At 42.4% G+C, this 256,826-nt stretch overlaps 3 protein-coding genes and 1 long non-coding RNA gene across 20 annotated transcripts in view; 2 read left to right on the top strand and 2 right to left on the bottom strand.

Annotated features, from left to right (window-relative positions):
* Positions 1 to 18,003: 18,003 nt before the first annotated feature.
* Positions 18,004 to 165,511, bottom strand: SYN2 (synapsin II). Its single transcript, XM_029243913.1, has 13 exons — positions 164,990 to 165,511; positions 63,523 to 63,580; positions 62,157 to 62,248; positions 59,787 to 59,943; positions 54,972 to 55,061; positions 45,058 to 45,120; positions 44,292 to 44,434; positions 40,026 to 40,100; positions 39,494 to 39,596; positions 38,175 to 38,324; positions 25,303 to 25,363; positions 21,450 to 21,681; positions 18,004 to 18,890 (listed from the first exon to the last, which is right to left on the bottom strand). The coding sequence occupies exons 1-13, from the start codon at positions 165,361 to 165,363 to the stop codon at positions 18,755 to 18,757; spliced, it is 1,734 nt and encodes a 577-aa protein (XP_029099746.1). The 5' UTR covers positions 165,364 to 165,511; the 3' UTR covers positions 18,004 to 18,754.
* On the top strand, positions 47,208 to 53,285 carry TIMP4 (TIMP metallopeptidase inhibitor 4). The gene is made up of 5 exons (XM_029243914.1): positions 47,208 to 47,405; positions 48,612 to 48,709; positions 49,122 to 49,236; positions 51,811 to 51,935; positions 52,593 to 53,285. The coding sequence occupies exons 1-5, from the start codon at positions 47,267 to 47,269 to the stop codon at positions 52,788 to 52,790; spliced, it is 675 nt and encodes a 224-aa protein (XP_029099747.1). The 5' UTR covers positions 47,208 to 47,266; the 3' UTR covers positions 52,791 to 53,285.
* Positions 165,512 to 174,550: 9,039 nt separating the features above from the next.
* Positions 174,551 to 206,682, bottom strand: LOC114907154. Its single transcript, XR_003796671.1, has 4 exons — positions 206,405 to 206,682; positions 179,265 to 179,382; positions 178,871 to 179,085; positions 174,551 to 174,949 (listed from the first exon to the last, which is right to left on the bottom strand). It is a non-coding gene; the product is annotated as an uncharacterized LOC114907154 (long non-coding RNA).
* Positions 206,683 to 215,251: 8,569 nt separating this feature from the next.
* VGLL4 (vestigial like family member 4) overlaps positions 215,252 to 256,826 on the top strand; it is a 277,108-nt gene continuing 235,533 nt past the window's right edge. For 12 of the 17 annotated variants that reach the window (XR_003796665.1, XR_003796669.1, XR_003796670.1 and 9 more), the window contains exons 1-5: positions 219,946 to 220,283; positions 222,765 to 222,947; positions 225,243 to 225,335; positions 232,278 to 232,428; positions 248,541 to 248,686. Coding sequence is in view for 11 of the 17 variants with exons in the window: in XM_029242472.1 (XP_029098305.1) it covers positions 220,149 to 220,283; positions 222,765 to 222,947; positions 225,243 to 225,335; positions 232,278 to 232,428; positions 248,541 to 248,686 (708 nt within the window). In the remaining 6 variants the exon portion in view is untranslated. Of the gene's footprint in view, positions 215,393 to 216,001; positions 216,096 to 219,918; positions 220,284 to 222,764; positions 222,948 to 225,242; positions 225,336 to 232,277; positions 232,429 to 242,351; positions 242,430 to 244,254; positions 244,337 to 248,295; positions 248,306 to 248,540; positions 248,687 to 256,826 lie in introns of those variants that run through there. The other 5 variants (XM_029242473.1, XM_029242480.1, XM_029242475.1 and 2 more) reach the window with 5 other exon arrangements.

Raw genomic sequence — 256,826 nt, 5'->3', positions numbered from 1 at the left:
AGAAAAGGAAAAAAGCCACAGAATAGAAGAAAATATTCATAATACGTATAACTGACAAGACTTGTATCCAGAAAATATAAAGAAGTTATACGTATTATGAAGACAAAGAAACTAATTATTTTTAAATGGATAAAAGATTTGAATAAAAACTTCACAAAAAAGGATATACAAATAACCAATCAGCACATGAAGAGATGCTTAATATCATGAGGCATTAGGGAAATGCAAGTTAAAACCACAATGAGATACCACTATACACTCTGGAACGGCTAAAATTAAAAAGACATACTATCAAGTTTTGGCAAGGATAGAACACCTTGGACTGCTATATATTACTGGCTGGAGTGTAATATAGTTCAACCACTTTGGAAAACTATTTGTCAGTCTTCTATAAAGTTAATGTATCCTTACCATCTGACCCAGAAATTTCATTCCTAGATACTCCTCAAGAAAAGTAAAAACAAACCACACAGACTTGCAAATGGATGCTTATGGCATTTTCATTTACAATACCCCCAAACTATAAACAGCTCAAATGTCCATCAACAGATAAATGGATAAACCAATTGTAGTATATAATGAACTACCACTCAGCAATACAAAGGAATGAACTACTGGTATATGCAACACAGATGATTTCAAAACCATTATGCTAAGCAAAGGAAGCCAGACACAAAAGAGTATCTGCTACGTGATTCCATTTAATGAAATTCTAGAACAGGTAAAACGAATCTTTAGTATTAGAAATCAGATCAGTGATTGCCTATAGCCCGGGGGTGGGCGGGTGTTGAAGTACCAGGAATTGACTGCAAAGGGCATGAGGGAGCTTTTGGGGTGACAGAAATGTTCTCTATCCTGACTGGGGGCAGGGTTACATGAGTGTATACATTTGCCAAACCTCATCAAACTGTATCTTTTTAAAATGAGTAGTTTTATACCTCAAGAAAGTTTATTTCTAAAAGTTTTTAAAAAGCCGATTATAATGCTAATATTCAGTTAACAGTCATAGTGACTTAAAGCAATACAACTATTTACGATATGCCGAGGAAACACAAAGTTCAATTAGATGTGGCCTTGCCCTCATATACCTTTAAGACAGATAGGTATATAGATAATTATCGGACAAAACAAACTGTGATCACTTCCTTTTATGATTTCAAAGTCCTATAAAGGGACAAAACTTAGTTCTAGCCTTCCAAAATCTTACAGAAATAATGTGGATTCAGCTGGTGGGATCATGGATCAGGGCAGGACACTCACCATGAAACCTACATACAACTGTGTACGACAAAGCATTAAACATGTTAGCTCAGATCCTATTAATTATAAATTTGTAACAATATGTGAAGTATATTTATGAAAGTCTGACTGGATATATAACTTAGGAAGTTATATAACTTAGGACATTAGAGGTATAATTAATAGATAATGAACCAATGGGTACTATATATTTTTTTCTTTATCACATTCTTTTATGCAGATATTGGCATGATGGAGCAAGTGTGGGCTCTGGAGTAAGATCTAATATTAATGACAGTAATAAAAAAGATAATAGCTAGCATTTATGAGGGTTTACCAGGTGCCTGGCAGTGTGCTAAGCTCTTTTCATGCTTTACTTTATTGAATCTTCATAATAAATTAATCTGTGAAGTCGGTATTGTTATTATTATTACCCATTTACAGATGAGGAAACTGAGGATTGTAAAGGTTAAGTAACTTTGCCCAAGTATGCACAGCTTATAACTGACAAAGCCAGGAATTGAACTCAAGTCTATTGATCCTGGAACCTAAACTCCCAACCACTTTACTGTCTTAAATTCCAATTTGGTACTTAATAGTTACATGTCCTTTGGCAAGTAACATAAGGTCTTTGAGCCTCAATTTCTTGTTTACAGGGCAAGAATAATTTATGAAGGGCTGTTGTAAAAAATTAAATGAGATTATTTAAGATAAATCACTTAGCACAGTATTTGGAAGGAATACAATAAATATTAGTTTTTCTTTCCTATTTACTTTACACTTAATTCATAGCATGTATAACATAGGACTTTATGAGGATCAAATGACAGAATTACATAAAAGTCCTTTGCAAAATACATACAGGACACTATATAAATTCTGATTATTACTATAAAGGAACTGGGACTTCCCTGGTGGCACAGTGGTTAAGAATCTGCCTGCCAGTGCTGGGACACAGGTTCAGTCCCTAGTCCGGGAAGATCCCACATGCCGTGGAGCAACTAAGCCCGTGTGCCACAACTACTGAGCCCGTGCTCTAGAGCCCGCGAGCCATAAGTACTGAGCCCACGTGCCACAACTGCTGAAGCCCACACACCTAGAGCCTGCGCTCTGCAACAAAAGAAGCCACAGCAATGAGAAGCATGTGCACTGCAATGAACAGTAGCCCCTGCTTGCCACAACTAGAGAGAGCCCACGTGCAAAAAACGAAGACCCAACATAGCCAAAAATAAATAAATTTAAAAATTAAAAAAATGAATAAAAAATTATTATAAAGGAACAGAGATATGAGTAGAAACTTAGTTGTGGGTTTTAAAAATTCAGTATGTAAAATTCAAACTCCTAAGACTTCCCTAACAGAGTAGTTTCCAAAGCTGGCTACCCGTAGAATCTTTAGAGGAGTGGTTGTGAAAACCAGATTCCTTGATCACATTCTATCTATACAGACCTACTGAATTTTAAATCTCTGTATCCCTGGAATCTAGATGATTCTAATGTACTATTAAGTTTCAGGATGACTGCCCTATTTTTATATGGTATGTTTATCATTCATTCAGCAAATACCTAATGTATTTCAATTATGTCAAAGCACTGTTTAGGCCCTATGCTAAATGATTTGCAGTTAGTAATGCCAATTATACATAATTGGATGCCCCTAAAGTGTATGATAGCGTTCGCTTTAGTGTCTTAAATGTTCTAAGATCTTCTTTATACTTTAAATTTATCTAGAAAAACCATTTCTTTTTTTACAAAATTTTATTGGAGTATAGTCGATTAACAATGTTGTATTAGCTTCAGGTGTACAGCAAAGTGAATCAGTTATACATATACATATATCCACTCTTTTTTAGATTCCTTTCCCATATAGGTCATTACAGAGTATTGAGTAGAGTTCCCTGTGCTCTACAGTAGGTAGGTCCTTATTAGTTACCTATTTTACATATAGTAGAAAACCATTTCTTGATAAAACCCACTTTATTATTGACCTATATAAAGATAGTGAAATAAATGTGAAACAAATCCATAAATTCCTCACATGCAAAATTTTATGTAATGACAGAAAGATATACATGTATAAAGAATAAATAGGAAGAAAAAAAAAACCCACTCACAGACCAGATTAGTGGCTTCCTAGGGCTGAGGAGATAGTGGGGAGTGACTGCTAATGATACAGGGTTTCTTCTGCGGATGACGAGAATGTTTCAAACTTAGACTGCAGTGATAGTTACACAAACCTGCGAATATACTAAATAATGTTTAGTTGGACATCTCAAGTAGGTGAATTGCATGGTATGGAATTACATCTCTTATAATAAAGCTGTTAACAAATGTGTATTATAATCTCTAAAGTAACAATGAAAAAAAAATTAAAAATTGAATAAATACAAACTAAGAGAAGGGATAAAATAAAATAATAAAAAATTTAATTAATCCAAAAGAAAACATGAAAGGAGGTTAAAAAACATGAAAGGAGGTTTTTTCCTATTCAACAAATAGGAAAAAAGAATTAGATGGTAGATTTGAACCCAAATATACTGCACTTACATGAACGTAAATAGACTAACAACTCCCTTTAAAAGAGAGACTGTCTAAGTAAATTAAAAATAATCTACTTATGTATTGCCTATACAATACCCACCTGCATTATAAGGACACAGAAAAGTTGCAAGTAAGCAGGAAAAGACAGGCTATGCTGTCACAGACTGAATTGTGTCCCCTCAAATTCGTACGGTAGAGTCCTACCCCCCACTACCTCAGAATGTGACTGTATTTGCAGACAGGGCTTTACAAGAGTTAAAATGAGGCCATAAGGGTTAGCCCTAATCCAATCTGCTGGTGTCCTTAAAACAGGGGTCCCCAACCCCTGGGGACTGATACTGGTCCAGGGGCTGTTAGGAACCGGACAGCACAGCAGAAGGTGAGCGGCTAGCGAGGTGAGCGAAGCTCCATCTGCCGCTCCCCATCGTTCCCCATTGCTTGCATTACCGCCTGAACCTTCTCCCCTCCCCCACCCCACCCGTGGAAAAACTGTCTTCCATGAAACTTGTCCCTGGTGCCAAAAAGGTTGGGGGCCACTGCCTTAAAAGAAGAGGAGACTGGGATTACAAGAGATACCAGGGATGCGCATTCACAGAGAAAAGGCCATGGGAGGGTACAGCAAGAAGGCAGTCATCTACAAGCCGAGGAGAGAGGCCTCAGGAGAAAACAAACCTGCCGACACCTTCATCTTGGACTTCCTGCCTCCAGAACTGTGAGAAAGTTAAGTTTCCGTTGTTTAAGCCACCCAGTCTGTGGTATTCTGTTATGGTAGCCTTATCAAACTAATATACTAATGATAACAAAAAACAGTTGTTGTAGCTCTAATAATATTAGACAAAGTAGAATTATCAATATTTGGAAAGAAAAAAGGTACATAAATACATGGTACTGCAGATAAAACAATCATGAAAAACTTTATGCCAATAAGTTTGAAATTTTAAGTAAAATGGACAAACTCCTAGAAAAACACATACTACCAGTACTGACACAAAAAGATATAGAAAATATGACTTGTCCTATATCTACTAAAGAAACTAAATTATAATTTGAAACTTTCTCATAAAGAAAATTTCAGGCTCAGATGACTTCATCAGTGAATTTTCAAGTATTTAAGGAAGAAATAATATTACTCCAATGAAAAGCTTTTACAGAGAAAATAAAGAGAGATCATTTTCCAACTCATTTTATGAGGTCAGTATAATTATGACAACAAAACTTGGCAAGGACATCATGAATAAAGAAAATTCCAGATCAATCTCTCTCATAAATACAGAAAAAAGATCTACGCAAAATATTAGCAAAGCAAATCCATTGATATATAGAAAGGATAATCAATCCATTTTGAGCAAGTCTGGTTTATTCCAGGAATACAAGGTTGATTTAAAATTTGACAGTCAAATGATGTAATTCACACATTAACAGAATAAAGAAGAAAACTCGTATGATCATCTTACTAGATGGAGAAAAAGCATTTGATAAAATTCAACATCCACTCTTCATTAAAAAAAGGGGGCTTCCCTGGTGGCGCAGTGGTTGAGAGTCTGCCTGCCGATGCGGGGGACATGGGCTCGTGCCCCGGTCCGGGAGGATCCCACGTGCCGCAGAGCGGCTGGGCCTGTGAGCCATGGCTGCTGAGCCTGCACGTCCAGAGCCTGTGCTCCGCAACGGGAGAGGTTGCAACAGTGAGAGGCCCACGTACCACAAAAGAAAAAAAAAAGAAAAAAAAAGAAACTCTTAATAAACTAGGAATATAAGGGAACCCTGATAATCTGATAAAGAGTAAAAATTAACCAACCAAACAAATAAGAAAAGACACAGCAAATATATTTAATATATAAATATAAAATATATTTACTGGAGAAATATTGAAAGCTTTCCTCTTTAAATCAGGAACAAGACAAAAATATCTGCTATCACATCAGCCAACATTATACTGGAAGCCCTATAGCTGCATAATAAGGCCAGAACGAAAACAAAGATGCAAGGATTGGAATAAAAGAAATAAAACTATCATCATCCACAGATGACATGATTGCACATGCAGAATCCAAAAGAATCTACAGACAAACCATTAAATTGCCAGATATCAGATCAACATACCATACAAAAATATCCATTGTATTTTCATACCCTAGAAGTAAAAAATTAGAGAACACAAAATTTTAAATGATTACTTTAATATATATTTATAAGTATAATATATATATATTTATTTATAATATGAAAAAAAATCAAATATCCAGGAAAAAAAAAGCTAGCAAAATATGTGGAAGACTACACAGAAAAATACAAAACATTATTTAGAGGAATTAGAGAAGACCTAAATAAATAGAGGGATACACCATATTCATGGATCAGTAGGTTCAATGTTGTAAACACACCAATTCTTCCACAATTGATACAACTCTAATTAAAAAGAAGGCTTTTTGTGGGAATTGACAAGGTGAAGGATAGGAGAGATAATTCTGAAGAAGAATGTTGGAGGGCAAAGCTACTTGATAACAAGGTTCACTATAAAGCTACAATAATTCACACAATGTGGTATTTACAAAAGGATATGCTGATAAAACATAATAGAGAGTTCAGAAACAGACCTCCAGAGATTTATGATAAAATACCTAGGAAAAAAACCTACGAATAAACCTAGCTAAGGAGGTAAAAGAGGGGATGCACCTACGTTCATAGCAGCACTACTTACAATAGCCAAGACATGGAAACAACCTAAATGTCCATCAACAGATGAATGGATAAAGAAGATGTGGTATATATGTTTGTGTGTATACATATATATGTAAATACACATGCACACACACACACACACACACACACACACACACACACACACACATTGGAATATTACTCAACCATCAAAAAGAATGAAATAACGCCTTTGGCAGCAACATGGATGGACCTAGAGATTATCATACTAAGTGAAGTAAGTCAGAAAGAGAAAGACAAATACCATATGATATCACTTATATGTGGAATCTAAAATACAATACAAATCAATGTAACTAGGAAAAAACAGACTCACAGATATAGAGAACAGACTTGTGGTTGCCATGGGGGAGGTGGTAGGGGAGGGATGGAATGGGAGTTTGGGATTAGCCAAGGCAAACTATTATAGGATGCATAAACAACAAGGTCCTACTGTATAGCACAGGGATCTACATTCAATATCCTGTGACAAACCATAATGGAAAAAAATATGAAAAAGTATATATATATATAACTGAGTCGCTTTGCTGTACAGAAGAAATTAACATGACATTGTAAAGCAACTATACTTTAATAAAATTAAAGAAAAAGAGGAGATGCAATTTAAAATAGGGTAGTCAGGGAAGGCCTTGCTCAGAGGGACAGTGTATGCTACATAGTGGGAAGTCTTATATCATAGAGATGTCAGTTCTCCCACAAATAAATATGCAAATTCAAGGCCTTCCCAACCACAACGTCAAAAGACATTTAATGGAACTTGACAATTTGGCCCTAAGTTTCATTCTGAACAGGAAAAAATGCAAGAGAAAATAATTGAGATGACTTTGAAAAGGAAGAAAATGTTGGGATTTTCCTAACACCATCAAAACATATTGTAAAGTTATAGTAATTAAAATGGTGTGACACTGGTCTACAAATTAAAAAATAGACTAATGGAATAAAACAAAGAGTAAACAGAAATGTGGCATGTTAAATAAGTGGGGGGGGAAAGACCTAATTTCCTGCTTCCTAACTAAATTCTCTAAATATTTGTAGCTTTCCATCAAGTCTCTTGGTTTCTCCCTAAAGAGATAATTTTATGCTTCTTTGCCAATTGTTATGCCTTTGGTTGGTTTCTCTTATCTAACAGCATTGACTAACACTTCCAATACCAGGTTAAATAATAATGGTGATTGTATTCACCCTGACTTTAGTGGGTGTGCCTTTGGTGTTTGCCATTAAATAAGATGGTAGCCTGGGGACTGGGATATCTCTAGTCTATATCTCTGTCTCTATCTTTATCTGTTCGTACTTTGCAAGCCTCATGCACTGCTCCATGCCAAGATTAGGTGCCCTCTGAAATTCCTTCCAATTTTAAGATTCAATTATTCTATATGTACATGTGAATTAGATTTAATTTTTTTTTTTTTTTTTTTTAGTGAATGTTTCTCTCTGAAAGATTTTACAGCTCTCAAACAGAAAGCAAATGTTCTCGTTCTGTGCCTCACATTCAGACTGACTGCCAGCAAGTAGAAAGCGTCTTGAATGAGGTGAGTTTAGAAAAAAGTGGAAGCAGCAGAAGTGCAGGAAACGGAACACAATTCTGACCGTTGCCAACCAGAGCCCCCCACTTTCAGGACCACCACCCAGTGTCACTTCATCCCACTCAAGACACTTCACGTTGTGTTCTGTTGGGGACAGAAATCGCACGTATGGTTTACCTCCAGCAAGTTCCTCCAGGAACTATGCAGCAAGGACCCAACTGACTCTTATTCATACAATGACAACCTGAAACCACCCATGCCAGCGCCTTGCTTCTACCATTCAATAACCAACCATCTGTATTTGGAAGAATGCCACCACTAACAGCACAATTCAGAAGAAGCAAAGAGATTTTTAAAAATTTTTTAATTTATTTATTTTCGGCTGCGTTGGGTTTTCGTTGCTGCACACAGGCTTTCTCTAGTTGTGGCGAGCAGGGGCTGCTCTTTGTTGTGGTGCGCAGTCTTCTCATTGTGGTCGCTTCTCTTGCTGCGGAGCACGGGCTCTAGGTGTGTGAGCTTCAGCAGTTGTGGCGCACTGGCTTAGTTGCTCTGCAGCATGTGGGATCCTCCCCGACCAGGGCTCGAACCCACGTCTGCTGCATTGGCAGGCGGATTCTTAACCAGGGAAACCCCGAAGCAAAGATATTGATGCTAGGTTTTGTGTTGTGTTTCAGGGTTCTGTTTGATCTCCTGAGTTCTATGCTCTGAGGGTTCACCAGGTGTTTTTCTCAGAAACACTGCTCTGTTTTGCACTCTTTGATAATTACGCCATCCAGCTGGCACCTTGCTAGCATTTTACTCTTGGGCTGGTATGTGTCTACCAAAATCCAACTTTGGTTGCTTTGTTTCTTCCCAGTTTGGTTTCTAGCAGCCACACCCTTCCTCACAGTAGAGTGTGGAATCCTATGCTAGATTTAATACCGTATTTAAATACGGTATATTTAAAATGAATCACTTCCTTTCATATAGAGTTATGCCTTTCTCTCCGCCCTTCTCTCTCACAAGCCTGGGCTTTGAAGGTTTGTCAGGTGTTTGCTAGACCATAACACCTAACTCAGGGGCAGAAGTGGGAACTCTGGCTTGGCCCTCCTGTGGGTACACCAAGAGGCTCTGAACAACCACCAGTAGGAAGTCAAGCTTCCCATTTGTGCTTATCCATGATTACTTGTCACACAGTACTTTTCCTCAGTTCATTTGGTTGTGGAACCTGGCATGAGGAATCCCTCTTGCCACACTGCCATCTCTAAATGCTTATTGGTTGTTAAGAAGCTCCCTTTTCCGGAAGGAAAAATACATGTACTTTGTGATCCTGGAAGGTCCCATCTATTGAAGCCTTGAACTTCGTAACAGAAGAGAGAGACCTGAGAGGGCGTTAGTGAAAAAACAATATGAAACACATTTTTAATCTTCTCTACGCTTAGTCTTTGCAACCTTTCATTAGATTGATCCTGTCACTTAGGGTGAATGTTTTAATTAAACTGATACTTCCAACAGCCAGTGGCCCCGAGGTTTAAAACAATTGTAAGGAATAAAATACTGCCAAAGAGCCCAACCCCATTTTCCAAGGTACCCTCTTGTGGGACTCCTCCTGCCTGCCTTCCCTGGGCTGGAGGCAGTTGGCTCTGACCCAGAGGTGGACATTGCAGCCACCCCTTGTCACTCTGAGTGCTTTGGCCCACATGCACCCTGACTGTTGGTTGACAGTTCCTGACCTGTGCATCCCAGGGGGATCTTGATTTAAGCAGCTTTTACTTCTTCTTCTTTTTTTTTGTGGTACGTGGGCCTCTCACTGTTGCAACCTCTCCCGTTATGGAGCACTGGCTCCGGACGCGCAGGCTCAGCGGCCATGGCTCATGGGCCCAGCCGCTCCGCGGCATGTGGGATCTTCCCGGATCGGGGCACGAACCCGTGTCCCCTGCATCGGCAGGCGGACTCTCAACCACTGCGCCACCAGGGAAGCCCTACTTCTTCATTTTGATGATGGTTATAATATGACCTGAGCTCAGATTCAGCTAAACAGGAAGTCTAAAATCTTATATTTGAAGACAGGCTGGGTGAACAATCATCAGAGATGTTGTAGACTAGAGAGCAGGGTTGGACTAGATCAGAGATAAACTGTTTTTTTTTAGACACTGGGCGTTCCATGCAAGGAATTCAGAGATGACCCTGGGGTAAAGGGACACTAATAAATAATAATGGGGAATGATAATACAAAGTACTCATGGTCCTCCCTGTTGACGACAACCATTCACTCAGCAAGTTTTTAGAGTTATCTACAAAAGCTCTACTTAAAAATATAAGATAAATTTCAAAAAAGAAACAAGAAAGCAAGTCCCTCCAGATATAATGATGTCCTTTGAAATGGCAGTTTTAGGGAAAAGGATCCTGTTGGGAATGTCCTCAGTTAATCTGTGAACTTAGCTTAGGGCCAAACTGGCTTCAGAAGTCTAAAGATGAGACACCAAGCCTTGATAAATCTCTGACCTACTCCCTTGTCTTGAGACCAATCATGGACCCATTTCTTTACCTTAGAACAGTAAAATAGATCCCAACAGAACAAACATGGAAGAGAAACTGAAATCCATAAACCATTCAATAGGAGAGGAACTTCTAGAAATTTCCTAAGGAAAAGTCATGTTTCACTCACACATAGTCTACTAGGAAGTTACAACTCTAGAAATAGGTACCAAGTCCAGCTCAGGAGGCCACTCTGAAATCCTTATATCTGTAATTCTTTGATCCCACCCTATATGGGCCTTCCTGAGGGTCTAAGATTCCTTTGCCTGGGTTCATATGCTTCCTGCAGTCTGACCTGAGCATCTCTGCTGTAGCTCCCGAGAGGCCAATGTTTCTACTTCGTAGCTTTACTGAGTGGGCTCAGGCTGACACCTCCATGGTCCTGAGAGTCTTTTCTTCCACGGAGGCTTCACTTTCAACTGCCTATAGCATCTGATCTCTTCTGGAGGAACTTGTGAGGTGTTTCTTATTTTTAGAATAATTTTACACTATAGTCACTTATTCATATAGGAAAAAAAAGAGTACAGCATTATTATACGTGAAAACCTTTGGAAATCAGTAACAGTGAGGGTCTGAAGATCAGAACAGTAAGTAATGACTCCTCTCGGAATCCTTTTTCTAACCCACCACCTAGTTGGATCCCCGTATACTTCATTAGCTAACCATTTGTAACAACCTGTTCAACACCTACCTTCCCCATGAAGCTGCAAGCTCCACGATGGCAAAGCCTTTATCTGTTTCTTTCATCACTATATTCCCTAGCACATTGTAGATGATCAGTATATGTCTGTTGATCAATTGACCAATGTTAGACTAATTGCTTAGTATCTTAGGGCTTTTAGTTTTTTCATCTATGAAATCAGTGGATAAATTAAATCATCCTCAAAGTCCTTACCAGATGGAACTAACTTGTATCATGATTTGTGAAGTGCACTGATGTCTGCTACTTACTGTGAAATGCACTAAAAACATAAGATTTTTTTGAATCTCATGCATTGTTGAATGCATAGAGGGATGGATAGATATGGGATAAAGCAAGCATAATACAATGTTAATTGTAGAATATAGGTAGTGAGTATATGGATGTTCACTGCCAGTTACTTCAACTTTCTGTGTAGTTATAAAGATTTTCATAATAAAATGTTGGGGGAAAAAAATGGGGGGCTCAGAATAGCCCAAAACATGGACTGCGGTAGGAAAAAAAGCTGAAGAAACTAATTCAATATAAAAGTCATCAACAAGAGTTCAGGATTAGAAAAAGAACAAAGACAAAATAGATGTACACATTTTAATAGAATTGTGTGAACTTGCAAAAAATTTATGTAAGAGTTTAGAGGAGAAAGAGAAATCATGGGGGACTACCAAGATGGGCAGAAAGTGCTTCAAGAACTAGGTGATATTTCAGCAGGGCCTTGAAGGTTATGCATAATTTGAATGGGTAATGAGTTTAAGGAGGAATTTTTAAGGGACTGAGGACAGCTGAAAATGATAAAGTGAGCATACGTGTGGAGCAAGAAAACAAGCAAAGACAGTGAATTTCACATTGGCTTACCTGCAACTAAATAGGGAAAGTTAAGGTTGGAAAGTAATGATGATAAACAAAATTTATTAGGATCTTCTGTATATATTTGAGGTACCTGCACACAGCACTTTCCATGCATTCTCTCATTTAATTCTCGCAACAAACATATGAAGTATTACAATTACAATAGTTGCTAGTAAGGAAACTAAGGTTTAGAGAAGTATATAGTCATTTGCACAAGGTCACAGCTAACAAGCAGTAGAACCAGGTTTGTCTGACCCCAAAGCCCAAATACCTAACCATTAGACATACTGCCTCCCTGGTAAAGTGAGGCTAGGCTCTAGGGGGCCTTAAATACCAAGGTAAAAAGTTTGGGCTCTACTCCCTAAGCCTGGAGATCCACTGAAAGATTTTTGATGATCAGAGATTTTTAAAAAGAAAATTGGCAGAAATGGGCAAGAGATTGAAGCTAGGAAGCCCAATTAGGGAGCTGTCACAATAAGGTGTGAATAAAAGCCCTAATCCGGAATAATTGCTGTGGGGGCAGAATAAAGGAATAAGAAGTCTTTAAGAAGAAATAATCTACTGACCTCTTCCTAGTAATATTATATCGAGACATTCACTGTTTTGGTATCAAATATTCAAATTAAAAGTATCTTTGGATCCCAAATGTTGTATTGTATTAGCCCGGTGAGACTCCAAAGACAAATAAGCAGCCCAAATGTCATTCCCGTCCACTTGCCAAGCCACTCAGGCCTCTGGGATGGTTTGAGGGTCTTCAGAGTGTTGACAGGTCTGGCTTGTCTGAGCTGCCCACAGGGATCCTTGGGGCCTACTCTTGCAATTCTCTATCACTACTGACGGGCTCCAGAATGGATCCAAGAGGTCCAAACCTGGTTGTCCCATCAGTAATCTGATAGGGCTAATCTCTCTTCCCCAAGAACTGGATCTAGAGCAACTAGGGTTGGTTAGGCTGCCACTTAACCTGATCCACTGGGATGGCTGTGGCTTTCTGCTGTGAGCTGCCTAGAAGGGTGGGAATTCTTATCAAAAGAGATGTGTGTGCATATAAAGGAGGATGAAAATGCCCAGGGAGTTGGTGTGCCCTGGGGAGCATTTGTTTACATGTGGGTTGGGGTCCCTGAAACAGCTCTCTGGTGTTCCCTCCTGCCCTGTCTCTCCAGTATTTCCCCGACAAAGTGACATGCTGGGGAGTACAGACCATGAAACAAGAGAAGAAAAGACTCCTGAAAATACAGACCAGTGGACAAGCACACATATGCGTGTGTGTGTGTGCGTGTTTGTGTGTGTGTGTGACTATATCAATAGCCAAGATGGAAAGCAAGTTCTCAGACAGTGAGAGGGTGTTGAATAAGAGGAGGGTCTACCAGAGGGAATGAAGAATTGCATTATTTTCCCACATGTTTACAACCAACAGTCTTTGAAGTCCAAGGAGATTTGTAGGAAGAAGAGTACTATTCAAGCATGAGCCCAAAGCTCAGACACTCAGAAGCCACTTATAATGAGGGTTAGTTAGGCTCAGGGGGCTATTGTCAGAGTCTGACTAATTGAGAGATGAATCAGTGCTTTATAAACTGTAAAGTGCCTTTAAATTTTGAGGTGCTATATAAACTGTAAAATACTACACAAATGTAAGGGAGAATGATGACAATTATTTGAAGAGGAGAACATTATTCTGAGTGCAGTCTGTGACTTGAGAATTAGACAGTAAGAAAATTATTTTAAACAAACAACAGAATTTGCCTGTTGAAATGTATCTTCTCTCTTTCAGAATCAATAATCTTGATGGGGCTTGACATTTATTTCAAAGAGAAACTACTCAAAACATATGAGACTCCTTTTCTGGGATTAATTTCCTTCAGAACCAGCTTACAAGCCACACAAAATTATCTCATTAATTTATAGTCACACTGTGTTTTGAACCTTACATATTATCTAGCTTAATCATTACAGCTGACTCCAAAAGAATTTTAAGTGTTTTTTAAAAATCAAAATTCACTCTCTAAAGCAATGATCCTTAATCTTTTGTGTGTGTGTGTGTTGAGGACCTGCCAAAATGCACAATGCACAGAACAGTTTGCATGGGAATTTCTAGATCCCAAGGTAAAGAACTCTTGATCTTCCAAGAGTTATAGAAATTCAAATTTGAGGGCTACAGGTCTGAGGGCAATTATTATCTGAACATAAGCAGCAGGTTTGTTGGAATAAATGTTTAGCCTCCCAAAGGAATTGGTTGAAGGAAACCACACCACTGTAGGAGTGATCATATGGTATGAGTGTTTAAAAATTAGTCCGTTAGAGTCATATGGGGTTTGTGTCGTCATTTCTGTAGCTGCAGTGGTTTTTGGCGTGTGTGTGCGTGTGCGTGCCTGTGTGTGTGTTTGTGTTCATTGCTAGTAGGATGTTTAGGCAGCAGCTATTGCCTCCCCAGGTGTCTACCCTCAACTCAATTTAACCAACTCAACCTGAAAGAGCCATAGCCCTAGGAAAAGGAATCAGATGGGCTGAAATTGCCCTTGAGGCCCACCTGGTTACAGGAGAGAAAGAAAGGCATGATTGGCATTTGTGTAGCCTCCCGGCCAAGGGGGTTTGGAGCTTACACTGCTGTTGTCTTTTTGAGACAGAGGGGATATCTTGTGATCCTCTTGCATGCCAACCACTGTTAGAAACAGACTTTAGGTGAATTAGTTAACTTAACTCTTAACCTCCTCAGAAAGATAGTATTGTTCTCATTCTGTGTCTCGAGACACAGAAAAGCTAAAGAACTTATAATCAAAGTCAATTAGCTAACAATTAGCAAAGCAGGCATTTAAACTCAGAACTCCTTCTGCTGCCCAACACTGACTCTCCCATTTCTTCCCAGCCTCTGGGAAATGTTCCCATGAGCTCCGCCCTCCCTGGGGGCCCCTGGAAATGAAAGCCATTCACTTATCTCACCAAGGACAGTGTCCCGAAAGGCCTGCCCATCAGACAACTGGGACTAAGCCTCATTTGCTTCTATTACTAACTTCCTTCCTGATCTTGGCAAGCTCCTTGAGTGATCTGGGTTTTCTCATCTGTAAAATGAAGAGGATAGAACTAGATGAAACTTCCAGCTGAAAAATTCAGTGACTGAATTCTGTGCACTCACCCCATTCCCTGAAGCTGGCAGGCCTCCCGATCCTGTGGGCTGCTCACCGCTCCCCACTGGATGCCACCTTCTCTGACCGTCCAGCTAGAAGGATGCTCCACTCCAACCACAGGTACGGCTGTTGTCCATTTTACACTTACTTGGTTTATCTTTTCCATTTTAACTTCCATATCTTATCTGAATTCCTCAAATGTTTTTGCTTATTTCTTTAACTCTTATGTAGTACTCCAATGTATGAATAAACCAATTTATGTTTTAATTCCTCCACGAGAGACAGTGGTTGTTTCCATGTTTCACTAACAATGCTGTGACTAACATTCTTTCAGTTGCCTCCTGGAGTGCTTGTACAAGAGATTCTCCAGAATGAACGTCTAGAAATGGAATTGCTGAGTCATAGGGTTTGTGTATTAGGTACTGCCAAATTGTCCACTGAAATGCCAGTACTGACAAACGTTCCCACTTGCAGTGTGTACGAGTTCTGTTTCTCACATCCTCACCAATCCTATCAAGCTTCACATCTTTCCAAACTAGCATTTTGACTGCATTTGCCTTATGACACTCAGCACTTTCTACTTTATATCTGTTTATATGCTACCTCCCCTACTGGCTGTGAACTTTGCGAGGTCAGAATCCTTGCTTAATTCATTTTTATATTCGTACCCAAGAATTTACTGAGCTTAGTAAGTATACAATAAAGAGTTATGAACAGATAAATGATAAGCAAACTGAATTCATTTTGACCCAAGGAGATGCGGATTCGATGATGGCAGGGACGAAGTGTCTCTCTCTATTCATCTGGGGTGAGGATGTGGGTGGGGAACCCCATCAGCTGCAGTGATGGTTGCACAGTGGTCAGAAGTGGCTGACAGACCAAAGGTTTCAAGATCTACAGAGGACTCTCTCCAACCTTTGGAGATCCCAGCTTTAGGGAATGTTTTATCGTGGTGTTCAGCAGCTATCTATTGACTGTTGGGAGCAGCAAATTTCCCAAGCTCTGGGGCCATCTTTTTATATACCAAGAGTGCTGTTTCTGAATGGAACTCCCCCACCTCTGGCTCCACCCCATTACCAAGGGTTGGATAGAATCCATGTGTCCTTTGGACTAGGAAGCTGCATGACCTATGGTAAATGCCTCCCCCTTTTGACACCCCAGCAGTTCCAGGCTGACTCATTTTCTAAATAAGCCACTTGTGGCTTTTGGTCTGACATCACATGTGGAAGAATGAGTAATTTTTCAAGAACCAGAGTTATATTGGATCAGAATAAGATACACTGTGTATGTTACTCATAGTTCTAGGACAAGGGGTCAACACTGGTAACAAGTACCCTAACGTTCTCCCACCCCTCATTTCCCTGGGGCCAAGGGATAGAGAAAAGGCGAAGGAAGGAGGTGAGTATGGATGTGAAGAATTTTTGTGTACATCTCTAATTTTGTTATCACATTATGTACAGTTTAATAAAATTGTCTTGTCGCCTCTGCTAGATTAAGTAAAAGTAATATAGCAAAGTAGGCAAGGCCATGGGGCTCCGCTGCTTGGGTTCAAATCCCAGCTCCACCACATACCAGCTGGGTGACCTTGGGCAAGTTATTGACTCTTGATTTGCTTCCATTTCCTAGTGCCTATAATGTAGGGCTGTTGCGAGGAATAAATGAACTCGTATATATGGATCACTTAGGATCGTGCCTGGAACTTAGTATGCGCTATGGAAATATTAGTAAATATTTCCTTGAATCCATCACAATGTTTATGCTCATGTTAAATGCTCAATAAATGCTTTTAGATGAAATGAATTCATCTTATTAAAACATACTTGGAACTGGGGGATAGAAGTGACTACAAGTGGTAGACTCTTGGTTGGAAATGGAAGGAACCATAAAGATCAATTCCCTTGAGCACAGGTATTACCTGCCTGCCCCACTTTTGTTTTGTTAGTTGTTTGTTCCCTAGTTATGTGCACTGTGGTGGGATAAGGGCTGCCCCCACCAGGTGTCACTCAATGGAGGTTCTACTTGCTGTTTTTTAAGCGTAGGAAGAAGGCACAAGTCTACATCCTCAAACCCTGGAAGCATGGGCTGAGTTAGAAAGGAGACCCTGGCACCAGAGAACTTCATTCTCTGACTTCTCAGCACCTACTACTTGTGAGGCGTTAGCAAGACAGCGGCATTAGGATGGGTGTTATTTTGTCGAGTTGTTAGTAGGATGGGAACACGTGTAGGAAATTATTTAGATAAGATGTTAATATCAATGCAGATGTGGTATGCATTCTCACAGCATTTGTGGCTTTTTGGGAACATACTCCTGAGTCCCAAGAGTCACAAAGAAGCCATAGTGAAATCCCTCGAAACCCGCCCTCTATCACGGACTTCTTCAGGATGCCGGGAGATTGGCGGACCCCACTCATGAGAGCAGGCCCATCCTGCCTCACTGGCACCTCCGTGCGGGTTTTAGCTGAGGAGACGGGCCAGACAAGTAGCTCCAACTGGGCCACTACGGAAGCCAAGATGCTATGCTTATTAGAAAGGCTCCACATTCAGTACAACTGGTAGAACTGCTGAGTTACTGGGGAGGTGTCAGGAAGCGCAGCCTGGGGGGCATCTAAAGGACAGCCGTATTCTCAGCCGTTGCAAAGACAGTCACACACACACCAACACAAACAGCTTCACCCTCCTGGGTTTTTCCCTTCCCTATACTCACGCGCACACACACGCGCGTGCCTCACGTACACTCTCTCAGTCAAAAGGAGGGCCTAGGGGAGACCTCATGGCTGAATCAAATGCTGGTTAATGCTGCTGCTTTTATTACACCAAAGGTCTTAACATTTATTTGGAGAGGAACACAAAACTTGGCATACTGGCATGCATTCTCTACAGCACAGTTTTGGAGGAGCTCAAGATCACTGCACCCCACACAGGAGAACAACGCCGGAGGTGGCAGGGGGACTGTAGGTTCTTGGTCTCTCTGGTCAGCAGACTACAGGTGCTTCACTACCATAGCAATCGAGGAATCTTGTGTGCTGGGCAGGTGTGTTTTCAACAGCTAAACAGGTGTGACAAGGGATCCAGGTGTGGGTGAGTCCCTAACACTTAGAACCGAGAGTTATTCTGGGGTAAGTATATTCTCCCCAAACAGGTAGCACTGACTACAGGGGGGCATGCTTAGTACTGCATCTGAGCTTGGTTAAGCAACCAGGTGTCCTCAGTGAAGGGAATCCTGGTTTCAAAGAAAGAATAAGACATGATGGTGCTATCACAATAAGGCCACTAAAGTCACAGCGAACGAGGATCTCAGAGGAAGCTCTCACGACTACAGGGAAGCAGCTCTATCCTCTCTGACGTCAGGTGCCCCTTGCTGGGTAGGCGCCTGCTCTGAGACCTTCACCTGGTCCTTTCTGAGCTGCAGCACATCACTGAGCGCAACAGAGCAGAGGAGGGGGCCACACACGTTAAGGTCATGGGACATCACCACCAAGTGTGGCTGACTGTTGTTGGCAAATGTCTTGGATTCCTTTCCCGGTTGGGCTGGGTGCCCCTGTGTGTCTGGAGAGCTAATCTGAAAAGAGGCTGGCAAAGGACTTCCTCAAGCTCCGGATGGTCTCTGCCTTGGCTTCATCCTCATTGGCTGAAGACCGGAAGAAGGAGGACTCAGAGAAGCTGAAGGCATTTGTCAGGGACTGCGACTTGCTTGAAGATAAAAACCAGAGAGAATGTGAGAGGGTGGTGTTCCCAGTGAGGCAGGGAAGGACGGTGACACGAGGATACACGACCGGAATGCCCACTCCCACCCCAGGGAGACTGGGTGGCAGAGGAGAAAGCCAGCATGGGGCATGCTAGCAGGCCCCTGGGAGGTCCCTGTGCTCTTTTCTTTACCTGCAGTGCTGCTCAAACAGGAAAGGATGGAGGCAGCGTGGGAGAGAGGGAGAAGGGGGAAAGAGAGAAGAGAAGGAAGGAGAAGGGAAAGAGGAAGAAGGGGTGGCTCAAGGTTCTTCCTTTCACTTAATGCTAAAGGGCCCACAGGCTAAACTTCAGGGCCCCAACTTGGCAAGAACTAATCCAGGAATCTCACACCCTTCCCCTTGGATGAGACGTAGCAACCAGGGGCCAGTGGACTCTTGGGCTCTCTTTCTCATCAACTGTCCAGTAGTGGAGCCAGCATCAGAAGACCTGGGTCAAAGTCTTGGTCCCGCCTCTCACTCACGCTTGACCTTAGGAAGCCACGTGCCTCTCTGAGACTCGGTTTCTTGTTTGGTTTCTTAATTGTGTTATGTAGATGTCTGGTAAAATGATCGCTAGGCCTTTTCAGCTCTTTCTTTCTTGCTTTTTTCTCTGATTCCAAAAGAACCTTTTGACTTGGCACGAACTCTAACAACTCCATTTACCGTCCTTACAATGGGCATAATCGCCCTTGCAGCCTTCCTCAGAGGAGCCTAATATGAGGTGTGTGAGTTTCAGGGTGTCCAGGGGCAACAGAGATACACATCAGGCCTACACAAGGTTACTGGGTAGTTTTCTAATGAAAAAACCCAAACTGCACACATTTTAGGGACCAGTTTTTCCCTTGAGACACTAGTGAGTCAGAGAGAAAAACTGTGAAGGCAAGAAGGTGGAGGGGAGGCCAGGCCCAACACTGCAGGAGAGGACACGTGGTCTGGCGTCTCCATTCCCGTCTTCTCTCCTTCTTGACTTCTGCTTGTCTCCTTCCTGCTGGTTCCTGGCTCCAGAACTCCTCTCCCAGTATCTCAGCGCTCCCAGCCCTCCCCTGAACTCGGACACAGCCCCAGAAACTCCCTTCTGCAGGGGCATGAGCCTGTCTCTTCTCCCGCAGTGGCTGAACAGGTGCCCTGCCTTTCACTGGGCCTGCCTGGGATGAGCCCCAACATGCTGGCCTCTGGGAGCGGCGACTCCTCGGCATGCACAGGCCGGGGGCACAGGTACAAGCCTCCCGCTTGTCATCAGAGGCTGGCTCGATTCAACAGCTTCAGCCCAAAGGCGGTGACAGCCCACAAATCTGCCCTCAGACTGGGGCCAGAGTTGGCTCAAGAGAAGGCAGGCGAGATTAAAAAGTCAGCTGCAGAAAACGACGGGGTTGAGGGGAAGGTGTGAGGCAGGCGAGACATGAAATGTACCCTCGGCCAGAGCTGCGGAGCAAGGCCGGGGGATGGCCCTCCCATCATACAGGACTGGAAGACCCAACGGAAGTGGTCATCCGGACCACCCGAGCCCTCATCCTGGCTCTGCCGCTAACTAGCAGAAGGGTTTTGACAACATCAGATCTCTCTCAGCAGTGTTTTCTCATCTGTGCAGACTAGAGATGATCTCTGAGTGGCTCATCTGAGCCCCAAACTCGACAGCTCCCTGTTCTCCGTCCCTGAGAGTTTCATCTCTTTACTGAGATGCACTCACCGAACGCTTCCGATCCCCCGGGCTGCGGCTGTCTGTGCTGACAGTCGTGACAGAGGTCTGTGGTTGGGGACCTTGAAGAGAGTCGTCTCTGGTTCTGGGGGAGGGTGGAGCTGAGCACCCAGGTGCTGTCCCTACCAAATGCAGCTATACTGTTTTCTAGGGGCCCTCAGTTCTGTCCTCTGAAGCAGGATAGTGTGACAGGGGTTTCTAGGGTTACTGTTGGGAATGAGCGAACCCAAGAGGATGGAGTTCCTCAGGGTCTCTATATGGGCCTCTCCTCTCCTCTGATGACCACGCCAGAAACCAACCTCCTTCTGACAAAGCTGAAGGTAAAAAGCTGAAATGGATTTAACTACTTCCCCCTTTTCCTTCTGGGCAGCCTTGCTGATTGGCACACCCTAAACTGTGAGTCAGAGGCAGAAAAGAGAATTAAATTTTTTTTTTTTAGAAAGAGAAAGACACATATACACACAGAGAAAAGGAATGGAAAAAAGAGTGGGAGGGAGGATTAAAAAAAAAAAAAAAACCCAAACCCAAAGCTCATATAAGAATGGGAGAGTGGGTAGTAACTGCTTTATTGCCACTCCCCAGGAAGAAAGGGGAGGGTTTGAGCTTCTAGCTAGACCTTAAGACTTTCACTTCCCTCTTTCTTGCCCTCCCCAATCAACCCAACCATGCCCCCCACAGAAAAACCCACCAAAACCCAAACCCCCGAAAAACCCCACAAAAATATCTTTAGGAGGAGGTCTGATTGAAGGTGCTTCCTAGCAGCTCTGGAGCCCAAGGCCTGAGAGGAGGGGCAGGAAGAGGGGAGGGAGGAGCTGCTGAGCCATCTCTTACTTGAGCTGTGGGTGAGGCTGGGGCTTCTGTGGTGGAGCAGCCGGGGGTGGCTGGACCTCTGCCAGGGAGCTGCCGCTGGAGGGTGCATCTCCGTGGGTGGTGGGGCCGCCCGAGGAGGAAGAAGAGGAGGAGGAGGAAGAAGAGGAAGGTGGCAGCGACGGTCCAGGGGGGAGCCGGCGTGGACGTAGCACCTTGCCTGGGGGTGGCATTCCTTGGGGTTGCCCAGGGCCCCCTAGGTTCAGTACAAGAAAAACTTCATAATTTACCCATATCAGAGGGTTTCCTTATTAGAATCTATGTCCCAAAGGGTGTGGCTATTTAATTACCAAAGGATAAGCTCTATGACAAGAAGCCATCCGAGGCTCTGAAGGGCTCCAGAGCAGGCCCCCGGTTACCCTCAGACGTCGCCGCTACACGCTCCTCCTCACACTCACAGCGGCTCAGTCACAACAGAAGTCGGAGCACAGGGAAGAAGCCACGGGATGAGCGGCCCCCATCAGAGGTGAGATCTCTTACGGAAGGCCCCCAGACCACAGGGACCACCCCTCTCCCCCAGAGCTTCCTCAGGTACAGGCCAACCTGGCCCACGGTGTACTAGGAGGTCTCAAGTTCCACATTGTTATTTTGGAGTCGGCCTTAGTCTGTCCTGCTCCATGCCTGCATGTCTGATTGCCATACCCCCAGCAGGGCTTCCTTTCAGCATTAAGTCATGCCCATGACTAGGACCTTTTGTGTCCAGTTGCCTCTTAGTACCATCCTCAGGGGCTCCAGTCCCTCCCAGGTGTATGTGGTGAAATTCTCCAGAAATCCAAGTCCCATTCTCTCCCTGGAGATGTTGTGAGCACCATTTGGCAAAGAAGAGCCCCCCCCCCCCCCAAAAGGACCAGGATCCCCTTCTCCCAACATGAGACAGAAAACCATGTGGTGACCTGGAGATCTCATTTCTCAGTCTCAATCCCAGAGTCCACGTTCACGTGCCCACTGGAAGGAGCTGGCTTACAGAAACTCAACGACAGCTAAGAGTTGTACTGTAACTTAGTTTTCTAGAAACACCAGGACACCTGTACCCTCTGGAGAGGCAGAACTGTATGTCTATACCATAGTACATCCATGATTGTAAGCCAGTTTCCCCTCTACACGGCATGGACTTCACTTTATCATCAATGACCAATTAATACCAGGGTGAGTTACACATAAATAAGTAAATAAGTAAATGAATGAAATTTTGCATGTTGAAGAAGTTCTAAGTTCAAATCAGAAAACTAGTGAAGATGGTAGATTAGCAGAGCATTTCATATTAACCAGTTTCTGCCTCTTCCAAAGTTTGACATCATTTGTATCAGCATTTTCTTGTAAAGTACTGCAGGTTGATAGCTCAGCCTCTTGTACCAGAAACCTGAGTGCTTTCCCAACTGCACAGAGATGCTTGAATAGCCAGAAACTTTACAACTTAACACTGAAGACAGATATAACTTTTCCTTTATTGCACATTAAGCTGTACAGGAGTCACAAAAGAGAGGTACTTCAATCACACTTCCAGCATTGGCTGAGGGTCTCCCCGCTGGATTGGTACAAAAAAAGGCGACAACATCAGAAAAGAAATGGGTACAAAACACCTGAACGGCAATCCTATACTGTGACACGGATGCCCCAGGCCACAGAGTTGTCCTCAGCATGCTGCCTGAGGGCACAGGACAGTCAGGGTGTGCTGTCTGCTTGTGTTCGGCCCTGGGAGGGAGCCCTGGTCCCTTTCTCCCTCACCTGATAGACCGTGGCTGACACCACCACCCTGGAGCCTGACTAAATTCAAACGGCAACTTCGTATTTGTGGCTCACAAATGTCACATGAAAAGCACCTGAATGTTCACACTGATCACATGCAAAGAAGCAACACCACTGTCAGCTCACCACTTGGACAAAAATAAATTAAAAAAATAAAATGTATTCCTCCATTCTGGGAAATGTTTCTTTATTCCTTTCTATCATTTCATCAGATTGGGAGGTATTTAAGGACCTGATTCTTATGCAACCCACCTGGAAGTGCTTAACTGCATATATATGTATATATTTACAACAGATCGACTACCATCGGCATCTACATCGTCTAAGGGAGGAATCGCGGACAAGAACATTCACACTCAGTGCATTTACCTGTAGCTCAGAATTTGCCAGCAATCAAGACAGAAACCAGGGCACGTGCCCCTTGACACAGAAATCATGTTACACACCACCACCACCAGTTATTCCTCAAACCTGGCAATCCAGAAAGGTGACATGTCAGTACAGAAGTGAGAGGGAATGCAAAAGTAGAGCTAGAAGCACTTCTTCTAAAAGGCAAACTGCTGGCGTGAACTCCCACAGCCCATGGTGCTAGAGGACGCCACTTGATGCCCGATCCTGGTCTGGCCAGGACATGGCAAGATGAGGCACTGACCCGAGGCCTGGTCTAGTAACTGCCTCATCCCTGCCCAGGAGCTGCATGTCGGAGGAAAGAGGACAAACGGGTGAGGGCTCTTTAAGAGCCACCGCTGTGGAACCACGGCCCCAAACACACAAGCTAAAACCTGAGACAGTCCCTCTCAGGAAAGATAAAGCTCTTCATTCTCTGGACTCTGGAGGGCTCTTGGAACAGCTGACAGCGAAAGCAGGTGCCCACCTCAGAGCTCTGGAGGCAGTGTACCCACTCGAGGGAAACGGGACAGTTTCGATTCGCTCCCATGTCGTGATGCCTCAGGAGAGGCCAAGAGAAGAATGGTTGAATCCTTCCCAGACTTCTCAGTAGCTCCCTGCCTTCTACGTCCCAAATTGCTAAAGAATTATCTCTGTACACAGTAAGCTTTGGGGAAAACGAAGCAGCCTCAGTTCCACAGAAGCGCACAGATGGCCAATTCAGAAATGGCAAAGTAGAAACAACTTACAGGGACTAAGATGAACACAGGGAAAATACTCACAAGTTCACTTTGATATTGCACATCAGCGGCCCCATTTTTTTTTTTTGTCTAATCTCATAGCTAATTAGTTAATAATAAAACGAAGGGTATACTGGGATGTCAAATACAGAACACGCTCCTGGAAATAGCTTATTCTTTATATTTCACGTCATCACTGAAAACACAAGAGCTCTACAGGCACGGCCAGCTTATTCACATAAACTCAAATGCACCAAACTTTAGCAAATGGAGAAAAAGATGGATGCCTTCAGATTCAACGGATGAAGCTATGGAAATAAGACCTCGAAAATCTCTTAAACTTCTATCTATTTACCCTAGTCATGCAGAAAGGAAGCAAAAAGCACAGTTCATTGAAGATCCCAAGCACACTCACGGAGGTAAGCAGGGGGTGGGGGGCAGTTTATCTGAGTCTGGGGGGAGAAGGAGGGGAGTTGGGTTTTATTTTTGTGGTCTTTGTTTCTCCCCTGTCCACCCCCCCACCCAGTCCTATTTCACCCCACATTATGTAATTAAAATATACTATCAAACCACCCAGAAGCTAGTCACACTGAACTTGGGAGAGGCACAATTCTTTCGTACACTGTTGACAAACAGCCCTGGAATCACAAGGTATACAGAGAAACATAAGTGAGCATTACAAGCACGAACAGGAACAGGTAAACAACCAGACAGAGGCACTGACACTGCATAGGAAAAACACAGTCCAGTCAGCCTTGAAAAAACGCAGAAATGGCACCAATGGGAGGGTCTGTTGCTCCCCTCCCCACTTTCCTTTCTTTCCTTGTTTGTTTTTGGCTTAAAATTTCTGCTTTGAAAACTTAACTACCAATCGCTTTAAGAAGCTTGGACTTGTTTTGGCCCTACTGCAATGCCATTACAGTCGAGAATATACTGTAAACAACCTTGGGGGGCTGGCCGCTGAGGTGGGGTCTTGCTCGAGTCCGGATCCTTAAGTGTTCCACTCTGGAAGACAAAAATGCAAAAGAGATACAAACAAAACTCCAAGCAGATTCCAAAGAGAAACCCTGTGGCTCTGTGGCAAGGCTGCAGAGGGATCCGGTGGGATCCAGCGGGATCTGGCCCAGGGGCTTCTGCTGTTCCGGAAACGCCTCAAAGGGACTCTCAGCCTCTGGGTTATTGCCGGGGCCCAAGTGTACGCAGCCTGGGGCTTAGAACCACTCTGACAGGAGTGTCTGACACCTCCTTACCCTCTTCTCATTTCACTCCCTTGTAGACACTCTTTCTAGAAGCTTTGAGACTTCCAACAGCATCTGGTTTCTTCTCTGGGGGCTGCCCAAGGCCCAGCTCCCCTGGCACTCACAGGCCCAGCTTCCTGAGGAAGGATCAACACCAAACTCCCGAGAGTGGCTGGAGTGCCAGCGGGGGCTGCACCAGGTGGCTAGCCTAGACTTGGCTCACTTCTCCTGTGGAGTTAACTCTGGGTGGGATCAGCTCTGGGGCTGACTCAGGGGTCAGAGCCACTCTTTGGGCTGGGCTGGAACTCCCACAGGGAGGGACTTGAAGGAGGGGGCAGTCTTTTGTGTCCCAGGACCCTCCTTAACCAGAGGGAAGGAGTAAGATGTTAATGTTTGTAAAAGTGCTCAAGGCCAAGCTGTTTTTCCCTCTCTAACAGCATAATTGCATTTTACCCAACAACATGGCTCTCCTCCCAGGCTTCCTCTCCTCCCAGCTGTGATTCTGATTATGCCCCAACGGGATCAAAGATGCATGTGACTTCAGTTTGTCTAACATTTGTACCAAAGGCAGTGAGCATTTGGAGCTTGAATTTGGCAAGGGGGAAACGCTCCATGAAGCCTGGGGGCTGCCGAGTATGCAGATGGTGATGTCAAAGAGGGAGATTCGGGGGCTCCCCTGGTGGCGCAGTGGTTGAGAGTCTGCCTGCCGATGCAGGGGACACGGGTTTGTGCCCCAGACCGGGAGGATCCCACATGCCATGGAGCGGCTGGGCCCGTGAGCCACGGCCGCTGAGCCTGCGCGTCCGGAGCCTGTGCTCCGCGACGGGAGAGGCCACAACACTGAGAGGCCTGCGTACCGCAAAAAAAAAGGAGGGAGATTCAGAGGCAAGGCTGTGAGAGGCTCAGCGTGTCTTCAGCACACCCCACTTCCTCTTTCACTGCTCCTCTCCCTTGTGACAGGCCCCCCAGCCCTACTCCCACATTAAAACTGTTCCCCATTCCCATGGGCCTCCGATCTGGCCTTCAGGCCCGTTTTCAGCTCCACTACTGGGAGAGCAGAAGCGCTACCCCTCCAGTATTATGGTCTGTTAATGACAGCACTGCTGTCACAGTTCTACCAACAGGATTTCAGATAGGAGGCAGGGGGCCTATGAAATGTCCTGGTGCCACTGCATCAGAGGGTGCCCATTCTATCTACAATCCCGACCTCTCACAGATCACAGCAAGAACACCCACACTTCCTTTCCTTTCTTCCAAGGACTTTCATGGGATCCACGAGGTGGGTCTGAACCCCGGCAATGAAACACCCACACCCAATAAGCCAGCTAGGGCCCACACCATCCAGTCAGCAATCAAAACCCATCAGTTTTTCCTTCTTGGCATCTAAGATTCACCATCTCCTCTTGACCAACTCTGGTCAGGCCTGTATCATTTCCTGTTTAGACTACTAGAATAGTCTCTCAAATCTTTAGTCTCTTCTCCAATCGATGTTCTGGATACCTATTATCCTCTTAAACCCCTTCTCTAATTGTATCAGTTTACTGCTCTAAATAATTTATAGCTGACACTACATAGTGCTGGGTAACATAATGGACAATTTTATGCAGTATTTCCCTTAAACCTCACAACAGCTCTATGAGGTATCAACATCCCTAATTTTTAGATAAGCAAACTGAGGGCCAAATAAGGCAGGTAATTTGCCCAGGGTCATACTGAGGCAACTGGCATGTGAGCCCAGGCAGTTTGACCTTCTCTTCCCATTGCCCACAGGATGACGACCACATTCTTTAGGCTGACACCAGAAACTTGCTTCAGCATGGCTGGACTGGCCCTTCTAACCTCTCTCCCTCATGTTCTAAACTTACCTCCCTCATGTTCTAAACTTAGGCCACTCCAATGTTTATGCTAAATACCCTCCAGAAATACCTTTTCTCCTTTTCTACCAATCCAACCCAACATATCCTGGAGGTCTAAGTCAAATTCTACCTCATCCATGAAATCTCTCCTCTGATTGCCCCTTTCAATTCTGATCTCCTCTCTGAAATCCTACAATAGCACTTAATAGACTGTCTTGTTATCCTGAAGACTGGGATGCTGCTGCTAGGGAGGCTGCCAGATCCTTGAGGGCATGGGCTATGAGTCTTCATCTTCTCATGAATTCCTAACAATTACAGTGCCCATTTTTTTCCAAAGAAAAATTGGGATATATGGTCTGATATGGTAACTATTTATTAAAAATACTTAAAATTGGGAGTATTTTGGAAAATTTAAGACTATCGCCATTTTACCAATGTCATCAAGCACAGGACTGAGCACATAAGAGGTCCTTAATAAATGCTTATTAGATAAATGACCATGCAACAACAGTGAAGTCCAAAACGGAGTAGAGTAGAAGTCTTTTATGAGAAAAACGTTGTTAAACCATAGATGTTAAACCACACTGTATTTGATATCAACTCTGATTAGCAGCTCTGAAAATGCTCAGGTTAGCGAATTAAACATGAGGCCTGCTCCATGTGCCTGCATATTAGGTGCAGAAGGGAAAGTCAAAACAAGTCTCGAAGAAGCAGAAATTGTTTCCTTTTCTTACATCAAGCCTGAGTAATCCAGTCATGGTAGGGATACTTCAGTCCCAAGAGTTCTTTCCCATTGTGAGCTCTACTTTCTCTTGGCCTGGCTGCCAACTAGAAGAGAAGTCTGCAGGATGGTGTTTGGTAATGGGCGTACAGGATACCAGGGCTGCCTTTTTACCCGAGCTGGGTGTCAACCCCACCCAACACACACACACACACACACTGCTGTTGGGTCTCCAATAGTAAGTCTTTAAGATTGGGCAGCAGAGTGACTGAGGAATTTGGGCTTTGGGGTTAGGAAGACGGTGGGTTAAATCTAAATCTCCCACTTACTAGCTTTGTGACATCGGGCAAGTCATTTTCCCTCCTGCACCTGCCTTTCTTCAAATGGTTTCTATGATATAAAGTGAGGTTACCTATTTATCTACCTACTTACCTACCTACCTATCTATCTATTGAGACATCTATCGAGAGATATCTATAAGTACCTGTTCCTGGCAGGTGCTACAAAAGATACGACAGATGATGGTAATGGTGATGCTGACGGGGCCTTTTCCTCTGAAGCTTTGTTGCTTCTTAGGTCTCACTCTCATAATGGAATACCCCCTCATACAGTTTGTGCAGCCACTAGGGGCACTTGCCAGTCCCCTCCCCCAGGGCCTCACTTTGTACCATTGACAGCTGCCAATGATTCACCTCAGACATTGATCAAGAGCAGCTTAAGATGCTCTCCTCCCAGAGAACTGTTATCTTCAGAGACGGTTATGGAAGACCATAGGGCACAAGGGCAGAAGAAGGGCCAGTGGGCAAAAGCTCCAACAGGTAGACTTTCACTTACAGGAAGAACTTCCCACAGTAAAAACAGTGGAAGAGGCTGTCTTGGGAGATGGGTATGTTCGTGCAGAGGCTAGATAATTACCTGACAAAGATACAGTAGGGAATATACCTTTATTGAATATGAAATAGATTAGATGAACACTACAGTTTATCTTCCAGCTCTGACAACCTATGAGTCCAGGAGAAAACTTTAAAAATCCCACAGATTAAGCTCTGATGGGGAAACTCACAGCATGAGCTGATAGGGGTAGTCATACCATGAAGCCTGGTCCTGGCTCTCCTCAGCCTCAGAAATATACAAACAAGACACCCAAGGATGAACTGAGCCCAAAAGTTCCCTTCCAAAAGCTTCAGCGCAAGAGCTCCCAGAAACCTCCTTTGCACTGGAGCCTGGGAATGTGCCTTGGCCACCCCTGTCTGGCGCCTAGGGAGCTTCTCCTGCCCCCGCCCCCTGGAGCCTGTGGACTGAAGACTTCCCAGGGGTTATGGGAGCCAGAAGAGTCCCCCAGGACTGTCCCTTGCCAGGCTGAGACTCTCTGGCCCTGCCTACAAGCCTTCTGTCTGCTGGGGCTGGGGGCCTATTCCCTATGGGGTTTGGCTACCATGGAATCTGTCTCCAGTCACCAAGAGCCGCCTGGGATGCCGCATTCCACAGAAGTCTGGCCACTCTGGCGTCACTGCCAAAGTCTGGCCTGTAGCCAGCCCACAGCAGGAACTCAGGGCCAGATTGAGCTGCAGCATTTCCCTCAGGAAGCTGAGTTGACTCAAACAGGTAAGAATGTGAGGTCCAATGCTTGTGCCCAGCTGCACACAAAAAAGGAGAATAAATGGCCTTAGAGCAGCATAAGGAAAACCCCCAAACAACCCTGGGCTTAGAGAAAGATGACAGGCTCAGAGGGTGTCAGCTTGTAATGCTGCTGCCAAAACTGTGATGCAGCTGGAGGCGCATCGGTGTCCCAGCGAGGGGAGGTCACAGGTGCACTGCTCTTTGGGCTGATAAGCCTCGCAGGGGAGCACTGTAACCATCCATTCTGGGCACCTTGTTTAAGGTGGACACCAGTGGAGTAAAACGGGTACATGCAGCAGACAGGATGGTGAGAAGTGTGAAGTGACATCTTTCCTCATGGGACTTTGGGCAAGTTACTTAATCTCTGAGTCTCAGTTTCCCAAATGAGCCAAGTCTAAGGATTAAATGTGGTAAATGGGGAAGCCTCCAGGACTGAACAGATCAAAGTTAGTCAAATGTAAATCTGATCAAGGTCAAGGGCTGGTGTGGGTAGTAGTGAGCCTCCTGGTATTAGTGTTTAAGCAGGGCCTGGACGAACTGTCAGAGATGCTGTGGATGGGCTCGTGCAGTCGCAGGCAGGCGACTTCTACAGGCTCTTCTGGCTCTGGGCTTCCATGAAGCCCTGCATACACTTTTCGGGTCTTTAGGTGTCTGCGGTAAGAGACGAGCCCTCCTTAGCTGTGGAGTCCTGAGCCCAGCAAGAACGCAGGGAGGTGTCCTGCAGGCACAGGCTTTGAGGGGAGGCTGCTGCTGCTCCCCACCCAAGCCGACTGGGCTCGGGTCCCGCTGTGCTGAGGCCACTGGCCTTAGTGACCAGGGAAGCCAGGGAGAGGGGAGTAGGAGAGAGCTGGTGAAGCACGGGTGCCTCCAGATTGGGAGGTTCAGCACGGGGCTGTACGAGGAGGAGGGCGAGGGTTCCCCCCACACAGCACAAGGGCCAGCTCTCTCCATTCTTACCATCTGTATGCTCTGGTGGTGCATCAAAAGGGCCCAGTGCAGGTTACTGCAGAGCATCCTTGGAACTGGGGACCAGAAGATCCAGCTCTCCTGCTTATAAGCTGTGTGACCTTGGACAAATCATTGGCATTCTCTTTGCTGATATGTAAAACAGAGTCAGAAATACTGGCTCAAGCCGTCTCACGTAAAGGTTGTGAGGCTTAAAATAATGGCTGTGCTTTGTAAGTCATAAAGTGCCAGGTAAAGTAATGATATGAGCATCATTACTATTATTTGAATAATAATAAATATCAATCCAAAGGCATGACGCTTTAATGGTAGGATTTCATGCATCAGTGGAGAAGATATTGTTGGGTGGGCGGGGTAGGGTGTGGACTCTGGGCTAAGCTATGCCATGCCCTCTGACTTGTATCACTGACTTGTCCCAGCGAGGTCCCTGAAGATGCAGAAAAGTCACTTCAAAAGCAGTAAATGTCAGCTCTTGAGCTGACGGGAAAGGAAATCACGGGTCTGGGCGAGAAACCAAGTCCACGGTTGAGGGTTTGTGGGTTTCTGCCAAAGGCACCTTTAATTTGCCATCCTGTGGCTTTCAGCAGACAAGCTGGGAGAGAGGAGCTCCTATCTGAGGTCCCAGCAGGCTGGAAAGCTGAGGAAGGAAAGACATTGACTCAACTCTTGAGAGCTGCTGGCCTGAGTCCAGCTGCCCCACCATGGAGGAAAGCCTGTGCTTGCTCAGCATATCTGAGACAGGAAATTGAGAAAGGGTCTCAGGGTCTGGCCCCAGGAAAGAGGCCAGGCCAAGCACCTCGCCGGACACGCCACAGAGCTATTCTGATCAGCTCCCCAGGCCCCACTCCCCCGGTCCAGGACCCCAGGGGGAATGAGGCAGCGGGAAGGAATGTGGTCGGGAGGCTGTAGGTTCAGCCAGAGCAAAGGGGACAGCGTGTTTTCAGGCACCTTGGGACCTTTCTGGGATCACTCCTGCAGTCCCCAGTGCCCAACTGCCTTCTTCTGAAAGGGTATAAAAGGCACCCAAGGATGAGCTCCTCCTCCTTTTGTGAGGGGAATTGCTGCTCCAAGGGCAGAGCTCATCAGATTGGAGCCCTCCCATAATCAGTGATTTCCTAACGACACAAGAAATGTCCTGTGGCGCGGTCCATGAGACCTATGGGGACCCAGAGGGCCAGGTCACCCGAGGTCAGAATGTCAGCTACAAGTGATTAAAGATGTCCCTTAAAAGTTAAGACAGCCCCAAAATAGTCAGTTTCCCTGAATAGTCTGTTAAGGGACCTGGTCACTAGTGACTTTATCTGAACCTGCCTCAAATCTCACATTTTCAGCTTATCCTCACAGGGGAACAAATTCCCTAAAGCAGTCCAGCTGTGGGAAGCAGGAAGGCCTTTCCTTGAAATTTACTTCTTCTAAACTGAATGAAGCCCTCTTAGTCCCGTGTTTGGGATATGAGTTCTGTTTCCTCCTTAACTGCATGGCCCTTTAGACTCCAATGAAACCCCTTCTCAATCTTGGTCTCCTTGTACTCAAGAGACTTCATCTTTATGAGCCCTTTGTAGCTTGAAAGACCTGGCTGGAAAGGTTTTTGAGTATCTCTTTAGACCAGAGAGCCAGTGAAAAAGGACTTGCATAATGCCCCGGCAGAGGCCAGAGGTTATCAGGCCTCAGTCCTTCAATTTGGAACACTCATCACTGCCTTTCCCAGGTCTGTGGCTAGCACACGGCCTGGATCACAGCATCTTAGATCTGGAAGGAGATTTTTAAAAGTTGCCTGTTCCAACAGCCCTAGCCCCCAGCCCAGCCTTTCACAATGTGCCTGACAAGTGGCTTGGACATCAGCAGTGACGTGGCAGCCACATACCGCTTTCCCGAGCAGCCATTTCCTCTCTTAGCATCAGAGACTTTACTCACGTCTTCCAGTAGGTTTGCCTTTGGCACCAGTTCTGACCCATGACAGCTGTTGGAGAGCTGAAGATACTAAGTCATGGGCTCCTTGAGACTACTGCTGCTTCACGACAGCCCCTTTAACTTTTACTCATAGAACAGATCTGCCAAATGCCCCAACCTCTAGGTCTCCCTCCTCTGAGCACCGTCCAGTTAGAGTTCGTCCTTGTTATACTGTGACCCTCAGACTGGAAGCAACATTGGAGGTGTGCTCTGATCAGCTCAAGATCGGGGAGGAGCCTCATCTTCCTCCTGGACACATTATGTGTATTAATGTTTCCAAAGGCTGAATCTTAGAATCACTCCTCATGGGTCTAACCCATAGCCAAATAGAAAGCCCATGGTGTCCGAAATCCCTTCATTAGCAATTCAGCCCTTTGGCTCTGGAAGATTTTACAGGAAAATAAAAAGGGAGCCATGTAATAGGAAATGAAAACAGACTAGCCGCATGAAGAAGAGCCCTAGGACACCACCTCTGCAGGCATGACCTGAAAGCTCTGTCCACCTGCAGTTCTCTCCCTGGTTCCCCCGAGTCTCAGGAGTAGCACCTCTCCAGAGCCCCAGGATGTAAGGTCCAGCTCAGATTCCAGACGACAGACCCCAGGATCGGTGAGTGTGACAGAGAGGGAAGAGCAGGCCTACAGGGAGGAGGTTCTGTAGGTAAATAGCCTAGAGGCTTTGGCCATCACTGGCCACCAGGTGTCACTGCCACCTTGAGAACAGTATCCCTAAGGCACTCCAGAGTAGAGGGTCCTTTGCCATGGCCAACTCTCAGGGCAGCCCTAAAGCCAGCAGGCCAGCCAGGCTGAGACCAAGCTGTCATCAGCCAGAGAAGGCTTTGCCACTCACCCACTCCCTGCTCTCAGAGACTTAGCGCCTTTTACACCCTCAGAACTGGGCACAGCAGGTGGCCTGGGCCCAGCCCCATAACTTTGCTCTCTGTTTCCTATAATTAACCCACTTTGGTCTAGGCAGTTGGCTGACAACAAGATAAGGGAGGCCCTCTGCTCACCTCCCCTGTCCCTAACCTCCTTTAGGCTCTCTTTTGAGTCAAAGAAATGAAAGCTTTAATAGGGGAGCGGTAGGCAAGGAGAGAGAAGGAGAAAGAGAGAAAGGTAGACAAATGGCTAGTCATAAGTCTGTCCTGGTCTTGACCTAGAATACTGGGCAAGAAGTAGCATCTAGGGCTTGTGACTCAGGCCAGAAGCTCTCGCAGCCTGAGCTACAGAAGGAAGAGGCCAGCAAGAAGGGCCTGACCATGAGGAGTGAAACGTGAGTTAGTGGCAGCACCTGAGGGTTCAGCTCGCCATTCAAAGTCCTGGCGGGGACCTAGGTAACAGGCTTTGGTTTACATCCCTTCCATTTGCACTCTACTAAAATTGTTCATAGAATCCCAACACCAACTCCAATATGCTGCTAGGGCTGTTAAAGATACTTATTCCAACCGGGAACTCATCCAACAAATATGTATTGCAATGGCAGATCAAGGAAGGGGTAGGTGGGAGTGGTTTATCACTGTTGTTTATATAGAATTGCTGTCATGTGGTGATAATAAAAAGGAGACAGATTGGTTTTGTTATTGTTGTTCAACTTTTCTACCCACGATAGACTGTACCTGGGCAGACCATGCCCCCACCCCTCCTTAGTGTACCCAGGGTACATCCAGTGGCTGCCAGGGGCTGGCTACTCTGCTAGACCTGAGGGACACAGCAGTGAACAAGCCCTACCCTTGAGGCGCCGACATTCTAGTGCAAGAGACAAAGAGACACAGATGAGAATGATCATAGCTGATAGCAAGTGATGTGCAGAAAATTTAAAAAGGGAGGGGTGGTAGCCAGTGACTAGGTGGCAACTTTGGATTGGAGCGTTTAGGAAATATGTTATACAATCATGAAAGAGCCAGCCATGCAAAAATACGGGAAGAGCACTTCAGAGAGAAGACACAGCTAATGCAAAGGCCCTTAGCAGCATGGCGAGGGCACAGCGAGCTAGGATGGTATGAGGGCACTGCATTTATCACTGTGGCCCTAAGTCTATTAACTAATTTTAAGCACATACTTTGGGGTAGGCCTGTGCTAGTCAGTGAAAACACAGACAAATAAGGCTCGAAAGTATTTGAGAGACATTTGCTAAATTAATTAAATTATGTATGTAGTAAAGAATTTGGCCTTGCCCAAAGACAGATCTGGCCTTTACTCACCCCCCTCCCCCCTTGGAAAGTAGCCTCTAAACTCTTGGAATTTCCTGAGTGACAGGAGTGTCTCTGTTATTCAAGGTGGGGGGCCCTCAGCCCACCTGATGGTGCATGATAATGAAGTGACTCATGGTGGGCCCCTCAGGCCCCTTGGTATTAGACTGACCTCCAGGGAGGGGAAAGTTGGAGACTGAGTTCAAGGAGGTGATCAATCAAGCAAGGAAGCCTACAAAATGAAACCCCAACAAAAACTCTGAACACTGAAATTCAGGTGAGCTTCCCTGGCTGGCAACACTCCACGTGCCTTATCACATACGGATGCCAAAGGATAATGCATCCTAAGGACAAAAGACTCTGCCTTATGCATCCTTCTTTCACTTATATTTGACCTGTATCCTTTCCAACAACACACCTGTGAGTATAACAGCTTTCAGGAAGTTCTGTGAGTCCTTCCAGAGAATTATTGAACCCGAGGGTGGTTTGGGGAAGTATCTGAACTTCCTGCTGCTGTCAGGAGTGAGGGTAGTCTTGTGGAGGACTTAAGGGCCTTTAGGCTTTGCAGCTGGGCTGACTCCAGGTTTCATGTGACCTTAGAATTGAAAGGGATCTAAAGATCATCTAATCCAATTCCATTTTATAGGTGAGGAAACAGGTCTAGAGATGGGAACTGACTTACCCACGGTCATGTAATGTCACAGCAGAGTGAGACTAGCTCCTGAGTGTCTTGACTCCCAGCGTGGTGTGCTTTCCACAGTTTTACAGTTTCTGTTGTAACTTCAAATGTAAGGCTCAGCAGAGAAAAACTTACCCTGAAGCCAGACTGGCTTCGTTACAAGGAAGTTTTGCAGGTGTGCCTATATTTAGGGAAGCTCATTCCCTACCAGGTTTCCTGCCTTGACTCTGACATATTTCTCTTTAAAATATTTAAGCTGAAATATGTAATGTTTACAAAGTAAGGGACTTATATGAATTAAGAATCAATGCTTTCATTGGGTGAAAACACTTTTTCGGGTAAATTCTTTCTTTGTTATTGAACTTCTATCATTTTCATATAATCTAAATTTTATTGTTAGAAGAGATCTTAGCGATTTTTTTTTTTGGTTCAACCCTTCATTATACATGCAAAGATGCTGGGGCAGAGAAATAGAAAGAAATCTACCAAGCTAACGTGGTGAGTCAGTGGCAAGGACAGGCTGAACTCAGGTCTCCTGACTCAGCGTAGCCTTCATTCAAGTCAGGATGATTTCCCTTTAGGAGGCCAAGACAGTGTTGCACACATTTATAAAAGTACTTATGCAACCTTCACAGAATCCCAGAGCAGCCCATTTTTGTTTATCTTGCCTGGGCAGCATCAGGCTCTCTTACTCTGTCATAAATTCTTTAAGCAGCTACCAGATATTCTCTGTATTTCTCAGTGGGTAAGGGGGGAAGGGGGCTCTTGTCACTCTTCCTCTGGAGCAGGAAAGAACATCAATCTGCCAATCCCATCACTGAGACAGTGTGGACTGAAAGGCAAGACTAGGACTCAAACACCTTGATTCCATCAGATTTACAAAATCATAAAAGCTACTGCAGGCCTCATATTATTTTAACCGGGAAAATCTTTTTATCACCTCTAGTTAAGTACAATATTCAAATAATGGGCTTGTATCTCTAACAAGCAACTAAAGTGTGTTCTCCTAATTACCCTACCTAATTATCTAGTGACTACATTCCTGAAGCACAGGAACAGATTCTTGCACTTGGTCAGAGGCCCCCAGAGCGTGAGCCACCTATAGAAGGTGTGAAACAAACACAAGAGCTAATCTATGGTAACATCCCGCCACATGTGGCCACTCTCAACTTGGATACCCAAAGACAGCACAGATGTTTCTGTGTTTCTATGCTATGATTCTGTGATGTTCAAATGATGAGACGATAAATGTGGGCTAATTTGCTTCTATACTAAATAATCCAGACTATTTTATCTTGGCCCTCTCCCCCTCCTTTTCTTCTTTCTTACTGAAAGATTTCAAGAATCCAATTACTTGGCTCCTGATTGCAGTATAATCCCAGCACTGATCTTTAGAAAAGGGAGTGATGATCTCAAAGCCTAAGGCTGTAGGGAACCCACACCCAGAGGCTGCTTACGTAACAACACAGGTAGCCTTTACTGAGCATTTACCATGTGCTGTGCCATGTGTTAGGTTCTTCACTTCATCTGATCCTTGTAACAGCCCTAGAAAATAAGGGTTGTTGTTTAGATCTCTCCTGAGCCACGGATACGGTCCTCGTGCAAGGTCACAAAGCCAGTAAATGGAGGGTCCAGGATTCAAATCTGGATAGTTCCTGCTTCAAAGCCCACATTCTGAATCACTATTCTATTCCACCCCCCTAACTGAAGTAGGATCTCGAAAGCAAGATTGCTGAGAGATTTTCATTATAAGGGATAAAACCTGAGCCCTGGAAAGGGTAGTAACTTCCCCCCAGACTCACAGAGCTGTTTAGGGGAAGAGCTAGTCTAGGACTCAGTTCTTGGATTCATTGTCCCAAGTTCTTACTACTCTATTATATGGTGGAGAGAAGAGTTTGGCGATACTTTTGAAAAATGAGCTACCTCCTAGATGACTGTCTTTAGCCCACTCTAGTGCCACGGGGCCTGAGGTTTCACAAAAACCTCAGTGTGGATTTCCCACTAGACCTGCAGCTGGAATACTGTCACTGTGAATGTGACTGCCCGGAGTCACACACCACAGTCAACTGGAGAAAGCTGCCTCGTCTCCCTCAGGAAGGAAAGCAGAACTCGAATATGAGTTTTACCTTGTCACTCTCGCTCAGAATGAGGGACCTGACTCTCCCCTCTCTCCAGACCAAGAGATTTCTCAGAATCACCCTTCTTTCTCTACAATTGCGGCAGACCTCTCAGGCAGTGAACAGCTAATGAGAGATCTGATTGAGCCCTTCCTCAGATACCTCCCAGTTTAAAAGTCCCAGGGGAAACAGGTTCTGGTTCCCTGGAGTCTTCAAGTTCAGAGGGAAGGGAGCCAGTACTCCATCTCTGGAAAGTTCTAAAGCTGATCCGGCAGCTTGCTAATGAGAAGGTTTCTATAAGGGGTGGTAGAAGATAATCAGGTGTCCAAAGGGGAGGGAAGGGAAAGAGAGGGAGAAGGAAAAGACTACACAGAGCCCATGCAGGCCTCTAGGTATCTGACCTCTGCTCCATCCTAGAGCCACCAGTCCAGAGCAGTGGGCTTGGCAATGGTTCTTGGCTCTCCTCTGTCTCTTCCCTGCTTACCTGTGGCTGCTGAGTGGTTAAGGGTCTCTGAGGAGACAGGATAGGGGTCCTGGACAGCAGCTGGTTCATCTTGCTGATGACCAGTTCGGTGATGAGCTGTCTGTCCTCCACTTGGTGTTCCCCAATCAGCGGCATACTACAGTCCATGACCTGGTGGAGGAAGTGGCCCAGATTAGGAAAGGGCCTGGAAACATCCAAGGCCTGGTACAGTCTTTCAGAATGAGCAGGACTTAAGCCAGCAGAGAGAGGTTGGGGTGAAGTTGGTGCTTTTGTCTTCGGCTAGAAGCATGTTCCTTTGCATATATTGGCCTTTATCCCCTTCTCCTGCAAGCCTTTGCCTTGGGCCTCCCCCAGACTTCACCCATGCCAGGGCTCAGTGAGACTTCAGTCCGGTGGCTGAAGGTGGTGGGGAGAAAGAGAGAGCAAGGAGAGAGGATGCCTTCTCTTCTCACCACCAATCCAATTTTTCCTGTACCTCAAGGTCCAGATCAATACTCTCCTCCTTGAGGGAGTGTCTGCTTGCCCAGGATCATAGACTCTGTAGTCCAACTCTCTCATTCATGGATAAGAAAACTGAGGCCCACCGAGAGGCGGAAGGTATGACCATCCATAAGTTACATGCCAAGCAGACCATGGAGTAGATGCCAAGCCCACTGTGGGCTCCTGACATGAATCCTCTGCAAATACCACCAATTCTTGGCAAGGAGCCTCTCCTGCTCCTGGGAAGACTGGATGGGAATGTGTGTGAAAGACCATATGGCCACTGACTCTCCCTTTAATACAGGAAAAGAGTCAGCAAAATTGTGCCGGAGGCTCAGGCTGAGTCAAGTGTCTCAAGGCTCAGAGAAGGGCTAAGAAGAATCTCCTGCACCCAGGAGACCTGAGTTCTAGTCCAGGCTGAGACACCGATTCACTATGTAGCCTTGGGCACATGTTCATGGCATTAGGCCTCAGTTGTCTCACTGGCAAAATGAGCAGACTGGACCAAATGATTCCCAAGACCAGCTTCCTGAGACCAAGAATGGCAAAACCACTAAAGTCTTCCCGGAGGAGTGGCAGGCTAGGACCCAGGAACCCAAGTCTGGCATCTCTTACCAATGGTGTGGGTCAGCCTAGCTGGTTAGGAATAACATCTCCCACTGGCAGGTGTGTTTTTGCTATGCATACCCCCTGGCTGTGTCATCTGGAAACCTTCCCAGGGCTCAGGAGACTCTAACATAAATGCAGTCCGTGCTGCCCATGTAGGTCTCAAGCCGAAAGCCTGGCCTCCAGCCTAGGGGGGGTGTCTCTTACTGAGATACTGTGTGGGCCAGACTCACCTCAAAAATGTAGTCTTTCCCATCTTTGCCATGCACAGCTTTGACAGCACAGATGTCCAGGCCACCAAACATCTCAGAGCAGGTGTCCACCCACAGCTTGTACCTGGAGGGGAGGGGAAGGTGTCCCGAGGCTGGGGCATTAGTCCCATGCTCTCCTTGCTGTCTCTACCTCTCCCAGCCCCCGCCCCATCCCTCCCGCCCTCCACGCCCATCAAATACACTGCCTTGTCTACAGGGCCCTCCTGCTTTGCTTTCCAGATCCTACCTGCCTTCCCAAGCTCAGGGCAGGTCTCACCTACTCCAGGTGGCCTTTCTTGGCCACGCCAGCCCACAGTAACTCCTCCTTTCCTGGACCTTCTATGGCATGTCCAGTCTTTATCTCCACAATTCAGCACATAACCCATTCCTGCCTGATCTTGTTAACTGGGTGCTTGGGCCTTTGTGTTCCATCTGTCTGGCCTGATCAGAGGCTCCCTTTGGGCAGGGCTCATTTCTTACACCTCCTCATCTACGGATGCCTCCCCTTACTTACCTGTCTGACATGGCGATCTGCTCCAGCATTGCAGAGCCAGTGTTTGTCTTCCAGTTCCCTGAGATCGACGTCCTCCTACAACAAGGTCCCGCCAGGACAGGACAGACAGTGAGCTGGGCCAGCAAGGGGAGGGTTCTCCGCCACTTTCCCCACCTGCTTCTCCCGCAAATAGCCGGGGGCCTGTCTGCTGAGCCTAGAGCCTGGCTGCCTCCGCCAACCCCAGCCTGCAATGCTCTCCTCCTTTCTACAAGAGTCCCACCCAGAATGCTCTGGCTCCATGGAGCCTTCCCTGATCCTTTCAACCAGATGAGCACTTGCTCTCTTTAGAACACCTAGAGGACTTTGCCTACACCTCACTTAAAATCCTGCGTCTACTTTTTACTTTAGTTATTTGAGTTAAGTATTCTGTCCACAAGTCTATTAATCACTTGAGGGTATATACTTTGTCTTGTATTCCCAGCAGCCTACCCACTTGGTACCTAGGCTGAGTTGGTATATACAAACTGAATTCTATTGATGCTGGAAATACCCTCAGGGTTCCCGTGAATATCTCCCCACGGCTTCCTTACTAGCTCACTTATTAATTCAGTAGTTAATTTTGAGGGCCTACAGTATCAGCAACATGACTCTGGACAAGTCAGTTAACCTCTTCAGGCTTAAGCTGCCTCATCCATCACATGCAGCTGATGGAGTCAGGTCCCCAACCCCTTCTCTTCCGTGCCCTCTGCACCCTCCCTCCAAGAGCATGTGTTAGAGTCAACTAGTCTTGGACTAAATAGGAGGCAGGTGACCTGGTTTCTGGTTCTGGATTTGCTCTTGACTGGCTCAATGACCTTGGGTGAATCACTTCACCTCTCTGTGCCTCCCTTATCCCTTTGTAAACACAGGGTTGTCATGAGGACCAACTGATACAGTTTTAAATAAACTGTAAAATACCAAAAATATGGCTTTTAAATTATTAGTCTTCATTCAGACACAGTCAAGAGGAAGGGGATGGCCTAGGGGACAGAAGAGCCCTGCTCAACTACTGACAGAGCCCTTCACCTGCGGTCCTTATCACTCACTATGACTGAAGACAGGATGATGTGCTTCTCTGCTCAGCAGTTCTCAGGAGTATTCTCGCAGAGATCTGATTTCAGACACTGAGAAACCGAGACACACGGCTGGTACTTCAGAGCCCTGAGCCAGCCCAATGAGCCGACCGATGTGGCAGTAACAGCTCCTCACATTTGGACAGTACTGACTACCTTCCAAGGTTCTTCCTTCCCAATCCCTCGCCAGAGCCTCACTGCAACCGCCCTGTTGTGAATAGGCTGCGATTCCTGCCCCCACTTTACAGACAAGGAGAGGAAGACGCAGAAAGGTTAGATGACTTGTCCAGCATTGTATATCTACTCAAAGTAGATACAAGATAAAAACTCAGGACTCTTCGTTCCTTCATTGTGCTGCGCTTTTCCCTACACCCCACTACCTAGTTCAGAAAAGGCAAACAACTGACAGCTGAGTGGCTTGCAAAATATGAATAGAAACACAAAGACAGATCATAGTAAAAATAATGCTGTCTTCCTAACACTGGTGGTTCACAGGTGTGTTCCTGTGGTGAGGCTGGACTCCTCAAGGACAGGGGCAGAGAGTCCCTCACTTCCATGCCCCCAGCACAAGGCCACGGTACACAATAGGGTCTCAGAAACTTTGAGTAATAATAATGTCCCTTATACTTTACACCTTTCTCTAACAACGGGATGCAGGGCACAGATCCATGCAGGCTACCTGGGGCACGTGGGAGCAGAAGGGAAACTGAGAAGCCATTTAGGGAGACTCACAGGTCATCCGACCTCCACAGAGGGACCCACATTACTGCCTACTGACAGTGGAGCAGGAGTTGCGCATTCTTTCCACCAACCGTGGCTGCCTCTAGGTCTCTAGGGTGAGGGCTGGGGGAGAAGGGAAGAATCTCAAACCTTATCCTGACTATTGCCAAGTCAGTTCCTTCTTCTGAGAGCAAGAGAATGGCCAAAAGTTTGGGGAAGAGGAACTGAGAGGGCCTAAACATTCCCCCAAATAACTGACAGTCCCTTGCAAATAAAAAAGTAAGTAAATGGTCATCATCAAAAAATCTACAAACAATAAATGCTGGAGAGGGTGTGGAGAAAAGGGAACCCTCTTGCACTGTTGGTGGGAATGTAAATTGATACAGCCACTATACAGAATAGTATGGAGGTTCTTTAAAAAACTAAAAACAGAGCTACCATATGACCCAGCAATCCCACTACTGGGCATATACCCTGAGAAAACCATAATTCAGAAAGAGTCATGTACCACAATGTTCATGGCAGCTCTATTTACAATAGCCAGGACATGGAAGCAACCTAAATGTCCATGGACAGATGAATGGATAAAGAAGATGTGGCACATATACATAATGGAATATTAGTCATAAAAAGAAACGAAACTGAGTTATTTGTAGTGAGGTGGATGGACCTACAGTCTGTCATACAGAGTGAAGTAAGTCAGAGAGAGAAAAGCAAATACTGTATGCTAACACATATATATGGAAACTAAAAAAAAAAAAAAAAGGTTCTGAAGAACCTAGGGGCAGGACAGGAATAAAGATGCAGACGTAGAGAATGGACTTGAGGATGTGGGGAGGGGGAAGGGTAAGCTGGGATGAAGTGAGAGAGTGGCGTGGACATATATACACTACCAAATGTAAAACAGATAGCTAGTGGGAAGCAACCGCATAGTACAGGGAGATCAGCTCGGTGCTCTGTGACCACCTAGACGGGTGGGATAGGGAGGGTGGGAGGGAGACGCAAGAAGAGGAGGATATGGGGAAGTGTACGCATATGACTGGTTTGCTTTGTTGTGCAACAGAAACTAACACAGTACTCTGAAGCAATTATACTCCAATAAAGATTTACTAAAAAAAAAAAATTATAAACTTAAATAAAGTAGGAATCGGGTGAATAAAGGTAAAAAAGATTCTGTGCTTCAGTTCTTCACAAGGGCTTTACCCTGCATACTTATTGGGGGCCTACTGCACGCCTGCTACTGTACAAGGAAGCAGGGCCACAGAGATGACTCTGGTTCCACCTAGAGAGCTCAGAGGAGCGTGGTACAAATACCCAACGTGTGAAAAGCGCTCAACTAGAGGTGTGCAAAGGGTTACAAGAAGGGAGTGCAGGGAAGGGACTCCTAACTAACTCCAGGGGTGGGGAGTGTACACACTAAAAGGAAAGATGAAGGAAGAAAAATGAAAATAGATGGTGAGAGAGGGAAGCTGCTCAACCCTGACATCTGCTCAAGTCCTGAGTGGCAAAGATCAAATTCATATATTGTAATGTTCTCTCTTTGTAAAGAAAAACACTACCTTAACATTTTTTACAGTGTGAAGTTAATATTTCCAAAACTGGACTCGTAAGCCATTTGCATTCTTATGTATTTTATGGAAGATCAGGTAGTCTTGAAATCTTTTCTTTTTCTAAATTGTACTGGAGGAAACGTTTACCTTTCCATTCTGGCAAATGGACACAGTTACATGGAGAAGTCATCTATTCTCATAACCACTAGGCTTTTAATGTTCTGTAGTGTTTGCAGGGCTATATCATTACGTCAGGAGTTTCTTAACTTTTTCTGTGCTCTGGCCGCCTAGTGAAGCCTATGGATTCCTTTCAATGTATAAAATATGTAAGACGTGTGAATGTAAAATAAACTACACAGGACAACAAAGGAACTCAATTATTTAAAAGAATTTACCAAAAGAGTTATCAAAAATAGTAAACAAATCTCAGATTAGTAAAAAATATGTCTCTTCGTAAATAACAAATGTATTTACAGTTGTGAATGCAGTGGCAAGTCTAACTATCATGATTCTTAAATAGTGATAAAAGTAACGGGTGTTCAGAGATATCTGTGACAAGTGTCTGTGTACAAAAACCTCTGTGCTGCCCATTTGGTGACAAACCACATGCGCTGCTGCTGATACTCCAGTCTTCTCATAACTGAGGAGAATGTCAGATTCCACTTAGAGGCTAAAATGAAAATAAATACTCACTTTATTTCTCATCTCAGTTCAGGAACCCCTCCTCTGCCTTGAAAGGAAGCCAGGCTAAGACTCCCTTGACTGGAATGGCGCCCGCTCTCTGTTCTCTGCCTTGTGGGCCAGAGGAGGCTAAACTGAGAGGTGGCTACCACCTGGAGGCCGAGAGTCTCCCCAAAGCTGAGGAGACAGTGAAGAGCATCTGTGGGGACCCCACCCCCACTCACATATAAGCCTTGTAGTTGTTGCCTATCTTCTGGACCCGGATGTCATACTTGGCGTCAATGAAAGGCTCTGCTGTGGCATAGGTCTGGGTGAGGGCCACCACGCTGGCAATGTCCTGGAAATCGTAGTGGTTTTCCACTCTGACCTAATGGAGAAAGGACACACACACACACACACACACACACACACACACACACACACGAGAGTCACAAGAGCCCTGAGCCCCCAAACCCATCAAGATGTTTCCATCCAGATGCAGACCTGAGAGCCACATCTCCCTAGGAAGTCCCTACTCTTTTTTTTTTTTTTTTTCCGGTACACGGGCCTCTCACTGTTGTGGCCTCTCCCGCTGTGGAGCCCAGGCTCCGGACACTCAGGCTCAGCGGCCATGGCTCATGGGCCCAGCCGCTCTGCGGCATGTGGGATCCTCCCGGACCGGGGCACGAACCCGTGTCCCCTGCATCGGCAGGCGGACTCTCAACCACTGCGCCACCAGGGAAGCCCCGGAAGTCCCTACTCTTGAGCTTCCCTTCCCAGGGCTCAGGAGCCACATTTGCTGCAAAGAACACAGGGACCAGTCAGGTGGCCTGCACTCTGCCTGCTGCAAGAGGACCGTTTGGGTAACACTCATGCCTTCAGAGGGGCCAAACGGTCTTCTCCTTGAAAAGAAGTCATCAGCAACAGAGGCAGAAGAACAGTCCACAACCAGGCTCTCTGAAAAGTGCCCTTCTTGGCTTCAACCCCAGAGCACAGCAGCCCCAGCCTTACCTTGCCCATGCCCGAGTGAGCATGGCCGATCTTCACCACCACAGGGAACGTGGGCAGAGTCAGCTGAAAGCAGAGGAGAAAGGAATGAATTGGTCAGAGTGTACGTGTGGAATCTTACAAATATTTTTCTTGGGAACACCCTTGGAAGGGCTCTTTAAAGAACTACTGCAACCTACTTGCCTCACAAATTAAAAAACTGAGGCCCATAGGGTGACAGTGACTTGCTTAAGGTCACAGCATATTAGTAGCAGAACCATAAGGACCCTGCTCTCCGACTTGGTACTCTCTACATCTTTAAAACTTATCGCTTCATCCTTCATGTGTCCTGCTTTCCTGCACTGAACCTGGCTTTTCTCCCCTCTTTCACACTCTCTTCCTTGCTCACCAACACCCCAAACTCAGCACCAAACACAGCTTACTTAGTATGCGAAGGCCCATTTCTGCCCAGCTTGGGGTTTGGAAGAGAGCTGACATAAGAATTCAACACGTTTATCACTCAAAAGAGATCCTTAAGAGAGTAAACATTACCTTGAGGTAGCCGTATTTTAACAGAGGAACTATGAAAACTTAAAAGAAGAAGAACTACCCTTCAAAGGCAGGATTTCAAGCTGTTACAAAATGGCGATGGAAGAAATAACATGGTGGAGGGGAAAGAGCGCTGGACTAGACGTCAGGAGACTTGCATCCCAGTCTCTCTGCAAGTCCCTTTACCTCCCTGGGGCTCAGCCTTCACATCTGCCAAGCGAAGAGACTGGACGGGATGCTTTCGAGATCCCGTGCAATAACACATCAGACTCTATCTTGGTCGGGTGTTGCGTGAAGAACCAACCTGGACACCAAATCTCATCCTTCTCAGTCAGGCCTCAGCTCTCTTTCAGTTTCCTTCTTTTCAAACATCACCACCACATCAAGATGAAAACATGTCTTTCAAAGGAAATAATGTTGACTCTGACGAAAAGTCAGATCCCCACGGGAATCCTGAGTGTGACCAGATACTGGGAGTACCTGACCTGAGGATTTCAGTATTCCTGGCTGAGGCCAGTTGAGACTGGGGCAAAATCACGTAGTTCAATCCTACTTTACGGAGAAGGAAGTGAGGCCCAGAGAGGCAAAGGTTGCCAAGCTACCTAGTGGCAGAATCAGTACCCAGCCTGCGACCTTCTGGTGGAACGCTGTGTGGAAACATCCTACGACAACAATCCCGTGGGTTTCTTTCTGTTTGGAGGGTCGGAGCACTATGCCCTCTGTCAAACAGTGGACAGGACTCCAGTCCGTAGCCTCAAGTGCCTTGCTTCTTTGTTTTCTAAGCTGCCCCACCCTCTATAACAAGATGTAGTCTCTCAGCTGAGTAGGGGCCTGAGATAGGAACCAGGGTGGCCTAGGGTCTGGAGAGAGCTTTGAGAACCCAGGTTTGCCCTAAGTGATGGGCTACCCCGTGCTTTGAGCCCCCAGTAAGAGCACTGTCCTCAGACATCTGCAGAGTCTGAGCTCTGGGCAACGGGAAAGGGTTTCTAAAGCACTGGCTGCTTTCTCGGACATCTCTCCCCACCCCCCAGCCGACAGAGCCAAGACACACACACACCCCAACTTTCTCTGTCCTATTCCATTACTGTTTGCTGTTGCTTTGGAGCCTCATAAATAGGGCATTGAAAACACTTCCTGCAGCTGAAAAAAGCCCTGAGTAGCTTGTCTCATTCCCAGCGTGCAGCTCAGCAAGAGATCCGTCCTTCTCTGTCACTGTCTCTTTTGCCTGTTGTAATTCCGTCTGCCTCTCTCTGACTCCGCCTGTCTCTTTCTGTTTGTGCCTCTCTACACTCTTGTCCTTTCTGCCTGAATTACAGTCGCTTGGTCTCTGTGTCCCGGTGCATTTGTCTTTGTTGCCCTGTCTTTCAGTCCTTACACCATCCCCTTTCCCACCCCTCCCTCTACTTCTAGAAGGCACAGGCAAGGAAATAGAGGCTAGGAGACTCTCCTGGCTTCCCTCTTCATCTTGCTGAGCCTGCCACTGAGCCCGCCGGCCAGGAGGGCCGCTGGTCCCGCAGCCGCGGGTGGCCTACAGCCAAAGGAGGGCGGAGCCCATCGGGGCGGGACTGGCCCTAGGTCCACCTCATAAAACCAGGGGCGAGGGGCGCGACGAGTTCTGGAGAAGCCCTGGAGGAGCTGCTTGGTCCGACAGTCCCCAGAGGCTGAGTCAGGGCGCTGCCGTGAGATGCCGCGGAGCCCCCGGACCGCGCCGAGCTGGGCACTGCTGCTGCGGTTGCTGGCGCTGCTTCGGCCGCCGGGGCTGGGCGAGGCGTGCAGCTGCGCCCCCGCGCACCCCCAGCAGCACGTCTGCCACTCGGCGCTAGGTGAGTCCGGGGGAGCCCTCGAGGTCCACGGCAGGGGGTGGCTGTGTGGGGTCGAGGCGGGGCCCAGCGGCAGACCTGGAGTCTGGAGGGAGGGGGAGGAGCTCCAATCCCGCACCAGTTGCCTCCTGCTGGGGCCCCGTGGGTCGGGCAGGGCCAGCGCCACAGCCACCTTGCAAGCGCCGCGACCCGGAGACTTGCGAGGGAACAGACTGCATAAAGGGCCTCCGCAGCGACCCCGTCTCCCCTGCCTACTGCAGTTACGGGGGTGGGGGGGGGGGGGGGGGGGGGGGGGTGTTGTCACCGAACAACAAGTCTCCGGAACTCTCCGGTGATTATTCTGATCTACTGGATGGGGGAAGGGAAGGCCAGGGGCCAGGGGTTGCGCTTTCATTATAAACATCCTTGGGTGTCCAAGCCTATAACTGAGGTTGTCACCACGTCCTCACTTCAACACACAGCTTTTGCCCTTTCTGTCCCTCTGCCTGGAATGCCCTTCCTTGAAACCCTTAAATTCCTGGCAAACTCCTATTCATCCTTCAAGATCTTACTCAGGTGTCTCCTCCTCTCTGAAGGCTTCCTGACTCCTTGGTGCTACCATAGCACCTCTGTGCTCCTACCATGCTGTGCTGTTGGTCTTTCTAAGGGTGTTCTCCACCACACCAAGAGTTCTGCAGGGTGCGGACCCTGTCTTAATCATGTTTGTGGGTCTAGTATCTAGCGTTAGGCCAGGCACAGAGGAGGAACTCATAAACAGGTTTTGATTAATACCCAAGTGGCAAGAGATGAACTACCTCTGTGCAGGGTCAGGACATTTATTAATTCATAAACATTTACCAACATCAACTCGGTCAGTCTCTCTCTGAGGCCTTGGACTACAGCAGTGGATGACCGCACACCAACTGCCCTCAGGTGGCTCCTGCTTTCTCCTCTACCTGCCGCACCTCCACCCCACTGCACCCTGGCTGTGGAGAACCAGACTCCCCAAACCAGCTGCTAAAGTGCAGGACCCAACAGGCCCGAGGGTTTTGGAACTTCCAGCAAGTGCAGAGGAGTTTCCCTCACATGCAGCATTCTCCCCATAACCCACCAAGACCTAAACCCAGAATTCCCCTGCACAATTCTCCAGGGTGATGCCACGTCATCTAGATCCCAGATGGACCACTCCCACGTGTTGCTGAAAGTTCCCTCTTTCCTCTTCCTATGCAGCGATCCGGGCCAAAATCTCCAGTGAGAAGGTAGTTCCTGCCAGTGCAGACCCTGCTGACACTCAAAAAATGATCCGGTATGAAATCAAACAGATAAAGGTACATGGGGACAGGCCAGGGCGATCACCCCCTTGGGCTGTTAGGAGGAGTGGAGTCTGTGATCTGGGAGTGGTGGGGCCGATAGGTGAGGCGGCCTGGCTCAGTGGTGTTGGGGTACAGATGCTCAAGTGCAGGGGATGACATGTAGGCAACAGGCCCACCGGAGCCAAGGCACAGTGCGGGACAGGCCCTCAGCGCTTGTGCATAGGGCTGCTAGAGGCACCTCCCTTCTCACTGGAATCAACCAAGGTTTAGATTGTTTTAGAGAGGAAAGACCCAGTTGGGCCATCTGTGTGCAACAAATCCTGAACTAGACTTTCGCTTAATTTTTTTAGATTAAGAAAAAGTTTTTCCTGTGAAGATATAAAGTACACTCACTGACCCAGTACTGCTCTTTTGTAAATGCTTTCAGATGTTCAAAGGGTTTGAGAAAGTCAACAATATTCAGTATATCTATACACCTTTTGATTCTTCCCTCTGTGGGGTGAAACTAGAAGCTAACAGCCAGAAGCAGTATCTCCTGACTGGTAAGTGAAAGACCAGCAAGCGGCCCTGAGAGTCTCTGCCCTAAGGAAGGCAGTCAAGGAGGAGCCCGGGCTGACCCTGGGTAGTGAGCTGAGCCAGGTGGCATTTTCTTGGGCATAAAACAGAGCTGTGTTACGAAGAGGCAGCCTAGGTTGGGAGGAGCCTTGGTAACATCCGTTTCAGTGCAAAAGTCCTCACTGCCACTGGCTTGCTAGTTCACAGGTTGCTCTCCCAGCCTAGGATAACTGGTTCCATTTCCAAACAGCTTTAATTGGTATAAGATTTTTGGTATCTTGAGCCAAATTCTGCCATTCTGAAACTCTCCCTTATGGGTTCAGCTCTGCCCTCTATTCTACGATGACCCTTCAGAGGGCTGAGGACAACAGTACATGCACTCTAGCTCCAGGTCTACTGGCTGTGGTTCCCAGACCCCTTCCTGCCCTGGCCACCTTCAAAGGGATATAGCCTGTCCCTGTCCCTCCCCAGCACAGGACCCCGAACTGGACACCACACTGCAGGGGAGGTCTTAGTGACACAGAGCAAAGGAGGATTGTGCATTTTGCCAACTCCCCCTGCAATACACACATAATTGTCACTGTAGCCTACAAATGTATTAGCTTTAGACAGCCAGGACAGGTCACACTCTTGGCTCGTGGCTGACTCACATCCGAGGCCCTATTCTGGGGGTGCAGTAAAGCACAGGCCCTAACAGGAGCCTTGACTCTAACATGATTCTGTCTCCATGACCTTGGGCCCAGGCAGATCCCTCATACTGAACTGGTTGGGATAGAACAGTTAAAGAACCTCACAAGAATATAACCCATAAGTGAATGAATGCAGTACTGAATTATTTTGCAGTTCAGGGAAAGGTATTTGTGTGGTTGTAAACAGTTATGGAAGCTTCACTGTCTAAGAGAGATCTGAATCGGCCCTAAAGGATGAAAAATATTTAGAGAGAAGGCCAGGAAAAGAAAAACATAGCAGGTGGGGAGGACAGGAGGAGGAATTCCACTATCTGTCCATCCCCTTAGCAGTGAATGACCACCTACTCACTGCCTGGCCTGGGGCAGGAGAGTGGAGACTCAGTAACAAGTCACAGTCCTCAAAGAGCTCACAGTTCAAACTTCTGAGAAGTCATAGGCATTGGAGGCCACACTGGTAGGGGCCCCCAGCTCTGAGCATGTGCTGATCGGGGCGCCTCTGGAATGGGAAAGGCAGAGGCGGGGCATGCCCCTGAGCCCTCCAGGTCCCAGGACTAGCCAACGAGGCCACCTCCTTCCTGAGCACCTGCCCTCTGCCTGCCTAGCCCTCTCCTAGGTACGGTGGTGCATCAGGGGAAGCAGCAAACGTGCTGGCTGCCCTCACAGAGGTCAAGTCTAAACGAAGGTGGGGTTAGGTGACGAAGCACAAGCATACTGAAAAGTCATCAGTGGCACCTGCAGGAGAAGGCACAAGCTCTTCTGCCTAATACTGAATGCCCTCTGTGACCAGACCCTGCTGACCTCTCCAGCCTTGCCTCCTGCCACTTGTCAGTGACCGTTCCCAGCCCCTCGTTTCCCCTAGAGCTGAATGAAACTACTTGCGGTTGCAGTAGGTATACTGCTGGGCTGCGCCCCTCTGTCCCAACATCCAGAAGTTCTTCCCCACTTGTCTGGCAGGCGAACTCCTACCCATCCCTTCAAGGCCCAATGCAAGCACCATCTGCTCTTAGACCCCTTCTTGCCCCCAGCCCTTCCGCAGACAGAGACAATTGTTCTTTCCTTTGTTCTTATACTGCATGTTGTATATAATCACACAAAAGTGTCATTTTTGCCTACTTATCTGTCTTCCTTACTAGTGTTTAAGCTCCTTGGGGGCAGAGATCCTGTCATATTTATTTCTGGATTCCTGGTACCAGGGCATAGTAGTTGCTCAGTCAGTAAATGACTGAGCGACTGAAGTTCTGAGAGAGGTGTGTGCTAGCACGGTCAGGGATGGCTTTGCGGACGAGATAGTATGGAGACAGGAAAGAGTTTGATAAGTAAAGAAAGGGAAGGGGAAAGACTCACCAAGATAGGTATCACTGGGGCAGGAGACTGGCCTGTGTAGATATTGGGAAGGGTTGGAAGGGGTTGAAAAGGAAGAAAAACCTACTATCTATTGAACATCTTCTGTGGGCCCACAGCTGTGCTGGGAACTTCACAGACATTCTCTCATTTAATCCTGCCAATAACCTCATTATTCTCATCTTTCAGCTGAGAAGTTATGTGACTTTCTTAAGGTCACACACTAGTAAATGATAGAAAAGAAGGGGGTTCCACCAAGATTCTGACTTAAAGGCCACATCCCTCTGTCTACACCATGCTAACGTAAAGGCCTTCACCCCACAATTCTCCCTCATACAAACATCATCTGGTAACAGCTTCGATCTAAAGACAATAGAGGTATTTCTGGTTCCTTCACTGAGTCCCATGTCACACCACTGCCACCAAAAGATATTGAAGAGGCTGTGATTTGGGGCTCCTTCAAGAATCCGGACTCCTGGAGCTCCATGAGCAGATTCCTCATGCTAGGCTCTCCTCCATCTCCCCTTGAAGGTCAGATTCTCAATGACGGGAAAGTTTTCATCCATCTGTGCAACTACATCGAGCCCTGGGAGAACCTGTCCTTTTTGCAGAGAGAAAGTCTAAATCACCACTACCATCTGAACTGTGGCTGCCAAGTAAGCAATGTCCATTTCCAAGGCCTTTTGGGGGTGGGGGAAGGGTCTTGAGCCGTGCAGCCTCACCTTTCATGTATTCCTTCCTTCATGCATGCGTGATCTATTCACCTGCTATACTATACTTGAGATCTGCGATGGACCAGGCATCGTATGAAGCTGGGGATGGGAAAGCGAGATGGCCCATAGTCCCTGATCTCAGAGTACTTACATTTTAGCTGGGAAGGCAGCCATCATATTAGGCAGACTGGGATAACACACTACCGTTTAAAGAGAGTCTACTTTTTTTGCCAGGACCTGTAATGGTTAATTTATTTAAGATATTTAATTTAGTCTTTAAAACAAATTTTTGAAGACTTAAGATTTCCATCTTAAGGTGAAGAAATTAATGCTGTGGGAAGTGAAGTGACTTGCTTAAGGTCAGTGGTAGAGTAAGGACCTTCAGGTCTTTCTGACTCCAGAGATGCCATTAGGGAGGCAATACTATATATGCAGAGCACAGGGGGAAGGAGAACTAAGGGAGAAATTTGGAGACTAGGAAAGGCTTCATAAGGGAGGGGGCGTTTGAGTTAGGCTGTAGGAGAACATGTAGGAGTCTGAAAGGCAATAATGGAAAAAGGACACCCTACTCACTTTGATGTTGTGTGGCTATGGCTCTAGATCACCACCTGCTATACGGTGCCCTGTACCATCTCGGCTCCCAACGAGTGCCTCTGGACAGACTGGCTATTGGAACGGAAGCTCTACGGGTACCAGGCCCGGCACTATGTCTGCATGAAGCATGTTGATGGCACCTGCAGCTGGTACCAGGGACGCCTGCCCCTCAGGAAGGAGTTTGTTGATATCATCCAGCCCTAGGAGGGACCACCACATATCTTCAAGAATCTCGAAAACCAAGTCATTTTCCTTCCCTCAGAGCTCTGGCTGTCACCACCTGCCTCATCGCTGCCAGACAATGGGAAGTAACAAGTGGATGGTCTGGCCAGCATTAGGGCAGGGATGGGGCATATTACAGCTTGTGTCCAAGACCCCAGTCCAGAACCTGTCAAGGGCTAGGGAAAGTAGCATGACTTTTCTCTCCTGTCCTCAGCCCTTCATCCCTGCCTCCCAAACCCTTTTAGCTGAGCTGGTATTTGTTATTGATTCTGGCTTAGTTTCTTTTCCAAAGCTAGGACTATTCCTTTTTCTCCCCAGATAAATGTGCTTTCCTTTTGTCTTAACTGATCTGACAGGGGAGAGATGGTGACTATTATACATATGAGATGGTGTGGCGGCCTTGTGATGTACAAGACCAGAAGGTGGGTTGACAGTATCATAAACAGGCTGATTTGGAGAAATGAAAAGAACAACATCCTTTGGCTGTGTATCCTCTACTCCTCCTGTCTCAACTCATTCTGATCCTTCAATCCCAGCTTTGGGGGAGTGACCTGGGGGACACGGAATCATCCAATGTGAAGCCTACAATGGCCTAACCTCCCTCCATGTGCTGTAATCCCCTCTATACCATTCCTGGCAGAGGGCCTGGCCCAATTAGCAAGATAAGAACAGACTTGGGTTGTCTCTCTAGGTTAACTATACTTAATGCCCTGAACTGATGTCCAAAAGGCTTCTCCTCTGTCTCTTTCAGAAAGTCCTTCTCTACTAGATTACTAATGTTTTCATTCCTACTTCAAAACTTTTTTTAAGCTAAAAAAAGCCTTTCTCTTATAGAGTTGAAATTCCCACTTAGCTTTTGACACCTCAGAGAGATCTTAGGGGTCCTCTCTTGAAGGCAAATATCAGGATAGAGGACGGGAGAAAAGTAACACAAGGGCCCTTGGGGCAAAAGGATGGTAGATGAGGAATACACTTTGCACGTGTTGTGGTTCTTTTCAGTGGTCAGCCTGCTAGACGCTACAGCAGGAAAAAGCCAGCTTTGAGAGCCCCTTCAGTCTTCAGCTCAGTCCCCTCTTGGACTCCCTGAAATCGCCAAGCACAGATCCCTAGGGTTCCTCAGCCTCTACAGGGCTTCCTGACTTGTCCTAAAAGGGAAAGCCCTGATGACAGTCTCAAGAATTTATTAAACACAAGGGCTTAAGGTTCCAGGGCCTCTCCTGGGGATGCTCTGACAAAAATGAAGGAGGCAGTTCTTTTCGAGGCCCAGGGTTGTTATTCATCTTCCGTGCGTGGCTCACTGATGAGCTGGGCCACGCACAAAATGCCAGGAGCAGGCTCCTTATTCACAGAAATGGTGCAAATGGAGATTCCTTCTGGAGGTCTCTGTCCCCGAGTACCAGACTTGGAAAGCTATGGCAGAGAGAGTCTCCGCTGGTGGGTTAAGGAGGACCACCAACTGACCGTGCAGGCCTGAGGCAGAGTACGTGGGGCCAGAGAAGAAGAAGGGGGTTAAGCCCCAGGTCACCATGAGAGAAAAACATTAGTAATAGCCTCTGTACCAACCATCCATCCCATTTTTCTGCTCCTTCTGCCATCCTAGGATGGCCTCAGAGAAGGCACAGTGCAACCCTAGTCTTATCAAAATTTTGAGGAAGCCAAGGGAATGGCAGGGCCTGATGAATAACAACAGGAACAACACCTTACATCTGAAAAGCACTTCACACTCTTCACAGACTGTTACTTAAAGAATCTCACTTAAATTATGCAAGTACCATATTAAATGTCCTGGCCAGGAATAATTATGCCCACTTGCCTTTCGCACTGGGAAACTGACATGCAGTGAGGAAATGCAACCGTCCCTGACTTGTGGGGCTGGGCTTGGACCCGAAGCAGCTGGATCTTCTGATTGTTGATTCATGGATTTGTTGCTCGATAAAATGCCCTTGTTTCTGCTCTTTCCTATGCTGTCTCCAGGTTTTGGAGACAAGGGGCTGTCAGCTAAAACCCAGCCACCCTGGCTTCACAAAGCAGGTCTGCAGTTCAACCTCAACAGAGTCTCTGGGGTTGGGAGGCTGAGGCCCTCTTCAGAGCCCCATAGTCACTGCGTGGCTAAGGTCAGAGTGCGAACAGCAGAGAGGCTGAAGCCCGCACTCAGTCACCTACCATTTCTTTGTGGTTGGGGTAGTATGTCTGCTCAATGAGTGGGAACTTTTCTCCTCCCAGTGTCTTGTAGACGGCCGCCAGCTGGGCAAACTGCAAAAGAGAAGCAAAGGTTTCGGTTTACCTAAACAGCTCTGGAACAGACAGACCAAGTGTCAATCCAACAAATATTTGTCAGTCAAACAATTATTTATTGGGTATTTGCTCACTGAGGGCTTTGTGCAAAGCGCTCTGAGGATATAAAAGAGGTGTCCCATTCCTATTCTCCAGGAACGTATGCTTTAGTTGGGGAAGGGAGAGAGTGAGCTAACATTCATTCAGTGCCTACTCAATTTTAATGATATTTCATTTAATCCTCATATCAAATTGATGAACTAGGTTCTTTATCATCTTCATTTTACATATGAAGCTCAGGGAGGGTAGGAAGCTCGCCTAAAGTCACGGAGCTGCAAAGAGCTTGTAAAGCTGGGATTGAAATTTGGGTCTCTAACTCTAAACACCTTCGTCTCTAGAGATGGCAAGTGATGAAGCTGGATAGGTAACATGGGGCCCAGTCATGGAAGTTCAAATGCCAAGCAAAGGAATGGTAGCTTTTTCCTGTAGGGAGAATGGAGTCATGGAATGCAGGAAAGACAGACCCAGTCTTCTAGGACTTACTACTCATCTACGAACTGAACTCACTGGACCTTCACCTATGAGAAGCCAGAACAGCTCCATGGAGAAGAGATGAAGTACACAGACTTAAGTGTCAGAGTTTGCCTTTGGCAAACTTGTAGCACCCCTTGGTGCCCCCTGCCCCCCACACTTTATAAGTGAAGAAACTGAGGCCCAGAGAGGTCACTTGCCCAAGGTCACACAGTAGTTGAGCCAGATTCATAGCCAGGATCCTTTATTCCTAACCCGTAACTCTCCCTACTCATAGCAGCCTTTCAGGCTGTAAAGAGATCACGCTCTTCCCACAGGAAGCTTTCCAGTTCCGCCCACTCACACACAAGCTCCCCACATCCACCCCAGTGTGCTGGCAGCAGGGGTAATCCAGCTTCTTCTCTCTAGTGCTACTGGGTTCACGCTCTAAGCCACTGATATCTGGAACTGCTAGTAGGAAAAGTTGCCAGATCAAATCTACCTTCTATTTATTAGAGAAAGGAAAGCTAGAACATTTTTCAAAAGCTCGGGTTCTGTTTTTTTTTTTTTTTTTTTTTTTCGGGTTCTGTTTTTGATCAGGGATGTTAGCGCATGAGTCAGTTTGGGGAGACGATAAAAGCCAGAACTGGGTTGTTAGAAAACTGCAGTCTTCTGATTCTTCTTGTTCTGCTCGAACTTGCTAGGTGTCCTTAGGCAAATGATATCTCCTCTCCGGGCCTCCTTTTCTTCATATATAAAAAGCGAGAACTGAATTTGATCAGTGCCTCAAACTTTTTACCACAAAAGAACATCTTTTTATTACATTTCCTCCCAAACTCCATGAGCACACTGTTGTTTAAGTGATCATCTGCTGTGGTCCTTTCGTGAGCAGACATAGAATCTGTTATTCTTGAAATGCTGAAAAACAGTGGAATTTCCGGGTCACTTCCCTTAGTGACACGCAGTTGGTGACTCTAGATCTCTACGGCCTCCTCCGGGGCTGCAAGTATGATTGATGGACTCTCAAGGCCCAAAGATTTTATTATTGGAAGAGACTTGAGAGAGTCTCTAGGCCAGACATCTCATTTTACAAATGAGGAGACTGGGGCTATAGAAGCCAAGGAAAGTGCAGGCTCCCACATCATGCCTGGACTTGGGGCTGCACTGGGACAGCGCCCAGGTCTCCTCCTGCCCAGTGCATTCTCCACTGTACCCTGCTGTCCTCGCCATTCTCTGGTTCTTCAACCTTCTCTGACTGTCAAGACCACCCCTCAGACCTTTCCTGCCTTCTCTGATTCTCTCCACCACCTCATCTGACCTTTAAGTCCTGCCTGCCCACCTCGGCCTGGCTGGACTCCTGCTCTGTGTCTGGACACCTGCCTGAGCTCCCAAGGCTCTCCAGCCTCCCCGGAGAGCTGATACCAGCCCTGCCTCACAACCTCTGTCCTGCTGCAGCCCACGCCCTGGCATGGCACCAAGGCATGTGGGGCCCTATCTTCCCAGCATGTGGGATTGTTAAACAGACACCACACCGATGCCAAGAAGGCCCACGGCAGGTTCTCAGAGTCCCGGCACAGCCAAGACTAAAATGGCAGCCAGTTCCCAGGCACTAGCTGGGCCTCTGGGAGCTCATACTACCCTCCTCCACCCCCTGCAGTCCCTTCTGCTCAAAGTACTGGGCTTGGCATCTAACCCCTGCCTCCTTGGAAACTTAGATTCAGTCACAAGCACACAGTCACCAATTAAACAAAAGGAATATCTGATAAGGGTTATTTCCACCATGCCTAGACAAAAGAATGGATTTGGGAGCTGGGGGTGGTATTGGCAGTGAATAGGAAGATAACATTCAATATAACCACTTATCCAGTGTATCAGGAAAGACTTCTTGGATGAAATGGGATTTCAAGACCAGTCTGAATTTAATATGTTATCCTTATCCCTCCTGGAAATAAAATGCTTTAATTCAACTCATGTGCATCTGTCTCTAAAAAACACCCAGAGTGACAGGGTTTTCAGGTAAATCTGCAGCAGTATGTGATGGTGGCACCCTTGCACTCTCTGGGATGCTACTTTCATTGGTAGGTCTACTTCTGCTTTAAAAATCCCAGTGTGCCTGCCCTGACCAATTTATGAGATAGTGGATATGCTCAGAGACACTGTGATAGAGACAACGTAGAGCCTTTCCCAATCCAGCTGAGGCCTCTCCTCACACCAAGAGCAGCCACAATAAAGAAATTTAGAAAATACGCACCAAAGTCATCATCTCAGAGGGACCCTCCCCTCACAGTCACCAGATTTGTTCAGACAGAGAACGATATATAAAATGCCATCAGTGTGGCAGCTCCTTAGTGAAAACGAAGGGAGAACTTGGTGTTTTGCCAGGGAGCCCCGCTGTTCTCACGCGATGCCAACGGCAATGTGCTGGATTGTGAACGGGTGAGAATGTGAACCCTCACCAGATCCCAGATCCCAGGAGGGGCAAAGCCCCAGGCACAGGCTTTCTGATCTGCCCCTCCCTGGCCTCCAGCACAGTTTTGGAACATAAAGCAGGGAATTAGTTTCTTTCAGACCCCCAATACTAGGGGACCGTAACACCAGGCTGGCAAGCTGGTGGAAGGTACTATGATTATTCCTAGTTTACAGACAAACCAGAGCACAGAGAGGTTTAGTCAGAAGGCTGATTAGTGAGGGTGCCCAGAAAAAAGCTGATAATAGCAGAATCGCCCTGTGTGGCTATGAGGGAGCCAAATTCTAACAGGTATTGAAGGGGTGAGGGTGGAAAGGGCTAGGACATGAGTGCAGTAGGAAAGGTCATGTGACTAAGGGGAAACCTGGTGAAGGCCTCATATGTGCTCTCTGTGATTAGCAACTCATTCAAATCACACAATTCCTGTAGCCTGTTTCTGCACAACTTTAGGACTCCAGAACCTCAGGCCAGACAGAGGGAAAGGCTGAACAAGTGGCAACTACAGCAGCTCCCAGATCTTTCTACTCCTTGCTCATTGGTCTTTTCTCTCACACTGTCAGGTCTCCCTGGCTTCCAGTGGAACAGGAAAACTGATTTCAGGTGTAAAAGTAGAGGTAATGGATCCATTTAGTTAAAAAACACCCCCTTCAGCTCCCTGAGTCTGGGAGCTTGGGGTCTGGGAACTTCACAATCAGCCACCAGTGCCATGACCCTTGGCAAGCCAGTATGTGAGGCCTGAAATGATTTTTGAAAAACAAGAAGAGGAGGATGTGATTACGGGCAGCTGTTTCCTTCCAAGACGACCAGCCTGGAGCAGCAAAGTTATAGGAACTGGATCCCCCAGCTGTCAGAGGGGAGGCCAGAGAAGCCCAGGACCATCACAGGCCACTTTCCCTCCTGGTGCCACTCTTCTCTCTGCTCAAACGTTTCTACTGCCTCCAAGACTTCCAGACTAGCCAAGGAGGAGAACACCAGACCAGCTTCTTCCTCAAGTGATAACCCAATTTATGCGAGAGAGACTGTCATCTAGAGAAATCCTTGCCCTGAAACTTTGGTAAGTTACTTAATCCTTTCTGGGTCTCATTTCTCTGTAATAAGTGACAATAACTTCCTTGTAAGGTTATTGTGAGGATGAAATGAAGTTAATGTAGGAAAATCTCAGATCATGGCATCACATAGTAAGTGGTTTTATACTCTTTACCTTCCTTCTTTAATTTTCACATCTCTACGTGAAGGGGTGAGAGCTGATGATCTCTAAGGGCACTTTCAGCACACATAAGTGTCTGATTGATATATGTGTGGATGAATCTCATTTTAAGGTTGTTGAAACTCTTGGTAGGACTCTGACACGGACATCCCTCTGAGATGGACCATCCCCTTGGTCCCCACTGGCCTCAGGCCTTTCCAATGGTTAGACCTTTCACAGACAAGAAACTGGCACTTTTACTGTTGTATCCTATGGCTAAGGGCAGAGCCTACAGACCTGTAAGGGCGTCTTCACAGAATCTTTGGTGTGACTTTGCTGTGAGGCCAAAGGTCCACTCTGCAGCAAAGGCGGCCCAGCCCGTGATGACACAGTCCTACTGTGAGAGCCTGCCCTACCCTGTGTCCCAGCTGAAGCTCCTCCCACATCTTCTCAGCTGGCACCTACTGCACCTGGATCACCAGTGGTCCTCCTAGGGACCAGGGTACTACCCTTTTACCTGGCGGAAGGGTAACTCACTCACCACCCACGGCTTGTCACAGAAGTTGTAAATGGATTCCAGGGAGTTGATGCTGGGGAGGCCTGCATACTGCATGCCAATGATCAGGTGGCGGAAGTCCTCATTCTCTGCCATGCCAAACGCATGCTGCCGGATGAGCACAAAGTCTGGTCGGAAGGACCTGGGAAGAACGTAGAAGTCTGCCATCAACCAGAACCTCAGGTCATACATCCTCTTGTCTCCCATCTCCAAAGACCAAGACAGGGAAGGAGTCTTAGGGGTTACCCGAGCCAAGCCCTTCATTTTATCATTACTATTCTTTTATGGACTAGGAAATGAGGTATTATGTTTGGCACTTCTCAAAGGAGATTTGTACAGATTTCTGAAATTCTCTTATTCCTCTGGGTTAAGCACTGTCTTTTTCTAAGGTGCAAAAGCCCTCAGGAGGGAAGAAACACTTTAGACCCTCACACCTTAGGTCAACAAGAATTTTCCCTGTCCCTATGGGGCACGACAAGAGCTGAAGCTCCTGTGGCTCCAGAGTTGGTACCCCAAGGGGGTCCCAGCAGACTCTGAAGACAACACACTTGGCTGGCTTCACTGCCCTGCCGTGTAGATCCCTGATCTCAGCGTCCTGGTCTGACTCTTTAAAGCTGCTCCTTAAAATAGGCAGTGCCCTCATCAGGTCCCCGGGTGAGCAAGGGTCCAGGCTGGCTGAGAACAGATACCAGACGTCCCCATGTTATTCTTCCAAAGCGGATGCTAGGGAGGGGTGCAAATATTTTTTGCAGAACTGAGGTTGAGCAACTGGCTACAGGAAGCACTGAGAGTACAGAGTGTTCCCATGCATGGAAAGGCTCCTTGCATTTCACCTCTAGCCAGCAGAGCTCCCAGCCCCAGCTGCTCCACAGGACCAGGGCCCCCATCTTCATGCCCTGATTCCAGAGGAACCCCACCTTCCTGGAGAGTCAGTTCTGTGGCAGCATCTGCCCTCAAGGCTCTAGGCCTTGGCCATTTCACACATGTGTAACGACCTACCCGGTTCTCTTCCCAGGCACCCAACCAATCCCCACCTACAGCTCCAGCCCCACCTGGGCTCAGAGCTCAGTCTTTTAAAGTGGGGGTGGAAGGACCCCTCCTCAGTCACTCAGGGGAGCTAGCATCAAGTCAGGTGGCATGTGCTCTGACCTCCTTGTGCCCTAGTTCTGGGAAACTGGCCCCGGCTGTATGCCTGAGACCAAACCTTATATCCCAGTCACACGCACTGAGCTCTAGGCTTGCGGTCAGCTCCTGAGTCCCCACACTGCAACTGGAAGGGCCTGCCTTATTTTTGCCAGATCCCTCCCAGCACCCTGATATGGGCCTTCCTGTCACCGCCCGCTTGTGTCATGCATCCCTGTGATTCATTCCATTTGCAGTTGGAGGAGCCCACCATTCTCTCTAGAAGGAGCTTCCTGAGCTCACCCCCATGTGGACAGACGTCTCTTTTTCTGTCCTCCTCAGTCTCCAGGATGGATGAGCTCACATTTCCTGACTTGAGGCTCCAGACACCTGAGTTCTGCCTTCCCTGTCACGGACCCAGGTCCTGTTGGACACTGGCAGCCTCAGTGTCAGGGTAGCATAGATTGAGGTAGGGAAAAGGGTGAAGTGAACACTCTTCCTGGAGCAATACCCTGATGTCTGAAAACCTGAAGCCACGCTGAGCCCCAGGGAAGAAGAACACTGTGGGAACCTTTCTCCCTCATCTGGAATCCCCATCACTTCCCGCACAGAACTGTTGTGTTACAATTGATGATGTCTGTAAGTCACCCAGCACCCCTCCTGGCACGTAAGTGCTTTGTAATTGCAAATTTTCTTCCACCCACAATGTCCCTTCCCACCCCAGGCTTTCCTATCAGACTTATGAGTTCCCAGGAATTTGGAACATAGAAAGAACACAGGGCTGGGAGTTAAGAGAATTCACATAGAACATAGGGCTCTGCTACCAACTTACTGAGGGAATCTAAGCAAATCAATGTAAAAAAGGAGGCTGAACCACAGCAGAGGTTTCCAAACTTTTTTTAAAAAGCAATGGAACCCTGTTTTCCAGGGGAAATATATTCAGAGATAAAAGCCCAGAGCTGCACTGGCTGAGGTAGGGCAGGAGTCTTGGCACACCTCGCACAGGAATCCAGTGACCGCTCAGAGAGCTCTGAGCCCATGGAGCGTTCTCTACCAGTGGACTATGGCCTCCCTAAAGGCGGGAGCTGGCTTCCTCTGCCTTCCTCTGCCACCGCTGCACAGCACACATCATCAACTTCTGTACGCTATACATAGCAATGCTGTCCCACTGCAAGCCAGAGACGGTGACTGTGGTGACAGTGACAGCGACCCAGAGGACAGAAAGGACCTTACCGGACAACCTTTGTGCCATTCCGGAGCACCTGCATATCCACAGCATAGGTCCCATCTGCATGGGCCACCAGGTTGAGCTCTGAAAATTCTGCCTGGAAAATAACAGGAGGAGATTAAGAGCGTAGATTTCACGGTATGTGTTTTTTACTATGATAAAAAATGAATAAATAAAAATAACAGTAGGGGAGTAAGCCCACAGTCCTGATTCTGCAGGGCCCTCCGCATAGCAGCAACAGCATCCCTTCCACCAAACATTTATTTACCGTTTGCAAAGCATTTTCCCAAACTGATCTCATCTAACTCTCACAGCTACTCTATGAGGCAGGAGGGGCAGAGATAATTATCCTTATTTACCAAAGGAGCAGCTAAGTGACTTTTCTGGACAAACAAAACTTATTGTTGGCAGAGACAGGAGCAAAACTCAGGCCTTCTGACTCCCCACCCAGCATCCTTTGTGCTGCCTCTCTACAGAGCGGGAATGCAAACTGGGGCAAACATGCCCTTTATCAATTTCAACATAAATACACTAAGTTTTAGTTTAGGCAATTGGGTTTTTAGTTCTGCTCCGGCCCAACTAGCTGCATAAGATGTTCAGGCGAGTTACTTGTTCTCTCCGGGTGGACAGTTTCTCCCATCTATAAAATGGGAATAATTTTTTTTATCAACCTTGCCTATCTAATAAGTTATTTTAAGAACTGAATGCAACAATGGATAGGAAAAGTACTCTGTATCAATCACAGCACACCATGTAAGGAATGATGAGTAACTTCTATCATTACATATAAAATACATGCATTGTTTAAACTGGACATCCCCCTATGCACTCGAATGGACCTAATCTCTATTTATCATGAAGCAAACAGTACAGGAAGATAAAAAATGACCTTTCAGGACTTCTCTGCATTAAGACCAGGAGGTGTGCTTTTCTAAGTTCTCTTTGAAGTGTAGCCTCAGGCGTGCAGAGGAGGCGCCACTGGAGGCCACACAACTGAAAGGCAGATGTGTGCCTACCCAGCAAGACCATGCCACCAGCAATATGTAGGTGTGGCCATGTCCTAGGTAGACATTCCTCTAAAGTGTTCCTCAGCCTGAGAACCCTGCACCCAGAGGGCCCCAAGAGCCACGCTGCTTGCCTCTCTATGGACACCAGAGCCATGAAGAGAAGTCAGCAAAGTTGAAAGATGCAGCCTTCAGAACCATGTCTCATAGAGAGAAAAGTCCTGGGAAGGGTTGGGGGAGGAGATGGAGAGTCTAGAAGCTAGTGACGGACACTGATCTCCACTTGGCAGAACTAAATGGTTCATTCTGGAATGTCAAGAGGGGCCAACAATGATGCAGATGCAACCCTGGGCTCCAGGCTGGTTACCTGTTCCACTTTGATATCATAATCTCCAAGGACTTTTTTGCCCCGAAAGCACTTGGCCCTGGAAAAAAGGGAAAAAAACCCACACAAATTAGTTCTGTACAGGTGTTTGTGGTCAGAAATTCACTCTCACAAAGACGAGGACCATGGCAGACAGAATCCCAGAATGAGAGTCAAGAGACCTGGGTCAGTCTGCTATTGGATCACCATGAGACAGCCTCAGTCAAACCACGGCCTCCCCTCTATAAAATAAACCAAGAGGCCTTTCACTCTCAGGCATTGTCATTTTATGATAACATCCTTGGTCTTTCCAAAAGGAGGCTAGAAGTAACAATTTCCCTAATGTTGCTCCTGGTAAAGACTAGGTCAATTTTATACATCCCTATAGTTTCCTTATATTCCCCCATCCTGCCTTTCACTCTGATTTTCTAGTTGGTTTCCACCCTTGGAATTTTAGTTTCTAAGGAAACTGTTATTATTTTACCTCTTCATACCCATACTTCCAAAAAGAATTTGAGACAATAATTTAAAAAGGAAATATATCCAACAAAACAAGGATTAAAGGACAATCAATGAATGAAGGAGAGTTAATTATACCAGAAAAAAAGCAGAGGGCAGGGGGAGAGGCTGAGGAAAGCTACTATAATTGAACACAAAACCTATCCTGTGTTTCTGGGCAGTCAAGAGAATGAGTCAAGCCTAGATACACTGTACTTATTATCTTCCCGTTTTGTCACGGAGCTGGAGGAACCTCACATTACAGCTGCTGGTAAGAGGACTGTTTATGCTTATATTTATAGCCATTGCTACTTTGCTCTTCACCTCCCCTTCCTCTCATAAGAGTTTCTTATCTGCCTTTATAGGCTGGTTCTCCACCTGTAAAAAGGGCCCTTCCACATGCTACCTAGGTTGGGCTTGCTTTCCCAGCGCTTCAAATTTCAAATTAGTATGTTTCACTGGAGGTTTTCTAAAAGTCCCTCTCCAAAACAAAGGGATAAACTAACATTTATTGGGCATCATGGTTCTAGGAATTATGTGCTAATTTCTTTCAAGAACATTTCATTTAGTCCTCATAACAACTTATGAGATAGGGAGAAAGGCATTCATTTTCGAGATGAGGAAACCAAGACTCAGGGGATAAAAATGGCACATTCAAGGTCATATGGCAAGTTAGTGACAGAACCAATATTCACACCCAAGTCTGAGTCCAGAGTCGTTGGTGCTGCACAGCACTGTCTCCCTCTGCTTATTCATTCTTGCCATCCTCATTCCCACCATTACAAAAACTGACTTGTCATGTATGCTGCATTGCATGTGTCTTTTCCCATTTTCTCTCTTCTGTGCAAAAGGGACTTGATGTTGTGAGCACTAGTTCCACTACAAATACTTCCTACACCGGTTCCTGTGAACTACCCAGGACGAGGCCAGGCTATTTCCTTTCCGATCTGGTTCTGGAACAGTCTGTTCTAGGAAGTTGTCATTTGTCCTATCCAAGTCCCTGGCTACCCTCAAATTGCTCCTCAGAGGCATTCAGCCATCCTGGAGCTGGATCACTGAAGTCCATCCCCCTACCTCTGCCCCAATTCCTTACTAAGCTTCATCAGCTTGCTTCCAGAACCCTGTTCAACGTTCACAGCTCAGCAAGCCCCTTGGGCAAGGGGCCTGTAGCACATCCCATTCCTTTTACGGTTCCATCTTATTTATGGGTTTAAATAACAGTCTATGCATGGCACTATCACTGCTCTGCAGATCCTGAGGACTCCGTAGGTCTTCGTCCACGACTATAAACAGAAGGAACTGGAGTAAATGATCTAAGAGGTTCCTTCCCTGTGTTGGTGAGGTGTGCCTACCCTGTTACCAGCAATGCTTTTCTGATGCTTCCTCCCATCTTCCTGTCTCAAAATAGCTCTCCTGTGAGGTAAGTCTCAGAGGCGTTAACAATAACCTCTCATTCTGTATGATGCCTTGCATTTTCAAAGCACATTCTTGCCTTATTTGTTCCTTACCACTCTGTGAAGCAGCCAGGACAGACAGTGCTGTCCATTTAACCAATGGGGAAAGAAACCCAGAGCAGCTAAATAATATGTTCAAATCACAGAGAAGTTCATAGGAGTTAAGCTTAGAACTAAGAGTTTATGTCTAGGTACTTAGGTGCTGCCAAGGTTTTTAATTCACTCATTTATTTTGTGGGTTGTGAACACTGATATTGAAGTATAAATATACATTCTGTCTGCATTTATCTGCCACTTTCTGCACCTGCCCATTGACCAAGTTGGCTAATGATACTGTTTTCAGGCCTTGTGCCCACCCCCAACTCTCCAATTATCTTAATGCCTTTTCCTTAAGGGAATCTGTCCTCTTGGAAATCTTAGTTTGTGTTATCTGGCTCTGGGTGATGGACCTCTCTTGGCTGAGCTACAGTCTTATAGAAAAGGAGCCAAGATGGCAGGCGATGGAGCACAGAGTCTTCTTCTGGAGAATGAGCACATTCTCCCAGGTATTTTCATGAAAAATTTTGTAACTTACAAGCAAGTGACAGAATGACTTCCTGATCCTAAGAGAGCACTGTTAGGAAGCAGTGTGCTAGAATTCAGAGGGGTTCTGGATCACAGGGCTCTGGAATCACAGTCTGCATGGGAATCCTAGCTGTACACTTTTTTGGTTGTGTGACCGCAAGCAAGTGGCTTAAAAAAAAAAGTATGTCACATGGTTAAACCAATAAATCTATCTATCTTCAAAAGAATAAGATGGATAAGATGAAAAATACATTTTTCCTTTCCCATTTCTCTTTCATCACACATACTTCCCATTATCAGTTGCAAGCATATCCTTCCAGTGTGTGAAATTGTGTGCATATATCTGCATACATATATGTTTCAAACATATGGCATCATGCTATATAAACTCTTCTTTTTTGAACCTTAATTTTTTATTGCACTTAAAAATATACCAGTCCTTTGGGTAGTGTAGACATTTTAAAATATTAATTCTTCCCAATCCATGAACACGGGATATCTTTCCATTTACTACTTTATAATAACTTTGTATAGAATATAACCTATGAAAATATTGAATTACTATGTTGTATGCATGAAACTAATATTGTAAGTCAGCTCTACTTCAATTAAAAAAATACATCTTAGTGATGTGCTTTCAACACATACTGATAGACCCCTTCCTTTTTTTTTTTTTGTGGTATGTGGGCCTCTCACTATTGTGGCCTCTCCCGTTGCGGAGCACAGGCTCCAGACGCGCAGGCCCAGTGGCCATGGCTCACGGGCCCAGCTGCTCCGCGGCACGTGGGATCTTCCGGGACCGGGGCACGAACCCGTGTACCCTGCATCGGCAGGCAGACTCTCAACCACTGCACCACCAGGGAAGCCCTAGACCTCTTTCTTTGTAATAGCTAGCTGCATGAAATTCCATTTGAAGGTCATACAGTAATTTAACCAATATTTACTGGTGATATGGAGGTTCCTTAAAAAACTAAAAATAGAACTACCATACGACCCAGCAATCCCACTACTGGGCATATACCCTGAGAAAACCATAATTCAAAAAAAGTCATGTATCACAATGTTCACGGCAGCTCTATTTACAATAGCCAGGACATGGAAGCAACCTAAGTGTCCATCAACAGATGAATGGATAAAGAAGATGTGGCACATATATACAATGGAATATTACTCAGCCATAAAAAGAAACGAAATTGAGTTATTTGTAGTGAGGTGGATGGACACAGAGTCTGTCATACAAAGTGAAGTAAGTCAGAAAGAGAAAAACAAATACCATATGCTAACACATATATATGGAATCTAAAAAACAAACAAAAAAAGGTCATGAAGAACCTAGGGGCAAGACAGGAATAAAGACACAGACCTACTAGAGAATGGACTTGAGGATACGGGGAGGGGGAAGGGTAAGATGGGACAAAGTGAGAGAGTGGCAATGGACATATATACACTACCAAACGTAAAATAGATAGCTCGTGGGAAGCAGCTGCATAGCACAGGGAGATCAGCTCGGTGCTTTGTGACCATCTAGAGGGGTGGGATAGGGAGGGTGAGAGGGAGGGAGACGCAAGAGGGAAGAGATATGGGGATATACGTATATGTGTAACTGATTCACTTTGTTATAAAACATAAACTAACACACCATTGTAAAGCAGTTATACTCCAATAAAGATGTTAAAAAAAAAACAAACAAAAAAACCTCCCAAGTATAGGGACTTCCCCTGTGGTCCAGTGGTAAAGAATCCACCTTCCAATGCAGGGGACACGGGTTCGACCTCTGGCTGGGGAACTAAGATTCCACATGCCATGGGGCAACCGAGCCTGGGCACCTCAACTAGAGAGCCTGCGTGCCGCAAACTACAGAGCCCATGCCCCCCTGGAGCCTGCACGCCATAACTAGAGAGAAGCCCGAGCACCACAATGAAGAGCCCGCAGGCTACAACAAAAGATCCTGCACGCCTCAACAAAGATTGCGCGTAGCGCAGCTAAGATCCAATGCAGCCGTAAATAAATAAATAATAAATAAATAAATCTTAAAAAAAAAAATTACTGGTGAGCGTTTAGATTTCCAGTGTTTGGATTGTTTTTGCTATTAGAAACAGAGCTACAATGGCTTACATTTAAGAATATATTCATAAGATAAATTATTTTTTCCAGCTTTATTATGTTATAATTGACAAACAAAATTATATTTTAAGTGTACACCATGATGATTTCATACATGTATACTTTGTGAAATGGGATAAGCACAGATTAATTACCACACCTATCACCTCACATTACTACCTTTTGTGTGTGTGTGTGTGTTGTGCGCGTGTGTGTGGCGAGAACACTTTAGATCTACTCTCTTATAAGCAAATTTCAAGTATACAAAACAGTATCATCAACTACAGTCACCACATTGTACATTAGAAGGATAATTTATTGCAGAATTGCTGGTGTAAGGAATAGACAGAGTTTTTACTGATATCGGCACACTGCCCCCTACCCAAGAAAAAGATTATATCACTCTCCCCAGTGTTTGAAAGTTTGGGAAAGTTACTTCACCTCCCTTAGTTACCCCCCCACAGTCCCTTGCTTAAGCTGGGCACAGAGAAGGTGCTCAGTAAGGACTTTCCAACAGCCAGTCTTGTCAAATCAATCCAAATTCACCCCCTGGTGCTCAGTCTAAACAGAAGCCAAGATGTACATCCTTGAAGCACGGACTAAAAATATCTATGGTGCGTGTGTTGTCAATTTCCCCCTATTGTAACATTTTCTTAACAAGCCTACCAGCTGAGGATCTTTGTGAGTTTAATGGCTTGCCCAGGCAATGAACCACCTCCCCTTACTGCTAAAATGAGTAGAGGCTTCTAGGTTTAACTCTTCTTACTCAAGGCACAGAATACCCGCAGGAATTCCCATCCTCTTGCAAACTAGGGCTCATGAGGCTGAGGAGACATCATCAGAGACTTCTCTGCTAAGGCTGCCTCAAAACTTGGCCCAATCTTGCTACGCCCAGCTTAAATACTCCCTCTTTATGCATGGGGAAATGGAGAAAGGTCTAGAATTAGGAGCCAGGGGAGCTGAGTTCAGGCCTAGTTCTACCACTTCTCAGCTGTGTGACTTTGGGCAAGTAACAGCCTCTCTGAGCCTCAGTTTCATCATGTATAAAATAGGGCTAATAATGATTTTAATAATAATAGTAAACATTCACTACGTACTAACCGCTATCTTAAGTATTCTATGTATCTTACCTCATTTAATAATACCTGACTCACAGGTTGCTGTGAAGACTTAAAGAAGCCAGGTAAGAATAAATGATATGAAAGTATTTTGGAAACTCTGAAATATTATGCAAATATAAAGTACTATTAGCAAAATGCAACAAACATTCATGTACCAGGTATTATTGCTGTTTTACTCTGACCAGAGCCAACATGCCTTCTTCCTCTTCTGAACTTGCATTGCATTTATTGTCTACTCCCCACATCTGGCTTATAGCATCATCATCTGATACCACCTTTCAAACTCAGTTGTCTAATAATCTGTGCTACTCCTCCCCCACACCAGCCTCAGATCACTGGATTATGCAACAATACTTCGGAGCAAAGACTACCCAAGTGAGCCCTGGACTCTCCATCATTTTGCATTTTAAATATTGATTATGTCCTGTTGTCATATTACATGCTCTGAGCTAAGGCTTGTACAAATATAATCAACATATCTATAAATTTCCAACGACTTCCCTAAACTGTGTACTTATTCACAATCAGGGCTTGCTTATTGACTGGAGATGTTAGGAGTGATGGTGCTGGCTGGACAGATGCAGAAAACCAGAAGAGGCCACCCTCAGGACTGAGTGGACTGTGTGTCTCTGCAGCCCCAGCCGTCTTCTCCTTTCTTCTTGCACGCGCACGTCCCAGGGTGTCATGTTCTTTCTTCTCTCTTCTTCCCCACGTGAAAATCTGTTCTCAATCTCCATCCACACCGGAACTAAAGGACCTAAAAACAGCCTAGAGTGTAAATCCTCCCTGGGTGCCTGAGGCTCGCACAGGGATCAAATCCTCAAGCTAGAAGATGAAAGCACTAACAATGCACCTAGTAAATGCCTAGCACTGGTTAGACATAAATGTCCAGGCAAGGTGCTTAGTTTCTGGGTCTTATTGTCTATAACTCAGGCCCTATTCTTTTGGTCAAGCATCTCAAGGCATCAAGAAATTAGAAAATAAACTAGAAATAGTAGAGGAATCTATTCCCCACCCTACACTCAAAGGGTAAATCAGGCCTGCCGGTCTTGGAGAGAGTTTGTGGGCGCCTGCCGCCACCCCCTGGCAGGATGTGTACTGCAGACACGCCGTAGTCCTAGCTCACTCACCCACTGAGCTGACTCCACTGGCTCAGTGATAGCCCTCCAGGTGCTTATTTGCTGCTCTGACAAACCATGCCTGAAAATTCACTATTTCTCCTAAAAAGTGTGTGTCCACATACTCCAAGCTAGATAGTTGGCTTTTTGCCATCTGTAGAAAGAAAGGATGTGATTTATCAATAAATTCAGCAACAATTTACTGAACACCCAGTGGTAGGTGCTGGAAATGTAAAAATGCATTAGTAGGTGCCAAGTAGAGAAAGCACAGTCTAGAAAGGGAGACCAATATGCATGTCGGTAATTGCTAAGGACCCTTTCAACTCTTAAGATTTATAGCTAATATTCACATCCCCACCTTTCAATCTTTTCCTTAAAAAAAAGAATTTAATGCACACGACTAAAACAACAGCAACAAAAGTTTCATCTAGCTCAGAAAGATGTACAGTGAAAAGTAAGTTTCCTCTACCTTCATGAAGCTCGCAGGTTAGTGGTGGGCAGAAGCATAAATAAAAGATCATAATACAGGGTATAGACTGTACCAGGGGTGTGGACAAGGCACTGTGGGGACCCAAAGGAGGGAGTTCTCTGCCTGGAGGAGCCTGGGAAGGCTCCAAGGACGCAGCTGAGTCTTAAAGAATGAGGAGGAATTTGCCACACAAGAAGCAGAGAGCAGAATTGAAAGGCACAGAGGCTGCCTGAGCACAGAGCCCTGCAGCGGCCCAGCTGACTGGGGGAAGGGCACGCAGGCTGAGGCTCCTGAGAAAGGGAAGGGATGGCCTGTCAAAGAACTTCAAATGTCAGGCTGAGTAGTTGGGATGTAATAGCCAGCTTCCAAAAGAATTTTTTTTAACTTTTTATTATGAAAAACTCCATCCTCAGTAATCAACATTTTGCCAGTCTTTTTCATTAATCACCCTCACTGTTGTTGTTAGGACTGTTGTTTGATTGCTTTAAAGCAAATCCCAGATATCATGTTATTTCTCGTGTAGAATTTTAAGTAATATCTCTAACTGGTAATGCCTTAAAATTTTTGTTTACTGTGGCAAAATATATATAACAAAAGTTGCCATTTTAACCATTTTCAAGTGTACAATTCAGTGGCATTTAGTGCATTCACAATGTTGTGCAACCAACATCGCTACTTCCAAAACTTTTTCATCATCCAGAACAGAAACTCTGTGGCCATTAGGCAGTAACTGCCCATCCCCCCCAAATTCACCCCCCAGTCCCTGATAACCTCTAACTTACTTTCTCTTTATCCCAGGGAAATGACTTTTTAATAACTATTATTATTTAATAATTAATAATAATTTAAAACATCTTTACTGAGTCTATATTCAAGTTTTCCCAACTGTCTCCCAAAACACTGTCAAAGATTTTAAGCAGAGAGGTGACATGATCAGATGTGCCTAAGCTCTGATAGGCCACACTGTCTGGGACACAGAAGAGATGGCAGGGAGCCAACCAGGGCTTGAGGTCATTTGGGAAGCTGGTGCAGTAATTAGACTTCAGGACTTGCTGTTTTCCTGATACATGGCAAACCAATAGCTACTGTACAACACTCATCAGGCAGCTTAATTGATCATTTGACTGATCAGGGCTAGGAATTTAGAAGCTAGCTGGGAAACGACAGTGATAGAAAGTGGTATAGGACAGACACCTCATATAGATGTTCTGGAACAAAGCCATAAATGAGACATAAAATAGGCGGGCCTTACATTGGTAAAGGGGTTCTTAACTCAAATTTGGATTTGCAATCTAATTCATAACCCATAAAACTTGCTTTCAGTACATGGAGAAATGCCTGTTATAGATAACTGGTTTAGGAATAAGATACAAAGAATAGGAAGAAGTGAACAGTTTTCTGGATAAAGGCAACGTTCTGTGGCTGGTCCTTGATATTATTAATTCAGTGATTAAGTAGTTAAATCAAATTCTCTGCTACTTCTTAGATAGAAAGCAAGCTGCATGGCGTCTTAGTTAACATTCATATAAATGATCTGGAAAAGAGTGCATGGGGAAATTGCCAAATTTGCAGATGGTATTCAGCACTTCCAGGGATTAAAATGCCAAGAAGATGTGGACGTGGGCAGAAAAGTGGCAGAGGAGTTTTAATGTGACTAAGTGTAAGAAAACATATTCTATTCAATGGAAAATGATTTTATCAGGGGATCATGAGTGTTCCACTACAATCCAAAAAAGAACCTGAAATAAAAGAAAATTATTTCCTTAAGACATTAGTCCTGTGAGATGTAACAGAAAAACACAAAAAGACTGAGAGTGAAAGGTGAAAAATAATATTGATTATCATCAGAAAGTTTATTGGAAACTCAACATAAAGGGTTTCTTACACTCTGAACTCATCTTGTACAAGTCATAGTACTTTCACATTTGTGATACAGCATATCACGTCCACTTGTCTAAACACAAATGACATGATGAAAGTAGAAATGGCCCAGAGAAAAACAGAACAAAATAAAAAGGCTCTGATTTTAGGAGAGGCTGATATAATGAGTCTTCTTCAGTCTGTAAAGGTAAAGATCCAAAGGGCACAGAAAGGTGTAAAGGAGGGAAAGAGAACTTGAGAGACTACATACTACACACATTATTCATCCCAGATATCCAAATTAATCTCACAATATTTCATGCCTTACAGGAACGTCATTTCAATGCTACTGGTTTTATAGGAAAAGGAAGCTCGGATAAAATAAGTGACTTGCTTAAAAGTAGCAGTGAGTAGGTGGCAGAGCTAGTAAAATTAAATTTCAGCACTTCTGATGATCAAGTTTAGAAATCGTATATTTTAGATGGGAACTGGGCTCTACTCATTTTTGTAGCCTCAATGCCTGTCTTACTCTTCAACACAGCAGATGCTCAGAAAATGTTTATGGAGTTATTAAAATGAATACAGCTAGACATTTGGAGGTTAATATCAGAGAGAGTAACCATGCTCAATCTGGTAGAGTCCTGGGCTTGTAGATCTCTGAGGACACCTACTTAGTCCTTCCCTGGAGTTCGTAAAATTCCCTCAAGTGACCTGCAGGAGGGCTTCAACAGACTTAGATGGCAGATGAGACCCCTTAAGAAAAACAGCAATCTCAAAGTTCTGAAAATGACTAATTTCTGAGTAAACACACCAGCTGTGACTTCAGTTGGTAACAGCAAATCACTTTTTCTGAGCAGATTTTCTGAAGATCTCTATTTTGGGGAATAATTAAATGAGGCAGTATCACAAGATAACAAGATTATCAAACACAGAAGAAATAAAAAAGAATCCTGTAACTCAGAAGAACACATGATGGGAAGATTAGCTGCATTTGTCTGTAATTACAGTGGAGCTACAGAACAGAATGCTTTGGAGTCATGGGACAGATTCACTTTCCATGACTGGCTTATAAAATTAAATCAGGCTGATTTGATATTCAAGTAGGTCAGTATTAAAGTTTGCTTTGGAGAAATATCAAGCAAGTATAATTTTTGAAAGATATGGATTTCTTTTATACCAGAAAAACAGGGATCCTAGCACTGACAAATGTCCAGGTTCAATTCCAGTGTAAGGTCACAAATCATACCCACAATCACCACTACCATCAAAGCCATCCATCTCTAGATACAGAGAAATGTCCTCTATGATCTGACCCCATCCTTCTATTCTAATCTCCCACTGTTTCCCTCCTGCAAGACTGCTGCAGAGTCTGTGTGAATTAGAAAAAGGCATTCTTTCCTGCAGGTGGACACTCCTACACCAGGGTTCTTGGCTTGGCAAGCAGAGTGTGGGTCTGCATTTCACCCCGACTTGTCTCCTCAGTCAAATGACCTTGTGTGGTGAACAACCTGAACAAGCATATGCAGGCGCCCTGTCCTGCTACCATTCAGACACTGAATGGTACTACTAGGTCAAACTGCCATTCAGACACTCTTTCCCAACTATCTCTTGTCAAACTACTGCTTCTGTGTATTGGCCCATTTAGAAATCACCCTTTTCTATGGAAACAACCTAAATGTCCATTGACAAACAAATGGATAAAGAAAATGTGATATATACATACGATGGAATATTGTTCAGCCATAAAAAAAAGGGAAATACTGCCATTTGTAGCAACACGGATCAACCTGGAGGACATTACGCTAAGTGAAATAAGTCAGACACAGAATGGTAAACGCTGCATGACCTCATATGTGGAATCTAAAATAGTCAAACTCAGAAGCAGAGAATAGAATGGTAGTTGTCAGGGGCTGGAGGAGGGGGAAATGAAGAGATGTTGATCAAAGAATCCAAAGTTTCAGTTATGCAAGATGAATGAGTTTTGGAGATCTGATGTATACGGCATGATAGCTAACAATACTGTATGGTAAACTTGAAATTTGCTGAGTTCTCACAGAAGGAGGAGAAGGAGAAGAAGAAGGAAAAGAAGAAGGAGGAGGAGAAAAAGGTAATCTCAAAGGCATTGTTTTTCTTACTAAATTTGCTTGTGTGGTAAATCACACTGATTGATATTCAAATGTTACATGAAACTTGAGTTCCTGGGATGAACTCCACTGGGCCATGATGCATGATCCTTTTTATATATCATGGGATCCAATTTGCTAAAATGCTGTTAAGAACTGTTGCAACTATGTTTATTGGGGATTTTGGTTTGTGGTTTTCTATTCTTATGGGGTCTCTGGTTTGGTGTCAAAAGTAATAATTTTGGCTTCACGGAAGGAGATGGGAAGTAAGAAATATTGTGGAACTTGTATTATCTCTACTATAAATGTTTGAGAGAGTTCATCTGTGAAGCGATCATAGATTTTCTACTTCGGGTCCAGGAATTAATCTTACTTTATCATATAATGTGCTTTTTAATACTTAATTGGATTCTATTAGTTAATATGTGACAAAGAATGAATGCATCTAGATTTTTAAGTGCACTGGGACAGATATTGTTTTCTTATTGCTCTTATCCAAATTATTGTCAAGGTTATTTTAGCCTCAAGAAAATTGGACGGAGAGTCTTCCATTTTCTTTTCTGGTACAAATTTTATGAATTATTTTAGCATGTATCCTCAAGCTTATTAAAGTAACATTTAAAAAAGAAATCACCTCTCTCCTCATTTTTAAAGGTCCCAAACAAGCTCTGCCTCCCTTTTGAAATCTTCCCTGTTCTCCCCTCTGTGGTGGTTTCTCCTTCCTCTGAAAGCTTAGTCTGAAACCTATTCACTTGTCATTTTAAATAGACTCAGCTTAGTATCGTCTGCTGATTTTCAAGCCTCTTCCTCCCTACCGTATCACCCTCTGAGGGTGCACACTGTCTTATACTTCCTTCCGAGTCCCCCACTACTCACCGTCACGCTCACCACTGCCTTATACAGAGCACACCTGGGTTAGTTCATTTTATGTGTCAACCTGAAAGGGCCACAGGTGTCCAGATATTTGCCTAAACATTATCCTGGGTGTGTCTGTGAAGGTGTTTCTGGATGAGATTAACATTTGAATCAAGACTGAGTAAAGCAGATTGCCCTCCCCAATGTGAGCGGGCCTCATCCAATCCACCGAAGGCCTGACTACAACAAAAAGGTGGAGTAAGGGAGAATTTACTCTGTCTGACTGTCTTTGAACTAAGACATCAGTCTTCTGCCTTTAGTCTCAGACTGAAAGATATAGCATTCCTGGTCCTCAGGCCTTCCGAATTGGCCTGGAACTCTACCTTCGGTTCTCTTGGGTCTCCAGTTTGCCAACCTTAGGACTTCTCAGCCTCTATAAATGCGTGAGCCAATTCCTCATGATAAATCTCTCTCTCTCTCTTTCTATATATAACTATAATCTTATCTCTCTCTCTTGCTCTCCCTCTATATATCTATATAAATAGATATATAAAAATATATATAATCTATTATCTATATGTTATCTATATTATCTATGTGTTATCTATATACAGATAATAGATGGATGGATATAGATATAGAGCTCCTCGACTGCTACAACAAAATACCACAGACTGGATGCTTAAACAGCAGCCATTTATTTCTCACAGTTCTAGAGGCTGACCAGTCCAGATCAAGGTGCTGGCCTGGTAAGACTCTTCCTGGCTTGCGGACTGCCACCTTCTTGCTGTGTTCTCACATGGTCGAGAGAGAGAAAGAGCTCTGGTCTCTCCTCCTCTTATAAGGACACTAATTCCATCACTGCGACACTACCCTCATGACCTCAGCTAAACCTGATTACCTCCCAAAGGCCCCACCTCCAAATACCATCACACTGGGAGTTAGAGTTTCAACATATGAATTGGTAGGGGAGGCGGGGGGTGGAGACACACAAAACATTCACCCCATAACAGCACCATTAATAAAGACCTATTGCTTGATTCCTGGCAGAGAACACCCACTCAACCTGGGACTTGAGGGAATGAGGAACCACAATACATAAAAGAGTATCACAAGAATACACAATAGTACATGTTCTTCAAATGCCAAAAACAAATAGCCATTTACCTCCTTTCAGGTGGGATATACTCTCCCTGAATCAAAAGGAAGAAAGAGAACCTTCCCCACCATGTCACATAGAAACGAGTCAGTTATTCAAGCCAACTCAGAAACTGCATTTTAATCAATTGCTGAGTGGCATGGCACAGTGGAAAGAGCATGGATTTTAGGGTCAGACTAACCTGGGTTTAAATCTCAGGTGACCAACTTACTACCTAAACTTGGGCTCTTTACCTCTCTGTATTTTCACCTGTAAGATAAGAATAATACCCATTTCTAAAGTTTGTTAGATTCAAATGACGCTGCCTTTACCATACTCCTCAAACATGCTAAACTCACCACCTCTGCTGGGCTTTTGCACTTGCTGCCAGATACTTCCTTCCCCGGGATCTTTGCATGTCCCGCTGCTTCTCACTAATTGAGTCTCAGCTCAAACATTACTTCCTCAGTGATGTTTTTTTCTGACTACCTGAGCTAGGTAGTCCCCACCCCTCCCAATCATTCTCTTTATATAATCTTCATAGATATCATCTTTATTTCAAAATTACCTTGACTATTTATTATTCATTTCCCCAACCAAAATGTAAGTTCTCTGAGAGGAGAGACCTTGCTGTTGTGATAACTGCTGTGTCAATCCCGTGTCCAGCTCTATTATAATGCCTGGTACATATTAGGTGCCCAATAATATTTGTTGAAAGAATTAATGAGTATATAAATGTGTATCTGGTATATAAATGTGTATCTAGCACAGCACCCATTCACACATTTAGATTCTTTTCTTCCCCCTTTTTATGTAAAAATCACTGGGTTAAACAATGTGCCTGTGTGAGTCCTTTGAAATGGAGAGCGCTTCAACAAAATGGATTCACTGAATGCTCATCAGGCATTTATAAATGTAGACAGAAGTATGGTCATTTACTTCCATGTGCAATGAGACTATACTCCGCCTTAATGTTCTATTTTAGGTACAAATTAACATACCAGTTATTGAAGTGTTTATAGATTTTACTCTCATATGAGACGTTAATAACATAATATTCTCTCAGCCTTCTGAGAGGGAAGATTTTGCTTAGAGGTCTTTTATTTATATGGAAACAGAGGCCCAGAGAGAGGAGACACTTGATAGTTCAAGGTCAAACACCTAGTCAGAGGCAGGTGCATTCTACCACGCTGCCTCCTTAGAGTAAGAACTGCAAGTCTTCCAAAAATCGAAGAACAGTGGAATTCAAAGACAGAGATCCCGAAATGATATTATAGGATGTGGAAATTGAGGATTTGATTTCCATTTGGAGTGCTTGTGAGATCAAGTATGATAAAGAAGATAAACAGCTAAGCATTACAGAAGCATAAGAAATTTTTTATTTTTATCACTTTGCTGATACATTGATTCTGTTTGTGATACTGCATCACCAGGGCACAGCTCATACAGCAAATTGCTGGAAGGAAATAAGAAAGGAGCTCTCCCCTCATTCTGCTCTCATTAGCAAAGGAGACTTGACCGTCTTTCCCCAGTCCAAGTGCAGACTGCCATGACTCGTATTGTCAGCCTACTCACCACCATGGCTGGGCAGAAACATCCTTGTACCTCAAGGCAACAACACTCTGGATTTCCAAATCCAAACCCAGGTGGCACATTCCATTCTACCATTTTCCAACTGGCACCAATTCAGGGGGAGATATTATTCACCAGAATAGGCACTAACAACTGAATTTTGGCAGGTTGGGAGACGAACACATGCCACAGGCTCCCAGATGCACCCAAGTTTAGCAACATGGTACCAAATGTGTTCTGAATGGAAAAATGGATCTTAGATGCTATACTCTCATTTTTATAGGTGAAAAAACGGAGGCTTAAGGGGAAAAATGGCCCAAGGTCATGAGGTGGTAACCCTCATTTCTTCTCAACAGTGCTCTTTTCGTTACACCAAGTTCAGCTCACAGTGGATCTGGATTGAAGCTCATGCCTTAGAATCGAAGCACAAAGATATATGGTACTGCTCTGGCTCTATTCTCCTCCGTGAATTTGTCTATCTTCTCGACCACCTCTAATGAGCCATTGAGGATACATGGTCCTCACATTCAACAAGCCCGAAGAATAATTTTGAAAACAACCCAAACTGATTTGCCTGAAAACCTGGTTAATTTTATCCTTAGTGTCTCCACACATTCCTTTGAAATAGAGTTTACTATCCAGTGTTTTTATAATGAAATATATTCTATCAACCTTTAAAAATATTCTCATCATTTATTCATTCAACAAAGATTCATTAGAGTAGGTACCTACTCTTTTTCCAGCAGTATGCAAAGCACTGGGTGGAGGGTAGGAGAAGGAAAGACTATAGACCTCAACCAGCTCTGCCACAAAGAATAAAAATAGTGTTAACAGAAGTACAGGAGATTATTTATCCCAGAGTTCAGGTATCAAAATTATATCAACTACAGTAAAATTGATAATAGCTAATATTTGTTAAGTACTTAGTAAGCACTAGTTACTGTGCTGACTTTAAACACCTTATTCAATTAATCCTCACATCAGTCATACAAGACAGCATTATCTCCTAATCTTACAGATAAGATAACTAAGGCACAGAGAGACTAATTAACTTGTTCAAGGCCATACAACTACCCAATGGTGGATTCAGGATTTGAGACCATGCAAACTGACTCCAGAGCAGATCTTATTCATCACTTCACACTACTTCTGAAATTATTCAAAAAATTTAAAAAGGGGATTCATATTTTAATACTCACACAGGACAGTAAAGACAACCAATACCTTTAGATACACTTTGGCGGCTTTCTCACTAATAATCAACCACTATAAATATTAATCCTCTTCTTTTTTCCCATAGTGGCTTTCAGAAGAAAAATCTTTTCTTCATCAGGCTCCTAAATAACTCTTCAACTTTTGAAATTAAAGTTTTCAGTTTCTTTTTAGTTAAGACATACAGACTTCTTAAATTTCTTTATTTCTTTTATCACACCTTACATGATAAAACATCTCTTTACAATTCAATGGGGATTTGTTGCTTGATGGACACAGAGATTCAGTTTTGCAAGATGAAAACAGTTCTGGAGATTGGCTGCACAACAGTGTGAACGTACTTAACACTACTGAACATTAAAAATGGTTAATATGGTAAATTTTACGGTATGTGTGTTTTACCACAATTAAAAATAAAAAATTTCTTGTGCTCTTTTAGAGTTAGAATATGTAAACTTCAAAGATATCGTTAACTTAGAACAGATAAGGTCCCAGACATTCTACATATATGATTTTCTGTTTGTGTTACAGTACAGAGAAAGGAGTGATAAATTTTGATTATAGGGTAAATAATAGAGAGAAATTTTATGTAGCTTAGGAATTCATCTGAATTGCATTTTCTTCATATGCAATTGATAAAATTTAACCACATGGTTTCTTTCTTTTTTAAATTGAAGTATAGTTGATTTACAATGTTATATTAGTTTCAGGTGTACAATATAGTGATTCAATATTTTTATAGGTTACACTCTATTTAAAGTTATAAGATATTGGTTATATTCCCTGTGCTGTACATTACACCTTTGTATCTTATTTATTTTACACATAGTAATTTGTACCTTTTAATCCCCTTCCCCTACCTTGCCCCTCCCTTAACCACATGGTTTCTAAAGGCATTTTTAGGTTCTGACAGTCTGGGAGATAAACAGTTAGTAGGATTTCAATATGTGATGTGGAAAGGACACTTCAAAAATAAAAGTGGCTTAAACAGAAGTATTGCAGCATGAAAGTATAATTCACAAAGCCCTGCTAAGTGGTGGTGCAGTTATGGTATAACATAGGATATGCATATGGCAGAGGGGGAGTGAGGATAAGGTTGAAAGGTAGGATGGAGCCAGTTCCTTGCTTCCTGGTTTGCCAATAACCAGGACAGGGTCCTCTGAAGACCTGTGAAGCTAATAATTTGGAATCTTGGGAATGATGAAACAGAAACCTTAACAAGTACTCTCTCGAAGACAGATTTCTACTTGAATGTTGTTTATTTCCCGGGTTCTTGATTTTGTACTTTGGGGATTATTTTCTAAGATAAAGCTGAACTCCTGAGGCCCAAAGTAGCTTCTCCCTTTGTGTCAACAATTCTGATATGTGGCCATCTTCATTTGAATGGCTTAGAGACTTTAATAGGCTGTCTCTCTAACATTCACGTGTAGGAAACTTCAAACTAGGTCATCAAATCCCAACTTCCATCCCAATGCAAGAATCTACACTGTAATGTTCATAACAAGGGGTCACTGGAAAAATTACTATTTTTCAGGTTTTTCTGTTTTTTGTTTTTTTCATTTTCAGACAGCTGATGGGACAAAATTTGTTTGAGGGCTTTATTACACATTTTATTTCTATCCTTGGTGTGGTTACCATTAACTTTTTTTTAAACATGCACACTTTACTTATCAAGTATAAATTTAATCAGTAGCTCTACTGTCCTCCCAAGTTTTAGTATGTTTTAAGAGTGATCACTCCTCTTTTCCTTTACTCCCTTGCCATGTCACATATTACAGCCCAGTGTCTTAATTTCACCTTGTTTTTATACTCCCTAAATTATCATTATTTTTGTTGTTATTCTGTACAGTCAAGTTTTTTCTGTTTTTGTTTGTTTTAGATTTACTCACATGTTTACCAATTTCTCTAGTCTCTATTGCTTTTTTCATGTCACTACTTCCTTTTGGATTCAATATCCTGCTTCTTGAAGAATATGTTTTTAGCAGTCCTTTCAGAAATGATCTCTGAGATGTAAATTTGACGCCTCTATCTGTCTAAAATTGTCTCTATTTGACCTTCACTTTTTTTTTTTTTTTTTTTTTGCGGTACGCAGGCCTCTCACTGTTGTGGCCTCTCCCGTGGCGGCTCACAGGCTCCAGACACGCAGGCTCACGGGTCCAGCCGCTCCGCGGCATGTGGGATCCTCCTGGACCGGGGCATGAACCCGTGTCCACTGCATCGGCAGGCGGACTCTCAACCACTGGGCCACCAGGGAAGCCCTGACCCTCACTCTTGAATAAAGGTTTACCTAGGTGGAAAATTCTAGATTGGGTGTGACTTCTTTTTTTCTCTCAGCTTTTGAGGGCATTATTCTTTTGTTTATTTTGCCACTGTTCTTGGTTTAATTGTGATTTCTTGTAGGGTATCTCTTTTATCTTTGGATGCTCTTAAGACCTACTTTTTTTTTAATTGTGTAATTTTAATTAATTAATTAATTAATTCATGTAATTTCTTTATTGGAGTATAACTGCTTTACAATGTTGTGTTAGTTTCTGCTGTATAACAAAGTGAATCAGCCATATGTATACATATACCCCCATATCCCCCTCTCTCTTTTTTTTTTTTTTTTTTGCAGTACGCGGGCCTCTCACTGTTGTAGCCTCTCCCGCTGTGGAGCACAGGCTCCGGAGGCGCAGGCTCAGCGGCCATGGCTCACGGGCCCAGCCGCTCCGCGGCATGTGGGATCTTCCCAGACCGGGGCACGAACCCATGTCTCCTGCATCGGCAGGCGGACTCTCAACCCTGTGCCACCAGGGAAGCCCTATCCCCCTCTCTTGAGCCTCCCTCCCACCCCTCTAGGTTGTCACAAAGTATCAAGCTGATCTCCCTGTGCTATGCAGCAGCTTCCCACTAGCCATCCATTTTACATTTGGTAGTGCATATATGTGAAGACCTACTTTGAATCTTTGCTGCTATGCAGTTTCACTACAGTATGTCTAGAAGTGGCCTTCTTTTAATTTATCCTTTGGAACTCAGTGTGCTTCCTAATTGAGGTCTTTCATCAATTTTGAAAAAATTTCAACCATTACCTCTGAGTATTGTCTTTTTTCCATTCTTTCTATTCTCCCCTTCTAGAACTATTATTAAACATGTATTGAGGATAGTATTCTCATTCTATCCTCCATGTCTCTTAATTTTGCTTTCATAGTTTTCTTTTCTTTGTCTCCTTGAGAGGCATCATGGATCATTTCTGCCTTATCTTCCAGTTTACCCGTTTTTCTCTTCAGCAGTGTCTGATCTCCTGTTTAAACAGCCCATTATGTTTTTTAATTTTGATTACTATGTTTTTTTATTTCTGAAAACTCTACTTGTCATATCTACCATAGATAAAACATATCTATGTTTTTATCTCTTTATTTGTTCTTAATCATTTAAATATATTAATTTTACAGATTTAAAAAATCACCTCATAGTTTTAGATCTTTTATCATCTTAAGAGGGTTTTGCGGTTTCTTCTGCGAGGCACCTCGGGTGGGTATCACTGGCTGGGTATACTTTTTATGTTAATTAATCAGCTTGCAGGACCTCAGACCACACAGGGAGTAGAAATCTAAACACCAGAACCCACCTGAAGATAGACCTATCATTCTGAATTCTGAGAGAGAGACTTTCTTCTTTCCAGAGACTAGGCTGAGAAAGACAACTTTCTTGTGTCCATGTATTAATGAAAAGATTTTTTTTTCTGACTACCATGTTACTGAAAGTCCCATCTCACTTGTGGGTTTCAGCTTTAATGCCTGTCTTGTGAAGACTCAAGTCTTCATTTTCTCTTCCTGTGTGGGTATTTAAATCCAAGTCCCAAGATTACCAAGACAGATATCTGAAGAGGCCTGATACAACATCATCTTACAGACTTACTACTCAAGTCTGTCTTTATTTTCAGCCTCTGGAGAGTCCCTTACTTTCTTGCAAGTTCAGTTATGCATTAGAATGTTGTTACTTTTTATTCAAAGCTGTTAGGAGTTTAGTGGTGGAAGATTTTTAGGTTATTGAGTCCAAATTACTGCTAGAAAAAGAAGTAAGATTGTTCTCTTTCTCTGAGCTTCAGATAAGAAGCTCAAAAGCATACTTCAATTCAGCAAACATTTACTGGTCACTTATTGTGATGATTAAATTTTTACGTGTCAACTTGGCTAGGCTATGGTGCCCTGCTGTTTGGTTAAACACTACTTTAGGAGTCAGGTACAAACAGATAAAATATAGCATGTAAGTACCCAGATACAGATAGGTGTATTCTATTATGTGACTAGCCTGACTTAGCTTGGAGGCGTCAGGGAAGTCATCTTGGAAGAAGTGATGCCTGAGCCCATCCTAAATTGAAATCGGACTTAGCTAGGCAAAGTGAAATAAAAATTAAAGCAGGGATTCTGGGCACCCGGACAGCATTAGCAAAGGTAAGGAAGTGAGAAATAACATGGTACAAAGTTGCGGTATATAAAATATGAGGCAGGGAATGATGGGAGATGGGGCTAGGAAGTTATAACACTACAACAGAGGGAGAGAGAATAAGCGTGAAAGTTTATGAAAAAGGCATTTTGAAGTGGTGTTTAAGCTTAATCTGGAGAAATGAGTAATATTTTAATAGGCGAAGATGATGAGGAAGGGTAGAAAACATAGTACTCTGGGAGAAAACATAGGATGCGTGAAGGGGACTCTGGGAAATAAGAATACAGAGGTAGATTATGGCCAGACTACAGAAAGCTCTGAATGACTGATGACTCCCAGAGAAGACGCTTAGATGTATTCCCTCAGGTAGTGGCTAGAAGCCTGTGAAAAACAGAAGCTAATCAGGAAATTGCGGTTATAAACACCCACCACCTCCAAGGGCTTGGAAGACCCTGAAAGACACACCTGGCCATGGCATTCAGCTGCCTCTGAAAGACACAGCCAGACTAGCCAAGGGACAGGAAACATCTGTGCCACCCTGACCTGTCTGAATCTGCTCTCTCCCCTAACTTTGGCACTATAAAAACTGGGAACAGAACAAAGGCTAAGGCAAGCCCCAGCCTCGGTTCTAGAGAAAAACAATAACAAGAGGAGGGCCAACCTCATTTACTAGCAGAGAAGAAGAGGTGGACCCTGTCAGGTCTCATCAAGGAGAATATAATAAAAGACTCATTGTTACTGTTTTCTCCCCTGGTGAAATGAGTCTCTAAACAGTAAACTGTGGCTGAACGAGCACTGACCTGGAGAGGAAACCTGGGTTCTAGTCCAGATCCTGTCACTAGCTTGCTGTATGGATTAGGCAAGTTGTTTTACTTCTCTGGGTCTCTGTTTCTCCATTTGTATTGTGAGGGAGTTGAACTAGACTAGTGGAGTTCTGTGGACCCCAGACTATCTCTGGGAACCCTAACCCCATTTCAACTAAAGCAGCTGCATTTTAACCAGTTTTATATATAATGAGTTCTGCCTAAAGCTTTGTTTGAAAAAGAAAATTCAACTACTTAAAAAAATATAAGACCCTTGGATTTGAATCTTTAAGACCCTTTCTAACTTCAGTGGTCTATGAATTTGTGGTTTCATGATAAGCTGTTGTTAGGGAGCTCCCACCTTAACATCAATTGGGGCTGAGGTTGCATAAGAAACTCATGGTGAAGGGAAGGTCCAGACAGAGGGCACAAAGGCAGGTAAGAAGGCGAGAAGGAGAGGAAATGAACTGGGGAGCAACATCAGGAATCAAGAAGTAGGCAGGGGCTTCCCTGGTGGCGCAGTGGTTGGGAATCCACCTGCCAATGCAGGGGACACAGGTTCGAGCCCGGGACCGGGAAGATCCCACGTGCCGCGGAGCAATTAAGCCCGTGTGCCACAACTACTGAGCCTGCGCCCTGGAGCTCGCGAGCCACGGCTGCTGGGCCCGCATGCCACAGCTGCTGAGGCCTGTGCGCCTGGAGCCCGTGCTCTGCAACAAAGAGAAGCCACCGCAGTGAGAACCCCGCGCACTGCAATGAAGAGTGGCACCTGCTCACCGCAACTACAGAAAGCCCGCACACAGCAGTGAAGACCCAACACAGCCATAAATAAATAAATTAATTAAAAAAAAAAAAAAAAGAAGTGGGCAATTAAAGGGCCAAGGCTAATAGATAGCAAAGGCTTTCCTGGCAGGTAAAATCAGGTAACCTGAAAAGTGAATAAAGATAGGGCTTCTGGAAAGAACTGGAATATGGTCTAAAATTTAAAATTTGTTTTCCTGCAAATAATAAAAACTACAAACAACAAGCGTTGCCTATAGGTGCCACAGCATACGGTTCTGTAACAAAAACTACTGTTAGAGACAAAACTCACTGTTGAGGGGGAAGAGAGAGCTGGTGAGGTATCCAGGAAAAGCTCATTTATTTGCCAAGTTATTTAAAATTTATCAAATTTCTGCTATGGGCCAGAACTGTGCTAGGTTACTGGGATTACAGAAATGAATAAAACACTATCTTTTTCCTCAAGGAGTACAAAATTTGAAAGAGACAGACAAACAAGTAAAGTGAGATGGGAAGCTTGGTTCAAAATAGCTGAAAGTTCACAGAATAAGAAAGGCACAGTTCAAGGAACACTAGCTGATTTCAAATAATAGCTAGAAGGGCACGTATTTTCTTACCTGAACAAAGAAGGATACCTGGCACTTAGAAAAGAAGCTTGTTTCTTGAGGGACCAAGGAAGGGAAGAATACACAGATCCATTAAAAGGAAATAATGAGGACAGGAATGAAGGTGAGGCAGCCAGAACTGAATGCTGGGAAGAATGGGGACTGTGGAAGGCTGCACTGTCCAATAGAGCAGTTATCAGCCACACGCGGCTGCTGAGCACCTGAAATGTGGCTGGCTAGGGCAAACCGACATGTGCTGTGAGGCAAAATACACCTCCAGCTTTAAAGATTTAATATGAAAAAGAATGTTAATATCTCTTTAGTGATTTGTTTTATATTGATCACATGTTGAAATGAGAATATTTTGGTCTTATTTTATTAAATAAAATACATTATTAATTTCAACTGTTTCCTTTTATTGATTTATTTTTACTGTGGTTGCTAGAAGATTTAAAATTTCACATAAGACTCACATTTGCCATTTGCATTGTATTTCTACCGGATAGTGCTGTGTTAAACCTCTGCCATGCCCAGCGAGTAAGGTGACAGCGTATCCCTTTGACCAATATCTTTAGGAGAAAATATGGACCCCTAAACTTCCTCACACTCTAACAAAACACACTTCATATGGTGCCAACAGCATACGGGCTACTTAAAAGTCTTGCAGTGGACAAGGTCTATGAAGGAGGGAGAAAAATGAAAAAAATTGTATTTTGTGCTTAAATAATGGAGGGCTGTTTCATAGCAAGCATGTGAGACTTTCAGCAAGGTTTTTCATGTCTACACCTGTCTCCTCTACTGTAAAATTAGATAAGATCACTTTCCACCTGTGTTTGTATTTTAATTTGTGTTTTCCAAAGTTTCTCATACAGTATCTCACTTGACCCTTACTACAACCTTGAGATTTAGACAGGGTAAAGATCATTCTCTCCACTTTATAGTTGAGTAAACTAAGGCACAAAGAGGTTCATTTGCTCATGCACATAAAACTGAGCCTTTGAACTTGGGTCTTCTAACTGTAAGGTCACGGCTCCCTCTACCACTTTATGCTACCTCTCACTGCACAAACTTCACTTGTCTGACACTTGCTGCTCTTGCTATCTACTTAGCTCTTCCTGTATATGTCCCATCTCCTTAACCAGATTAAGTTCTTTGAATGCAATATCCATGCCATATTCATCTCTGAAGCTACCACATCATCTAACATGCATCAGCAGTAGGAACTCAGAATTAAGACTAAGTAAAATGTGGCACAAAGGGCCAAGACAGGAAGATCTGGGAATCCCTATTTTCCAACTCACTCCAGGGAGGCTGACTCCTGCCTCTGGGAAAGATGCCACTGACTTCTGGACAGGAAGTTCTATCATTTTACAGAAGGGCAAAAGGCAGAAAACATAGATAAATAGGAGAGGACTTAAAGCTGGACAACTCTAACTACAACCTCAAGGCAGAATTTTTAGCAAGTTATATTACAGCTTCTGGCACTAGCCACTCAAACCATCCAGAGTGCTGTTGATTCCAGTTCCCAGTGTTATTTGGGAGGGTGGGCTGGGATACAGTCTCCGTCTTCCAGGGCCTTTATAAACAATGAATGATGAGATCTTATAGGAGCCAGCACTGAATAGTACAAAATCCAGAGCAGTGTATCTTTAGAAATTTTCAGCAATTCTTTGTAGATTTTGAGACCAGATTTAAACAAAATAGGATATTCCTTTTCCTAAAGCTTGTACCTTGGTAAGACATAATTTAGAGACTAAATCCATCTTTCTCAACACTGAATCCAAAGCACCTAGCAAAATTGTCACTCAAAAAACATATGCTGAATGACTCAGTAGTCATTACTGAAAGAATCTGCTTTGTAGTTTTCTCTACAAATAAAAACTGGGTCCAGTGACGCTGTATTTGGAAGTTTGTGAGCAAGGAGAAATCACGGTGATGGTACATTTTAAGTGAGTCCTTTTACACATCCATGAAGGTGGGGAAAGGGGCATGTGGTTGTAACTAACTGCACTGATTTCATGTAACTCCCATGTGATATATTTATTCTATAGAAAATTCTTGGGTGACATTGAAACTGCAACAACTTTTGCATCCCCTTGAGGTTAAACTCCAATCAAGAATGCCCTAGACTCTGGAGTTTACAGTAACATTTCTAATCAACAAGAGGGAGCCCTTTCTAAAATGTCAGGAACTCCTCTGAGAATCTTTACTGCGGAGGACAGCTGTTATTTAATGCCTCCTTCCCTCTTTCTCCACAAAAGCTGTAAAGCTCACTCTGGATCGTAAGGTCCCACAAGATCTAGAAAAGGGTTAGAAGGATGGTAAGTACTAAAGTCAAACCTAAGGTAGTGGATATCCTGGCCATGAAGAGAACATGGCTCTCTAGCAACAATTCCTTTGCCACCAGATCACCAAACCAATCACCAAACCAGGGTCAGGCCACAGCCACTATTCTTTCAAGTCATCTTTCTCTCCCTCTGCTTTCCCAGATACCGTTTCCCTTTTTCCTCTCCTAACTGTGTCCCCACTCTCTTCCCCTCTTCTCCTAACCTTTCTCTGACCACACTCCCCCTTTCCATGCTGGCAATCGGAAACACAACATCCTCACAAAAATCCCTAGTTTCAAGCCCAGAAATCTGATTAAGGAGGAGTTTTTCATTTACTTTTCCTAGTAGTTCAGGAAGATCCATAATATTTGCTGTCTGGGGGCTACGGGTTCATTATTGCTGGTCTTTGATTTACATAGGCCACCTCTCCAAAAACTGATGGCATCATTTCTATCATTAACCCTCTGATTCCAACTCAATAACTCATTTAGGGTCATTTAGACACTCCTGTCTCAGAAATTTGTAGCTAAAAGGACAGGCAGTCCTCTCAAAGTGAAGTAACAATCTCAATTCAATCAATTCTTTAAACATATCTATTTTATGCTAGTAGATATTGTACTAGGAGATGAGCATATACAGATGAGCAAGTCCAGACCCTCCTCTGATGAAGCCAACAATTACTCAATTCATCAAAAGCTCACAGAATGCTTAGTATGTACTATTTACTATATTATGTGCCAGGGAAAAAAGAGTGGTATCCTGGGGAGCAAAATAATATTCCCCAAACATAATCTCTCACCTTAATGTAAAATTAGGGAGGCAAACATCAAAGACTCTCAAGCCAGAAGCCCTCAGGATTAAAGCTCCCATGTAAACTGGAACTTCAGGTGCTTTTGCACATCTTTCCCCAGGAACTGGTTAAGAAGGATCATAGACCAGGTTATTTAAAATGCAGAATTAAAGAGGTCTTTAACACTGGGGATTCCTGAACCCTGGAAGGTTTCATCTGACATATGGCACAAAAATTCATATTTTTCATAGCTGATTTTCTTGGAGTGCTTTTTGTAGGTAAAGGAGAAAAAGTCTAAGGATATGAAGTTTGAGACTGTTCCTAGGCTGCCACTGAAAATTCACTATAGGCTTTCTTCCCTCACAAGTTGGTTTTACTTGGAGGGCTAGGTTCTAAAGGAGGTAGCTGTCCATACAGCAGGATTTAAAGGGTGAGATATGCCCTTGCTTTCTGAAACTTCACCACACATTCCTTCAGGTCCCAAAGAGCAGCGGTAAAATAAACTGTAATCAGGCACTCCTGGATGCAAATTCTGGCTCTGCCATGTATCAGTTGTTTGACCTTGTGCCAGTTATTTACCTGAGTCTAATCTAGAACACAAGTCTTCTGCCTACTAATCGACAGTTCTTTCTGCAAAAATGACTTTGCTCGGATAAAAATTAGAAATTTCCTTGGAATGGTAAAGTGAGATCTTTTCAGGGCAATTAGACTTTCCTCCAACAGAAATAAATTCAATAATTAGGGATAAAATTGGAGACTGAAGGGCAAGTTTCTTTTTGTTTGTTTGTTTGTTTCACAGCTTTATTGTGTAGCTTACATTTTTTTAATAACTATATATTTTTTTGAATTTTATTTATTTTTTATACAACAGGTTCTCATTAGTTATCCATTTTACACATATTAGTATATACATGTCAATCCCAATCTCCCAATTCATCCCACCCCTCCCCCGCCCCCTGCCACTTTCCCCCCTTGGTGCCCATACGTTTGTTCCCTACATCTGTGTCTCTGTTTCTGCCCTGCAAACCAGTTGCTCCGTATCATTTTTCTGGTTTCACATATATGCGTTAATATACAATATTTGTTTTTCTCTTTCTGACTTACTTCACCCTGTATGACAGTCTCTAGATCCATCCACATTTCTACAAATGACCCAATTTCATTCCTTTTTACGGCTGAGTAATATTCCATTGCATATATGTACACCTCTTCTTTGTCCATTTGTCTGTTGATGGGCATTTAGGTTGCTTCCATGACCTGGTTATTGTAAATAGTGCTGCAATGAACACTGGGGTGCATGTGTCTTTTTGAATTATGGTTTTCTCTGGGTATATGCCCAGTAGTGGGATTGCTGGATCATATGGTAATTCTACTTTTAGTTTTTTAAGGAACCTCCATACTGTTCTCCATAGTGGCTGTATCAATTTACATTCCCACCAACAGTGCAAAAGGGTTCCCTTATCTCCACACCCTCTCCAGCATTTGTTGTTTGTAGATTTTCTGATGATGCCCATTCTGACTGGTGTGAGGTGATACCTCATTGTAGTTTTGATTTGCATTTCTCTATTAGTGATGTTGAGCAGCCTTTCATGTGCTTCTTGGCCATCTGTATGTCTTCTTTGGAGAAATGTCTATTTAGGTCTTCTGCCCATTTTTTGATCGGTTTGTTTCTGTTTTTAATACTGCGCTACATGACCTGTTTATATATTTTGGAGATTAATCCTTTGTCCGTTGATTCATTTGCAAATATTTTCTCCCATTCTGAGGGTTGTCTTTCTGTTTTGTTTGTAGTTTCCTTTGCTTTGCAAAAGCTTTTAAGTTTCAATAGCTCCCATTTGTTTATTTTTGTTTTTATTTCCTTTACTCTAGGAGATGGATCAAAAAAGATCTTGCTGTTATTTATGTCAAAGAGTGTTCTTCTTATGCTTTCTTCTAAGAGTTTTATAGTGTCTGGTCTTATATTTAGTTCTCGAATCCATTTTGAGTTTATTTTTGTGTATGGTGTTAGGGAGTGTTCTAATTTCATTCTTTTACATGGAGCTGTCCAGTTTTCCAGCACCACTTACTGAAGAGGCTGTCTTTTCTCCATTGTATATCCCTGTCTCCTTTGTCATAGATTAGCTGACCATAGGTGCGTGGGTTTATCTCTGGGCTCTCTATCTTGTTCCATTGATCTATACTTCTATTTTTGTGCCAGTACCATATTGTCTTCATTACTGTAGCTTTGTAGTATAGTCTGAAGTCAGGGAGTCTGATTCCTCCAGCTCCGTTTTTTTTCCCTCAAGACTGCTTTGGCTATTCGGGGTCTTTTGTGTCTCCATACAAATTTTAAGATTTTTTGTTCTAGTTCTGTAAAAAATGCCATGGGTAATTTGACTGGGATTGCATTGAATCTGCAGATTGCTTTGGGTAGTATAGTCATTTTCACAATTTGATTCTGCCAATCCAAGAACGTGGTATATCTCTCCATCTTTTTATGTCGTCTTTGATTTCTTTCATCAATGTCTTATAGTTTTCTGAGTACAGGTCTTTTACCTCCTTAGGTAGGTTTATTTCTAGGTATTTTATTCTTTTTGTTGTAATGGTGAATGGGATTGTTTCCTTAGTTTCTCTTTCTGATCTTTTGTTGTTAGTGTATAGGAATGCAAGAGATTTCTGTGCATTAATTCTGTATTCTGCAACTTTACCAAATTCATTGATTAGCTCTAGTAGTTTTCTGGCGGCATCTTTAGGATTCTCTATGTATAGTATCATGTCATCTGCCAACAGTGACAGTTTTACTTCTTTTCCAATTTGTATTCCTTTTATTTCTTTTTCTTCTCTGATTGCCGTGGCTAGGACTTCCAAAACTATGTTGAATAATAGTGGCGAGAGTGGACATCCTTGTCTTATTCCTGACCTTGGAGGAAATATTTTCAGTTTTTCACCACAGAGAATGATGTTTGCTGTGGGTTTCTCATATATGGTCTTTATTATGTTGAGGCAGGTTCCTTCTATGCCCATCTTCTGGAGAGTTTTTATCATAAATGGGTGTTGCAGTATGTCAAAACCATATGATCATCTACTGAGATGATCATATGGTTTTTATTCTTCAATTTGTTAATATGGTGTATCACATTGATTGATTTGCATATATTGAAGAATCCTTGCATCCCTGGGATAAGTCCCACTTGAATATGGTGTATGATACTTTTAATGTGTTGTTGGATTTTGTTTGCTCGTATTTTGTTGAGGATTTTTGCATCTATATTCATCAGTGATACTGGTCAGTAATTTTCTTTTTTTGTAGTATCTTTGTCTGCTTTTGGTGTCAGGGTGATAGCAGCCTCGTATAATGAGTTTGGGAGTGTTCCTTCCTCTGCAATTTGTTGGAAGAGTTTGAGAAGGATGGCTGTTAGCTCGTCTCTAAATGTTTGATAGAATTCACCTGTGAAAACATCTGGTCCTGGACTTTTGTTTGTTGGAAGATTTTTTTTTTTTTTTTGTGGTACGCAGGCCTCTCACTGTTGTGGCCTCTCCCATTGCAGAGCACAGACTCCGGACGCGCAGGCTCAGCGGCCATGGCTCACGGGCCCAGCCGCTCCGTGGCATGTGGGATCTTCCTGGACCGGGGCACGAACCCGTGTTCCCTGCATTGGCGGGCGGACTGTCAACCACTGCACCACCAGGGAAGCCCTGTTGGTAGAATTTTAATCACAGTTTCAATTTCATTACTTGTGATTGGTCTGTTCATATTTTCTATTTCTTCCTGGTTCAGTCTTGGAAGGTTGTACTTTTCTAAGAATTTGCCCATTTCTTCCAGGTTGTCCATTTTTTTGGCATAGAGTTGCTTGTAGTAGTCTCTTATGATGCTTTGAATTTCTATGGCGTCCGTTGTAACTTCTCCTTTTTCAGTTCTAATTTTATTGCTATGAGTCCTCTCCCTCTTTTTCTTGATGAGTCTGGCTAAAGGTTTATCAATTTTGTTTATCTTCTCAAAGAACCAGCTTTTAGTTTTACTGATCTTTGCTATTGTTTTCTTTGTTTTTATTTCATTTATTTCTGCTCTGATCTTTATGATTTCTTTCCTTCTGCTAACTTTGGGTTTTGTTTATTCTTCTTTCTCTAGTTCCTTTAGGTGTAAGGTTAGATGGTTTATTTGAGATTTTTCTTGTTTCTTAAGGTAGGCTTGTATTGCTATAAACTTCCTGCTTAGAACCGCTTCTGCTGCATCCCACAGGTTTTGGATCGTCGTGTTTTTCTTGTCTCTAGGTATTTTTTGATTTCCTCTTTGATTTCTTCAGTGATCTCTTGGTTATTTAATAGCATATTGTTTAGCTTCCATATGTTTGCGTTTTTAACATTTTTTTCCCTGTAATTGATTTCTAATCTCATAGAGTTGTAGTCGGAAAAGATGCTTGATATGATTTCAATTTTCTTAAATTTACTGAGGCTTGATTTGTGACCCAAGTTGTGATCTATCCTGGAGAATGTTCTGTGTGCACTGGAGAAGAAAGTGTAATCTGCTGTTTTTGGATGGAATGTCCTACAAATATCAATTATAACTATCTGGTCTAGGGCTTCCCTGGTGGCACAGTGGTTGAGAGTCCACCTGCCGATGCAGGGGACACGGGTTTGTGCCCCGGTCCGGGAAGATCCGACATGCAACGGAGCAGCTAGGCCCGTGAGCCTTGGCCACTGAGCCTGCGCATCCAGAGCCTGTGCTCTGCAATGGGACAGGCCACAACAGTGAGAGGCCCGCGTACCTCAAAAAACAAAAAAACGATCTACTCTATTGTGTCATTTAAAGCTTGTGTTTCCTTATTAATTTTCTGTCTGGATGTTCTGTCCATTGGTGTAAGTGAGGTGTTAAAGTCCCCCAGAATTATTGTGTTACTGTCGATTTCCTCTTTTATAGCTGTTAGCAGCTGCCTTTGTATTGAGGTGCTCCTATGTTGGGTGCATATAATTTATAATTGTTATATCTTCTTCCTGGATTGATCCCTTGATCATTAGGTAGTGTCTTTCCTTGTCTCTTGCAACCTTCTTTATTTTCAAGTCTATTTTATCTGATATGAGTATTGCTACTCTGGCTTTCTTTTGTTTCCATTTGCATGGAATATCTTTTTCCATCCCCTCACTTTCAGTCTGTATGTGTCCCTAGGTCTGAAGCGGGTCACTTGTAAACAGCATATATATGGGTCTTGTTTTTGTGTCCATTCAGTGAGCCTGTATCTTTTGGTTGGAGCATTTAATCCATTCACATTGAAGGTAATTATCAATATGTATGTTCCTATTACCATTTTCTTAATTGTTATGGATTTGTTTTTGTAGGTTCTTTTCTTCTCTTGTGTTTCCCACTTAGAGAAGTTCCTTTAGCATTTGTTGTAGAGCTGGTTTGGTGGTGCTGAATTCTCTTAGCTTTTGCTTGTCTGTAAGGCTTTTGATTTCTCCGCCAAATCTGAATGAGATCCTTGCCAGGTAGAGTAATCTTGGTTGTAGGTTCTTCCCTTTCATCACTTTAAATATATCGTGCCACTGCCTTCTGGCTTGTACAGTTTCTGCTGAGAGATCAGCTGTTAACCTTATGGGAGTTCCCTTGTATGTTATTTGTTGTTTTTCCCTTGTTGCTTTCAATAATTTTTCTTTGTCTTTCAGTTTTGTCAATTTGATTGCTATGTGTTCGGCGTGTTTCTCCTTGGGTTTGTCCTGCCTGGGACTCTCTGTGCTTCCCGGACTTGGGTGGCTATTTCCTTTCCCATGTTAGGGAAGTTTTCAACTATAATCACTTCAAATATTTTCTCAGGTTCCTTTTCTCTCTCTTCTCCTTCTGGGACCCCTATAATGCGAATGTTGTTGTGTTTAATGTTGTCCCAGAGGGCTGTTAGGCTGTCTTCATTTCTTTTCATCTTTTTTTTTTATTCTGTTCCACGGCACTGAATTCCACCATTCTGTCTTCCAGGTCACTTATCCGTTCTTCTGCCTTAGTTATTCTGCTATTGATTCCTTCTACTGTATTTTTCATTTCAGTTATTGTATTGTTTATCTATGTTTGTTTGTTCTTTAATTGTTCTAGGTGCTTGTTATTTAATTCTTCTAGGTCTTTGTTAATCATTTCTTGCAACTTCTCGATCTTTGCCTCCATCTTTTTCTGAGGTCCTGGATCATCTCCACTATCACTATTCTGAATTCTTTTTCTGGAAGGTTGCCTATCTCCACTTCATTTAGTTGTTTTTCTGGGGTTTTATCTTGTTCCTTCATCTGGTACAAAGTCCTCTGCCTTTTCATTTTGTTTATCTTTTTGTGAATGTGGTTTTCCTTCCACAGGCTGCAGAACTGTAGTTCTTGCTTCTGCTGTCTGCCCTCCGGAAGGGCAAGTTTCTTGGGGGCATATGTAGAGGAGAGACTCTGGGTGACAACATAGAAGGAGTCACAGGCTGACACAGGAGTTAGGGTTAATAGAAAGTTGTTTTGCTAGCTTGGAGCCTGGTGAGTGAATTCTTGCTACATTCATCTTATCTTTCATTATCCTTTATCTCATTATGTCCATCTTATGAAGCTGAAGAGAAGGTGGGTAGGAGAGGGGGCTCAAAGAGGAACTAACAGATTTCCAAATGTGGTTTCCTTCCCTCCCTAAACTTTTTATTACGAAGAATTTCAAACATACAGCAAAATTGAGAGTTGAAAGAATTTTACAGAGAACTTACCACATAGACTCTACCATTAACATTATATAGTACTTGCTTTATGACATATCTTCCTAGCTGTCTATATCTCTGCCTACCCATTAACCCATTTTATTTTTTTGATCAGGGTCAAAGTAAATTCAAACATCTGTACACTTCCTCCTAAATACTTCAGCATGCATATCATTAACTAAGTTTAATACTTGATTCTTTTCTTTCTTTTGTTATAAAGTTTACACACAATGAAATGCCTAAGTATTAAGTGCATTTGCTGAGTTTTTATAAGAACACACGCTTCTGTATCCCAAACCCCTATAAACACATAGAATATTACTGTCACATCAGAAAACCTCTTCATACCCTCTTCCTGTCCCAACACTCCTGGAGGCTATCAGTGATATGATTTTTTCCATAATAGATTAGTTTTTCTCTTCTAGAACTTCATATAAATGAAATAAGATAGTAAGCCTTCTTTTTACTCAGCATAATCTTTTAAAGATTATTCGTGTTGCTCTATGCATCAATAATGTTTTCCTTTTTGTTGCTGAGTAATATTTCAGTATATGAATATAAGAGTTTGTTTGTTTAGTCTCCTTAAATGCGATGTTTCCAGTTTGGAGCTTTATGAATAAAGATGCTATGAACATTCTTGTATGAGTCTTTTTTGTGAACATACATTGGTTTCATTTTTTGTTTTACTGCATACTGACCCTAACCACAGAATTGTCAAGGTCATAAGAAAGGCCTCTCAAGTTCATAAGAAAACTACTGTGTCCCAAAAGTTCTAACGACTACAGGAAAAATATGAAGGAATTAGAGTTCAATCAAAAGAGTGTTGGATCTCTAGGGAGAAGACCTCAGCTCTAATGAAGTTTATGTGAGCCTTCAATAAACCATTAAACTTGCCAGAGAGCCTCAGTGTCCTTATCTGTAAAATGAGATATTATTTGAGCCACCTTATTATTAAAAGAATAATGAACTACCTTGTTATTAAAAGAAAAATGAGCCACTTTGTTACTAAAAGAATAAAATTAGATGTAAAAGCACTTTGCAAATTTCTTTTGTAAAAACAAAAGAAATATGTTACACTGTTTCTCACACTGGGATAATGTATACTCCCAGTGAAGTGAAATCATATAATGCAGTGGGTAATATATCTTAAAAAGTAGGGAGGGAAGTAATTCACAGATGATATGATCTTATATTTAAGAAACTCTAAAGAATCCACCAAAAAATTAAACATAATAAATGAATTCAGCAAAATCAAATGATATAAGATAAACATGCAAGATCAGTTGTATTTCTATACACTAGCAATGAACAATCTGAAGAGGAAATTAAGGAAAGTCCATTTATAAAGCCATCAAGAAAAATAAAATACTTAGGAATAAACTTAACCAAGGAGGTGCATGACTTGTACCTCTGAAAACTACAAAACATTGCTAAAAGAAATTAAAGATGACCTAAATAAATGGAAAGACATAATATTAAGATGGCGATACTCTCCTAAGTGTTCTACAGATTCAACACAATCCCTACTGAAAACCTAACGGCCTTTTGTCAGAAATGCAAAAGCTGATCCAAATAGTCATATGGAATTTCAAGGTACCGCAAATAGCTAAAACAATATTGCAAAAGAAGAACAAAATTGGAGGACTCACACTCCAACTTACTACAAAGCCACAGTAATCAAGATAGTGTGGTACTGACATAAGGACAGACATACATATCATGCAGTAAAATGGATAGTCCAGAAATAAACCCAAATATTTATGGCTAATTGATTTTAGACAATGGTGCCAAGACTAGTCAATGGGGGAAAGAATAGCCTTTTCAATAAATGGTGCTGAGACAGCTGGATATCCACATGCAAAAGAGTGAAGTTGGACCCTTACCTCACACCGTATACAAAATTAACTCAAAATGGATCATAGCCTTAAGTGTAAGATACAAAACTATAAAACTGTTAAAAGAAAACATAGGGATAAATATTCATGACATTGGATTAGGCAAAATATTTTTAGATATGTACCAAAAGCACAAGTAACCAAAGAAAAAATAAATTTGACTTCATGAAGAACTTTTGTGCATCAAAGGACACCATCAAGGAAATGAAAAGACAACCCACGGAATGAAAGAGAATATTTGCAAATATATACCTGCTAAGGGTCTAGTACCAGATTATACAAAGAACTTTTACAACAAAACAACAGAAAGACAACCCATTCTTTTAAATGGGCAAAGGAATTGAATAGACATTTCTCCAAAGAACACGTATACATGGCCAACAAGCATATGAAAAGATGTTCGACGTCATTAGAGGAATGCAAATCAAAACCACAATGAGCTATTTCTTCCTACCCACTAGGATGGCTGTAATAAAAAAAGATAGACAATAACAAGTGTTGGCAAGCATGTAGAGAAATGGAAACTCTCATATATTGCTGACGGGAAGGTAAAATGGTGCTGCCACTTTGGAAAACAGTTTGGCAGTTCCTCGCAAAATTAAACATAGAGTTACCATATGACTCAGTAATTCCACTCCTTGGTATACACCCAAAAGAACTGAAAACAGGTGTTCAAACAAATCTTTTACATGAATGTTCATAGCAACACTACTTCCCATAGGAAGAAGATGGAAACAGTTCCAAAGTGCATCAACCAATGAATGAATAAACAAAATGTGGTATACCCATACAGTGGAATATTATTCAGCCATTAAAAGGAATGAAGTACTGATACATACTACAACACAAATGAACCTTGAAAACATGCTAAGTGAAAGAAATCAGACACAAAAGACCACACTGGAGGATTTCATTTATATTAAATATACAGAATAAGCAAACCCATAGAAACAGAAAGCAGATTAATGGTTGTCAGGGTGAGGAAATGGGGAAATGGAAAGCAAATGCTCAGTGGGTACAGGGTTTCCTTTTGGGGTGGTCAAAATGTTCTGGAGTTAGATGGTGGCGATGATTGCACAACATTGTGAATGTCACGGATTGTCCAATTCTTCAACAGGGAACAGTGGTCAATATCCTCAGAGATGAATGGCTCAATGCAGTGAACTGATGGGTGAAGAGTTCCAGATTTCCCTTCCTTAAAAAAAAAAAAGCCCACTAAATAGGACCATTTGGTAGGCTGGTAGACTGGACAATATATTGACACCAAAAGCAAATTCAAAGCTTTTGAGTCAGAATTCCCATTTAAGATAAAGAAGAGGAAGATCTAAAAAGGAAGACGGCCTAAAAGATGAAAACCACTTTCTCTGAGCTATTCTACAGGACTGATTAGGAATTGCCAGTTCTTTAAAAGTTCATTTAGGGTTGTCTAAGGACCTGAAGGGGATATGTATGGGACGATGATAATAACAACAATGGCAACTAACATTGACTGAGCATCATCATAATGTACCAGGTACTATGCTAAGTATATACACACCACAACTTATTAGGTAAGTGTTATAAATATTGCCATTTTAAAAAGGAAAAAAACAGAAGTTTCATCAAATTAACTTGCCTTAGCTTACTCAGCTAGTAAATGATAGGAGCCAGGATACAAATTCATACCTGAATTTCTCCCAGGCTTGAGTCCTTAATCTATATACTCTATGGCCTCTTACAGAAAGCCCAGATAGGCAGAGTTCCCTCCTCTCATCCTACATTTACCTCAAACCCTTGAGGGGAGTTATCTGTAGAGTTGGGTCTTATTCTCTTCCCTACAGAGAAAAGAGCTGGTATCAGGGAAAAAAATCAAGAAGTTTGGTAGTGGGGAAGGAAGGAAAGGAGAGATGAAAAGAGAACTAACTGACCACTTAGCAAATGTCAGGTACTTATGTATTTCCTTTTACCAATACAGTAAAGCAAAAATATCTTTACTGTTTTTCTGATACCACATAATTATCATAAAAAGTTCAAATAAAAAAGAGAAAGTAAAAAAAATTCTCAATCTCATTTCCCAAAGGCAAACTCGAATTGGTGTGATGAACATAATACAACATAACATAATAAACACTTGTACTTTGACTTATGTAATCTTCATAAGCCTGAAGATAGGTAGCACTGTCTTCATTTTAGAGATCAGATAAGAAGCCTAGAGAGATTAAATACCTTATCCAAGATGACACAGCTCAAAAACAGGAAGTGTGGTGACTTCAAAGTTCAGGTCCTTTTCACTGCTGTGCCTCTGACAGCTGTATCTTCTGTGCCTGTTTCCTGCCTTACACCTCTCCAAGTCCCCAGACCTCCAATCACGTTTCAATACTGCCTCCACTCTATTCCACTTCCTATAAAATACTCCCTTAATTTCTCATAATGAAACTTTCTGACAAGACAAAGCAAGGATGAAAAATCTTCAACATGTATAAGAAACAGGTATTTAGGGATGGAATTACAGGCTACAAGCAGGAGCAACCTGCAAACCTCATTGAGTGTTTATGGCTTTTTTCAATTGAACAGCCCAATATGAGGAATAGGTATTTGAGTTTTCTCCATATAATCTCTCTCTCCCCCACTTTCCATCTATTTCCTCCCTTTTTCTCTTTTAAGTAGATGGTCCGGAAAAGCTCTGGGAGAATTGGCTCTTAAATGGATTGTATCTTAAAAAACACCCAATCAAACAAACAAAAAACTAAAAACAAAAAAACCCACTAATGTATGAAGAATGCAAGTCCCCTCTTGTAACATGCATTCCTATAGTGCAGACGTTAGAAAAGAAGATGGCTGGAGCCTGATAACTTAGTAAGAGTTTTTACTCCTGATGGGAGAAGGGAAGATAAGAAGCCTTTACTTAAAACAGGGACTCTGCACACAAGAAGAATGGAACTAGAGTTGAAAAGAGCTATTTTGTGACATTCTTTTTAAAAAAAAAAAAACTCTAGTATATTCTTTAAGTCAAAGCGCTCTTCTCACTCCTATCCCCAAACTGAAGCCCAGTCAATGTTAAAGTTACGGTCATCTTTAGCAAAAAAGGTCTTATGGCTCACAGTTGCTAGGTGAGCCTATCAGTTTGCTAAGAACTGCATTATAGTAAGAGAAGCACAGAAGTGGGAGACAAGACATCTGAATAGTTTTCATCCAAGCTTTGCCACCAACTAACTGTCCTAGGTAAGTCTCTTCAACCCTCCAGAGCCTCAGATTCTCCAGCTTGGATGTGGTAGTTCAACCAAATGACGTCTAACGCTACTTGTAATGAAAATACTCTATAATGCTCTTTAGAGTTGGTCTTAGTTTCTTAGATTATAAAAAACCAGCCTTTCCCAAACTTTTTTCTATGAAATTTATTGGGTGTTCAGTGGCAGGACTTCTGTAGTCAAATGATTTTAGGAAATGTTGGGTTAACATCCATCCTGCACTGAAAAGTCAGAGAGGATGAATACGTCATATTGTTCCTCCTTACACGGTATTCTTTGAAATACAGTATTGTATTCCAGAAGCCTCCACATGAGTCATCTCAAATAGCAATGACCGCTCTGGATGACCATGAGCAACTGAGCTAAGCAGAAAATTACATTACCCAGTCTGATTACAGTGACATCATTACACAGACAAGCTCTCTGACGGGATAAGTATCCACTAATCTATTTTTTGAACAGATTATCAATAAGGGCCGAGCAAATGTCATTAAATTGCAACAATAATACCCATCACTCAAAACTACAGGTTAAAAAGCTACTCAAGCAGGAAGGAAAACATTAACATTAGATAGTCCCAGGGTAACAGACTTTCAATTCCAAAGATAAACTTGTCTTGGAACCTACTGTTGGCATCCGTCTGGATGCCAGGAGGAAATGGTTAATCCCTCTGATGCCTAACTTCAAGTATTTCTTTCTTTACTTGGAATATTTCTGCTGGGTATCTGGAAACAAAATGTATAAAGCACAGGGCTTCCTGGTGGCACAGTGGTTAAGGATCTGACTGCCAGTGCAGCGGACACGGGTTCGAGCCCTGGTCCAGGAAGATCCCACATGCCGCGGAGCAACTAAGCCGGGGTGCCACAACTACTGAGCCTGTGCTCTAGAGCCCGTGAGCCACAACTACTGAACCCTGCGTGCTTAGAGCCCGTGCTCCGCAACAAGAGAAGCCACCACAATGAGAAGCCTGCTCACTGCAATGAAGAGTAGCCCCCGCTCGCCAAAACTAGAGAAAGCCTGCCTGCAGCAATGAAGACCCAAGGCAGCCAAAATAAATTAATTAATTAAAAAAAAAGGATAAGGCACAGAGTTATGTGAAATAGTATGTTTGAAAAATATAGAAGATTATTTATGTGAAAAAGCAGTTTGCAAAATTTTGCTTTTAAAGCAGCAATTAAAAAATAACTAGGGGGGCTTCCCTGGTGGCGCAGTGGTTGAGAGCCCTCCTGCCGATGCAGGGGACACGGGTTCGTGCCCCGGTCCGGGAAGATCCCACATGCCGCAGAGCGGCTGGTCCCGTGAGCCATGGCCGCTGAGCCTGCGCGTCCGGAGCCTGTGCTCCGCAACAGGAGAGGCCACAACAGTGAGAGGCCCGCGTACTGCAAAAAAAAAAAAACAAAACAAAAAACTAGGAGACTCTGTCTGTACTCTATCATTTTATTAAAACTACAAAAAAACTACAAACTGAACTACACATGATTTTAGAAAAATATACCATGCTACATAATAATCAGAATAGTGTTCACAGCCCTGAATTACACAGTTATTCATTCTTTCATTAATTCATCTAAATATTTGCCAAAACTATAGTATAAATCATATGCTATGTCAGACACTAGGTATTTAAATTAAACATGAATAAGATTATAAATCTCATACATAACCTCTAACATTAATTTTTAGTCACTGATGATGTAAATATCAGTATTTACTAATTGTTGTTATGTGCAAGGACTCCTAAGAGTCCTCAAGACTCTTAGGACCTAGTAAATGAGATAAAACATACATACAAATGCGGTAGGCATAATTCTAAGATGGTCCCATTCCCACCATAATCCCCAGGATTGTTGAATATGATGGATTTTATTCCCATGAACAGCTGACTTTAACAGAGGGAGTTTATTTAGGTGGGACTAACCTAATCACACGAGCTCTTTAAAAGCACAGTTTTCTCCAGCTGGTGGGAGTAGAAGAAGTCAGAGGTTTGAAGCACAATTAAGATTTGATGTGCCACTGCTGGGTAGAAGACTGAGAAGGCCACATGTTAAGGAATTCAACTGGACACTAGGACTTGAGAGTGGCCCCTGGCTGACAGCTAGCAAGGAAACACGGATCTCTCAGTCCTATAACTGCAAGGAAATGAATTCTGCCAACAAGAGTGAGACTGGAAGCAGATTTCTCTAGACGAGAACTCAGCCCAGCCGACATCTTAATTTTGACTTTATAATACTCCATGCAGAGAATCTAGCTACCCTGTCAGACTACTGACCTACAGAACTGTGACCTAATAAATGGATGTTGTTACGCAGCAACAGAAAACTAACACAACAAACTATTACCATAGGAATTGTATGAGTTCAGCGTGTCTGCTAAGGTGGCAAGGTAGGTCTGAAATAACACATAGCTTCCCTTCAAGCCAGGCTAGAAAAGCTTCCCTGTACTATAACAGAGTCCATGTGTTCTCCAAAAATCTTGAGAGAAAATTTTCAAGTGTCGCTATATGAATTCTACAGCTAAAGGACTTTGAGAATATCATGGACTGTTTCATTCGAAGCTTCTGACGCTTTCCTTCTTCATGGAGCACCAGATTTGCCTTAGACAAGGCTCTTTTCTGGTAAGTCAGGTTTTCTTTCCTCTCCTGGGCTACCTAGGACCAAACCCCCTGGAAAGTGCGGATCTTCTTTCTCCCTCTTTCCCTTCTATTTACTCATTCAAACTCTTGTTAGATGACCACTTCATGCCAAACATTGTCCATAGATAAAAGACTGCAGTGACTCAGAGGAGGCGGGGGTTACTTCTGGCTATAACGGGGTGGGGTATATTGGAAAGGCCAAAAATTACTTTACCAGGCTTTTGCATACGCAAAGCTGAAATTTAGGAGTCAAGAATGCTCAAAGAAGGGCTCTGCCCCAGAATTCCAAAATCTCTATTCCTCTCATTCTAGTGACTGGATGCAAAGCCCTTGCCTAACACTGCAGCTGCTGCATGAGTTGGCATTCTCCTAATTTAAACCTGATGAACAGATGAAATCAGATTGCTCATACAATTCAATTTTGTTGTCAAAGACACAAGCAGTTCCCTCTCAATTCATGGCAGGGCTTGAAAATTTAAAATATAGATGAATTTCACAGAGATGATCAAGGCTTCAGAAACAGTGATTACATGTATTGTGCTCACTTAGTGCTAGCAATGCTCAAAATAAATCAAAGATTTAGAAGGAAAATCTTTTGAAGCCAATCTTATCTATAATACACTTAACTGTACCACCAATCTCTTCCTTCTTAGTTATTTTAAGTTTTGTTTTGTTTTGAAAAGTGTTTCATACGTGCTTAAGAAGGATGTATAGTTGACCCTGGAAGCATGTGGGGGGTTACGGGCACCAATCCTTCCACTCCCCAGCTCAGTGGAAACTGCGAATAACACGGTCAGCCCTCCTAACCGAATCCGAGGTTCCACATCTGAGGATTCAACCATCCACGCTAGTATTTGTGTAGTAGTGTAGTAAGTATTTATCGAAAAAAATCTGTGCGTATGTGGACCTGCACAGTTCAAACATCTGGCTGCCTTCTTTTCAGTCATCTTTGCTGGGTTATCCTCTACTTACCTTTAAATGTTGAAGTTGTTCAGAATTTAGGTCATCTAATTCTGTTCTCTCTCTTCCACCTAAGGGCTTCAGTTATCACATGTATGCTAGTAACTCCCAGATTCTATACTGTATCTTTGTCTCAGATCTCTCCTCTGAGCTCTAGAATTGCATATTCAATTGCCTATTCAAGATCTCATCATTAAACTCAATATTCCCCTTCCACAATTGTTTTTCTTCCAGTGTGCCAGATTCTCTGTAAATTATATCATTATCTTCTCAGTAGTTCAAGATAGATACCTGGGAGTCATGCTTCATTTTTTTCTCTCCCTGTGTACCACAACTAATCCAGTAGGAAGTCCTGTTCATTCTACCTTCAAATATGTCTCCTTTATAGACTGTCTACAGGCCATACATCCAAAGGCTCTTTATCTACATTATCTTTCTCCTTAAAGTTCACAAATACCCAGTAGGGTAGGTATCACCCCCATCTTGAAACTGAAGCTCAGAAAGGTTAAGTAACTTACTATGATAACACAAAAAGTGAATGGCAGAGAATAGTGATTTAATACTAAATACTCTGACTCCACACTACCTCTGACTCCTACTACTCAACCTCTCTGAGGCCAAGTCTCTTCAGGAGTAAAATGGACCTAATATTTCCAATCTTTAGGCTAATATAAAAATTTTAAAATAAACTATAAGGTACATATACCTAGTACTGGGCATCAATTCAATAAATGTTAAGTTCCTTTACAGTCTTTTACTCCTTCCTCTATACTTTTTCCCCCCCTGGGGCCAATTCAGCAATGTTAGGATTACAGAGATGAATAAAGATTGCTCCTGATTTCAAGAAGCAAATAATTTAAGGAGACAAAATGAACACGAATAAAACAATGAGATAATAATATAAGACAGTAGATAACAAATCATTACAAGGCATTGCAGAGGCTTCCCATAAAATTTCAGAGAAAGGAGAAAGGGCAGTTGGGGGAAGGGAACGGGAGTGGGCTTTTGGAAAGGTCTATTAGAACAGTTAGGATATATAGTAAGGATATCAGCAACGAGGGGCAGGACACTCAGAAAAAAAAGATACTGATGTGGAAGTGAGAACAATATGCTCAGGGTCAATGATGAGAGCAAATGGATTTCAGCTAAAGGTACTTATTTTTCCCCACATCGAAGTATTTTTACTACTAAGTTTCTTTGAAACGATTTAAGTTCCCAATGGAACAAAGGAAAATTTGAGCCTATTATTAAGACCAAATGTCCTGGCAGGCAGAGCCATCATTAAACTATCTACCCGCCTTCCTAGGGAATAGGAACAAGCCCTAGACTCTAACCCACATGAGATAAAAATAACTCACATGCTGCGGTATGCTTTGAGAATAAAATCACACTGTCAAAATGGGTCTAATGAAGTCAATCACCTTTTCATAGCTTTCATCTCTCAATTGACACCAACAAACATCACCATTCCTATGTCCAAAGTATCCCTTGGATAAAACCCCACAAAGACCACCAATACTAATATACCCACTACATCTGGGGCTTGGAATAAGAAGTTTTAATTCTCCAGAGCCTGTTTAATAAACCAATTTGGCTTCTATGACAATGAAATGTGATACATAACTTGTTCCGCCATTCAGCAGAGCTTCTGGACAATGGCATCATAGAATATTAGAGCTGGAAAGAAACTTAAAGATTACTTTGGTCTTACTTTACTAATGAAGACACAGAGGCCCAAAGGGGATACATGAGAAGTTCAAGGTCAAAGGGACCCTGCAGGAGAGAAGGTCATCAGGATGGCCAACAGACCTTGGAGAAGGAGAGTCACGTAAGACCCCTGGTGAGAATACTAATGAAAATGGGGGAAAAGTAAAAATATTATAGAGCTACTCGCAGAGCTCCAGTGGTTCTTTGGAACTGATGAAGAAACGTAAAAGATTATTCTGAAGTCACCTCAGATTCTGGCCCAACAATCCCTTTCCCTAACTCCCCATAAGCTGCTGCCTTATATTTGACGGTTAAGCCCTCTATTCCAGTAATCAGCAAGCAGAGATTAGTCATGGGCAAAATATAGAGGCTAGACCACTGTTAAGTTCCCACTAAATCTTGATGTTTCATTATTTTGACAGAAGTAAATACATACCATAAATAATACCCATAATCCAATATAAGTTTTTAAAAAATCCTCCCAAATTAAGTACAAAATAAGAGCCCTGTGACAAATCAAAAGGCATGGCTTCAAGTCCTAGTTCTTCTGCTTACATAGGAAGTGATCTCAGATAAGTCACCTTCCCTGTGTAGGGTCTTACTTATAAAATAAGGATGAGATCACTTGAGCTGTGAGGATCACAAAACAGACCTTGAATATGAAAGCTCTTTGAAAGGAATAAAGTATTTCCTCAGTAAGAAGAAAGAAGCAAGGAAAAAAACATTTAAGTATTTAAATGCCAAGCGCTAAGTGCTAAGTGCTATGCTGGGTACTTATACATATCTTACTTAATTTTCACAACAACCCTAAAGGGGGGTAAGGATCATCTCTGAATAAAGCCATGGAAGTTCACAGAAGTTAGATATCTTGCCAAGACCTCATAACACATAAACAGAACTCAAGTTTTTTTGCTTTTCGTTTTTGCATATAGATTTCTTTTTTTAAATCCAAAACCCAGTCCTTGTCCTGTTACATCATGCTGCCTCTCAAAAATACTGTAACAATCATACTTCCTCTCCATACCCACCCAGTTGAAATAATCAAACTTGACCATACATATCACAGTAAACAGTCTGGGAAACATTAACGTTAAAAGTTATCACTCAGCCTAAACTGTCAAAATATTTCTGAAGGAAGATTAGGGCAAAGTTGTCATCTCCTTCCCCTAGTCCCATGCTCCTTAAATTGGAATAATGTGTCCAAAGTACATATCTCCACAGAATGTGCACAGAGATTCTTCCTGCAGTACCAATTTTACACAATGAGTTTTGGGCAGAAAGGTGGTTATTTTTTAAAATCCTAATTTTTTTGAGTATATACTGGTAATAAATTCAATATAAAAATGTAAACTTAAATGAAAGTCCTCATCAATGTCTCCTCTGAAGATAAACTACTAAAGACAGTTTAATGTTTATCGTTATTCCAAACTTAACCTATCTATCAAGATTATGAGGGGAAGAGACAGAGGAAATAAAGTTTTTAATTTTCTTTTCCCTAAAAATAATTTAAAACACATGTTGATATTTTAAAAAAAAAGAAATATATTATGGAATATATTTTAAAAATTTTACTTGACCTTGTCTTAATATAACATTTAAAATATATATCTATCACTCAACTTGAAGTAAACTGTTTAGTGCTATACTGTTCCCCTCTCCCACAAAACCTTGAGGTTCATCTTCTTCTGTCATTTGGGATATCCGTGGAGGAAAAGTTAGAAAAGCACTACCTGGCCAGTCGGTCAGGGGTGCAATCAGATACAGCTCCTTGACTTCAACTAGGCCAAAGTACAATTGTAAGTAAAGCTCCATTTTCAGGCTCTTGGCCAGGAACATCCTGCTATCCCTGCTGTCATCCCACAAAACCTTCTGTCCAGGGGCTTCCAGCTCTAGTCCCTTATTTCTGAGTTGCTAAGTCGCAGTTAACTTGAAAGATAGTCCAACTATCTTATTTTACAGCTGAAGATCCTGAGGCACAGAGAAGTAAACTCAGTAGCTCAAGGACTTATTGATAAGTATGTGGAAGAGCCAGGACTTAAACTTAAGTCCTCAGACTCTCAATTCAATATTCGTTCTGCCCCATTGTGTCATCTTTCTTTTTGAGTCCTCTAACTCACGTGAACTCACTGTTTGTATTTAATGCTTCCATGGGACCTTAGGTATGTCCTGTTTCAGTTACGTGGTCATAAAGTCTACCCCAGACCTGGCAAGTGCTGCCTAGCTATTCAGAGACAAGCTAGAGTTTCCTCATGGTCCTTTATAAATAACAACACATTTGCAGTAAAACGGCTTAAGCTTTCTGAAGGCCACAGCCAGAGACTTCCTTTCTTCATCAGTTCTGGGTAAAGATCTCTTAAGGAGCTGTTGATTTTATAACCCATAATGACCAAGGGGCCCATCAAAAGGACAAAAGAAAGTTCCGGATTACATTCGCTAGTGTCAAAGATATGTGTCCCCTGGAGGCCAAGTCTAGGCAGAAGTTTTCTTTAAATGCAGTTAGTCTGTTTCCTGGTAATCACAGCCTATAGTGCTTTCAGGCTACCTAGTGCTTATTAAATTCTCTAATCTAACTACCTCACGCTATAGATAAGAAAACTAAGCACGAGAAGTGACTGCCCAGAGTTACAGAACTTGTCAGGAACCAAGGCAAGATCCAGGACTCTTGAATCCAGCCCAGGATTTCCTCCTGTCCCCCACTCATCTTCAGGTAACAAGAAACTGCTAGGACACCTTGTCTACCTTTCTGCACCCTCTACCACTCTCCAACTATTTCCCCCTAATTCCCCTGGACACCTCATGCCCTTAGGCTTCCTATAGGCTGCAGTTGTGTTGTAACACAATTCACCCAGGATTGCTCTAAAATCTATGATCCCTTCTAGATTCTCATCTGATTCACTGTCCAGGAGGAAAGAATCTGATTAATTTGCATATGGATTTAATGGATTACACTTCCCAGAGGCATCTGCAGAGTACAAGAGAACAGCAATTAACAAAAAGAGAATAAAACTCTTTAAAATTTGGAAAGGCCCTTCACAAAATAATGGAGTAGTCTGAATGACATCAAGAGACATAATTAAGAAAATTAGAAATGAGAAGATATTATAGGGAAGCAGCATTCACCTTAACATTATAAATAATAGTCAAAGTGACCCAATGGGGAATTCAGTGGCGGTCCAGTGGTTAGGACTCTGCGCTTTCACTACCAAGGCACCGGGTTCAGTCCCTGGTGGGGGAACTAAGATCCCACAAGCCTCGCAGCACGATCAAAAAAACGAAACAAAAACAAATAAACAAGACCCCCAAACAAACAAACTAAAAGCCAAGGTGACCCAACGGATTATCTCAAGGGGCAGAAATAAACTCCTGATCAAGGAATAGTTTTAATTAAAACCTGATGATTACCTAATAGGGATGCCGTAAATAGGATTTCTGAATTACATCAGCGAGGAGAGACATCTCTGGACAAAGGACGATCCCAGCGTTCTCCTCTGCCCCACTCCAACCCATGGAAAACATTACACAGCCTCTACGGATTTCTTGCTCCCTAGCTTTGGTCATTTTCTACTTGGTTGAATATTGACAACACATGGGGGTAAAATTCAGCTGTTGTGGTAATTCTGTTAAGTAGACGGAGGGGTTAGGTTTTCCTCACCCCCAATGGGCTCCTGTTTCCACACAGATTAAAACTAGCAGATGGCTGGGCTCTGCACCACCCTAACCAGAGACCACTGGTGGGACAGATGATGAAGGGACACCTTCACTGGGAGCAGCAGCCCACCTATAAGCTCTTCATTCACAGAAACAGAAGTTATAGGGACATAAGGAGTTCCAAAAAAATACAGCACTTCTAGTATTTTCTGAGTGTTTTCCTAAACCTGAAGACTTTCCAAATCTAAGGGGGAATTGTTGGGGGGAAAAATAAACATTTCTATTGTCCTTAGCTCTCCCCTTGAATTCTCCCATTCCTCAATGACCCAGTTCCACCAACCTGGGGTAAGATGCTAAACTCAAACTTCAGTCTGCAAGATTTGTTAGCACCAATGGCACAGGTGGTGAGACTCTTAGTCACAAGGATTCTAGGTGAAAAATGGAGATGTGTCCAAAAGACATTAATTAAGAACAGGAATGGTTAGACATTATACGTAAGTAGATATTTACCTCAGTATCATCAAGAACTTTGTAACCATCAAAGTAATCCAACAGACTCCCTCAAGGTGACAGAGATATGAGAGCTAGGCAGAACCTTTGAGATCAAAAACTTCAAGTCCTTTCTAGACAGGTAAGAAAAATTAGGGAGACTAGTCAAGTGTAAGTCAAGCACTAAGTCAGTCAAAATTCAGGTCTTCTGATTTCTAATCCAGTGCCATTCTCCAGTGTAATAAGGGACTAACACATGGAACAAAGAACCTACAAAATAACATATATTATGGGACTATAAAAGTCCCAGAATTGTAGAGCAGCAATGCATATATCTCCTACAAAATGTCTCATGCAGGTTTCTATCCAATTTATTTGTAAATGCCTTTCATTAGCAAGTTAATATTTATCTCCTAAGTTAGCCTATTTCACCTTCTGACAGCATTTTTTAGAAGTCTTCCTAATATGATACAGAAAAGAGTTAACATAGCAGGTCAGGTCTGAGACTGCTATACTGAGAAATGCCTGCTTGCAAGGTTGGCCCTTGGCTGGCATCTAGGAACTGGGATTTCAGGAGGATATCAACATTCTCAGAATTCATAAGAATGGATCACTGTGCCTAAATTGTTAGTACAAACAATGTGGTTTACGCTGAACACCTACTTTCCTTCTAGGGGCCTAGGATTATGTATGTGCTAAGCAGAGGGTGCCCACGTGACCAGGCCCAGTAAAACCTTTGGGCACTGAGTCTCTAACGAGCTCTCTTGGAAGACAACATTTCACACTTGGTACAACGTGTGCTGTAGGAATTAAGTATATCCTGGGTGACTCCACCAAGGAGGACTCTGGGAAGCTTGCACATACTTTCCTCCAGTCTTCATCTGTGCACCTTCTCCCTTAGCTGATAACTGCTTTGTATCCTTTTGCTATAATAAATCTTTGCTGTGAGTATGACTATACGCTGAGGCCTGGGAATCTTCCCTCTAGCAAATCACCAAACCTGGGGGTGCTCTTGGGGACCCCTGACACATAGATGGAGCGTAATTCTCCCTTCCTTAGTTTCTGCCCATTGGTTCTTCAGTTCTACACCTTAGAACAAATGCTAAAGTTAATGACAAACCAGGAAGCATATAAAGAAAGAACAGCATGAGCTATAGGAAAGCTCGCTAGAGGAAATAATACTTGTGTTGGGCCCTGAAGAAAGAGTGGCATACAGATAGGTGGAAAATAAATTACAAATCAATCCATTTAGACAGTCGGGCAAGCACTCTGACACAGTATAAGGCTGGGGATTGGTGGGGGAGGGGCATATTTGGTGGCAGAAGGATGGGTGAGATGGCTACTGAAAAAAATACATCTCAGATTCTCACCCTCTAATTTTTGAGCACAGTTAGAAATCATCAATTAAGTTGCAGAACATTTCCTAACCCAGAAATGTACAGAACATATTCTTTGGGTCTATCACAAAGGACGGATCACTACTAAATTTTCTTCTCAAGTATTCTTTCAGTACATTTGCGATTTGCATCAGTAACAAAAAAAGGTAAATTAAGGGAAGAAGCTAAAAGCTCAAATGTCTAAAATGAACAGTTTGATAATGTGCACTAAAGTAAGGAATGCTAAAAAAGCAAATCATCTTTCAGCTACATTTTTATTGTAGAAATGCAAAATATCTGGAACAATAGCTCATTCCTTCAGAACCAACAGAAGGTTATATTACATATTCCATTTTCCTTTCAAGTAGTTCTTTTTGTGATTTGATATTATGGACATACTTATGGCATTGCATTAGAAAAGACAATTGTGTGTGCTTAAATAAAAGCCAGCTTTTCACTTGTTTATTCAATGAGCATTCATCAAGCATTTACATGCCAAGTACTACCAGGCTAACAGTACAGATTAACCTTTGACTAAACTTTGTTGTTTGTTGTCTAAAAATGCTCTAAAATCCAGATATGATAAATCCTCTCATCAGTGAAAATACACTAACAGGTGATGCTATTTACTTTCTTCATACTATTTACAATTTAATTCTTTCCTCTAAACTATCAGTCTTCAAATTCTTATGGATGAACAATTTTCTTCCACCACAATTAGGGCAGCAAAAACCCTAAAACACCTTATTCCAATTTTGTTTGAAATCTGTAGCCAGGTTTGGAGGTTATTCTTACATGAATTCATCTCTCCCTGGGCTATAAGGATGATGCCAGTTTGTTTCCAGAGCAGTGTAAAGGGAGGTTCGAGGACTTTATAATGACACAGATATAGGTTCAAAATACAGCTCTACTACTAAGGAAGCATGTGATACTAGACAAGTTACTAAACCTTTCTCAGCCTTGGCAGGAAATGATACTTACCCAATAGGGTTGTTGTGAGGATTAATCACTACAGGTAAAACACTTGGCATAGTGTCTGGCAACCAGTAATCACTATTAGCAATATTCCCTTGAAATTATTGTTTTCTTCAGTCTCACTCCTCATGGTGATCATGTTATCATACTAAAAAATTGGTACACGTGGTCTGATTAAAAAAAAAAATTACCTCTAGGTTCAAAAAGCAACCTGAGAAATGTGTTTTACATGCCCAAACACTTTCATGGCTCATGGGATAAGGAGACTATTTGAAATCAGTACTGAGAAAATTAAAGAGCTATGGTAACACAGGCACTTATCAACTCAGACTGGGATTACTTCATTTGCCTCCTTACGAGCCTGCTTTTTCTCACCCTGGAAGGCAGCATAGCATAATGAGAAAAGCATGAACTTTGGAATGTCAGGCACGTATTCTAGTCCTGGCTCCACCTAGTTATGTGACTTGAGCTTCTTACTACTTTAGTGGCTTTCTATAGCTGAGAAGGTGAGGGGTGACGGGATGGCTGCTAATGGTTACAGAGTTTCTTTTAGGGGTAATGAAAATATTCTAAAATTGATTATGGTGATGGCTGCACAACTCTGTGGACATACTAGAAACCACTGAAATGTAGTTTAAATAGGGAGGTTTTTTAAAGAGAAAAAAAAAATAGTATCATTGAAAAAAAATAGGAAGGTTAGAAGAGAAGTTGAGGAAATCTTCCTAAAAATACATTTAAACAACCTCAGAGATGGAAATGAGAAGAGAAAAAAATGAAGAAATTAGCTGATTGGTTCAGAAGGTTCAACATCCAAATAACAGTAGCTCCAGAAAGAGAGACCAGAAAAATATGGGTTGGAAATGAACAATGAAATAATTCAAGAAAATGTCACAGAATCAAAGGACTTGTTTTCCACATTGAAAGGGCTCCAAAGAGCCCAGCACAACGAACGAAGATAGATTCTCACATGAAGGTTCATCATGACAAATTTCAGAAGAGCAAGCCGAAGAGAAAATTCTTAAAACTTTCCGGGAAGAAGGTGGGAACAGATCGCATACAAAAAGATCAGGAATCAAAGTGACTTTGAACTTTCCAGGAACAATACTGGAATCCAGAAAATAACTGAGCAATGCCTTCAACATTCTAAGGGATAATGACTTCCAATCTAAAATTCTAAAGCCAGCTAACTATCAGTTAAGTACAAGGGTAGTATAAAGATATTTTCAGACATGAAAAGTGGAAATTTAAATGTTTCTATAAAGAGAGAGAGAGATCAAGTACATGCCAAAAAAGCTCATTACACTTGAGTTCATTCAAACTTTAATTTAAAAAATTTAGGGGAGACCTTCAAGATGGCAGAGGAGTACGATGTGGGGATCACCTTCCTCCCCATAAATACATCAAAAATACATCTACATGTGGAACAACTCCTACAGAACACCTACTGAATGCTGGCAGAAGACCTCAGACTTCCCAAAAGGCAAGAAAATCCCCATTGACCTGGGTAGGGCAAAAGAAAAAAGAAAAAACAGAGACGAAAGAATAGGGACGGGACCCGCACCTCTGGGAGGGAGCTGTGAAGGGGGAAAAGTTTCCACACACTAGGGAGACCCTTCACTGGCAGAGACAGGAGGTGGGTTGGGGGAAGCCTCGGAGCCACGGAGGAGAGCGCAGCAACAGGGGTGCAGAGGGCAAAGCAGAGAGATTTCCACACAGAGGAGCAGTGCAGACCAGCACTCACCAACCTGAGACACTTGTCTGCTTACCTGCCAGGGCGGGTGGAGGCTGGGCACCGAGGCTCGGGCTTTGGAGGTCAGGCCCCAGGGAGAGAACTGGGGTTGGCTGTGTGAAGACAGTCTGAAGGGGGCTAGTGCGCCACAGCTAGCCGGGAGGGAGTCCAGGAAAAAGTCTGGGCCTGCCAGAGAGGCAAGAGACCTTTGTTTCGGGATGCACGAGGAGAGGGGATTCCTTCCCAGTGTGCCCAGAGAAGGCAGAGCACTGCCTAAACGAGCTTCAGAGACGGGTGCAAGCCGTAGCTATCGGCTCAGACCCCAGAGACAGGCATGAACCGCTAACTCTGCGGCCGTTGCCACCAAGAATCCTGTGTGCAAGCACAGGTCACTATCCACACCCCCCGGGGGAGCCTGTGCAGCCTGCCACTGCCAGCGTCCTGTGATCCACGGACAACTTCCCTGGGAAAACACACGGCACGCCTCAGGCTGTTGCAACATCATGCCATCCTCTGCCACCACAGGCTCCCCGCACATTCCAGTTATGACTACCGTACCCCTTCCTCTCCCCAGCCTGGGTGGGCAGCAGAGCCCTAGTCAGCTGCTGCTTTACCCCTCCTGTCTGGGTGGGTAACAGACTCCTGAGGGCGGCGACACGCAGAGGCGGGGCCAAACCCCAGGCGCTGTGCGAACAAAGAAGAGGAAGGGAAATTTCTCTGTGCAGCCTCAGGAGCAGCAGATTAAATCCCTAAAATCAACTTGATAAACTCTGCGTCCAAAGAATACCTGAACAGACAACGAATATCCCCAAAATTGAGCCGGTGGACTTTGGAAGCAACTGTGGACTTGGGGTTTGCTTTCTGCGTCTAATTTGTTTCCGGTTTTATGTTTATCTTAGTTTTGTATTTAGTGTTTATTATCATTGGTGGATTTGTTTATTGGTTTGGTTGCTCTCTTCCTTTTTATATATATGTATTTTTTCTCCTTTTCCTCTTTTTGTGAGTGTGTATGTGTATGCTTCTTTGTGTGATTTTGTCTGTATAGGTTTGCTTTTACCATTTGTGCTAGGGTTCTGTCTGTTCATTTTTTTGTTTTTGTTTTCTCTTTCTTCCTTTTCTTCTGAGCTGTGTGGCTGACAGGGTCTTGGTGCTCTGGCTGGGTGTTGGGTCTGAGCCTCCAAGGTGGGAGGGCTGAGTCCAGGACATTGGACCACCAGAAACCTCCTGGCCCCAGGTAATATCAATCAGTGAGAGCTCTCCCGGAGATCTTCGTCTCAACACTGAGATCCAGCTCCACCCAATGGCCAGCAAGCTCCAGTGCTGGATGCCCCATGCCAAACAACTAGCAAGACAGGAACACAACGCCACCAATTAGCAGAGAGGCTGCCTAAAGTCATACTAACTTCACAGACACTCCAAAACACACCACCGGACACGGCCCTGCCCACCAGAAGGACAAGATACAGCCCCACCCAGCAGAACACAGGCGCCAGTCCCCTCCACCAGGAAGCCTACACAAGCTACTGAACCAACCTCACGCACTGGGGGAAGACACCAAAAATAATGGGAAATACGAACTTGCAGCCTGAGAAAAGGAGACCTCAAACACAGTAAGTTAAATAAAATGAGAAAACAGGGAAATATGCAGCAGATGAAAGAGCAAAGTAAAAACCCACCAGACCAAACAAATGAAGAGGAAACAGGCAGTCTACCTGAAAAAGAATTCAGAGTAATGATAGTAAAGACGACCCAAAATGTTGGAAATAGAATGGAGAAAATACAAGAAACATTTAACAATGACCTAGAAGAACTAAAGAGCAAACAAACAATGATGAACAACACAATAAATGAAATTAAAAATATGCTAGAAGGAATCAATAGCAGAATAACTGAGGCAGAAGAACGGATAAGTGACCTGGAAGATAAAATAGTGGAAATAACTACTGCAGAGCAGAATAAAGAGAAAAGAATGAAAAGAACTGAGGACAGTCTCAGAGACCTCTGGGACAACATTAAACACACCAACATTCAAATTACAGGGGTCCCAGAAGAAGAAGAGAAAAAGAAAGGGTCTGAGAAAATATTTGAAGAGATTATAGTTGAAAACCTCCCTAACGTGGGAAAGTAAGGATCATACAAAATGGATACAAAAGGATCATACACCATGATTGAGTCAGGTTTATCCCAGGAATGCAAGGATCCTTCAGTATACGCAAATCAATGTGATACACCATATTAACAAACTGAAGGATAAAAACCGTATGATAATCTCAATAGATGCAGAAAAAGCTTTTGACAAAATTCAACACCCATTTATGATAAAAACTCTCCAGAAAGTGGGCATAGAGGGAACCTACCTCAACATAATAAAGGCCATATATGACAAACCCACAGCCAACATTGTTCTCAATGGTGAAAAACTGAAACCATTTCCACTAAGATCAGGAACAAGACAAGGTTGTCCACTCTCACCACTATTATTCAACATAGTCCTGGAAGTTTTAGTCACAGCAATCAGACGAAAAAGAAATAAAAGGAATCCAAATCGTAAAAGAAGAAGTAAAGCTGTCACTGTTTGCAGATGACATGATACTACACATAGAGAATCCTAAAGACACTACCAGAAAACTACTAGAGCTAATCAATGAATTTGGTAAAGTAGCAGGATACAAAAATGAATGCACAGAAATCTCTTGCATTGCTATACGCTAATGATGAAGAATCTGAAAGAGAAATTAAGGAAACACTCCCATTTACCACTGCAACAAAAAGAATAAAATACCTAGGAATAAAACTACCTAAGGAGACAAAAGACCTGTATGCAGAAAACTGTAAGACACTGATGAAAGAAATTAAAGATGATACAAACAGATGGAGAGATATACCATGTTCTTGGAGTGGTAGAATCAACACTGTGAAAATGACTATACTACCCAAAGCAGTCTACAGATTCAATGCAATCCCTACCATCAAACTACCAATGGCATTTTTCACAGAACTAGAACAAAAAATGTCAAAATTTGTATGGAAACACAAAAGACCCCAAATAGCCAAGGCAATCTTGAGAAAGAAAAACAGAGCTGGAGGAATCAGGCTCCCTGACTTCAGACTATACTACAAAGCTACAGTAATCAAGACAGTATGGTACTGGCACAAAAACAGAAATATAGATCAATGGAACACGATAGAAAGCCCAGAGATAAACCCATGCACATATGGTCACCTTATCTTTGATAAAGTAGGCAAGAATATACAGTGGAGAAAAGCCAGCCTCTTCAATAAGTGGTGCTGGGAAAGCTGGACAGCTCCATGTAAAAGAATGAAATTAGAACACTCCCTAACACCATACACAAAAATAAACTCAAAATGGATTAAAGACCTAAACATAAGGCCAGACACTATAAAACTCTTAGAGGAAAACATAGGCAGAACACTCTATAAATAAATCACAGCAAGATCCTTTTTGACCCCCCTCCTAGAGAAATAGAAATAAAAACAAAAATAAACAAATGGGACCTAATGAAACTTAAAAGCTTTTGCACAGCAAAGGAAACCATAAACAAGATGAAAAGACACCCCTCAGAATGGGAGAAAATATTTGCAAATGAAGCAACTGACAAAGGATTAATCTCCAAAATATACAAGCAGCTCAATATCAAACAAACAAACAACCCAATCCAAAAATGGGCTGAAGGCCTAAACAGACATTTCTCCAAAGAAGATATACAGATTGCCAACAAACACATGAAAGGATGCTCAACATCACGAATCATTAGAGAAATGTAAATCAAAACCACAAGGAGGTATCACCTCACACCGGTCAGAATGGCCATCATCAAAAATCTAGAAACAATAAATGCTGGAGAGGGTGTGGAGAAAAGGGAACCCTTTTGCACTGTTGGTGGGAATGTAAATTAATATAGCCACGATGGAGAACAGTATGGAGGTTCCTTAAAAAACTAAAAATAGAACTACCATATGACCCAGCAATCCCACTACTGGGCATATACCCAGAGAAAACCATAATTCAAAAAGAGTCATGTACCACAGTGTTCACTGCAGCTCTATTTACGATAGCCAGGACATGGAAGCAACCTAAGTGTCCATCGACAGATGAATGGATAAAGAAGATGTGGCACATATATACAATGGAATATTACTCAGCCATAAAAAGAAACAAAATTGAGTTATTTGTAGTGAGGTGGATGGACCTGGAGTCTGTCATACAGAGTAAAGTAAGTCAGAAAGAGAAAAACAAATACCGTATGCTAACGAATATATATGGAATCTAAAAAAAAAAAAAAAAGGTTCTTATGAACCTAGGGGCAGGACATGAATAAAGATGCAGACATAGAGAATGGACTTGAGGACATGGGGACGGGGAAGGGTAAGCTGGGGTGAAGTGAGAGAGTAGCACAGACATATATACACTACCAAATGTAAAACAGATAGCTAGTGGGAGGCAGCTGCACAGCACACGGAGATCAGCTCGGTGCTTTGTGACCACCTAGAGGGGTGGGATAGGGAGGGTGGGAGGGAGGCGCAAGAGGGAGGGGATACGGGGCTATATGTACACATATAGCTGATTCACTTTGTTATACAGCAGAAACTAACACAACATTATAAAGCAATTATACTCCAATAAAGATGTTAAAAATTTTTTTTAATAAAATAAAATCGTGATATTGTTAAATTATAAAAAAATATATTTATAGAATGCTTGAAAGGTGAAGACATGAAGACAGAATTAGTTCAAGGATTTTCTTCTAGGAAAGGAACAAAGAAATTGGAGTATGGGAGTCAAGGAAATTTTTGTTTGTTTAAGATGAGTCTAGAGCTTTTATATACTGATGGAAATGATTCAGTAGAGAGGAAGAAACTGATGCTACTTGGAATGCCCCTTCCATCAGCTCTGTGAGGTCTCTTTTATAGCAGCATAAAGCTTCCAAAGGAGCTAAATAGATACCCTCTAAATCTTTAACAATCCTCTGAATATAACAGCACCAACTGCAATCAGATCCTTAGGCTGGACCTGTGTGACCTGATATAAACCTTCCTGTGTACAGACGCAAAGGCCCTGAAGTGAGTCTATCTGGGAGGTAATACTGCTCATAGTGCCTAAAGCACTAGAGGCAATCATTACAAATTATCTGGGAGAAAATCTTGATTCTCTCAGTGCTCTGGGTTCAAGCTATGAATGTGACTGTGATTCTTGAAACTTTTATCACCCATCAGGAGCTCCAAGCAAAGCCTATCATCTTCAACCAAATACTTAAGCCATACAAGCCCTGGAATGTTAGCTCTGGAAAGGACTGCAAGAATCATCTTGTCCAGCTCCTCAGTGTGAAGATGAAGAATCTAAAGACCTGAGAGGTATAGTGATTTTCCTAAGGTTAAAAGAAGGTAAAAAAAAAATTCTGTGTAAAATGATTTGGGACCAATAATGTTGGGATTAGATTTAAAAAACAACTTTATTGTTTCAAAAATAAAAATCAGAGGCAGAGCCAGAACCAGAACTTAGAAATCTTAAGTTCGATTCTCTTACATGTCCTCCTATCTGCCTTTGATCAATGATAACACCTTCGTATACTTGCTATCTCCTCCCTGAATGCCTGACAATCCCATATTACAACATCAATGTATACTACAGAGGTTACAGTAACTCAGCTGATAAATGGGCCAAACAGAACATCAATGATATTGGCACAAGTGCAGCCACTTACTTGCCAAGGCCCTACAGAAGGCCCCAGGATATGTGTAAACAGTTTACAATGTCTGCAGCATAGAAAAGTCTGCACTGTTTAGTGTTAAGTGAAATAAATGTACCTTCTCATTTTTTACTAAGAATGAGTGTGATATCAACTTGAAACTATAAATAACAATGACTCCACACACAGAAAAAGTGCCTGGAAAAATGTTTAATTAAAAAAAATTATTAATATCCTAACAGGTATTCAGCTCTGTGTAAAATGCTCTGCAAGATATAAGAGACGAAAGACAATTTCTGCCGTCAGAGACTTTAACATAGTGGGACGAGACTGACATACATGCTTATTTTATATCAGGAAATGACCTTAGAAATCGTATAAGACAGTTCTTTCACATTGCAAGTGGGGAAATGGAAGCTAGGAAATGCAAATGACTAGTTAATGTCCCAGATCACATGAGAACCCAAGTCTACTGACTTTCTAATTACTATTCTTATCATACCAGCTATAACTACACACCCACAAGTAATTTTAATGTTTAAATCCTTTTACAAAGGATTTAAGAGTGCCTCCTAACATACGTACAATAGAGAAGAATAAAAAATAAATTATTGATGGTGTTAAGCAAGGAAAATTGCAGCAGCAGAAAATAATGAAGCCAGGAGGAAGAACAATTCAGATGCATGCCCTAAGATCCTACATACAGTTGCTAGTGATGGACAATAAACTTGGCACTCTGTTTCTGTAAAATAAAGCAACGAGCGAAAACCAATGACTTGTAGCATCATTAAATGAAAACAAATCTGTTAGTTGGGAGTAGCCTCACTACACCTCACGATAAGAACTAAAAGGAACTTCTCCCACAGATTCTCAGAAAAAGGAAACATGTCATATATACATGTGATATCCCAAATAATCAATAATTATAATATATATTCTGACAGACTCTTATTTAAGGACCAAAGTAGTGATGTCAATTATAGTTAGAGCAACTCAACAAAGAGACATAATACAGACTAGAGAGAAACAGAGGTTTCACAGAAGACATGGTCTTGGAGGATGGAAAGAATTTCACAAGGAAAGGTAAGATCAGACAGAGTCAAAACAATAGAGGAACAACATTCCCTTTTTTATCACTGAACGTGACTTGAGTTAAATCATGACATAGGTTTGTTCTGTTTCTCTTCCCTTGCTAAAATTTGCATCCATCCTTTTTCCCTGGGGAGACATGAAACAGAATTTCACAAAACTGGTGAAGAGGTTCTGGAACAGAATGTAGTGCTTCTGAACGTAACTATCATGTTACTCTGTGATCTCAGGGCTCCAGCTTATTTATTTCCGCATCCTACATGCTGTAAACATTCTGATATAAGTATACAAATGTCGTTAGGGAGGAGAGAGGGAAATATTTGTGCTGGAAAACTCAGTAGTTACGCAAATAAGATACCCAGTTTGCATAAGAATCAGCCAGATTTTCTACCAATGCCTCCAAGAGTTTTGGTGAACATATTCAATCCATCCTTTGCAGTGTGATTAGATTTTTCTTTCTGAATTTTTTTTTTTTTTTTTGTAAAACAACTGACTCCAACTATTCCTGTTTTCATAAGTGAGAATTTGTTTTCACTTCTGATGTTGAAACAGCTGTTTTCCTTTTTTAAAACTAACTATTTTTAGGACAATTTTAGATTGAGAGTTCTCACAACCCCCAATCCCAGTTTCCCCTATTAACATCTTACATTAGTATGATACACTTGTTATAATTAATAAATCACTTTTATTCATTATTATTAACTAAAGTACAAACTTTATTCAGATTTCTCTAGTTTTTTCCTTATTGAGATATAATTCACATACCATAAAATTCACCCTTTTAAAATGTACAAGTCAGAGAGTTCCAGTGTACTCAAAGGTTGTGCAAACATCACCAACTACCTAAGTCTAGACAGTTGACTGTAATCCAGTTATTACATCAGAGCCCTGTTAATGTGGTGGTTAAGATGTGGGGAGAAGGAAGCATTCTATAGTCTTATGACTGTATCTCAGTCTTTTAGTGGGCTTGTGTCTCTGGGCTGTGACCTTCACAAGTATTTCTCAGTTTCTTTCCCCTCTCCTCACTTAGGTGAGACAGTAAGACTCGAGGGGCTGGAGGCAGAGAAATGTCCTTTCCCAAGTGGAATGAGGCTCTGGTAAAGTCTTTTCTCCCAGAGAGCAGACCTTTGTTATGGAGAAGGCTCTAGGTATATTTCATAATGGTTACTCTTCTCCTCTTCCTGCTAGAATCAAGATGGGGTCTTTCTTGGCGCTTCAAACTTTAATGTATGCTTTTAAAGCGTCTTTCTTGGCACTTGGGTTCTCACTGGCGCACAGTGAGAACCTGGTGAGGTTCCCGGATGTAAAACCCATGAAAATGTGGGAAATGTCTAAGACTCTGGCCCCCGAAGTTTCTCAGTGTCGAGCTAGCCCACACTCAAGCCTCCAGCAATTACCATCGAAGTGTTCCTACCAGTTCATGACTCCAGCAGCTCCTGCTCCGGGTAAGCGGATCTCAGCTGTGACTTTCTGGATCCACCTGTCTCTCCGTATTTTGGGGCAGCGATTTCAGTTCTCTGATAAGAAAACTTACTTATTACTGACTTCTTACTGTCCAAAAAAAGTTACCAATTTCTATTTTGCTCAGCTGTTTCTTGTGTAAGGATGGGAATGTTGACTTCTAAGCGCTTTGTATGCATGAACCAACACCTTACTGCTTGCATTTTCATCCATACGGTTTAATCAATTGCTTTCTTGAGGAATCACCTGGGCAACATAATACTTGAGATGCATGTAACCAGGTAGGTAGATTTATATAATATATGCCTTAGTGGTGAGACCCAGCTCTTGGCCAAATACTAAGGCTCCCTCATCCAAATTGATGGCGATGTGGGGCTCAAGTGCTACCATTAGAGGATTGTTTCATAAGATGAGAAAGTACTTGGAACCAGCGTGGAACTGAAATGAGAAGGGCCTCTCGGGACAAGGGGGGGCGGTGGGCGAGGATAAATGTGAGTGCTCTTTTCAGAAGCCATTCTCAGCACCTTATGACACTCCAACAGAACCTTTTAAATAGGTCAGGGAAAGTAAAATTATCAGATAGATTTTCAGCACCCATGCTCCTTTCTGGGTTTTTCTCTGCCCATGCCTCTCTTCCTACTTCAGCACTGTCCTTGTATTTCCTTCCCCAATACTTTTATCTTCACTTATTCACTGGGTCCACTTTTATAGGCTAGAGCTTAATTGTTATCAGAAGGGCTGATACTAGAATAAGTGGAAATAATAGAGGCAAATTGTCCATCATTGCAAGGAACAGTTTGCTTCAGGAGAGAGTTTCCTGCCACTGGCATATTTAAACAGAAAGGGAACAACTGCTTGTCAGGAAAAGAAGTAAATTAGATTATCTTAAGCCACACAAACATACAAAGGTTAATAATGACTGGAATAACTGACACTCATTCTGGGAAAAGAAATTCTGAGTCTTGATTCCTTTTTTAGTCTATATATACACACAGCATAACAATATTTTAATTTAATGTCTTTGATAATGCAGCTGGGAATCCTTCAGAAATCATATACTATCATTAAAGAGATCATTAATTTGTTGGAAAGAAAATGTATTTATGCTGTCAACATCTCCAACTTACGTCACAAATCTATTGTTTCAAAAACATGCAAATGGTCTACTAAATCAACCTCCAGATGGTCTTTTGATATCTACGTCATTAAAGACATTATGGATAAGAAATAAATGCAGAAACTGAAAAAAGGATGAGGATCAAATTCTAGACATGTGCGCTTGTTTAAAAATGCAGAGATTCTGATTCAGAAGGGCTGGAGTGGGACCTATGGAGTATGCTTTCAAAGTAATAAGCATCCTAGATTTTTTTAAAAATTTTGGCTGATTGGGTCTTTGTTGCTGTGCACGGGCTTTCTCTAGTTGCGGCGAGCAGGGCTACTCTCTGTTGTGGTGTGCGGGCTTCTCATTGCGGTGGCTTCTCTTGTGGAGCACGGGCTCTCGGCACACTGGCTTCAGTAGCTGTAGCACGTGGGCTCAGTAGTTGTGGCACACGGGCTCTAGAGCACAGTTTCAGTAGTTGTGGTGCACGGGCTTAGTTGCTCTGCAGCATGTGGGCTCTTCCCAGGCCAGGGCTTGAACCCGTGTCCCCTGCATTGGCAGGTGGATTCTTAACCACTGCGCCACCAGGGAAGCCCACCTTAGGTGTTTTTGATGTAGGTAGTCAGACTAACACACTTTGAGAAATCATGCTCTGAAATGATCAAAACTAACAATATATTTATATAATTATTTTTAGGTTTTTAGTTTTAACACGCTTTTAAAATTTAAAAACCAACTCAATTTACATGCTTATTTTAAGTATTTTCATAAAATCTTACCTGATTGTCTTATAGTAACAATAAAGGCATGCCAAAGGCATGCCAAGGGAATGGAAAAGCAGAACAAAAGAGAGAGTAGAAGAGATCAGTTCCCTGTAAACTAAGAGTACAAATAAAGTTATAAACAGATAAAATGCTAAGAGAAATAAATCTACGTCAAAATTAAATATAAATTAAATATAAAACAAAATTTCTAAAATCAAGCTGCAGCCAGAAAAATAACAGTTTGAATCCTGGTCAATCTACAGGCAAGTCTAATCCAAGTTTATACAGTGTGCAGGGCTAAAATCAACACAAAATATTAAAAATAAAATCTCTCCTGATACATATATTTCTATATGTTTAAGACTGTTCTGGTACTGTTCAGCTACTGGTCTAAATTTGAAACTCATTCCAAATTTCAAATATCTTTTTTTCATGTTTCACTAGAAAATTCCCCTACAAACAGGAGACTTAAAGGTATCACTGTATGATACTTATGATACTTATGTTATCTTCTTAGAACTATCTTTTTTTTTTCCGTTAGAATGAATAATATAACTGGTCTTTCTATATAATAGATCAGTTGGAGAAAGAGAATTTAACATACATGTTTCCATAAAATTTTTCATATACATGAAACACACAACTTTTCAGAAGGGTGACTAATTTAAGGATAGATACTGCAGACACTGCATTTAGAGAGAAATCAGTGTACCACCCACACTTCTGCTTGCCAACATCAGTCAACGAGAAAAGTAGAAGTAATATGTACTTTGGAACCAGGTCAAGTTTGGGCTTTAACTACTACTCTGCTACTCACTACCATGAGTAAGTTATTTAACCTCTATAACACTCAGTAAAACAGGGATAGTTGGTTTTGAATATTAATATAGTATCTGTGAAACGCCCTAGCACAGAGCTCAGCATAGAGTAGTAAAAAAAAAAAATTTTTTTTTATAAAGCTCCCTTCTTTTCTCCTCTGTGCCCACTAATCCTCTTGTTCATTAGTTCAGACCACAGAAAACATTCTTGTCTTTAAACTGTATATTGTAAAATAAAACAAAGGCACAGAAAGTCACACCAAAAAATGTATTGCTTAATGAGTTGTTATAAGGTAAACACTCATGTATTCACCATCCAGGTTAAGAAACAGAATTTTGCCTGCTATCCCAGCAGCTCCCACAGTCCTCTGTCCCAAATTTAGACTCCTCCCTTCCCCTAAAAGTAATCTCTATCCTGACTTTTATAATGATCGCTCCATTATGTTTGCACCCAAGTATACATTCTTAGACACTATAGTTTACAGTTGCCCATTAAAAAAAACAAAAACATTACGTGTCTTCTAAATCCCTTTTAATCCACAGATTTCCTCCTTCATCTGTTTTTTTTCTCCCTTGTGGCTGCTATGTTGAAGAACCTGGAGCACTGGACATACAGGCAGAATTTTCCGAGAGGAAGATAAACATGTTCCTTGGGCGTCTGTGTTCCCTGCAAATTGGCAGCTGGATCCAGAGGCTTCATCAGACTCATGTTAGGTCCCTTTATGTTCTTTTTTCAGGAGCTCATAATGTCTGCAGTCTCTCTTTTTGTGATGTTAACAGCTGTTGGTGGTCAATGCCTAGATACATTAATTCACTAGGAGTTGCAAAATGGAAATATTCTAATTGTCTTTTTTTTTTTTTGAAAAACCTTACTTGTTTCTAGGTGCCAGCAACCAATAAATAAAAAATGAAATTCAAAGAATAATGCCATTTACAATAGCATCAAAAGAACCACCAAACACCAAGGGATAAAGGCAATGAGATATGTGAAAGGCATCCACACTGAAAAACCACATAATGAAATTTAGAGAAGTTAGAGAAAAAACAAATAAATGGTGGGATACATCATGTTTATGAACTAGAAGATTCATAACTGCAAAGATGTCATTTCTCCAAAATTGGTCCACAGAGCCAACACAATCACAAAATCCCAGAAGGTCTTTTCTGTGTGTATGGGAATCCATGCTTTTTTCTGTATTTCTTTTTTCCTTTCAGTTTATTCTTTTCATTTCCTAACTTCATAAAATGGACACTTAGTGCATTCACTTTAAAGTTTTCTTACCTAATTTACGTATTTAAAATTTTAATTTTCTTCAAAACTCTACCTTTGCTTTATCCCTCAAATATTGCTATGTAACGTTTTCATTGTCATTCAGTTCTAGGTATTTTAAATTTGTGTTACTTATTTAGCAGTATGCTTTTTAAAAAATTTTTATTTTATATTGGAGTATAGTTGATTAACAATGTTGTATTAGTTTCAGGTGTACAGCAAAGTGATTCAGCTATAGATATACATGTATCTATCTTTTTCTTTTTTTAATTTTTAAATTATTTTTAAATTTTAAATTTTATATTGGAGTATAGCTGATTAACAATGTTGTGTTAGTTTCAGGTATACAGCAAAGTGATTCGGTTATACATATACATGTATCTATTTTTTTTCAAATTCTTTTCCCATTTAGGTTATTAAAGAATACTGAGCAGAGTACCCTGTGCTCTACAGTAGGCTAACAGTATGCTTTTAAATTTTCAAAATACATGGGGAATTTTAAAAATTTATCATTTTGTATTAACTTCTAATTTCATTATGTTGTAGTCAAAGATCATTCTTTATAATTTCTATTTTTGAAATCTGTTAATGTGTTCTCTAGAACTTGTTCATATTAATTTTTATAAATGTTCCATGTAAATATATCCTTAAATTGTTTGATATAAAAATATATATAACCTAAAGTTCAAGCATCAAGCTTTTTATTCTTTAATTCTGCCTTCTTAACCTATCAATATTAAACTTCTCAAAGTAATATGAGATGGCAGAAAACAGAGCAATAATTTTCTAAATTTTGGGGAAAAATTACTATTTTCAATCTAGAATTCTGTATTCTAGAAAACTGTAAACCAAATGTATGAGTAGAATAACAACATTTTTGAACATGCAATTCTCAGAAGATTCATCTCTTAGGCACTCTTTCTTAAAAACCTCCTGGAAGATGTGTTCCTGTAGAATAAGGGAATAAAAGTAAAGCAAAAAAGAAAAAAGTGGGATCCATGAAACAGTAGCTACTCCCCAGGAGAGCAGTTAAAAAAAAAAAAAAAATCCCAAGATGCAATAGGCCTAGGTAGCAAATAGTACAGATTGAAACAGAATAGAGGGTTCTGGGAGGGAGATCTCCAGACAGGGGACGGGAGAGGAGAGTGTCAGTAGATTTTTCAGATATTGTTAGCAACTGATTGTATTAGACACATATTTGAGGCCAACTAGCTACACTCCCTGAGTCTCTGACTCCTCCCACAACTTCCAGATTCAGACAAGGTGTCACACTACAGAAGGTAGGATCTTGCTTCCCTCCAAATTGCCAAAGACACATCTGATGATGCAACCAGGAAAGGGGAGGTTATTCTTCATGTGGAAAATTATACACAATGGGAAACAAAACAGACGAAAGCCAATAGACAAAATCTCTTTCCCTCTTTCGAAAGGACTATTCTAACAATTTTCAGTACAGTTCATATGGAAATGTCCTGAGTGGGTGAGTAGGCGAACCTGCCAAATGACCAGCTGTTATCTCTTCACGGCTTGTTGTTAAGCAGTAGCCAGTGCAGTAATGCATCACCTTGCATTTGCTTCCCATTCTTGCTGCCTCATTTCCCCTTACCCTCATTCTTGCTGCCCTGGGATTGCACCTCTCAGTCAGCATTTAATGCTCGCCTCAAGCTCTGTTTACTAGGGAACATGGACCAAGTTACAGATGTATGATGAATTCTGATGAAACAGTATGAAAATTTTAAATTTAGATTTATAAAATTTATTCAAGGAAAAAACATCAGAATACTGTTAACTCTAGAAAAAAAGGTGTACGGTAAGCATTACAATCAGAGTACAATATATCATCTAGCTCTGCAGAAGACAATATTTACGTAATTATAATAATATAAACACTGATCACTGATATAAGTACAAATTGTGGAATAATTAAATTTGATGGATGGAGAGTAGACGGGGAATGTGAGAGCTAAGTTTACCTCTACCAGGTAATGAGAAAAAACTATCACTCATCAGAATCCTATTCCCAGCTCTAAGGTACTCTAATGTGTGATCTTGTACAAATTGTTTAATTTACGTTGGTCTCGGTCTCTTCATTTATCAAATGGGAATAACATCTGCCAAGCCTTTTGCAGCACAACTACTGTAAAAGTAAAATGAAACAATGTGTATGGAAGATGTTGAGAAACAGAAAGGTCATCTTTCAGAAGAGGCATGGGAACCAGCAGCAAGTTCAAAGCAGCATTTTGGGGTCAAAGGAAGAGAAGAGGGATATGTGTCCAAATTCCCTAACCTACCACTTCTTTGAAGGCTAAACTGCACGGGCAAAGCTAAGAATTTCAAGAATGCTATGATCCTTTGCATTAAAAAAAAATTCTCTTTTCCCTTAGAAGTAGAAAGACATGACCAGGCCTGGCTCCTATGGGTAATCTAGATTAAAACAATCTCCTAGCTTGTTTTCTGGCCTCTAATCTCTCTTCCCACTAATCTCTCTAGCTAGCTTCACATTCCTAACCTAACTCTTTATCATCTTATCCATGGATCAGGGACCTATAATGGCTCCAGATCCCTCAATTTAGGTTCTATCTTCTCTTCATAAAATTGTATTCGTTTCCTTGGTCCACTCTGATTTTTCTTGCCCTCTTCTAACAGTTCAACTTAATTTTTTTTCTTGGATGTATAACCAACAATTAACTCTTAACACTTGATTAAGTTCTACACTATCTTTATAAATCTTGACTCCCTCGGACACTCCCACATGAGTTCTGGAGAACAGCAAACATGTCTTTTACTTCTCCTAAGTGCTAAGGACAGTTCTATTCGGTGGTAGGTATAAAAAAACAAAAATGAATGGAATAGAAGTTACTTTATCTCTTTAAGATTCTATTTCTCTTCTCTAAAATGCGGATAACACTTTACAGAGATGTTTAAAAATGATATATGTGAAAGACTAGCACAATGTCTAGCATGTATCTAGCATTCACGAATGTTTGCTAAATCTAAATGCTAAAATGTGTATAATATCTATCTTATATGATTGGTGGGAGGATTAAATAAGGATGTGTCAACAATTTTAAAACCGAAACACCTGTGAAAGGCAAAGAATTATCGTCATTAAAAAGAACAACATAAAGAAACAGAATGGAAGAGGAAACTAGCAGAAAGCCAGCCCAGCAGCAGGAACCCACATGGGAAATATATAGTGGATTTAATAAGATTTCTGGCCTCCAAAAACCTTCTTTCTTGGAGAAGCTGAATGAATACCTGAGAAAGTTTTTGCCTGAAGAAGTGAGATCCTAACACATAAGGCCAGATGCTCTTCCAGAGTGTGCTTCAAAGGATGTTCTCTGCAATTGACCCATTTAAGGTAGATTTCCTCTGGTCCAGAGAAGATCTCTGGTAAAGCATTTCCAAGTGGGCTAATGCAAGAACAAGCCTCAATGTACAGTTTCAGAGCTCTGAGACATACTTAATGTTGAAGAATAGCTCAGAACTAAAAGTAATCCGTAAAATAAAGGGGGCAGACCAAAGGTAAGACCCGTCAGCTCTGCCATTTGGGTATTTATCTGTACTAAGAAAACTTACTGGGGCTGCAGCAGTGTGAAGAACAGACCACCACCACCCAAAACTAGAAGCCCAGCAGCAGCTCTGGAGAAGAAATTATCAGAGCTTGTGCCTCTTGCAGAGATGTAGAACAATGTAGCAACTCATCTCTCAGCACAATACCCTCTGCTTATGTTCCAATTAAAAAAAAAATTATCCACTGAAAGCCACCAAGAGAATGTAAAGAAACTGACACTATATATCCCTTTGCCTCAGTCCTATGAGGCCATCTTAAATCCCTGTTCATCCAGAAAACTGTAATTTTTTGCTAAAAATATTGTGTAGGATTTATTACTTCTTTTATTCTTATAATCTGAACTGCTTTTATTAAGAAGACACTTAAAGACAGGTAGATCCATCATCACACATGAAGCACTGGCCTGTCACTCAAAAGACTTGGATTCTTGTCCAGTCTTTTCTAATGACTTGCCGTGCTCTCTTTGACAAGGCACTTGTCCTTTTGCTATTCTCGTTCTGGGTCTCTGTTTTCCCTATATTTAAAATGAAGAAGTTAGATGAGGTGACCCCAAAGATCTTTCCAAGTCTACAAACCTAAAAAATCAGTCCAAACTGGAGCCATCATTGTCAAGGAATCTACACTAAATGAAGGGAATAACTTCAGGATCTGCTAACATTCTAAGATTCCTGCAGAGAATTATAATCATTGACAGCCTAAGGATTGATTTGTTGCTTGGATCTCCTGCCCGCTTGGAGCTCTCCAGGGTACTGATTCCATCTCTGGCTGGCATCTGCTCTCCCAATCCTCTGGACACAAGCATGTTTCCAAATCCATCAACCACCCAGGCAGAGGTGTGGCACAAACATATGCGCTGCCCAGTGGACATATAAATAAACAAAAGAGAAGAATTTCGTAACAGAAAACATCACAGGACGCAAAAAAAAATTAGTTCCAAACCATGGTTTTCATTCAACACCTTCTAGCCACTTTACAGGAAGTACTGTACCATTTCCTATACATCACCCAAGCCGTCTATAGCATTCTGGTACTAGACTTGAACCCAGATCTCTCAAGCTTCAATCTAATGTTCTTCTCACAATTCCTCTCTGCTTCTCTTTTGAGCCCCAATGTGAAATTTCCCAAAGTTATGCTAAACCAGTAAGAATTCAGACTGTCTTACGTACCATACACCTAGCACAATGTCCTGACATACCCTAAGTCTTCAATAAGTTTTTGTAAAATGAATGATAAAGATGGGGCCATGAACATTTCTAAACTTCAAGTGCCTCCAGTCTCATCTGCATATTCATAAACGCTGACAATCCCTTCTTATACAGAACTCAAAAAGATGGACACACAAGCTCCCAGAGCTTAAGTCTGCATGTAATTGCAAAATTAGTAAACCAGCTGACTTAATGACCAAAAGCAGACACTACTATGTTGATTGCTGCAATTCTAGTATAGTGATTATGAACAGGGGTATGGAATTGGACAACCTTGGATTTGAACCCCAGCTATCACTTAGAAGCTGCATGACTTGGGCATATCATTTACCTAAGCCTTACTTATTTGTAAAATAGGGGAAATATAATTTATACCCTCATAAGACTGCTGAAAGGATTCAACGAAATACTGTATTAAAATACTAAGTAGGCACTTCCTTAGACTGTCCTATTTACTGTGTAACTGGCACAATGCCTGGCACACAATTAATGCTCAATAAATGTTAGCTATCATTATCATCTTTATAATAAATCACCAGATTCTATAACTAAAATGAAGACTTTTCATTATATGTGAAAAACAGTCTCAAAAGAATGCAAAACAACTGTAGTTAAAAAATAATGAAAAAAAATAATGAAATCTCATACTATCCTCATGGGAAAGTAAAAACAATGCAAATATTGATTGCCTCATTTAAAAAAGGCACACAGAGGCTAAATCTTTCACTTGGGATCACAGAAAATGCTCAATCCACTAGAGACAAATAATGGGCATTTTGCCTGTAAGTCAGAAGCAAAAGGCTGGACTACACAAGTGTGTAAACTGTATGTAATCAGGTACCTAGGAAACTAAAGTATTCTTATACCAAGAGTTACTTGCTAATTTATTGAACCTCCTTAAATCTGAATGCCTTACCGCAAAAAGCATGTTAATAGCTCTCTTCTAATTAGAGAACATTCACATGCTGCCTCCTTAATATCCTACAACAATCAAATGAGAAAGGCATCAGAACTTACCCTCCTATTTTACAAATGAAAGCAATCTATGTCTTAACAAATCCTCCAAATGATTCTGATGCACACTAAAGTTTGAGAACCACTACCTCAGTCCATTGCTCCTTTCCTATCTTCTTCTGCCTCTCGATTCCATGACCTAGTATTTCAATAACCTATACTTCCTTTGCCTTTCATCCTTTCTACCTGGTAAAACCTCAAAAACCCCTGATAAGCTCAATTACACACCTTCTCCAAATATGTCCCCAAGTTGCTGAGGAATGCCAAAACACACAACACTGCAGAAAGGCACCTCAACAAGGCCTTTGTCGATAAATCATGTTTTTGGTCAAAAGACAACGGTGATTTCAAATCTTATTCATTCCCTTCAAATAGCACCCCTTCCTTCTTCCTTCTCAGTAGATGACCTAGCCTCCTACTTAACAAAGAAAATAGAATCCACCAGATGGATACATCCTCAACTTCCCACCATTCAATCTACACAACTTTCTGTATCTTCCATCCCTCTGTACATTCTCCTCTATCCCTTCTGTTCAAATAATAAGTCAGGTGGCCCTCCGCTAATCTAAGACCAAAACCACCTGTTAGCTGGACCTCATTTCCCCTTTCTCTTAAAGGAAACTCACGTTTATAAATTACTCTTCTCTCCCATCCAAGTACTAACCAGGCCCAACCCTGCTGAGCTTCCAAGATCAGACAAGACCGGGCGGGGTGCCTTCATGGTGGGACTATATTCAATATCTTGTTTTACCCTATATTGGAAAATAATCTGAAAAAGAATATATATATGTATAATAATCACTTTGCTGTACACCTAAAACTAACACAACATTGTATATCAACTATACTTCAATTTAAAAAAAAGGTCTGGGAAAAAAAAAATTACTCTGCTCTCTCCATATTATTTACCTTTTCCTTAGGTTAATTATGCCACATAATTGGTACCTTAGTATTTACACATGCAGTCATGAAAAAAAGAATAAGGCAGTTCTTTCTGTCCTCGTAGTCACAGAATACAATACACTTTCCTGAAGTTCAAACCCATATACCTAACTGCCCAAAGTCATCCTCTACTTGGGTGTCTCATAGGCACTTGAAACACATGTCAAAAACATGTCTAAAACAACACTCATCCTCTCACTCTAAAATCTGTTTCTTCAGGCTCCTCCAGTGCTCCTCATCACAGTAAATGGTTCCCGGATCTACTCAGGTGCCCAATCAGAAACCTATCAGACATACTTTGCTACCTCCCTCTCCTTCATCTCACATCCAATTAATCATTGAGACCTGATAATCTTATCTAGCAAGTATTTCTTATATTATTCCACCTCCTTCCATCTCCACTGCCACTATCTTTGTCCAAGCCACCATCATCTCTCACCTGGGCTTCTCAAAGCATTTTAATGGTTTCCCAGCATCCACATTTCCCCTCCTCCAATCCAGTCCCCACTAGACAGCAGTGAGGACAGTCATTTCAAAAGTAACATCTATCATGGCTCTCCTCTATGAAAACTCTTATAGCATCCCATTTCTATTAGAATCAAGTGCAAAAGCCTTAACAAAGCCTATAAGCCTCTGCATGATCTAGCCTCTGTTTACTCCAGTTTCATTTCACGCCACCCTCCCCCTCCCTGCATTCCAGTCACACAGGGATGTGTTTCTTCAAACTAACTAGGCTCTTTCCCTTTCCCAGATGTTTTTTCCCCTCAGAACGTTTTCCTCATTATTTCCCTAGCCAATTCCCATTCACCCTTCAAGTCTCAATTTAAATGTAACATCCTCAGTGAAAAATTTTCCAACTCCTCAGATTCAGTCAAGCCAATTTTAAGCCCCCTTGTCCCAATTTACCAGATTTATTCATTCAATAAATATTTATTAAGCACCTAAACTGTATCAGTTGCTGTGCTAGGTGCAGAGACTATAATTGTGACAAATACTGATAGTCTCTCTCCTGATTAAATTTGTATACTAGTGGAAAATATAATCAATAAACAAATAATTATTTAATTACAACTGCAATAAATACTACTGAGGAGAAGTACAAGAGTGCTTTGAGAATGAATGTCTGGTAAATAGGGGAAGGAATTCAAATCCAGATCTTTTGAGTCCAAATTCTATGCTTTTTTCCTGCTACGCTATGCTATAAATAGAAGCTTCACTTTTATTTCTAAGCAAACTGATTTTAACTTTTTTCTCAACTCCAACAGATTCAAAGTTTATATCGTTCTGGGAGGCAGCTCTGAGCTCCCCTCCAGTCAACATGGCAGTACTAACTCCACAGGGCCCACAAATCAGTTCCCTAGGAACACTGTTCTGGAGACTATAGTTGGGTGGGGAGTAAATAACACACAAAAAATGTTACAATACAGTGCAGGGCTCTGTGCAGAGGACTATGGGAACACAAAAGATGGAAAGACTAATGTTGTTTGGGCAATAACGTAAGTGAAAGTACTCTGTAAAATGTAAAACATTACTCAAATGATTGTTATTAGTGGTGGTGGTCTCCCTAAGTAATGTAAGCCTCCAAGGACAAAAAAAACACGAACATACCCACTCAAATAGAAAAATAGCATAGCCACTTAGCCCAGGAAAAAAACGTGAAATACATTTCTCCTCATTCATTCTTAGCATCTCATTTTAAATCACTTTAAATACAAAACTCTTATTTGCAATAAAGGGAAAATTAATTTATGCATTTTGCTTTTTATTTACTCTTTTATTGCATCAGAAAAATCTTAAAATGCTGAAAGTCCTAATTTATTATAATCATATCTCAGTCATTAAGCAGTCACTGAAGTTAAAATTAAAAAAAAACAAAACCACTAAAATATACTAAATGTAGTAAACTCCCTCTAGATTTCATGTTTAGCACAGATTTTGTTACACCACAAGTACCGCCCCCTGGTAGTGGTACAGTGGAATGACACTGGGTGGAAAGGGGGCTGTGACTCTAGATTACGAGGAGCCCAGGCTGGGAACCCCCAGACCACATAACCTTTAAGGCACACAATTACAGATTTTTAATTACTCTGGCTCTGCCACTTCTTAGCTGCATGACCTGGGGGTACATTTCTTAACCTGTCAATCTTCAATCTCCTCACTCATAAAATAGGAATGATATATACACCTGAAACATTGTAAATCAACTATACTTCAATTTTAAAAAATAGGAATGATAATTGTACCTATTTTATAGGGTAACTGTGAGAATTAGTCACAGATGGTCCCCAAATTATGATGTTTTGACAATTTTTTGATTTTACGATGGTGCAAGAACAATACACATTCAGTAGAAACCATACATCGAATTCTGAATTTTGATCTTTTCCCAGACTAGCGACAGGTAGGATGCTCTCCCACGATGCTGGGCAGCAGTAATGAGCCACAGCTCCCAAAACCAGTCAGCGACAGGAACACGAGAGTAAACAAATGATGCACTTACAACCATTCTGTACCTAGAGACCATTCTGTTTTTCACTTTCAGTATAGTATTCAATTACATGAGATATTCAACACTTTATTATAAAATAGACTTTGTGTGAGATGATTTTGCCCAACTGTAGGCTAATGTAAGTGTTCTAAGGACATTTACGGCAGGCTAGGCTGTGATGTTTAGTAGGTTAAATGCATTTTCAGCTTACAATATTTTCAACTTACCATAAGTTTATCGAGATGTAACCCCATCATAAGTCGAGGAAGATCTTTAATATATGTAAAGAAATTAGCACAGTGGATAGCACACAACTAGTACTCAATAAACATTTGCTCTATTATTCTTACTCTCTCTTTCAACTCTAAAGTCCCATGAATTCCATACACCTAATGCCATAAAGTACAATAAAATATAGAAAACCTGTTTATAGGTATTGTTCTTATTCCCCAATAGCAGAAATATCTGTAGTTCATGACAAGAACCACAACCAGGTAGACTTATAGTTAAATGGGATGCCAAACGCTCATCTAGAAACCTCAGTGCCTCCACATATTTCCATAAAACTAGATGATCATGACTCAAGATAAAGAGAGCCCTCCTATTTTAAGGGGCTCTAATGTTTAACCAAATGTCTTCATTAGACTCCAAATATCTCATACCAATTCGCCTAGTTCTCTCCTCTGAAAGAATGGAAAACCATTGCTCAGAATTTTTTCGACAGAGCAAGATAATTATAGACAGTTATTAAGTTTTCAGTCATATTTCTGGAACCCTTTACTTTCCCACAAAGATCTTATTTCAAATCTTTCAGTACCCTAATTATTCATGCAGTGGGAAAGACAGAATGAAATACAATATTCCACCAGGAATGTGAACAAGTTTGACTTACAGAAGAATTCTCATTCTTTTTTGCCTTTGCTCACGTCATTCATGTTCATGCCTTACCTCTCTTCTCATCTGAATCCTACCTATCCTCTATAGTCAAAATTATACTTCTCTTCTGACCCTCTGATTTCATTCCACCATTTGATTTTGTGAGTTGAACAAGATAGCTATCAGCATCAGCACCCTAAAAGAGGAAACTAAAACTCAAGAGGCTAAAATATGTGGTCCAGTTTACAGACATGATAAGTGACGATGCTATCATTTTATAAATCCACGGAAATATCAGTAGTCAGATTTAACAACAGGGAAACACAACTTAGTAGCACCAAGAACATCCAGACCACCAACCTGGGTTATTCCAATGGAAAAAAATCTAGTTTATTTCAAACAGGTATCAACATAGAAGTAAATCTACCTCTTAATGAGCCCAGTGTGCTCATTTTAAAGATAGTAAAATAAAGGCTCAGAAAACCTTGTTTGTTTTTTAATAAATTTATTTATTTATTTATTTTTGGCTGTGTCGGGTCTTTGTTGTTGCGTGTGGGCTTTCTCTAGTTGCGGCGAGCGGCGGCTACTCTTCGTTGTGGTGCACGGGCTTCTCACTGCAGTGGCTTCTCCTATTGTGGAGCGCAGGCTCTAGGCACGTGGGCTTCAGTAGTTGTGTCATGCAGGCTTCAGTAGTTGTGGCTCGTGAGCTCTAGAGCACAGCCTCAGTAGTTGTGGTGCACGGGTGTAGTTGCTCCGTGGCATATGGGATCTTCCCGGACCAGGGCTCGAACCCGTGTCCCCTGCATTGGCAGGTGGATTCTTAACCACTGCGCCACCAGGAAAGTCCTGAAAGGCTTGTTTAAAGTCACCTTTTCAGGTGACTTGCAAAAGTAAACTAGGCAAAAACAAAATTACTAATTCACATATATGAAAAGTCCAGGTTTTGAGTCCAAGAGATTTTAGGAGTTCAGAGGATCTGGTTGCTTTTCATCTCTGTTTTGGCTTCATTCCCAGGCAGAACTTCTCCTGAGGACCCCAGTCTTACATCTTCCCAGGTTCATATCCAACATAAAAAGAATACATACCTTCTCTAAAAAAAATTGATCAAAAATAGATCCAAACTGAGATTGCTGCCCATTCCTAAATCAATCTCCATGATCAGAAAAATATAATACTCTAATTAGCAAGGCATGAATCACATGTCCATCCTTGAAGCCAGGGGTGAAGTGGGCTCTGCCCAAAGCACAAGACCTGAGTTCTAGGGAGAAGATGGCTCTCCAGAGGAAAATCTGGACGATGGTATTAAAAGAAGGGGAAATGGACACTGGAAGGCAAAAACAACAGAAGTCCACTATAATCATATAAATAATTACACTCATGTTTGGGACCAGAACTTGCACTGTGAACCCCACGTCAGTGTTCTTTCTCTCATGCTACGCTACTCCTCTAGAGGAAGAAACTATAAAAGAGGATCTCAACCACCTCTAAGCCTTGAATTATCTGAAGCTTAAAATGTTGTGCTTTGCTTCTTAAAAGCTATTTTCATGAAAAGATAGCTTCACAAAACTCTCCTGGAAATAAGTCTACTCCATATGGAGAGTTTCAGCGTCACTTTTCAAGATTATCTTGGCCTTATGATCTACTTCGCATCTATACCTGGGAGGACCAGCCATCTAAAATAGAGGGTAACCTATAAGGTTGAATATTAGGGGAATCAAAAGGCTCCCAACCCAGACCTCTACCTCAATACTTGTTAATATTTTAAAAAATTCTACCACCAAATTCAATTGGATTTGGAAGGCCTATCAGGGGCTACCAGTTTTCCTAGAAAAATACAGACATCCTAGGAAGTAAAACACCATTAATTTACTCACTCAACCAACATTTAATGAATGTGAAGCAAAAAACTAGGCATTTTGGGTATTAGAATGGGCAAGAAAAACGCTTCTTTTAGAGAAATTTGTAGTTTGGGAGGCAGGCATCTAACATGATTATAACATTGTGAAAATGCTATGATAGACCTCTTAAAAACGTATTTAGAATACAGCATAGCAACACTTCAGAACAGAATTAAATGAGAGTCAGTGGACAACAAGGCCCAGTGAGGGTATGAGGTACACAAGGATAATAACGTCACTGAAAAGGAAGACAGGAAGAAACCAAAGATGAACTCTGCCTTCCAAAAGTTGGCACTGGAACCTGAAAACTGGAGAAGAGGGAGAAGAGGAAAATAGAAATCCAACTAACAGTTAATTTCAGATGTTATGAGTAAGGATTCCCAGTACGTAACATGGAAGATATAAAAATCAACAAGACAAGATCCTCATCCTCAAGAAGCTGACAATCTACCTGGGAGAGTAAGACATAGACAGAAATCACATAATAAAATATAGACTATGATAAGCATAATAAAATTCAGTAGATAAACTGTTATGGAGTTTCAGATGAAAGAGAGAAAGAAAGAGAGAGAGAGAGAGAAAATTATTAGGTAAAGAGGAATCTCGGAAAGTTTCATGAAGGCTGAGTGAATATGTAGGTAAAGATGTTGGGGGAGAGAGGCTAAAACTCAGGCCCAGAAGAAAGGTCATATGAGATTTCCGGCCCTCTTTTGACTGATCCACCAATCACATCTTTAACCAATCTAGTAGGGATAGACCATCACAATTCAGTGCCCAATCACTGTGAGGACCGCAAAGTAAGTTCCTCAGGCAACCAACAGAAGAAGAAAGTATTGATATATAGCTGAAAACAGAATGATAGAATATTTTTGAAACATGAGTTTTCTATTTTATCTTTCTGAATCTTATTTTTCTGATAATAAAATATGGATAAATAATCCCCACCTACATAAAGCTGTTGAGAGATAAAGTAAAATAACATATTATAGTACCTAGAATAAGCCTGGTATATAAGAGACTTTTGGTAATCATTTTTTCTTCCCTTCTGTATTAGTTTCCTAAGGCTGCTGTAACAAATCAGCACCAATATCATTGCTTAAAACAGTCAAAATTTATTCTCTCACAGTTTTGGAGGCTAGAAATCTGAAATCAAGGTGTTGGCAGGGCTATGTTCCCTCTGAAAGCTGCAGGGGACCATCGGTTCCTTGCTTCTTCCAGCTTCTAGTGGCTATCAGCAATCCTTGCTGGTCCCTGGCATGTAGCTACCTAGCTCCAATCTCTGCCTCTAACTTCACATGGCCTTTTCGTCCCTGTTCCTCTCTGTGTCCTCTCTTCTCCTTATAAGGACACCAGTCTTTGAATTTAGAGCCCACCCTAAATCTAGGATGATTTCATCTCAAAATCCTTAACTAATCACTTCTGCAAAGACCTTATTTCCAAAAAAGGTCACATTCTAAGGTGATGGGTAGATATGAGGGACACTATTCAACCCACTACACCTTCCTTCTTCAGATCCATTTGAGTCTGAAACATTCATAACATCTTTTATAACTGTCTAGTTCACAGGAAGACAGCGCTTTTTCATTGCACTCCCAGCATATTTCCATGGTATTGAATAACAATGTCTACAAATCCCTTAAAGAAAACTGGGATTTTAAGAAAACCTGAGGTAAGTTGGCATTTTCAACAGAACTAAAAACTTGGACTCCAGTTCTGTCTACCAGTTAGCAACTGTGAGACCTTGGGCAAATTATATCAACTCTTTTTTGTTTTTTTAGCAGTAAGTTATTTTTATTCCTTTTAGTTCACCTTTTTACCCTCTAAAAGTAATACATAATTAAAGAATTTATGAAAATAAAAAAGCTGAAAATAAATCACCTGTAATCCCTAAACAAAGCTTATTTTAACATTCTTTTAATGTATTTTTCTTATTTTTTTCTAAGTATGATTGTATTTTTACCAATGCAATAATACTAAATGTGTGATTTTATTTTTTTTTTGTTTTTTCGGAGTATAATTGCTTTACAGTGCTGTGTTACTTTCTGCTGTACAATGAAGTGAATCAGCTATATGTATACATATCTCCCCTCCCTCCTGGACCTCCCTCCCTGCCCCCATCCCACCCATCTAGGTTGTCACAGAGCACTGAGCTGAGCTTCATCTCTTTAAGAGTCAATTTCTTCATCTTTAAATGGGAATATCACAAAATTTCTGGAAGAATTAAGTGAGATAATAAATGTAAAAGCATTTGTAAACTCTAAAATAATATACAAATACTAGTTATTACTTACAAAACTTTCAGTGTTTAATAATTTAACAAAATGTACTGACATGTGCCCAGCGCCACCTTAAATACCATGGGGAAGAGGAGGAAACATGGTCCATAACTTCAAAGGGCTCAGAGTCCAACACTAACATACAAATAACCATTATGAAACAATTTACCACTACATTATTTAGAAATTACTATATATGGTTGATAGAGCACAGAAGATGGTGATCGATGCTAGCTTGAAGGAGGAAGAAATTGAGCTAAGACTTATAGGACTTACAGGTAGGTGGGTTTTAGCTAGAGAAGCAGGCCAGATATAACACATTTCAAAGCTAGACAGCATGCCTAGACTTGATGCAGAGCGGCAGCTACTAGAGCTACCTGAATGGAGAGTGCCATGATGAAAGTAGGCTTTCAGGGAAAAAAGCCTGGCAGCATTTGTAGTCTAAATTGGCAGGGGAGAGACTAAAGGCAAGGACACCAACTAAAAGGCTGTGGCCCTAATCCAGCACATGTTCATCTTCACTGGGTGCTAAAATCGTGACTGGCAGCAAGATCTGTCATTTTCGGAAAGCTGTTTACATCTTAGGCAATAATTCTAAGTCTCTCCCAGGGTTTTTTCCTATGCTGACCTCACTAAACCAATCATGGACTATATAAAAGCTTTCAATTCACATTTCTCATAATCTCCAGGCGGAACAGAAGCTTGGAGAACACACAGGCAATCCAATTCAATGTAAAAATCCTCCCTAAAGCAACATGGATTGGGGGAGTCATCCACCGGGAGTTAACAGCCTCTGTTTAAACACTTCAATCTAAGAAACGTCCATTCCACCAAAGCCACTGTCCCTGCAAACAATAGAGGTCAGATATCAATACTCAGCTCCTTGCCCAAACACTTGGTCTGCCTGAGTCCTGGGCAGCTCTTCGTCCAGGAAGGTTAGAGTTTGCCACTGCTAGAGTAGAAGGAGAAATAACATGATCCTGCAGCTTTTGACAGAGATTCAAGCCATCCCCAATAGTGGCTGCCTGCAGGGAGGCAGGTCTGAGTCAGTCAGTCAGGCTGTGAAATCCTCACTCCATCTGCTCTGAGGGAGCTGTCTGCCAAGTTTGGTGCCTGGACACATGAGCTCCCACTCCAACACCTACCACTTTCTCCCCTGAGAAACAGAAACAAAATCTGTTTCAAAGCTTCATTTTCTTCTCCTCTTCCCAAAGCTTAGCTCTAGGAAATTACCTTTTAGTTTTAAGTCATGGAAGCAAAGAGAGAAACATATATTCTCCTAATAACTCTAAATGGGCAAGATCACTGTAACACGACATATATTAAGCAAAGGCTGCCTGGCATTAGTTCCTTGCTGGGACTTGATTCTCTTCCTTTATTCTTCCACCTGTTTTTCTTTCATCTCCCCCTTTTGTGAAGAAATATTGGATATATTTTAAAATGTGATGTACAGAGAAGTTATAAAGCCTACTAATAAAAAGAACACTCATGGATCTACCACTCATTTTAAGAAACAGAACCTACCAATACCATTAAAGCTCTCTACCATACCCTCCTGCCTCACCTTGGCTTCCACTGGAAGTAATCACTATGCAGAATTTTGTGTTAACCATTTTTCTCTCATATTCATCAGAACTAGATTAATTTGCTAATCCGAAGACCTCCTACCTCCAACTTTTCCACTCTAAAGTCTACTTTCACTGCCTTTTCTGTCTGCAGCTACACACTTGCCAGGCAATCTCTCATCAAATTCCAATCATCTTTGGAAGCTGAATCCCCATGAAATACTAATACTTGGTAATCCAGCTGTTGAACACCCAGGGAATCTGTGTTCCCCAAACACGGGCACAAATCTCCCAAATCAGCAACTGGTGTCCCAAATCGGCATACTTTATAGTTAATCATTCCATACTTATTATTATTAACTAAGTATACAATAAGGATTCCAGGCTCCCCCAACACCAATGGCCACCTGGTTAATGTGGGCATTGCTAAAGGCCCAGAACGTCACTGTACAGCTTACATGTCATCCACACTACAACACTAACTACTTACGGGCAGGAAAAGTGTCTTCTTTAACCCTGAGGCTTAAAGACGGTTTTCATTTAAGGGTTAGGGCCTGATCCTATCTGCTATCAAAAAAGGGTGGCCATACAACCAAGAAAATCTTGTATTTCTTTCTATGCCCAGCCCTTCACCTTACATAAGATCTCTAGCCTATGATTATACCCACGACGGGTCCAGTTCTGTTATTACACACATAAAACTAGCTTTATAACTTATAACACACCTTCAAAAAACCCGCTGCTTTATCTGGCTATTTGGCTCTGCCTTACTTCTTTTCCTTGCAGTATCAATCCCTACTTAAGAGAAGATAAGTGCTAAACCAAAACAAATTTTTTTTTTGCCTCTTTGTTTTCTCATCTGCAAGACAGGGACACCACTACCTAGAAGTTTAAATAAGAGAGCATACATAAGGCCTTTAGCATGGTAGCAGCACACAGCAGTTGGTAAAATGTAAGGCACCTTCTATTTCTCTCTGTATAATGTCAGATCTACTAAAAACACTTTGCAAAAAGCTCCAGCTACAAACAGTATACTAACAAACCAAATCTAGCAATATATAAAAAGAATTATATATAGCCAATATTTTATAATAATTATAAATGGAATACAGCTTTAAAAATTGTGAATCACTCTGTTGTATATCTGAAACTTACATAATATTGTACATCAACTAGACCTCAATTTAAAAAAAAAAACACCTCAGGGGGAAAAAAGGATTATATATGATGACTAAGTGAGATTTATCCCAGCAGTGCAAGGTTGGTTCAACACATAAATATCAATATAATACACAATATTAATAAAGGACAAAACCCACATGACCATAGACACAGACAAAGCATTTAACAAAACCCAATACATTTTCATCATAAAAAACTCTCAGCAACCTAGGAATCAAAAGGAAATTCCTCAACTTGATAAAAGGCATCTATGAAAAAAACCACAGTTAACATTATACTAATGGTGAAAGACTGAAAGTTTTCCCCCAAAGACCAGGAATAAGACAAAGATGTCTGCTCTCTCCACTTTTACTTAGCATCGTACTAGAGATTCTAGCCAGGACAATTAGGTAAGAAAAAGAAATAAAAGGCTTCCAGATTGGAAAGGAAGAGGTAAAACTACTGCTATCTGTAGATGACATGATCTTGTATATAAAAAATTTCAAGGAACACACATATACACACACATTCTATTAGAGCTAATAAACGAGTTTGGCAAGGTTGCACGATACACAGTCAACATAAAATATCAGTTGTATTTCCATATAGTAGTAATGATGAATTAAAAAATTAAGAAAACAACTCCATTTATAACAGCATCAAAAAGAATATAATTATTGGTAACAAATGCTTAAAAGGAAGACTACTGAAAACTACAAAACATTATTGAAAGAAATTAAAGAAGATCAAAACAAATGGAAAGACAGCAGTGTTCATGGACTGGAAGACTTGATAGATGCCAATATTCTTCAAATTAATCTGCAGATTCAATGCAATCCTTATCAAAATCCCCATTGCCTTTTCAAAAGAAATTAACAGGGAATTCCCTGGTGGTGCAGTGGTTAGAACTCAGTGCTTTCACTGCCGGGGCCCAGGTTCAATCCCTGGTCAGGGAACTAATATCCTACAAGCCACATGGCACAGCCAAAAAAAATAGAAATAAAAATAAATAAAAGAAATTGACAAACTGACCCTAAAATCCATAAGAAAATTCAATGAACCAAGAATAGGCAAAAATCTTAGAAAAGAACAAAAATAACAAAGTTGGAGAACTCACGCTTTCCAATTTCGAAGCTTACTACAAAGCTACAGTAATGAAGACTGTGGTAGTGGTATAAGGATAGACGGTAGATCACTGGAATCCATCTCATCAACAGAATAGAACTGAAAATCCAAATATGAATCCATAATTCTATAATGAGCTGATTTTTCAACAAGGGTGCCAAAACAATTCAATGGGGAGAGAAGAGTCTTTTCAATGAATGTGCTGGGAAATATAGATATCCACACATGTATAAGAATGAAGTGGGACTCCTACCTTATACCATAAAATTTATACTTATAAAAATTAATGCAGAATGAATCAAAGACCTAACTGTAAGAGATAAAACTATAAAACTCTTAGAAGAAAACAGGTGACTTTGAATTAGGCAATGATTTCCTAGACATATACCAAAAGCACAAGCAACAACAGAAAAAATAGATAAACTGGACTTTATCAAAATTTTAAAATGTTGCTTGTGCTTCAAAAATCACTATCAAAAGTAAAAAGATAACCCATTAAGTAGGAGAAAATATTTGCAAATCATATTCTGGTAAGGTACTTATAACTAGAACATATAAAGAAAACTCTTACAACTCACCAACAAAAAGACTCAAACCAACCCAATTAACCCAATTAAAAATAAGAAAGAATTTCAATAGGCATTTCTCCATATAAGATATACAAACAGTCAATAATCACATGAAAAGATGCTCAGCATCATTAACCATTAGGGAAATGCAAATAAATAACACAATGAGATACCACTTTATATACACTAAGATGGCTAGAATAATAATTTTTTAAAGTACAATAACAATGTTGTCAAGGACGTGGAAAAAAAATGGAACCATCACGGGACGTCCCTGGTAGCGCAGTGGTTAAGAATCTGCCTGCCAATGCAGGGGACACGGGTTTGAGCCCTGGCCCAGGAAGATCCCACATGCCGCGGAGCAACTAACCCGTGCGCCGCAGCTACTGAGCCTGAGCTCTAGAGCCCGCGAGCCACAACTACTGAAGCCCACACGCCTAGAGCCCATGCTGCAACAAGAGAAGCCACGGCAATGAGATGCCAGCGCACTGCAATGAGACGCCTGCACACCGCAATGAAGAGTAGCCCCCCCTCTCACCGCAACTAGAGAAAGCCTATGTGCAGCAACAAAGAACCAACGCAGCCATAAATAAATAAATTTATTTATTTTTTAAAAAATGGAACCATCATACATTACTGGCAGGAATGTAAAATGGCACAGCAAAAAATAAATAAAAATAAAAAATAAAATGGCACAGCAGCTTTGGAAAACAGTTTGGCAGTCCCTCAAAGAGTTAAACATAGAGTTACTCCTATTCCACTCCTGGGTATATACGTAAGAAAACTGAAAACACGTTCACATAACAACTTGTACACAAATGTTCATAGCAGCATTATTCATAATAGCACAGAAGTGGAAAAAACCCAAATATCCATCAACTGATGAATGGATAAATAAAATATGGTACATCCATACAATGGAATATTACAAAAAGGAATAGAGGAATAAACTTCCATTAAAAAGAACTAAGTACTACTAAGTGCTCTTCATGTAGTTCTTTCTTATGTCCATGCTACAATGCGGACAAACCTTGAAAACATTATGTTAAGAGAAAGAAGCTGGACGCAAAAGAAGAAAAAGTCACATGTTATATAATTCCATTTATATCCAATGTCTAGAATAGGCAAATCCATAGAGACACAAAGTAGATAAGCAGTTGCCTGGGCCTGCGGGAAGGGGGTTTGGGGAATGACTGCTAATGGGTATAGGGTTTCTTTTTGGAGTGATGAAGACATGGAATTAGATAGTGGTGATGGTTACACAATCTCATAAGTATACTAAAACCAATGAATTTTACACTTCAGAAAGGTGAATTTTATGGCATGCAAATTATATCTCAGTGTTTAAAAAGAGCCCCAGCTACATATCATATCACTCTCTTGCTTCCTACTCTGCCTCACACCTGGATATTATCTAAACTTACCACTGGCCACAGAATAATGTGTTTCATTCCCAAAGTGAGGAAAGTACTAGAATTGCTTTAACTCTTTACACTCTATACTTTATAAGGCTACTCTTCTGATTAGCCTTTAGTGTTGATTCTCCAAAGCCTCTTTTCTGGCTCTAATGCCTAAAGGCCCCCCACCTATAATTTTTCCATCGAGCTACAAAATTGCTATGACTGTATACGCACAATTATTCTGCTTTCAGAGTCATGAAATGGACAAAACATGAGTTTTGAATTCAGACAAAGATTCAAATCCTCACTTACCACTTTCCAGCTATATGCAACTTTGGGGAAGTTACTTAACTATCTTTTCATATGTAAAATGGTGATAACACCTCTTTTAAGGTGCAAGGAGTCAATGAGGTAATTTATGTGAAGTGCCTGCTCATAGTAACTTTTCAGTCAATGTCAGCTCACTCCTTCTCACTATTTTGTAAAATGAATGAAGGTGACATTGGCCCCAACTGGGCAGATACTGTGCCCCAATCTGAAACCTGTCCTCAACCAGGATAGGACTCATGGGATATAGGGACATCTCAAGGGCACAAACGAAAAAAGAGGGCAAATGGGTGAGACACCCTTCATACATGTTTAACTGGGAACCTAATTCCTGACCTAATGCAATTCATAGGCTCATTATTATCAGGCTCTGAGGCTCTCTAGGCAGGGAGACGAGTGTTTGACAGGAGAATGAAAAGCCACGCTGCTCCAATTACCACGAATGTAATACATTACAAATAAACATACGCTTCCAGGGACAGAATGAGAAGATCCATTATGGAGAAGAGCTGGGAAGTCGGAGCCATAAGCCTGACTCTAATTTTTCACACAGGAGGTAAAATTACAATCTTCCACTTCCACCCCTGATGATGAGTTTAAATGGAAAGGACACCACTGAGTTTATCACAGTGTGGAAAGTCACTGCCCAGCAGCAGAGCCTCCCCCACCCCTCTACCCTTTCGTCTTACACAAGTATTACACATATATATCCAGCATTCTGAGCCAATTAAGAAGAAGAAGTTAATGTAGACCCAGGCCACCAAGGTTCCCTCTATTCAGAGTCACTTCTGAGTATGTGAGCATCACCACTGCCATAGCTCCTGTGCAGAAACACTGCTGTGTGGATCAGGGATCCTGAGTCTAAAGGAGCCCCAAATGAATGAAGCAGGGCTAATTCAAATGATACGTACACTTCTTCATTAGCCCTCAAATGTTCAAGTCCCTTTACAAAGAGGCCTCATCGCCTAGCTTTCCTCCTTCTTCCCCTTTCCATCATATACAATATCTATACCAAGAACACAATATTTCCAAAATAGCAATGTTTTTTCATGCCTTCCTGCCTTATTTCTCTACCTGAAATGCCTTATCTCCCCAATCTCCTAATCCACCTAGTGAAACTCTACTCTTCTCTTAAGTCCAGCTCAGATGCCTCCTCTTTGGTGAATCCTTCCTCAACCTCCTACCCTAGGCAAAATTCATTATACCCCCTCCATTCCCTCACAGTGGTCAGAGGAAAGCATGACCACAGAGGAAAGATGAAGCCTTGTATACATATTTTTTTTTAAATGTAAAGGGTGAAAATTTTGCTCATTTCAGTTTTGTCACTCATAATCTTTCATAAGGTTTTCACAAAGTGATACACTGACTTAGTAGATATCACCTAGTCTAGTGTATTTCAAGCATGTACTTGTCATATAATCTTTCACTTTAAAATCTCAGGAGGAAGCTCAATACATACACAACAAATAAAACCAGAGCTGCTCTGTTTATAATAATATACAGAGGATTCAAAGTATCTTCTGCTTGAGTCTTCCCACAGTAAACCTTAAGGACGGCCCATGTAACCACTAACCCCAGTCCAATGAACGCCCTCTTTCTACAAATTAGAAAACCCGTGGCTTCCCTGGTGGCGCAGTGGTTAAGAATCCACCTGCCAATGCAGGGGACATGGGTTCGAGCCCTGGTCCAGGAAGATCCCATGTGCCGAGGAGTAAGTAAGCCCGTGTGCCACAACTGCTAAGCCTGCGCTCTAGAGCCCACAAGCCACAACTACTGAAGCCTGCACGCCTAGAGCCCGTGCTCCGCAACAAGAGAAGCCACTGCAATGAGAAGCCCCCCCGCCCCACAGCAATGTAGACCCAATGCAGCCAAACAAATAAAATAAAATTTAAAAATAAATAAATAATAGAGAAAAAAAAAACCTTTACAAATTGACAAATTAAAAAAAGAAAAAAAAAAAAAAAAAAAAACCCGGGTCAAGAGCAGGTAGATGTGATATTCAAAAGCATACAATTTAGTGTTAGGGTCAGGACCTAGGTCTCCTGCCTTCTAGCTCTTTCTATGATATGTCATTCCTGTCTTCCTAGTCTTGAGAGGGACAAAAGCTACAGGAAGAAAGCTGGTAAGAGAGAGAAATAAGAGGCTTGGCTAGGGTTAAAAATTCCATGGGAGCTTCTTCCGTCATCCTGCCAGCTGGAGCAGAGGATGTGCCAGTATAATATCTACCTTGAGACAGTCTTAATGACCAGCTGCTGAGTGATTCAGTGGGGAAGCAGAGAGGGCGCAAGGCGGGGGAGGTGCCTGGTTGGGAGGCTGCTGTTTACAGCGTCAGCTAAGTACTAAGTCTCAGAAGGGGGCTACCTATATGATGGGACTTCAGGGTCCCCAAGAAGAGCCTCCTCTAACCACCAAAAAACCGAAAACACCGCACTGACAAACTGCAGTTTTATGTGATGTCATTGTTTGGATTCAAGCAGATTTAGATTGGATTCTAGACAGCAAATATGAGCTGCCGAACCTGTGAGTCTCAGTTCTGTGGCCTGTAAAATCAATGTGATAACACTGATCACACAGTTTACAGGAGTATTATCTTCATTAAATGAGACAATGTAAGTAAAAGCACCTAGGCAGTATCTGGTATGTGGCAGGCCTTCAATAACCAGTACAGTCAGCCTGCTGTATCTGAGATTCTGCATCTGCAGATTCAACCAACTGGGGGTCAAAAATATTTGGGAAAAAAATTCCAGAAATTTCCAAAAAGCAAAACTTGAATTTGCCATGCAGCAGCTATTTACATAGCATTTATATTGTGCTAGGTATTATATGTAATCTAGAGATGATTTAAGGTATACAGAAGGATGTGCATAGGTTATATGTAAATACTTCACCATTTTACACAAGGGAGTTGAGCATCCATGGACTTTGCTGGGGGGGGAGGGGGGGCTGGAACCAATCCCCTGTGGATACAGAGGGAAGAATGTAGCTCCTTTCTTCCTTTATGCTAGATATAGCCCTCTCTGTTCAAGTTTCTTATAACATAAAAGCCTTTGAAATTTAAAATACTATAATACTGAGTTATTATGGACTGAATCTTTTTGTCCCTTGCCAAAATCCATATGTTGAAGCCCTAATCCTTAATGTGATGGTATTTGGAGATGGGGAGTTTGGGAGGTAATCAGATTTAGATAAGCTTGTAAGGATGGAGCCCCTATGATGGAATTGGTGCCCTCATAAGGAGTTAAAGAGACCAGAGCTCTCTCTCTCTCTGCCATGTGGGGATAAAGACAGACGGCATCTACAAGCGAGGGAGAGGACTTTCAACAGAACTTGATCATGCTGGCACCCTGATCTGGGAGTTTTAGCCTCCAGAACTGTTAGAAATAAGTAACTGTTCATTAAGCCACCCAGCCTATGGTATTTATTATAGCAGCCCAACCTAACTAAGACACAAGTATTGGTGAGGAACTCTTAAACTCTGCTAACAGCAGTGGAAACTGGTAAACTCTGTAAAACTCTATAAAGTACTTGGTAGTATCTACTAAAGCTGAACTTGCATATGCCCTATAACCCAGCAGATTCTACTCCTGGGTAGGAAATATAAATATAAAAAAGAGCTTATATTCACCAGAAGACATGTAAAGGAACTGTTCATAGCAGTATTATTCATAGTTGTTCCCAAACTGGGAACAACTTAAGCATCCATCAACAGCAGAATGCATAAATAAATTGTGATATATTCATACAACGAAATACAAATGAGCACTGAAAAAGAATGAACTAATTCTCCATACCAGAAAACAGAAAAATCGCATAAACATGATGTCAAACAAACGAAGCCAGACATAAAAGAGTTTGTACTGATTCTATTTATAGAAAGCTCAAAACCAGGCAAAATTAACATATATTGAAGGAAGCCAAAATAGCGGTTACCTGTTGGGGAAGGAGAAGTAATGACTGAAGGGGGATATAAGCTTAGCAGGTGCTGGATATGTTGTATATCTCGACTTGGGTCATACTTTATACTTTGTAAAAACTCATTGAACTATTAGTATTTGTGCACTTTTATACTTCAACTTTTAAAAAGTTTACAGGGAAAACAAACCTCTGGGAGATATAACAGACTGAAGGTCATAAGGTCCCAGAGCTCCTTCAGCCTGGGACTATACTCTCTGACATCCTTGTACCCACTCCTTCTTTTCCACGGCCACGGTCCTATTAGAAGCCTCCAGTCTCTCATAGATGGAAAACGAAAACATGCCTCTACATTGGTCTCCAGCCCTGCACAAGTTCTTCCTCCTCCCCATTTTCTACAGTGTCCCCAGATAAACCTTACTAAGCACGGCATTGATCAAATCACTCCCCTGTTCCAAAACCCTCACTATTCCCCACTGACTACCTCTGAGTTTCGCATTCAAGGTTGTCCTTATTGGATCCTAATCTACTATTCCAGGATCAGCTCATGATTCCTCCATATCTTAACCCACTGCCTCAATCAAATCACTTACTGCCTCTGAACACAGCCCATGCTTTTGCCATGTTCATGTTGTTTTTATTCTTCTTTTTGCTGTGCTTCATTCTCTAGGAAAAGGACTTGGGCAGAAAGAAACTAATCATTTGGTAAAGTGATAAAAAGCTTAACAAAGTCTATTCAGTCCCTAAAGCTACCCAACCACATCCTCCATCCCTCCTCACTATTTCCTTGGCGGGAAAATAATACTTTAGAAACTTCTATTTCATCTTCAAATGATAAAGATTGACTGCAAAATATGAAGACTAAATCTAGCTCCTGGCAAAAAATAAAAGTAACTTTATCCCTCTGCTCCTTGGTTACCTACATGATGGTGATGATAACAATGATTTTTTTATCCACATAGCACTTTAGAGTTTACAAAGCACTTTTATAACCTACTTTATTTAAATAAAGTCTCACAACAACCCTGGAAAGTATGCATTCTCATCCACATTTACACATAAGGACACCAAAGCTCAGGTGACCGCTAAGATTACATTCCTGTTCTCATATTCCTGGGATTCTCTGCAATAGATGAGGTTTATTCTTGACAACTTCCTACTACTCTTCTGAGCATCTCTCTCACCCCCTCTCCACTCCTCCATCACCAGGTATCTATTTTTTATTCCACCCCTATAGAGTATTGCTCTCGTACTGTGGTTATAATCTCCGATATGTTGCCTGAGACCACCACGGCACTGATGGTATTTATAAATCCTAGAAGTATTTATAAATTCCAGGAGGTATCCTTTACGGGTATTTATAAATTCCTAGAGGCCTCCAAGATTAGAAAGTCATTGAGAACCAAAGAATGAATTTTAAATGGTGAAGATGTGAGAATGATATTTAGAGAAGGAGACTGTCCCAAGAAAGTCATATTCCTTCAACAATTTTTTGAGGCCTATCATTGGCCAGGCTGCTAAATGCTGAGTCAAAGAGTAAAACATGGCCCTTGCCCTGTAGGAACTCACAGCCCAGTGCAGACCCCACAGGTGTCAGTCCTACACAGAGTACTGACTCTAGCTCAAAGAATCTGACCCTTAACGTCACAATCACAGAAGTTTTTTGTCAAATTAGAGCAAATCCCCAAGAAGACATTCTATGCAGTTATCCATTCCTCTTCATTGACAATGAATATCCCATTCAAAATCAAACTGTCAAGTTAGCAAATCAACCAGTAAAATGCCAAAAAACCAGAGTAATCATTTCACATAATATATTTATAAACAAACATAAGGGAAAACATTCAACTCATGTGTACTCGTAGAAATACATGGTAAAATAGCCAAATACTGCTTTCATACCTATCATATCAACACTTAAAAAGATAATACTGCATGCTGAAAAGTGAAGTGAACATAGTTGATGGACTGCAAACTGGAAAAACCTTTTATAGGAAGCAATATAGCAGTATCTATCAAAAGCTACATATATCATAATTTTTTTTTAAGCAACCCTCAGAAAGCCATAGCCCCAGTGTCCCAAAGGCATTCGAAGTGTCAGTGATCAATGTGTCCTGCAATTCTCATTAATTCTGGCAACTAATTGTGTTCTTCATTGAGGTTTGAGCCAAGAGATCCAACGCTAAGAGTCATATTATCATAATCTTTGATCAAATAGTTCATTTCCTGAACTGAGAATGCCTATGGTATTACTACGTAATAATGTTGAAAAATTGGAAGTCAACAGTTCTCTAATAGAAACATAATTGAATAAATCATGGTACAACAGTTATTAAAATACATAATAATTATTAAGACTATATGACAATATGTAAACATTATTTACAAGTAGAAAAACAAAATATGAAATTATAGCTAGACAATAATCACAACTATGTAAAAATATGTCTGCATTTGGACAAATATTGGAAGAGAACGTAAAAATGTGACAGCAGCTGCTCTATTGCTATGGTGAAATTATGAGACAAACATGTTCTATTTAAAACTTCATTTAATCATGTTGATATAATAATAAATCATACTTCATTACACTGCTTGTTTAATTGACTTTCTTCCCAAATAAACCATAAGCTTTGTGAAGACAGGACAACGTCTCTTGTGTTCAGCACTATAGCACTAGTTCCCATGGAATACTTCATGAAGGAATTAATGAGATAAATGGGAAACCTCAAAATAATCCCCAAGAAGGAGAAAGGAAGTAGACCAGTAAAAACAAAGGTGGGAATTCCCTGGCAGTCCAGTGGTTAGGACTTTGCGCTTTCACTGCCGAGGGCCCAGGGTTCCATCTCTGGTCAGGGAACTAAGATCCCACATGCGTGAGGCCAAAAAACCCAAAACAAAACAAAAGGCTGATCTCTATGCCTGTTTTTAAGCTCTAACTATGGGAAAAACCAAATCAACTCATTGAAGAATCTCTGGGAAGTCTTTCTTCCCTCAAGGCCACCACCCAGACCTTTGCTCTTGAAGGGTCTGGAGAAAGGCACAGGTTCTGCCAAGTGGACACAGCAGCAGGGTGCTTCCATGATATTCAGGGAACATGAGCAGTCAGAAGGGACAGGAGCTTCACATGCTTTCTCTACCCCAAACTCACTGCCCTTTGACTCCCAGAATCTTGCAAATAACTATAGTTGGAATTAAGGGGAAGAGGGAGGGGGCTGTAGCGAGAGGGACCGGCTATGTGGAAAAAAAAAAAAAAGCCAGAAAAAAATTGATCGGCAGGGAACAGTCTTTTTAGTAGGAACTTAAGTCTGATGCCACCCTGAGCTCTGGCTAAGAAATAAGTTTCCAGGTACAAAAGGATAATAAGAAGCTTTAAAGGAATTGAGCTCTGGAGTGAAAATCCCCTCTCCTGACAACTTAAAATCAGTTTGAAATACACCAGAGGCACCAGAAGGACTCTAAGTCGTCAGAGTATTATAAGCATTAACAAAAAACACATAGGGAAAGGAGACAATCTTTAAGTTATTTTTCAACCAACCTACGCAGCACCTGTCACAGACCATACAGGCACTTTCCAGCTTAAGCAATTTCTTATCTGTTCTTGGTGCTTTGAGGCAAAAGGATCATAATTGATTAGCGCAGAGCTCAGAAAGTTTAGCTGCACAGAGAAAAGGGGCACTGAGTAAGGAGAAAAGGGTACAGAGAAAGAAGAATCTAGATTTTACATACAGCTCTACCTATTTCATGTAGTAACTCTAAGCAAACCACACTCTCTCTGAGCCTTGGTTTCCTAATCAAAACAGGCAACTATACCAACTTACCTCACAAGGTTAAGGTGACAATTAAATTAGATGATACATGCAAGTCGAAGTATATAATAAATTATAAAGTTTTACTTAAACATGTGACCTAATTACAGAATCACACATGCTACAGTTTCCTTCCAGGATGAAAGTTCAGTTCAGTGCATTTTTCAACCTGATCTGAGTGTGTAAGTAACTCATCTGGTGGCTACAGGAAAACCAATCTCATCCCTCTTTGCCAAGTTTTTTCTTTTAAAGAGTAGACTTTTCATGTGGGTGCGGGGCAATAAAGAATGATTCTCTTTTTCCCCCAATCTTAATGCTAAAACTGTACTATTCATTACTTAGGGTCAGAGAAGATTTTCTATTTTCCAGCTTCTTCTATGAAAATGCAAAAACCTGTGAAAAGGGATTGCCAACAGCCATTAACAACTCACACTGAGCAAAGATTAACTCAGCCTGCTGAAAATAAAAAGCTAGGAAATAAGGATGCCAACAACAATCTGGCCAATTCCCAGGAACCTCTGGATTTCAAGAAGGTTCCAACCACCAACCACTAAAATTTCCCCCCAATTCCCATATTGCAGCATCTAAAAATCTCTCAGACTATTTCTTACACTGAAAAACAAGACCTCATGTCCCAATTTTGTTTTAGAAAATATGTTCACCTCTGGAATGGGTCCCAGGTCACAGGAGTCCATGGACACAGAGTGAAAGGCATCAGTGGGGGGAGAAGACACAGAAAAGTGAAAAAACAAAATTCACCATTTCCACAGTTCTGACTAGAATCAGCAGCCCTGATACTAGGGAAAAACCTATTTTCTCCCCCAAATTTCTACTCCTAATTAACTAGAAAAACTGCCCATGATAATACTTAAGAGGAAATTAAGTGGGGAATTCTTCCTCATATCTCCTCTCAGTCCCACCTGTTGCTACAGTTTCAGTCCATACATATTTAAATCTGTTGTGTATGTTAGAGTTTGCAATCTGACCTCACAACAATCCTATGAAGAAAGCAGGGCAGCTTTTATTACTCCAACTTTAAGGATGAGGAAACTGAGATTCAGGGAAGAATAGAAGCTTGCTATGGCTGAATTAAACCCAGACCTTCTGACTCCAAATCTCCTGTGCTGTCCAAAACACCACGATGTTTCTTGAGGTCTTCTGGTTCCAGTTTTGCCAGAGAAGATAAATACCAGTCCCATCCTTCCTGTGACCACCTTCCATGGCTCTATTCACTGGCTTTTTGTGTCAAATCTAGCAGTTTCTGCAAGAGAATCCCAGGGTAGCACTAAAGGGAAATCATTAAACTAAATACCCATGGAAAACAAAGTTTAATAAATGGCTGGAAGAACTAACATTATTGTTCACTTAATACAAGCTTCCAACTAAATTAGCTCACCATCTAGCTCTATGGCACCTGCAACTCAGTCTAGGAAGCCCACAGCAAAATACAGAAGATCCAAAGGCAGAGACCTGGGTGGGAGTCCTAACTCTTTCACTTCCTGAGTATGTGACCTTGGGTAACCTCCCCATCTTAATTCCTTCATATGTAAATGAAAATAACATTAATTACTGCCCCACAAATACTGTCGTATGGAGGATTAAATGAGACAATGGATGTGACAGTGCTCAAAGTATAAAGTTTCTACAGATAAGCCATCTCAAAAACATCTTCCCCCAAGACTGTTTCAAAACATTAGTAATCATTGTTTTCTAAACTATGTGCAACAAACTACTCCAAAACCAAAATGAAGGAATATTCATTTAGGCTTGCCCTATTTTTCATAATTACTTTTAGTGTCACAGAAACCTGTCTACAAATGACTTTACTTGACTTGAAGGCTCCTATAAAGACTCATATGGTAAGCTGTTGCCTCAAAGTTGCTATGAAAATCTGCTTGTCATGGTGGAACTTTTATTGAACATTTCCCAGGTCCCAGTCACATTAGGCATTTTGAGAGTTTATGTCAATTGATTCTCATAAGAATGAGAAATACTTTAACTCCTCTTTATAGAGGAAGAAACAAGTTCACAAAAAACAAGAAACTCCTCGAGGTAAAACAGGTGTCCGTGTCACTGAGGAAAAGAAACACCAAGGTGTTAAGTGGCAAGGAGAAATTTGGAACACTGTTACCTAGTGATTACAGAGCATAGTGGATAAAAGCGTGGTCTCAGAGCTGCACTACCTGGATTCAAATCCTGAATTCGCTATGCGTTTCTTCATTTGCAAAATGTGGTTAATAACAGTAATCTATTTCATAACTTAGTAAATCAGTTAATACATCTACTTAGAACACCTACCTAGCACATTGTATACTCGACACATTAGATATTATTGCCATCATTTCTCCCACCCCACTTATCCAAACCTCTCTCCCTCTTTTCCCTGCCCTGAAACCTGTGTGCTAACTAGCCTAAAGCTCCCTTGCACACATTTTACTCACTGTTGTTTATGATTTTGCTCTTTCTCTTCCTTTTAACTGAAATGCCTCTCTCCTTCCTCACCAATCTAAATCTCACTCAGCCTTGAAAGCCTAGCTCAGACCTAGCCCCTTCTGTCAAATATTTTCTGACTTCACCAGCCCACAGTGATTTCTTCCTTCTCTGAACAAGTCTTTATACCGTCAAATGATCTAACCTTTAGAAATCACTTGACTTCTAAAGTGGTTTCTAAAGGACTCTGAAGATAAATGATTTAGCTCAAATCCCTAATTTTTGAAAGAGAAAAAGAGGCTTAAAGTGTTAAACTGCCTATGGTGACACAAAGTTACACGGCAGAGTAGAGGCTTGACCCAGATATTTTAAATGTCTGCGATGCTCTTTCCACTAGATAATGCTAATTTTGTCTTCCTTGAGATTCCCTACAAGTTCTCAAAAGTGAAAGCATGTATTATATAATTGTCTGATTCCAAGTATTTCACTTACTTTGTAGCCTTCATGGAAACTAACACACTGGAGTTATTAGCTCTTTGCTAACTGATGAGCAGATCAATCTTTCACTGCTACCCTTTTGTCCCACAGTTAAAATGTTAGTAAACATAGGACTCTCTAGAAGTTAAATTCTCATCATCGGCTATTCCTCAGGGGGTGACAGGGACTGCAGAGGGAATTATATCCATATGTGTCCCTGAGTCACATCACAGGGTCCAACAAGAACAATAAAAAACTCATTCTATATCACTGAAACCTGGAAGTGTAAAAGAAAACAGACTTCAGCTGTGCTATTTTAATATTAGGGCCCTCTAAGGATTCAAGTCCACAATAGAGAAAGGGGATTTCAATCCCCCCCCCCCCACAAAGCCCAAGCCTCTTTTTGTAGGATTAAATCGGGCTAAAGATAACCGCATAAAGTTGTTAGACCCCTTGAGCGGAGAAATAGATGAGAGGTATATATCCTGGAAAGGGATTTAAAGCTGTGCTTGGGAGGAATGGAATGGAAGAATGGTCCTAGACAGAAAGAAAAAAGAAAGAACAGACTCTAAAATCTGAGAAAGGCTCCAGTAAACAAAGACATCTTAGCGCCGAGGCTGAGAAAGGGGAAGAAGCAGAGAGCACAATAGCTGTTCTCCAGAAAGGAAGGAAGAGCAAGCATGGGGTGTTCATGCACATCAGAAAAGCGCAAGCTGGAGAGCTTAATAGCTATTTAATATTTGGAAAGCGACTACTTTTATGAGTCTGTTCATCATTATGAAGATAAAATGAGACATTGGGTATGAATATGTTGTGCAAACTGTACAACACAGTGCACACGGCAGGGATCAGGAAATAAATGCTGTTAGCCAACACTTCAACATATGTATACAAAAGTTCTTAGAGCTATCAGGGAGACAGGAATTCAACCACAAGTCCACAATTCCCATTACTGAGTAGGAAACATACACAGTGGGCATTACAGGATTAGGCCCTTTTTTTCAGGATACCACATGGTAGCAACGCTGTAAGAAAGGGGTACTGAATGGAGAGTACTCGAAGATGAGCTTTTCATCCAAGGACATGTTTAGCCATGTACTGACCTATGCCTCCCCTTCCAAAGACTTACAAGCATTACCACGTAGAATAAATCATAGAGCTAAAGCTTTTGAAAGAAAATGGCACAAAAACTGTAACATGGAAATAATGTGGTGCTGTAAAGGATCTGAGAGAATGTTTCAATCCTCTCATTTGACAGAGTTTAGAAAATCAAACTCCAAAGAGGCAAAATGGTTTATCAAAGAATACACAGTGGCACATTTTTAATGGTACAAACATTTCTAACCACAACATCTTCATTCCTCTCTGCTCCCACAGCATCCTATGCATACTAATTACCATAGTGTACTAAAATCCTATTTAAACGTCTGTCGTTTCCCCTACTCGACTGGAAGATCCCAGGGGACAAGGCCTATGCCCAACTTAACCTTATATCCCCAGCACCTGGCTTGTGTTTAGATGCTCCACTGCACTGAACATATCCCAGTTAAAACTGTTTTGTAAATTTGAGGGAAAGTAGGCAATTCTGGAAAACTTGCTAATTAGGCCTCCATTACATTTTGCTTAGCAAGATATTGAAAAGGCTAATGTTACCATAGACCTCAACTTGGGTAGAGAAAGACAGTAAACAATCTTAGGCAGACAAGGATACTAAGGTAAAAATGGGTCCCTGAAAGCAAGGTCATCATAGTAGCGCAGTCCTACTAACTTTATTATATTGTTGGAGTTTGATGACTAGGTCTCTAATTAAGAGCCTCCTTCAACCATTTTACAATGACCTTTGCTGAAACAACAATAACACAAATAAGACAGTGAAACTGCTAGTGGAGATATAGTGCAATATGCTCATGTGGTTCTTTTTTAAGCACTTACAACTCCACAGTGACTCTTTAAAAGCAGCAGACACGGGCTTCCCTGGTGGCACAGTGGTTGAGAGTCCGCCTGCCGATACAGGGGACACGGGTTCGTGCCCCGGTCCGGGAAGATCCCACATGCCGCGGAGCGGCTGGGCCCGTGAGCCATGGCCGCTGAACCTGTGCGTCCAGAGCCTGTGCTCCGCAAGGGGAGAGGCCACAACAGTGGGAGGCCCGCGTACAGCAAAAAAAGAAAAAAAAAAAAAGCAGCAGACAAAAACAGAATTTTCAAGGAGAAAAAAGGTTAAATTTAAAGAATCTACTCATAGAGTAACTTAAGAGTCAGAAGATGCGAATTCTGGTTTCCATTCTCTCACTAACTTCTTACTTGACCTTGGGCAAATTGTTCCATTTCTCTGGGCTTAGAAGAAAGACTGAAGTTCTAGATCCTAGTTCTGAGTAAATTTGAAGAAGCCACTTTGCTTCTTCAGAAAAAGATTTCCCCCATTTATGGGACTTCCCTGCTGGCACAGTCGTTAAGAATCCACCTGCCAATGTAGGGGACATGGGTTCGAGCCCTGGTCCTGGAAGATCCCACATGCCACGGAGCAACTAAGCCCCTGCACCACAACTACTGAGCCTGTGTGCCACAACTACTGAAGCCCGCACACCTACAGCCTGTGCTCCACAACATGAGAAGCCACCGCAATGAGAAGTCCGTGCACCAAAACGAAGAGTAGCCCCTGCTCACCGCAACTAGAGAAAGCCCACGCGAAGCAACGAACACCCAACGCAGCCAAAAAAATAAATAAATTTATTTTTAAAATTTCCCCCATTTATAAAGTAACCCGGATTATCTTCCAGCTCTAATAACCTAGAATTCTAAGCTATAAGCTAATGTTGCTATGAACAATGAAATTCAATGTAATCAGTATGTCTGTGTTAGAAACAGGACATGTAGATAAAATATTTGGCAGAGAGAAGCCTCAAACCACTGGAGCTTTCCCCCCAAGTTTCAATTCAAATATTTTTCTAGAACTACACACAAGCACTGGTCCAGACTTCTGCGCTTCCCCTATTCTTAATGAAATGCCCAAAGACTGACCAGAAAAGAATGGGAACCGGCGCTTCCCAGATAATGCAACAATCGAGTCTCTTGGTTGTCTCCCTCTTTTCTACCAGTGCACTTTCCTTATACCATCCACTGTCTGGACTGAGCCAACCTATCTCTTTTGATTTAAATTCTTCAAGGCTCAGTTCAAATCTCACTATTTCCATGAAGCATTCCCTTCCCATTCTAGCCCACATCCATCACTCCCTCTTTTAAACGTCTACAGTACAATACATTGTTGTGGTAGGGATTAAATGATATTTCTAAAGAACTCGGTATCACATGTGACATATAGCAGTTGCTCAAAAAGTGATAGTACTTGGTGTTGTTGCCACATCTTTAGCACTAATCACATACCCTTTAGTTCAGTGCGTCTTAAATTTAATGTGCATGTGAATCACCTGGAGATCTTATTCAAATGCAAAGTGTGACTCAGTAGGCGTCAGGTGGGACCAGATAATCTGCAGTTCAAAAAGCTCCCGGTTGATGCCTATTCTGCTGATCCAAGGACCATAGTTCAAATACAAGAGGAAGTTTTTAGTAAACTTTTTTTTTAAATGTATTTATCTTGTCTATCCAGCCAGATGGAAAGATCTTAGAAGAGAGATACTATGTCTCATTTTTCTTAGCATATATACTCTATACAGAGGTGTGCAATAAACATCTGTGGACTTGTCAAATCTGCAATCTCTAGATACTCTAGATAATCTCTAGAATGCCTGTAATACTGATTTTCAAATTCAAACATTGAGACATTCGAGGTTGAAAAAGCTCACTTGGTCACTGGAATTGGAATCACTGCAACAGAGGCAGGGGAGAATCTGAGAGAAAACTTACCTCATAACCAGTGAGAAGGTAAAACAGAAAAAACAACATATACAAATGGACGCTTGTTCCTTGTTTAAGCACAAACATCATTAAAATGCAATATTAACTGCACTTCTAATTTAGGTAGGAACCTTGAAAGAAGACATGCATTTTCAGGCATATATATATATATATATATATATATATACACTAGTAATAATTAACTAAAAAGGTATATAATGAGCTTGATATCACGTTTTAGTGGAACAGAAATATTTTTCAGTGATCCGTTAATGTGCAATTAACCTAAAGATCTCAGGCAACCAATGAAAACACATTTCAAGCAAAAGAAAGAGAGAAACACCCTCCGATTTTCCCATCAACCTGGTCAGTGATAAGATCCCCAGATTCCATTGCCCACAATTACACTACAGAAATTCAAAACAATCTGCTGTGTATCAAGGCTGCTCTAAGACGCTGCCTATTTTAAGCCCTCCTTTAAATCTCCAATCATTTAAATACTTGTTAAACCCTCCGTATTTTAGCATTCCATAATTCAAATGGGACCAATATTCTTAAATTTTACTCAGAGGCTATACTCTGACTTCCTATGCAAGCACCAGGAAAATAATATCAGGCATGTATGACACCTGCTCACAGAATACTATCTAGGTAGCTAAAACTGTGAGACAAATTTATTAAAATCAGTCTTTAGAGCAAAAAGCACCTTTTTAAGTCACTGAGCTTGTCATAAACAGGCATCTGCGCCTTAACTCATAGAGACCTTTCAATAAAGCCACTCACCAATACTTAACTGCAATGTTTTTAACAAATACAGACACCTTAAAAGAAGACAGACTGCAAAATTCTGAGAACTGCCATTAAGCACAGAAACACAGAAGCACAGAACTGCTGTCAAGCACTAGACTCAAACTGGGTTTATGAGTTTTAATAAATCAATGTTATTACTTTAGAGAAAATCAGAAAACAGTTGGGAGTCAGCCTACAGTAAAGTGGCTTCTATTTCTTCGATCCGAAGTCTAGTCTCCTGGGCAAGGCAAGTTCTGTGGTTCGTGCCAGGCAGGCAGTCTTCCTAGAGAATAATACTATCCAAGGAGAGTTTCAAATCCCAAGCCACAGACGCAGTTATAAACGCATACCCATACAAATGAGTGTCTTCCTACCTGCGGGTACCTAACTAGTAATTACACCCAAAACAAATGCCTTCAACAGGAAAGGAGATCAGGACCAGGTATAGGAGGGTCAAGATTCTTGCATAAAAAAATGAAGCACCAATTTCATTCTCATTTCTCCCCTCCTTTTCCCGGTCTTTCTTCAAGACTCATCCTTTGTGAAGCTTTCTCCAATAACTCTGACCCTTACTCTCAATAACTCTAATCACTCCATTTATTGAAAGCCTGAAACACCAGTCTCAACTTATTATTCTAGATTCCTTTTTGTTAACTGTTTCATGTTTTCATTTTGTCTCCCAAATTTGAGTGAGTTCTCTGTAAGGCCCATACACTGCCTAGCCCCTAGAGGGGGCCAATTAGTAATATTGCTAATAATATAATAATAATAATGAGGCAATATAACATAATGGAGTGGCAAAAGTGGAGTCAAGTAGGCCTAAGTTCAAATTCTGGTTCTACCATTTGACTGTGAACACATTACTTACTTTCTCTAAGCCTCAGTTTGGTGGTGAAAATTTAATAAGATATATATTAGTGCACCTAGTACAGGGTTCGGCATATAACAGATGCTCAATAAAGCTTAGCTACCTTCCCTTCCCACTTAATAAGCACTTGTTGATTTGAACTGAGTTAGAGTAATTCTCCTAGGGGACTGCCAATGGCACCATCATATACTCTCTTACCTTCCCCATTACACTCTTGCGTGTGCCTGTGTCATTTCCTTACAAAGGTCCCTTCAGGTTTTCTACTCTGCTGTCCTAAGAAAAAGCCAACTACACAAGTCAGCAGGAGGGCATCTCCACATCTACATTTCACTTTTATCACAGCCATGCCAGCACTCTCTCCGTCCGGGTCTCCCAGTGAGAAAATGATAGAGAAAACCAGGGAAGCAGCCAGAAGAGGAAATGGAGATAAAAAGCTCTGTGGTCCCTCTGTGGTCCCTCTGTGCCTCCCTCTTGGGAGGAAAGACTTAGGTCTAGTCTCCAACCCCAACTCTTGTGAGGAAAGGAGAAAAAAAACAAAAAAACAAAAAAACCCTTGCCATGTTCCAGAAGAAAAAGCAACCCCTTTTCCTCACCTCTTCACCTCTTCAAGCCCTTCACCAGTCAATTCCACTATCACCTCCCACCCTAACCATCCCCTGGGTCAACTACCTCCTCCATAAAACACAGCCTCTTTTAACTAATTTGTCTTAAATAGACCTCATTCATGTTCCCTCAGCCTTCCAAGTTGGAATAACCCTTAAAAAAAAAAAAAGAATTTTTTAAGTTTCCCATCTTCTGCATTAAGGCACATCTCTTTTTATTTGTGTCCCTTTAATGATCCAGAATATTTAATGATCCAGAATACCTCGGTCATCATCCTTCCAGCTGGAAAAAGCACCATCACTTCCACCCCAAAACACATACCCACCCCCCAAAAAATTTTTTTAATCCACAAATTGGAGATTTGGGAAAATACAAGAATATTTGGGGCTGCAGAAAATACAAGAATTGTATTATTCTTAAACGAGTTCACCATGCTGCACGGGAACAAGTCCATGTACACCTGGCTCCCACCAGCCTTACTCGGACCAGGTGAAAAAATACCCCCTCTCCCTCTCGCTTCCCAGCCCCCGAATACCCATTTCCATTCCTGATTCGCCCCGGGGCCCATAAAGCAGAACCTTTCTTGTTGGCCTTAATGTCCCTCGGGGGATGTGGGACCCTTTTCACGTCAGCTTTGATGTATCGAGGCAGAAAAGTCTGTTCCCTCCACCCCTCCCTCAGGAAAAAAAAAAAAGACTATTTCTTAAGACTCTTCCCTGTTGGATAAAGTAGCTCCAGCATTTATGTGTTGGGGGGATTTGAGCCAACTGAGGGACTATTTCACCGCAGGCTTCACCTTTCCAGGCTGACCAGTGCCTCCCCCCGCCCTCGACACACACACGCTCGCTGGACCCCCTCTCCTCGCGGCGGGACCCCAGACCCTCCTTTTCGTCGCTCTGACACCTCCCTGGGAGCCGGAGCATCCTCGGAGCGGCCCCGAGCCCCGGGCGGCGCCGGCCGGGCACCTACCAGTCGGTGTGCGGCTCGTCGACGACCAGCAGCACCTTGGCCTTCCTGGCGGCGGCGGGCGCGGGCGCGTCCACCAGCCCGGCCGAGGCTGCCGTTTGCTTCACCGCCTGGGAGAGCGAGCTGAAGAAGCTGCTGCCCACCGACGGCGCCGGGGCCGGCTGCGGCGCGGGCTGCGGCGCGGGCGCCGGCCTCCGCTCGGGGCCCGGGGAGGCGACCAGGGGCGCAGACGAGGCCGAGGCCGCGCCCGGGCCGGGGGGCGGCGGCGGCGGCGGCGGCTGCTGGGGCTCCGGCCGCTGCAGGTCAGTCATGTAGCCATTGGGCAGGTTGGCGATGAAGCTGCTGTCGGACAGCCGGCGCCGCAGGAAGTTCATCATCTGGCTTGAAGGGCTGAGGGCGCGCGGGGCGGCGGAGCCGGGAGGCGCGGAGGGCCAGACGGAAGCGGCGGCGGGGGCTGAGGCGGCTGAGGCGGCTGTGGCGGCAGAGGCTAGGTCCGCGGCGCGCAAGCCAAGCACACAGCCGCGGCCAACTGGGCCGGGCGGGCGGGGAGGTGCGAGGCTCAGCGCCAGGGAAAGGGCGGAGCCGGGGGCGGGGGCACAGGTTGCCCCGCCCCGCGCCGCAGAGCCGGCGCCGCCCCAGACTCGCAGCCTGTGCAGCCGGCTGTGAGCAGCGGGCCTTCGGGGGCTGGGGACACGCGGTCTGGGGAGGACCAGGCCTCCTGCGACCTGAGCGTGGCTCTCTGGGGAGGGCGTGGAAGCTAGTCCTGCTCCCCAAGAATAGGGACAAGAGAGCCCAGAGCCCCTACCACCTTTTTGACTGGGGGAGAAAAGAACCGTGTCCGGGAAACTGTCCCCACTCCCTTTGAAGGAAAGAAAGGTGTCAACCTCCCCACCCTGAGGTGTGAACGAAGCCATTCCCCTCGCGCGCGCGGACATGCGCGCGCGCGCGCACACACACACACACACACACACACACACACGCACCCTATGGTGAGATGAAAAAGAACTATCCCTTCCTCAATGCTGGGAGAGAAAGACATCGCCCCCTACCCTAAGGTGACAAGACAAGACCTAGTGGGGAAGCGAAGGGTCATCTCCTCTACTTTGGGGAGAAAGGGGGTGGGACACAGACCCTCTCCACCTGTCTTGGAAGGATGTGTGGGATGCGCTTTCAGCACCTGAACCTTAGGGATGGCTCACCTCAGAGCACCTACTCCTCTCCCCCATCTCTTGCACAAGAGAGAGGAAACATGTGTAAGTCTGGAGATCCCCCCATGCAGGACCCCTGAGTGGGATATCTAAGGCTCCGCCACCCCTTCTGCGTCCTTGCTTACAGGCATTGGTGCATCCTATGTAGTATCAAGAAGGTCACCTCTTCAAGATCTTTCTGTTTGTTTTTTCCAGTTCATTCATTGGCCAGATCTGACTCGACCTCCATGAAGGCTTTCTGATTACCACCTTCTCATGGGCACTCCCTGAATCTTGTATGCCCCCTGAACCTTTGTTTTCACCTCTCAGGAGATATACTTCTAATCCCTATGTTGAATTGGAGCAGGACTCAGCAGATATACTTTACATTCAGACCACTCTGCGTGATACGTGACCTTGGGCAAATCAGCCCTCTGAGCCTCTTTTCCTGAGCTAGTAAAAGGAGATAACACTTTTCAAAGTTGTTACACAGAGTAAGTGAGAGCATGTATGTAAAGCACCTGGCAAACAGTAGGCATTCTAGTAGTGGTGGCAAGATTCTTATACTTTTTTTTTTTTTTTTTTGCGGTACACGGGCCTCTCGCTGTTGCGGCCTCTCCCGTTGTGGAGCACAGGCTCCAGACGCGCAGGCCCAGCGGCCATGGCCCAGCCACTCCGCGGCATGTGGGATCTTCCCGGACCGGGGCACGAACCCATGTCCCCTGCATCGGCAGGCGGACTCTCAACCACTGCGCCACCAGGGAAGCCCAAGATTCTTATTCTTATTGGAACTAGTTCTCAGTAAGTATTTATTGGGCTGAATGGAATCACTGAGCAGCTTGTCACTAATGTTGGCAGGCAGTTCTTGCTTCCTACATCCCAGCTGGCACTCAGCTTGGGAGCTGGAGATGCACAATCCAGCCCTGAGCCAGAGACCCAGTGATGTCCAAGAGGTCTTCGGTCAACTATAGTTATACAGTGGTCCTCCCATCTCCCATGTGCCAGGCTGGGTTAGAGCTGGATAGACTGACATGAATGGAAAGTGTCCCCTGTTTGCTAGTTCACCGTCTATGTGGGCTAGAGGGGGAGAGTAGGGAGGACAGACAAAGAAACAATCACCACAATAAGATGGGCGAGGTGTTTTAGGAGCACCAGAGAGCGAGGGATTCATTCTGCCTGTGAGGCTTAGGGATACCTTCTCAGAAGATGTGATATTTGAGATGGGTCTTGAGGCATCTGAAACGGTTTATAATCAGAGAAGAGGGAAAGCAGTCAGACAGAGAAGGCCTGCAGGAATGTTCCCTGATGACTCTTCCAGGAAGCCTCCCCTCAATCCTCCAGGGTGGGCTGTTTCAATGCCTGTGCTTGGTTTCGTCATAGCCCCTGAAGAAATGATAATAAAATATTCTGGTGACTAGAATATAAGCTTTTCAATGATGGGATTGTGTCTCAGTCATCTTTGGACCCCAACACCAAGCACAGTGCCTGATACATAGCAAGGACTCTGCTGTTTAAGAATCCAGCTCTACTCTTACCCAACTCAGTTCTTGCGTTTATTGGAGAATAAAACTGATGTCACTAATAAGTTAAGTAAATAAACTCAGTTTAATGTATTAAACTGAGTATTTTTTAGAAAATGAGAGGAATCTTTTCCAAAGGCATGAATCTCTACTGATGGGATTTCAGACACTGTATCACTTTAAGTTTTTTAAATGAGTGGGTTGTCTTTTTTGATATATATTTCACTAATTCACCCCTAACCATTAAGCTTGTAGTGCACGTATAATATTTAAAAACCAACCAATTAACAAACATGTTTTGAGTACCTAATACACACGAGGCATCATGCTAGGCACTGGAGGGTAAAGGAGATTCAAGATGAAGAAAATCCAAGTTCTGCCCATAAGAAGACAACTCAGAAACACGTGAACACATAATTAGCAATAGCAGAGCGTCTGTGTGTGACCAGAAAGTGGAGTAGGCAGTGAGGATTAAAGGAGGCAGAGGAAGAAGAGGTCTCTGGGGTAGGAGGAGAGTTCACAGGAGCGGTAGAGCCCAGGCCATGTAAAATGGGTGGAATTCAGAAAACCAGGACAGCATAGAGGAGACAGTCAAGACGGAGGAGATGGCAAGAGCAAAGTCAGGGAAGTTGAATTGGTGAAGTCATAAGAATGTATAGATCTATTCCTTGAAGGCAAAGACCCTCCCTGTATTATCACTATACTCCTTAAGCCTTAGAATAGCACCTGGCATGTAGAATGCACTCAAATATTTGTAAGAGGGGTTCCGAGAGGCTGTACTTGTCTGTGTGTTTATTTTGTTGGTGGCTGTCCAGCTATAGTTTTAGATGGCAAGCACCTCACAGTGAGGAATTCTGTCTGCTGCTTCTCTCACAATGATCTGCAAAGCCTGATGTAACATTCAACACACAGGAAGTATCCCAGTCTTGGGTGGTAGATCAGAACGTTCCCAGAGAACTGCTTACCTATAGATTTCTTCACTGATACAATGGAGGCCCACAAGACCATTAAAAATATTTATCAAATATTCCACTAATTTATAAGTATTTTCTGGTAGGTTTTAATAAGAATATTACTCTTATGGAAGAACAGAATATTTTCTTATGATTGGGCATGGGTGGTTATCAATCAGCTCAATATACTCAGAAGATTTTCGTTAGTTGGCACAAATGTAAATCACAGCCGATTAAAACAATATCCTCCGTGTTCCACTGAGTCCTTGCCAGGAAGTGTCTTTAGCGTGCAAAGACACTGTATTATAAATGGGCTTGGGTTTTCAATGAGCTGTAATGAAAATCTTTCCCGTATCCTTACCTGTGGATCTAGGTTCCAGATGCAGGGAGAATATAGCCCTCTTCATCTATCTTATATCCTGCCTTTTCTCTGGAATTGAAGAGGGAGCAGGATTGGGAAATGCTATAAAATATAAAATTCTGGTGCAGTTAGGGCCTTTTCTACCTATCTCCCTCTGAGACCAACCAGCCATTCCCCATCTCCAGGTAGAAGGCATTTCTCCCAGAACAATCAGTGAAGAAGTGGGGACGGGGGATCTCTCCCATCTTTCTTTCTTTTTTTTTTTAACATCTTTATTGGAGTATAATTGCTTTACAATTGTGTCTTAGTTTCTGCTGTATAACAAAATGAATCAGCTGTACATATATATATATATATATATATATATATATATATATATCTCCCCATATCCCCTCCCTCTCACATCTCCCTCCCACCCTCCCTATCCCCCCTGTCTAGATGGTCACAAAGCGCTGAGCAGATCTCCCTGTGCTAATCATTCAGTGACTGACTAAGCCCTGACGGACTATTCTGATTCTGACTATCAGAATCTCGGAAGTCTCTTCCAGTTCTGGAAGCCTGGGACTCTTTGAGGTCCTTCCTTGTGTAATCTTTATCTTCCCACTGAATTGTAAACACAAGTAAACACCTGGCGACTGCAGATGAAAGAATCCTGCTAAACTCACGAACCAATTTAAATGCTTTACCACGCCCCTCTGATTTCTCTATTCCCCTTGAGCAACAGTGCAGCAGAGAAGGCTCACAGGGAGCCAGGCTGGGTACAGGTTGGAGGAACAATTGAAGTGCCTTCTGCAGGCAGAGCTCAAACACAGAGCTTAAAGGGAAACCTCGGCACACTGTCTTGGTTCCTCCCAAACAAGGAAGTTTGCTGGAACATGCCACCCTTGGCCCTTGCTCATGCCTCAGGATCAGGGACCCCCTTCAGACCCAGCTGCCCTAAAAAGAAGTAGAAAGAGTTTGGGATTGAGGAACTGTGGGTTCTTGTCCTGGCTCCATCACTCATTGGCTTTGCAGATTTTCAACAAGTTGCTCGGCTCCCTGGGCCTCTTATGTAAACCGGGGGTATTAGGTCTTCCTCGGGCCTCTCATGAGATAATATGAGAACACTTTGAAGGCGACAAAGCTTTCCTGGAAGAGGCATCATTATTGCTCCCGTACTATCTTGTTACCTGCCGTTTGGAGAACCCGGTTGAATTGAGGGTTTGCCATCTCTATTCAGGTGGGCCTTGGTGACCGTCAGCCCTGGGGATGCCCTCCTCCTCCACTCTGCACAGAAGACGACTATGTCCCGAACTCTGAATTCTCCGAATGTGGCACATCAGCTGGGCCACTTTGCTATACTTACGAATCACACAAATGTAAGTTCAACTCCTAAATCTGCCTAGTGGTAACTGTGTCACTCTGAACACGTCACGTTCAGCCTCAGTTTCCTGACCTGTAAAAGAATGGCGATAATTATCATTAACGACCTGGAAGGACTATTTCAAGGGCCAAATAAGATCAAGTATATGAGTGTATTTTATCAGCCATAAAGCACTGTGCAAATGTTAGCTATTAATATTTCTGATGCCAGGGGAATCACAGAACTTGCCAGTAGCACAACTAAATAAAAAAAGGACTCTCCTCATACATGTGTACCCCCACGTTACACACCCAAGAGAATTCATAGAGGGCACGAGGTCGACCTCTGCCGCTACTCCCAGGCTTAGTCATACCTGCCCAAAATAAATGCAACAACCACTTCAACTACTGGCTTCTACCTTTCTGGATGACCTTGAAAAGACACTTCACTTCTGTCTCCAGGCTTCCATTTCCTGGCCTGGAAGATGAGGGAGAGGGAGCTAAGCTGGGCGATCCTCAAGGTCTGGTGTTGTGGGATTCTCTGGGTGGGGCCCCGCCGGGAGAAATAAGAAACTGATGTCACCAGGCTGAGCCAAGGAACACAGGGGCAAACACTGAACGCTGAGATGGCTTTAGGAAGAGAGAGAAGCCGGGGCGCCCAGAAGAAACACAGGTGGCATGAATTCTAATTCCAATACCCCTGACTTAAGGGAGTCAGAGACAGTCCCCTTGCCAAGTCTCCATTTCTCTGACAGTATTGGGGACATCATAATAACTACAACTGATGAGATGCTGACCAGATGCCAGAAACTGTCCATGTGTCATCTCATTTAATCTCCCACAAGGGAGGTGTTAAATATCCCCCTTTTACCAATGAAGCAATTAGACTTCAGAGAGGGTACACCAAATAACATGAGATCTTTGAACTAAAAAGTTACAGAGCTAGAAGTCAGGTCTCGTTGTCTGCAAAGCCCATGAAATTCTGCATTAGGGTATACTGACAGCCCCCTTAGAAAGGTGCCATCCATCAGCAGCTTGCCTAATAAACACATTTATGGGAAGCCATGGAAAATGTAATATGCCCCCTGGGCCCTCCTCAGCTTTCCTGCCATCTCCCTTTGCCCAGATTCCTTCAGACACAGGAGGCTTGGAATCCTGTATAAACATTCCTGCCCCAGCAACAAGCTAGCCTCAAGCAAGAAGAATCCAGCTGATGAGACGCCCCTCCCCCACGCACCCCACTCCTACTCCCACCAAGCTTGGACCACAGCTCCCCGCAGAGCAGCCCTGGCCTCTTGTGGGATGCTGGTGTATTGGCTGTTGCCATGGTGATAGAGGAACATTTCTGTCATGCACGCAGGAGCAGCACAGAGTGGGTTTCCCTGCCTGGGAAGCTCAGAGGATTCATCAGAGGTTGCTTTTTAGCAGCATCTGCACACCACTTCACGGATAAATAAAAGAGCATCCCTTCCGCTTAGCATTGAATCCCACTGCAGGGAAGGAGCTGAGCTCTCTGTACAAGTCGGTGCAGAAGGCAACCCCTTCCTTCTACCTCTGGTACAGTTCCTCTTCAGGGAGGTGTCTTCCAGGTGGTAGGAAGAGATATTTACAAGATGCCAGTAAATTAGCTGTTTACAGAAAGTGAGCAGCCCTTGACTCCCCATCCTGCTGACCACTCCCAGACTGTGGATCAATTAGATCTTTAGTGTCAGACCCATGCAGGTTTATCCTCTGCTTCAGCCACCTATTAGCAAGGCAGCCTCAGGCAATTTCTTTAGTGAGACTCAGTTTATTTATCTGTAAAGTGGGGTTAATCATTCTTTGCAGAGTTATTGAAGAATATCGAGATCATGTAAAAATACTGCCCAGTACAGTGTCTGGCACATGGTAAGTGCGTATCCATGATAGCAATTATTTTTTAAAAAGAAATGTAATGAAACTTATGTTCTGATTTGGAGACAGACTAATATTTGAATCCCTGGCTCACCACTTAATAGCTCAAGAGCTATGTAATATTCTGCAGTCAATTTTTTTTGAGTCTCCCATTTTCTGAAGAGGTCAGGATGAGATTCATAGACTCAGACTCTATGTGAAGATTTTATTTAGAAGGTATGGTTATAATATCTCTGCTGAGAACCTGAGGATTTGGGCTAAAAAGAAAAAGACATCTTCTCTTTTGGTGAAATGGCATGAGGCATTGATGGCATTACTCCTTAACATAAATATCCGTACATTGAGAAGAACATTTCCCACCTCCAACACATTGTATGAGTTCCTGCGTGGCTGTCCCCCAGGGAAAGGTTCCTCGGTGCCAGGGCCAGCTCTGAGCAGATGGCCCCATTTCTTCTTCTCTTGAAAACAGCCAGCTCCAGGGATTGGAGAAAAATAGAGTCATAGTCCAAGGTCAAACACTTGACTGTCGTTTTAATGAGTGTGATTCAGCCTGAAAGTCCATCAGTACTCTCTCTCCAACCCCTCCCCTTCACTCTGCACATCTTCAGGACTCTGCCAGCACTAGAGGCCCTCTTGAGGGCTGAAGAGACCTGGCTGGCTTGCCTGTCTTCTGTTCCTGATCAGGAGTGGGTCAGTACTACTATTTCTTGGTTTTTATCTTCTCCCTGCACTGCCACTGTCTTTTCTCATCTCCAAAATATCTTCTGGTCCATTTGAAGCAGACTAGCAGTAGGCTGTCTGCCAGCACCCTCATTTCTTGGAAAATGGAAGGCATCCCCCATCCAATTATCTAAAAGTCCCTTTGCCTGGTGATTCAGCCAACCCCTCCAACAAAAGCCAGCCCTGGGTGTCCTAAAGGCACCTTGAACAGATTGATTGTAATTCAACGCTTCACACGTTGCCTTGAATTCTTATAACAGCTCTACAAGGTAGGAATCACATGCTCATTTAAACAAATGAGGAAAGAGAGGCTCAGAGAGGGGAAGGGACTTTCGCAAGATCATACAGCCTGTCATAGAAGAGCTGAGATGCAAACTGTAATTTCCAGCTCTAGGAGGAAGTGTTGAACACTCACTTGCCACTTGCTTTTCTCACAAGCCATAGTGAGTGCTTTGGAAAGTGCTAGAGTTTAGAGAGCGTGGCAGCTGAGGATTCCAGAAAATCAGCCCCGTGTCATCCCTAGTGTGCCCCCAAGCCTTTGCTCAAGCTGTTCTGTCTGCTTGGGATACCCTTCCCCGCGCCTTCTAGCCGGGCATGGTGGAACAACCATAGGCCTTGCAATAGACAGAGCTCTTCTGGAATCCTGTCTGTACCACCTGCAGCTTTATGATCTCAGACAATTTATCCAATCTCTCTGAGGTTTTCTTCCTCCATAAAGTAGGGCTGTCTCCGTCATAGTATTGTCACGAGGATTCTCGCAGAAAGGGCCTGCCTAGCATGGTGCTAGTGACTATAACCAGCCCTTCCCAATGAGCTCAGGCACCACCATCTCTGTGAAGCCCTCCCTGACTGCAACTCCTGTCTCCATGCCCTAACATTCATTCATTTTTTCTTTCTTTCTTCATTCAACAAGTATTTGAAATAAATAAATAACTCAATCATAGTGCTCAGCACACCATACTGTAATTATTGGGTCATCGTGCTCTGTTTCCCTCTTTAGACTGGGATCTTTCTGAGGGCAATAATTTCAACTGAGTCATTTCTGAATCCTGAATGCCTAGTCCAGGGCCTGGCAGGAGAAAGGAAGGGAAAAAGAAAGAAAAAGGAAAGAATAAAAGGAAAGACAGAAGGAAAAGAAAACAAGGCACAGGACTGCTTATGACAATCTGCTCCCCCAAAACGCCTCGTCTCTGTATCCAGGCAGACAGGAAAGGCACCTGGTCCCCCACAGCCTCCTCTGAGAACGCATCCCGATTCCTCCATTGACAGGAGCCAACTACTGGATGAGAATATCAAAGACCGCCGGAGTAGGAGGCCTCGGATGAGCCCCGCATTGAGAGTGGAGCCGGTGGGAAGGCGCAGCTGCGGAAAGGAAAATTCCGTCTGTGCCGCCGCTGGGGACAGACTGCCATTCCAGGCCCGGTAATGGCGCGTGCGGGCTGCGGGCGCGCCCCGCGCCCCGCCCACCTCTGGCCCCGGCACCTGCAGCCCTGGCGGCCGCTCAGCCCGGCGGGCGGGGGAGCCATCTACCGTCTCAGCCGGAAGGCTGGAGGCTCGCCGGTGTTGGCTGGCGAGAGTGGAGTGTGCTGAGCCCCAGAGCGGGAGCTGGGAGCCCCAACCCTCGGGCAAAAGCATCAGGGAGGGGAGAGGAGAGGAGGGTCTTCTTCCTCCCTGCTCCCCAGACAGTTCCCCTGCCCACCACCAGATGGGCAGGGGGGACTTCTAAAAAAATTCCATTCTAATCCCACCCCCCTTTCTCCACAAAGGGGGAAGCCACTTGATATCCGTGATTCTCCACACCACCGGACTAGCTCATCTCCATGTCTTCCTTGAATGGCTCTGCAGCCATATTCAACTTCTTTCTGGTCCCCAAACAAGACACGCTCTGTCATACCTCTGGGCCTTTCTCATGCTGTTTCCTCTTCCAGGAATGCACTCTGCCCATGCTTCGCTGTGTGGGGTCAGTTTCCCAGAGGCAGATCCTGAGACTAGGATTTGAGCACAAATAGTTTGCTTAAGAGGTGACCTAGGAAGCACAAGTGGGAACATGGACAAGCGGGGCCCAGGAAGGGAAGGAAGCCAGGAAAATGTGCATTAGGAAGCAAGTTATCCCTTTGAGCAGCTGGGGCCCAATCCCACTGAGCAACCCTGGTAGATATTGTAGAACACATCTCAGAGCTGTCCCACTCAGTGGGTGAGAAACTAGGGCATTTATCCACCAAATTCCATTCCAGATTGGTTGAGGACTGCTCCTGGGAGCATTAACTACCACCACCACCCCTCCCTGACGCCCTGGCATCCTGCCCTGTGCAAGAGCCAGGCCCATCCCACCAACAGAGCTAGCTCTCAGGTAGAGCCTTACAGGGCACTAGTACCATCTGCTACTCTTGCCAAACTAGCTAACTACTCCTTATCTTTTAAGGCCTAGCTCAAAAGCCAATACCTCTAATCCCAAATAAATTCCACAGCCTCCTCCTCTGCACTCCCATGGCATGTTGAACACAAGTCTATTGAATATTTGTCCTTATTCATTATAGTGATTTTCTGCCTATCTTCCCCACTGGATGGCTCCTCTAGGGCAGGATTTGTGACTTTATTCATTTCTGTGTACTCAACGCCCAGCACAAGATGGCACATAGATAATAGGTGCTCATTAAATATTAGTGATGGTCAAGAATGCTAACAAATATTGACGAGTTCCAATACCAGCCCAAGATTCAGTTTCTCTGGGAGCACGCCTGACACCCTATCGCCTTTTGTGATTTGAGAAAAAATGGAGTCTCATCTTAAAAAGTATAATACTAGGGCTTCCCTGGTGGCGCAGTGGTTGAGAGTCCGCCTGCCGAAGCAGGGGACACGGGTCCGTGCCCCGGTCCGGGAGGAGCCCACATGCCGCGGAGCGGCTGGGCCCGTGAGCCATGGCCGCTGAGCCTGCGCGTCCGGAGCGTGAGCTCCGCGGCGGGAGGGGTCACGACAGTGAGAGGCCCGCGTACCGCAAAAAAAAAAAAAGAAAGACAAGTATAATACTGAATGCTGCCTCAGTTTCCTCAAGTTGATCAACTGTCAGGGCACCAAAGATAAGTCTATCCAAAGAGTCTCAGACTGAAGCAACATAAGCTTTACTTTGCCTTCTTCTGCCCTGGTGTAGACGGACACCTCACAGAGGATAAAAAGGCATTGGATTCATACAGATTTGTAGTTGTTTATGACATGCATAACATCATCAACCTATTTTAGTATACATGGCACCCATCCTAGAGGTGCTTAGCTGTATGGATAGGGCATTCCTCCTGCTAGAACCCTCAGACTCCATCTTTATCCCAAGGGGTCTGGGTCTTGCCTGCAGGCTGATGGCAGGAACTGGAACCCAAGTCAAGTCAGATGTGAAGTTTCCCAAGACAACTTGAGGCAATACTGCCAGAGTGGAGTATTGTTGTCAGTTATTCCAACAATGTTGGAATATTGTTGGAAGTATTTTTGTTACAATTGTTGCCCAAACAATATCCAGTTAGGAAATATGAGGGAAGGGAAAAAATATTTATAATAGCAATAAAAAAGATACATTATCCATCAGTAAACCTAACAAGATGTATGCAAATTCTATTTGAAAAAAAATTAACATTACTGAGGGACATCAAAGAACACTTAAAAAAAGAAAGCTATATCTTTTTCTTGGGTAGGAAGACTCAACTCCTAAAGATGTCATTTCTCCTTAAATTAATCTGTAAATTTAATGCAATTCCAATAGAAAAAATACCAACAGATTTTGGGGTGGCAGGGGTGGGGAGGGAACTAGACAAATGGATTCTGAAATTCACATGGAAAAATAAACAATCAGGAATAGCTAGGTGAATTCTGAAAAGGAAGAGCAGAAAGAGAGGGACTGACTCTCCCAGATATTAAAACATGGTATTAAGCTGCAGTAATTTAAACATGGGCATGGAAAGACAAATAGATCAATAACATAAAGCTCAGAAATAAACCTAAATATGTCAAGAGATCTAATATAGAATAAATGCGGCATTTCAAATCAGCGAGGAACAAGATTATCCAATAAGTATTGTTGGAATGACTGGTTTGCTATTATGGGAAAAACTTAAATTGGAGCCATATCTCACTCATTACAGCAAAAAATTTACAGCAAAAACCCATAACATTAATAGAAGAAAAAGTAGGGAACTTTGTTTTATAAACTTGGGGTAATTAATAGCTGTCTAATAATGACATATCCCACTCATGAAATATAAAAATTGACAAATTCAACTGCCATAATGTTTCTCCATGGAAAAAACCTTTGCATTTTCAAAAGGCAAAAGACAAACTGGGAAAATATTGACAATTCATACCACAGGCATAGGACTAATTCCCTTAATATATTAAAAGCTTCTATGTATCAATAAGGAAAAAAATCCAATAATTCTATAGCAAAATAGGTAACAGACATGAAAGAAAGAAAATACAAATGACTTCTAAACTTCATCATAATAAGAGACTGGGTAACAGGGAAATACCTGGATGCTCTTTCGTACCTCTAAATTTTGTACCATTTGGCTATATTACCCAGTTTTGCTTTTTTTTAAAGCACCCAAGCTCAAAAAAAAAAAAAGAAAAGAGCAAACAAAAATTATTTTAAAATAATAATAAGATTCTCGGTACTAGCTGAAAGGACCACTGTGGACATCAAAGGCATACGTGAGAAAACAAGTAACAAAGTTGATAACTGAGGACTTTAAAATTAGAAGCAAGGGTGGGGGAGTATAGTGGGGTGATCTATCACACAAACTTTGGTGTTCAAGTTCCAGATCTGTTTTGCCCTAGCTGTGTGACTTTGGCAATTAACTTCATTCTATGACCATCAATTTTCTCATCTGTGAAAAGGGAACAATCGTAGATTTTCTGAGGTTCAAAGAGGATATGCACAAAAAAATGCTTAGGGCAATGTCTGATATACAGTAAATGCATGAAGGGCACCTTGCGTGTGCTAGAAGAGAGTGGGTGTGACAGCTTAGTGGCTGAGTTTAGGTTTGTTTACGTATTCTGTAACTTTACTGTTTTCTAGGGTCCTATTTTTTCTACTACTGAAAGAGGAGTGTTGAGATCTCCAACTGGAATTGTAACTGACTTCAGTTCTGTGAGTTTTTGTTTCACATATTTTGAAGCTCTATTTTAAGTGCATACATATTTAGGATTGTTGGCTTCTTGATGAATTGACCCTTTTATTATTATGCCCTTTTTTATCCCTTATAAGTATTTCTTGTTCTAAAGTCTACTTTATCTGAAATTTCTTGTTCTAGAACCAGTTTTTTTAAAATAAATTTATTTATTTAATTTATTATTATTGGCTGCGTTGGGTCTTCGTTGCTGCGTGCAGGCTTTCTCTAGTTGCGGCGAGCGGGGACTACTCTTCATTGTGGTGCGCGGGCTTCTCATTGCGGTGGCTTCTCTTGTTGCCGAGCACGGGCTCTAGGCGCAAGGGCTTCAGGAGTTGTGGCTCCCGGGCCCTAGAGCGCAGGCTCAGTAGTTGTGGTGCACGGGCTTAGTTGCTCCGCGGCACGTGGGATCTTCCCGGACCAGGGCTTGAACCCGTGTCCCCTGCATTGGCAGGCGTACTCTTAACCACTGTGTCACCAGAGAAGCCCACATTTCTGCATTCTTGAATCTTTATCTCAGGGTCTGCTTGTGGTCAAATCCAAACTAAGACAGCTCCCCCCCGCAAATCTTTGAAATAGACAACTAATGCTTTCCCAAATATACATAAAATGTTATGCCAGTGGAATTTCCAATCCCTTCTACTAACCAGGTTTGCTGCCCATAAAGCACCCCCCCTCAATATAGGAATTCTGGAACTGCCACCACTTTGCGGGACAGATCTTCATAACCCCCGCCCTGCAATTCACACAATCCCTTACCTGGAGCTCAGTCCATCTTCAGCCTTTAAGTTCCTCCTTGGGGACCAGGGAAGGCCTGCTCCAAAGCAGGAAACTTTCTATTCATTGTTGGCCTGGGCTCCATCCAATGGCACAGAAGCAGATCAGCATTTTTTATTCCTATTTATTTTCAATGTCAGGTCCTCTTGGCAGGCAAGATCATGCCCCTGCCTATCAGTCGTGAGGGCTGTCTGAACCTTTTGAGAAAAATGGATCACAAACTAATTGCAGTGTAAATGTAGAGCAGAGGAAGGCAGAATTACAAATGCAGGAAGCTAGAGCAAAGAGACCCCAGGGAACAATGGGATCTGATGGGAGCCACAAGGAGAGGACCCTCCCCCAAGCCCACACCCAAGGTCTGTTCCCACAAACCTACCTGACCTGTGTGTGAGATCCCACTGTTAGAAAGTTATGCCAGATGGTATTTTCCAAAGACAGCTACACCAGTACATGTCCATCCCACGTGTTCTTCTTATAATGTGACATTGACATTCCTGCATTGAGAAGTGGGTAGACCTTTGGTACTGCCTCAGCCAGTGGGATGAGGCAGAAGCGACACTGCACGAACTCCAAGACTAGATCATAAAAGGCAATGAGTTCTGTCTGACTCTCTTTTGGGTTATGTGCCCCGGGAACTCAGTTACCATGTTGAGAGGAAGTTCAGGCCAGATGGAGAGGCCATGAGGGGGTGTTCCAGCTGACAGCCGGCCCCAGCCACCAGGTGTGTGAGTGAATGAGTCTTCCTTCTGCCCCCAGCCTTTGAGTCCTGCAGCAGAGGACCAAGACATCGTGGAACAGTCAAGACTTCACCGTTCTGCCCTGTCTGGGTTCCTGACTCACAGAGCTTGTGAGAGATGATAAATGATTGTTGTTGCATCAAGCCACCAGGTCTTAGGGTAATTTTTTATATAGCAATAGATTACAAATATAGGAATGAACCCTCAGTTGCAGTTGAGAGCAATCTCTCTAAGTGCAGACACACCCAGACGGAGAAACATCTGACCGTAGGTATAGTCATTCACACTTCAGTATGAATCACCCATACTCAGCACCACCATCCCAATGGGAAAAGAGACAGAATTAAAAGTCTTAGGAGGGCTTCCCTGGTGGCGCAGTGGTTGGGAGTCCGCCTGCCGATACAGGGGACACGGGTTTGTGCCCCAGTCCGGGAAGATCCCACATGCCGCAGAGCGGCTGGGCCCGTGAGCCATGGCCGTCGAGCCTGCGCGTCCTGAGCCTGTGCTCCGCAACAGGAGAGGCCACAACAGTGAGAGGCCCGCGTACCCGCAAAAAAAAAAAAAAAAGTCTTAGGAAATGAGAGAGGACCTGGGAAACTGAAGAGGCAGAAATGGATACGGGGTATTTTGTAGAAAGAGATCTAGACTTAAAGCCGGACAGGACTGTGTTCTAGTCCTAATCACGCCCCTTTCCAGCAGAATTTCCTCTGAGGTACGGAACGGGCTGTGCCACTTATTAGCTATGTGCCGTGGGCACAGCCTCAGCTTTCTCATTTGTGAATCATTCACAACAATACCTACCTGTCTCTCAAGATTGCTGGGAAAAGCAAGTAAGACAGTTGTTATGAAGACAAATTGTTTATGTAATTAAGAAAGTTGCAGGATGTGGTGGACAAAGCAGGACTCAGCAGATCTGAGTTCTAGTCCAGGCTTTGCCAGTAACTCACTCTGCAAGCCTTGGCAAACTCAGTCACCTCTGCACTGTAGTCCCCACAAAGCTCGTGCCAGTGTAATGCTCACCTGTAGACCCAAGCACTCCTGGTGCAAGAAGGCCTACAGCCATCAGTGCCAGCAGAAGGTTGCAGAGTCTCAGTCACCAGTCCAGGTAACAAAGAAAGGTCAAGGTTAAATCAAGGTCAAAGCAGGGTCAATCTAGCAGAGTGAGAAGCCAGTTACAAACAGGGTTAAAGGGGTCCAAGGTGAGTCCCATCGTCTAAATATACCTTTTCAGCTCTGAGAATGAGATGCAGCCAGGCATGCAGCTGATAACTAGTCATAGGACCATCCACTGCCAGTATAAAATATTATTTAGGAGTTTAAACTCTGGAGCCAAAACACCTGAGCTCCAAATTCCAGCCTTACTGTCGATTAACTATAGCGATCGTGGACATGTTATTAACCATCCTGTGCGTCAGTTTCATCCACTGTAAAGTGGAGGTGATAATTACTTACAGCACCCTGCTGATGGGGTTATTGAGAAGATTACATGGACACGTGCAGTAAGAGTTCTTTCACACCTGGGAAGCTGGCCCTCAGTGAGGCGATTCTGACTCCTGTTTCCTAAACTGAAGAAAATGGTTATAGGGCAATTTTAGGAGGTAAATCCACAGGTCCTTCAACATAAGATCACACATCCCCCTCCACTCCCACTAAAATCACTTTTCAACGCTCCTTTGCTCCTTCTGACTATACCAAAGAGAAAGTGTCAGCTTGGTGTTAGTAAATCTTAACACCTCTCTGGCTCCTACTAATTTGCTAATCCCCCTCCAACAAAGTAAAGTGCAGGGCCTGTAGCTCAGAGCCTTTCCAGGCAACAGCGTCTAGCTACAATTTAGTAATATTTTGCTTCTGTCATATTTATTTTTACAGTTACTTTCTTTCTACTTGAGTGATTCTGGTTTTACATTTATAGTCATGATTTAAAGTTCTCTTTTAAAGTAAACGTATTTTTTAAGTAAGTCTTTTTTGATATTAAACATTATGATATATATGGTTCTTCGATATGGAAAATAATCATGAAGGTGGGAAACATGGTATCAGGCTGCACGGGCAGACATGGCCTCTCCAGGGAGCTACATGGATCTACTGACAGCTAAAGTACATGTCCTAGTCCTAAGTTGCGTCCCCAGAGTCCCCTGTTTTGTTTCCAGGACCCCAGAGACTCACGCTGCTCTTCAATCCTTCCAAATGCTGCCAGAATGTAAACTGGTACAAACTCTGGATAATTTGGCAAGTATATCCTCTATACATCGGCAAATCCATTTCTAGGAATTTAATAAAATAACCAGAGATATGCCCAAAGATACATGGTTGTGAATATTTGTGGCCACATTATCTATGACAGGGAAAAATTGGAAATCATCTAAAAGGCCAACAATGGGGGACCAGCTTTGCAAATTACAGTATTTTCACAAAATGGACTGATCTAAAAATAGTAATATGACAAAGACTCTGCACAAGGTAGATATTATTATTAACTCCACTTTACAGATGGAAAAACTCAAGCACAGAGAGGTTAATTATCTTGCCCAAAGTCACAGAGCTAGTAAGTGGTAGAGCTGACATTTGAACACAGGCCACCTAGATCCAGAGTCCATGTTCTTAACCGCTAGGTTGTCCTGTCATTGAAGCTGACATTGTAGATGAACATTTATTGCCATGGGAAATTGTTCCCTCAATGTATCAGTAAGTGAAAAACAGGTGGGAAAAAAACAATCTGGAACATACACCATATGTCAAAAGAGGTTATTTCTGGTTGGCGGAATTATTTTATTTTTGTTGTTTGGTTTGTTTGTTTTTTTAATTTATTTATTTTATTTATTTATGTTTGGCTGTGCTGGGTCTTCGTTGCTGCACGCGGGCTTTCTCTAGTTGCGGCGAGGGGAGGCTACTCTTCGTTTCGGCGCACGGGCTTATTGCGGTGGCTACTCTTGTTGCAGACCACGGGCTCTAGGCATGTGGGCTCCAGTAGTTGTGGCTCATGGGCTCTAGAGTGCAGGTTCAGTAGTTGTGGCGCACGGGCTTAGTTGCTCAGCGGCATGTGGGATCTTCCAGAACCAGGGATTGAACCCGTGTCCCCTGCATTGGCAGGTGGATTCTTAACCACTGCACCACCAGGGAAGTCTGTTTGGTTTGTTTTTATATGTGTTTTCCAGGTTTTCTGTTCCGAATGCCTATTACCTTCATAATAGAAATGAAACATGAAAATATGACTTTTCTCCTCAGTTTCCCCATTCCTTTCTGCTTCTAAAGACAAGACAATTGGTTCTTCATGATGACAATAAAAATGACAATGATGGTAATAATAGCCAACATTTAATTTTCTTTTAGTATGCTAAGAATGACAAGCACAATTTCATTTAACTCATCACTGCCACTTCCTGTGTACTGCCTCCCAGTCTGTGCACTGCACAGCTCCAGGTAGTACCACTCATATATCATCTACATTATGGACTGAGCTGTGAATGGTGTTTCTGGGAGCCATGCGACAAGGCCACCCTGTCAACAACCCTCGGAGTAGATACTCTGATAATCTCCATCTGATACAAGAAGAAATTGAGGCACAAAAAAACGCTAATTAACTTGCCCCATATCACCCAGCTAGTGATTGGAACGGTATTGAAACTCAAGCAGTCTGGCTTCAGGATCTGGTCTCTTTTTCTTTTTGGCTGTGAGACTTGTGGGATCCTAGTTCCCCGACCAGGGATCGAACCTGGGCCCTAGACTATGAAAGCGCGGAGTCCCAGCCACCGGACCACCAGGGAATTCCCTGGTCTCTTATTTTTAATGGCAGAGGGGAGATAGGGCATGACAAAGAAGATACAGTAAAATCTGGACATCTAGACAAAGATTACAGATCCAACAGGACATTGTGGCAACATGAAGAGAACACTGGTGTCAGAGGGAGGACATTGACATTCTGTCCCTTGCTCTGTCCCCACCTAGCTAGTGACCTTAGCAATTAGCAAAGTTCCTTTTTTTTTTTTTTTTCTTGCTCTGGGCTCAGCTTCCCCATGTGTAAACTGAAGGAATTAGATCTTTAAGATCTCTTGCAGCTCTGAGTGTCTACAATTACAGATGGCATCCCAATATGGGCCCAGAGCTGTGGCCTCCCACTCAGCACAGACATTCTCCCACCTGCTCAGGGAAGCATCTCTCAAGCTGACCTACTTTGTGTATGGGGGAGAGAAGGGCAGAGAGGAGGCCTAAGGCAGGGGCGAGAAACCAAAGGTTTGCCCTCCTGAGCAGCCAGGCTCCTCTCCAGCTGCTAATGACTCAGTCAGTGCCCCCTCAGAGGCTTCTGGGGCCTGTCTCCCTGCTCCGCAGAAGGCAGCAGGCTTAAAATATCTGACAGGGTGGCAAAGCTGTTTTAATGCATCGCTTTTAGTTTTTAATCATGCTGGTGATTCACCAGGGTATTTCTCTGACTTTCCAAACATGCTTTGTTAAAGTCATTCTTGCAGGATCTTTAGAAAGTTTAATTAAACAAAAAACCAAGATGCAGAACAGTGTGTACAAGGTGAGAAAAATTATTTAGATATACAGTTGTGTCTGTTTGCTAAGGGAGAGAGAATGAATAAATCTGGGAGGAAACATGAGAGATTGGTAACCATTCACCTCCCAGGAGGGAAACCAGGTGGGTTGGGGGAGGGGCAGAGGTAGGAGGGAGAATTTATGCCTTTTGCACGTGCATGTATTATTACCTAGACAATTTCCCATCTCAAGAGTGTTTAGTTCTGACTTCTCTTCTTCAGAGATATTCCTGGCTGTATTAGTTTGCTAGGCTGCCATAACAAAGTACAATAGACTGGGTGCCTTAAACAATGGAAATGTATTTTCTGATAATTCTAGAGGCTAGAAGTGCAAGATCAAGGCGTCTGAAGGGTTGGTTTCTCCTGAAGCCTCTCCACTTGGCTTGTAGATGGCTGTCTTCTCCCTTTGTCCTCACCTGGTCTTCCCTCTGTGCATGTCTGGATCCTAATCCCGTCTTATAAGGACACCAGTCACGTTGGATTAGGGCCCACCCATACGGCCTGATTTTAATTTAATTACCTCTTGAAAGATCATATCTCCAAATACAGTCAGTTTCTGAGGGCTGGGAGCCAGGACTTCAACACGTGAATTTTGGAGGATGCAACTCAGCCCTTAACCGTGCCCTATACCAATGAACTCACCCCATCAGACCAGTGACCTCTGAGGAACAAGTACAGGTTCTTATATTCATTCAACTTTAATTGAGCATCTCTTGTGAGGGAAGCAATGTTTTAGGGTTGGAGGTGATATCCAATTGAGTTAGATTTGATTCTGGCCAGAAATAAATAGGAAAATGAGAAAGACCACAAGACTAAAAATCAAAAGACCTGATCATCCAACCCCACCTCCCCCTCTTACTAGCTGAGTTGGTCTGGACGTAGCTTTTAGCCACCATTTTTATCCTCAAGGGCAGGTTGTAATACATACCTCAAAGGGTAGGGGAGAGGATTAAAGGAGAAAAGACAGGTAAAATACCTTGTCTATAGTACTTGTTCCCTGTACAGTGCTTATTCACCTCAACTCCTCCCTGGGTTGGGGCTCGGGGAGCAGGGTCCACACCCTTTCATCCTTATGGCCCTGGAGTATAGCAGTGAACAGTGGGGCACTGGCTGGGCAGCTTTGCTGGAGCAGTAGCCCAGATGGATTTGTGAGGCCACGTGTATATACCCCAGAGGGACTTTCAGAAACATCATAGAGGCTGCCTTTAAAAGCAGTTTTTCAAAATGAAAAAAATTGAGTATTAATGTGAATACGACCTCCTTGGGAATCACAGGCTGATGGAGCCCAGGAAGATCTGAGCTATATTTGGAACTTCTGTCTTTCATGCCACACAGATCTCCCCAGCAGAACAGGAAGTACATAAGATTTGTAGTGGACGTTTGCTATTTTGATCTGCCAAGCACAGATCCTGCTTCTTCTGGTAACAGAATTCCACGGTTCTTTTGGGGAACCACACCCTCCAACATTCCCAGCCCATGTGGTTTAGACCAGCAGACCACATCTCCAGCTCCAGGAATGAGCACATGTCTCAGGCCTGCCATTGAGAGGAATATGGTTAACTGTGGCTGACGCGGCAACTAGCACATGGCCCCAACTGGGCAAATCAGCAATTCCTGGGAGCTTGACAGGCTCTGTCAGGAAAGAAGTGCTCAACTAAAACTTCTAATGACTGTTTTGCCACCACCTGGGGAAAGCCTGCCTGAGATCCTGGTGACATTGTTTGAGCACCTGGATTTAGCCTTGCTGGAAGCCAGCAACCCTGAACCTCATGTTGATGTGAGCCGATAAACTTTCCTCATTTCTTAAATCAGTTTGACTTGGGGTTCTGTCACTTATCAACCAAATAAATGGCACGTACAGGATTAGTTCTTGGTAACTTCTTTCCATGTGTAACTCTGATCCTTTCTTTGGGGGCTTAGAACTATTCATACTCGAAATCAATTCATCAGACAACTTGCATGTAAACTCGCTCTGGAGTTTACAGACACCTTTCACAAATCCAGGGGTATGTGTGAAAAGAGATAGTGGAGATGGAGAGGAGATAAAATGAGAGCTGACTGGTAACTACAGCTGCCAGGTGGATCCAGATGCTGACTCTGGCCCAGCCAGCACATCTCGCTACAAGGTGGCTGATTCTGTGCTCTGGGGCAGCCGCACGCTGAAGCTGGCTTGTACCAGCTAACAAGAGGATTTGTTAAATAACTGGGAATTTTGCAGCTGGTTTTAAACCACTGATAGTTTGAAATTGGCCATGGTGAGAGTATTTATACCATGGATATCACCAAACACTAAAAATCAAGTTAATTCTTTCCCCTTGGAGAGTTTGTTTATCAGCAAACCACAGGCTTTGGCCTTGATTCAACGGGTCTGAAAATGGCCCATAAGAATGAGGGCTAAACAGCAAAGATAAACAAAATTTATATTCCACTTCACAGCACTTCCTCACCCAAAACCTCATCTTGCCCCTCTAGCAATGCTGTAGAGTAGAAATTATTACTCACATCCTACAAGTAAGGAATCTACGGGCTGGAGAAATGTCTTCCTTGTGGTCAGATGGCAGAGCTAAGAAATAAACTCAGGTCTTTGGACCCCATGCCTAACGTTGTTTCCCTGACATCCCAGTAGGAGGTGACTGAAGCATCAAAACAGGGTCTAAACAAGTAATTTTGTCACTGGGTATGGAAAGGCTGTTTCCAAAAACAAAAGAGCTTTTTAACAATGTATTTCTGAACAGAGGTGGCCAATTAGCAAGGCAGCTGCCCGGAGATTAGCAATAATACTACATATTCAATCCTCTAAGAAAACACAGCATCACGTCTAATAAATTAGACAGCTCACATTTGTACAGAATATTTGGTTGGTTTATAAAACCCTTTCAAGTATGTTGCCTCTGTAGATCAACTCCTTTAAAATATTCAGAAACTTTGGCCCTGCGTGGCATGCTGATTAACTTAAAACTAACCATCAACACTCTTTTCTCTTAACTGCCTCCACTAAAACATCTGGAAAAATGGAATATTTACTTTTTCAGCCTCCCTTAGAGACCTACAGACATGTGATCTAGTGCTGGCTATTGAGACTTAAGCAAAAGTCGGCTTTCCTGATAAAAAGTATTGCCTTTGCCCCTCTCCATCCTGTCTTAAACAAGGACGTGATAATGGTACTGCAGCAGCCATTTTGTAACCATGAGGTGACAAGACAAAAAGCTAAGCAGAGCAGAGCAGAAATAGAGCAAAAGTATGGGTCCTCGATGGCATTATTGAGTCTGCACCAGGCTGCTTCCTCTGAATCTTTTATAATGGGAGAAAAACAAACCATTGTCATTTGACTATTCTGTTACCTACAGTGGAAACATTCCTAACATAACTAGAAATTCTGCTTCTAGGAATTTATCATAAAGATCATCTATAATAGAGGAAAACTGGAGTCTCAATGTGCAACAATAGGAAGTTGATGAAACATAACGCAGGGTGGCTATATAATGTATACTATTCAGTTATTGAAAATTATATTGCAGGCAAGAGATTCTTCAACTTGTGTTCTTAAACAGGCGCCCCTAAATACGTACAGACATTATGTGTGGATGCATATATGCATTTTTCTAGGTACATAATTATTTTCAGATTCTCAAAGCTTTCAGAAAAAAATTTTAAGTATCACTATTTCAAATTAATATTTGTAGACATGGAAAAATGTTCACAATCTATTGGGGGAACAGAAATTGACAAAACAGCATGTTCAATACTCTTCCACATTGGAAAAAATTACATATATATTATAAATGTATGTATGCATGGTGGTGAGCTGAAATTTACCGAATACATACTTGGGAGCCACGCCCCCCCCAAAACCCCACAAACTTTATTTCTGTAAACTTAGCTTCGCCTACTATCCCGCATTCTTGCTGATCACAGAAAACTTAACCTTGCAATTCAAAGTAACTCAGACACTTCCTGATTTAAGATGGTCAGTTCAAGATCCTTCCCGTTTCTCCCTCCTCCCCTGCTCCTCTAGTCCTTCCATGGACAGATGCATTGTCCCGGAATCCAGAGGAGTGGCATCTGGTCCTATGCTACCGTCTGTTCTTCCCTTGGCCTCTGCAGTTCATCTTTTCTGGTCCCCATCATGAAGCTCTGGCATCTGCTACTAATGTCTGTGGTCTTGTCCTGACTGTTAGTTGAGAAATCTATGCACTCCTGGTCTACCTGGTCCCAATTTATTCTCAGCCCGTTTAGTACCCTTCACAGGGGTCCATGGGGACCGTTCTTAGATTCTTTCCCACATCTGAAATAATGCCCTCAGCCTCACCATCCCCACTCAAGCAATGGCAGCTTTGCCCCTCAAGATACCAGGTTTGACATGGACTTTAATGGACTTACATCCTGGGAAGAGAGGCTCAAGTGCCTCCTGTTTTCCTGTTCTCACTAAACTTATTTAGGATCCCTAAGGCTCACTCCCAGTTTCAGGTGTGGGGTGGAACTCTGAGCCCCTTCTCAGCACCGAGGTAATGTGTCAGCTCTGATCTCATCCTTCCAATGTTCTCTTTTCTCTCCAGATATTCCAACTCTTATCTCTTTCTTCAGACCTGCATTCTTCTTCATTCTGGGGCTTATCTTCCAAACACAGTGCCCTGAGGCTCCCAGGTTTGCTCTTTTATATACTAAGTCAGGCTATTGCAAATCTGAAGATAAACTTTTTGTTTTCCCTCAAAATCCTGGCTCTTGTGACTCAAAAGTGCTCTGGCTTCCAAATTTTGTGCCTGTTGTAAGTTTTCAAGTCACCCTAGGGGTCGCCAAGAATTTGGCTTTTTGTTTTTGTAAACACTTTATTGTCCCTCATGTGTAGTGCCTGAAAAATGCCCAAATGGTGGGTGTAGAACACAAGGTACAAGGTAGCATGTGTTAGGAGGAAACATCTTAATGTCTCAAATTATTTTCCTGCTGCATATGCATCGGGAAAGATCTGAAAAGATGCAAACTGAGATGTCATCATTTATGATCCCTGGATGATGAGAGTACATTAATGTAATAGTTATGATGGAAGTTACAGAAAACCCAACTAACAGTGGCTTAAAATAACAAGGGTTTATTCTTCTCACAAGATAAGAAGTATGGAGGTGGGTAGCTGCTGGCGTTGGCTCAGCAGCCCAGCACTGTCAGGGTCAGCATCTGTACTGTTCCCTCGGCCTTCCTCCATGGTCTCAAGATGGTTGCAACACCACACGTTACATCCCACATTCAAAAGGGAGAAGGGATGGCATGAGCTCCATCTGTTCCTCTGAGCCAGAAAAGCCAAAGCCTTCCACTTTTATCTCATTGGCCAGAAATGGGTCACATGGCCACCCCAGCTGCAAGGGAAGCTGGGAAGACCCCAGGGACTGGTTGGCATGGGTTTAGCCAGCTGATGGTGCCTACCACAAGGGATAGCTACCGTCTTTTTTCTTCTTGCTTCTCTGTGTCTCCTAATTTTTCCACTATTGACAAATATTACATTTATAATAAGTGCAATATTTATTTATTACTATTTTTTTAAAGAATTAGACATTTTTTAATTTTTATTTTATTTTTGGCTGTGCTGGGTCTTCGTTGCTGCACATGGGCTTTCTCTAGTTGCGGCGAACGGGGGCTACTCTTCATTGCAGTGCACGGGCTTCTCATTGCGGTGGCTTCTTGTCGCAGAGCACGGGCTCTAGGCGAGCAGGCTCAGGAGTTGTGGCTTGCGGGCTTAGTTGCTCCGCGGTGTGTGGGATCTTCCCGGACCAGATATCGAACCGAACCCGTGTCTCCTGCATTGGCAGGCGGATTCTTAACCACTGCGCCACCAGGCAAGTCCCAATAAGTGCAATATTTAATTAAACAAATAGACAATGCTTAGAAACCAAATACATTGCCTCATTTGATCCTCCCAACACCTTTCCCTGGATAATCTTACCCTTGTTTCAGGAAAAAGTGAAGATCAGAAGTGAAATGACTTCCAAGGACACACAGCAAGATGATTGATAACACTGAAGAAAGCAAGCAGGTATCTAGACTCCAAATTCTCTGACTTTTCTCTACACCAACTTGCTGCTAAAGATCAGGAAGCTTAGAAATGAAACTTCACAGTTGCAGTTACGCTGAGAGAGAGGCGAGTGGAGATTAGTGAAGCACAGCACAAAAGGCCTATTCCCCATGTTTCAAGCAACGTCCCGTCAGGCCCCTCCTGACCGTCCGAGCCTCTTCACCTCCTCCTGCCTCCTCTGTCTTCAGCCCTCCTTCCTCACACTCTCCGCCCAGCCTTTCCCACCTGCCACCCCCAGCAGAGTGTCACCCAGTGGAAGTGTGCCAGTTGTGCCTTCAGCTACTCCTGAGTCTGAGTCCCCGTTCCCCCAATTAACTACCCAACTTGAGCAAGTTGCTTAGCTCTCTGGGTCCCCAATTCTTCATCTGCTAAATGAAATAGTATTACTTGTCTCATAGGACTCATTTGTTAATTCTACGTAACAACATAAGTGAAAGCTTCTTGGGTGGTATCAGACGCTTAGTACATGCTCAATTAATGCCAATATTAGTCATTATAGTCATAATATGGAAGCTCAACAACATTTGAAATCTCAGCCTATAATCCTGCATTATTATGAACTAGGGCAAGCATATGCCAGAGCAGAAGGTCATCAACTCTGCTGTCTGTCAACAGAGCAGTCACTTGTACGTGTCACTTAGGATTAAAGCAAGTGGATGTAGGAGTCGACTTTGAGGACCCACTCAGTTTGCTGAGTGGAGGAATTCTTAGTAGCACATAGTTTTGAGCAGAGATGGTTGAAATCATGGCTCTCACACTTATCAGCTGTGACCTGGGTCAAGTGACCTACAGTCTCTGTGCCAGTTTGCTCATTTAGAAAATGGGGATAATAATAGCATTTACCTTTCAGGGTTGTTGTGAGGATTCAAGGAGTTAAAATATGTAAAGCACCTAGAAGAGAGCCTGACATATCAGATCAAATGTGTTACATAACTCTACTATTAATGCTATTATTATATCATGTTGAACACCTGCTATGAGCCCAAGGTCATGAGCTAGTAATAAGTGAAGACAGGATTTAACCTCAGCACTGTCTGAGCCTGAATCAGCACATCTAACCCCTAACCAGCCTACATCCATCATCTCTAATTTCCTCCCCTCCCCCATTGCTTCCCCTTCCCTTCACAATCCAACGCTTCCCTTGTGTTCCTAGGATACAGGTCCTTGTCTCCTCTTTATCCATTCTTGCCACCTTTTATCTCTACTTCTCCTTCTCCACCTCTTTTCCCCTGTGACAAGCCTGGAGCTGAGGACAAACTATAACACCAGCTATATCAGAGACCCAACTCCACTGGCTTAAACACATTTTTATTTTCTCTTCTCTTTCTCTTACATAAAAGAAGTCTGGAAATGGGTAGTTCAGGGCACTTGTGATAGCTCAGTCATCAAGTTCAGGGCAGTTGTGATAGCTCAGATGGAAGTCTAATGGCTTCCATCATCAAAATCACCTCATGGTGACAAGAGTGATGCTGCATTTCTAGCCATCACATCTATACTCCAAGTAGTAGGAAGGGGTAAGATTATAAGAGGTAACCTTGTTGACTCAGCACAGTCAACATCCTGGAAAGAGCTTTCCTTGAAGTCCCACTTCAGTACTGTCATCTGGCCATTCTTACCTACAGGGGAGACTGAGAAATAGTTTTTCATGTGGGCACATTGTTACTCCCAACAGAGTCCTGTTATTAAGGAAAAGAAGGAAAATTGTAACTGGGTAAGTAGCTAGCTCTCACTGATATCCTATCTTCAGAGAGAAGAAAAGCAGACTGGATGTTGGGTGGGCAGTTAACCATCTCTACTGCTCCATCCTTAGAATTCCTTCCAAGGAGAGTACTGTGAGTGGTTGGGAACGATTCTCTGATGAACCACTTAGACACATGATAAGACACCTAAGAAACATGGTCCAATAATTATGGGTCCCTAACTCATCTTTTAGGAAGGAGGTTCAGATTAATTCTGGCCTTTGCGCCGCTGAATGGAGATGTGAGTTTGAATCGAGAGCTGTTTTGCTTAGACAACAGAGAGACTAAATACTGCCAAGAGGACTCATTTGTTTTCATTTTTAACACGCAACAACATTCAGCCTCTTCTCTAAATACCCTTTTAGCAAATGTTTGAAGAATAATGGTTTGAAGGGATACCAAATTATTAGCCTGCCTGGGATAGACATTACTTGTGCTCACCAGGTTCTGGTTTTCCTTTTCCTCTTTCTGGGTGCACAGGGAGACTACACTCTTGCAACTATACAGGGCTATGTGGCTAGTTCTGGCCGGCAGGCTTCAGCAGAGGTGACATATGTCACTTCCAGGGCTAAGCACCCAAGAGCTGATGTGAGTTCTCTTTGCTTCTCTCCGCCCACACCCTGGTCAATGCAGAGGTCTTGGGTTGAGATGGTGGAGCCACAAAACTGAAGCAGCCTAGGTCACGTGCAAGACGCTGACCTAGGGGTTGGAGGGGGGTGCCAGTGAACTTTGACCAACCAAGAAACAAATTTTTCATTATAGCTGAAAAGTATAACTGTTTCTTTCTCTGTAAAATGTAGACACTCATTCAGCGTTTGCACAGAACAGCTAGTATCGTGTCACATAATAGTTACCCTCGATGTATGACAGTGACAAAAAGAGCTTTATTGTCTCACTTAATCCTGACGATAATCCCTTGAGGATTTTAGAGCTCAGTGTTTCCCCTGGGACTTCCCTGGTGGTCCAGTGGTTAACAGTCTGCCTTCGCGGTTCGATCCCTGGCTGGGGAACTAAGATCCCACATGCTGCGGAGCAGCTAAGCCCACGCGCCACAACTAGAGTGAAGCTCGCATGCCATGGTGAAGAGCCTGCGTGCCACAATTGAGACCCGACGCAGCCAAAAATAAATTAAAAAAAAAAACAAAAACTCAGTGTTTCCCAAACGTGCCTGGTTATAAGAATCATCAGGAGGGAACATGGTATAATTATAGATTCACAAACTCTCGCCCAGGACATTCTGATCCAGTGGGACTGAGGTAAGGCCTAATGATTCTGCATTTTCATCAGGTGTTCCGAGGACTCTTGTGAGCAGGTAAGTTCGAGAAACACAGTGGGTGTTACTATTACTTTACTGATAAGAAAAGCGAGTTTTGGATCAGTGCATCTTCTGAGCATTTTAATGGGCAGGAGAATCACCCGGGGATTCTTATTCAGTAGGCCTGGGTTGGGGCCTGGGGTCCAGGAGTGCTAGCAAGTTCCCAGGGGTTGTCCGCACCGCAGCCTGCGGACCACACTGAGTGGAAGGGCGAGCCTGGAGAGTGAGCTCACTGGTCCTCAGGCAGCTGCTCTTCGGTGTCAACTAAAAATGCTGATGCCCGAGTCCTGCCCCCATAGATTCTGATGTAATTAGTAGGGGTGTGGCCTGGGCATTGGAATTTTTAAAACCTCCCCAGATGATTCTACTCTACAGCAAAGTTTGAGAACCACTGGTTCAGGTAAGTCATATAGTTTGAGTTCACAGAGCTAATAAATGGCCAAGCCATTTTTTTTCTTTTTTTAAGATTGAAGTATTGTTGATTTACAATGTTGTTAATTTCTGCTATACAGCAAAGTGATTGAGTTATACATATATGCATTCTTTTTTATATTCTTTTCCATTATGGTTTATCACAGGATATTGAATATACTTCCCTGTGCTCTACAGCAGGACCTTGTTGTTTATCCATCCTATATATACTAGTTTGTATCTGCTAATCCCATCGTATATATGCTAGTTTGTATCCCAGTCCTTCCGTCGCCCACCCCCCTCTCCCTTGGCAACCACAGGTCTGTTCTCTACGTCTATGAGTCTGTTTCTGTTTCGTAGATAAGTTCATTTGTGTCCTATTTTAGATTCCACATATAAGTGATGTCATATGATATCCATCCATGTTGCTGCAAATGCAAGCTAAGTATCTTGTGAGAAGAGTATACAAAATGGTAACTGATATTATTACTAATATTATTATTATAGGGGGGACCCTAGAAATATGGCACAAAAAGGTAGCATAAGGCTGGGGTCAGAATCTGTAATTGGTCAGCACCAAGCGGGCCAGGCCAGTGGTGCGAGCAGCCTACAGTCTAGGCACGAGCTCCCTGCCTTGAGTCTCCCAGCTGCGGGCAGACAAACGTGGGCATGGGCCGCCCCCTCTTGCTGGCAACCCTCCAAGTGTTGTGAGCAGCCGCTGGGGCCTGAGCTCACCTCACACCCACACTGACAGCTTTTTGAAGATGGAGACAAAAGCCAGGCTGCCCTGGCGCCGAAATGAGAGTCACGAACCGTCAGCCTTGAGAAAAGGGCAGCAGCCCCTAACTCAATTTCTTACCAATTATCCCAGCAAAACGTCTCCAAGGGACAGATGTCCATGGCCTGATTAACTAGAACGCCAGACCACCGGAGACAGACAAATATTCCAACCACAAAATTCATTTGGAAGACTCAGATAGAGAAGGGATGTCAAAAGAGACTGACCGTAATTTCAGAAGCCATGAGTGGTACCACTTGACATGAATAATAACAAATAAAAGCTATCATTTATCGAGTGCCCACCATGCACCAGACTCTAGGCTAGGTACTCTCCACGCATTATCTCATTTAATCCTCACCACCGCGCTATCAAATGGGTACTCTTGGACCCTCTGAATAGGCAAGGAGATTCAAGTTCACAAGCCCCAAGTTCACACAGCTAGTAAGTGACAGAGCTGTGGTCTGAAGGTTTAAACCACACCCTAGCTCTTACCCACTTTATATTTTCCTTCTCACCCTGTATAGCTGGACCTCATAGATCACTGCCTACTTCGGCCTTTAAACAAAGAAAGAAATATTCTTTCTCTGGCTCTGCATGATAATAATTATTCACCTCCACTAAGCCGTGGAGACACGGAGCCCAGCTGTTCCTCGTACCCATATCCATCTCTCCAAATGCCTGCTCTCCAGGGAGGAAAGGGACTGGCTCCGCGATCCTGCAGGGCCCCAAAGGAGGGATGAATATACTCGGCTTTGCAGGGCGCCAGTAACAGAGCGAGTGAGGTTGTTCTGAGTCCTTGTCTTTAGTTTTTCATCAGAGCTTTCTGCTGTTTTAATTTGCCCCAGGGATCTGGAAAGACAAGCCCTCTGTTCTAAAGGCTTCATGCAGAAACAACTACAGGTGTGGTCATTTAATTTCCTGTCTTTAAAAAAAAAAAAAGGATCCAGTGACATTTTGAACCAGCTGGCAGACTTTTGTTCTAAAGAGCAGCATCGTTGCTGGTTCTTATTTTATGCTCTCCACCACAGGGCATACCATGGTTCTCTGTCCTCTACCAAGGTGATTCCGGGATACAGCATTATCTACCCCCCTATCTGATCTCTGAAGCCTGAAAACCCTTTCGCAGGGGGACAAAACTTTCCTTCCATTAGAGACCAGGGTTACAGGCAGATGGCCAGGAGAAAGGCAAGGTGAGGGCTTTCCAGCCTATCTGCAAGCAAAGACCTAGAATCACCAGGAATCGGGCCCTTTGGCGACTCACAACCAGGAATGCCTTGGGAGGGCAACTGTAGGCAAAAAGCTGGGAGCAGTCTTCAGTTGTAGGCTTTTAGCTAGCTGACAAATTAGCGAACAAAGGATCTGAATTCTTTTTTTCTTTTTCTTTTCTTTTTTTTTTTTTAACTTGCACTCTAATGAGGAAACCTCTTCCTTCAAAGTTCAGAGCTAGCTAACAAGCTAGGGAATAAATGGACTCCATGGCGGATTTCAAGCTCTTTTGTTGGCTCGGATTCAACTTGGTTTGGAAACTGTTTAGCTAGCAAGCATACAAGCAAATAATTTGAGGGACCATCTTGACTTTTTATCATTTTGGCTACAAAACCCAAACACAGATCCTTCACCAGTTCTTTCCCTAGCTATCAGCAGGCTTGGGTTCCACTATCATTATTATTGGAATAAAGTACCCAGTATTGATAGAGTAATTACCATTTGCCAGAGATGGTTTTGAAGGGTTTATAGGTCTTAACTGATTTGCCTCTTTTCATTCCAATTTACACGTGAAGAAACTGAAACACAGACATTAGTATCTTCTCCAAGGACACAGACAATAAGAGCCAACCAGTCTGATTTCTGAGCCCACACTCGTTAATATTTTAAATTGTGAACATTTTATAGAAGGATAACAGAGATCAACAAACAGAATATGATCATACCCAAGTGACTTCCTGCTCAGTTCCAATCCCTTCCTGCCACCCCAAGGTAACTACTATCCTGATTTAATACCATGAATCACTTTGCCTGTTTTGAACTTTACATAAATCTAAGTATACAATATGTAACTTTTCGTGTTTATCTTCTTTTATTCTTCATAATTGTGAAATTCACAATTGCCTCTCTATCCCATTCTGTCACTCTGTCTGTCCTTGGGCCAATACCACACTGTCCTAATTACTATAGTTTTTTGTTGCATCTTCACATCTGATAGTAACAAAAAGCTATAATAATTAAGACAGCTTTATCCTTCTTCAAAATTGTTTTGGCTATTCTTAGCTCTTTGCCAAGCTTGTCAATCTCCACCAAAAAATACTTGTTTGTTTGTTTGTCGTTGGGATTGCATTAAAATTATGAATAAGTGTGGTGACAATTGTCACCTTCACAATAGTCTTTTGAATGAAATATCCTTTCATTTTTTTAAGATGTTCTTTTTCTCAATAATGTTTTGTAGGGTTTAAGGTATTATACATCTTTCATTCAATATATTCCTAGGTATTTGATGTCTTTTATGCCATTATATATAGATTAAAATTTTTTTTCCTTTTTGATTTGTTTGTTGCTAGCATTTAGAAATAAAATGATTTTTGTACATTGACCTTGTATCCAGTGACCTTGCTAAATTCACTTATTAATTTAATCATTTTGTATAGATTCTTTAGAATTTTTCACATACACAATTATATCTACAAGTGATCACATTTTTGCTGCTTCCTTTCCAATAACTATGGCTCTTATTTATCTTTCTTCCTTCAGAGCTCATTACCTAAGTACTTTGCTAGAACCCAAATCGCCATGCAGAACAACAGAGCTCTCTGTAGAACCTGCTTTCCTCTCAAGTTAAACATTCCTGGGAACCCACAGCAGGTATTCTTTTCTTGTGTTCACTTATCAAGTTAGGAATGCTTTTTGCCCCAAAGGACAGAAAACCTGACCTTTGTGGCATAAGCAAATAGGAGAGTGTTTTGTTTTCCTTTGTTTTGCCTCAACCATTTATGGAGATTCTAAATAAATGGCTGCTGCAGCTCCAGCCATCAAATCACATTCCCGGCAGGAAGTAAAAGGAAAGGGACCAGGGCACCTCGTGTTTATATCCTGAACACGTTCTCAGAAGTATCCAGAGCGGATTGCCCCTTAGGGTGCATTGACCAGAACTAGGGCACATGGTCATTCCTTAACTTCAAGGGAACCTGGGAAACTGGGGTATGGACTTATTAGAAATCCATCATCTGGGCCAGATTCATTGCCTCTTTGAACGAGATGTTAATTCAGCTGGCAAAGAGGAAATGGTTTTGGATAGACAACGAGCCGCGTCCACTACAACCTGAATAAACTCATCTCCACCCTAACAGGCTTCCACCTGCTCTCTCTCCCTATCTCCCCTCTTCTGCACGACACCATCTCCTCCCACAACTGAAGCCTCCAGGTGGTCAAGCTGCCCTGTGTGTAGCAGCCAAGTGGAGTGAATGCTTCTCACCTCCTTTCCTGCTACCCTCTGTTTGAAGTGTCACAGAGCAGTGCGGATCACGCTGAAAACGTTATAGAATTGTTAGTAAAACAGATTACTTACAATCCTCTCCTTTGCAAGGACCTCGACACAGGTGTCTGAGCCAAAGCCAAGTGGGAACCACCATGCGTGCACATGACCCCATCTGAAGATCGGAATTTGCTGGCCAGCCAATCACCTTATGCTAGGCGCCCTCTCCCCTTAGGATGAGCTCTTTCCCAGGAGGCACTGGCCTTCCAGTGAGCCAGGATTCTGATCTGAATCCCCACTCAGGCTTGAGCTGGAACCCGGGCTACTCACATAAGTAAGCTAAAAACTAGGAAACCCTTTTTGCTTTGGAGCACTTTTGAACATGGATGACAAAGCAGTTTTGAATTTTTTTTAGCAAGCTGGCAAGTCGAAAAACCTGGGTCTGGACCCAATCCTGGTAGTAATTGGCAAATTAGTCTCAGGCAAGTCCAAGCCCCTCTCTGGGCCTCGGTGCCCCCCTGAAAACATAAGAGAGCTAGCTGGACCAAATGGTCTCTCACATTCGACCCAGCTCAGCTCTTCAGAGCCCACCGATGAGAATGTGCTAGGGCAGCAGTCCCCAACTGGTCCCTGGTGCCGGTCCCTGGCACCAGGGACCAGTTGCATGGAAGACAATTTTTCCACGGGGTAGGGGGGAAGGTTCAGGTGGTAATACGAGAGATGGGGAGTGGCAGATGAAGCTTTGCTCACTGGCCCGCCACTTACTTCCTGCTGAGCGGCCAGGTTCCTAAGAAGCCGTGGACTGTTACCCGTCTGCAGCCTGAGGGTTAGGGACCCCTGTGCTCAGGGAATGCCCCGTGAGCCCTCAGTATTTGTCCCTCAGTGTTTGTCGGCTTAGACCACGAGTACCCTAAGAGGATTCCAATACCATCCCATGTTCAAGATGCGGAAACTGTGCGGCTCAAAGGTGAGGCAAACTGTCAAGATGGCACAGTTAGTAAGCAGTGATCAGGGTTTGGACCCAGATCTATCTGACTCCCTTCCAGGCTCCGGATCACAACAGGTGGCCTCTACAATACTGGTCCCACACCCCTTGAGAATGGAGCCTCTGGAGCCACTGTGCAAAGCCTCGGCTGCAGGGAAGATTGTCTTGCTTCTGGGTGAGTTGAAAGAGCTCCCAGGTGAGGGGCAGGGCTGACATCTGCCCACCCATCCTTTCTGTGCATCAGCTGCCGACATGATTACAATTCTCTGCTGATCCTGCGGCTTTTCTCTGCTTCCCCACCAGAGGCTTCTTATTTCATGATTTCCACATAAACGATTTCCTGGGAATTGTCATTCCCTACAGCGGTCAGCTGCTACAGAAATCAGATTGCCCAAATCTACAGTTAGGTTGAACAGAGGCGGTAAACGTACCCTTAGCTCTAAGGATGCAGGACTGAGCCAGTAGGCAGCCTCCGCACGTGCACCATGTCATTCGCCCGACATACATGCATCCCTGGACCAGCCACGCAAGTGGGCTGCAAAAACCCTCGCATGCGTGCATGCTCTTCCCAGAGTCTCCACGGGAGCCCGTATGCACTCCAACAATTCCACCTTGAAAACTTTTTGTGAGAACTTATGTCGTATTTGTTGAGCTGCCTCAGTTTTCCCAAAAGCAATCAACCTTTGGGAGGACAAAAGGCAAAAAAGCAAATGGGAGTATTTGGTTTCTGGATCATTCTCTTAGGCAAAGGCAGCCAAGACCGCAAACTTCTGAACTCTCCACCAGCTGCTTACCACTACAGGTTCCTGAGGGACGGCTGTGGAAATCTCAGCGGTACCCGCTCCTCGTTACCTTCTTTTCTCCTATTCTAATAAGCATGGAACAGAAAGGACCTCTTTTCCCCCTTTTTCCCTGAAGCTCTCAGCAAGTGCTTCTCAAAGTCTCCTTGGTGAAGGACCACTTCCTCCAATCTGTCATGGACAGATAATTTTATAAAATACAATAAAAGTGAACTACTAGAAAAAAAGTAAGGAAAAAAACATGCAAGTAAAAGCCTAAATGTTTTATTATTAGGTTCAATAAATTCAATAGATTTGGTAAAATTACCCTGCCAAATTGCTACAAAGTTTTTTGAACACTTACTCTCAATTTCAGTTCTTACCTTGTTGCTGACCAGTTTCAAACAGCCCACAGATCAGCCCTGGTCCGTGGTCTGTGATTGAATAGCACTTGTCAGACCACTGAGGGGCAAATAGGTAGCATAAGTGCCCTCAGTCTCCTATCCCACAACTACAGCAGACACTGCTAACTGATCACAACATTCGTTCTTGACTGCAACCCCAGACTCCTTCTCTTTCACCTACTCCCAAAATCAGACTGAGTGTGCAAAAGGAAAACTCTTTGCTATCCCTGGTTCTCTTTTTCCCGCCCCGCACTCTGATCCTGGATCATCTGACTCTGTGCAGAGCTGCTGTCCTGAGTCATCCACTCCACCCTTCTTTGCCACTCTCTCCAACATGGATAGGTCTTCCAAGGGGCCAGAGTTTGCCTGCAGAGGAGACAGCCCAGCCCTGGATTCACTGAAAAGAAGAGAGAGAAGTGCAATCCTGAAATTTCAAGGAAAGAAAAATCTAAGGATGTTTTCCCTGCAACCAGTGCTTTAATGATCTCTTTACACCCCCCTAGCAGTATGTACTAATCACATGCTTTGAATGTAGAGATGCCATCTGTGGAGCACCTGCAATGGATCAGACCTTATTTTAGGTGGTTATTTTTGCTGTCTCAATTCAATACACCTGTATGAAATCGCCATTATTTTATCCCCATTTTAACAGAGCACGAAACTCAGAGAGAGAGTGACTGAGCAAAGTCACGGAGCTGTGAGTGATAGAGCTTGGAGTCAAAGGAGGTCTGTCTAACTCCAAGGTCTGTGTTTTGATTCACCTTATCTTCTCATCTCCATCCAGACCCAGTTTCGGAGTCGGGGAAGACAAGCTTGAGCTCCCTCTAGAGGTGACACTATGCAATCCACCGTCTTCTCCAGAAGCTGCCACCAGGCAGGAGAGGCAGCATTTCCCCTCCCCACGCCTAGGCGGCAGTGGAGGGCAGACCAAGGCACAGCCCCCAACCCAGCGTTTTATCTTAAAGACCATATATGAATGACAAACCCACAGCCAACATCGTCCTGAATGGTGAAAAACTGAAAGCATTTGCACTAAGATCAGGAAAAAGACAAGGTTGCCCATTCTCACCACTCTTATTCAACATAGTTTTGGAAGTTTTAGCCACAGCAATCAGAGAAGAAAAGGAATCCAAATCGAAAAAGAAGAAGTAAAGCTGTCACTGTTTGCAGGTGACATGATACTATACATAAAGAATCCTAAAGATGCTACCAGAAAACTACTAGAGCTAATCAATGAATTTGCTAAAGTAGCAGGATACAAAATTAATGCACAGAAATCTCTGGCATTCCTATACACTAATGATGAAAAGTCTGAAAGTGAAATCAAGAAAACACTCTCATTTACCATTGCAACAAAAAGAATAAAATATCTAGGAATAAACCTACCTAAGGAGACAAAAGACCTGTATGCAGAAAATTATAAAACACTGATGAAAGAAATTAAAGATGGTACAACTAGATGGAGAGATATACCATGTTCTTGGATTGGAAGAATCACCATTGTGAAAATGACTCTACTACCCAAAGCAATCTACAGATTCAATGCAATCTCTATCAAACTACCACTGGCATTTTTCACAGAACTAGAACAAAAAATTTCACAATTTGTATGGAAACACAAAAGACCCCGAATAGCCAAAGCAATCTTGAGAATGAAAAACAGAGCTGGAGGAATCAGGCTCCCTGACTTCAGACTATACTACAAAGCTACAGTAATCAAGACAGTATGGTACTGGCACAAAAACAGAAAGATAGATCAATGGAACAGGATAGAAAGCCCAAAGATAAACCCACGCACATATGGTCACCTTATCTTTGATAAAGGAGGCAGGAATGTACAGTGGAGAAAGGACAGCCTCTTCAATATGTGGTGCTGGGAAAACTGGACAGGTACATGTAAAAGTGTGAGATTAGATCACTCCCTAACACCATACACAAAAATAAGCTCAAAATGGATTAAAGACCTAAATGTAAGGCCAGAAACTATCAAATTCTTAGAGGAAAACATAGGCAGAATACTCTATGACATAAATCACAGCAAGATCCTTTTTGACCCACCTCCTAGAGAAATGGAAATAAAAACAAAAATAAACAAATGGGACCTAATGAAACTTCAAAGCTTTTGCACAGCAAAGGAAACCATAAACAAGACCAAAAGACAACCCTCAGAATGGGAGGAAATATTTGCAAATGAAGCAACTGACAAAGGATTAATTTCCAAAATTTACAAGCAGCTCTTGCAGCTCAATAACAAAAAACAAACAACCCAATCCAAAAATGGGCAGAAGACCTAAATAGACATTTCTCCAAAGAAGATATACAGACTGGCAACAAACACATGAAAGAATGCTCAACATCATTAATCATTAGGGAAATGCAAATCAAAACTACAATGAGATATCATCTCACACCAGTCAGAATGGCCATCATCAAAAAATCTAGAAACAATAAATGCTGGAGAGGGTGTGGAGAAAAGGGGACACTTCTGCACTGCTGGTGGGAATGTGAATTGGTACAGCCACTATGGAGAACAGTATGGAGGTTCCTTAAAAAACTACAAATAGAACTACCATATGACCCAGCAATCCCACTACTGGGCATATACCCTGAGAAAACCATAATTCAAAAAGAGTCATGTACCAAAATATTCATTGCAGCTCTATTTACAATAGCCCGGAGATGGAAACAACCTAAGTGCCCATCATCGGATGAATGGATAAAGAAGATGTGGCACATATATACAATGGAATATTACTCAGCCATAAAAAGAAATGAAATTGAGCTGTTTGTAATGAGGTGGATAGACCTAGAGTCTGTCATACAGAGTGAAGTAAGTCAGAAAGAGAAACACAAATACCGTATGCTAACACATATATATGGAATTTAAGGGGAAAAAAAATGTCATGAAGAACCTAGGGGTAAGACAGGAATAAAGACACAGACCTACTGGAGAATGGACTTGAGGATATGGGGAGGGGGAAGAGTGAGCTGTGACAAAGCGAGAGAGAGGCATGGACATATATACACTACAAAACGTAAGGTAGATAGCTAGTGGGAAGCAGCCGCATAGCACAGGGAGATCAGCTCCGTGCTTTGTGACCGCCTGGAGGGGTGGGATAGGGAGGGTGGGAGGGAGGAAGATGCAAGAGGGAAGAGATATGGGAACATATGTATAACTGATTCACTTTGTTATAAAGCAGAAACTAACACACCATTGTAAAGCAATTATACCCCAATAAAGATGTTAAAAAAAAGATGTGGCACATATATACAATGGAATATTACTCAGCCATAAAAAGAAACGAAATTGAGCTATTTGTAATGAGATGGATGGACCTATAGTCTGTCATACAGAGTGAAGTAAATCAGAAAGAGAAAGACAAATACCGTATGCTAACACATATATATGGAATTTAAGAAAAAAAAGTCATGAAGAACCTAGGGGTAAGACAGGAATAAAGACACAGACCTACTAGAGAATGGACTTGAGGATATGGGGAGGGGGAAGAGTAAGCAGGGACAAAGTGAGAGAGCGGCATGGACATATATACACTACCAAATGTAAAATAGATAGCTAGTGGGAAGCAGCCGCATAGCACAGGGAGATCAGCTCGGTGCTTTGTGACCACCTAGAGGGGTGGGATGGGGAGGGTGGGAGGGAGGGAGACGCAAGAGGGAAGAGATATGGGAACATTTTATGTATAACTGATTCACTTTGTTATACAGCAGAAACTAACACACCATTGTAAAGCAATTATACTCCAATAAAGATGTTAAAAAAAAAAAAAAAGCATCGGCTGGAGAATTCACCCATCTGGCCTCCTAGACAGCTGCGGAAATAAATAAAACCAAATAAGAAAATGGGGATAACAACTGCTACTATTTATTGAGCTCCATATGCTGAGCTCCGTGATAAGCATATATGTATTCCAAAATACATATATTCCAAAACTTCAAACAGCATTCCTTTGCCATTTCTTCACAAAGGGAAAATTTTCATACTTTGGGTGAGTGATTTTTCACCAGATCCTAAAGTCATTTGATATAGATGCAGTTGAATTAGGTGGGTGATGGAACCAAATAACGGCTTTTTTTGGATCCAAAATGAAATGATGACTACAGAGTAATATAATCAATTTCCTGTGGGTCTCAGGACCTAGCTCTTAAGACTGCTAGAGACGGGGCTCTGGAAGATTTTGAGTAGTGGCAACCTTCCAAAAATATATTTGTAGTCAGGGTGACTTCTTTTTCCCTTTTCAGAAAAAGCAACATTTATTTGTTTTCTGAATCGCAAAGGCCATTTATCTTTACTGTAGAAAGTAGAAAATAGAAAAGATTAAAAACAAAAGCATAAATTATTTGTAATGTCCTGTTATTGTTTAGTTGTTTCCAATTTTGTTGCTATTAAAATTATGATGCAATAAATTCTCCTATTCATCTACTTTTTGCACATCTCTGATTATTTCCTTCATACAAATTTTTAGACGTAGAATCTCTGGATCAAAGAGTATGTATATTTTTAAAACTTTTGAAATTCATTGCCAAGTTGGTAAGTGAAAATGTTATCTTATTTTAAGATGAATGTTTTAATTATTAGTAAGATGGAATTTTTAATAGGTTTATTTGTATTTGTTTTTATGTGTTGCCCATTTATAACTTTGGCTTATTTTCATATTGAAGTATTTAGCTTTTCCTTTTTTCTTTTTTGTAAGGAATGCTTATCCAGTGAGGAGGCAACCGTTTGTGTCTCTTGTTGCTTTCCCTAATTTGTCACTTGATTTTCAATCTTTAATGATTTTTTAGCATCATGGTTTTTACTTTCATGTAGTCAAATACATATTGATAGATCATTTTCTATGTGTTATCTGTCTTTGCTAGTATACTTTAAAAGCCTTTTCCTAAATGGAGGTAAATATTCATTAAGGAGATTGCTTTGCAGGGAGCAGTATGGTTTTGGATGTGTAAACACTGGTATATTGTTTTTAAAGTCTTGGTGCTTTATAGTCACACTTCTTAATGTATTCATTCAATCATGTTTCTCAACCAACATCAGATGAATACCTCTATTTTCCAGGCTCTGTGCCTGTAGTTGGGTCATATATTTTCACAGATCATGAAAATATTTTCACGGATCTCCTGACCTCACTCTACTTTGGCTGAAGCCAAACTTGGCAACCCATGAGGCACAGGAAGAAAAAAAGCGGGGTCGCTCTCCTCATCTCCTGTCCTTGACCGCAGTATGTCCCTTAGATTCCGTGCTTCTCGGAGTGCTAGTTTAGGTCTTCTTTTCCTCTCACTCCTTACAAGGTCCCTGGATGATCACCTCCAATGACTGTGGGGTCACCCTCCTGAACATCAGGATATATGTTACCTTCATCAACACCTGTGGGTCCCACAGGCACCTCAAACTCAACTCATCATCTTACCCACAGTCCTCACTCACCTGTTCAGCTCAGTAATGGCGCCACTGTCTCCTCAAAGTTCAAGCCAGCAACCTGGGCTCACCCTTCATTCCTAGCCTCTCTATTGCCTCTGTTTTCTAACCAATCACCAAACCCTGACAATTCTACCTCCTGTCATATTTCATCTCCACTCCCTTCTTTCCAAACCCATTACCATGACCTTATGCTGGGCCCTCGCATCTTGCACCTGCATGATGTTTCAGCCTCCTAACTAAACTCCATGCTTCCCATCTGGTCCCCTTCCAACGCATCTTCCACACGGCAACCAGAATGATTATTCTAAAGAGCAGCTCCGACCACATGACATCCCTCCTTCAACTGGTTCTCCCTGGCCTCAGGATAAAGTCCATGATCCTTAGCTGGCCCTACAAAACCCACTGTGATGTGGCCCCTGCCTGACCTCTCTAAACTCATCTGCCATATTCCTTGCCCTCCGCCCTTCCTTATTCAGACTGCATAAACTACTCACAGATCCCTGAATGTACCAAACTTTTTGTTGCCTCTAGCGCTCTTCACATGCTGTCCCCTCTGCTTGGACCTTTTCCTCCCGCATATTCACCTGGCTCACTCCCATTTTTCCACAGGGCTCAGTTTAGATATCCCTTTCTCCAAGAAGCCTTATGTGAAATCCACCTCCATGTCCAATGACTTACATACCCCTCCTCTCTGCTTCCACAGTCTCCCTCCCTACTTACCTTAAATACAGTACCACAATGGCCTGTTTACTGGTTTGCCTTCCTCCCTAGACTGTGGCATAGCTGCATGGGTTATACATTGCACAACTCACAAGAGACAATGACGTAGAGAGTGGCCCCTGAAGTTATGCAGCATCTGGCAGTCCTACCTGTGACCCCTTGAGGAGGACTCTTTCTGGTCACTCTCGTATAGCACATGTGCTCGGAAAATAATTGTTGAGTTGATGGATGGAGAGATGGATGATGAACGGGGTTGATGGACGGATAGGTAGATACAGAGCTTCCTCCTTGGTCTCCATGTCTGCTGGCCAGTGAAAGTCCACATCTTTATCCTTGTCGTCTCCCATCTGCTCGGCTCACCTCTAGCTTCCAAGCAAAACCTTATTTATGGGGTTTAGTCCTTATATTGCTTAAAATCAAGACTCATTGCTCTTTAGTTGCCACCCCGACTCCTAAGAGTCTCCTGAAGGTTTAATCAGGAGTGACTAATGACCTAGGGTTATGTGGGTTTTTGTCTTTGACATTATGAAAAGTTAACTCGCCTGTCTGCTGTGTTTCCTAAGGCATAGAAGGTTTAAAGAGAAAACAACTCAAATCCTCCTTCCTCCTCCACCCCTTTTCCCACTGTTTAAAGAGAAATTTCCTTTGGAAAATTACAGAGTTGTTTTTTTTCCTGCATCCTAAAGAAGGAAAAAAAAAAAAACTTTGTGAGAATTATAACCAAGGGATGTGCCTAGGAAACATGTGAAGATATACTGTGCAGATATGCCAAATGAAATAAGCCATACTCAAAAGGCCAAATCTTATATAATTCCACTTACATGACATTCTTGCAATGGCAAAACTGTAAGATCAGAAAACAGATTAATAGTTGCCGGGAGTTGAGGGGCTGGGGAATTTGGGGGTGGGGGCGATAGAACTGTTCCATATCTTGATTGTGTTGGTGATTATACAACTGTATACATTTGTCAAAACTTGCAGACCTGTACACTAGACAGGATGAAGTTTACTGTAAGTAAGTTATACTGTAAGTTTTAAAAATGAAAAAGGTTGTAACATCCAGAGACCATTAACAACCATGTAAACGTGAAGAATGCAGAAGGCAATGTATGGTAAATTCAGTTCTGTTCATTTCTATTCAGTTTCTACCTCTGGAAATCCACGGAGAATGTCATTTTTTCTCACCCTTTGCTCCCCCCGTTTTCTCAAACAAAAACAGGCTTAGGTTTGAAACTCACTTTGCTACTTCCCAGTAGATAAATCCTGGACAAATCACTCAACCTCACTGAGTCTCGTTTTGGGGTTTCCTCATCTTTAGAACAGGAAAATCATATCCATCTTTGAGAGGGTTTCTGTGAGTGCAAAAAAAAGATGATGTAAATTCAGGCAGGTACAGTGTCCTGGGATAACCTGTAGGATAGGTAAAGTGCCATTGCATCCATCCATCCATCCATTCATTCATCCATCCATCCATCCTCTACTGATCACTTAGGGATCAAGGAGAAAAAGGACCAGCGAATTCACTTTGTTAAGGGTCTACTGGTACTGTAGACCAAACATTTTCATTGAAAATTTGTCATTTAATCCTCCCAATCTCATGATGAGACTCAGATTCAGAATATCAGGTTGCGTCCCCTGTAAAAGGAGTCAAAAGGATGCAAATTTTTCTGAGTCCACCCACTCCTTCCCCAGCTGTCAGAAATTCTGCTTTTCAAATGCCATCTCCTTTGGCCCTCACAACAACAGCCCTACAAGGCACACAATCTCATCCCATCTTTTAGCTGTGGAAACTGAGGAGCTGTCCCTTGCCCAAGAACCCATGAGGCTAGTGAGTGACTTTCTTCTACAGCTCGTCCAGCTCTTGTCGCTGCTCACTGGTCCTGGTCATGTTGCCAAGCATGGCAGCCACCCTCTTTTGCCAGGAGAGCACCTGGGCTGTGCGTGATGCAGTGCACAGTCAGGGCACATAGGAGGAGAGGCTATCACTGCCCTGAGGGGTGGGAGACGCTTGGGAGTGAAAACCACCCTGACAGGTAAACAGTCTTCATAGTATGTGAGCTTTTCCATTATTCAGAGTGTGGCCCTGTACCTATTACTTCCACCTTTGGAATCCCCATAGCCTCCTCTGTTAAGTGAGATTATATCATGCATACCTGTCAGAGTGTGATGGGGATTTAATGAGATATGTATGTGAAATCACTTGACACAGAGATGGTCCATAGTAGATGCTCAATAAAACGTAGCATTTCTCTCCCTTCCTTTTCACAGTCCCTGCCCTCCCAAAGCTCAATCCACCTGTGAGCAAGTAGTGATGATATTTATGGCTCGTTTATGTGCAATGGTGGAGGGGAACTCAAATCAGCAACACCTGTTAATATGATTAGACTGGAACGGAATCATCTTAGCTCCTGCCCCCATTCAGGTCACAGGCTTGGAAGAAGAAATCTAAGGAGGCAAGTTTATGGAGTTACACGTGGATGTTGGGCATTCAGATCAAGGCCTCTACCCTCCATGTGAGAAGGATCAGGAGTGTCCTTCCTTAGATGCGGAAAGGGGAGTAGTTGCCATAGTTACCACGTGCCCTGGACAACGCAGCTGGATGGGACCCAGCCAAGTCTTGGGACCGAGGTGGGCATTACTCCCGCAGGACCCTGCTGGGTGCTGTTGAAGGAGGCCTTCACTCCTCACCAGCAAGACAGCAGAGCCCTTAAAACAGAGGCTGGGAAGCCCCAGGGCTCCTGCTGGCAGGTGAGGGCCAGCATTCACGCAGGTAGAAGCTGGGTGGTGGGCAGAGCCTGGCTCAGCGCCTCTCCATGGGGTCCTTTCAGGTCCACACCCACCTCCCCACCTCCTCATGCCCTGTCTGTCTCTCTCCTCCTCTCTAGCACAGAGAGTCATTCTGTAGTTCTGAGGACAAGAGGCCTTAAATTTTTCTCTCAAATGTGTTGAATATGCCCTGAGTTCTTTTCATTCTCTTGAAAGTCTAGGCTTTGGGGACTCAAAACCCAGGAGCTCAAAACGCTCTTTCCTCTGCCAACGTATCCCCTCCCTGGGATAATCTGTCCCAGAATAACCTAACCCACCCCTGAAAGTGATTAGCAGTAAATGCATCACCAGGAAATTTGTGGCAGGTACAAGTTCTGGGGCCTCACCCCTGATGTACAAGTGGGAATCTCGGGGTAGGGGGTGGGTACCGCTCAGTAATCTGCTGGAACATCCCTCTAGGCTTTGCTGACACAAGATACAGTTTGAAAAGTACTGCTTAGCTGATGGCTCAGTGCCGAGGTGAAGTGTGCTGGGAAGGGGTCAAGGAGGAAATAAAAATACTAAGAGGAACCAAAGCAGTTATTATTTTAAATTTGTTCTCCTCTTATAATAATGGCTAATAATTGTATTTGTAACGACTAACGCACTTGACTGCTTACAGTGTACCAAGCTCTAAAGCGAGCGCCTGACCTGCGTTGCTCACAACATCCCTGTGAGGTAGGCACGCTTGTAATTCCTATTTTCCAGGTAAGGAAACTGAGGCTTAGAGAGACGATTAGGAATTTGCCTTTGGTTATATAGGAAGTAGTGGGGTCAACATTGGGATCTTGTGTGTGTGGGTGAACAAAATGAATGAAGGAGATCGAAAGGTACAAACTTCCGGATATAAGATGAATAAGTCCTAGAGCTGTAACGTACAGCATGGTGACTAGAGTTCATAACACTGTGTATTATATTTGAAAGCTGCTAAGACAGTAGATCTTAATGGTCCTCATCACAAGGAACAAAACTGTGTAACTTTGTGTGGTGATGGATGTCGACTAAACTTATTCGGGTAATCATTTTGCAATATATACATATATGAAATGATTATGTCATACACCTAAAACTAATGTAATGTTATATATCAATTAGATTGCAATAAAAAAGATGAGGATCATGTAAATATTCAAGAGCTCCATTTGAGCCCTAACTTAAAAATATCAGATTACAAAACAGTCACTAGTACGGAAAGTAGCATTACAGAGGACTTTTATTTACTTCTTTCTAATTTTCTATATTTTCCACATCTCTCCATGAACATGTGTTGCTTTTTAATCAGAAAAAGCGTTGCTCTTAAAAAAAAACAACAAACAAACAATTTGTACACTATGGTCCCTTATTGGTAAAAGAAAACCTATAAGACATATAATTATATATAAATGCACATATATACTTACATAAATAGATATATTGATAGTTATTTATTCATAAAAGACTAGAAGGCTCGCATAAATGTCAGCAGTGATTATCTGTGTGGTAGGTACTAAATGATTGTAATTTTCTTCTATTCGCTGCTCAGTATTCTTGTATAATAAACATAAATTACTTTTGTAACTGGAAAGAAAAATATCTTAAAAAGTCAAAAGGCTTTTTTTTTTTTTTGGCACTTTGGGTCTTCATTGCTGCCCATGGGCTTTTTCTAGCTGCAGCGAGCGGGGTCTATTCTTCATCACAGTGCACGGGCTTCTCACTGCGGTGGCTTCTCTTGCTGTGGAGCACGGGCTCTAGGCGCGCGGGCTTCAGTAGTTGTGGCACGTGGACTCAGTAGTTGTGGCTCACAGACTCCAGAGCGCAGCCTCAGTAGTTGTGACGCACGGGCTTAGTTGCTCCGCGGCATGTGGGATCTTCCCGGACCAGGGCTTGAACCCGTGTCCCCTGCATTGGCAGGCGGATTCTTAACCACAGCACCACCAGGGAAGCCCTACTCTCTGTTTTTATGAGCTTGGCTTTTTTAGATTCCACATACAAGTGATATCATACAGTATTTGTTTCTCTGTTTGACTTATCTCACTTAGCGTAATGTCCTCAAAGTCCATCTGTGTCGTTGCAAATGGCAGGATTTTCCTTTTTCCATTGTGTGTGATATATATAAACAGCATTATCTTTATCCATTCATCTGTTGACAGGCACTTAAGCTGTTTTCATATCTTGGCTATTGTGAATAAAGCTGCAATAAACATGGCGGTGCATCTGTATCTTCAATATCCTGTTTTAATTTTCTTTGGTGTATATCCAGAAGTGGAATGGCTGGATCCTTACTAGCAGACCTTGTTTCTGTCCAGGACATTTACTTCTCCCCCAGGGAAGGCAGAAGCTGATACCACGCTCAGCTCTAGGAGACCATGTAGGAGATGAGACAATCCACCTTCCAGTGATTGGTTCAGGTACCCAGGCTCAAGCCAATCAGTGCATGTTGTTCTCTCATCAACTGTTATTGGTCCAGGGGTGGGCATGTGACCCAGTCAGGATGAAAGGAATAAGGAGGGTAGAGAGAGTTTTGATCTGTCCCACCAGAGGTGGAGTGAGGAAGCGTGCTGGTTCAGTTGATACCAGCAACCATTTTGAAACCAAGAAGCCAAGCTAGAGGAGGCTAGAACCTAGAGGAGAAGAGAAAAATGGAACGAGAGCCCTGTCCTATATCTGAAGCCTACTTAACCCCTGAATTTATTTTAAGCTACTTTGTATCCAGACCTGTTATGTGTAGAGAAAGAAGCCAAATGGATACACCTCTCAAAGCATAAGGGTGGGAGCAGAAGTTGTTTGTTTGCTAATCCTGTGTCCATCCTCTTACCCCAAGGGTTCTACAGATAAAGAAACAGAGTTACACTTAATAAATGCATTTTGTGATAGAAGTTATTTCAAGTTTCCACAGGGTGTGGCTGTAGTACATTATAAATTTTAATTTTTACATTTTGTATTTTATAGTACATTTTAATTCTAATTTTTTTCTCTGTTATAAGACCCAGGGTCCAGCCAGTGCTTGGCACACACACACATTCATAAAATATGTGTTGAATGAATACATCACAAGAAACTCATAAAAATGGGTCCTTAGTGGTGAGAGGGTTGGGAAGTTATTTAACCATTGTAAACACAGAAACGTTGTATGCTTTAGGTTAAATAAGACAGTGTACCTACAATGCCTAGCACAGGATCTGGCGCCTAGTAAATAAATGAAAAGTGACATTAAGGTTATTGGAGTCAACTAAGCCAGTCCATCTTGAAGGTTCCTTTTAAATTTAATTATGTTGTTGTTCTAGGACATATAGTATAGTGACTAAGAATGTAGCCTTCATTCATAATTTTCTAAAACCAGAAACGAATCCAAATTCCATCAGCAGGGCAATGGATAAACAAATTGTGGTATAGCCATATAACAGGATACTACTTAGCAATAAAAAGGAAGAAAATACTCATACATACACCACATGGATGAATCTCAAAAGTATTAATGTTAAATGAAAGAAGCAAGAGACAAAAAACTACATTCCGTGTAATTCTGTTTTTTAGCATGATGGAACATTCTCAAAAAGACAAAACTATAGAGACAGAGACCATGTCAGTCATTGCCAAGAGCTGGGGATACGAGCAGGAAATTAACTAGAAAGGAGCACGGTGGAGCTTTTTGGAGTGATGGAAATATTCTATATATTATTTGCAGTGGTGGTTAAACAATCATATATTTATCACAACTCATTGAACAGTACACCCCCAAAAAAGTGACTTTTACTATAACTGTATCATACCTCAATAAACCTGGCTTTAAAAAAAAGTAACATGCAGACTGTTTGTATAGACTGAATTCACACAGACTTGGTTTCAAATCCTGTCTTCATCACTTTCTGTGTAACCTCAAAGATGTTTCCTTAATCTCTTGGGGCCTAAGTTCACCACCTAAATAATATCAGAGGAGATTTTGTTCTGGGCAAGATGGATTAGACACATTCTACCCTCTCTCACCCACTGAATACAGCTGTAAAACTTAGGCATGATGCTTGGCACAGATACTTGAGGTCTCTGAAAAGTAAATACTAGCAGTCAAATTAGGAAAGGAGACTAGAATTCGAAGTACCACTAAACTGAAATATAACTTCTTTTTTAAACTCCAGTATCTCCCAGGCTGGTCTCAGTATAGCCTCAGCCTGCAAGTGGACAACCACGTGGACAGAGAGAAGTCCTCTAGTTATGGTTCTGGGAGCAGGATAAGAGTGTCCTGGTGTTCAGAGAAAGTGAGGGAAATCTCCTGGGGGTTTTACCTTCTTTTTTTTTTTTTTTTTTTCTTTTCTCAGCTCCTGTGTACTCATCCCCAAGCAATTGCACGGCAGTGGCAGTGATATCATTGGCAAAAGGGACTCACAGGTGCCTAAAACTCTGAGAGGGGAAAATTCCTCTCTGATTATAGCAGAAGTGGTCCCAAAGAGGCGGGGCAAACTTGTTTATTTTTCTCTTTCTTGATCCCAGATATGGGCAGTAGAACAGGATAAATAAATCCCCAGCTTTCTGTCTAAGGGCCAGAAAATATTTAAGGTGTTAAAAGAAAGAAACTACAAAAGAAAACTGAATAAACAGAGAGACTGACATACCATGTTAATGGATCAGAAGATCCAACATAATAAAGAAGTCAATTCTTCCCATATTGATCTATAGATTTAACATAATCCCAGTAAAAATCCCAGTGGGGTTTTTGAAGAAGAAGAAAAAAAAAGACAAGCTGATTCTAAAATATAGGGAAAGGCAAAGGAACTAGACTACAAACCAATTTTGAAAAAGAAGAATAAAATTGAAGAAAACACACTATCCAATTTTATTTATTTTATTTTATTTTTTTGGCCGTGCTGCGCAGCATTCAGGATCTTAGTTCCCCGACCAGGGATCAAACCCATGCCCCCTGCAGTGAAAGCACCTCCAGCGAAGTCCCCAGTTTTAAAATATTGTAAATCTCCATTAATCAAGACAACTTTTTAGTGGTACTAGAGAAGGAACAGACATATAGATCAATGGAACAAAAAAGAGTGTCCAGAAATACACATAAAATATAACCAATTGATTTTTCACAAAAGTGCAAAGGCAACTCAGTGGAGAAATGACAATCTTTTCAACAATCGGTGCTGGGCAAATTATATATCCATCTTTTTCAGATTCTTTTCCATTATAGGTTATTATAAGATATTGAATATAGTTCCCTGCGCTATACAGTAGGTTCTTGTTGTTTGTCTATCTTATATATAGCAGTGTGTATCTTTTAATCCCAAATTCCTAATTTATCCCTCCCCCTTTCCCCTTTGGTAACCATTAAGTTTGTTTTCTATGTCAGTGAGTCTATTTCTGTTTTGTAAATAAGTTCATTTGTATCATTTTTTAAGATTCCACATATAAGCAATATCATATGGTATTTGTGTTTCTCTTTCTGACTTATTTCACTTAGTATGATAATCTAGGTCCATCCATGTTGCTGCACATGGCATTATTTCATTCTTTTTTATGGCTGAGTAGTATTCCATTGTATATATGTACCACATCTTCTTTATCCATTCATCTGTCAATGGACATTTAGGTTGCTTCCATGTCTTGACTACACAGTGCATATTAATATATTAATGCTCTGAGACATCCCACAGCAAAGAAATCTATTTACCTCTACTTAATCTGATTTCCCAAACTTAGGTGACTATGGAATTTTTTTTCAAATAACTCCAAATAATAATTCAATGAAACCCACTTTGAGACATGCTGCTCTACACCAAATCCAGATGGCAGACTTTGGTGGCTAGAGATAGACTAGGTATATAGTAATGAATTCTTTCTTCTCTAACTGGGTTCTTTGCCCATTCAATTTCTCCCAAAATTCAGGGCCAGTTTTACGAAGAGATAAAGTAGACAGTTGCTGACTTGCTTGAAATTCAGGGACACTATATGATGATGGTAATAATGGCAAAGGCATACATAGTAGTCACTACATGTCAAGTATTTTTCTAAGCAGTTTATGTATGTTAACGAGTTTAGTCATTGTGACAACCCAGTGAAGTAAGCACTACTATTATCCCCATTTTATACATGTGAAAACTGAGGCACAGAGCTACTTGCCCAAGGTCACACAGATAATATGTGGCTGAGCTAGGATTCAAACCAGGCAGTCTGGATCCAGGCTCCATAGTCTTGACCACTGTATTATACTACCTCTCAGATGAGACACCTGTTCTGTTCCCTGAAATTCTACTATTATTCATTCATTTCTTTAGTACTGTAAGAGTGTGATCTTCCAGAGCTTCCTTGGAAAACACAGTGCCAAGAAGCTTTCCCAGAATCCTTGAAGAGCTGTCTTACCACAGGTATGGTACAGACCATCTCTGTATTTTACTGTAATTGGTTTGTATACATGTCTATGACGTTCTCAATTGCAGAAATTTTGTTTCAGGCACTGTGCTAGGTACTAAAGGATAGAAATATGAATAAGATATGGCCCCTGACCTCGGAGAGTCCCCAAGCCTTTTATAACTGTTCTTGATGGACACATTGCGTATTTAAGACCAGGGCTGTAGAGCTATAAGCAAAGGGTTACATGTGGGCATGGAGGACAGAACAGTTACTTCTGATTAGAAGGGGGTGATATTTGAACGGAGGAAGAGGAAGATTTCAATGGGAGAATGAATGAATGAATGAATCCCTTGGGAAAATAAACGGTTTGTGTTATTTTTATGGTACAAGAGGAAAAGAATTAGATTTGGCACTCTATTGGGACTTCAAGCAATGACTTCATTATTCTACACTTCAATTTATCCATCTGTAAAATTGGACTAGTAAACACTAATTTCGCAGGGTTTGTTTTAAGAATTAAATAAAACCATGTCTGGAAAAGTTCTTTGTGCGAAATGCTAAGTGCCATAAAGATATTAGGTATTCTTATGCTTCTTAATTCCTCTCGTACATTGTCTCTTCAGAATCCAACACGACGGAGAACATTTACTGAGAGCTTGCTCTGTGGCAGGCACTTTCTGGATACTATTTCATTGGCTGTCCCAACGACGCTAAAAGGTAGGTATTATTTGCATGACCATCCTACAAATGAGGAACAGAAGACACAGAGATCTTCAGCTGTCTTGCTCAAGGTCACACAGCTATTAACTCCTGGGGCCCTGATTCAAACTCAGGTGGTCTCTCAGCGCCCCGATGAGAGACTAAAAATGTATTAAAGATGCTCTCGATCTGGCCCAGTTTTGACACATCCGTCAGCTGAGAATGGACAGATGTGGCAGGTGACCCACCTCTGATGAGACAGATCAAGACTTTTCTCCTTTACGTCCGTTAGCAGGTCAACTGAAAATTTGGTTAATTGTAAGGATCACAGCACCTGAAGTTTCTTTTCCCAAACACTTTATGCCTTTTACTTAAACGCTGATTAGAAGAAAAACTGAGGCATAGAAGTTTTAGAGATTTCACAGGGTTTTTTAGAAAATGGAATAGGTGAACATCCTCCTGGTGAAACCTAGCCTGACTTGGTCATTGTTAAGGAGCACAAAGCCAACAGCGGGATAAATCAGAAAAATGAGATCCAACATGCAGTCAAGTGGCATTTATCTATATTTTAAAATGACTCTCTAATGCTTTTATTTCATTGGTATGAGAGTTCCAATAGAACCCTAAAGCGATTATATAGAACACTGGAGCTTTTTAATAGCTTCTAACTTAGCAAGCCACGGTAATTTAAAAGGAAGTGGATGAGCTGCTAGGAGCAGGGAGAATTCTGATGAAGAATACAAATGTGTTCTTGCTACATTGCTTCTGCCTCTTTCTGGGGAGAGGCGAAATGCACATAGGAACGTGATGGAACTTTCCAGTTGGTGCTTTTGCATTATCAGGAAGGAAAGTGTTTATGAAAACGAAAATTACTGATAATTACGTGTGAAAGCCTGCAAGGGAAAAAAACAGAGAAACGTTGCAGAATCTTTATTTATATCCAGGGCTGAACTCCATTGGTGGGAGTGGAACAATTGGTACAATTTTTTGGAGGGGACTTTAGCAATGTCCTGACACTTTGACCCAGCAAGTCCCCTTCTAGGAATCTCCTTTTTAGCAATGCTTGCATACATTCCAAAGCTCTATGTAAAAGGATGTTCACTGTAGCATTGTTTGCATGTACAAAAAAATGGCAATAATCTATATCCATCAACATGAAAATGTTTAAACAAAGGATGGCATATCCATATTTTAGAAAATTTTGCTAATAAATGGAGTGAGGTAGATCTATATATTCTGATATGGAAAGGTGTCCGTGATATTTTAAATGAAAAAAAGCAAATTGCAAAAGAGTATCTATCATGTGCTTCCATTTTAAAATGTTTTTAATGTTAATATATTCATAGAAAGTTATGTTGAGGAATATGTACCAAAGATTACCAGTGGCGATCTCTGGGGGATGGTATCCAGATTTTTGTAATGTTTACATTTTTATGAGTATGGATTACTTTTGCAAAGAGGGGGGGAAAATGCTGAATTATTTCCTCAAGGGAAGAAAGAAAAAAAAAGAAAAGAAGTATGCCGGCAGACATTTTATTCACTATCTTTAGGTGAAAGGTGTCAGTGTAATTCCACGGTGAGTGCATCTCAGATTCTGGCCATCTGGGCAAGAGTAGTGTTTAGTCAGAATGAACCAAAATGCCTGTGTTCCCAGAAGGAGACTGAGCTGCACTGTGTCTCCCTTCTGCCGTCCTTTTTCTGGCCTTGTGGTGGCCATGGCAGCTGCTCCTCAACCTTGGTTGATGGAGTAAAACCAGCTGGTTTCCCATTCCCTTCCCTTGCCTCAGAAGCTGCCCACTTTATTTCTTTTTCTTTTTCTTTTTTTTTTTTTGCGGTACGCGGGCCTCTCACTGCTGTGGCCTCTCCCGTCGCGGAGCACAGGCTCTGGACACGCAGGCTCAGCGGCCATGGCTCACGGGCCCAGCCGCTCCGCGACATGTGGGATCTTCCCGGATCGGGGCACAAACCTGCGTCCCCTGCATCGGCAGGCGGACTCTCAGCCACTGCGCCACCAGGGAAGCCCACAAGCTGCCCACTTTAGAAGGCTCTGAAACAAGGTGGTAAAGAGCTCGGCCTTTGGAGCTCAGGAGCCCTGGGTTCAGATCCTGACTTCGCCGCGCTCCTAACTGTGGGACTGGGGAAATCTGCTTCTCCTCTTAGGTGGTCTGTTTCCTCTTGTGAAAGATGATAGTCTAAGAGAACCTGCCTCAGGGGTCTTTGGAATGAAGAGAATAGATAAGTATAGAGAATGCTTGGAATAGAAGATAAACAATTGTCACCTATTATTATTGTCCTATTGATCGATCCTTCCTTGATAGAATCTCCCATCTGTCTTCTGCTTGATAATCTCCTACCCATCCTTTAAGGCCTGGCTCAAATGCCATCACTGCAAAATCTCCTCTGGTCTCTCCCTGCACATCCAGAACTGATGGATGCTCCCTCATCATAGGTCCTGCAGGGCACTGGGTACCCAGCTTCACCACCGCATGTTATATTCTGGGTTTGCTTGTTTGTTTCCTCCATAGACCCTGAGTGCCTGCAAAGCTTCATTCCTAGTCATCTTGACTTACCTCAGAGTTTGAATTCCAATAATCATTTTTCAAATTGAATTAATCCCATCCCTGCCTGTATCACCCCAGGCCAGGCAACTTAATTCACAATGAAACTATGGTAACAGCTTCCTAACTGGTCTCCCTGCCTCTCTTTCCCCACTCTGATCCAGGCTAACGTTTAAGCCCGACAAGTCCCTGCTCAAAACCCTTCAAGGACTGAGTGGAGTCGTAGGACATGGAGCCAGATTCTTCATTCCAGTTTTGCCACAAGCTGATGTGATCCCAAGCACGATGCTTTCTCTAACGCTTAGCTGCTTCATCTGTAAAATGAAGGCAATCACATTCTCCCACAAGGCAGTAGAGGGAACTCAGTGAAAAATGCATGTGAGTGCATCACCGTTACCCAAATTTAGCTCTTACTACTTCTGTTATTGTTGAGAGGACATGAGCATCAGGGAAGAAGGGAAGAGTATCTGAAAAGTCTCTGTCTGGGGACTCAGACTACATCCTGAATGGCCCTGTGACTTGGAGCAAGTTTCTCTAGTTATACACAAAGAGCTGAGCTCTTCACCTGGGGTCCCGTTTCCACCAGAAACTGCATTTAATGTGCCCTTTTTTGAGCCTAGTCCACAAAACGAAGGGGCAAATACTCCTCCCCATGCTTAAAATTAAATACGAATATCAGAGAACCTTGGTGCAGGCTTTTTGTTGTTGTTGTTGTTGTTTTTGCTTTTACCATTTATGGAACACTTTCATACCCATTATCGGATCTGAAAAGGGCTTTAATGGCAAGAAGGCACAGCAAACTCTTACAAGTAATAATCTCTGGATGGTGGGATTGGGGGTGATTTGAATCTTATTTGTGTTTTCCTAAACCTTCAAAATCTTCTGCAGTTTTCGAGCTGCATAGAGACATGGTTACACACGTTGCGAATGCAGTAAATGCCACTGAATTGTAAAGCGTACAATTTTAGGTTATATGAATTTCACCTCATCAGAAAGATGATAGGAAGCTGCAATACCACATGCATGATTTCCTAGTCACTTATTAAAATGTGGTTTGAGGCGAGACCAAAAGAGAACTTTTAAGGTTCAAAAGCAGTTCAATCAGCTGTTACTTTCCCCCACTCATGTCCAGGTCACTGTCCCAGGCTGCCAGCCTGCAGTGCGGTCCTCCGACCACCAGGGATCTCTGCGAAGGCCTCGCGTCCCCGCTCGCGAGCGAGCGCGCGCCTGCTCTTACTCTTGCGCCTTCGGAGCACGTGTGCGTGCAGGAGGCGTGGCCCAGGGTGGGCGCTAGACCGGCCAGGCCGACGCCTGCCCGGTTTCCTGTTGGGTTCGTACCAGCCTCGTGTCTGACTGGTCTGCAGCCCCGAGTCCTTGCCGGGTCTTCCACTCCCCGCCCCCGGCTCCAGCCTTCTCCCGTCTGGGCCGGTCCCCGGCTTCCATCTCCCACCCTCAGCGGGTACCCGTTCCCCGCCTGCTGCCCTCCACGGGTCCCTGTCAGAGCCCCGGCCCCATGGCTCTGCAGGCTTTGCAGAGCTCGGGGGTGGCCTTTCGCAAGATCCTGTGTCACTTCCCCGAGGAGTTGAGCCTGGCTTTCGCCTACGGCTCGGGGGTGTACCGCCAGGCGGGGCCCAGCTCAGACCAGAAGGTGAGCCCGGGTCGGCCCCACGCCGGGAATGTTCTCACGAGTTCCCTTTGCCTTCGGTCCCTCCAGAGCCGTAGAGCTACCTGTTTGCTCTGCGCACTCCACGTATCAACTGGCAAAGTACAAGCCGTACAAAAGTGCTCCTAGTAGAACGACAGCGTCAGCTGAGTTTTGAAGGATACGTAGGCGTCAGCTTAGGTCTAGAGCGGGAGGTGCAGTCATGCGGAGGGAAGAGCTGATGCGGGGACAAGATGGAAGAAAGGAAGAGAAATATTTGCCAGGAGCTAGTTCAGTGTTCCCAGCGTTGGCTGAACATTGGAGTTTTCTGGGAAGCTTAAAAAAATACTGATATCTGGGTTCCAACTGCGGAGATTGAGATTTAATTGGTCTGAGATGAGCCTGGGCTTCAGGAATTCTAAAAACTTCCCAGGTGATTCTACTACGCAGCCAAGCTTGAGAATCACGTCTCTGGTTATAGGAGAAAATAACGAAATGATTCTCCTGACTTCGGGAAGCTGACGGAGTGATTGTAGGGTCAGGGCATGTGCAGTGACGTTAACTGACCGCAGAAGTCAGTGATGAGCGGTATATTTGCCCCTGCTCAGGACACGTAACAGGAGTCTGTTTAAGGCTACGCCTTGTGCTCTTCAGAGTTGGCTGAGCACAGCAGTAGTGAGGGTACAGTTTTCCTTGTGATTGCAGTTTTGTTTTGTTTTTTTTTCTTCTGCAAATGGAAAGAAAACTTTGCTTCCAAGGTGGCAACAAGATTCAAGACATAGCAGACAAGTGGCAGGCAGGTATTTTCCATTTAAATGAGGCTTTTAATTGACTTTCCATTTAAATGAGGCTTTTAATTGAGCTTTTGAGCTCTTGCTGAATTAATGTAAAAGGAGCGGGAGTCCAGGTGGAGATGTTTTCTGTCTGTGCAACTCGTGTTCTGGACTGGGTTTCTTTAATAAATGAAGGAAATGGTAGTGTGCAGTTTGCAATAGGGCCTCGTGGATTTGGACACCTGGCTGTAATCTGTCTTTCAGTTAACCTTCGTCTCTTCGCATCCTGGTGAGGCCATCTGTACCATTGCTTGGATTTCCTGTTTCCCACCTATACTAGTATTTAAGTAATAGTTTTCTTTAAATTGAGAGCATATGAGAAATTACAGATTTGGGGCATATAGGTTGGGCAACCTAATTGTAGTTTGCAATAGGCTAGTTACTTTCTTGTAACATACATGAACATAAATTTTTAAAAAACGTGTCCACCCCAAATCTTAAGTATCACCACCGGTTTGTGGATCACACTGTGGGAAACTCAGAACAGGCCTTGGCCTCCTGATTCTATAGCCGCCTCTTCATTTTCCTGTGTAGATTTTCCTTTGAGCAGACCTGGAATTCCCTCCAAGAAAAGGTCCTTCATTTTCCCTCACCCTCATTCCCTAGAAGTTAACAAGTAAACTCCAGCACCTAAGTCTCTCCCAGATGAGCCCCTGCCCTCAGTGCCTTAGTGGCAGTTAGCCTCGTGTGGTGTTCCATCCTTTAGTCTCTCCTCCTCCCTTTCTACTGCAGGAACATTAGCATGGTAACCAGCCTCCCTCTCTGGTCACTCCCCTGCCTGCGTCGCATTCCAGTCCTACCGGCTCTCATCTCCACAAGAGTGTTTTCCTCTAACAGTACTCCCTCCCTTCCTCAGGCCTCCTAGTACTTCGCCAAGCCTGCTGAACTCTTGCACATTCTTTTAAGACTCAGACTTATCAGAGTCTGGAAGAATATAAACCTGTAGGAAAATTCCTCCTTCTTCTCTGACCCCACTCTGAGTGAAGTTAGTGCATTTTGTGTTCTCCTACCAAGTTTTTGCTAGCAACCTGTCTATTCTCCCCAGTAGACTTTGAGGTCTTTACCTCTATCCCAGGACCTATCAGAGCTCATCGTAGGTGCTCAGTGAGGGGTTGGCAAATGGGTGAGAGTTAAAACAACTTATTTCCCTTTACATAACGCTTTATAGAGCTTGTTCATATGGTGTTATTTGATCTGGGAGAAAAGTAGAGCACGTTTAACTAGATTTAGATGAAAGACAGTGTGGCCAAGTGGTCCAGCACAGAATTTAGAACCAGATTATGTCTGTCACTCAGTAGCCATGTGTCCTTGGGCAAGGAACTTACTCTGTGCCTTGGTTTTCCTTTCCTATAAAAATGGGATAATGACAGTACCTACCTTGTAGGATTGTTTTGAGGCTAAAAAGGGTTACTATATGTATAATATATAAAGTGTTTAAAAGAGGTCTGGAACATCACTTCAGTAAGTGTTACTGTTATTATGTGAGTTGACAAAAACGAAGCTCAGATTGGTTCCAGAGACTTGCTTAAGTTTCTGATGACAGCCCTGGGTCTGCTGTTAATCACAGCAGCATAGAGTCTTAGAGCTTTCCACTCTGCCTAGGTGCCTTTCTAGGAATTAAAACTAAAATTATTCTCTTTTCTTCACCTCCCAGAATGCCATGCTGGACTTCGTGTTCACAGTCGATGACCCTGTTGCATGGCATTCAAAAAACCTGAAGAAAAATTGGAACCATTACTCGTTCCTAAAAGTTTTGGGGCCCAGGTTTATCACCACTGTCCAGAATAACTACGGCGCCGGGGTTTACTACAACCCATTGATCATGTGTGATGGGAGGGTAAGTGACTGCGGGCCTTTGTCTTAACTTGGGTGGTTATTAACCTTTGTTAATAGAATACCAGCTAAATAGATGTGTTCTTACAGTTAGGAAATGTTCACACTTTTGCTGGATGAAGGTGGTGAATGTGACTTTTTATTTTTTGCCTTTGGCCAAATTTTTTTGGTTCTCAAATTTTAGTGTGCATCAAATCACCTGGAGTGCCTGTAGGACACACAGATTGCTGGTTCCCACCCCCAGAGTTCCTGATTCAGTAGGTCTGGGGCAAGGGTTTGAGGATTTGCATTTTTTAAAAACTGAGCGGTAATTGTCATATAACATTGTAGTAGTTTTAGGTGTGCAACGTAATGATTTGATATATATATATATATAGTGAGATGATTACCCACGGTAAGTCTAGGTAACATCCATCACCACATGTATTTACAATTGTTTTTTTTTTTCTGGTGATGAGAACTTTTAAGGTTTACTCTCTTAGCAACAAAGATTTGCATTTCTAACAAGCTTTCAAATGTTGTTCACGCTACTGGTCTGAAACAAACTTTGAGAGCCACTGGTTTGGGCAGTGGGAGGAATAGGCGGACCCACTGTGGATCAGGGTGGAAATTAATCTTATCTACATACAGAGGGGCAGACACTCCCAGAAAGAAGTTGGAAGTGGAGAGGGTATCATAGGAGAGGGTTTCATAGGTAGATGGGAGCATATGGTGCCTCTTGTTGCCATCGGATGGGTGGAATTTGATGAGGGGTATTGGAGAGCAGGTGAGAACCCCGATCCCAGCAGAGGGTTGTGTGACAGCAGGAACCCTGCCCAGCCGTCTTTCATATGGAGGGCCCAGGCTCTAAAAGGGCTTCCCGGAACTAGGCAGGACCCCAGTCTGAGAGGACCAATGGGGAACTGAGTCAGATGCCTCCTAGAGGCCAGCTGGGCTGAGGGTGGCTGCTGTGCCAGCTTTGCTCCATGCTGCTGATGGCTTAGAGCAGTCATCCTTTGATGTGCAGACGAGTCACCTGAGGCTCCTTTTGAAATGCAGATTCTGATTCATTTGGTCTGGAATGGAGCCTGGTATTCTGCATCTGGTGATGCTGGTGCTACTGGTCAATGGACCACACTCTGAAGGGCAGGAGGTTGGAGTACTGACTTGAGAAGGATTTTGAAGACCTATCTGAACGTGGCGGGAATGAGCGCTGTGGCTGATTGGTGACGTCTTTGGGCCATACATTTACTTTTCTGGTTAAGGTCCCACCCGACACCACCTGTGGTTCGCAGATGAGGAAACCAAGGTTCAGAGAGAGGCAATGACCTCCCTAAGGTCTTGCAGCTAGCTAGTGACAGGCCCCTGTGATGCTCCCATTACCTCTCAGCTGTCACGCGCCTGCAGCAGGAAGGGCTGTCTGCAGTACTGTGGCCAGAGTGGAGGGAAGAAGGTTATTCAGCGCAACGTTGCACATCCACTCTAGTCCTGCCAGACGCGTAGCTGTGTTCTTTCTCCATATTAATATTATGCTGAGCTGATCTGTAATTAGTAGTTTCAAATCATATTACAAGCTCCAGTAACCCAATGTTTGGGCATAATTATGTGCCAAGGGGACTGTACTTTTTAATTGAAAGTCTTTAGCTACTTTTTAGATATTTGCAGCCTGAGAAGGCTGTTTGGGTACTGAAGTTCAGTGAAGTGGGTCTGAAGATACTTGTTGAAGCAAATGGGATTTCATAACCTGGAACAACTGCATTCAGGGTTTGTGTGAATTACTATTGAAATGAGCTTGACCATAATTCCATGTGTTCAGCGCTCATAAAGAGGTTTTATTTTTGACTGTTGCTTTGTGATTATAAAAGTGTTTGAAATAGCCTATAGTGAAAGAGAAATTCACCATGTAAAGGATGTCAGTGAAAACGTTAAAGAAAATTTCTTGTGCTTTGTCGTGAAGCAAACATTGGAAGCCCAGACTGAAATTCAGGGACTAGTTTAACTCTGCTATATGTGGTACCATCTTGGGCACATCATTTATTCTCTCCGAGCTTCAGGTTTCTTATAACTCAGGTGAAGGCCTGAGTTAAAACAGTGGTCACTTCACCTCGAATACCTGAGGAAACACACAGTCTTGGAAACTAATCCTTTGCAAAAGGTTTTGTGGAGATGTGTATTTTTACAAGGTAGGCAGTTTGAGTGGCTTTGGAAATCGAGCTTCTGCTCTGGTCAGAAATTCATTTTATTTCTTTGTGTTTTGTACTTGCATAAGCACCAGTGTGGTATTTTGCTATTTTTCATGCCCATTTCTTTTCTTTTCCAGCTTATCAAATATGGCATTATTAGCACTAGTGTTTTGATTGAAGACCTCCTCAACTGGAATAACTTATACATTGCTGGACGACTCCAAAAACCGGTGAGTGAGTGTTTTATTAGGGATGTCTCTCCTCTCTGAACCTCACCTTACTTTGACCTTTGTGATGGCAATGACGTAGAAATGAGTTTCACACTCCTTTCCCTCCCTACAGAATTTGTTGCCAGACAGTATCCAGATATTACCCACACTGCTCCCTCCCTCTCAAGATTCTCCAGTTGTCTGAATGGATCAGGTTCAGAGTCAGTCCGTTTGGCTGGGGAGGATGGCAGAAGAGGTGTCCAGTGCCTTGGTGGAGCCTCGGTCGGCCTCCCCAGATCGCCACCTCTTCTGGAATGCAAGTGCCATGGGGCACTGTTTGTCCAGTGATTTGTCCCAACAGTGCCTGGGACGATGCCTGGCATGTAGTACGCATTCAGCAAATATTTGTTGAATAAATGAATGAGACAGGTCATCATTCTGAGGCTAGTGGACTCTGTTCCCCTCTATTCTCCTCCTCAGGCCCTACCCTCATTTGGGACGTTGCTGGAGGAGGCTGTAGGGGCAGGCTTCTCCGGCTTTACTAGAAATGGAAACAAACAGAAACCAGGAAAAAAGTCGAGAGGACTTGAACTTTTGACTCGCATTCACAAATATCAGGTTTCCTCTTTTTTGCAGTTGTATAGTCTGTTTTCTGAGAAGGGGTATTTTCGTAGTTTAAGAACTATTTGAGGACTTCCCTCGTGGTCCAGTGGTAAAGAATTCGCCTTCCAATGAAGGGGACTCAGGTTCGATCCCTGATCGGGGAACTAAGATCCCACATGCCGCAGGGCAACTAAGCCCACGTGCCACAACTTCTGAGCTTGCGTGCCTCAACAAGAGAGCCTGCGTGCTGCAAACTACAGAGTCCACACGCTCTGGAGCCCGCATGCCACAACTAGAGAGAAGCCTGCACACTGCAATGAAAGATCCTGCATGCCACAGTGAGGATCCCACGTGCTACAACTAAGACCCAGTGCAGCCAAAAAAATTTAAAAAATAAAATTAAAAAAAAAAAAGAACTAGTCGCAGTTGTCTGCGACTGCCTCCAGTTTCCCTTTCCCGCAGAAATCACGGCTAACTGGAGAATTCTTAGGATAACTAGACAGTTGCTAATCTCCCAGCAAGGAAGAATTTTCTCTGTGCTGTCAGAGGGTCTTAGGTCCCAAAGAGGGTTCAGGAATTATTCCCAAATGCCTCTCATGGGTGACTATGCTGCTCCTTTTTTGTCAGCTATGGCAAGAAATTAGAGAAATTTATACAGTCCTAGCTTGCTTGGTTGTGTCATAAAATCTCTGTTGATATATGTGGGAGGTTCAGATTCTCTTGCCTTGTATCTGGGCTTAAAATTTAACAGTGTAGGTCATTAAGACATACAGAAACATTTGATCAGGGTAATAGTTACATGGGTACATCCATGTGTAAAAATTTGTCAAGCTGTGCTGATTAGATTTCTTTGCTTTACTGTACAGTATATAATTTTTACTTCACTAAAAACACATTTTAAGTCTGGAAACAATAGGTTACTGATTTAATTTCATATTTATGTAGATGAATTTCTCATTTCTAGGCTGGATAACTAGTAAGCCTCATAATTAAGCAAATAAATGTAATTGGAAATTTGTAAATATTCCTTTTCTTTCCAAGTTTCTTTTTAAATATACAAAATATGTAGTTTGATGGGAGGATTAATAAACGTGGAATTAGAAGCCTTGGGCCTTATTCATTCCTGCTACTTATTAGCTGTTTATGTGATCTTAGGCAAGTTGTTTTACCTTTCTGAACCTCAGGTAGTTTCTCTGTAGAATGGGAGTAGCAATCCTTGCCCTGCCTACTTCACAAAGGTGTTGAAAATTGGAAGCAGAATGTAATGCTGGAAAGGACACAGGTGTTTTAGAATCAGACAGATCTGGGGTTTGAGTCCCAGCTCTGACACTCCCCAGCTGTGTGACCCTGCACCAGTGACTTAATCTCCCTGGGCCTTGTGACACCCTCACCTGGGGACAAGGCCAGTGACACCGACCTCAAAAGGTGTTTGAGAAATGCCTAGATCTAAAATGTCTGGCATCTACTAGACACTCAGGAAACAATCTTTCTCTTCTCTCTGTCCTCGCCTGTCTCAGAGTTATTTTGAGATAAAATGAGATATTGAATGTGATATTATTCTCTGTACTATGTTTTGTGCTTGGAATAGTTCAAGTGTTTTTAGAAATAGGCTGTAGAAAACTATAATGCCATGAAATCTCAGAATGTAAGCACTGGAAATGACCTCACATTTCATCTAAATGTCATGTATCCTAAAAAAATAAAAACATCAATTCAAGGCAAGTAGTGACAGCTACACTCAGATCATACAAAACTGCATTTCTCAGCTAACTTGGAGAAGAAAATGTTCTTTATAACAGTGACTACCCCTCCGACTTATTAAGAAGCTTCTAGCACAAGAAAATTAACCAATCTTAAAAACCATTTGAGGTGTTAACATGACACGATTTTAAAAAATCAAAAATCATAAATGGGTGAATTAACTCTTCCACCCACACCTGCCTCCAGTTTCCCTTTCCCGCAGAAATCACGGTTAACTGGAGAATTCTTAGGATAACTATCTTTAAAGTAACTGTTTTTACCTCTAGGTGGCAGCAAATATTAATCAAACGCGATGAAACAAATCGATGAAAAGAAAGGGTTGGTAGCGTTTTGGACAAAAATAATGGGTGACTGTCTTAAGAAAGAATTGTGAGAATGAGTGTGAATTTTTTGTTTTTATGTGTTTTAAAACGAGTTACATTAAATTATATTGTCTAAAGCTCTAAAATTATCTTCCATATTGCGAAGAGAGTAGAATTTCTCAGTCACTAGCAATTTAAGTCTTAGGAATATGCAGAGGATATATGGGAACTCTCTCTACTTTCCATTTGGTTTTGCTGTGGATGTTAACCTGCTCTAAAACATAAAGTTTACTATCAAAAAATATATATAAAGGAGTACTTGGCTTAAAAAGATGGACATTTCTGGAAAAAGTTGAGTGCAAATTAATTTTCTATCAGACTTTACCATTACCTTACCTCATAATTGAGGAGATAACCCATTTTTACTTCTAGTGCAGCTTTAAGTTTGAGTTATTTACCAATCAGTTTTCCAAGTTAAGAAACATGAAAAGTATTTAACAGAACCTTGTTGTGGCCAGTCTTTTTTTAAGTTAGAAGAAGTCTAAAGTAGTATTTTTACTTCTCTAATTTATTTAATGTAAGTTGGATTTTTGTATTTCATGTTGTTTTGTATTTCATGTATAGATAACATGGCTTGAATTTTTAAAGCATTCACATTGGCAAACAATGGTATTTTGCCACCTTGTTAAAAGGATTTTAACTTATTTTAATGTATTCATTCCAATATACTTTTACTTGCTAGTCATATAGCTTTTTATAACAGGTTTACTGAGATATAATCACATACCATATAATTCAGCCCTTTAAAGTGTACAATTCAGTGGTTGTTAGTATATTCACAGTTTGCAAGCATCACCATATTGTAACTTTGTTGATTTACTTTTTTGTAGATAGTAAAATCCCAGTGGTATAAAAGGTCCCTGAATGGGACTTGGAAAGCCCAGCTTACTAGTCTTGACTCTGCCCAGCTGAGAGCAAATCTTTGGACTTCTAGCCTTGGAAATGAAAAGATTAAGCCATTCATTTACTTATTCAAAAGACAACTAAGTTTTTTTCTATGTGCATGCCAAAAGAATTTTTTTAAAAAAATCACCACATTGCTAGCCTCAAGAGCCCATAATCCAACAGGTAGATGATAAGGTTTTTTTTAATTCAGCTCAAATGTTCACTGTTTCTTTTTGGTCCTCCAGCAAAAATTAGCCTTTCTGTTCATTTGGAATGGAAAACTACTGCGGGAGGTGTCATTTGGTTAATGGTCGAGTATTTGAACACGAGGTAGGACTGTGTTCTTTGTGACTCTAACTTCACTCTTTGCAATTCAAGCTCTGTCTCCATGTGACTATTATAGAGGAGACCACATGTGACTTTCTCTTTTTTTCTATCTTGAAAGGTACTCACAAATCTCTCAAGTTGAGCTTTTGAAAGTCCCTTCAAGTGTTGCCCCTTCCTCTCTCCAGTAAAGATTTTCCCCTTGGCAGTAGTGCTAATGCTATATCTGTGGTTCAGTTCGGGGCATTCCCAGTAAGATACAAACAGCTATTCACAAATCTGAGGACTTTCTTTTTTTCCCAGGCCTCTCTGGCAGTGTCCCAAGAGTTCACTGGCTTTTCACTCTGAACAACAAATAACAGTGCTTCTGAGACAAGTTGCTAGTTCACCTTACACTGGAGAACCAGATCAGCACAGTAGCAGAGTCTTGTGAACTGACATTTTTCCTTTGAGGAAGGATGCTTTTATTTTTACTCTCTTAACCTTGAGTAGCAAACAGACTGCCTTTTTTTTTTTTAACAACCTCACGTAGACACTTTCTTGGAGAACAAGCGTATTTATTGAAAAGGAAAATTTCCCCAAACTTTTTCCTTTGCATCTTTGTTAGTATCTCAAAATAACTTCTATTTTCATTGAGTTTCTGTAAAAAGTTCCCCCCCCACACACACACAAAAGAGGGTGAGGAATTATTGAGCAGGACCTGGTGAATGAGGATGAAAATAGGAATTTGGAAGTAAACAGGCTCACTTCACGAATCCTGGGTCCTGGTACGGTGTGCCACTGTTCCTCATGGGGAGATCTTTTAACCCTCTGGGCCTCAGTTTCCCCGTTAGTGAGATGAGGAGGTTGCCCTCCTAGATCCTTGATTCTGTATGGAGTATAAGGCGGGAACGTTATTCAAGGAATAGACATAGGAATTCTAATAGGACCTTAACTTTTGTTTTAATCATCTTTCAAGATTAAAAGTTAACAAGAACAGAATGCATGAGGATAACTCAAAATATTTAGATCTGGATTTGCCAAGTACAAGGGTGTTACCCTGATTTTTGCCATCAACTCATTATGCAGCCTTGGGCAGATCTGCTCCTGGACTGCTGCTTGCTCTGACTATGCAGATGTTTGCAATAATACTGAACTCACCCAATTGCTGCAGGGCTTAGTTCAGGGCCATTAAGTCCTTGTAATTATGAGGGAGGAGGTGGTAGTATGGAATTAAGTGGCTTACCTATCACATGAGAGGTTTGTACGTTATAAATATTCCCTTAAAAAAAAGTAGGGACAAAAGGTAAAAGACAGATTTTAGGTTCTTAAGCCAGATTTATAAAATAGTTATGTTTTCTAATATTGCTTTTCACAATTAATAAAAAAAATTAGAGAAGAAACTATACTTGGGGATATACATCATTCCTGTCTTTCCTTGCTATCTAATAAAATTTTAGTTTGGAGTTTCTCATACTGTATGTGTCTTTTATGTGCCATCTGAATTTTGTCAGAAATTATCTACATTTGATAAATAAAAGGCAATTTAAGCCCTACTTTCTAGAACACGAGAAAGATGTGGTGACAGCACTAAATGATTTAGAGATGGTGGTTACATTTCAGATACATGGGTGTCCTTATTAGGGATTTCTAGATCCTTCACTTGTTGAGAAAATCAGTCAGAAGCAACATGATAGTTTAAGATTATGTCAGGAGTGCAAATTGGCACAATTGCTACAAAGAGCGATTTGGCAATTTTAGTTCAAAGTAATTATACACCTTAGAGCAGTGGTTCTCAAAATGTGGACCCTGGGCCAGCAGCATCAACATTACCTGGGAACCTGTTAGAAATGTACATTGTCAGGCCCCATCCAGGCCTACTCAGTCAGAAACACTGGAGGATGGGCGTAATAATATGTGGGGTTTTGGGGGGTTTTTTTGGCTGCGTTGGGTCTTTGTTGCTGCGCATGGGCTTTCTCTAGTTGTGGTGCACAGGCCTCTCATTGCGGTGGCTTCTCGTTGTGGAGCACGGGCCCTAGGCGCGCAGGCTTGAATAGTTGCGGCATGCAGGCTCTGGAGCGCAGGCTCAGTATTTGTGGCACACAGGCTTAGTTGCTCCGTGGCATGTGGGATCTTCCCGGACCAGGGATCAAACCCATGTCCCTTGCATTGGTAGGCAGATTCTTAACTACTGCGCCCCCAGGAAAGTCCCATAATATGTATTTTAACAAGCCCTGCAGGAGATTCTGACTCTTACTAAAGGTGAGAACCCCTGGCTCAGAGAAACGCTTGCGTGTGCAACAAGAAACACACAAGGAATCTCACTTCAGCTGCGGCTTCAGATGAAACATCTCATTTAATCTTCCCAGCAACCTTATAAGCTTGGTTCGGTTATTAACCCTGTTTTACTGATAAGGAATGATGCCCATAGTCAAAGAGCTAGTAAGAGATGGAGCTAGGACTTGAACACATTCTCTGAACTGCAGTGCAGTCTTTAAAACCAATCTGAACACACTGGAGCAATTTGTATCTTGATGGATTGGGAGAAGTCAAAGACAGCAGATTCTACTGTAGCTAATTTCTTTCCCTTTTCCTTAGTCACATTCAAAATCAGTTCAAAATAGAGCATGACCTGCTTAGCTTATGTATGGTTAAGAACAGAGGTGAGTTCTAAACAAAGAAGTAAAATGCCTTTTTCCACCATAAAATTAAGTGAAGAACAGTGATTAAAAAATAAAAAAATACTAAATTTCTCAAAGGTCATTTATTCCATTTTGTGCTGACTTCTTTTTCAAAACTCATGTTGAATTTCCTCATTTAAGAACAATATTTGTTTTTCTTTCCTATGTCACGAGTTCTCTGATTTGAGCTTAAAACAGGAGACTCCGGAATTGCTTATTAGAATAATAAATATTTCATGTCAACTGGCCTAATACTCAAAGATCTTCAGGGCTAAGTGTTTAGGACAGTTCCAGCGTATGTATAAACACATAGGTTGGGCAGTACTCCACTTCTGGAATTTTTCTTCTGAATGTTCTGCTTTTTCCAGGTGAAAATCGTAGCAATGAATGAGAATGTTGCTCTCAGGTCGGCCCTGGATAAAAATCTGAAGAGTGCCGTGACTGCTGCTTTCCTCATGCTCCCCGAAAGCTTTTCTGAGGAAGACCTGTTTATAGAGATTGCCAGACTCTCATATTCAGGTCAGTAGGTTTCATGCCTGTACTTTCTACAGGAAGGAGATTCACTGTTGGAAGACCGTGCAGGCCAGACACCCCGCCCCTCGCCCTGCACTGGAGCTGCAGCAGCCGAGGCTCGAATCCCACCACCTCTTTGAAGGTGGAGGCAGGAGTTCTTTGATTTGCCTCCTTGCCCCCAGGGTCTCTTCCTTTCCACTTCTCTACATAGGGTCACCTTTTTGTTGTTGTTATTGTTCAATTTTATTTTGAAACAATTCCAAAGGTACAGAGAAGTTTCAGTAATGATCCAGAAAACTGCCATGTGCCCTTTCCCCAGAAACGTTTCGCCACACTTGTTTTATCATTTTGTATCCGTGGTTTTCCAAAGCTAGTGAGCAGCTGAATCCTCTGGAGGGCTTGTTAGAACAGACAAGACAGCTGACTTGTGAGGTCTGGGCTGGGGCCCGAGAATCTGTATATCGAGCAAGTTCCAGGTGATGCCTGATGCTCCTCCAGGGATCCCACTTTGAGAACCACTGCTCCCTCTGTATGTGTAAATGCGCCATATTATATATATTTTTTCTGAACTACTAGAGAGTAGGTCACAGATATCGCGTCCCCTCTAGGCCAGATCCTTCAGTACGTGTTTCCTAAGAACAAGGACATTCTCTTACATAACCACAGTACAGTCACCAAATTCAGGAAATTTAACATCAATACAGGACTTCTGTCAAATTGCTGATCTGTATTCCAGATGTTGTCAGTTGTCCCAATAATGTCCTTTATACTGTTTTTTTCCTTCAAGTACATGATCCAGTCAAGGATCATATATTGTACTTCGATGCCATGTCTCTTTTTTTTTTTTTGGTGGTACGCGGGCCTCTCACTGTTGTGGCCTCTCCCGTTGCGGAGCACAGGCTCCGGATGCGCAGGCTTAGCGGCCATGGCTCACGGGCCCAGCCACTCTGCGGGATGTGGGGTCCTCCTGGACCGGGGCACGAACCCGTTTCCCCTGCATCGGCAGGCGGACTCTCAACCACTGCGCCACCAGGGAAGCCCACCATGTCTCTTTTATCTTTTAATTTGTAATGTTTCCTCAGCCTTCCTTTGTCTTGCATGACATTCACATATTTGAAGTCTACAGACCAGTGATGTTGGTGCCCTGACAAGCAGCGTTTTCTCCTTTCTAAGCGAACTCTGGGGAGACATTTGAAGGTGAGGCAAATACGCTGCTTCTTACTAAACTTGCCCTCCTAGTGTGAGTTTCCACTGATGGTCCTTGCTTGAGCCAGTCCTTACTATGATGGGCACAAAGTGGAGACTTGCCCACTCCGTCTTTCCTCACGTTAAAGAAAGCTTGCCCTCCTTCCCCAGTCATCTCTTTATTTATCTAAATATTAACTTCCTTTCCCCTTAAACCAGTTGTGCTCCTCAGAGATATCAGGGCACAGGGGAGGCTGAGAGGGCGGATCCCGACCCCTCACCGCACCCCACTGATCTTTTTAATGTGTTAAGGGTCCATGTAAAACTCCGTTTACAGAAAAGTAGCCTGCTACCTAAAAAATAGTTTGAAAACCACTATCTTAAATAAATATCGTCTTTCCCAACTTTTAAGTATGAGTCAAAGAACTCTGTACTCAAAAAATTGCAAAGCGGGCTTCCCTGGTGGTGCAGTGGTTGAGAGTCCGCCTGCCGATGCAGGGGACACGGGTTCGTGCCCCAGTCCGGGAAGATCCCACATGCCGCGGAGCGGCTGGGCCCGTGAGCCATGGCCGCTGAGCCTGAGCGTCCGGAGCCTGTGCTCCGCAACGGGAGAGGCCACACAGTGAGAGGCCCACGTACCACAAAAAAAAAAAAAAATTGCAAAGGCAGTTGACTCATTTTCTGAATCCCTGTACAGATAAGATTTCATGGAAACGCAATGCTGAAAGAGACCTGAAAGGACTTGTTCTTCAGTCTTTTTTCCAAAATGTGTGTGCTGTGACCACAGCTGTCATTGCAACACGGCCGAGAAAGGAGATGGCATAACCTTGGTCTTGGTTGCTTCCAGCTTCTCATGGCAAAGGCAGGGGAGCAAGCGTGGCGTGGCTGCCTCCAGGGTGAACATGTGGGGAGGGCCTCTGGGTACCTCCCTCCCCACGCTCCCCTGTGAGACAGCAGGGACCAGAAGCCTTTTGTCGACTTTGTGGGAGAAAATGCAGAGCCGTTCTCTGCTCTGCCCACGTTGTCAGGATCAGCATAGTGTTAGGTGGATTCCAGTTCTCTGTAAATTCAGAACACTGACTAAAGACATTTATCGAATCTTATCACTGCTCTCACCTATTTGCAGACTTTAAGTCGGCACTCAGGCTGTTCTCAGTCTTGAGCTGAGTTTTGCTCTGCCTCCTGGAAGGGCTGTGTCTTATGCTCCTGGTTTCTCCTGTTGTTCAGTAAACACTTGCTGATTCATAGCAGTATCATCCTCTGTTTCGCTTCTTCTGTAATATTGATTAAGGGCTGCTGTATAGAGACGCTGTTCCAGACACAGATAAGGAGGTCATTAAGTAGGTAGATAGATGTGTAGGTAGGTGGATGGATCATTTATTCCTTTATTCCATTACTGAGTCCTCGTACTACAGCCCTGTTTGTTCAACAAATGTGTGTTGTGTTGTGTGTCTTCCCTGTGGCACACACTGTGCTAGGCCTGGGTGCACACTAGCAAGCGTGACGCGAGTGAAGCTCCTCGTGGAGTTTCTGGTCTTTTAGGGAGAGGCAGGCAGTAAAGAAGCAATAAGGCAGTTTGAGATCACGCTAAGTGCCATGAAGAGAAAAAAATGTATCAGGCTGAGGGTAAGGCTGTCTCACAGTGGGTAGCCCGGGAAGGCAGTCTGAGGTGGTGATACGGAGCGTAGGTGGAAATAGTGACAAGTAGCCGGCCCTGGGCTGTTGGGGGACGAGCTGGCAGAGGAAGCGGGCTGCTCCCCACAGCCGGGTCTTGCACCTCGCTGTGTCTGACTCCAGCCCCTCAGCCTCCGGTCACTTCCATTCCTCACCTTGCCGCTTCCTGTTATTTGTGATTGCTTAACCCAGATTTGGATCTGAGAGTTTGGCCAAGTAGCCTACATTACTCATTTCAAAGAGGTTGGCTTCTGTTTTCCCGCAAAACTTAGGACACAATACTTGCCAATCCTCTCCAGGGGGACTACTTCCAACACTGTGTAGTCCCTACCTTATGAATGAGACATTTTCCAAAAAGTCTTCTGTAAGCCAGTTGTTTAGACTGGGGATATATTTTCCCATTGAAACAGCACTGTATATGATGGTTGTTCCTCAGCTAGGACACAGTATAATTAATGGTTACCTAGCCCATAATATGATGGAACTATACTAGGAGAGTGCACATGGGGAAGGATCTAGGCCCTGCAGGCATGTGTCCTTCATAGGTATGAGACTTGCCCCAGGCGATGTGTTGAAAGGCAAGCTTTTCTACCTGCCTTTCTTAGGCTTCTGAGAACCCAGTATCCTTGAATTGATCAGATTCTATCCCTTGGGCAAACTACCTAAACCTCCCAAGCCCTCAGAATATTCCAGACTTCAAGTTACACACCAATGTATTTTTATTTCCAACTTAGACATTTATTTTCCACCTGGTTCCAGTTGAGAGAGAGAATATGTTGTCCCTAACCTGTGAAATTCAACATTTCTCCCAGGCAGGGTCGGGAGGGACACAGAGAAAACAGTGGCTCCGTGTTATTGGACACGTTCCTGCCAGTAATTACTGGCAGAGGCAAGATCTGTCAGTATTGCTAGTAGTAATAATAACCCCTATATTTTATGCAGTATTTAAGGATCACTTTAACTGCCCTGGGGTCAGTATTTATGGCATTATTGTTATAAACGATGGTGAGAAAGGAGTAGGTGGATGATGAGAGCCTGCAAAATTGGGGAGGAGAAAGCTTTCTAATCCTTCAGTTATTCTTAGAAGTCAGCATTTAAGTAAACAAAAAGAAAACCAAATGAACTTTAGGGCCACCTTGAACATTCTTATGGAAGTACAAACTATTAAAATGACTAATTTTAGGTAATGATCCTGGTTTAATATTTATCAAGTGAATCAGCGTACCATAACATATGAAGAACTAAAGCTACAGTTTCTGCTGTAAAGAACTGCACATTAATAAACGTATACAGTCATGGTGAGTCAGTGGTAGATTTAAAAAACAGCCCATGTGGAAAAGGCAGGGGAGTGTGAAAAGCATGGCTTGTTTAGGGAAGAAGGAGCAGATTGACGTGACTCAGGTCCATGGCTTATGGCAGGAGAAAGTAGCATTTTTTATTGTGTACCAGGAATGACTCTGAATACTTTTGATCTAATAACTAGCTTAATCCTCACCACAGCCCTTTGATTGGGTGCTCTATTATTGTCGCCATTTAACAGGTGAGAAAACCAAGGCCCAAATCTGTCTCAGGTCAGTTGTTTGGTAGATTAGTAGGTGGTGGAGCTGGAATCTTAGCCCACACTCTTAACCATTTAAATTCACTGCCTCTCTGGTATTTTGGAGAAGAGGTTAGGCCGGTGTTGGGCAGGGCACTGAATACAAACTGAAGAGGTGGGAATTTCACAAGCAATACACAACTAAGAGCCACAGAAGTTTTCAGGCATTGCAAGTTGGTCCAGGATTTGTTGTTTTGGAAAGATAATTTTGCCAGCACTGTGCAGGAGGGAGAGAGACGAAAACCAGGAAAATTTTTTCGTTCAGCCTATAATTAGGGGAGTCTTCTCTGCCTGGCGCCCTTGTAAGCTCTGGGGATGAAGGAAATAAACAAGGCAGGCACAGTCCCTGCCCTCATGGGGCTTTCTCTGTAGGTAAAAAATCAGACAGCAAACACGTGGCAGCACAGAATAGGGGAGGAAGGAGAACGTTACTTTAGTGTAACCAGGGAAGGCCTCTCCCAAGGTGACGTTGGAACTGAGCACCAGCCTCTGAGGACCCGTGAGCAGAGCCCGGGTGAGAGCTGGCCAGGCAGAGAGGAGTCTGTGGGGAGGACAGTTAGGACCGAGTCTGTGTCGGTTGCCCTGTATCCTTGACCTCCGGAACTCTGCCGTGGCTCATGGCAGGTATCTGTGCATGTGTGTTGGGTGGATGGACAGAGCCCAGCAAGTCTGGATGGTGACGAGGGCTCAAACTAGGGCAGTGCCTCAGAGATGTGAACAGTTTCACGTGAAAATAATCAAGGTCAAACCCTTAACTGCTTCAATTAAGTATTCTATTGATATTTACTACTTTGCTTTTTTTTTCTAAGTCATAATATTACTTCATGGAAGGGAGCATTTGTAAAGTGTTAAAAACCCAGTCAGACTCCTGGGTTCACGTCTTAGCTATAACCTTAATTAACTTTCTGCCTCCTTGTAACTCAGTTTCTTTCTCTCTAAAAAAGGTTTTTATAGGGATTAAATTAAATCATACATGTAAAGTGCTTAGCCCAGTGCCTGGCACATAGTAAATGCTCAGTAAATGTTAGCCCTTGTTATTCTGGATACATGTTTGCTTGTATTAACACAGACACTTAGAAAGGGCAAGACTACAGTCAGACCTGAGTTTGAACACCAGCCTTGTGGAGGTGCTGGAACCTTTCTGAGCCTGTTTTCTTCTTTGTAAAACAGAAATAACAATCTCATAAAAAGGTTTTCAATGAGATAATATTTATAAAAGCCCCCAGCTTCATACCTCATTGATGGTTGGGGCTCAGAAAATGACTGCTATTATTATTTATTACTATTATTGTGTACTATTGCTGGCTATAGAGGTTTTCCTCAGGCTGAGACACCTTTATTCGCTCGATCATTCAGTGATTGGTGGGTGCTCAGGCTGCCTCCGTCCATCATTGTTTTATTAATGACACTGCTGCGAATCACTTTGGCCAAATTACTTTGGTACAGAAGGGGGCAGAGTTGGAAGTTGTCTAACTTCCTTGGACACATTCTCCAAATTGGAATTATGTTGTCAGTTATAATAATCATAAAACTTGTTACATGTTGACAAATAACGCCTGTTGAAGTTAGCAGAGTACTTAAATCAGGTGGATTCACTTGGCCCTTTACAATCCTTAAGAAACAAAAAACACCTTCAAGCACTGTCAGTAAGAGAGAGAATGGGTTTGTTTCGATGCCAGATTGTCTGAACGCAGTCTCAGCTACTTCTAGGAATAAGACAAAGCAGTGAGGAAGTGCCAGTTGAGTGATTCTTGGAGAAAAAAATTAGAAATGGGTGCCCGAACTCTAAAAGTGTGAGTAAACATCCCCATTTCTGGATCCTGGTCAAAGCCAGTAAAGAAACATTTTCTCTGGGGTGAGAGTGTTAAGATTTATTCCATGACAGTCACACCATCTGTGACCTTGCAAGCAGTGTCATTGAATGACTTGCATGTTGGGGATTGACTCTCAGTAATTTGGAAGCATATTTCTCCAGGCTTGGCAAGCTTGAGCTTTTGCTGAAACCTCACTTGGAACTCTTTTTACTCAGTCGCTTGCTAATTTCTGAGCATGCAACACTCCTGAAGGGATGTTAATCACCAGTCATATCTAACGTTTCTGGATTACTTACTGTGTATCAGGTATTGTTCTAAGTGCTTTACATGTATTAACTCATTTAATCCTGGAAACTTGTAAACTAACAACTACTGCTGCTTCCACTTTACATTTGAGGATACCGAAACCCAGAGAAGTAAGTAGCTTGTCCTGGGTCATGTAGCTTCTAGTCCTGAGCTTGGATTAGAACACAGGCACTCTGGTTCTAGAACCCTTGCTCTTAGCCCGTCACTGTTCTACAAAGTGTCTGTGAGGCATGTGTCATTCCTGGTTTACACCTGGGACACTCTTCCCCCAGGGCCCCTTGTGTCTCGCTCCCCACTTCCGGTCAGCTTTTGCAGCTTGTGTTTTCTTCGGTGCACTTTCCATCATCTGAAGTACTGTTTATTTGTTGGGATTCTTGTCTCTGGTCTTTGTTCTACCACTTAGGATGCTGAGGGCAGACGTTTTTGCCTTGCTTTGCTCACTGTCCTCCAGTGCTTACAGTGGTACCTGACATGTACTGGGCGCTCAGTAAATACTTGATGAATGAATGGGTGGATGGTTGTGACATTGGTTCCTTCCTGAACCAGTATCGTAAATCTGATTCCTCCCCGTCCCTCCCTACACCTCTCCGTTATGTGTTCTCTACAGGAAGAGAAAATTTTATTTATTTATTTATTTATTTTTGGCTGCGTTGGGTCTTCGGCATTGGGTTTTCGTTGCTGTGCGCAGGCTTTCTCTAGTTGCGGCGAGCGGGGGCTACTCTTCATTGCGGTGCGCGGGCTCCTCACTGCGGTGGCTTCTCGTTGCGGAGCACAGGCTCTAGGTGCGCGGGCTTCGCTAGCTGTGGCACACAGGCTTCAGCAGTTGTGGCTCGCAGGCTATAGAAGGCAGGCTCAATAGTTGTGACGCATGGGCTTAGTTGCTCCGTGGCACATGGGATCTTCCCAGACCAGGGCTCGAACCCGTGTCCCCTGCATTGGCAGGTGGATTCTTAACCATTGTGCCACCAGGGAAGTCCCAAAAAATTGATATATGATTCAAATTTATATCACCAAGTACATCAGCTGTTTATTCTTATCTCATTCTCTTCCACGTGCCATGGAGGTATTTTGGGGATGTATTTCAAATGATGTGTTAGGCTGCCTCCTAGAAATACTGCCTTAGTCATCTTTTTTCAAATAAGAATTATTTTGTCCACATGCAAAAGAATGAAGTTGGACCCCCTAACATATACCCTACACAAAATTAACTCAAAATGAGTCATGGATGTTAAGAGCTAAAACTGTAAGACTTTTAGAAGAGTCACTTTGGGTTATGCAGTGGTTTCTTAGGTATACACCAAAAGCACAAGCAACAAAAGAAATAGATAAATGGGACTATATAAAAATTAAACTTCTGTGCTGCAAACAAAACTGTCAAGAAAGTGAAAAGGCAGCCAACAAAATGGGAGAAAATACTTACAAATCATGTATCTGATAAGGGACTAGTATCCAGAATGTATGAAGAATTCTTAGAATGCAGTAAAAAGACAAATAACCTAATATAGAAACGGGCAAAGGACATTTTTTCAAAAAAAGTATACAAATAGCAAATAAGCACATGAAAAGATGCTCAGCATCATTCGTAATTAGGGAAATGTCAAACAAAACCACAGAGACCCTGTTTCACACCGACTACAATGGCTATAACCAAAGTGACAGGTGAGAACAGGTGTTGACGAGGATGTGGAGAAACTGAAACCCTTGTACATTGCTGGTAGCACGTAAAATGGTACAGCCGCTTTGGAAAAATAGTCTGGCAGTCCCTCAAAATATTAAACTTAGAGTAACTATGTGACCCAACAGTTATACTCCTGGGTATCTACCCAAGAGAAATGAAAACATATATCCAGACGAAAAGTCATACACAAATGTTCATAGCAGCATTATTCATAAAAAATGGCCCAAAAGTAAGAACAACCCAAATACCCATCAACTGAGAGATGGATAAATAAAATGTGGTACATCCATCCAGTGGAATATTACTTAGTCGTAAACAGGAATAAGTACTGATAAGTGCTACAACATGATAAACTCTGAAAACATTATGCTAATCGTAAGAGACCATATGTTGTGCAATTCCACTTGTACAAAATGTCCAGGACAGGCAGATCTATAGAGACGGAAAGCAGATTAGTCTTCGCCTGGGGCTGGGGTGGATGGGTGGAGGGAGAGTGACTGTTAATGGTACAGGGCTTCTTTTAGGGAGGCTGAAATGGTCTAAAATTAGATGCTTGCATAGCCCTGTAAATAAGCATGGAATTATGTAGTTGACATAGATGAATTGTATGGTGTGTGAATTACATCTCAAAAAAACCCACAACTGTTTAAAATGAGTATTATGCTGCTGTGTCGACTTCCAGTTTGGGCTCCTATTCCTGAACACTTTCACACGGGAGTCCCACGTTGTAACCTGCCCTGAAATGCTCTGTTTTCATGTCACTTACCTCCTGGGCAGAGCCTGTATCTTTGTATCCCCAGAGTCCAGCACGGCTCCTGGCACTTAGAAACCACCCAGATATTTATTGAGCTGAGATGACAGTGGTAGTGCAGTTAGTCTAAGAGGGGAGAGTTACCCAGTCAGTATCTTAAAAACTCCGGGCTTCCTGCACCCTCTGTCCTTGCCCTTCCCATATACACATCGTCACAACGATATCTACTTCACTATTTACGAAGCACTTGCTAATACCTTAATCATGTGAACCTAAAAGCACTTTTGTGAGGTCAGTATGACTATTACAGACATTTCGCAGAGAAGGAAACTGATTCAGAAAGGTTAAGCAGCTCAACTGCAGCCACCCTGGGACATTGCCAGACTTGAGAGCCGGGGCCTTTCCACTCACATCCCTACCTTTGTAATAACGTCCCTGACTGCTGCAGACATGCTGGAATCATAGAGCAGGCCAGCTACAGATGGGTTACAAGCCTCTGAGTTTGTCTTGATTTCAAGTCAAGGAGAGGTTACCCTTTTGGTTACCCATTGAATTAGACTGGCAGTTCTCTGGCTTGAGCAGTTATAAACCCACCAGTAGAGGCATAAAATAAAAGTCAGCAGTCAGTTTTTCTCAATTCCTGTATTTTGTTGTAAACATATATTTGCAGGTAAGAAAAATTGATTCCTATGATCAGATGCTGGTTCATGCTGTGCTCACGATTTTATCATTTTGTCCTGAAGCAGCAGGTAATAAGCCCATTTGCTTGCTGTTCCCCATGGCTGAGCCGGTTCTGCTGCACAGCAATTGGAGAAATTCAATTCAGCAGACATTTATTGATGTGCCTTCCTGTGCCAGGCAGTGCGTGAGGAGCTGGCGGTTCAGGGACGAATAAGCTTCAGTCCGCGTTCTCAGAAAGTCCATGGTATTTTCCAGCTCCTTTCATCGTGGCATGCAGTTGTTCTTTGGGGAGGATTTGGATTTGTATACCCTTACATTTTGGTAATGTACAGTCCTTCTCTCAGAAAGTTACTATCTAAAATATAAGAAGTTTTTGTTTGTGGAATGTACAGGGGAGAAGAAATGGCACAAATATTTAGAACTCAACAGTGATGCAATTTGATCTTTCACTTCTGAGCCAGCCTGTTAGATTCAGAGTTTGATGACATTTCACCCCTTCAGAGATTAATAGAAGACATTTATAGGCTCTGAATAAAAGCGTAAGGATTTACAAAATTGAAAGTTAACCCAGCTGCCTCTCCATTCACATTTGCTGAGATAGCATGTCTGTGCATCTGCGAATTTATTTTAAAATGCTAGAAGTAGTGTGCCAACATTACAGAAGTGAGGGAAATGGAGGAAAATTACAAAGTGAAGTAAAGCTATTACCTAAGACATTGCTGCCCTGATACTAAGAGGTGGCTGGGCCTTGGGCAAGCTGTCTTTGCAACCCCATCTCCTCATCATTGAAATTGAGAATAATCAGTACCTTCTTTTTTTTTTTTAATTTATTTTCTGCTGTGTTGGGTCTTAGTTGCTGTGCACAGGCCTTCTCTGGTTGCGGTGAGCGGGGGCTACTCTTCGTTGCGGTGCACAGGCTTCTCATCTCTGTGGCTTCTCTCATTGCAGAGCATGGGCTCTAGGCTCGTGGGCTTCAGTAGTTGTGGCATGTGGGCTCAGTAGTTGTGGCTCACGGCCTCTAGAGCGCAGGCTCAGTAGTTGTGGTGCACGGGCTTAGCTGCTCCGAGGCATGTGGGTTCTTCCCAGACCAGGGCTCGAATACGTATCCCCGGCTCTTATAGGCAGATTCTTAACCACTGCGCCACCCGGGAAGTCCCAATCAGTACCTTCTTTGCGAGGCTTTGCCAGCCCTGAACTAGACAGCCATTGTGAAGCACAGGCCATTAAAAAGCCCGCAATAAATGTGTATCTTATTAGAGCAAACATAACCATTTTAAAATAGTCCTTTTGTCTTGTTTTTCCTGTTTTTTTACAGTTGTTTCCTTCTTGTACTTTTGTATCCTGGTTTCTTAGCTGCACATTATTACATGGTCATTTTACATCTCACAGTGTGTCGTGCCTGTAATTTTTAGTGGTTGCACCCTGCTCCGTGGTAGGTGTGGGTGCACCGTTCCCCTGTCGTGGGACATTTGGTTGCTGCCAGGATTTCAGTGTTATAAATAGTGCTTCAGTGAACAGTTGTGTGTGTGGAATGTATTCAGTTGATTCTTGTGAAACCTCAGGCAGGTTCCATCATCCCTGTGTCTCTTTTGCCTTCGTGCTAGATCGGGATAGGGCAGCATCCACCGGAGAGGACAGGTGCGTGGACAAATGAGGTAATATGACAAAGCAAATGCTCAGCGAAGTTTGCCTCCTAACCTCTGTTTGGGTTTGTTGCTTGGGGCTTCCTCTCCAGAGATGAGGTTTCATCATTCACCGCTTCCAGAAGTATGTTAGCAGTTTATAAACTCAAAAGCATTATGTGAAAGAACCAATTTCTCTACACCCTCACTAGCAGTCATCCCAGGGTTTAACTATGTAACTCTCTTCCCTTTAAAATAATAGTGAAAAAAACAGTCTTGATTCTTGAGCAGCTTGTTAGGACAGGACTCACTTGAGCTCACTGCTCTAACCAGTCCCGACCTCATCTCACAAAGGTCGGGTTCCAGAGGCTGTTTGTAACTCTTTTTCCAAAGCTTATAGTCCCCACATGCTTTCTACCAAATTGTAGTGTGAGTTGGTCCTTTGAGGCTTAAAAATCCAGCGTATTTTATTCCTTACTGAAGTACATACTGACTATTGGATATCTTTTTATTTTTCCAAACAGACCAACAGTTTGCTCTAGAAGATCTGCTGTGGCTGGTCATAATTTTGATGATTCCCTTCCCTGCTCCCAAGAAAAGAAATCGGTGAGGGTAACCACATGTCCTGGTTTGCCCAGTTAATACTTGTCCTGCTGACTTGGCATTGCCCACTTCACCCTCAAAAGTGACCTAGTTCGGATGATAAGTTACATTGTCACCCTCCCCCCAGGGGATTCCTCAGCAGCTGAGGTATCTGCCTGCTCTTTCCACCTCACTCCTCCCCCAGACTTCTTTCTATCTGCCCAGCAAAGGCTTCAGCCACATGGCTTTCTCCAAGCTTCCCCAGGGGTTCCTCACGTGTGCCCAGCCTCTTCTGAGTTAACGTTAGCCCAATAGGCGTTCACACAAGTTTTCCCATTTCATCACTCTTTTGCCCCCATATCTTGCTGATGGTCGCCAGTGGCATGGGCAGGGTAGGGCACTTTAAGTTTGTTTCAAAAGTTGTTCTTTGTCCTTTGGAATTAGTATTTTGCAGCTCAGTTCATCCCACAGGCCAATGTAAGATTCCTCATTTCTCACCACTTGCAATTTTTTTTAACTTTAAACTGAGCGTAGTCTTTTTTTTTCTTAAACTAAATTTCATACTTTTTTTCCAGATGCTTTGGCATCATATAGAGGCAGCCTTTTGGTGCTTTTTTTTTTTAATTGAAGTATAATTGACTTACAGTATGATATTAGTTGCAGTGTACAACACAGTGATTTTATATTTTTATACATTACAAAGTGATCACCATGATAAGTCTAGCTATCATCTGTCACCATACATAGTTATTACAATGTAACTGACTATATTCCCTATGCTGTATATTACATCCCTGCGACATTTCTTTTATAAATGGAAGTTTATACTTCTTACTCTCTCTCACCTATTTCACTCATCTCTCTCCCCCATCCCCTTTGGCAACCATACGTTTGTTCTCTGTATCTGTGAGTCTGTTTCAGTTTTGTTGTTTGTTTTGTTTTTCAGTTTCCACATATAAGTGAAATCATACAGTATTTGTCTTTCTCTGACTTATTTTGCTTAGCATAATACCCTATAGGTCAATCCATGTTGTCGCAAATGGCAAGATTTTATTCTTTTTTTATGGCTAATATTCCATTGTGTGTGTGTGTATGTGTATATATATATATCCCATCTTCTTTATCCATTCACCCATCAGTGGGCACTTAGGTTGCTTCCATATCTTGGCAGTTGTAAATAATTCTGCAGTGAACATAGGAGTGCATATATCTTTTCAAATTAGTGTTTTGTTTTCTTTGGAAAAATACCCAGAAGTGGGATTCCTGGATCATACAGTAGTTCTATTTTTAATTTTTTGAGGAACCTTCATACTGTTTTCTGTAGTGGCTGTACTAATTTACATTCCTGAATGAGGGTTCCCTTTTTTCCACATCCTTGCCAACACTTGTTACTTGTAGTCTTTTTGATGATAGCCATTCTGACAGGTGTAAGATGGTATCTCAGTGTGGCTTTATTTTGCATTTGCCTAATGATTAGTGATTTGAGCATCTTTTCATGTGTTTATTGGCCATCTTTATAAAACTTCTTTGGAAAAATGTCTATTCAGATCTGCTGCCCATTTTTTAATCAGGTTGTTTGGGTTTTTTGTTGTTGAGTTGTATGAGTTGCATATATCATTTGCAAGTATCTTTTCCCATTAAGTAGACTGCTATTTTGTTGATAGTTTCCTTTGCTGTGCAACAGCTTTTTAGTTTGATGTAGTCCCATTTGTTTATTTTTGCTTTTATGTCCCTTGCCTGAGGAGACAGAGCCCCCCAAAATATTGCTAAGACTGATATTAAAGCTCATATGGACAGAGTTTTATGGTTTCAGGTCTTATTTTTAAGTCTTTAATCCATTTTGAGTTTATTTTTGTATGTGGTGTGAGAAAGAAGTCCAGTTTCATTCTTTTGCATGTAGCTATCCAGTTTTCCAGTACCATTTATTGAAGAGACTGTCTTTTCCCCATGGTATATTCTTGCCTTCTTTGTCATAGATTAATTGAACGTGTAAGTGTGGGCCTATTTCTGCACTCTCTGTTCTGTTCCTTTGATCTATGTGTCTGTTTTTGTGCCAGTGCCATACTGTTTTAATTTCTGTAGCTTTGTAGTGTAATTGGAAATCAGGGCATGTGATACCTCCAGCTTTGTTCTTCTTTCTCAAGATTGCTTTGGCTTTTTGGGGTCTTTTGTGTTTCCATATAAATTTTAGAATTATTCATTCTAGTTCTGTGAAAAATGCCACTGGTACTTTGATAGGAATTGCACTGAATCTGTAGGTTGCCTTGGGTAGTATGGTCATTTTAACAACATTAACTCTTCCAATCCATGAGCATGGTATATCTTTCTGTTTGTTTGTGTAGTCTTCAGTTTATTTCATCAATATCTTATAGTTTTCTGAGTACAAGTCCTTTACCTCCTTGGTTAGATTTATTCCTAGGTATTTTATTCTTTTTGATGGAAGTGTAAATGGATTGTTTTCTTAATCTATCTTTCTGATATTTCATTGTTAGTATATAGAAATGCAACAGATTTCTGTATATTAATTTTGTATCCTTCAACTTAATTCATTTGTTCTAATAGCTTTTTGGTGGCAACTTTAAGATTTTCTATGTGTAGTATCATGTCATCTGCAAACACTGACAGTTTTTCTTCTTCCTTTCCAATTTGGATTCCCTTTACCTCTTTTTCTTGTCTGATTGCTGTGGCTAGGATTTCCAATGCCAGGTTGAATCAAAGTGGCGACTGTGGGCATCCTTGTCTTATTCCTGATCTTAGAGGAAATGCTTTTAGCTTTTCACCATTGAATATGATGTTGGCTGTATGTTTATCATATATGTCCTTTATTATGTTCATTGTGTTTCCTCTATACCTACTTGGTTGAGAGTTTTGATCATAAATGGATGTTGAATTTTGTCAAAACCTTTTTCTGCATCAGTTGAGATGATCATATGATTTTTATTTTTCAATTTGTTAATCCGGTGTATCACATTGATTAATTTGCAGACATTGAACCATTGTTGCATCCCTAGGATAAATCCCACTTGATCATGATGTGTGATCCTTTTAATACATTGTTAAATTTGATTTGGTGGTATTTTGTTGATGATTTCTACATCTAAGTTTATCATTAATGTTGGCCTGTATTTTTCTTTTCTCTTCTTTTCTTTCTTTTTGTGGCATGTTTGTCTGGTTTTGGTATCAGGGTGATGCTGCCTGCTTGTTTGGTTTGGCATCAGGGTGATGCTGGATGTTTCCCAATCTTGGAGGAGTGGCCTTATGTAGGAGACGTCCTGTGGGTCCCAGCAGCACTCTTCCTTCTGGTCACCAGGACTATATAGGGGTGCCCCCTGTATGGGCCACATGGGCCCTTCTCTTGTGGTGGGGCTGACTTCTCTGGGCATGCTCATAGGCAGGGCTGGTCCCTGGCCCAGTTAGCTGTCAGGCCCTGCCTGTGTGGTGCCCACTGGCTTGCTGGTGGTTGGGGCTTGTCCAAGGGTGATTGGCTGTAGGGCCTGGGGCTGGTTCTGACCCAGTAATGAGCAGGCCTGGTGCTAATAGGCTAGAGGGAGGACTCCAAGATGGCGCTTGCCAGCACCAGTTTCCTCATGGTAGAATGAGCTCCTCAGAATGGCCACCATCAGCGTCTGTGTCCCCAGGAGTCCCAGTTGCCTCTTGGCTTCTCTAGAAGATCAGCAAGTTCACCACTTGCAATTTTTTAAATTATATCTGCTTTAAAGTTTATCTTAAATGTAAACCTTGCCCTTATCAAATATAATAAGGTTATTTATATTCATAAAGCACCTCAAAAGCCCTCACGCAAACAGCAAGCAGGGCCAAGCTGAGTAAGCAGTACCAAGGACACAGCTATGGTGAGGCACACAACCCCCATCTCTGTGATTGGCCACAGGCAGAGTTTTGTTCACAAGATGAAAGTTTATAAATACAGAAGCTTCTGCATTGGAAAAACAAACACATATTAACCTCTCAATGGTGACTACCTTTTGTACTTAGGTAACTATATTTTAACTGCTAAGGGGCTTTGTGATTTGAGAGGCTCTCTTTCCCCCCGAACATGTGCCTGCATTTCTGGGGTACTGTGTTCCCAGTTTTAAGGTGAAAAAGCAAGTGTTCTGAATGAGAGATCCTGCCAGGTTGAACTAGTGCAGTGTCAGCTGGGGGACTGTAGTTCACAGGTCAGAATGTGAATTCGCAGTGGAAAATTCGTTTTTCTGTTTGTTTTAACCAGGTGACTTTCGGATGGTGGTTGGAGAGGATAAGGCAAAAGTGTTGAATATTGTGAAGCCCAACATAGCCCATTTTCGTGAGCTCTATGGCAGCATTCTACAGGAGAATCCCCAAGTGGTGTATAAAATCCAGCAAGGCAGCCTGGAGGTAAACTATCTGTGGGAAATCCTGTGGACTTATGTTCTTCCGTATATTTGAAATAAGGCTAAAAGGTACACAAATGACTAGTAAGTGACTAGTAATAAGAGGCTGCCTTTGGAGAAGGGGACCAAGGGCTGACATGAGGCGGGGGGAGGTGGGGACTGGTCCTCACTGTGTGTGTCTTTTTTGCCATTTGAAGTTCTTACTATGTATGTTAATTATTAATCAAAAATGAGTGAAAATAAACTCTGAAATTACCTTCTTTCCATCCCCAAGCCCACCTGCCTCCCCAGAGGTAGCCTTATTAACAGTTTGGCATGTTTTCTTCCAGATCTTGTTGCATGTACTTTTGTATGTATTTGTACATATACACATGTATGAAGCAGTTTGGTCTTTTTTGTTTGGCTTTATTTTACATAAATGTATTCATACAGGTTATTCTGAAGCTTGTTTTTTCCCCGCTTGTTATATGTATCATGTCTTGGAACTTTTCTTTGATACATCGAACAAAACTTTCTTTCAAGGCATTCTTCAAAATATTAAATTTTTTGAAAAGAAAAATCAAAGAGCCTTTCCTTTGAGAAAAGTAATTTGCATTTAAGATTTTTTAAACTATAGAATCCATGGTTTTTTATCTTTAAGATAAGGAATACTATTTTACTTTTTTAATGCTCTTCCTCTTCCACATAATAGGGGCAACTAATATTATGTTGAATGACAAGTTAATGGCATTTCTAGAACTGAAAGGAAACTTTAAAAGAGTAGGAATTATTTTAAATGTAATGTTGGAGAATAACATGAATGCCCAGAATACTCACCACTCAGGTTAACAGATTTTGCCATGTTTGCTTTAGATTGAGGTATTTTGTTTTTAATTTTTACTTTTCTCAAAGTAATGCATACATATTGTTTAAAAACCAGGTGGCACCCCAAGGTTTGTAACAAAAAGCAGCAGCTCCCTGCTGTACACCTCCCTACTTGTCTGTGCTACTTCCCAGAGCAACTGCTTTCGTCTCCTTCACTGATTCTTCTTACGTTTACCTCCATATTTCTAAGTAATATGGTTTGATTGTTATTCTTGATTTTTTTCAACTTGTACTTTATTTTTGTCATCTTTCTATGGAAAATGAGGATTTTTTACTCTCTTATGCACCGCAATCAACACACATACATTCTCTCTCTCTCTTTCTCTCTCTCTTCCTCGCCCCATCCCCCACCCCCACTCCTCCACCGCTTATGCTCCATGTATAGTTATTACATAATTTTGGGTTAGGGTAATAGTCGATATTTACTTTATTGTGACACATAACTTTCTTCATTGCTAAGATATACTACTATGAAATTTCCTTTCCTGTACAACTTTGTTTTTCTTGGAGTTAATCACTGTCTCATTTTTTTCACTTGCTTAGTTTCTATGTACCTGTAACTAATTCACCCTCAAATTCTTCTACAGACCTGTAGAACATCTTCCACTGTAGACAAACACATCACGTGTGTTCTCTGTTTCTTACTTTTCTTGGGGACGTTCTTCCTGGAGCCCTGTGTCCCCTGTTCCTTTCGGGTATGGTTCCATTCTAGGCTTGATGCACAGCTCTTCTCCCAAAACTTTCTTTCATTAGTACCCGAGAATTTCTTCCCCTCTCCTTTGCAAGTTTTTGGTTTACTGGATCTTTTCCTCTTTCACGGTTTACACTTTCATTTTGATGAAGTATACCTTTTAGTACTTCCTAACATAGGTTGTGAAGGACGTAAATTTTTTGAGACCATGTACATCTGAAAATTCTACCCTCACACTGATTGATAGTTTGAGCTAGATATCAAATTCTAGGCTGGAAGTAATTTTCCCTCAGAAGTTTTAAGTCATAGCTTCATTTATTCTAGCTTCTAGAGTTGCATTCAGAAGTCCCACACTAGAGACTGTCATACAGAGTGAAGTAAGTCAGAAAGAGAAAAACAAATATCATATATTAACACATGTAGGTGGAACCTAGAAAAATGGTACAGATGAACCAGTTTGCAGGGCAGAAGTTGAGACACAGATGTAGAGAACAAACGTATGGACACCAAGGGGGGAAAACCGCAGTAGGGTGGGGATGGTGGTGTGCTGAATTGGGCTATTGGGATTGACATGTATACACTGATGTGTATAAAATTGATGACTAATAAGAACCTGCAGTATAAAACAACAACAAACAAACAACTAATACTAAACTTTCTTTGGGTTATTTGTATGGAAATATGTTAATATAAATGTTTCAGACATGACATGAAATTTCTAAAAATCTTATATGTTTTGGTATAATGTTATAAGTCATAATTCTAGTTATTACTTTAAAATGTATATCTCAGAAACAACTAAATTTCCTTGTCAATTGCATTATTACGAACTTTCATCAAATCTTTACCCGTGGTCATTTTTAAGGCTTTTGTCATTTACAGACAGTTCTGGGTGGACTCTGATGCTTATGCAAAAATGTTCCTATAAAAGGGTTTCATCTTCAAGGAATTCATACAAAAGGCTCTGACGAGTACAGGTTTCTGGTAACTGACCGTACTGCTGAACTGAATGAAGAAGCATTTTCAGAACTCTAATGGAAAACTGACGAATTCATAAAAGTGCTCACAAAAGATCAAGATGAAAAAAAAATTAATTACATGGGACTGAGTGAACTGATGAGGATGATTATAATTTTTGTGACTTTCTGTTTGAATAAAAAAAATAAAATGTCCAACACTATTCAGATTCCTTATCCTTTGGATGTGACCTTTTTTATCTCTCTGACAGTATTTAGGATCTTTTCCTTTTTTCCAATTTTTTTTTTTTTTTTGCGGTACGCGGGCCTCTCACTGCTGCGGCCTCTCCCGTTGCGGAGCACAGGCTCCGGACGCGCAGGCCCAGCGGCCATGGCTCACGGGCCCAGCCGCTCCGCAGCATGTGGGATCCTCCTGGACCGGGGCACGAACCCATGTCCCCTGCATCAGCAGGCGGACTCCCAACCACTGCGCCACCAGGGAAGCCCTCCAATATTCTTAAATTTCATGATGATTTGCCTTTGTCTTTGTGTGTATGTTTTTCATTTATTTTTAAAATTATTATTAGTTTTATGGCTGCACCATGCAGCTTATGGGATCTTAGTTCCCCAACCAGGGATCAAACCCTTGCCCCCTGCAGTGGGAGCGTGGAGTCCTAACTGGTGGAATGCCAGGGAATTCCCATGTTTTTCATTTATTAGTCTGGCATTTCATGAGCCTCTTTTGGAAATTCACGAGCTTCAGTTCTAGGAAGTTTTCTTTTATCATTTCTTCATATCCATTTTCTTAGCTTGTTCTTTCTAGAATTCCTGTTAGTTGGTTGTTGGACCTCCTTGTTCGATTGTTTCTTTCCCTCATTCCTGTTTCTTTGGGTTTTTGTTCTGTTTTCCAGAAGAATTGTTTGAATCAATCTTCTAACACTTCTTTTGAATTTTTAATTTCCTCTGAATGTTCTTTTTTATAGCATCCTGTTCTTGTATGAATGCATTATCTTTCCTCATCTCTTTAATGATCTTTATTAAAATTTTTGAAGTTTTTTGTTGCTCTCTATATTGTCTCTGTTTCTCTTAGTTCCTTTTTTTCTATGGATTCACTCTCATCTGTTGTGTTAGAAGCTTTTCTCAAATGTTTGCACATCCTTTGTGGCCTGTATTTTAAAGAGCAAGGCAGTTTAAAAAATGCAGACTGGGAGTTCTTTGTGATGGATAGAGCTTGTTAGCTAGTGAGCTTCACTATAGGATTTGGGACAAGGACCTGGCTGTTTCATTGGAGGACCCCAAGTTTCAGTATTTGTAGAATTTCTCCAAAGAGACATCATCTACTCTCTGGTTAGAGGATAGGGAAAGATAATGTGCCTAGCTGCCAACTTTTAGAAACTGAGCAAGGGAAAACAGCTGGGAATTTCCTTTAACTGTGAAAATAAACTTCCAAATCCCTCAGTTTGGCCTCTGAAAACCTGGATGATCTATGTTCTAACTGGCTTCTTATTGTGGGGAAATGCACAAGAATAAGATGAGTGGGCTGAGCTTCAGTTCCCAGAGATGCATCTAATCTTAAAGCTGCCACTGATACCCATCTTCTCCCGCCTCTGCTGCCCATTCCAAATTCCCCTCACCCTTTCTAGCATTTAGGCTGGTCTAGGTGAGGTGGCCCAGACCCTCATCCCTGAGGAGTCTGAGACTCTGGTCACCATGCCCATCTCGGACTGTAGCTACTACACTTTCCATTTACCATCAAAGTTGGGCAACAGGTAATAAGAGATGTGTACCAGCAGCCCTACCTCCTGATGGTCAGGTTTAATTATTTCTGCCAGTATGGTGATTCATTTCTTTGTCTTCTGGACTTCTTGTCTGCCTGGGATTCTAAAGTGATTGGACGGCAGTTATAGCTTTAAGTTTGTTTGTTTGTTTTTAATTAGTTATCCATTTTGTACATATTAGTGTATATATGTCAAGCCCAATGTCCCAATTCATCACACCACCACCACCCCCCTGTGACTTTCCCCCCCTTGGTATCCATACTTTTTGTTCTCTACATCTGTGTCTCTATTTCTGCCCTGCAAACTGGTTCATCTGTGCCATTTTTCTAGGTTCCATATATATGCATTAATATATGATATTTCTTTTTCTATTTCTGACTGCCTTCACTCTGTATGACAGTCTCTAGGTCCATCCACGTCTCTACAAATGACCCAATTTCATTCCTTTTTATGGCTGAGTAATATTCCATTGTATATATGTAACACATCTTCTTTATCAATTCGTCTGTTGATGGGCATTTAGGTTGCTTCCATGACCTGGCTATTGTAAATAGTGTTGTAGTGAACATTGGGGTGCATGTGTCTTTTTGAATTACAGTTTTTTTGGGTATATGCCCAGCAGTGGGATTGCTGGTTCATATGGTAATTCTGTTTTTAGTTTTTTAAGGAACCTCCATACTTTTCTCCATAGTGGCTGTATCAATTGACATTCCCACCAGCAGTGCAAGAGGGTTCCCTTTTCTCCACACCCTCTCCAGCATTTGTTGTTTGTCGATTTTCTGATGATGCCCATTCTAACTGTGTGAGGTGATACCTCATTGTAGTTTTGATTTGCATTTCTCTGATAATTAGTGATGTTGAGCAGCTTTTCATGTGCTTCTTGGCCATCTGTATGTCTTCTTTGGAGAAATGTCTATTTAGGTCTTCTACCCATTTTTTATAGGGTTGTTTGTTTTTTTAATATTGAGCTGCATGAGCTGTTTATATATTTTGGAGACTAATCCTTTGTCCATTGATTCATTTGCAAATATTTTCTCCCATTCTGAGGGCTGCCTTTTCGTCTTGTTTATGTTTTCTTTGCTGTGCAAAAGCTTTGAAGTTTCATTAGGTCCCATTTGTTTATTTTTGGTTTTATTTCCATTTCTCTAGGAGGTGGGTCAAAAAAGATCTTGCGCTGATTTATGTCAAACAGTGTTCTTCCTATGTTTTCCTCTAAGAGTTTTATAGTGTCTGGTCTTACATTTAGGTCTCTAATCCATTTTGAGTTTCTTTTTGTGTATGGAGTTAGGGAGTGTTCTGATTTCATTCTTTTACATGTAGCTGTCCAGTTTTTACAGCACCACTTATTGAAGAGACTCTTTTCTCCATTGTATATCCTTGCCTCCTTTGTCATAGATTAGTTGACCATAGGTGTGTGGCTTTCTATCTTGTTCCATTGATCTATATTTCTGTTCTTGTGCCAGTGCCAGTACCATATTGTCTTGATTACTATAGCTTTGTAGTATAATCTGAAGTCAAGGAGTCTGATTCCTCCAGCTCCGTTTTTTCCCCTCAAGACTGCTTTTGCTATTCGGGATCTTCTGTGTCTCCATACGAATTTTAAGGTTTTTTTGTTCTAGTTCTGTAAAAAATACCATTGGTAATTTGATAGGGATTACATTGAATCTGGAGATTGCTTTGGGTAGTATAGTCATTTTCCATGTTCCTGGATAGGAAGAATATTGATTCTTCCAATCCAAGAACATGCTATATCTATCCAACCGTTTGTATCATCTTTAATTACTTTCATCAGTGTCTTATAGTTTTCTGCGTACAGGTCTTTTGTCTCCCTAGGTAGGTTTATTCCTAGGTATTTTATTATTTTTGTTGCAGTGGTAAATGGGAGTGTTTCCTTAATTTCTCTTTCAGATTTTTCATCATTAGTGTATAGGAATGCAAGAGATTTCTGTGCATTAATTTTGTATCCTGCAACTTTACCAAATTCACTGATTAGCTCTATTAGTTTTCTGGTGGCATCTTTAGGATTCTCTATGTGTAGTATCATGTCATCTGCAAACAGTGACAGTTTTACTTCTTCTTTTCCAATTTGTATTCCTTTTATTTCTTTTTTCTTCTCTGATTGCCGTGGCTAGGACTTCCAAAGCTATATTGAATAGGAGTGGCGAGAGTGGATATCCTTGTCTTGTTCCTGATCTTAGAGCAAATGCTTTCAGTTTTTCGCCATTGAGAATGATGTTTGCTGTGGGTTTGTTGTATATGGCCTTTATTATGTTGAGGTAGGTTCCCTCTATGCCCACTTTCTGGAGGGTTTTTATCATAAATGGGTGTTGAATTTTCTCAAAAGCTTTTTCTGCATCTATTGAGATGATCATATGGTTTTTATTCTTCAAATTGTTAATATGGTGTATCACATTGATTGATTTGCGTATATTGAAGAATCCTTGCATCCCTGGGATAAATCCCACTTGATCATGGTGTATGATCCTTTTAATGTGTTGTTGGATTCTGTTTGCTAGTATTTTGTTGAGGATTTTTGGATCTGTATTCATCAGTGATAATCGGTCTGTAATTTTCTTTTTTTGTAGTATCTGTGTCTGATTTGGGTATCAGGGTGATGGTGGCCTTGTAGAATGAGTTTGGGAGTGTTCCTTCCTCTGCAATTTTTTGGAAGAGTTTGAGAAGGATGGGTGTTAGCTCTTCTCTAAATGTTTGATAGAATTCACCTGTGAAGCCATCTGGTCCTGGGCTTTTGGTTCTTGGAAGATTTTTAATCACAGTTTCAATTTCATTACTTGTGATTGGTCTGTTCAGATTTTCTTCCTGGTTCAGTCTTGGAAGGTTATACCTTTCAAAGAATTTGTCCATTTCTTCCAGGTTGTCCATTTTATTGGCATAGAGTTGTTTGTAGTAGTCCCTTAGGATGCTTTGTATTTCTGCGGCGTCTGTTGAAACGTCTCCTTTTTCATTTCTAATTTTATTGATTTGACTCCTCTCCCTCTTTTTCTTGATGAGTCTAGCCAGTGGTTTATCAATTTTGTTTATCTTCTCAAAGAACCAGCTTTTAGTTTTATTGATCTTTGCTATTGTTTTCTTTGTTTCTATTTCATTTATTTCTGCTCTGATCTTTATGATTTCTTCCTTCTACTAACTTTGGGTTTTGTTTGTTCTTCTTTCTCTAGTTCCTTTAGGTGTAAGGTTAGATTGTTTATTTGAGATTTTTCCTGTTTCTTGAGGTAGGCTTGTATTGCTCTAAACGTCCCTCTTAGAACTGCTTTTGCTGCATCCTGTAGATTTTGGATCATCGTGTTTTTGTTGTCATTTGTCTCTAGGTTTTTTTTTATTTCCTTTTTTATTTCTTCAGTGATCTCTTGGTTATTTAGTAATGTATTGTTTAGCCTCCATGTGTTTGTGTTTTTTACGGTTTTTTCCCTGTAATTGATTTCTAATCTCATAGCATTGTGGTCAGAAAACATGCTTGATATGATTTCAAAATTCTTAAATTCACTGAGGCTTGATTTGTGACCCAAGATGTGATCTATCCTGGAGAATGTTCCATGTGCACTTGAGAAGAAAGTGTAATCTGCTGTTTTTGGATGGAATGTCCTATAAATATCAATTAAATCTGTCTGGTCTATTGTGTCATTTAAAGCTTGTGTTTCCTTTTAATTTTCTGTCTGGATCATCTGTCCATTGGTGTAAGTGAGGTGTTAAAGTCCCCCATTATTACTGTGTTACTGTCGATTTCCTCTTTTATAGCTGTTAGCAGTTGCCTTATGGTGAGGTGCTCTTATGTTGGGTGCATATATGTTTATAGTTGTTATATTCTCCTGTTGGATTGATCCCTTGATCATTATG

Source organism: Monodon monoceros, unplaced genomic scaffold (genome assembly GCF_005190385.1).
Source record: "Monodon monoceros isolate NGI ecotype Baffin Bay Population unplaced genomic scaffold, NGI_Narwhal_1 Super_Scaffold_3, whole genome shotgun sequence".
NCBI classification, from domain to species: Eukaryota; Metazoa; Chordata; class Mammalia; order Artiodactyla; family Monodontidae; genus Monodon; species Monodon monoceros.
Note: the sequence above shows the minus strand (reverse complement) of the source record. Positions and strands in the feature narration are given on the sequence as shown.

Excerpts from the sequence above, each read along its gene's own strand:
- SYN2 (XM_029243913.1), bottom strand. The coding sequence starts at position 165,363 with ATGATGAACTTCCTGCGGCGCCGGCTGTCCGACAGCAGCTTCATCGCC. Across the intron at positions 63,581-164,989 it reads GACGAGCCGCACACCGACTG|GGCCAAGTGCTTTCGGGGCA; the intron begins GTAGGTGCCCGG and ends CCTTTTTTCCAG. Across the intron at positions 25,364-38,174 it reads TAACCACTCAGCAGCCACAG|AGTGGAACACTTAAGGATCC; the intron begins GTAAGCAGGGAA and ends TTTGTCTTCCAG.
- TIMP4 (XM_029243914.1), top strand. The coding sequence starts at position 47,267 with ATGCCGCGGAGCCCCCGGACCGCGCCGAGCTGGGCACTGCTGCTGCGG. Across the intron at positions 47,406-48,611 it reads CGTCTGCCACTCGGCGCTAG|CGATCCGGGCCAAAATCTCC; the intron begins GTGAGTCCGGGG and ends CTTCCTATGCAG. Across the intron at positions 49,237-51,810 it reads GAAGCAGTATCTCCTGACTG|GTCAGATTCTCAATGACGGG; the intron begins GTAAGTGAAAGA and ends CTCCCCTTGAAG.